The sequence below is a fragment of the Macaca nemestrina genome, chromosome 12, assembly GCF_043159975.1.
Source record: "Macaca nemestrina isolate mMacNem1 chromosome 12, mMacNem.hap1, whole genome shotgun sequence".
Lineage (NCBI taxonomy): Eukaryota > Metazoa > Chordata > Mammalia > Primates > Cercopithecidae > Macaca > Macaca nemestrina.
In genome coordinates, this window is record NC_092136.1 from 12,393,501 (window position 1) to 12,672,857 (window position 279,357).

General features: G+C 51.5%; 6 protein-coding genes, 5 long non-coding RNA genes and 2 pseudogenes across 29 annotated transcripts; 4 read left to right on the plus strand and 9 right to left on the minus strand.

Moving 5' to 3' along the window:
* Nucleotides 1-556: 556 nt before the first annotated feature.
* Nucleotides 557-694, minus strand: LOC112424585 (U2 spliceosomal RNA; annotated as a pseudogene).
* A 10,744-nt stretch (nucleotides 695-11,438) lies between these two features.
* Nucleotides 11,439-37,092, minus strand: LOC105469416 (large ribosomal subunit protein uL10 pseudogene; annotated as a pseudogene).
* Nucleotides 37,093-37,127: 35 nt separating this feature from the next.
* LOC112424560 (uncharacterized) lies at nucleotides 37,128-63,352 on the minus strand. Its single transcript, XR_003015340.2, has 3 exons — nucleotides 62,681-63,352; nucleotides 61,071-61,276; nucleotides 37,128-47,692 (listed from the first exon to the last, which is right to left on the minus strand). It is a non-coding gene; the product is annotated as an uncharacterized lncRNA (long non-coding RNA).
* Nucleotides 63,353-69,928: 6,576 nt separating this feature from the next.
* Nucleotides 69,929-134,042, plus strand: LOC105469415 (synaptotagmin 7). Of its 10 annotated transcripts, XM_011720382.3 has the most exons (13): nucleotides 69,929-70,216; nucleotides 94,940-95,043; nucleotides 99,637-99,716; nucleotides 103,799-103,930; nucleotides 104,850-105,074; nucleotides 108,523-108,891; nucleotides 112,767-112,889; nucleotides 117,896-118,031; nucleotides 122,831-123,101; nucleotides 126,484-126,653; nucleotides 127,076-127,190; nucleotides 127,744-127,943; nucleotides 130,609-134,042. In XM_011720382.3, exons 1-13 carry the CDS (start codon nucleotides 70,186-70,188, stop codon nucleotides 130,711-130,713), a joined length of 2,061 nt encoding a protein of 686 aa, XP_011718684.1. In that variant the 5' UTR covers nucleotides 69,929-70,185; the 3' UTR covers nucleotides 130,714-134,042. The 10 variants fall into 10 exon arrangements, with proteins under 10 accessions (XP_011718684.1, XP_070930600.1, XP_011718694.1 ...); XM_071074497.1 differs by lacking the exon at nucleotides 112,767-112,889 and having other exon boundaries at nucleotides 70,063-70,216; nucleotides 130,609-132,068; XM_011720385.3 differs by lacking the exon at nucleotides 104,850-105,074 and having other exon boundaries at nucleotides 70,063-70,216; nucleotides 130,609-132,068.
* On the minus strand, nucleotides 70,946-75,411 carry LOC112424559 (uncharacterized). Its single transcript, XR_003015338.2, has 4 exons — nucleotides 75,301-75,411; nucleotides 73,258-73,386; nucleotides 71,670-71,782; nucleotides 70,946-71,286 (listed from the first exon to the last, which is right to left on the minus strand). It is a non-coding gene; the product is annotated as an uncharacterized lncRNA (long non-coding RNA).
* Nucleotides 134,043-138,259: 4,217 nt separating the features above from the next.
* LOC105469414 (leucine rich repeat containing 10B) lies at nucleotides 138,260-140,577 on the minus strand. The gene has a single exon (XM_011720380.2). It carries the CDS (start codon nucleotides 140,293-140,295, stop codon nucleotides 139,417-139,419), a length of 879 nt encoding a protein of 292 aa, XP_011718682.1. The 5' UTR covers nucleotides 140,296-140,577; the 3' UTR covers nucleotides 138,260-139,416.
* A 2,635-nt stretch (nucleotides 140,578-143,212) lies between these two features.
* LOC105469413 (uncharacterized) lies at nucleotides 143,213-146,360 on the minus strand. 2 transcript variants are annotated; one of them, XR_979928.2, is made up of 3 exons: nucleotides 146,232-146,360; nucleotides 144,177-144,233; nucleotides 143,213-143,519 (listed from the first exon to the last, which is right to left on the minus strand). It is a non-coding gene; the product is annotated as an uncharacterized lncRNA (long non-coding RNA). The 2 variants fall into 2 exon arrangements; XR_011610526.1 differs by having other exon boundaries at nucleotides 146,207-146,334.
* A 19,927-nt stretch (nucleotides 146,361-166,287) lies between these two features.
* On the minus strand, nucleotides 166,288-176,092 carry SAXO4 (stabilizer of axonemal microtubules 4). The gene is made up of 14 exons (XM_011720378.2): nucleotides 175,964-176,092; nucleotides 175,272-175,408; nucleotides 174,758-174,875; nucleotides 174,378-174,531; nucleotides 172,425-172,553; nucleotides 171,839-171,902; nucleotides 171,358-171,470; nucleotides 170,867-170,926; nucleotides 170,660-170,746; nucleotides 170,210-170,323; nucleotides 170,032-170,126; nucleotides 167,273-167,437; nucleotides 166,636-166,719; nucleotides 166,288-166,405 (listed from the first exon to the last, which is right to left on the minus strand). Exons 2-13 carry the CDS (start codon nucleotides 175,378-175,380, stop codon nucleotides 166,650-166,652), a joined length of 1,278 nt encoding a protein of 425 aa, XP_011718680.2. The 5' UTR covers nucleotides 175,381-175,408; nucleotides 175,964-176,092; the 3' UTR covers nucleotides 166,288-166,405; nucleotides 166,636-166,649.
* A 3,129-nt stretch (nucleotides 176,093-179,221) lies between these two features.
* LOC105469411 (uncharacterized) lies at nucleotides 179,222-186,365 on the plus strand. Its single transcript, XR_979927.2, has 4 exons — nucleotides 179,222-179,287; nucleotides 182,119-182,171; nucleotides 182,872-183,057; nucleotides 185,886-186,365. It is a non-coding gene; the product is annotated as an uncharacterized lncRNA (long non-coding RNA).
* A 17,582-nt stretch (nucleotides 186,366-203,947) lies between these two features.
* On the plus strand, nucleotides 203,948-206,020 carry LOC105469409 (uncharacterized). The gene is made up of 3 exons (XR_011610528.1): nucleotides 203,948-204,094; nucleotides 204,771-204,849; nucleotides 205,890-206,020. It is a non-coding gene; the product is annotated as an uncharacterized lncRNA (long non-coding RNA).
* Nucleotides 206,021-208,249: 2,229 nt separating this feature from the next.
* On the minus strand, nucleotides 208,250-227,093 carry LOC105469410 (succinate dehydrogenase complex assembly factor 2). 4 transcript variants are annotated; one of them, XM_071074504.1, is made up of 5 exons: nucleotides 226,963-227,075; nucleotides 218,576-218,669; nucleotides 218,207-218,430; nucleotides 217,935-218,044; nucleotides 208,250-209,043 (listed from the first exon to the last, which is right to left on the minus strand). In XM_071074504.1, the coding sequence occupies exons 3-5, from the start codon at nucleotides 218,428-218,430 to the stop codon at nucleotides 208,913-208,915; spliced, it is 465 nt and encodes a 154-aa protein (XP_070930605.1). In that variant the 5' UTR covers nucleotides 218,576-218,669; nucleotides 226,963-227,075; the 3' UTR covers nucleotides 208,250-208,912. The 4 variants fall into 4 exon arrangements, with proteins under 4 accessions (XP_070930605.1, XP_070930606.1, XP_011718677.1 ...); XM_071074505.1 differs by having other exon boundaries at nucleotides 218,576-218,663; nucleotides 226,963-226,981; XM_011720375.3 differs by lacking the exon at nucleotides 218,576-218,669 and having other exon boundaries at nucleotides 226,963-227,093.
* A 59-nt stretch (nucleotides 227,094-227,152) lies between these two features.
* On the plus strand, nucleotides 227,153-255,579 carry LOC105469408 (cleavage and polyadenylation specific factor 7). 5 transcript variants are annotated; one of them, XM_024788968.2, is made up of 10 exons: nucleotides 227,153-227,230; nucleotides 227,855-227,963; nucleotides 235,944-236,162; nucleotides 236,992-237,095; nucleotides 237,470-237,642; nucleotides 241,011-241,425; nucleotides 241,808-241,926; nucleotides 245,699-245,867; nucleotides 246,533-246,700; nucleotides 253,507-255,579. In XM_024788968.2, exons 2-9 carry the CDS (start codon nucleotides 227,910-227,912, stop codon nucleotides 246,693-246,695), a joined length of 1,416 nt encoding a protein of 471 aa, XP_024644736.2. In that variant the 5' UTR covers nucleotides 227,153-227,230; nucleotides 227,855-227,909; the 3' UTR covers nucleotides 246,696-246,700; nucleotides 253,507-255,579. The 5 variants fall into 5 exon arrangements, with proteins under 5 accessions (XP_024644736.2, XP_011718676.1, XP_070930603.1 ...); XM_011720374.2 differs by having other exon boundaries at nucleotides 237,470-237,615; XM_071074502.1 differs by lacking the exon at nucleotides 227,153-227,230 and adding an exon at nucleotides 227,285-227,303.
* A 4,364-nt stretch (nucleotides 255,580-259,943) lies between these two features.
* Nucleotides 259,944-267,347, minus strand: LOC105469407 (transmembrane protein 216). 2 transcript variants are annotated; one of them, XM_011720371.3, is made up of 5 exons: nucleotides 267,192-267,347; nucleotides 266,536-266,637; nucleotides 265,887-265,979; nucleotides 260,819-261,020; nucleotides 259,944-260,531 (listed from the first exon to the last, which is right to left on the minus strand). In XM_011720371.3, the coding sequence occupies exons 1-5, from the start codon at nucleotides 267,202-267,204 to the stop codon at nucleotides 260,516-260,518; spliced, it is 426 nt and encodes a 141-aa protein (XP_011718673.2). In that variant the 5' UTR covers nucleotides 267,205-267,347; the 3' UTR covers nucleotides 259,944-260,515. The 2 variants fall into 2 exon arrangements, with proteins under 2 accessions (XP_011718673.2, XP_011718675.2); XM_011720373.3 differs by having other exon boundaries at nucleotides 267,178-267,316.
* Between the last annotated feature and the right edge of the window lie 12,010 nt (nucleotides 267,348-279,357).

Below are 279,357 nucleotides of genomic sequence, written 5' to 3' on the forward strand. Positions count from 1 at the left end.
AGAGCGTGATTCATGGGAATAGACTGAGTGGGGTCACCCAGCAAAGCCCGTCTATTGAGATACCTCTTGGCCTCTCTGTGCAGGGGAGAAGGGAGAGAGTGACCCTTTCTAGGTTCTATGACTTGCTTTAGGGAAGAGGGGTTCTAGTTTCTATGACTGGGGGAAAAGAATTCTGGTGTCTATGGCTTCCTCTGGGGGCGAAACAGGGGCAGGAGACAGGAGGGTGGGAGAATGTCAGAGAGAGACTTGGCTTTTGAGATCTTCCAATTTCCTTTAGTCCAAAGTACTCAGGCTGCCATAGCACCATACTTTGCAGTATCGTTCTCTGAGCCCCAACAGCTGTGCATGTACATTGTACAAAGTCGGAACTTGCCAATGAGCAAAACCAAGAAAACAAAACCACTCTATTCCTACCACCCAGGGAGTATCCTCATTTTCTGTCCTCCCATATCTCTTAAAGTTTCTTTTTTTTTTTAAAGACGGAATCTTCTCTGTCATCCAGCCTGGAGTACAATGGCGCGATTCTGGCTCACTGAAACCTCCACCTCCCAGGCTCAAGCAATTCTCCTGCCTCAGCCTCCCAAGTAGCTGGGATTACAAGCACATGCCACCACGCCCAGCTAACTTTTGTATTTTCTTAAACTGGTAAGAACAGATACTACACTTGATCTTAGCCAAAAGGCCGAGAAGCGATTTTTTTTTGGTATTTTTTCAGTAGAGACGGGTTTCACTATGTTGGCCAGGCTGGTCTCCAACTCTTGACCTCAACTGATCAGCCCGCCTCGGCCTCCCAAAGTACTGGGATTACAGGCATGAGCCACTGTGCCTGGCCCTGAATCTCTTTTTATGCCTATGTAATTTTTTTTTTCTTTCAGAAGCAGGGTCTCACTATGTTGCCCAGGCTAGACTCAAACTCCTGGGCTCAAGCGATCTGCCTGCCTCAGCTTTCCAAAATGTTGGGATGACAGGTATGAGCCTCGGCGCCCAGTCCTGCATATGTAATTTTTTGTGTTTTGTTTGATTGTTTGTTTTGAGACAGAGTTTCGCTCCATTGCCCAGGCTAGAGTGCAGTGGCGCGATCTTGACTCACTGAAACCTCTGCTTCCCAGGTTCCAGTGATTCTCCTGCCTCAGCCTCCCTAGTAGCTGGGACTACAGGCTCCCGCCATCATGCCCAGCTAATTTTTGTATTTTAGTAGAGATGGGATTTTACCGTGTTGACCAAGCTGGTCTTGAACTGCTGACCTCAAGTAATCCACCCGCCTCAGCCTCCCAGAGTACTGGGATTACAGGTGTGAGCCACTGCACCTAGCCATATGCAATTTTTTAAATCAAAATGAGATCATGCTGTCCTTGTCAGTTATCTCAGCCTCTCCCTGTCAATACATCTCCATCTTATCTAATGCTCAGCCCACATTCAAATTCTCTCATTGCTCCCAAAATGTCCTGTATGCTGGCTCCTGAAAACGGGAGTGCAGTCAAGGACTCTGCAAAGCCTCTGGTTGGATGCCCTTAAGTCTCTTTTAGTCTGGCAAGTCCTTTTTTATGACAATGACATGTCATAAAACTGGACTAATAGTTTGCAAAATGCCTCACCTTCAGGGTTTATTGTGTTGTTTTTCTCTTGTTTCATTTATTCCTTAGTCTCCTGTATTTCTGGTAAACTGGCAATTATTGGACCCATGTTATTAGGCATTTTGGGTAAAAAGACACTGTGGGTGATGGTGGTATGCGACGCTGCGTGACACCAGAAGCACCCTCACATCAGGAGTGATACTGAGCTAGGGAGATGGTTTCCTACAGGACTGGATTGGAGGCCTTCCTGGCTGGAAGGCCCCTGTGAGCTCCTTGCTCTTATTTTACAGACATGGAAACGGAGGACCCGAGAGCAGCCTTCTGGAGCACAAGCCTTTGCAGTTTATAGAGGGTTTTCTTGAACCTGCAGGGGCTTCTCCACAGGCCCAAGATGCAGGAGTTTTGATTTCTTTTTTCTTTTCTTTTCTTTTCTTTTCTTTTTTTTTTTTGAGATGGAGTTTCGCTCTTGTTGCCCAGGCCGTAGTATAATGGTGCGATCTTGGCTCACAGAAACCTCCGCCTCCGGGGTTCAAGTGATTCTCCTGCCTCAGCCTCCTGAGTAGCTGGGATTACAAGCATACATCACCACACCCAGCTAATTTTGTATTTTTAGTAGAGGTGTTTCTCCATGTTGGTCAGGCTGGTCTCGAACACCCAATCTCAGGTGATCCGCCCACCTCGGCCTCCCAAAGTGTTGGGATTACAGGCGTGAGCCACTGCGCCTGGCCAAGGAGTTTTGATTTCTCCATTTTTTTTTTTTTTTTTTTTTTTTTTTTTTTTTTTTTTTGAGACGGAGTCTCGCTCTGCCGCCCAGGCTGGAGTGCAATGGCTGGATCTCAGCTCACTGCAAGCTCCGCCTCCCGGGTTCACGCCATTCTCCTGCCTCAGCCTCCCGAGTAGCTGGGACTACAGGCACCCGCCACCTCGCCCGGCTAGTTTTTTGTATTTTTTAGTAGAGACGGGGTTTCACCGTGTCAGCCAGGATGGTCTCGATCTCCTGACCTCGTGATCTGCCCGTCTCGGCCTCCCAAAGTGCTGGGATTACAGGCTTGAGCCACCGTGCCCGGCCTTGATTTCTCGGTTAAGGAAACTGACACTCCTAGGGGTGAAGGGACCAGAGCTGGGACATGCTTTCCATTTCCCCTGTGCCAGGCCCCGGGCCTCTGCCTGACCTTCTGCATCAGGAGAAGCCTAGTGTATCTGGCTCTTGGGTGCTCAGGGCGTGCTGTGGCTCCAGGGAAGCCCAGCACCTGTCCTTGCCTTTCAGAGGGATGGGCCTTCACTCTGGGCCAGGGGCGGGGAGGGGACACAGCTGTCTGGGCCTCCGAATCTGCTGGCTCAGCAGGTCTCATGTTTCCCTCTGAGAGGGATGCAGCCTTTTTGCAGGCAGCAGAGGACACAGTGGGAGGCTCTGGGGCTCTGAAGGTGGCCCCGGCTTTGTCTGTCCTGCTGCTCCCTGGTTCTGCTTCTTGACTCGGGAGTACACTGAGTCTTACAGAGCCTGGAAGGCAACTAGCCCTGGACACACAGCCAGATACGGCAGAGCTGGTTGTGCCCAAGCGATATGGCTTGACTTCACTCGCAACCCAGGGCAGCTTCCATTATGTACCAGCCCCGCAAACCAACCTGGGGGAGGTCCCCTCTGGCCAACCAGTCCCCAGTCCAGTTAGAAGCCAGGTGAAGTAAAGAGGGTACCGGGTGAACTCCAGTCACAACCCAGCCTGCCTTCCACCTAGCCAGGCCTGTTCATGCAGGCATTCATTGTCATTCATTGCTGCCCAATGTGGGCCAAGCTCCCACTAAATGTGGGAGATATATAGATAAAAAATTATTTAGATGGCCGGGCACAGTGGCTCACGTCTGTAATCCCAGCACTTTGGGAGGCTAAGGCGGGCAGATCACAAGGTCAGGAATTCGAGACCAGCCTGATCAACATGGTGAAACCCGTCTCTACTAAAGATACAAAAACTTAGCTGGGCGTGGTGGCAGGTGCCTGTAGTCCCAGCTACTCAGGAGGCTGAGGCAGGAGAATTGCTTGAACCTGGCAGGCGGAGGTTGCGGTGAATTGAGATCTCGCCACTGCACTCCAGGCTGGGCAACAGAGTGAGACTCCATCTCAAAAAAATAAATAAATAAATACATAAATAAAAAATAAAAATAAAATAAAAATAAAGATTTAGAATCAGATGGAATTGTTTTCATACTTGGCTCAGTGACTTATGTGTTGTGTGATGTTGGCCAAGTCATTTGACCTCTCCTAATCTCAATTCCATTATCCAAAAATAGTGATAAAACTCACTGGTTGGTTTGTTGAGAGAGGTAAATACATGTAGAGTACTTAATAACAGAAACTCATGCTTATATGATGCTTACTATGTGCCAGGCACTGTTCTATGTGTTACACAAAGATTTATTTAATTTGTACAACAGAGGTAGGTACTATTATTATCATTCTCATTTTACAGATTAGGATCCTGAGGCCCAGAGAAGTTAAGCAACCTATCCAAGTTCACACAGCATGTAAGTGGTGGAGCTGGGCTTCAAATTCGGCAGGTAGTCTGGTTTCAAAAGAAAGTAATGTTTGTGGGGCCAGGCATGGTGGCTCATGTCTGTAATCCCAGTGCTTTGGGAGGCTGAGGCAGGAGGAACACTTGAGGGCTGAAATTTGAGACCAGCCTGGGCAACACAGCAAGACTCTGTCTCTACAAAAAATTAAAAAATTAGCTATGCTCGGTGGCACACACCTGTAATCCCAGCTAATTGGGGGACTGAGGTGGGAGGATCCCTTGAGCCCAGGAGCCCAAGGCTGCAATGAGCTACGATCATATCCCTGCCCTCCAGCCTGGGAGACAGAGTGATGAGACCCTGTCTCAATTTTTTTTTCTTTGAAAACGGTGCTTGTATGTCCAGGCACGGAGGCTCATGCTTGTAATCTCAGCATTTGGGAGGCTGAGGCAGGTGGATTACTTAATGTTAGGAGTTCAAGACCAGCCTGGCCAACATGGCAAAACTCCGTCTCTACTAAAAATACAAAAATCAGCCAGGGCTGTGTGCAGTGGCTCACGCCTGTAACTCTACCATTTTGGGAGGTCAAGGCAGGTGGATCACCTGAGGTCAGGAGTTCAAGACCAGCCTGGCCAACGTGGTGAAACTTTGTCTCCACTAAAAATACAAAAATGAGCCAGGTGGTGGTGGCAGGTGCCTGCAATCCCAGCTACTTGGGAGGCTGAGGCAGGAGAATCGCTTGAACCCGGGAGGCAGAGGGTGCAGTAAGCCGAGATTGCACCACTGCACTCCAGCCTGGGCAACAGAGTGAGACTGCCTCAAAAAAAAAAAAAAAAAAAAAGTAGCTTGTAATAGACTATGATCTGGCCATAACCCTTGGAAAGGCTAGATGCTATCACAGGTCCCAAAAGGGAAATGTTCTCTGTCCACTCACTCTCCTCTGTTGTGCTAGGCCCATTAAGTTCTCTGAGGTCAGAGGGCTGATATGTCTGTGCACAGCACAGTTTGAAAAGGCGTATTAGGTAACTAATGCTTTGATAATGCTGCACAGCACCCTCAAAGCTCAGTGGCTTAAATGAGCAATCATCTATTCTCAGGCCCACAGGCCTGTAACTTGGTCGGACTTAGCTGTGTGGCTCTGCTGCAGACAGTAGGTCCAGCTCAGCCCAGCTGCAGGTCTTACCCTGGGGCCCAAAAATAGTCAAGGATCTCCAGAGAAACAGAACCGATAGCGTGTATGTGTATACAGATGAGGAGATTTATTACGAAAATTGGTTCACGTGATGATAGAGGCCAAGAAGTCCCGTGATCTGCCGTCTGCAAGCTGAGGACCAGGAAAGCCAGTCATATATATCATTCAGTATGAATCTGAAGGTCCAAGAGCCAGGAGCACATGGACATCCCAGCTCAAGAAGAGAGACAGACTTCTCCCTTCCTCTGCATTTCTGTTGTATTCAGGCACTTAATGAACTGGGTGCTGCCCACCTCTTTTGGCGAGAACAACCTTCTTCTTCTTCTTCTTTTTTTTTTTTTTAAATGGAGTCTCACTCTGTCACCCAGGCTAGAGTGCAGTGGTGCGATCTTGGCTCACTGCAACCTTTGCCTCCCAGGTTCAAGCGATTATCCTGCATCAGCCTCCGGAGTAGCTGGGATTGCAGGTGTGCACCACCACACCCTGCTAATTTTTGTATTTTTAGTAGAGATGGGTTTTTGCCATGTTGGCCAGGCTAGTCTCCAACTCCTGACCTCAGGTGATCCACCTGCCTCAACCTCCCAAAGTGCTGTGGTTACAGGTATGAGCCACTGCGCCTGGCCTAAGAGCAACCTTCTTTACTCCGTCCATTGATTAAAATGCTATTCTTTTCCGGAAACACTCTCACGGACACGCCCAGAAATAATGCCAACTATCTGGATACCCTTAGCCCAGTTAAGCTGATCCATAAAATTAACCATCACAGGGTCAGACTGAAGGGGCTGCAGCAGCCATCTGGGAGGTATTTATTCTTCCAGTGGCTACAGCAAAAGCACGAGGAACCAGGAAAGCTAGTTGCAGCTTCTGTTCACCTCTGAACAGCAAGTCCTGGCAAGTCACATGATCAAGCTCAAAATTGAGAAGAAAGCAGGCCCTGGAAAGGTCAGTTTCTCTCCTGTTGGACAGGAATCGGAAGCATTCCGTCCGGCTGTTCCTGGTGGCCATCTCGCAGCCATGAGGGAAGCCTGCGTGAAAAAGAGTCAGAGAAACAGCCAGAGCTTTGATCCCACCATACTCAGCTGAGGCTTACTATCCTGCGGTTGTGTGAGCCAGTAGAATCTCCTCTTGCTTAAGCCAGTTTGGGTCTTGTTTCTGTTGCTTGCTCCTGCACACGTCTAATAACGAAAGCACTTGTGAGGATTGAGTGAGACATTGTGTGTGGAGTGCTCGGCACAGGGCCTGGCACTTGTGAGTGCCCCGTAAATGTTAGCTACAACTTGTCACCCCCACAGAGGGAGTGCACAGAGCATAGGGAGTGCCCTGGCAAAGGTAGTCTGAGGCGTGCTGTGTCGCAGAACCTAGACCCATGGCCTGGGTTCTTGATACATTTCTTTTCTAGCGGGTACTTGATAAATTTCTGCCCAATGGGATGGATGCTTTGTGCTTTCATTTCCCTTTGCTCAGTGCACTGATCTCTGCCAGATGCAAAGAGGAAGTAATCTGATGATCTGATTATGGTAATATGGTCCCTTGTACCAGCAACTCTGAGGCTTAAGCCACAGGGGCAGATTTGTGTGAGTAAGAGGCTTACCACCCAAAGGGTGAAACAGCCAGGCAGACGGGGGAGCGGTTAATTAAACAGAGGCTTACTAAGTGCCTACTATGTGCTGGGCATTGCACCTGAGGAAGCTCCAGGGTCTTTGCCCCCAACAGAAGGCTTGAGGAATCTTTGAGGAGGGGAGAAGCACCCTGTCCCTTACCCTGTGTCATCTTCCATATACCTTGGCTAATATAATGGAGGTCAACACCCCCAGAGGAAGTCCGAGGCTTCACCCCTGAGCTGAAGCACTGGACAGACAGACTGACAGACATAGCCGAGGTGTTGCAGGAACACACAGAGCTCACTGCCGTCCAGCAAGCCTTCTCCTCTCCCAAGGCCTCCCCATGCCTCTGTGATGTGGGGAACAGCGAAGGAAGGCTCCTCTTCCATGTACAGTGATTTTTAAAAGAACGATGATTTTTGCACCAGGCAATACAGTCCCATGGTCCAAACATCAAAACAGGATGAAAAAGCAGGGACTGGGCCAGGCTTGGTGTCTCATGCCTGTAATCCCAGCACTTTGGGAGGCCAAGGCGGGTGGGTCACGAGGTCAGGAGATCGAGACCATCCTGGCTAACATGTTGAAACCCCGTCTCTACTAAAATACCAAAAAAAAAAAAAAAAAAAAAAAAAAGCTAGGCGTCGTGGCACGTGCCCGTAGTCCCAGCTACTCTGGAGGCTGAGGCAGGGGAATTGCTTGAACCCAGGAGGCAGAGGTTGCAGTGAGCGGAGGCTGAGATCGCGCCAGTACACTCCAGCCTGGTGACATAGCGAGACTCCGTCTCAATAAAAAAAAAAAAAAAAAAAAGCAGGGCCTGTGAAGTCTTGTTTCCATCCCGTCTTGTTCGCTTGTCTCCCGTCTCTAAGATGACCCCCTTTTCCGTTCCTTGAAAGTCCCTGTCTTAGAGCTGCTGCTGTTTCGGTCTGCTCTGCACTGGTTGTTAAATATTTTGATTATCACCCTGACTTCCCGCATCTCTGAGACAAAGAACAAGGACATGCAAAAATAGATTTTTTCTTGCCTCCTGCCATGGGCTGGATGTTTGTGTCTCCTCTGTTCCTCACATGCCTACGTTCCTATCCCCCAAATTCCTGTGGTGTAATCTCCACGCTCCGTGTGATGGTATTGGGAGGAGGGGACTCTGGGAGGTAAGTGGGTCATGGGAGTGTAGCCCTCATGAATGGGATCTGTGTCCTTATAAAAGGGACCCCAGAGAGCTCTCTGGTCCTCTTCCTGCCATGTGAGGACACAGTGGCAAGTTGGCAGTCTGCAACCCAGAAGGGGCCCTCACCAGACCCAACCATGCTGGCACATGGTCTTGAACTTTCAGCTTCCAGAACTTTGAGAACTACATTTCTATAGTTTCCAAGCCACCCAGTTGATAGTATTCTGTTATAGCATCTCAAACTGATGATGATAACGCCCTTCTTTCTCACACAGAAGTAACATTATAAACACGCTGTTCTGTATCTGGCCTTTTTTATTAAACTATCCCAGGGGTCCTTCCCTATCAGTATAAGAAGCTCTTTTGTTTTTGTTTGTTTGTTTGTTTGTTTTTCAGTTGAATAGTGTTCCTTCCATACTTTGTTTAATCAGACCCTGGTAAAATGCACACTTAATACTGTTTCCAATCTTTTTTTTTTTTTTTTTTTTTTTTTTGAGACAAGTTCTCGCTGTGACACCCACCCAGGCTAAAGAAGTAGCACAATCATGGCTTGTTGCAACCTCGACCTCCCAGTCTCAAGCAATCCTCCCACCTCAGCCTCCCGAGTAGCTGGGACAACAGGCATGCGCCACCATGCCTGGCTAATTTCTTTTTTTCATAGAGACGGGGCCTATGTTTCCCAGGTTGGTCTCGAACTCCTGGGCTCAAGCAATCCTTCTGCCTCAGCCTCCCAAAGTGCCTGCACCCGGCTCCAATCTTTTCTTTTTTTTTTGAAATGGAGTTTCACTCTTGTTGCCCAGGCTGCAGTGCAGTGGCACGATCTGGGCTCACTGTAGCGTCCGCCTCCCAGGTTCAAGTGATTCTCCTGCCTCAGCCTCCCAGGTAGCTGGGATTACAGGCACACACCACCAGGCCAGGCTAATTTTTGTATATCTAGTAGAGATGGGGTTTCGCCATGTTGGCCAGGCTGGTCTCGAACTCCTCACTTCAAGTGATCCACCCGCCTCGGCCTCCCAAAATGCTGGGATTACAAGCATGAGCCAACATGCCCGGCCTCCAGTCTTTCGTTATTAGAAGCCATGCTACTGTGAATTACCTGGTACATCATCCTTGCTCAGCTCTACCTATAAGAATAAAATGTAGACTCAGGACTGCTGACTCAGAGGGCAAATGCATTTACAACTTTGATAAATATTGCGGAATTGCCCTCCGTAGGGAATATAACACATTGAATTCCCACCGGCAACATACGAAGGTTTATTTTTCTTAAGAGAACCAAATAAAATACTTTTCTTATTGAAAACAAAAACATAGTCCTCATGGAGGACTGGGAAATACAATCACAGAGCAGAAAGTAAAAATTACTCAGAATCAGAATGTGTGGAGACCTCCCAGATTTGCAATCTGGCATATTTCCCTCAAGTCTTGATTCATACCCTGCATACTGTTCCAGAACCCGATTTATTCACTCCACCAATATTTTGTGAACAGCGTTGTCTCATGTCTGTAAATATTTTTTCATTATACCTTCAGAGCGACAACGGAACAGAGATATTAATTAAGCAATGGACCCGGGTTGAAATCTCGGCTCCATTGCTGTCTATCTGTGCAATGTTGGGCAAATTATGTAAGTATTCCAGGCTTCAATTTCTTCTTTGTGAAATGAGGATCATAAAAGCACCTACCTGTAGAATTATTGTGAGAGTTGAGTGCATCAGAACACATGAAACGAGCAAACAAAGCTTGGCACAGTAAACACTATAAATGTGGCCGGGCGCGGTGGCCCACGCCTGTAATCCCAGCACTTTGGGAGGCCCAGGTAGGTAGATCACCTGAGATCAGGAGTTTGAGATCAGCCTGGCCAACATGGTGAAACCCCATCTCCACTAAAAATACAAAAATTCGCCAGGCGTAGTGGTGGGCGCCTGTAATCTCATATACTGTGGAGGCTGAGGCAGGAAAATCGCTTGAACCCGGGAGGCAGAGGTTGCAGTGAGCCAAGGTTGCACCATGCACTCCAGCCTGGGTAACAAGAGCAAGACTCCATCTAAACACACACACACACACACACACACCCATCCACCCCCACCCCACACACAATAAATGTTAGCCGATGCTGCATCATTTTTGACTACCTGGTGTTTCCTTGGATGGACACGCCATAGTTTGTTGGATAAATTCCTTGTCGCTAGACATTTAGGTTATTTCTGTGTTTTCGGCACTACTTCGATGATGCAGCCTGGTGGATATAGCTTTATCCCGATCCCTTGTTTACCTCTGCTGAGGGAGGTGAGGGGACAAGTGTGGCCCGTCCCTCATGGCTGCTCAGGGTCTACCTTGATGTGCTCCTTTGGAACTCTCTGGAGTTGGTTTTCACACCCCTTTTCCTCTGGATTTTCCTTCCTTCCTGCAGGCTCGAGAGGCAGGGTCTGGGCTTTCTGGTGCCTCTCTCAGCCCTACCACCTGTGTCAACTGGGTCGCTTCTCTTGTCTAAGAGAAGGCCAGAGCCTTAAAGCCATCAGTCTACCAATGAATGGATTTTACACATGTGGTCCAGCCATACAATGGAATATTATTCAGCAGTAAACAGGAATGAAGTCCTGATGCATGCTATGACATGGATGAAGTTTGACAATATTATGCCAAGTGGAAGAATACAAAAGAGCAAAAATGAAACACAAAAAGACCAGATCTTGTAGGATTCCATTCATATGAAATGCCCGCAATAGGCGAATACGTAGAGATAGAAAGTAGGGGCCGGGCGCGGTGGCTCAAGCCTGTAATCCCAGCACTTTGGGAGGCCGAGACGGGCGGATCACAAGGTCAGGAGATCGAGACCATCCTGGCTAACATGGTGAAACCCCGTCTCTACTAAAAATACAAAAAACTAGCCGGGCGAGGTGGCGGGCGCCTGTAGTCCCAGCTACTCGGGAGGCTGAGGCAGGAGAATGGTGTAAACCCGGGAGGCGGAGCTTGCAGTGAGCTGAGATCCGGCCACTGCACTCCAGCCTGGGCGACAGAGCGAAACTCCGTCTCAAAAAAAAAAAAAAAAAAAAAAAAAAGAAAGTAGGTTAGGGTTGCCAAAGGCTAGGTGGAGGGGAAATGGGCAGTGACTGCTCATCACTACAGGGTTGCTTTATTTTTCTTTTTTTTCTTCTTCTTTTTTTTTTTTTGTTTGAGATGGCGCCCCATTCTGTCACCCAGGCTGGAGTACAGTGGCGTCATCTCAGCTTACTGCAACCTCCACCTCCCGGGTTCAAGAGATTCTCCTGCCTCAGCCTCCTGAGTAGCTGGGATTACAGGTGCGCGCCACCACGCCTGGCTAATTTTTTGTGTTTTTAGTAGAAATGGGGTTTCTCCATGTTAGCCAGGATGGTCTCAATCTCCTGACCTCGTGATCCACCAGCCTCGGTCTCCCAACGTGCTGGGATTACAGGCGTGAGCCACCATGCCTGGCCACTACAGGGTTTCTTTATGGGGGGATGGAATGTTCTGGAATCTGATGGTAATGGTTGTACAACCTTGTGAATATACTAACCCCCCACTGAATTATTTACTTCCAAGGGGTCAATTTTATCTAATAAATAAATAGCAAAAGGCAACTGAGTAGACCTAGGGTTGGGGGGACATGAGGAGCCACCACTGGTTTGTCACCCAGCAGAATAAAGTTTAAAGTTTAATCTCTGTACTATGGCCTGCGAGGCCCTTTGCAAACCTTGCTGCTCATTAAAACCACCTGTGAAGCTTAAAAAAAATCTCAGTTTCCAGGATGCTCCCAGACCAAGTAAACTTAGTGAATCCAAAGGGCATCCAGGGCTGGGAGCTAGCCCCCGCATGGTCTTAAAACAACAACAAAACAAATAAAACTAAATATCTGGCCTGAATGGGGAGGACCCCAAGGCCCAGAGAGGTGAGTGCATTTGCTTAGTAAATCATGGGCGGCCCCATTGTTACTGGAAAGGGGTCCCGATCCAGACCCCAAGAAAGGCTTTTTGGGCCTCGTGCAAGAAAGAATTCGGGGTGAGTTCATACGGTAAAGTGAAGGCAAGTTTATTAAGAAAGTAAGCAAATAAAGTATGGTTACTCCATAGGCAGAGCAGTCCTGAGGGCTGCTGGTTAGCTATTTTTTTGGTTATTTCTTGCTTATATGCTAAACAAGGGTGGGTTATTCATGAGTTTTCCCGGAAAGGGGTGGGCAATTCCTGGAACTGAGGGTTCCTCCCACTTTTAGACCATATAGGGTAACTTCCTGATGTTGCCATGGCATTTGTAAACCGTGATGGCGCTGGTGGGAGTGTCTTTTAGTATGCTAATGCATTAAAATTAGCATATAGTGAGCAATGAGGATGACCAGAGGTCACTTTCGTCGCCATCTTGGTTTTGGTGGGAGTTGGCTGGCTTCTTTACTGCCTCTTGTTTTATCAGCAAGGTCTTTGTGACCTGTACCGTGTGCCGACCTAGCTCATCCTATGACTAAGAATGCCTCACCTCCTGGGAATGAAGCCCAGTGGGTCTCAGCCTCATTTTACACAGCCCCTATTCAAGATGGAGTTGCTCTGGTTCAAACACCTCTGACACTGCTAGGCAGACTCATTGCTTTGTGCACCAAAGCTTGGGCTCTGGAACCACGTGGGCCTGGGTTCAAATTCCAAATCTATCACTTTAACCTAATTGCCTAAACCTCTCTGGGCATCAGCTTCCTCATCCAGGTGAATAGTACCTGCTCTTCAGGGATCAGATGGGGCACCACATGCAAAGGGCTTCTCCTAGTGTCTGGCACATCATGAACCTTGTTTTAAGCATTTTATTAGCAATTTCTACTGCTTGGAGGGGAGTAAGGGGGCATGACTCTGACTCAATTTACCTGCCCCCACCATCTTTTTGAGAGAGGGCCTCACTCTGTCACCCAGGCTGGAGTTCAGTGACAGGATCCTAGCTCACTGTAGCCTCAGAACTCCTGGGCTCAGGCAATTCTACCACCTCAGCCTCCTACATGTGGGTGCCACTACACCCAGCTAATTTTTTAATTTTAATTTTTTGTAGAGATGGGGTCTCACTATGTTGCCCAGGCTGGTCTTGAACTCCTGGAATCAATCCATCCTCCTACCTTGGCCTCCCAAAGTGCTGGGATTGCAGGTATAAGCCACTGCACTTGGCTTCAATTTACTTGTCCTTTTATACCTTCAATAATCATAAGAATTTTTGAGCTCTTGACTATTCCAGGTACTCTACAGGGTACCACCCCCATAAGGCCAACACGGGGAGCAAGGTATGGGAAAATGGGTGTCTTGCTCTAGGTCCCCCGATTGAACCCTGAGTTCTCTTCTATATGGATGTATACAGGGGTGGGAGGTAGGAATAGGGCGGCCCAGCCTCTGTAACTCTCCCGGTGGTAGCTTCTCTGGGGTGGGAATCACTTCCTTTCTTTGTCCATAACACCAAGCATAAACCCTGGCACCTTAAAAGGAGCTCAAGCAGCCGAGTGCGGTGGCTCATGCCTGTAATCCCAGCACTTTGGGAGGCCGAGGCGGGTGGATCACTTGAGGCCAGGAGTTTGAGACCAGCCTGGCCCAACGTGGCAAAAACCCGTCTCTACTAAAAATACAATAATTAGCCGGGCGTCGTGGGGCACATCTGTAATCCCAGCTACTCAGGAGACTGAGGCAGGAGAATCGCTTGAACTCTGGAGGCAGAGGTTGTGTTGAGCTGAGACTGTGCCACTGCACTCCAGCCTGGGCGAGAGTGAGATCCTGTCTCAAAAAATAAAAATAAAATAAAAAGGAGCTCAAGCAATGTTTGCGGAGCTCTGCCAGGGCTGTAGAGCAGCTCCGCTGCTGGCGAGAGGTCACGCGGTGCAGCTGCAGTCCTCCGTGTGGCCACGAGGGGTCTCCACGCTCCACCGAATGGCTGGAGGGTCTCTCCTAAGGCTCCGCGGCAGGCCATGGCTAACCCGCAGCCCCTGGACACTGAGCACGAGAGTAACAGGGTGGGACGCCAGGCTCTGGCCTCCCGGGGTGCCATTCGTCCTCCCTGCTGTCCTCCTCTGGGGTCAGGTTACAGATCACCATGAGGTCCTGCCTCAGGCTGTCATAGCCTGTCAGGGGCTGGGGGCCTGCTTCATGAGGGCTGAACACCTACTGTGTGCTCCTTCTGCCTGCTCTGAGGCTGTCGTGGCCTTTAAGAGGCTGGGGGTGTGCTTCACTACTGTGTGCTCTTTCTGCCTGCTCCTTTTCTTTAAACCCCACTGCCACAACCGTGGAAGCAGGTGTTGTTTTATTTTCTTTTTTTTTCTTTCTTTCTTTTTTTTTTTTTTTAAATAAGCCTTTATTTCCTTGTTCTGCAAATAAAGCTGGCTAAGTTGGTTGCTTTTTGGTGATTAGTCGAAGAGACCAAATCCCGTATCCTCATCCAACTCCTCCAACTCTTCCTTGGCTTCAACCTTAGCTGAGGCTGCAGCAGCAGCAGCAGCAGGAGCAGCCGTGGTGGCAGCGGCCACAGGGAGAGCAGCCACAAAGGCAGATGGATCAGCCAAGAAGGCCTTGACCTTTTCAGCAAGCAGGAAGGTGTCATCAGTCTCCACAGACAAGGCCAGGACTCCTTTGTACCCGTCGATGATAGAATGGAGCACTGATGCAACAGTTGGGTACCCGATCTGCAGACAAACACTGGCAATATTGCGGACACACTCCAGGAAGCGAGAATGTGGTTTCCTCTGTGATGTCAAGCACTTCAGGATTGCAGATACCGCCATTGTCAAACACCTGCTGGATGACCAGCCCAAAGGAGAAGGGGGAGATGTTGAGCATGGTCAGCAGCTTAGCTTCACTGGCTCCCACTTTGTCTCCCGTCTTGATCAGCTGCACATCACTCAGGATTTCAATGGTGCCCCTGGAGATTTTAGTGGTGATACCTAAAGCCTGGAAAAAGGAGGTTTTCTCGGGCCCCAGACCAGTATTCTGGGCTGGCACAGTGACTTCACATGGGGTAATGGCACCAGCATGGGTGGCAGCTGGTACCTTACTGGCCAGTAGCATGTCCGTGATCTCAGTGAGGTCCTCCTCGGTGAACACAAAGCCCACATTCCCCTGGAAACGAGGCAGCAGTTTCTCCAGAGCTGGGCTGTTTTCCAGGTGCCCTCGGACGGCCTTGCACATCATGGCGTTCTTGCCCATCAGCACCACGGCCTTCCCACGGAGGGACATGCGGATCTGCTGCATCTGCTTGGAGCTCACATTGTCTGCTCCCACGACGAAACATTTCAGATAATCATCTAATAGTTGGATGATCTTAAGGAAGGGGTTGGGTTTCCAGGTTGCCCTGTCTTCCCTAGGCATCACGGCGGTGCGTCAGGGATTGCCACGCAGGGTTTAAAGACGATGTCACTTCCACGAGGACGCCTGGAGAGAGGCAGGCGCTGTTTTCTATGCTGCCTGGGGAGTGAAGAGAGGTGGGGTTGGTGGGGTTGGGACTCCAACTCAATTCTGCCTCGTTTCAAAGCCTGTGTTCCTTTGGTGTCTCTCTACTCCTGTTAGCACCCCCAGGGCATCTCAGGCCTGGCTTCTGGACAAGCCGACTGGGCCTGAATCTCACACACCCAGTTGCTCACAGAGTCACACCCACGCACTCTGACACATACGTGGGCCCCACACCCCATCCACACCTGGAACCTCAGAGCTCAGCAGGGATTTGATACTTAGTTCTTCAAACCAGCTTCTCATCGAGGGGGTGGGCGGCAAGGAGTTATAAGAGCAATTGCTGTAATCCAATCGTCTCTGTTCTTCTTGTTTTCTTCTCTCAGAATATACTTTGCATTAAGGCCTTGTCTTCTTGGTTCCCATGAGAACGCTGTGCTTTTTCTTAAATGAAGGTTCGTTGATCGTTTTTTCCTGTTATTACAAAAGCAATTTGTGCCACTGCAAAAAAACACAGAGAAGCCAAGAGAACAAAAACTCCTCCCTCCACTCCTGCAGGGACAGCCCAGGCTGACAGGTGTGGCACTGTCCTCCCCACACCCCTCCTCCCCAGCACAGCCTCCTTCTGCCATGGAGCCCTGGCGTCCTCATGAGGCCTGAGCTGCTTCTTCCAGATGGGGCTCCCAGGCTGGGACTCAGGGGCTGGGTCTTCATCCTGCCCCATCACTGGGGCCCACGTGTTCTTGGCAGGTCCTCCCCATTTTGGGGTGGGAAGGGGATGATCTCAAAGGGTCTTCTGCCCTCACACTCAAGGATCCTGTTCTCTTACTCCAGACAGATGTATCTGGGGCTGGGCTGAGCAGCAGCTATTAGGAGTTCCTAATATGTTTAGTTCGAGGCGAGTCTTGAACTCCTAACCTCGTGATCTGCCTGCCTCGGCCTCCCAAAGTGTGGGGATTATAGGCAAAAGTCCCCGCACCCGGCCTGCTCCTGGGCATCCTAAGCTGCAGGTGTGGCTCCAAGGACTCTGGTTCATCAGTGCTGGTTTCATTCATTTATTTATTGAGACAGGGTCTCACTCTGTCATGCAGGCTAGAGTGCAGTAGCACCATCGCAGCTCACTGCAGCCTCAACCATCCAGACTCAGGCTGTCCTCCCACCTCAGCCTCCCAAGTAGCTGGGACCACAAGTACACACCACTACGCCTGGCTAATTTTTATATCTTTTGTAGAGACGAGGTCTTGCTGCGTTGCCCAGACTGGTCTTGAACCCCTAGACTCAAAAGATCCTCCGGCCTCAGCCTCCCACAGGGCGGGGATTACTCAGCCCCCAGTGCTGGTTATTGCTGAGGTAGCCCAGACAGAGAAGGTTGATACCAGAGTGAGCCCAGGCAGCTGGAATTGGAGTGGACAGAACAGCAATAGGAGACCCTCACACACCCAGGCTGACTTGCTCAGCATCTCTGTCTCAGGTCCCACATCTGTAACATGGGGTAAAGCAGGGGTCCCCAAACTTTTTGGCATCAGGGACCTGTATAAGCAGTGCATAAGAACAGGAGCGGTGGCTTACACCTGTAATCCCAGCACTTTGGGAGGCCGAGGTGGGTGGATCAGCTGAGGTCAGGAGTTTGACACCAGCCTGATCAACACACAGAAACCCTGTCTCTACTAAAAAAAAAATACAAAATTAGCCAGACATGGTGGCAAGCACCTGTAATCCCAGCTTCTCAGGAGGCTGAGGCAGGAGAATTGCTTGAACCCAGGAAGCGGCAGTTGCCGTGAGCCGAGATCGCGTCATTGCACTCCAGCCTGGGCACCAAGAGCGAAACTCTGCCTCAAAAAAAAAAAAAAAAAAAAAGAGTGCATAATGTAGATCCCTCACATGTGCAGTTCACAGTAGGGTTCATGCACCTGAGAATCTACTGCTGCTGCTGATCTAACATGAGGCGGCACTCAGGCAGTAATGAGAGTGATGGGGAGTGGCTGTAAATACAGATGAAGCTTCTCTCACTTGCCCCCCGCTCACCCCATGATGTGTGGCCCAGTTCCTAACAGGCCACAGACCAGTACCAGTCCACAACCTGGGAGCTGGGGACCCCTGGGATAAAGAAACCAGCCCAGCAGTTAAGAATTTGAGGTTTGGGAATATACCATCCTGAGTTCAAGCCCCAGGCCCAGCACTTAACAGCCATATGACCCTAGGCAGATTGCAAAACTGAACTTCAGTGTCCTCCATAAAAACAGCAAAAATGGAGGCATTCTAGTTAAGGACTCAGGCCCAGCAGACCGACAAGAGTTCAAATCCCACCTTGAGCACTTATTAATTATGGGAACTTGTACAAGTTATTTTACTTTTCTGAGCCTTGGTTTCCCTGTCTGCCAAATGCAGATAATCTTTGCAGCATCCTCATGGGGTTTTGTGAGGACCAAATGACCTGGTGCCTGCGGAGTCCTTTGCTCAGTCCCTGGCATTTAGTAAGTGCCCAATAAGCTGTTGCAACTAGTGCAAACGGATGGGATTTGCTGGGACGTCACGAGAGCAGGTGCCCTGCCGGAAGGGTCTGTGGCAGGCCAAGCCGTGGAATCAGTAAGCCAAGCACAGGCCCATCTTCCCATAGCCAGGCGGCCCTGGGAATTGGTGGCTGAGGCCTGGGAGGGCCGCTTGTGACTGAGGTCCAGGGACTAAGCCACCAGGAGGCCGTTGACAGGTCCATGGGGGCAGCTTCGTTTAATGGGAACTGAGGCAGTGGGATGAGAGAGACAAAACCAGGCTCGCATCAGCATGTGCTGCCTCCCAGCCTCTCAGCTACCTCTCCTGCTACCTCTCCTCTCTGGGGTCAGGCCTCCCTCCCCCAACTCCCGCCAGATGCCACTCTGTAAACCCTGGAGCTGTGCTCCTACGCCACAATGCACCACGCACACGAATTCCCCGAGGAACTTCTTAATGCGCTGATTCGGATTCAGCCGTGGGGGTGGCCCGAGACCCTGCATTTCTAATCAGCTCCAAGGAATGCGAGGCCACGCTTTGAGTAGCAGCATCTAAAACATGATATAAATGTAGGTCATGAACATTAATAATAATGTGGGGTGTGGAGTTACTACCTGATCTGACTCTAGTAGACTTTGAGAGAAGCCTGTCTAGGAGAAAATTCTCCCCAGAGGTCAAAAGGAACCCCCCCCACCCAGGTTCCGGGGGTGCTAGATCTGATTTTGCTCCTAAGAGCAAAGACACAGGCAGAGGGCACCTTTCAGCTGGAGCCAGGTGGACAGTGGTTCCCAAACTGCAGAACACACACCAGCTGCATCAGAAGTACTTGGCGATTCGTTTTTTGTTTGCTTGTTTGTTTTTTGAGATGGAGTCTCGGTCTGTCACCCAGGCTGGAATGCAGTGGCACCATCTTGGCTAACTGGAATCTCTGCGCCCGGCTAATTTTTGTATTTTTAGTAGAGATGGGGTTTAAACATGTTGGCCAGGCTGGTCTTGAACTCCTAACCTCAAGTGATCCGCCTGCCTCAGCCTCCCAAAGTGCTGGGATTACAGGCGTGAGCCACTGTGACGACCGAATTTTTTTAAAATACAGATTCTGAGTCACGAAAAGACAGATCCTGTATGACTCCCTTATATGAAATATCTAAAGCAGTCAAATCCATAGAAACAGAAGTAGAATGCTGGTTGCCCAGGGGCTGGTTGGGAGGGAGAATGGAAAACTGTTGTTTAATGGGTATGGAGTTTCAGATTTGCAAGATGAAAAAGTTCTGGAGGTCTGCTTTACAATGATGTGAATATACTTAACACTACTGAACTGTCCACTTAAAGATGGTTAAGATGATAGATTTTATGTTATATGTTCTTTTTTTTCCCCACCATAATGATAGACAAAGGCTTGCTCTGTCGCCCAGGCTGGAGTGCAGTGACTCAGTGGCTCTCGACTCACTGCAGCCTCCGCCTCCCAGGTTCAAGCCTCAGCCTTCTGAGTAGCTGGGATTATAGGTGCGTGCCACCACATCCGGCTAATTTTTGTATTTTTAGTAGAGACAGGGTTTCACCATTTTGGCCAGGCTGGTCTCGAACTCCAGGCCTCAGGTGATCTGCCTGCCTCAGCCTCCCAAAGTGCTGGATTATAGGCGTGAGCCACCATGCCCAGCCTCATAATGATAATTTTTTTAAAAAAACAGATTCTGGGCTAGGCGCCGTGGCTCACACCTGTGATCCCAGCACTTTGGGAGTCCGAGGCAGGCGAATTACCAGGTCAGGAGTTCGAGACCAGCCTGGCCAACATGGTGAAATCCCATCTCTACTAAAAATACAAAAAATTAGCTGGGCATAGTGGCAGATACCTGGAATCCCAGCTACTCAGGAGGATGAGGCAGGAGAATCACTTGAACCCAGGATGCAGAGGTTGCAGTGAGCCACTGCACTCCAGCCTGGGGGACAGAGTGAGACTCCGTCTAAAAAAAAAAAAACAAACAAAAAACAAAACAAGAAAAAACAGATTCTGGCTCTAGCCCCTGAGATCCCATTTAAGTGCATCTTGAGTAGAGCCCAGAAACCTATTTTTTAAAATCTGCCTAGGGAATTTGGGTGCACAGCCAGGCTTGGGGACCACTGGCTAGGGGGAAGCTTTCCCCCAAACATCTCTGGAATCTTTCCACCTCTCCCACCTCCACCTCCACCTCCGTCTCCACGGCTGCGACTCCATTCTGGACAATGACAGAAGCCCTCTCGCCCTCTCCCTGCCTCTGTCCTCTCCCTGCCTCCGTCTGCCACGCGGCTGCCCCGGTGATCTTTCAAAGCACAAATTCGATCCTGTTGCGCAGCTCCTTTAAAAGTGTTCCAATGCCTCCCGTTACCCTCGGTACAAAATAGAAAAAAGCACAACCTTCTCAGCAGAGTCAAGTCAGGGATTCAGCTGTGCACATGGAGTATTACAGCAGGAAGCCTTTGGAGCAGCAGAGGTCCGTGCAAGGGCCCCGGGAGCGCCGGGGGCGGGGGCACAGATGAATTCTGCCAGGAAGAGAGAGGTGGTGGGAAGGCTGCCCAGAGAAAGAGGCATTGAGCTGGGCCTTGCGAGTGAGCTGGCGTTTGTCAGGAGAGTAGGGTGAAGGCAAAAGGCGGTGGCAGCAGGGGGATTCCAGGCAAGGGGGATAGCATCTGCAAAGCCAAGGAGGTGTTGGGGAGTATGTCCCCCTCAGTGCAGGCAGGGGCTGGGTGAGCTGGGAGAAGAGGGAAAGGTGAGGGTGGGAAGACGTAGTGAGCAGACAGACTGTGAAAGTCCAGTTCAGCTGGGAAGCAGGGAGGGGGTGAGCCTCTCCATCGCCTCCCAGAGCCGTCCTGCCAGGGGCAGGTTACCAGCTTCAGGCCCTTGTCCTCACTCCCCGCCCCCGCCCCACCTCCCCACTGGTTGGTGGGGGCCTTGGGCAAGGCGATCGGGTCAGGACGGGAACATGTTCCTTGTCTGCTCCCCCAGGGGCCCTATGGCTTCCACTATCACTCAGTTCATACCCTTGGCTCTCTGCCTTCCTCCCTCAGGGCCTGCCTGGACGCTTCTCCTTTCCCCTCACCCGTGTGTGTGTGTGTGTGTGTGTGTGTGTGTGTGTGTGTGTGTGTGTGTGGTGTTGTTGTTGTTGTTGTTGTTGTGTGAGTCCTGAAGGTCGTGTGGTCACCCAGTCTCCGTCTTTGACTGTCTAAAAGCTGGTATGGCACAGCGTGCCTGTGTTTATGAACACATCCCTCCTGCCCAAGGGTTCCCAGCCCCAGGGTCAAGCCTCCCCGGGCCTTTCAAGGCTGTCAGAGGTGATTCTAGGGGCTACAGCAATAGAGACGCAGCCAGAGGGAGCAGGAGAGCTCCAGCCCACAATTCCAGGGGCCCCACGGCCAGCCACTTCCAGAGGAACACATGGCCTAAGTGAAAACAGAGAGCCCGCAGCACAGCCACAGCACCTGACGTGGCTGAATTCCCCTGCTGCCCCGCTCAGCGCCCAGCACCAGCCCGACACCACCGTAGAGGAACTCGGGCGCTGCATGCATTTCAGAAAGGGCCCCTTCGCCACAGTTAGAGCACAAATAAATGGGTCTTCTGGGGCTGGGGCTGGGGCTGGGGCTGGGATTCCCTTTGCAGCCCCCTTCCCCACTGTGGAGGCCTCTTTCCTCCCCACACCTTCAACCCTGCAATTCCTCATCTGAAGCAGAAACAAGGTTCCACCCAGGCCATGGGGCCTGGCCATGCAGGTCAACCCTGGGTCCTGGTGGAGGACCCAAAGTCTCCCTGCTGAGGACCAACATCTGGTGGCCCCAGCTGCGGTGACATCACACAAGGGGCTCACACAAGGCTTCTGTCTTCCAGGAAGGAGATGGGAACAGAGATCTCCCTGCAAAGGCTGGAAAAGAAATCACGTCCCAGAATTGTTGGCAGAAGGTTAATTGGATGCATTTGTAAGCTTATTCCTGGGACAGGCGTGTTAAAGCACTAAAACATCTGAAAACTTCCAGAGCCACACGGAGGAGTTAATAGGCCTGGAGAGTCCAAGGTCACATTGAGGCACCTCCCAGGAGTGGAAAGAGCAGTGGACCAGGAGTCTGACAGCCTGAACCCTTGACTCCTCACCACAGCTCGCTGTGGTCCCCAGGCAAGCCCCAGCCTCTCTAGACCTGGAAAACATTAGTGTGGAAGGCAGGTCGCCTGGGTCACCCGATGGAAGTCTCACTGTGGTCTTATATGATGATGTTATCATTATTTTTGTTTTGTGGAAGAGGAAACTGAGATTCCTCAAATGAGGTGGAATTTGCCACTGCTGGTGCTGGGGTCAGTACTGGAGCCTGACTGCAGGCCAAGGGCTGAAATCACAGGGCTGTCCCAAAGGCCAGCCAGGGAGACGTTCCCTTGGTGTCCACTGGGAGGCGCCCTAGACTGCGTCTCCTAGTTAGCACCAGCACCTGCATCCCTCAGCCAGAGTGGTCTCCCCTGGGTGATCTCTGGGTAAGGTGGGACTGGGGGCTGCCAGCTCCTGGGGCAAGGTCAGGAGGCTTCCTGGTCCTCCCTCCTCATTCTAGCCACCCCCATGAAGGAGCCTCCTGCCCTTACTTTCCAAGGGCAAGGGAGGGAAGAGTGAGGTTTCAAACCCATGAGGACGTGGGGCCCACTGGTTCCCTTCCTCAGGCCCTTGGGGAGCCCATGTATCAGATTGGAGTTGCTACAAATGTCAGAGGTTCAGAGAGGGTTAGTCACTTGCCCAAGGTCACATAGTCAGGTCCATCTGATTCTGAACACCTAAACTTTGTCCTGATTTAGGCGAGGCTCAGGGCAGATGTGATGGAATTCCGCCGGTCACATGGCCCACAGCAGGCAAGAAGGTGCTGGTCAGCTGGGCCTGCAAGTCCCACTGGTGGCAAAAGGGCTGAGTCTTGTAGAGGGGGTTCCTACAGTTACTTGAGGGTCCAGGGCTGGGTGCAGGTAGTCAGGACCGGGTGTTGGGGCTCGTGAAAGGGCAGGAGGAGGTATTTAGCCAGCGGATGTCCTTGGCATCAGGATCGGTGTCTGTATGTGAAAGTGGGCATGTAAGTGGGGGATGGGGTGGAGACAGAGGGCTGTGGCTCAGGCCCAAGACCCCAGGTCATGCTCACTCAGAATTCAAGTTTGTCAGCTTGTTAGAAGAATGAGGACAGTGACAGCCGGGGATGTGGGGAGGAGAGAGGCCTTTGGAGATGGGAGTTGGGGAGGCTGTGATTGGGGGATGTCGAGCAATGGCTTGAGGAGGTCAAAGGATTCAGCTTCCCGAGTGTTCCGAGTTGGTCTGGAGCTGACTGGGACCGGCTGGGCTGAGGGAGGGGAGGTGACAATGACATTGAGTATGGGGACACAGGGCTCTTCTCGCCCTGCTGGGCTTTCTGGAGGGTGGAGGACAACAGGAGGGAAGCCAAGCGTCCCGGGACAGAGCTTTGCAAAGTTACAGCCGGCTCCTGCCCTCTCTACCCAACTCTTGCAACAGGGACCCTCCCCTAGAGCAAGCCTGACCCTACTCAGACCCCTACCAACATAGAGACCACCTAACCCAACCCGTTACTCAGGTCACCTCACCACAGCAGAGGCAGGAGCAGGCCCAGGGTTGGAGACAAGCCCATCCCCAGGCCCCAGGGCTCACAGCAAAGCCAAGGAGACAAGCAGCCACCAGGTGCACCAGATTAAGGCTGTCCAGGTAGGGGACTCCATTTCCCAGTAGACAGATGTAGCCAGGGAGACTATAGGGCTAGAGGAGCCGTCCTGGAAAATCCCAGCCCTTCCCTAGCAGGTCACAGAACCGGCTCTCCCAGCTGAGGCCCTTCCCTCCCAGCAACGTGTCCAGGGGCACCTGACTTGAACTATAAATAGAGGATGACGGAAGGCTCCGGAAGCCCAAGGGAGGGCAGGAGAAAGGGATTCTGATTCTCCCCCAGCAAGGCCCTGCAAGGTTGCACTGACAGAGCAATGCCTCAGCACTGGGTCTTCGAGGTTGGATAGGACTGCCCCTGGCATCGGAGGTCCGGGAGGGCCATTCAGGCAGAGGGAACAGTCTGGGGAGGCAAGGAATGGAGCAGGCAGGTGGCTCCAAGAGGCCGGACGCAGGCTGCACAGGGCTGTGGCAGTTCCTGAGACCCAGTGGTCAAGGGCTGTGAATGTCAGGCTAAGGGCTTTGTTCTGGAGGCCTGAATCTTGCTCTTAAAGTAAGAGGAGTTAAGAGAAACTCAACTTAAGTTGAGGAGTTAAGAGTAACACACAAGGCCGGGCACAGTGACTCATGGCTATAGTCCCACACTTTGGGAGGTTGAGGCAGGTGGTCACTTGAGGTCAGGAGTTCGAGACCAGCCTGGCCAACATGGTGAAACCCTGTCTCTACTAAAAATAGAAAAATTAGATGGGCATGGTGGCGTGCACCTGTAATCCCAGCTACTCAGGAGTCTGACGCAAGAGAATTGCTTGAATCTGGGGGGCAGAGGTTGCAGTGAGCTGAGATTATGCCACTGCACTCTAGCCTGGGCAACAGAACAAGACCCCATCTCAAAAAATAAAAAAACAAAGTAACACACAAGAACATGTAACATACAAGAACAAGGTCACCTGGAGCAGAGTACCAGAAAGTACATGGCCATCTTTCCCACGTGGAATGGAGAAATACCAAGGTGTGCCAGAGACTGCTAACTATTCCCCAACATCTGTTCTCTGTCTTCTTTGCCACGGAACCCCGGTTTTTTGCTGGGCAAACAACCCCCTGAAATATAAGCTATATTTCCCAGCCTCCCTTATAGCCAGGTATGGCCATGTGTGTAAGTTATAAGAAGTGCCATTCAGAGGCAGGAGGTTGCACCCTGTTACCTCTTCTCCTTTTCTGCTGGAAAGGAATATGCATGTGATTGCTCGAGGAGAAGCAGCTATCTTGGATCATGAGGTAGAAGCCCCATGTTAAGGATGACCAAGCCACAAGAAGGAATTGATCTGAGTTTCTGATGTTTGTGGACCTGCCACACCAGCCCTGGACCAGAACCTCCAAATATTGTTTACTCAAGAGAAAAATAAACTTCTATATTATAGTTTACCACATAATTTCTTAAGTTTTCCTTCAGATGAACATAACCTAAGCACATACAGGTAAGGAATTAACCTGGAGAGCTCTTATACCACTGAAATAAATTCACAAACTAGACAAAAAAAGAAAAACCCCAGGGGCATTTTATATATCTTTTTTTTTTTTTTTGAGATGGAGTCTCGCTCTGTTGCCCAGGCTGGAGTACAGTGGCATGATCTCGGCTCACTCCAACCTCCGCCTCCCGGGTTCAAGTGATTCTCCGGCCTCAGCCTCCCGAGTAGCTGGGACTACAGGCACCCACCACCATGCCTGGCTAATTTTTTGTATTTTTAGTAGAGATGGGATTTCACTGTGTAAGCCAGGCTGGTCTCAATTTCCTGACCTTGTGATCCGCCCTCCTCAGCCTCCCAAAGTGCTAGGATTACAGGCGTGAGCCACCGCACCCAGCCTTACCTCTTAAATAGTGAGAGGTATCCTCTGATTACATTCCAGATATTGTCTCTCATGAACTCTCTGCAGAACCTTCCTTCCAGGTGTAGGGATGGAAAAGGTGTGATACCTCTTCTCACCCATCATAAGGGTCACGGCCAACACTCCTATACTAAAAGACAGAGAGAAGTTAACAAGAGAAGAGCATAACAAATGTATTTAATCAAAATTTTACATGACACGGGGGCCTTCGGAAATGAAGACCTAGGCCGGGCGTGGTGGTTCACGCCTATAATCCCAGCACTGTGGGAGGCCGAGGTGGGTGGATCACTTGAGGTCAGAAGTTCAAGATCAGCCTGGCCAACATGGTGAAACTGTGTCTCTACTAAAAACACAAAAAATTACACAGGCATGGTGGTACGCACTTCTAGTTCCAGCTACCCGAGAGGCTTGAGACATTAGAATTGCTTGAACTCGGGAGGTGGAGGTTGCAGTGAGCTGAGATCATGCTATCGCACTTCAGCCTGGGCAAGAGAGCAAGACTGTGTCTCAAAACAAACAAACCAAAAGAAAAAAAAAAGGGCCGGGCGCGGTGGCTCAAGCCTGTAATCCCAGCACTTTGGGAGGCCGAGGCGGGCGGATCACAAGGTCAGGAGATCGAGACCACAGTGAAACCCCGTCTCTACTAAAAATACAAAAAATTAGCCGGGCGCGGTGGCGGGCGCCTGTAGTCCCAGCTACTCAGGAGGCTGAGGCAGGAGAATGGCGGGAACCCGGGAGGCGGAGCTTGCAGTGAGCCGAGATCGCGCCACTGCACTCCAGCCTGGGCAACAGCGTGAGACTCCGTCTCAAAAAAAAAAAAAAAAAAAAAAAAAGAAAAGAAATGAATACCCAGAGAAAACTGTACAGTACCTTTTTATGCAAAGGTTCAATGCAGAATGGACAGTCATATAGGAATGTGATTGGACCAACCAGGCACGGGCTCTATACCTGTAATCCCAGCACTTTGAGAGGCCAAGGTGGGTGGATTACTTGAGATCAGGAGTTCGAGATCAGCCTGGCCAACATGGTCAAACCCTGTCTCTACTAAAAATACAAAAATTATCTGTACTTGGTGGCGGGCACCTGTAATCCTAGCTATTTTAGAGGCTGAGGCACAAAAATCACTTGAACCCAGGAGTTGGAGGTTGTAGTCAGCTGAGATCTCACCCACTGCACTCCAGCCTGGGCAACAGAGTGAGATTCCATCTAAAAAAAACCCGTGATTGGAACAAAAGAGTGTGACTTAAGGGTAATAGGCCAAGGGAGGGAACTCAGCAATGACTGTGTGTTCACATTCTTCTTGGCCTGTCTGCCATATTCCTTATTTCTAGTATGGGGCAGGACCCTGCTAAGAGCAAGGGTCTTACGGCCTACTATCAGACCAAGTAGGCTCAGAGAATTTCCTTATGACCAGCTCCTACACAGAAAGGCAGGGGAAGGTTAGAGTAATAGTTGTACTTTCTTTTCCTCCTTTTTCTTCTCCTTCTCCTTTTTCTTCTCCTTCTCCTTCTCCTTCTCCTTCTTCTTCTTCTTCCTTCTTCTTTTCTTGAAACGGAATCTTGCTCTGTCACCTGGTCTGGAGTGAAATGGCACGATCTTGGCTCACTGCAAACTCCACCTCCTGGGTTCAAGCAATTCTCTTGCCTCAGCCTCCCGAGTAGCTGGGACTGCAGGTGTGCACCACCATGCCTGGCTATTTTTGTATTTTTAGTGGAGACTGAGCTTCGCTATGTTGGCCAGGCTGGTCTCAAACTCCTAACCTCACGTCATCCACCCTCCTTGGCTTCCCAAACTGCTGGGATTACAGGCATGAGCCATCACACCCGGCCCCCAATATTTCTACTTTCTATGACCTCCCTTAGGTAAGAAGAATTCTCATTTCTATGGCTGCTTTGAGAGAGAAAAGGGGGACAGGTCAGAGAGAGAGATACTGCTTCCGAGGCTGCTTCTGAGACCTTCCAGTCTCCTTTAGCTCAAAGTACTCAGCATGCCACAGCACCATACTTTGGGATATCATTATCTGAGCCCCAATACAGGGAAGGAAGTTTCAGTAGGATGCTTGAAAATGAGCTGTCTTTGTTGCAGATGACATGCGACATCCTATGACAGCGTGATTCCCATGCCAGGCCCCCCATCCGGACAGGCCTGGTTTTCTGGACCCTGTGACTCAGGGCCCCGAGAGCCATGGGCTCACAGAGGTCCCAGAAACTTTATTTGACCCCTTTGGCATCCCTGGATGGCTCCTTTGTCTCCTTTTCCAAAACACATGGTTGTGTGGTCTTATCCCGGCCACGATAACTACATAAGAACAAGAAGCTGCCATTCACTGAAGATGCTACTGTGTGCCCCTACGAGATCAGCACCCTAGGAGCGGCCTGGACATGTGCCCTCTCCCCCTGGCTGGGACGGAAACAGAGGGGATGTGGCTCTTGGCTAAGGATTTAATGGAGCCCTTTTAGGGAACAGCCTTCTCCATGTGGAACTGAGGGAGCAGCTGTTAGGGGCCCAGGCACCACTCTGCATGGTCATGCCACTTACTGGATCCGGGGCCAGCAGTGTCAAGAACAGGAGGTGGATGGGGCATGTTTCCCTCCACCTTATGGCTCAGGCTCTGCTGCTCTGTCTCTGAGTCTTCTGTTTGCCTTCAGGAGCGGCTTGTGGTGTTCCCAGGGTATGGGGGTCCCGCCTGTGGAGGGAGATCTGCAGGTGAGCTAGGAGGGGCCGCCCAGATCCCTGACACTGCAAAGGCCCAACCCACACCCTACTCCCCATGCTGGGGCTGGAATGTCTTGGTCATTCCTCCTTACCCTGGTTGCTAGTAAGGTCCCTCCTGGTCCTGCATCATACCCAGTGGGACACACTTTCCAACACCCTATGGGGAGGGGACATTCACACGGGCAAGGCAGGAAGAGCCGGCAAGTTTGAGGTTAAGAGAGCGTGGGATGAATGAATGATCGGACCCAGAACCGCCTAGGTTTGATCTTGACTCCACTACCAGCTCTGGGAGCTGCCCAATAACTTGACCTCTCTGAGCCTCAGTTTCCTCATTTGGATAACAAGAAAACTCATAATACCTTCCTCCTAGGGTTGTCATGAGTATTAAACGAATTAACACGTGTCAAAGTTTAGGATGGTGCTGGCACATAAAACCTGCTCAAAGAAGAATAGCTGTTAGTATTAGTATCAGCGTTAGGATTATTGTTAAAGTATTATTATTATTATTATTATTTTGAGACAGAGTCCTACTCTGTCGCCCAGGCTGGAATGCAGTGGCGCGTTCTCAGCTCACTGCAGCCTGTGCCTCCAGGGTAGCTGGGATTACAGGTGCCCACCATCACACCTGGCTAATTTTTTTGTATTTTCAGTAGAGATAGGGTTTCACCATGTTGGCCAGGCTGGTCTTGAACTCCTAACCTCAGGTGATCTGCCTGCCTCGGCCTCCCAAAGTGCAGGGATTACAGGCATGAGCCACTGCGCCTGGATTGTTACAGTATTTCAAGAGATAAACTCAAACTCAGTGAGCCCCTTAAGGGAAGAGAACTAGTTAGGAATTAACTTCTGAAATGCCACAGCAGACATGCTCTCTCTAGCACACACCTTGAAGTATGACTCCGCACCACTGTAAAGTTATGTAGTCACTCCAGCCCATCGGGAAGAGGGTCTCATCCTGTTTAGGGAAGTGGAGGAGTGTAGTGGTTTTAAGTGCAGACTTTGGGGCCAGACTGCCTGAGTCTGAATCTGAGCTCTGCACTGCTGGAAGTTTCCTTAACCCTCTGTTTCTTGGTTTCCTCACTTGAGGCATGGGAAGACGCAAGCACCTATCTGCGAGGTTTAAGTGAGATTGTGTGTGTCTGGTGAGCCCTGGTGATGGCCTGGCATTGGTGGCACTGTGGACTAGGGGCTGGGTACAGGAGGGTCGGGGCTGCCACAGGCCACCCCTGCTGGTGTCCCTAAGGGGTTGTGCCCAGGAGCTCCAGTGTGACCAAGGGGGGTGGGTGGCAAAGTCACACCATAACTCCCTCATAGGCTCCTCTCTCCGAAGAGCCCTCAATGCAGAGGGGCCCGAGTGGCTGCCTCAGGTGACCAGACAGGTTCAGGCTCTGTCCAGCTCCCTCCAAGCTGGAGGCTGCTGACTGTGTAGGGCACAGGGTGGGGCACACTGGTCCCCACTCGGTCATCTCATTCAAGCCTCCCTATACCTACCTCCAGGAGGCTGGCATTTACTGCCCCATTCTGCAGACAAGGGACTAAGGCCCAGAGACCCAGACATGGGGGTATCAATTCCAGGCCTGACTGACCCTGGAGTGGCCTCATTCCTCACCAGGACATCCTTGGCCTCCCCGCTCTGGGATAAAGCCACTGTCCTCCATCTCAGGTGCAGAGTCAGTCATACATACTTTCCCTCCCTCCAGGTCTAACTTTCCACCCCAGCTCACTTTTCTGTTCCCACTTGCTGGTTCCCCGCTTTCTCTATGTATCTGAAAGCTCACCCCTGTAATCCCAGCTCTTTGGGAGGCCGAGGCGGGCAGATCACTTGAGGTCAGGAGTTCGAGACCAGCCTGGCCAACATGGCAAAACCCTGTCTCTACTGAAAATACAAAAATTAACTGGACATGGTGGTGCACGCCTGTAATCCCAGCTTCTTGGGAGGCTGAGGTGGGAGGATCGCTTGAACCTGGGAGGTGGAGGTTGCAGTGAGCCGAGCTCATGCCACTGTACTCCAGCCTAGGCAACAGAGTGAGACTCAAAAAAAAAAAAAAAAAAAAAAAAAAAAAAGGTCAGTGATTTTTCATGCCTATGAACTCTGTCATGGAACCTCAGAGACTCACAGAGGTAAAAAGGAAGCCCTCCCTTCTAGAACTTGTCTGGGAGCTGGGGAGGAGGTTATGGTCTGGAGCAGACATTCTGTAGCCGGGGAGGTTGGAGAGATCTGCCCTGGAGACAGCCAGGAGGGCTTCCTGGAGATGGTGGACCTTGAGACAGGCTTGGAAGAGATGGGGCCTTTTGGCCAAAACAATTCATGAAAGGCAATGAGTGCCTGCAGACCTGGGATCAGATCTCAGCCTTGCTGCCACCTAGCTGGGTAACCTTGGTCCTGGTAATTAACCTGTCTTTGCCTCAATGTCCCCATCTGGAACAGAGGCATCAAGTCACTGATGAAGGAGTGTGACTTCATGGAATGAGCACTAAAGTGTGAGTCCAGAGGCCTGGGTCCCCACTGCACTGCTAACAGGTCAAGCAATGTGGATAATGGTCATGGCTGGGCTGATTGGTGCTTGCGTGGTGCTGTATGCTTTACATATATTATCTCATTTAAATGTCACAGTCACCTTACTTGGGAGGTCTCCATTTTTCAGATGAGGAAGCATGTCCAGAGAAGTCTGGTGACTTCCCCAAGGTAACACAGTTGGCATATGTCAGAGAGGGTGGCTGTCAGATTCTCGAGCTTGTGCCCCTAACATTCTGGACACTTTGACTGACGCTCCCTCTCAGGCTTCCCCATCATTAAAAAGGGCAGGGAGTGGGCAGGTGACATTCTGCTCCATCACAACTCGCAGCCCAGCTGCCTACTGTAGCAGGAAGGGTCCCTGCTGGAGCCAAGTGCCCTCACCGGGGCCTTTTAGCAACTTCCCTGACGCCCCCACCCTCAGGATGGTGAGAAGTCGTTCCTGGGAGCGCTTTTCCTGCTTTTGAGAGGGTGGGGCCTTGGGGAGGGAGGAGCTGGGTCCCTAGTGCCCAGGTCTGCCGGCTAAATTTAGGTGCTGGGGCATAGAAGGAACAAGGGTAATTAAGAGGTGTGGTGTCACTTTCCAGCCGCCTCTCACATCCCCTGAGAAGTCACACGCCATTTGGGAAGGAGCAAGGAGGCGTGGGAGGGGAGGAGAGGGGAGGAATGATGGACAGTTGGAGCTGGAGGTGGGAGAAACCCACAGCTCCTCCACAAACCTGACGGCTGCCTGAATCACAGGGAGGCAATTTTCAGCCAATTACCCCGAGGGATTCCTTCAATTAACACCATTCATAAATGGAAAATCCTGCCCTGAAGGTAGTGACCCCTGCCATTGGAAATGCTCTGCCCAAAAGGAAATCAAGCAAGCATTGATCAGGGGCAAGACGCAACAGGATTTACACGTATGTTCTCAGCAAGCCCTTGCAACAACACTATAAGGAAGGTGTTATCACTCCCATTTTACAGAAGAGGAAACTGAAGAGTTAGCCTCCCAGGTTGCACAGCTGAGGCTTGGGGGAGCCAGGATCTGAACCAGGCAGGCTGGCTCCAGAGCCGTGTGCTTAGCTGCAGGGTACAGCTAACTCTGGCCCACTGCAACACGGTCAGCTATCACTCTGCAATCAGAGGATTATGAAGAAGGTTTAAAGAAGGCTTTGCTGAAGAGATGAGAAGTCATTGTAGGTGGCAGACACTGCCTCTGTAAAGACTAAAAGGTAAGTCTGCCAACCCCAAAGTGCACAGGCTGATGTCAAAGCAAGCATGAACCTTCTGTGCTGGAGCCTTCACAACTGTTGCTTTATCCCTGTAAGTATCAAAATCAGACCTGAAGCCTGAGCACCGTGGCTTATGCCTGTAATCCCAGCACTTTGGGAGGCTGAGGCGGGCGGATCACTTGAAGTCAGGAGTTTGAGACCAGCCAACATGGTAAAACACCATATCTACTAAAAATACAAAAATTAAGGCCGGGCACAATGGCTCATGCCTGTAATCCCAACACTTTGGGAGGCCTAGGTGGGTGAATCACTGAGGTCACGAGCTCAAGACCAGCCTGGCCAATATGGTGAAACCCCATCTCTACTAAAATTACAAAAATTAGCTGGGCATGGTGCTGTGTACCTGTATTTCCAGCTACTTGGGAGGCTGAGGCAGGAGAATCATTTGAATTCGGGAGGCGGAGGTTGCAGTGAGTTGAGATGGCGCCACTGCACTCCAGCCTGGGTGACAGAACAAGACTCCATCTCCAAAAACAAACAAACAAAAAACAAAAATTATCAGGTCATGGTGGCAGGCATCTGTGATACTAGCTACTTAGGAGGCTGAGGTAGGAGAATCGCTTGAACCCTGGAGGTGGAGGTTGCAGTGAGCCGAGACTGTGCCACTGTACTCCAGCCTGGCTGACAGATACCCTGTCTCAAAAAAAAAACGAAAACAAAAACAAAAAAACCCAGACCTGAATCATCCCATTAAAAATGGGCAAAGGATTTAAATAGGCATTTCTCCAAAGCAGATATACAAATGGCCCCTAAGCACACGACAGATGCTCAGCATCATTAGTCATGGCGGAAATGCAAATCAACACCACAATGAGATACCCCTTCCCACCACTAGGATGGGCTACAGTAAAAAAGAAAGACAATAACAAGTGCTGGAAGGGATGTGAAGAAATTGGAACCCTTGTGCCTTGTGCTGGGAATGCACAGCAGTGCAGTAGAAAACAATTTGGCAGTTCCTCAAAAAGTTAAACATGAATTACCATATGATCCAGCAATTCCACTCTTAGGTGTATACCTAAGATACCTGAAAACATAAGCCCACAGAAAAAAAAAAAAATAGTGCTCCTATGAATCTGAATGTTCATAGGCTGGATCTCGGCTGACTGCAACCTCTGCCTCCTGGGTTCAAGCGATTCTCCTGCTTCAGCCTCATGAGTAGCTGTGATTACAGGTGTGTACCACCACACCTGGCTAATGTTTGTATTTTTAGTAGACTCGGGTTTCACCAGGTTGGTCAGGCTGGTCTCAAACTCCTGACCTCAGGTGATCTACCAGCCTTGGCCTCCCAAAGTGCTGGGATTACAGACATGAGCCACTGCCCCCCGGCAAAAGTGGAAACAGGTTAAATGTCCATCAACTGATGGATATACCCATACAGTGCAATATTATTTGGCAATAAAAAGGAATGAAGTACTGATACATGCTACAAGATGAGTGAACCTTAAAAGCCTTATTCTAAGTGAAAGAAGCCAGACACATTTGATATAATTCCATTGATATGAAATGTCCAGAATCAACAAATTCACAGGAACAGAAAGTAAATGAGTAATTTTCAGGGCTTGGGTGTGGGAGGGAATGGGGAGTGACTGCTATTGGGTGCAGGGTTTCTTTTGGGGGTGATGTAAATGTTCTGAAATAGATACTAGTGATGAATGCATGACTTTGTGAATATGTTAAAAACCACTGAAGCGTATACTTCGAAGGGGGAGCTAAGGTACCCATAAATTACATGTGAATTATATATACATATATATCAATAAAGCTGTTATTAAAAAAACCTCCCAGACTCGTCTCTAATATTTGCAAGAGCATAAATGAAGACCCACATACCATATGCTTAAATATTTCAAAATCAAGCGAACAAGCTGTTAAATAAAATATGTTCTCTTCTCTACCTTGACAAATATACCTTCATAGTGGCACAATTGCAAAGCATGCGTAAAGCTCTGGTTTTTATATGCTCGAAAGCTGGTGTGTTTGGGTATTCTGTTGAAGGGCCGGCTGTGTTTAGACAAGTGATCAAATAAAGACATACATAATTCATAAATTCTTATAGTTTTAGTCCATAAAAATGTTCAGGCCTTTATTTCACCAAAATTGCTAATTTGTGTTTTAGTGACAATACCCATCCAAAAAGACTAAAGAAATAAAATATAATTTTTATCCAAAAGGTAAATTATAGTAAAGGTAAAATTTTAAATATTTTTAAAAGGTATTTTTCTAAAATATCCAAAATTATTTATTGAAATTAAAAGGTAAAATACAAATTATAATGAGTGTAACTGTTTTTGGAGACAGAGTCATGCTCTGTCACCCAGGCTGGAGTGCAATGGTGTGATCTTGGCTCACTGCAACCTCCACCTCCCAGACTCAAGCAATTCTCACGCCTCAGCCTCCCAAGTAGCTGGGATTACAGGCGCATGTCACCATGCCCAGATAATTTTTGTATTTTTTGCAAAGACAGGGTTTCACCATGTTAGCCAGGCTGGTCTTGAACTCCTGGCCTCAAGTTATTTGCCCGCCTTGGCCTCCCAAAGTGCTGGGATTACAGGTGTGAGCCACTGCACCCAGCCTAGTGTAGCATTTTAAATAATCATTTTAAATTAAATCTGGGGCTGGGCATGGTGGCTCACACCTATAATCCCAGTGCTTTGGGAGGCCAAAGTAGGAGGTTCGCTTGAGGTCAGGAGTTGCTTAGGCCACATAGCAAGACCTTATCGCCACAAAAAATTTAAAAATTAGGTAGACATGGTGTCACACACCTGTGACCTCAGCTACTCAGGAGGCTGAGGTGGGAGAATCACTTAAGCCCAAGGATTCAAGACTGCAGCGAGCCATGATCACACCATTACACTCTAGCCTGGGCTAGAGAGTGAGACCTTGTCTCTAGAAAAATAATCATTTAAAAAATATATTAAATCTGAATTTTCATTAATCTTTTGAAATTGTAATAACATTTTATTAACCATTTTTAGAAAAATGACATATTAGCAATTCCAGTGTTTAACACTATATTAGTTTATTAGCTCGTTTTCACACTGCTAATAAAGACATACCCAAGACTGGGCAATTTACAAAAGAAAGAGGTTTATTGGACTTACAGTTCCACGTGGCTGGGGAGGCCTCACCATCATGGCAGAAGGTGAAAGACACGTCTCACATGGCAGTAGACAAGAGAAGAGAGAGAATGAGAGCCAAGTGAGATGGGTTTCCGCTTATGAAACCATCAGATCTCGTGAGACTTATTCATCACCATGAGAACAGTATGGGAGAAACCAACCCCATGATTCAATTATCTCCCACCGGGTCCCTCCCACAACACGTGGGAATTATGGGAGTACAGTTCAAGATGCAATTTGGGTAGGAACACAGCCAAACCACATCAAACACCCATCTAGTTGGTACTGTAAATAATCAGTATCACACTTCATGCATGCTATATCTAAATTTATATACACAAATATAAGAGTAAGTGAATGGTTTAAACATTGCAAAAGGTTCCTCAGCTGCTATAGGCATCATTGTGGATATTGCATTAATCCACAAGACTCTGGAACCAAGAATTGGTACATGAAGAAAAGTTAAGAAAATGGACAGTTGACTCTGCCGAGAAAAAGCTTTGGTTTGCAAGAATCTACTGCATTCGAGCTCTCCGAGAGCGAAGATTTAACACATTCATCTTAGGCTTTTCTCTCACATAAGCACTGCTGCCTCTCAAGTCTACCCTGTCCTCAGAAGCAGAATCTGTCTCTCAGCTCAGGAGTTGAACAACCCCCAAACCTTCACACATTCTAGACTTAGATCACCTTTTGTATCCAGGACCTAGAGCAAGAGAAGAGGAGAAGTGGTCCCCTGGGGCATGGATGGTTCTAGTCACAGGAGTGGCTGTTTAGGGCTGTCCTGAGCTGAGGCCAAGGATGCCTCTTCCCCTGGTCTGCCAGTGGGACGGAAGGAAAGCACAGCCCTTCCATGGGTCACACATCCCAGTGGATGAATTCTCGCGAGAGTTGCCTCTTTGGTCCCCTGACCCTACTGTCTTCTCTCGCTTGTCCATCTGCCTACCAGCTGGCCCCAACACCCCCTTCCTCACTGGCTGTCCTGCCACCCCTGTCTGCCAAGCGTCAGCCTCAGCAGGGGGTAGAGAGGGGCTACCCCCTCTCCCCAGCTGACAGGCAGATTATGTAGCCGTCTCTCCCGGAAGAGGGGGTGACAAGGGTAATTTCCCACCCACCAGCTAGCCACCCAGAGGAGCGGGCTCTGCCCTGGGAGGTTATGACAACAGGGGAAGGCTTCCTTCACCTCCCAATATGGCCAATGCCTCCCGCCTCCTGAAAGCTTCTGGGTGCTGGAGCTTTGAAGATGCCCAGCCCCCTAGTCCTCTAAAGGGGGCTTGTCAACCAAGCAGTCATATCACGTTGCGGGGCTGTAGAAAGAGTTCTGGCTGCAGCCTTAGGAGGCCTGGGTTCCAGTCCTGCTCCTGCTTTGCTGTGTGACCCTGGGCAAGTTATTTCCTCTCTCTATACTCCGGTGCCCTGATGTATAAATGGGCCTGGCTGGGGGATGACCAGCTCCAAGCCCCCTCCCTTGTGTAACAGTGCAGACCCTGTTGGTTGCCCACCAAATTCCTTTTCCCTCCCTCCCTACTTGCTGACCAGATTCCAATTTTGTACAGGGTTGCCACATTCCCCCACCTCACATCTGTATAAACAGAAGTTGACAGTGTGGGATTTCAGGAGAGTTTTCACTTTTAAAAATAAGGGGCAGACTGGGCTCGTAGGGTTTCTTTTGGTCCTAACTTCCATTTTTCTTGCCAGGAATCTGAATGTGAAGTCTGGAGGTATGGCAGCTGTTGTGGCACCATAAGGTTGAAAGTCAACATGTAAAGCTCTGGGAGCAGGAAGCTGGCATCTTGAGGCCAGCACACTGGCTCTGGGCAGCTTGCCTCCAGGGTCCTTGTTACGTGACAAGAGAAAGCCCTGAAGTGTCTAAGTCACAGTTTTTGGGTTTCCTTTGTCTTAGGACCAAATGTGCTCCTCATAGACACAGATTAGAATCTGTCTGTGGGGTGTGCTGGGCGCAGTGGCTCACGCCTGTAATCCCAGCACTTTGGGAGGCCGAGGCGGGTGGATCACTTGAGGTCAGGAGTTCAAGACTACCAGCCTGGCCAACATGGGGAAACCTAGTCTTTACTAAAGTACAAAAATTAGCCGGGCGTGGTGATGTGCCCCTGTAATGCCAGTTACTCTGAAGGCTGAGGGAGGAGAATCGCTTGAACCCAGGGGGCGGAGGTTACAGTGGTTGCAGTGAGCCAAGATCGCGCCATTGCACTCCAGACTGGACAACAGAGTGAGACTCAGTCTCAAAAATTAAAAAAAAAAAAGGGAATCTGTCTGTGGGGTGTCTCCATTGCTCTAGGTCACTTTAGGATGTTTGGACTTGTGCCTGGAAGGTATTACTATTATTATTATTATTATTATTTTGATATGGAGTCTTGCTCTGTCACCCAGGCTGGAGTGCAGTGGCGTGATCTTGGCTCACTGCAAGCTCAGCCTCCTGAGTAGCTGGGACTATAGGCACATGTCATCACGCCCGGCTAATTTTTGTGTTTTTAGTAGAGACAGGGTTTCACCGTGTTGGTCAGGCTGGTCTTGAACTCCTGACTTCAGGTGATCGGCCCCCCTCAGCCTCCCAAAGTGCTGGGATTACAGGTGTGAGCCACTGCGCCCGGCCATACACATTTGTTAACCTGTTTGCACGTCTCCATCTCCCCCTTGCTCTTTTGTAAGCCCCTGCAGGTCTAGAATGGTGTCACTCACTGTCTCAGTGTCCCAGGGCTGCCATCACAACATACCACAAACTGAGTGCCTTGAAACAACAAAGCTTGATTGTTTCCCAGTCCTGGAGGTCACGCATCTGAAATCAGACATCAGCAGGGCCGTGCTCCCGCTGAAACCTGCAGGGGAGAACCCTCCTTTGCCTCTCCCTACGTTCTGGTAGTTGGCTCAGTTTTCCTCGGCTTGTGGATGCATCACTCTCATCTCGGCCTCTGTCACCACCTGGCATTCTCCTAGTGTGTCTGTGCCTTCACAGGGCTGTCTTCCCTCTTCTCAGAAGGACACCAGTCATATTGGATTAAGGGCCACCCTACTTCAGCAGAACCTCGCCTTAATTTGATTACATCTGCAATGGCCCCATTTCCAAATAAGGTCATATTCCGTGGTGCTGGGAGTAAGGACTTCAACATTTCCTTTGGGGGGATATAATTGAACCCATGACTATCCGCAAGGCACCTGGCACAAGAGATATCTGCGGGATGAACAACAGATACAAATAAATAGATCCTTCTGATTGTGAGCCCCCAGGGGCAGGGCTCAGCACCCCATCTCTGTGTCCTGGGCCCTAGGTCAGAGCCTGCTCTCCTGAGGGCAGGTAGATGGATTTTCATTGAGATGTATCACAGGGAATCTGCCCAGCCAGCTGGCTGACCAAGCCACCCCTGATGAGAGTCCTCTGGCCGGGGCTGGGGGTGGCCCAGGGAGCGGTTTTCACCCCTCAAAGGTGCAGGCCTGACTGCTGAGTCCAGAAAAGCTGACAGTTTGCTCAGTACCGCTGCCACTCAGCACAGACGGGGCAATCCCCAGGGAGATGTCGCAGGCAGCCGGGGGCGACTGATGTCTTGGTGACACTGCTAATCCGGGGCCCAAGCTACCCTTGCGTGTGTGCGTCAGGCTGACTTGCAGTGGGAATACAAGGGGTCCTGGCTGGGAGGGGGCAGCGGATGCTGAATCAGGGAAGAGTGGGCTCCTCCTGCATGGGTTGGGGAGGGGAGGGCAAGCTGGGTTCTGCAGGGCCTACCTTCCCGTCCCCCATGGCAAACAGCCCCTGGCCACCACCACCTGCCCCCTCTTCCCCTTCAAGGCTCCAGCATCCGGTGGCCAGCCTGGCTGCACTCAGGGAGCTGGAAGGGGAGGAAGGACCAAGGCAGCAGCCATAAAGGTCAGCAGCCCTTGGGGCTGGGAACATCCATGATGCAAATGTGGAATTTACACTCCTGGAGTGCCTGTTGGCCAGCCTCCCGCCTGTTTCTATGCCAGCCAGCAGCCTGGGCAGCACGGGCACAGCAGATGTTGTGGGCCCTGGCTGGAACGGACAGCTCTGGGACTCCCCACTGCTCTGCGCACCTCCCCAGTAGAGCCCTGATGTGCATGGGGGAGTGCCTTGGTGGGACTGGGCAGGTCTGCTCCGGCTGGATGAGCGCAGTGCATCCTACTGGTTGCGGGCTGTCTGCCTGGGATCTGCAACCTCAACTCTCCTGGCTCCACGGCTGAAAGGGCCAGACGTGGGGAGAACAACTAGACACTAACCGTGCCCTTTCCCATTCATCCTGCTCCACCCAGCTTCTTTCCAAGACCAGTTCCATTCAATGACTTTCCTGATCTTCACAGGGACTTGGGATGAGGGGAGGGAGAGGCAGGACCATGGAGCACTCCTCTGTGCCAGGGGTTTTCCTTTAAACCTTCTAACAGCCCTGCTCTTATCATCCTGCTATTCCAGGAGAGGAAACTGAGGTTCAGAGAGAAAGCCTCCCAACAAGATCACACGCCCAAAGAATGGCAGAGCCGGGACTTAAATCCATGTCTCTATCATTTCCTACAGCTCAAGGAGCTGACTCTAATCTTTACTCAGTATCCCCCGTTCCTGGCCACTGTTCTGCAAACTGCTTAGCCTAGCAGACCTGAAACGATGGCCTCCAAACCTCACACCAGGCACTGAGAGTCACACGCCTTTGCTGTGTGTGTGTGTGTGTGTGTGTCTCTGTGTGCGTGTGTCCCATGCAGTTGTGCAGTGTCGTGGGACTGTGTGGTGACTGAAAGGCCAGGAGTCCCAAGCCCAACACCTCATCTGCCTCACCTAGCCTCTCTGGACTTCAGGCTCCTCTGTCCTCTGTAAGTCTGGAATCCCCAAGGCAGAGTCGACCTCCCTCTCTCTTTGCTCTTCCAGCTCCTGCCTGCCCCCGGCAACCACAGCAGAGCCTGACACCCCGTGGGTGTTTGATACATCTCGTCCTTTTCTGACTGACAAAGCTGCCATTCTGAGTCCCTGGGGATGCCGTCCATAGATTCCTCAAAAGGCTTCCCAGGGCGGAACCCTTCTCAGGGCTCAATCTTCATTTTTCTCTCATTTACAAACTTGCTTGTCCCCTCCCCCATCCCTCTGCACTGTCACACTCGCTGGCATGCGCGCACAGGCACTCTCTCACTCAATCTCTCTCTCTCTCGCTCTCTCTCATTCTCTATGTCTCTCTCTTTCCCTCAATCTCTCTGGTTTCTCTTGCTCTATCTCTCTGGTTGTAACTGGGATTCTGTCTCTCTCAGTCTTTCTTTTTTTCTAAACTTTCTCCTTTCTTGGTCTCTCATGCCTTCCTTTCTCTCCTTCTATCCTCTGTCTCTGGCTTTTCTCTCTCTCTCTGTCTCTGTCACTTGTCTCTGTCTCTCTCATCTTTGCTACTATGCCTCCCTTCCCCCTCTCTATCTCACACACACACACACACACACACACACACACACACACACACACACACACACACACGGGACCCTACCCCCGGGAGCCCTTCCATGCATCTGTCATAATGTGTCACGTCACACTTTTCTCCTGGACCATCAGAGCCTTTAATCCTATTGACATTCAGTTAATGAGTTTCTCTCACTGTTGGCAGAACCTCCTGCCCCACCCGTGCTGGGCTGACCGGGATCAGAGTTCAGAGTTGTTGCTGGGCCATTTAGGGCCTGTGGGGAAGGGAGTGGGGAAAATAGTCTTGGTTGTGAGGGGCTCATAGTCTCCCACAGCGGCCTGAGGGGTGCCATGGGGAGCAACCCCTTGAGTAGTGGGAGTCGCCTCCACTTTCCTTGGGATGAGGCTGGCACTGGAGGAGCTGGCACATCGGGGAGGTGCTTTGTGGCATGCAGGAGGCTGTGGACACAGTGAGGCCCCGGGAGGCAGAGGAACCTGTCAGGGCCATGCAGTGAGGTGCACTCATGGCTCAGGGCCCTTCTTCCCCCATCTCTGGGCTCGCCAGCCAGTTGTGGGTTGTGCCAAAGAGATCTGGGGGCATGGATCCAGAGAGGAGTGGGGCCAAGCCCAAGGGATCAGGGTTCCAGCGCTAAATGTGACCAGGCTGCTGGGGCTGTGGGTTGCCTGGAAAAGGCCAGGGAAGGGCTCAGGAAAGGGACAGAGGCCTGGGGGAACAGCCTTCGGAAGCTGCTGCTGAGAGACGAACCCTTGGGGGTGCCAAGGGAGGTGTTGTCAGCTTTGCCCTCTGGGGATGCTAACTTGTCAGAGCTTAGGACCAGTGGAGCCCACCTCCCATGGAACCGCACCCTGGGAGAGCAGAGTTGGGCTCTGGAGATCCTTCTCAGGGAGGGCCTCTACCCCCATGCAGGGCCGTGGGGGTCCAACTCTCTGTTCATCACTCAACTCCAGAGAAGCAATAGCCCTGGGAGGGTCCAGAGCCTTGGTGGGCCAGGTGGGGTGGCTCTTGGCCTAGGGTATCCTCAGCAGCCTGTCGCTGAAAGGCAGCCTGGAATAAGGAAGGAGTATTGGCCCGAGTCAGACAAACTGGGTTCGAATCCCCACACTGCTTTTCAGGGCTGTAAGGACTGTAGGAAAGTCCCTAACCTCTCTGGGCCTCAGTTTCCTCCTGTATAAAATGGAGCAACTGCTCTCTGCCTCCAGTGGCTCCCCATGAGAAATGAGCAGCATGTCATATGTAAACGTGCCTGGCATGGCATACTCCTGCTCGGTAAACAGCCACCAATATAATTGTTGCTTTAAAATGTCTAACCACGCTGATATACCATTATTCAAATATCAGATTGGCAAAGCTCACAGAGTTTGATAACACTGTTCTGGCAAAGCTATGGGGATCAGACAGATGCAGACAGGGCCAGCGGAAGTGTAGCCTGGTGTAACCTCTAAGGAGGGCCGTCCAACCTCTCCATTCCTTGATAACTGTGCATAACCACGTCTAACTCGGCGGTTCCACTCCTGGGAATTTCCCTACAGGTCTGCTAGCACACATGTGAAGTGGTGTGGGTACAAAGTTATTTATTACAACGTTTCATGTAATTACCAAACACTGGAAACAAGCTAAATGTGCATCAATAAGGGATCAGCCGGGCCTGGTGGCTCATGCCTGTAATCCCAGCACTTTGAGAGGCCAAGGTGGGTGGATCATGAGGTCAGGAGTTCAAGAAGAGCCTGGCCAGCATGGTGAAACCCCGTCTCTACGAAAAATACAAAAATTAGCCGGGCGTGGTGGTGTGTGCCTGTAATCCCAGCTACTCAGGAGGCTGAGGCCGGAGAATCACTTGAACCCGGGAAGCAGAGGTTGCAGTGAGCTGAGATTGTGCCATTGCACTCCAGCCTGGGTGACAGAGCGAGACTCCATTTCAAAAAACAGAAAACAAAAAATAAGGGATCAGTTAAATAATGTGCAGTCCTTCCATATAATGAAGTCATCTGCAGCTGCAAAATAAGAACGAGGAACCTGTTTTGCAAGTGACATAGAACAATAATCAAGATGTGTTTTTAAGGGAAGAAAGCCAGGTACAGAGCAGGATGTGTGTGCATTTTAAAAGGATAACAAATGAGAATCCCTATGAGGGTGACGGTTTATACATAGAAAATTTCTGGAAGAACACACAAGAACTGGCAACAAGGTTCCCTCTGCAGAGGGAAACTGGGTGGTGGGGACCAAAGGAGGAGCGACTTTGCACTGTCAGTCCTTTTGGAATTTTGAATTTTGAAGCATGTGAGTGCATTAGCCATTCAAAATATAAATCATGCCTTCAAAAATAAATTCTTATTTCTGTACACTTAAAAAATATCCATTTTATGATTAGCCTCTCCTGGTCCAGACTGAGCTTCAAATGGGCTTTTGGCTCCATGTGAAGTTTCTAGGGGTAGAAATGGCATCTAGGAATACTCAGAAGCTGGGTCCTCGTGTCTTCAGTGAGTTAAGACCCCCCGGGGGTCCCAAGCCCACCCCAAAAGTAAGGGAAGGGGGAGACTGAGGGGCTGCATTAGCACCTGCCCATCCATGGCTTTGGAACAGCTATGAAGTCCTTGTGGACAGGTAAGTCCTCATTACATTCTGCTCCACATCCAACTGAGGCTGGCAGAGAGGTGGGAGTGGGTGGGCGTGAATGGGCAGAGAAGGGTCCTGGCGTTGGGGTCACTACTTCCTCTCATGGAGAGGGGAAGGTTGAACATGCTATATCCTCCCGACAGCCGTTGTCAAATGCCTGCCTCCTCCCCTAGGAATTCTGACTCTGCTGGTACCCAAAGTGTTCAGAATTCCACCAAGGGAAGATTCTCCCCATCACTGAGCACCTACTGTATACCTGTGCCAGGTGCTTTCCCTCTCGATGGCACAGGAGCCTAGGGCAGCCAGGACCTCGATCTCACATGCCACACTCCTTGAGGGGGGCACCATGCTGGCACCTGCCCCTGGGAGAGCAGGCACTCAGACTGGCCCTGTCTCCAGTGTCCCTGGCTGGAGTCCCCTTCCCACTCCCAGGACCTAGTCAGTCCTGATGCTGGAGTGCCTGCAGCCCCCAGTGGGCCCGGCAGCGCCACAGACACCCATGGCGGGGAGCAGGAGCTCTGCTGCCAGGAGACTGTCTCCCTGGATTCTGACTCTCTGAGGTGGCAACAATGTGGAGGAAGAAGGGTGCCGCCCACCCCCTCCCGGAGCTGGGGATGGTTGGTGCTGGGGTACTGGAAGTGGGATAAAGGCCCTCTGCCAGGCCTGGTCACTAGGGACCAACTGGTGTACAGTGACCCCTTCCTGGCGCTGTTGCTCCGAGAGGCACTGAAGGTAGGGTTCTCCCTAGGGATAAGGGGCTCAGGGGACAGGTTTTCCTGCACTGCCAACACCGGGGGCCTTCATTTGACTTCACAAGTGGGAAACTTATCACAAAATGTAGTTATAGATTCATTGTGTGCCGAACCTCACAGATTACCATTATAAACTTCGGGAGAAGCTGGGATGGATATCTTCATTTTGCAGAAACTGGGGCTCAGGGAGATGGGGACTTGCCCTGAAGCCACATAACTGACCCCAAAGCCCCAAACCTCGTCACTGACCTACCCACACTGACACACATACCACTGCCTCCTTCCCCCAGGCTTCCATATGTGCTTGTATGCCATGGATCAGCTCAGGCAGGGGGCATTGGAGCTCAGGCATAGGGCATAGGAGCCCAGGCAGACATAGGGGAAAGAGCCCTCCGGGAAGTGTGCACAGCTTAAGCAAAAGCACAGAGGTGGGACCATTCGGCAGGGAAGTGTGAAACTGAAGCGTGAGAGTGAGAGGTGAGCTGAGGCTCCAAAGTGTGGAGGGCCACCTTGGGGAATGGAAGGTTAGTCAGGAAGGATGTAGTTTGAATGCCAGGAGGGATGCCTATTCAGGGAGCCCTAGGGCAGCACCCGAGGCTTCCGGCTGCAGGACTGGCAAGATGAGAGGCGTCTTCCCAGAAGACGATGAGCAGGGCAGCAGCGAGGCACCAGCTCAGGCGAAGAAGCCCCGGGGCAGGTGCAGAAGGTGGTAGTTCAAATACACTTTTGGAGTCAGGATGGTTGGATTGAAGCCCAGCTGCTTACCAGCGCTGTGACCTTGGGCCAGTTACTTAACCCATCTGAGACTAAGTCATCTCATCTATAAAATGGATATGACAATGATGACAACAATACAGGTTGAATATCTCTTATCAGAAATACTTAGAGCCGGGCATCATGGCTCACACTTGTCATCCCAACATTTTGAGAGGCTGAGGTGGGAGCCCACTTTTACAAAAATTTAAAAATTAGCTGGGGGTGGTGGTGCACACCTGTAGTCCCAGCTACTCAGGAGGCTGAGGCAGGAGGATCACTTCAACCCAGAAGGTTGAGGCTGCAGTGAGTTATGATTGCACCTCTGCACTCCAGCCTGGGTGACAGAGTGATACCCTGTCTCAAAAAAATAAAAAAAGAAAAGAAAAGAAAAGAAAACAGGCTCACGCCTGTAATCCCAGCATTTTGGGAGGCCAAGGTGGGTGGATCACCTGAGGTCAGGAATTCAAGACCAGCTTGGCCAACATGGTGAAACCCCATCTCTACTAAAAATACAAAAATTTGCCAGATGTGGTGACAGGCGCTTGTCATCCCAGCTCCTTGGGAGGCTGAGGCAGGAGAATCGCTTGAACCCGGGAGGCAGAAGTTGCAGTGAGCCAAGATTGCACCACTGCACTCCAGCCTGGGCAACAAAGCCAGACTCCGTCTCAAAAAACAAACAGGCTGGGCACGGTGGCTCATGGCTATAATCCCAGCACTTTGAGAGGCCGAGGCAGGCGGATCACGAGGTCAGGAGATCTAGACCATCCTGGCTAACACGGTGAAACCCCGTGTCTACTAAAAATATAAAAAATTAGCCAGGCGTGGTGGCAGGCGCCTGTAGTACCAGCTACTCAGGAGACTGAGGCAGAAGAATGGCGTGAATCCAGGAGGCGGAGCTTGCAGTGAGTCGAGATCACACCACTGCACTCCAGCCTGGGCGACAGAGTGAGACTCCGTCCCAAAACAAAACAAAACAAAACAAAACAAAACAAAACAAAAAAACGGCCCGGGTGCAGTGACTCATGCCTATAATCCCAGCACTTTGGGAGGCCAAGGCAGGTGGATCACCTGAGGTCAGGAGTTCAAAACCAGCCTGACCAACATGGAGAAACCCTGTCTTTACTAAAAATACAAAATTAGCCAGGCATGGTGGTGCATGCCTGTAATCCCAGCTACTGGGGAGACTGAGGCAGCAGAATTGCTTGAAGCTTGAATCTGGGAGGCGGAGGTCGCGGTGAGCTGAGATGGCACCATTGCACTCCAGCCTGGGCAATAACGCCAAAACTCCATCTCAGAAAAACAAACAAACAAAAAAACCGAAAACAAGTTTTGGGTTTCAGATTTTGGAATATTTATATTATTCTTATCTGTTGAGCGTCCCAAATCTGAAATCCAAAAGGCTCCAATGAGCATGTCCTTTTAGCATCAGTCATGTGGGTACTCGAAAAGTTTTGAATTTTGGAGCATTTTGGATTTCAGCTTTGGGGGTTCGGGACGCTCAATCTGTTCACACATGGGGCTGTTGGGAAGACAAAGTGGATAGACACATGTCCAGCACTCAGTGCCTGTTAGGACATAGTAAGTGTCCATCAGTCTCTGCGATTCGGTACTCGGAATCATTACTACCCCGACACCTAGCCCCACCTCCCAGCCCTGGGCTGCTGGGACAGATTGCTTCTGTTTCCTGCTCTGAGAGGGAGCAGAGGGGATGACATGGGCCAGTGGGGAAGGAGGAGCCTCCCCCCTTGGAGATTGACATGTCCCTGGCCCAGACCTACAGGAACCTCACTGGTTTTAGAGCTCTGGTAGGTGACCAGAGAGACAAGGACTGGCCCTGGAGGCTGAATCCCTGCCACACCTGTCCTTGCCCCAATTCTAGGTGGGTGGGGAACTATACACTTGTTTCCCTAGTCAGGGATCACTGTGTCCACTTATCGAGGCCCCACGTCAGACTCCTGTGTCCCCCTGACACACCTGGGAAGAGGAGCGGGTGGGGTGATGTCTGGGCCATGGGCTGGTAGGCATGCCCCGGCAGCTCTAATGAGGTGTGTGAAGGCCACAGAGGCTGCCTTGGCAGCGGTGCGGTCAATAAGAGGGCAGGGGAGAGGCGGGCCTGGCGTGATGGCCATGGCAGCCGTGGGCGATCAGCCCTTTGCCGACGGTTGCTCGGGTGAGCAAGTGCGCTCCGAGCCATTCGACTATAATAACCCTAATCTGCTCATTACCACTCCCGGAGCTGACGGGTGACTCAGGCATGAGCTGCCAAGGGTTTCTGCCTTCGTAACCCCCATTGCACCCTCCCCCCTCACATCTGTGCAACAGCTGGGCTCCAGGACAGCCAGTTCCCAGCAGACTCCGGCACCATCTGCTTCTCCTGTGGGAGTCAGGCTCTGAAGAGGGTGTGCTCAGGGAGCCTCCTAGAAGAGTGGAGCTAAGGGACACCTGGTCTAGTGTTAGGGAGCTCTGTGTCTTACTCTGCTCCCCAGAGGGGGTGCAGGGGTCCAGGCTGGGGGCTCAGGAGGCTTGGGTCCTGATGGATGTTAAATGACTTGTTTCCCTAATGCCTGAGACTCTAGGTCTCTCCATCTGCATGATGGAAGGGCTGTCTGGCTCCCTCTCCACTTCTCCAGCCAACCAGACCTAGTGCCAGACGGTGTTTTTCCCGTCTGAGGGCTGGGGCGCCTGTGTGTTGTGTGTTGGGGTGTGGGGTGCATTAGAGGACAGCTGAACTGCTGACTTCTATGGAGTGTGGACGGGGTACAGTAGAAGGGGAAAAGGCAGAGGCATCGCCTCCTAGTACCTTTTGCCCCACCCAGCCCCAGGCTGCCTATCAATTTGGGGATTCTCAATCCCCCTCTCCTGCTCCTGCTGGCTTTTGAGACTTGTTCTGCATGGCTGCCCCTTCCTAGAACTGGGAGGACCACCAGGATCCTTGGTAGTCACAATAGAAGCTAAGGCTTACTGAGCACCCACCTTGAACCCTTAGAAGGCATTGTGTTGGCGGTCACAGCAATCCAGCTAGGTTGGCGCTATCATCCCAGTTCCCAGATGAGAGACCTGAGGCACAAAGGGGTTACAGAAGGTCACACCACTAGCAAATGGCAGCTCTGGGGTATGAACCACAATGCATGTGACTCTGGGTCTCCTCACAGAACCACAGAGCCACACGTGGCCCCAGTGTACAGTTGGAGACGGAAGACTTCCCTTCTAAAGAAGGAACACACTGAGACTGGAAAACCTGGCTGCCCCACATGACTTTGTGCCCACCTGGCATGCAGTAGACACTCAGCAATTGCTCAGGGCCTAAAGGGCTCATCAGACAAACTGCTTAAATCGGAACTGCTCTGGTGGAAGCAAAGATGGGGTCCCGCCGGGCGCGGTGGCTCACGCCTGTAATCCCAGCACTTTGGGAGGCCGAGGCAGGCGGATCACGAGGTCAGGAGATCGAGACCATCCTAGCTAACACGGTGAAACCCCATCTCTACTAAAAATACAAAAAATTAGCCAGGCACTGTGGCGGGCGCCTGTAGTCCCAGCTACTCAAGAGGCTGAGGCAGGAGAATGGCGTGAACTCGGGAGGCGGAGCTTGCAGTGAGTGGAGATCGCGCCACTGCATTCCAGCCTGGGTGACAGAGTGAGACTCCGTCTCAAGAAAAAAAAAAAAAAAAGATGGGGTCCCATAAACCTCTCCCCAGCCTCTCATTTTCAGAGAATGAAACTGAAGTTGAGAGGGGGAAGGGACTCCCAGAGCCACTCATCAAGTTGGTGGCAGAGTCAAGACTAGAACTCATGTGGTGGGATGTCCCCAGGGGAGCAAGCCGGGAGAGGTCAGGAGCAGGTGGAGGGCTCTCTCCCCTCCCAGAGTGGGTTGGGTTACGCCCCTGCCCCTTTCCTCAAGCTGAGCCAGAGAGACAGGGGAAGAGGCCTGGAGACTCGGCCTGGGCTGAGCCATCTGAGCACCCAATGGGTAAGTGCACTGGGCTCCACAGGCTCCCACCAGCCAGTGCCCTACATGGTCCTCTTGATGGCCTAGTCCAGGGACAGCCCATGTGTGTGTAGTGCAGAGCCACCTCATTCCCCACTGTTGACACACCCAACTCCCTTATTCCATCAGTAAACACTGGGCCTGGAGAGACAGTCCAATTGGCTGGCAGTGTCCTCCTCCCAGCTCCACTCCTTGCCTAAACAGACAGCTCTGTTTGTCCTCCCTGCCCAGCCACCAGAACTTCATTGTCACCCAGATCCCTGCCCTGTAAGCAACTCACCTCCTCTCACTCCCACAGAATACCCGTGTCAGAGCTGGAGAGGCCGATGGGAAACTTTTAGGACAACTTCTAACCCCCTACCCAAGCAACACCACCTCCACTTCTTTTTTTTTTTTTTTTTTTTTTTTTTTTGAGACAGAGTCTCACTCTGTTGCCCAGGTTAGATAGATTGTCCAGTGGAGTCATCTTGGCTCACTGCAACCCCCCACCTCCTGGGTTCAAGCGATTCTCCTGCCTCAGCCTCCCAAGTAGCTGGGATTACAGATGCATGCCACCACTCCTGGCTAATTTTTATATTTTTAGTAGAGATGGGGTTTCGCCACGTTGGCCAGGCTGGTCTCGAACACCTGACCTCAGCTGATCTGCCCACCTCGGCCTCCCGATCTCAGGTGATCCACCCGCCTCAGCCTCCCAAAGTGCTGGCATTACAGGCATAAGCCACCACGCCTGGCTACCACCTCCACTTTTACAAATGACAAAACAGAGACCCCAGAGGGGAGGCGTGGCAAGAGCCATATAGAACAGGAAGGCAGGCCTCACCTCCAACCACTCACTGCTGGGCGTGGCCTCTGTGTCTTGGCATGTGCTGTTCCTTCTGCTAGGACAGCCCTTCCTCGACGAAGCCTCAGCCCACTGAGTGAATGACAACTTTGGCTGTACCCACACAGCTGTCTCTATTGTGGCTCATGATGCCCGGCCCCCTTTCCATCACCCTGCAAGCTTCCGAAGCCCGAGACCTGGGTTGGTTCATTGCAGATCCCCCAGCTCCCAACCCAAGGTGCCCAGAGTGAGCTACTGACAAAGGCTTGGACATGAATGAATCGGTGGGCTTGAACCAGAACAAATTCTCTCAATCCTGGCCCAGCTTGGACCCCCAAATCCCAATCCCTGTTCTCCTAGGCCAAAGCTATTCTGAGAGGTCTTTCAGGCCCCTGTTTCCAGATCCCAGTGGGCCTTGAAGACATGGTCTCCCTTGCTTCCCCTGGGCCTGGGCCCCGCCTGGGCAAAGCCTTCTCTCAGTTGTTGTGGGTGAATCATTGGCAGGCTGTAAACAGCTCTATGGAGCACTGGCTGTACCACCAAGGCCCTGGCACTGATCCTAGCCGCGCCAGGGGGATCTAAAAGAAGACATGGCTCCCACGCACCCACGATGGAAAGGAGAAGGTGGAATAGAAACAGGGGGGAGGTTTCCAGATTTGCATACCAACACGTGCACAGGAGTCTGTAATGCAGCCCAGCCTAGGAGGGGACAAAACAGAACCTGGAGGACGAGAAGGGGATGAATCAGAAAGCCTTCCAAGAGGAAGGGACCTGCAGCGAGGAGGTGGGGTGGCTTCTGGGAGTTTAGAAACCACCAGTATTTACTGAGCACCTACTATGCAACAGGCACTGCTCCAGGGCTACAGGTACTGCCATGAACAAAACAAAGACCCTATGCCGCACAGAACAGAAAAGCAGAGCAGGGCCAGGGTGTGGGCAGCTGCCTTATGTATCATTTGCAAGATTCTGTAGCAGGCCAAGAGCTTGGAGACTTTTCCAGCCACTTAACAGATGAGGAAACCGAGACCCAGAGAGGGCTGAGGAGTTGCCTGGAGTCGCACAGGAAGACAGGGCAGAGGCAGACCCCAGGCCCTGCGTGTGGGCTCAGAGGTGAGGATGCCTCTTTGGCCTTCAGAAAGGAGAGGCTTTGACCTTCAGGAAAGCCCTGAGCTCAGTCCCTCCCCACGTGGCCCAGGTGGGGCCTCATTTCCACGGTAGGTATTTGGGGGCTGGCTGAGGGAAGGACCCCTCCCCTCCTGCCCCCCAACTAGGGGTCCCAGGGCACTCAGAGAAACAGCAGAGGCTTGTGAGGAAAGCCAAACTCGAGTCACTCAGCGGTGGGTTCCCCAGGGCTACACCTCCTCGCCGCCCCGTCTGTAGATGGGCAGCTCTGACTCCGGGCTTTTGGCCTTTCCAAGACCAAAAATGTTGCTTCCTTTCCTCCCCCAGGAGCAGCCAGCTGGGGCCGACAGCATGGTCTGGCGTCTGGAAACTCAGACTTCTTCCAGCCCCACACCCCACCTACACCAGCCCCAGCACAGAGCTTGATGTCTGCTGAGTGACTCGCTTTCCATGGCTTCAACAGCCTCGGCCGCAGCAGGGTCAGAGCGCGGGCACTGACTTTTCAGACTCTCACTCTGCTAAGTGAACATTAGACCCACATTACGTAGCCGCTGAAATTTGTGGCTGCCTCCTACAAGCCATTTGATAAGTTCTTATTGTCACCTCCCCCTGGTATGCGTGCACCCTCAGGGACTGGGGCAGCTTGTTCACTCAGAGCCAGGGTGCTGCCAGGGGGTAGGAGCGGGGCATGGGTGGCACAGAGCCCTGGCTGGGAGCTGTGGCCCATCTGTGTTGCCTTGAGCATGACGCTTGCCCTTTCTGGTTTCACCTGGAAATGGCTCTCCAGAACGTGACTCAGCTTCCCTGTTCAGCCAGCCCCCTCACTGGTCCGTTCCTAGGCATAGTCCTGGGTTTTGGACAAAGGAGCCTCTTCTGAGGTCACTAAACCAGCCCCCAGCCCTAAACCTGCCCCAAACAATTTGTCATCCCAGGCCTCTTGGACCTCCTCCCAGAGCTTCCCAGTATCCCGACTCCAAAGCTATCCTTTCCTTCTCTGAGCTCTCACCTCGCCTTGTCCAGGTTCTGTCCAGACAGCGTCCTGGGCCATTGCACAGGTGGGTACTCCATGGGGCTCTGGCCTCCTTTACATTGGAACCCCCTGCACAGGCCTGGCACATAGTCGATTTCTATAGATGCCCATTCAGTCACTCACCAATTCAACAAACAGCTCTTTGGGCCAGCTTTGTACTCAGCTCCACACTGGGCCTGGGGATAGATATTAGAGGCTAATAAGGCACAGCCTTACCCTCAAAGAGCTCCCTGTCTGCGGAGAAGAAATACAATGACAAAGCAGGTGATTCGTGCCCTAATGGGGGAAGCCCTGGGAGCAGCGGGAGCACACAGCAGTGCTACCTAACCCTGGGGAAATGAGGGAAGGCTTCCTGGAATAGGCAACATCTAAACTGAGACCTAAAGAATGAGTAGGAGTTAACCAGATAGAGGAAGCAGTTCCAGAAAGAGGGAGCACCCAGGCAGAGTTCTGGAGTCTAGAGACAGCACATGGACTCTGGGAAACCTCAGGAGTCGGGCTGGCCTCTTTGCTTCTTCTGTTGACTGGTTTTTCCCCACCCCTCTAAGAAAGAAGGGGAGATAGTTCTTTCCCATTGGGTGGCCTTCCCAGACCCCTATCCCTGCCAGAAGAGGCCCGATAACTCCCAGGTGGCTGGTCACTTACCACATGCACCTAACCTGCCTATCACTTCTCTGCTCTGAGCCTCAGCCTCAGCCTCGTCTGTCAAATGGGGTGGGGCACTTACGCCCCACGTCATTCTTACGAGAGACCTGGAGGAGAGAGGAGAAGCCCTAGCCCTTCCCCTGCCTAACTAGGGGTGCAGCCCGGATTGGGTCTGGGTCTGCAGGGGGAAGTGCGGTGGGGGAGACCCTGAGTGCTAGTGCCCACCAATCTGAGCCCAGGCTGGCCACAGACCCCTGGCTTCTCTTCCATCTCAGGAGTCTTTCTCCCTCAGCCCCCTCACTCCCAGCCACATTGGAAGATGATAAAAAAAGAAAAGAAAGAAATGGTCCTCCCACTACCTGGCAGGCGTGCCCACGATGAGAAATGCCTTTCCAGGGGAGCGTGGTCTCTGCAGAGCCCTTGCCAACCCCCAGTCCTACCTGTCGTGATCCTCTGGCTGCTCCCTTGTGTTTTCTCCCCCTATTCCCACCTCCACCTCACTGGCTGGAGGGAAGCGGGGAGAGAAAACAGCCTTCACAGTGGGGCTAAGGACTCAGAGACTAGGCATGGGGGAACGGGGGACAGAGGGTGGGAGGGGAACCCCAGGACCAGCGTGAAGCAAGTCATTCTTCCCTTCCTGGTTTATAGGGAGGTAGAAGTGAGGGGTGGGAGTGGAGTACCTGACCCTCATAAACTCTAGGACAAATTCAAGGCCCAGAAAGGGCTGGGCCCCGATGAAGGGCTCAACAAGCTTATAGGATTAGATCAGAGAGCCAGGGGGACATCAGGAATGGTCTTACCCAGCAAATGTGCAAACTGAGGTCCTAGAGGGGCCAAGACTTCCCCAATCACACAGCAAGTTAGAGGAGGTAGAGGCAGGACTAGAACGTGGGCCTTCTGTATCCAGTCCCAGTGGTGGGAACGGAATGCAGGATAACTTAAAGAGGATAGTGACAAAGCCAGGTCAGGCTGCCACGGAGGTCAGAGTCCAAGCCTGACCATGGCTTTTATTCCTCCCCTACACACTGAGCTCCTGTGCCACCAACTTGGATGCAATAACAAGGAGAAGAGAAATTCTTGCCTGGATCTTCTGGGGAGCCAGATTTCCAGGTCTTTCAATGTTCCAGAATTGCAGAAATGCTGGAAGGAACCTCCTGGATCACCTATTCATGAGAGAACTCAGGCCAGGGAGAGGAAGGCCGTGCCAAAGGCCAAGCCCCAGTGAGTGACCCACGCATGTCTCAGGTTCCCAGACCAAGGCTCTTTCTGGTGTATCACAGTGGTTAGGAGGCCAGGCTATGGATGGGTCTGACACACCTGGGTTCGAATCCCTGCTCTGCCATTCACTGGCTATGGGACCTCACTTTACTTCTTAGTCATTTATCTGAGCCTCAGTTTCTCCACCTGTAAACTGGAGATGGCAGCGCTTACCACATAGGGTGTTATAAAAATTTAATGTAGGCCAGGCGCGGTGGCTCAAGCCTGTAATCCCAGCACTTTGGGAGGCCGAGACGGGCGGATCACGAGGTCAGAAGATCGAGACCATCCTGGCTAATACGGTGAAACCCCGTCTCTACTAAAAAATGCAAAAAACTAGCCGGGCGAGGTGGCGGGCGCCTGTAGTCCCAGCTACTCGGGAGGCTGAGGCAGGAGAATGGCATAAGCCCGGGAGGCGGAGCTTGCAGTGAGCTGAGATCCGGCCACTGCACTCCAGCCTGGGCGACAGAGCGAGACTCCGTCTCAAAAAAAAAAAAAAAAAAAAAGAATTTAATGCAATAACATTAGTTCCACGGGGACAGACTCTGTCTCACTTACTATCATCTTCTTAGCATCTAGAACACTGCTCAGCACATAGTAGGTCCTCAACAAAATGGAACACTCATAATCATTATCACGCTGTACTATGCTGCTTCTGGCTTGATATCAGTAGCAGGGGCAGAAACAGGATGACCTCTTTTATTCCACTGGCCCCTGAAGAGAAGCCAGAGTCTGGCTGTTGCAGAGGGAGGCCACCAGCCATGCTAGAAAGAATGGCTGTGCAGCCTTAGACAAGTTCCCTCTCCTTTCTGTTTGGTTTCCCCCCAGCACAAGGAGGGCATTGCTAAGTGATGACTTAAGTCCCCCAGCTTGAGGACTGCTCCTGGACCCTGTGCCATGGCTCTGCCTGAGATAGTTAAATTTTCTCCTCTGGGATGCCCAGAGGGAAGGGCTGAGGGGCAGGGCTGGGCATCCCAGATGAGAAAAAGGGTGGGGATGGGGCAGTGGCCAGGCTCTGCCAGGCTCCTGGGAGCCTTTGCTCTATTAGGCGGTCAGCTTATAGGACACAGGAGTGATCAGGGTAGCCAGGCGTCAGTGCAGGCACCAGCCTCCACTGGGGCCTGAGAATGAAGCTTCTGGTGGATGATGGCTGGTTCATTAAGGGGATGAAGGGCAAGGCTGGAGACTTGCTGAGCACTTCATCTGCCCCCACTCCCAGGCCAGCCTCACACTACCTGGCACTTAGCGGTTCCCTCCCCAGCAGGCACTGGGGAATGGTGAGGAACCTTGCTCTCATAACAGTCTCCAGTGCCCGCTCTGCCCATTAGCTCCTGCTCCTTGCGGCTCTTTATTGTGAGGGAGGCTTTATTGCTACCTCTGGGTTGTAGGGTGGAGGGTGAAGTTCTAGGAGCAAGAGGCCCTGGCTGGGCATGACAGAGCAGGTTCCCTGCAGGACTGGGAGCCCCCTCCCAGGGCTGCCAGCTCCCAACCTGGGGTCTTGCCATGGTTTGTTGCCAGCCAAGTCACATTTGTCCCCGTGAATCCTCTTGTCCCCTACACACACACACACACACACACACACACACACACACACACACGCTGACCACACCCTCAGCAGAGCTCCACCCTACTCCTGGCATCAGGGCCTCTGGGGAGGGGCTAGACAGCCAGGCTATTTTCCAGAGGGTTTCAAAGGCCCAGATCTGGAGGTTCATGAGCCCAGAAAGCTCTGGGCTCAGGAGAAAACAAAGCAACACCCTTCCCTGAGCCCTTGGAGGAAATGGCCTCCAGGGGCCAGGGAGGAAAAACAGGAAGGGCCAGGCTGGGGAGGACGTCCTGAGGGTGGGGACAGGGAAGAAGGCCAACCTATCCCTGTCTTCCTCCCTACACTAGTGGGCTCTGCAGAGGGAGCGGCCAGCGTGGTCCTGGCCTTGGGCTGCGCTAGGGACTGTCCTGGGCTGCACTGGGAGGTCTGTCCTCAGCTGGTGGCTGCCCACCTGAGAGCTTCCTCAGGGATCCCAGTTCACGTGATGGGAGCTGAGCGCTGGGGTTAGAGAGTCAGAGTCCTCTGTGGGTGGGGGCAGAGCTGTGACACCTGCCTTCCTCTCTCCACTCCTTGGCCTGTGGGGGCCCCAAGCAAACTCCCCTCCCCTCATTCACCCTTCACTCTTCATTTACTGAGCCCTCCTCAGTACAAAATAGCAACAACAGAGTAGAGGATAGCAATAACACAAACTGCTTCCTCCTACCTCTGCCTCCACTTTACAGATGAGAAGACTGAGGCATGCGGACAATGAACGAAAACAAACAAAAACTTTGCCCAGGTTACACAGCCAGTGAGCACTGGAGGAGAATTCAAATGCTGGCTGCCCGCCGGACTGCACGGGGCTTGCTGGTAACCCTTTCCTGGAGCAGTAAAGGCTTAAACCTCAGTGGGGTCAGGGAGCCCCAGGAGCCCGGAGGTGGGCAGCTGACCCCGGCCCTAGTGGGGCAGGAAGGCTCACGGCTGGCGATCCTTCACACTTACCATTGACTCCGTTCACCCTCCCCTGCTCGTGGGCGACTCACGCTTTCTCACGATCTCCTCTCCTCAAACCCCACCCCACCCTCCCCCGTCCTCACTCTCAGCTGTTGACCTTGTTTTTCTCACTCCCTGAAGACAATCCAGTCTCTCAGAAGTACTTCCAGATTTGCACGGGCACATCCGCCCCCACCAGCCTCTGCACCCACACATTGCCTCCCCGAGTCCTAGGAGAGATGACTGTCCACGCCTGCCCTCACCCACCACCCAGGCAGGCACCAGAGCCCAGTCCCTCTGATCAGCAAGTCATCCCGTCTCAGTTCACCAAACCATTCCCGTCAGTGGCTGTTTTTCCTCCCATCTTACACATACCTGCTCTTGATCCTGCTTCCCCTGTGGCTGCCACCCAATTCCTTGTTCCCCTCTGCAACAAAACTCCTCCCAGGGTTGTCTTTATCCACTATCAGCGGTTCTTCTCCTCCTGTTCTTTCTTAAACCCACTCCAATCTGGCTTTCATCCTCACCACTCTATCAAAATTACTCCTATGGGCCTTGCATGCTGGCTGATACCTGTAAGCCCAACGATTTGGGAGGCCGAGGCAGGAGGATTGGAAACCTGGAGTCTGAGACCAGCCTGGGCAACACAGCAAGACCCTGTCTCTACAAAAAAATTTTAAGGCTGGGTGTGGTGGCTCATGCCTGTAATCCCAGCACTTCATGAGGCCGAGGAGGGCAGATCATGAGGTCAGGAGATCAAGACCATCCTGGCTAACACGATGAAACCCCACCTCTACTAAAAATACAAAAAATTAGCTGGGCATGGTGGTGGGCGCCTGTAGTCCCAGCTACTTGGGAGGCTGAGGCAGGAGAATCGCTTGAACCTGGAAGGCGAAGGTTGCAGTGAGCCCAGATCACGTGATTGCACTCCAGCCTGGGCGACAGAGTAAGACTCTGTCTCAAAGAAAAAATAAAGAAATAAATAAAAATCAGCCAGGCATGGCGGCGCACATCTGTAATCCCAGCTACTCAGGAGGCTGAGGCGGGAGGTGGGATGATCGCTCAAACCCAGGACGTTAAGACTGCAGTGAGCTAGGACCATACCACTGCCCTCCAGCCTGGGTGACAGAGTGAGACCCCATCTCAAAAATAAATAAATAAATAAAATGCTCCTACCAAAAAGGAACTTCTCCATGGCTAAACTCAACTGTCAGTTCTCAGTCTTTCTGCCACTTGCCCCTGACCCCATGGCATTTGGCAGCGTAGCCCTCCCTCTTCCCTGAAACACTCTTTCCACTGGGCTCCTAGGTCACCTGCTGTACTCACTTGGTTTTCTGTTACTTCTCTCACCTTTCCCTCTCCGTCTCCTTTGCTGCTTTTTTCTCTTCTTCCAGACAGCCCAACATGGGGTGCCTCAAGCCCAGACTTTGGTTCTGATCTCATTCCTCATTCCTCTGGTGAGCTCACCCAGTCTCATGGCAACAGCATATATACACCAATGACTTTCACATCCATACCTCTAGCCTGGACCTCAAATGTTCCACTGTCCACTCAGCATCCCCTCCCTGCACTAGATAGCTCAGGTCCAACGCATGCCAAGCTGAGCACCTGTTCTCCGTTACACAACTCGCTCTGACACATGCCTTCTTCACAGGGATGCCACCTTCCCCAGTGGGCAAAAATTGGTTCTTGGGGGGACAGAAAAATATTGATATTACAATGGTTTGTAATTTTCCAAAGGGCCAAAGTACATGAACATGTATACGTCATAGCTGTGGTGTTAAAATTCCATTGTGGGCCGGGCGCGGCGGCTCACGCCTATAAACCCAGCAATTTGGGAGGCTGAGGTAGGTGGATCACCTGAAGTCAGGAGTTCAAAACCAGCCTGGGTAACATAATGAAACCCTATCTCTACTAAAAATACAAAAATTAGCCAGGCATGGTGGTGCGCACCTGTAATCCCAGCTACTCGGGAGGCCAAGGCAGGAGAATCGCTTGAAATCAGTAGACAGAGATTGCAGTGAGCCCATAGCCCATATCACGCCACTGCACTGCAGCCTGGGCTATAGAACAAGACTCCATCAGGAAAAAAGAAAAAATCTGTTGTGCGGGGAAGTGATTAGAGAAAAATGTCTTCAAAGGCTCCTGAGGGTGGGTGATAGTGAAAAATTGATTGAGAAAAGGCACTGCTCCAACACAAACCCCATTTCAGCCAATGGCAATCCAAGCCTTCCATGGCTCAGGCCAAAGCCTTGGAGGCGATGATCTCGGCTCCTCCCTTTTTGAAACAACCCACGTCCAATCCATGAAGAAATCCAGTTGGTTCTGCCTTCAAAATAGATCCAGAATCCAAGCCCTCCCAACCACCCCCACAGCACCCACCCTGATTCGAACCACCATCATGTCTTGCCTGGATTAGTGCAGCAGTCTCCTGACTGGTCTCCTTGCAGCTGCCCCCGCTCCCTACACACACACCCAGAGTGATCTTTTTACAATATACGCCAGCTCATGTCCTTCCTCTTACAAAAGACACTCCAGTTGCTTCCCATCTCCCTAAGTTCTCATAGTGACCTGTCCTCCCCTCTCCCCCAACACTCTCCCCCTACACTCTTCTGACCACTTCCTTCCTCCGCTCCAGCTCCACAAGCCCCGTTGGTTTCCTCCAACAAACCAGGTATTATCCCACCCTACAGCGTTTGCACTGGCTGTTCCCTCTCCCTGGTACACTGTTACCCAGATAACTGCAGGGCTAAATCCCTCTCCTCCTTCAAGTCTTTGCTCAGATGCCACCTTCTCAATGAAGCCTACCCTCATTACCCTGTCTCAACATTGCAATCCACCCCCAGATAACCCTCACTTCTCTCCACCTTTTCTTTTCCCAAACACTCACCACCTTCTAACACACTATAACATTTCCTTCTTTTGCTCATTGCTGATTGCTATCTCCCTCTGCTAAATGCCAGCTCCTGAGGGCAGGGATCTTTGTTTTGGTCACTGTTGCATCTTCAGCATGACGACAGAGCCTGGCACACAGTAGGTGTGCCTGATACACCCTGGACACTCACTGCAGCCTCCTGCCATATCTGCTTTCTGATGTTTCCCACCCCAGGTTCCATCATATCTCCCCACCTTTGAAACCACATTTCCCTGTCCCTGAAATGCCCCCCACGCCCCCATCCCTTAGTGAGCTCTTTCTCAGCCGCAGAACTCTCTCAAAGATGACTTCGCCTCTCTGGTTAGGTCAGGAAGGGCCCTGCCTGCCAGACAGGGAATCTGAGCTTTTTCCTAAGAGCAATTATGGATCCATGGAAGGGCTTTGAGCTGAAGAGCAACCTGGTCACACTTGCGCTTTGCTGCCCTTAGGATAGTGGACAGGAAGGGAGCCAGGCTGGAGGCAGAGGAGGAGACCTAGGGAGGAAGTCGATGCAAGATGGAAGGACTGGGGCTAGGGCCATGAATGAGGGGCAGGGGAGGCTGCGAAGGACTGGAGCCAGGAAGGAAAAAGACCAGGACTCACTACCAACAAAATGTTTCCAGGTAAGGAAAAGAGGGAAAGTAGGGACATGGCCAAGGTCTCTGCTTTGCAGGGTCAGGGTTGTGGTGGTGCCTTAGCTAAGGACAGGTCATGGGGGAGCTTCTCTCCTGTGCGAGAAGCTTCTCTTCTCTCTCACTACAGCTTCCATTCCCTTTCACTGAAGCATCTGGCACCCCAACACTTCTGGCCATAAAGAGAGAGGTCAATGGGGATTTGGAGAGGGATGGGCCTTCCCCAGGGGAACACAGACCTCAGACCTGGAGTGGAGGGAAGGGGCTCACACAGAGGTCTTTTTCAGAAAACAGGCCTTAAGGCTGTTCCCCAGAAATTAGAGAGGAACTTCCGGCCGAGAAGCCCATACTTGCCTCATGTTCTGCGTAGCCTTGTTTGACCAGAAAGACAAACAGCACAGGGAGTGGCCTTTGTGACATTTTATGAGGACTCCCCAACTCAGCCCAGGGTGTGGCAGTCAAGAGAAGACAAAAGGCATCCCCTAGTCAGACACAGCTATCCCTGGAGCATCTCCCTGGAGGAGCCAGAGACCCTCAGAATCATCTCATGGTATGTCCTCATGTTGCAGATGGGGAAACTGAGGCCCAGAGACAGAGAGAAGCAAATTGCCACAGGGCACAGTTGATATTACCAGGAGGGAACTGAGGCCACAAGGAGAGGACTTATCTGGTCTGATAGGGATAGACTAATAATAGCCCCGGTATTTGTATAGTTATTTTCTTCCCAGGCGTTCAGAGCACTGCACGTCCATGATCTCATTTGTCCACAAGACATCCCTCTGGGATGGGTGACAAGGCGACTTCATGCAGATGTGAAAATGCTCTGTCATCCCCCGCCGCCTGCCCCCAATAACCTTAATTTTCTTTTTCAGTCTCTATTATGTCCCCTTTCTTCCCATAACCAATTTAATTCAACAAAGATTTACGAGGCTACTGCTTGGTGCAAGGTGCTGGGCATTTGGGAAGCTTCAGGATTTCCCCAGGGCCAAGGTCATTGCTCTGCTTTCTGTAGTCCCAAAGCACTGTGTTCAGACCTGCATTTGTGTACATCCTATTGTCTCCATACAGCTACCATCCTGGAGGGCAGGGCTTGGTCTCGTTCAAGCTTGCACACCCCCATAGTGCTCAGGCCAGGGCCTGGCATTCGGGAGCCTGGAGAAATCCTTGACCAGGGCCATGTTTCCCTGAATCCACCTGTTCATGCACTTGTCGCACTGTATGACAATTACTCAGAGAAAGAGCAGGATTCTGTATATGCAGTGCCTAGCACATAGCAGCTACGTCATTAATATTTGCTGAATGGATCAATAAAAAATGTGAAAGGAGGAAGATGAGGGTGGATAGTAATGGGCGATCCTTGCCCTGAAAGAGTTCCCCGTCCGTTGCAGGGGTGGAGCAGGTGGGCAGAAAGCGGGATGGAAGAGCTGTATAAATGCTATCAACTTGGACAATTCCGTCACCGAAATGCTGAGAAGTGCCATGGGGCTACAGAAGAGGGGAGTTCAAACTCACCTGGGAGAATCAGGGACGGCTCCCTGGACAAAGTGACAGTGAAGACGGGCTTTGAAAGGTGGAAACCCATAGGGAGGAACTCAGTTTTTAGGTGAAGGCAGGGCACTGGGCAAGACGAGGAGGTCAAAAGTCACACTGGGGCAGACTCTGTCTCAGGCTAAGCTGCTCCTTTCCACAGGCGCGGGGAGCCATCGAAGGTCCAGGGGCTGAGAAGACAGTAGCGCAATTGGATCTTGTGTCTCAGAAAACCACAGAGAGGCTGGGCGCGGTGGTTTATGCTTGTAATCCCAACACTTTAGGAGGTGGGCGAATCATTTGAGGCCAGGAGTTCAACACCAGCCTGACCAAGATGGCAAAACCCTATCTCTACTAAAAACACAAAAATCAGCCAGGCATGATTGCAGGTGGCTGTAATCGCAGCTACTCAGGAGGCTGAGGCATGAGAATGTCTTGAGCCTGGGAGGCGGAGGTTGCAGTGAGCCAAGATCATGCCACTGCACTCCAGCCTGAGTTACAGAGCAAGACTCTGTCTGAAAGGAAGGAAGGAAGGAAGGAAGGAAGGAAGGAAGGAAGGAAGGAAGGAAGGAAGGAAGGAAGGAAGGAAGGAAGGAAGGAAGGAAGGAAGGAAGGCAGGCACTCCAGCCTGAGTTACAGAGCAAGACTCTGTCTGAAAGGAAGGAAGGAAGGAAGGAAGGAAGGAAGGAAGGAAGGAAGGAAGGAAGGAAGAAAGAAAGAAAGAAAGAAAGAAAGAAAGAAAGAAAGAAAGAAAGAAAGAAGGAAAGAAAAGGAAAGGAAAAAGAAAACCACGGGGAGGGAGGGCATGGATGGAAAAGACTGGGGGAGGCAAGTGACTGGGCAGGAGCCAGGTGAGGTGGAGGGTGAGCGGCTTGAGTGTCTGACTTAGGGAGGTGGCTCAGGAGTCTGAGAAGAGGGTGTGAGAGGCTGGGCAGAGAAAAGGGTCTGAAGGATATGGACACTAATTAGGTGTGGGGGAAGAGCAGCTGGAGGCTTTGGGGAACCGATGTGGGGCTTGAGAGAGTGATGGGGCCTTAGCAGCTGTGGGGTAACTCCAGGGAGGTAATGAGTTTCCTCCACCTGGTGGAGAGGCTTCACTAAGTACACAGCTGCGGAGCTTGGGAGGGAGGTCAGGGCCCCAGAGACAGTGCTGGGAATGGGGATGAAGCAAAAGCTGAGGCCGTGGGAGTGGATGAGGTCACGAAGAGAGTGGGTGAGAAAGAAAAGGGAAGAGAGGACGGAGCCTTGGGGGACGCCCACCGTTGGGAGGGGTGGGAGCAGGAAGAGAGCGGGAAATGAAGCAGCCAGGAAGATGGGGGTCCCCCATTCTTCCTCCTTTCCAGGGTGCCCGGCCTCTGCGCCCCCTCACCTCCCACGGGCCACACCCAGCTGAGGAGCAGGCTCTGTTGCCTGCTCAGCCTCCAGGAGAGCTCTGAGGAGTCAAAGGCAGGAAAGCCCAGGCATTGAAGGTTTGGGCTCTAGACCTGGTTGGAGCTGGTGTGACTCCCACCTGTCCCTCCACCCCGCCGGCTGCCCGACCTCAGGCAAGCCACGCCCCAGGCAAGCCACGCCCCTCGCCTCCTCAGCCCCCTCACCTTCCTAAGAGGATCACAACGGGACTTCCGTGACTATTAAATGGGATAATGCGTGTTATGCACTTGGCACCCGGGCCTGGCAGTCCCTCAGAGCTCAGTAAGTGCTGCCGGCTGCTCTGACGATTATTATTGAGCAGGATTGGATTCTGGCACTCAGGCCGGCAGGGCCAAGGAGCCCAGCAGCTCCCGGAGGCCTTGGTGAGGGAGGGGGCCTGGCCACCTGAACTCGCCCAGTCTTGGAGTGCTGGGGCCTCTCCTGTCATCCTCCTCAGCCCAGAGCCAGGGATGGCTGAACTGGGACAGTCCCAGCTCTCCCGGCGCAGATCACCCTTCCACCTGCGAGGGATAGGCCCCCACCCCCACTGCGGTCTTCAACTCCAGCTAGGGCAGAGGGTGGGGCCTCAATCCTGGGGCTGGGGATCCCTCAGAGAGAGTCATCTCCCCCGCCCCCCGTCTGTGTACCGGCCCCCTCCTCCTTCCGGGCTGGCGCGGACGCGTCCTCTCAGGTCCGCGGTAATTTGTCTGCTCACGCGGGCTCCGCGGCACCCCCTCCGCGCACGCGCATCCCCGCCCCGGGCCGGATACTCGGGGCGCTCTGGGTGGGTCAGTCCAAGTTGCGGAGAAAGATTTCTATGCTGGGGGCGCCAGTCGCTGGCGGCGCCGGCCTCGAGCCCAGGCCGGGCGTTTGCGGGCGCTCAGCTATTAAGAGCGGAGACGCCTCGTCCCCCGCCCCCCAAGAATTCTGCAGCTGGGACTCAGCCCAGGCGCGCCTTCTGCGCGGCCCTGGAGGACCAGGAGCGCAGGCGGCGAGTGGTGCTGGCTGGGATGGGGGCTGCTGGAGCAGGTCTTGGGTTGGCGGATTCTGGCTCCTGACCCCTCACACACCGAGGCCTGAACCCTGGACTTCTCAGAGCCTCAGTTTCCCCTTCTCAACCTCAGCCTCAGATCTGGAAACAGGTCAATTGCTATCATCGTGGGCCTGCATGCCTGTCTGTGCAACCTCAGCTGGGCGGCAAGAAGAGTCATGGCCTGCTGAAGCCTGGGGAACAGGTCCCCATCCCACACTACCAGACCTGGCCTGGGCTCCCTCAGAAGAGGGGGGCTTGACCCCTCTACCAGCTGGGCTCGGGTCTGGGGTTCAAACTCAGGCCAGAGTTGTTCAGCGCTAGGAGGCCCCCATTAACTAGGCCACCCCTGGGGATGGGCGGTGGAGGCTGGAGCTGACTGGCCTGGGTGCCCAGGGGAGGTGGCTGCAAGGCCCAGGGCTTTGAACAAACCACAGAAGGTTTCTGCAATATCAAAAGAGCTCTTAGAGACTAATCATATGGGGGGAGGGGGGACAGTTGGCCCAAGAGCTTCTGCTTGGTTCCCATCAGCGAAGGATCAAAAAGCATTTGGTCAAAGAACCTTTAAATACCTTGAAAGGCAGGTGAAGCCAGTTCAGTGGGTTCCAACAGGGACTGAAACGCTGGTCTGAGCTGCAGACAAGCTGGCACCAGCCACAGGACATGCTGGGGGAGGGGACCACTGAGACAGGAGGGAGAAAAGGTGTGGATAGACCAGCAGCCTACCTCCCTAACTGTCCCCTCTTCCCCCACACCCAGAAGTCACTGTGGAGAGGATGGGGAGGGCAGAGAACTGGGTTCAGACTGACAGAGCTGGAAGCAGTCTTGCAGGCTTCTGGGCCAGGGGTTTTCATCTGGAACCCAAAGGACTCCCACCCCAACACACACCCAATGATGGGCAAAATGTTGTGTCTCTGTTTGTATATGCACTTTTCTAGGGAGGAGAGGTCCACCGGCTTCATTAGCTTTTCACAGGGGTCTAAGACCCAGTCAAGATTAACAAACAACATCCTTATGGTACAGACTGGTAAAATGAGGCTCAGAAGGACTGAGGGGCTGACTCCGGGTCACTCACCTGGTAATCAGCAAACCGAGGTGCTTCCACAGTGCATCCCAGGAAGGGGGTCTTGCTAGCCCCCATGGCCCTCAGTCAGTCTCAGGGGTGCCTGAGCTGCCCAAGGGATAAGGAATGTCTCAGAGCAGAGTCCCAAGGCCAAACTTCTGACCAAGGCTGGGGCTGTCCCAAGCCAGAAGAAGGGATACCAACTTTAATCTTTTGAGGGTGGTGAGGGATTTGAGGGGCTGAGCCAAGCACTTGGGGAGCGTCAGGATGACCATGGAGAAGAGAGAGACTGAGAGCCAGAATCTGGATAAAGAGGAGGTTACAGGGTGAAGGGGTGTGGGAAGACAGATGGGGTGAGGGTGGGGTAGGAATAAGGTTTCTGGCCCTGTAACGTGGCCTGAAAGACCCTTGGGGGCCTATAGCTATGGTAGGTCAGCTTGGAGCAGGGTCTTTGGTGCCTGGGGTTACCCCTAGGAAACCAGGAAAGATCTAGACCTTGCCATCTCCCCAGGATATTCTCACATCTTTGTGTGGAGCAGTTCTTAGCCTTATTTTACAGATAAGAAAACTGAGGCCTAGAGATGTCAAGTAACAAGCCAAAGCCAAACAGAGAAACAGGCAGAGGCAGGATCTGAGTTCGAGTATCAGATTCTTCCCTTGATGCTGGGGTCCAAACCCTGCCTTTTAGTACCAGGCCCCCAAAGCAGAACCCGGCAGAAGTGTGACAAGCATAGACTCTGGGTGGGCCTCTGAGATCTGGTAGTTACTGGGTCTTTCGAGAGGAGGCAATTTTGTATTGATGGTGATGAGGTGGGTATAGAGATGGCTGCAGCTGCCTCCTAGGAGTTTGCTGTCATGTCCTTTCTGGGGTGGAGACATCTGTTAACTTTATACTTTTGTCTTCTCCAGACTCGTCGTCTGCAGAGGAGGAAGGGAAAGACTAGGGGGTAGGAGCAGGGACACGATGACAGAACAAATCCTCACTCTCCTGGCCTGTCACCATCAGTGGGCTGTGCTGTTGCCCTGCACAGCCACCTTCCAGCTAGTCTCAGCCTGTCTCTCCTGAATCAGGCGAATGTTCAGCCTGGGTCTCTTGCCATGTAGACGATGGCAAGGAGAGAGGTGTGTTTGTTCTGTCACGTGAGCTGCACAAACAGCTTCCTCAGCATTTTTATTAATAATTCAGCCCATAGCCAAGGGGGTGGGGATGGGGGAAAGGACTGTGGGGAGACAGCAACATGAAGACCGCACCAGGTAGAGGCCAGAGGGGAACTCAGGAGCCCTGCCTCCTAGCCGTGGCCTAGCAACAGAGCCAGGCAGCCTCAGGGGCCCTGTTTGGGAGAGTGCAGGCCCAGCATCTGCTCCTGAGGGACAGAATGTCCCTCCTTGAAGCCGACCCAGGACTCTTGGCCCTGAGGATGGTGCCAGATCAGAAACAGGCCTGAAGGGTCTGCAGCACACAGCACGGCAGTCCTTGGGGAACCAGGTGCTGCCCGCATTTCCTGCCATGTCATGGAACCCAGGACAGGGGACCAGCAACCAAACAGAATGAGAGGGGCTCTTTGGGCCCCCCTTCTCTGTGGACTGGAAGGGGAGAAGCTGAACGTTCAGAGGCTTGGGCCCTCCCCAATGAGAGACAAGACCCAAGGGCAGGGCAGGGGTGATTTACAGCCTCTGATCTTTTTCCTCAGAGGACCTGCTCACTCTTGCAGGCTCCATTTACTGCCTCTACCCAGTTCTCTGTGAGTACTTAGAAGACAGAATTGGGATTGGATTCTGGCACTCGGGCTGGCAGGGTCAAGGAGCCCAGCAGCTCCTAGAAACTCCCAGTTGGCTCGGCTCTCATCGATATTCCGGCAGGAGAGAGTAGCCTTCTAATGCAGCAGAATGGTTCACAGTTAGACATCTGGAAGAACTTTTCTGACAGGCAACACATGGGAATGGGGCGTATGTGGTGTCTCTGTTAAGGATAAACAAATAGCAACAACAACAATAATAATGGCATTCAAAAAGTATAAAGAATAAATTATATGTTCCAAGTATCTTTTTTTTTCTTTCTTTTTTTTTTTTCTTTTTTTTTGAGAAGGAATCTCATTCTGTCACCCAGGCTGGAGTGCAGTGGTGCGATCTCAGCTCACTGCAACCTCTGCCCGGCTAATTTTTTTTTTTTCTTTTTTTTTTTTAATAGAGACGGGATTTCACCATGTTGGTCAGGCTGGTCTCGAACTCCTGGCCTTGTGATCCGCCCGCCTCGGCCTCCCAAAGTGCTGGGATTACAAGCGTGAGCCACCGCGTCCGGTCTCCCAAGTATCATTTTAAGTGATTTGATTTTTTCACCATGCTTAAACGTAACAATAACCAAAGGTAATAGTTGTTATTATTACCCCATTGTAGAGATGAGGAAACTGAGGCTCAGAGGTGTCTGCCCAGGGTAAACACAGCAATGATGGCAGAGCCACGTAAATCTGTATTCTTTCCTCTTTCCCATGACTCTGCATCCCCTAAACAAAGTGACTGAGACCCAGAGAAGGGGTGTCTTCAAAGTATTTTCTGTGTCAATGCTGCAGGCAGGAATTTAAAAACCACCCAAGATTCCCAATGCCCCAGAGCCTCAGTTTGCACAACTATATTTCATGGCGTTCCTCTTGTGTGTCTGAGGAGCTGTCCAGCTCTGACATCCTGGAACAAGGACTGTCCAATGCCTGTGAGGAGAGGATGAGACTGGACTTCGTACTCTTGTAAGAAACAGGCTATAAGCCCTCAGATGGGAGCAAGCACTGGATCTCCTCATGAATTCCACAGTGGTTAGCAAAGGGCTGGGAGTCTCAACCAAGAGTGATTCTTACTCCAGGTTCTCTCGCCAGCTCCCCAGGGTGCTGGCTCCGGGGCCTTTAGCTCCCTGGGTCAGTTCCTTCTCCTCTAGAGGCCTTGCCTTCATCACCTGACACTTGCAAGGGGCAGCCTGGGGCATCTCTCAGATGTCCTGTCAACTCTGAAAAACTTTAGATGCTTAGTAAAGACCTGTTGAGTGGCGGTGATGAGGGATTCTGCTGTCCCTCTCTGGACTTTCAGATTGATGGGTGAAGGGATCTGAAGTGGGGAGATTCCTCATCAGGGAACCTGTCTGTGTGCCCATCTGGGGTGGGGGGTGGTGAGGGTGCCCTATTTGCTCTTTTCCTTTCGAGACCAGGCTCACTCTGTTGCCAAGGTTGGAGTGCAGTGGTGCAATCATGGCTCACTGCAGCCTCAAACTACTGGGTTTAAGCCATCCTCCTCCCGTCTCACCCTCCCAAGTAGCTGGGACCACATGGGCGCACCACCACACTGGGCTAATCTTTATTTATTTATTATTATTTTTTGGTGGATATGGGGTCTCACCATGTTGCTCAGGCTGGTTTCAACTCCTGGGCTCAAGTGATCTCCCGCCTCGGCATCCCAAAGTGCTGGGCTTACAGGTGTGAGCTACCATACCCAGCCCCTGTTTACTCTTTACTAGGGCAATGAGAGAGGCAGCTGGGGCGGGTGGGGGAATGAGCCAAGATTGCAGACCCTGCAGTCCCAGCCTGTTGGCTTAGCTTTCTGGGGTTTGCCAGGCCCCAAAGCAGAGTGTAGATAACTCGTGGGTTCTTGGCTGCACATGGGTGAGCTGGGGAGGACAGCTGCAAGGTGTATGAAATAGGATGGCCCTTCCCCAGAGGGTGAGGGCTGAGATTTCTGACCACTGAGGAATGGTGGCCTTAACCTACAGATGCCTTTTTTCCTTCCACTTTTATTTAGAACATTCATTCCCAGGAAATCTGCTCTCTACTGGAACAGTCTTCATGGAGGTTTGCTGGGGAACTTCCTTATCTTTTTCTCAACCAGAAGAGCTATAGGTGGAGGTGAATGTGTATGTGTGTATGTGTGTGTGGTGGTGGTGGTTGGGGATAGACTCCATGTGATTTCAAGGGGATGGGGTCTGTTTGTGTGTGTGTCGGGGAGAATTGAGATAGAGCGGTGTTCCTGGCTGCCTTCTGCACTGTGGGCAGGTGGAGGTGTGGCAGGGCGTGAGTAGTGCAGTATAAAGCCAGCAGAAGTGGATTTCTCAGGGTGGAAATAAGAATCCTTGACTCTGGGAAGCCTAGCTCACCTGCAAACTGCATTCTCAGCACAGGGGAGGGCAGGATGCTGCCACAGACCCAGGGATTTTACCCTCTTACCTAACCCATCTGTGAAGGGTAGGGGCAGCACCTGTATTGCGGGGAGCGTCAGTGTGTGTGTCTCTTTGTGTGGGCAGCATGTCTGTGTGGGGGGGAGGGGGCAGCATGTCTGTGTGTGTGTGTGTGTGTGTGTGTGTAGGTGATTAGGTGTGTAGGTGCGTGCAGGGAGGTCTCTGTGCCTGATACCCCTAATGGTTCAGTTCCGGGTTTTTCATATCCTTGGGAGACAGGTCTCTTCTCCTCCCTGCCCCAGAATCAAATCATCCCAATTCTGTAGAGAAATGAGAACTAGTGTTCACCTGATTTAGACTGTACTGAGCCGGCAGAGGGGCAGAGAGGACCAAGAGAGGTCCAGGGTTGGAAGGGGAAGGAGGGATTTCCTTCCTACCCTCCGAATTGCTAGGGTCAAGGAAAAGAGGGGAGGATCAGAGGAGGAGCTGCTGCTGGAGAGGGATAACCAGAGGCTGAAAAGTCTATTTTCTTCTTTCGTGGTGCTGGGTTAGGTGAGGAGGGTCACTAGGCGTAACCTCCCACCGAGGGCAGGGATCTTAGCCCTTTATGCTCCACCTGTGTGCGAGCTTGGAGAAACACGGGACTGGTGGACCCAGGCTCAGCGCTGCCAAAAATTCCACTCCTGGTTTTTGCACACACCAGCCCGTCTGCCCCGGACCGCCGCGGTGTTGAGTTCGGAGCTGACGCCCTCGAGCCGCCAGCAAGCGGAAAACCCGGAGTGGATCTCTACGCCTTTTGGATCGGAGCCAAAGGGCACTTCGGAGGAGGTGGCCGGCTCTGCGGCCCTGCCCGGTGCCAGGACGCGCCATCGGGGAAGCACGGGCCGGGGGTGGGTCGCGCTGCGGAGCCGGACCCGCTGACCAGACAAGCCGGGCCGTGGGGCTCGGCGGCCCTCCCCGCCGGGGCTGCGGGCGGGCGGAGCACGGGGCGGCGGCCGTGCCCTCGGGGCGGCTCCGGGCGGCGGCGGGCGCGGGTGCAGTGCGGCGCGCGGCCGGCAGCGGGCGCAGGCGGCGGCGGTGGTCGCGGCGTTTGGCGGCGGGCGGGCGGCGCCGGCAGTGCCCCGGGCGCGCTCACACACGCGCTCACACACACACATACACACGGCCTCGTACACACACACGCTCCGGCGCGCACACGCGGCGCGCAGGCCGGAGGGAGGAGGCTCGGCGCGGCTCGGCGGCGGCGGCAACGTGCTCCGCGGGCGGGCGGGAGGGCTGGCGGGCGGCCCCCGCTCCCCGGCTCCGCGGCTCGGTGCAGCCCGCGCGGCCCCCGCCCTCGGACCCGCCCCCGGGGGTCGCCCGGCCCCATGCCCAGCGGCGGCGGCGGAGCAGCGCGCGGCCGCGGGCGGCTCTGAGGAGCCCGGAGGGAACCGGCGACGAGGGGACCATGTACCGGGACCCGGAGGCGGCCAGCCCAGGTAAGCGCGGCCCCGGCGGGCTGGGGCGCCCCGCACCGGCGGGCAGGACGGCGGCAGCGCCGGACACCGTCTCGGAGCCCCAGCCTGGGGCTGCTGTCCACTCGGAGCCGCACGAGCTCCCCCAGGGGTCATCCCAGCCCCGGGGGCGCGGGCTTGAGCGGCAGCGGCTTGGACCCCGGTCCCCCGCAGTCCGGACACTGCCAGGCTGGATGTCCGGGACGGGCTTCGCAGTGTCCCCACAAGGACCTCCCCCCCCACCCCCCAGCAGCCCAAGGACAACGTGTGTGGCGGAGCGAGGAGCCGCTGCCCCTGTGGGAGCCGGGCAGTGCCCTCAGAGACACCCGCGGCTCCCAGCACCGGTGCCTCGGGGGTGCCAGCTCTGGCGGACCCCAGGATGAGGATCCCGGCAGCTCTTGGCCAAGATTGTGGGCACAGGGGAGCGGAGTGGCATCGCAGTGCCAACTGTGAATTGAGAGGGTGCCAGGGGGCAAGTGGGAATCTGGTGCGGCAGCCGGGCAGGGAGGCTCTGGGGGGTGGGGAACCGCAGGGGCGTTGATGGGGGAGACGGGGTGCCTGAAGGGAAAGAGAGCAGGGGCTCTTGAGAATGGGGGTGCCAAGAGAATGTTCTCCTAGGTTTGGGGAGGGGGAAGCAAACAACCCCAAACTCTCTCACATCCTGGGGGAGAGGGCCGAACTGCTTTGCCTTCTGCTTCGCCCGCCAGGGGAGTGGCCTGGGAGCCCACTGTCTGCTTCGTATCCTCTAAGCCAAAGCCAGAGAATCTTCCCGTCTTCCTCGGAAATTGCTCTGCCATTTCCTCCTTGGCTCCCGATGCCTCCTCACCCAGTGCCCACCTGTAGGCAGGTCCCCTGCAGCTCCTGCCCAGGCTCTATCCCTGTTCCCACCTGGGGTGCTCCACCCAGTCCCAGCACTCCCAGTCTGCCAGTTCTGGCATCAGGGTCTGTTTCTGGGCTTCTCTCTGATGCTAAAAGCGTAACTCCTCAGCCCAGGACGTGCTCCCAAATGCAGAGCCTCCAGGCTCCCTGCTGCCAGCCTCCTGGGGGTGGTGGTGCTGTGGGGAAGGAACAGCTCTAAGACCCTGCACAGAAGGAGCCTGCAGCCGTGAGGCTCCTGAAGGCAGTCCAGTGGGTGCTGGCTTTGCCCACTCTTGCCCCAGCCCCACATTTGCTCTTTCCCCTCTAGGGGCAGCCTCAGCCTGTCTCTGCCTCCTGAGGAATCTGCTCCCACCCGCCCTCAATTCTTTTCAGCCAGGTCGATATTGAGGACGACCCACTGGGCGCCAGACTTGCCCTCACTCAGCACTTGGATATGAGGGTGATTCAGTCTCCTTCTCTGGAACCTTGCGCCCTTCTCTGAATGTCCTCTAGGTGAGGGCTGAAGGGGCATTGCCTGTGGAGAGCCCTCCCCTCATCTGTCTGGACCCAGGTCACCTACCCTGGCATCTTCCTCCAAGATGCCGCCAGCTTCCAGCACATGGCCCATGGCAGGAGCGTTCTCTTGCTCAGCTCACCTTCTCAGAAGCCAGTAGCTTAGTTCAGAAGCCAGCTCTGGGGTATGAGGATAGAAGATAGGGAAGCAGTAAGGACACTCTCTGTCCCCTCGCCCACCAGGCTGGCAGCCTCCCCTCTGTCCTGTTAGGCCGCTAGCCTGGGGCCATGCCCTTGTCCCCTCTCCCTCCCTCCTCTTCCCTCCCATGCCTGGGCACCATGACATCACCACTCCTTCAAGCACCTCTGCCCTCGCCACGGAGGCCAGCTTGACGTGCTTGGCATCTTCTAGGCAAAGGGTCTGGAGTCCAGTGCCATCCCTGGTGTGCTGGCAGCCCCCAACTCTTCCCTCACCCCCTCCTTGAATGCGCCTCTCTGGCTGCAGTTGGGACCTGTCTTGCCCACCCTAGTTGCAGCTGCAGGACCCACCAGTGCCTGTGGTGGGGCAGCTGTGACTGGGAAAGGGGTTGGCCTGAGGCTGACTGCTCTCTGGTGTGGGCATTAGGCTGGGTGGGGTCAGACATAGGCTGGAGAGGGCAGAGTCTGCCTTTGAGCCTAGTCGTCTGGGGTCCTTAAGGAGTCAGAGATCTCATTCTGGCCTCTGCCCTCTGGCATCCCTGCCTACCTTCGTAGGCCCTATAGTTCCAAGTCAGATTCCCCTTCCCCCCAGCTCCCCCAAGGTTCCCCAGACTCAGCTCCCCAAGCCAGGGCTCTGTGTCCCCCATTTCTGCCCCCCCCCAATCTCCCCTTGGCTGGTACTGGTTGGGACTGAGATATGCAAATTGATTTCTGCGTAACTCAGGCCACCCCTCCCCTCCCCTCTGGTCCCCCAGGGGCCGGTGCCTTTATATACTGATCCTCTCATCCCACTCTCAGGAACACCTGCGGCCCAATCCTTAAAAAAACCTGTCCTCTCCTGCTCCCCTTTGCCTCATGCTGGTTCCAGAGGATCCCTGTGGTACTCCCTCCCTCATCCCCGCAGGGCTCAGCTACTGCTAGGACCTTACCTGACAGGTGTGGTTCTCTCCCTACTTGGGCCCCAGGCCCCCAGGCCCTTGGCTCCCTGATCTATTGTGAATGAAGAAAGGGACTGTGGGCAATAATCAGAGTCCAATGAAGAACCCAGACCAGCCCCCTCCCATGCACACCCAGGCTCCAGCTCCACGCTCTGCCCAGCTTCCCTAGGCCATCCCTGCAGCCTCCCTTCTGCCCCCTCCTAGACTTCAGGGCCTCTCTCTGCCCTCGGCCTTCACCCTCTCATTCATCCTGAAGTCCCTGTGTCTCTCGGACTGCTTGTCCCCAGACCAGGCGGGCCCCAGCAGGCCTGCAGGGGTCAGCGTTGCAGTGGGCAGGCAGGACAGCGGCAGGAAAAGAGAGAGGGAGGGAGAGGTGACCTTGCAGTGAGCTGGTGAGCAAGGCCAGAGAGGGAACCACTAGGACAGAGGTTAGGTCCTGAAGGCTGCCTGCCCTGCCCCCCAGCCCTCTGTGAGCTTGTCCCTGGGGGCAGTAATGCTTGAAGCCTTCTTTTGTCCCACCTGTTAGTGGGCTCTGTTCCCTGCAGGGCAGGGGGCCTTGGCACAGCAGGCCTCCTCTCTCAAGGCGAAGGATCCACGAGATTGTCCAGGCCAACCCTCCACTCACTGGGCACAAGTTAGGGGAAGAGGCTGATGGCGGGTGAAGGAGGTGCAGAAGTTAGGGGTGTGGCTGAAAGGGCAGATCAAGGGTGTGCCCTGAGGACCACCTGGGTTAGAGGCCAGGGCTGGAGCGTGGGAAGATCCAAGGAAGCCTGACTGTGTCCACCTATTTCACCAACAACCTCTCTCCTCCCACCTACCTCCCCAAAGCCTGCCCCATCGGCACACGCTCGGGCCTCCCTGGCCTGCATCCTGGGCTTGGGTCAGAGTCCGGGCTGAAGATCAAATGATCTCCCCACAGGCCAGGACACAGTGGAGGACCTGAGGCTGGGCAAGTCTAAAACCCAGAGGGGACGAGGATGGTTTCAATGGGGCATGGGCCAGGGCAGCCAGTGCCCCCAAGCTGTTGTGTTACCGTGGAGACAGGCCCCCTCCTTGGCGCTGGTTCACACTGTTCTGTGGCCTTGCAGGGAAGCTTGATCAACAAGCTGCCCGCTTGAGGGCTGGGGGATAGCGGGCAGGGAGACAGCCCCAGAGCCCCTCCTCACACTGGGGAGGGCGTTAGAGCAGGCTGGTTTGAGGTGGGAACATACAGGCCAGTAGGTGACAGGTAAGGGGATAGCTGGAAGGTAGGGCAATAGGTGGGTGCCGGGTGAGCAAAGACAGGTCCTGGGCAGCTGGGTTCTGCTCCTGGCTGACCTCAAGCTCAGGCTTAAGGGGCATTGAGGGCAACATGGAGTGCCCGTGGGGTCTGTCCCCTTGTTATACCCTCTAGCCTGGCCATTGCAGGATGTTGTATGGGACAGGCAGAGGAGCCGTATATGGTTCCCTCCCCCTCCTGAGTCCCCTCATCCCACTCCCCAGCCACCCCCTATTCTCTCAGGGACTTTGAATCCTTATTGAATCTGATGGACCGTTTTTGTTGTCAATAACTGGTTCCCCCAGGGGAGTGAGGCCAAGAACAGCAGGGAGAGGAGCTGGGAAGGGTCACGTGGGGGCGGGAGGCCCAGTCCTGAGCTGATGACCCCCAGCTGGAGAATGAATTGGCTTGATGGCTCCTCAGAGCGCTGTGGCATCCCAGGTGGGCATGGGCAGCCCTGTATAGAGCTGGTCCTATAGTGCTCCACGGACAGTGCCCGGCAGGTGGCATATGTGGCCGAGAGGTCAACTTTCTCTTGTCAGGGCAGTGACTGCTCTGGCCAGGTGCCGGCACCAGCCGGTGCCAGGCCCAGCCCGGGTGCCTGCCTGCCTTGCCAGGGAACCCCAGCTGGCGATGCCAGGCAAATTCTGTCAGTTCCATGGGCATGGAGGTCCCTGACCTTCCAGGCAGCAGGGGCAGCCCTGCTGGGCCCTATCCAACTAGTGTCTAGAGGGCAGAGCTTTGGTCTCACCCAGCAGAATTCCCCAAGGGCTGGAACAGAGTTGGCAGACAGCATGGGACCTGTGGAAGGGGCTGGACTGTACCCAGAGCTTGCGCCTGGAATTCCAGGTCCAGTTGGTTGGAAGGTGGGCGGGTGCATCCGGCCTGCTCTGGGCGGTCTCTGCAGCCTCCACCTGGAAGGCCCCCTTGGGATAGAATGGACCAGGAGCTGAGGTATTGTGAGCTGGAACCCCTGCAAAGCTGCATGTTTGGGGAATTGGTATCTTCATGTGATTGAGCCCACGCGTGGAAGGGGAGGGCGGAGCCGGGGGGAGAGGCGCTGTCTGTATGTGTACCTAGTGTGTGTGCCGGGGGCAGCTGGATGGCCATAATATCTGCATTCATCTGGGTGCCAGGACCGCTGTAAACAGCAATTAAAGAGTGTATTTGTAGCAAGGTGCGTTCAGGTGCGTGGGGAGCTGTGACGGAAAGCTTTAGGGTAGGGCCCCTCCCCAGGCCCTGTACCTGGCCAGGCAAGGCCTGTGTGCCAGGGACCCTGCCTACCCCCTGCCACACCCTCCCACCTGCTGGCATGGCCACGAAGTCCTCATCTGCTGGGAGCAGGGCCTTACCTGGCTGTATGGCATACATGGGTGTGGACGGGAGTGATCATGGGAGCTTTCATGTGTACAGATACAAGCGTTTCCATGACGGTGTGGGGCTGTTAGCATGTGTGTATGTGTCTGGGTCAAACTGAGATCACCTGTGTGTTTGTGACTGGGTCTGTTTCTGTGCATGTGTGTATGCACTGCTTCCCCAGGCCCTAAGAGGAAGGCTGCCATCGTCTCTGTAGTGACCCTGATAGTGACAAACCCTGATAGTGACAAAACAAAAGATGCTGGTAAAACAGGCATGTGCTGCTGGCCCTGCTCCTTCAGTGCCCTTCCTGGAGTGCAGAAGGCTGGGGGCTTCCATGGCTGACCGAAGGAGAAAGGGGGGTGACTGTTCTGCCCATTAGAGCAGACAGGAGGGAGAGGTTTGAGCTCCAGCCCCAGTGGGCTCCCATAGTTGCTGCTTGCATCACAGATTGGGGAGAACCTGAGGGCTAGAGAGCCCTCTGGTTCTAGAACCCCCAGGAGCCCCAGGAATGAGAGAGGAATGGTGCCTACCTGTTAGTCCTAGCTGGTTGGTGGAGCATGCACCCTGCCACCAGCCAGGGTAGGCTGGCATGAGGGGTTGGAGGCAGAAGGGGTGCCTGCGTGAGGCTCTGCATGAGGGGAGTGGAGGAGAGAGCGTGCAGCTAATGTGTCCAATTAAATTACTTCAAACCCTGCCGCGGCAGCTGTTCCCGGCGGGGCCCTGGGTACAAATTGGATCCGTCTCATTACCATGGGGTGGTGTCAGCGGGGCCAGAGAGTGGCGGCCAGCATGGCCGGCACATAGCAGGCCCTGTCCCGCTCTGCCGGGCCTGGGCCCGGGTTGGCCCCCTCAAGCATTTGCTTGCTCCAGCACCCCTCAGAGGAAGTGCCCCAGGTCCAGATACTGGGGCTCCCCGCACACCATCCAAGGATGAGGGTTAGGGATGGCAGCCAAGGGACCCTTGGAAACACTTTCTCCAGGAATGGGGGTTTTGTGCTTTGCAGAGGGACCAGCTTAAGGAATCCCACCTCTCAGGTCACCAAACACATTCTGTGTCCTCCCCTGATAATAACAATAGCATGATAATAGCAAGCCTTGTGGAGTGCTCAGTATGTGCTGAGCACTTTACATATATGCCTCCAGGGACAGCTTGCTTGAGCTAGGGCTCTGGGGTCAAACAGCTATTGATTTGAATCCTGGCAGAGACACTTGCTGCTGTCTCTGGAGCAGGTCAGTCCACCTCTCTGGGCTTGGGTTTCCTCTTCTGTTAAATGGGTATGATGATGGTTCTTACCTCCCAGGTGGTTGGAGGTTGAGGTAAGGCAGAAAAAGTATTTAGCAGAGAGCCAACCCATAGTAAACACTCAGCCAGAGGCAGCTGTTCTCAAAATTGTCCTGTACCAAGCAATTGATACGTGGGATGAGGGTTCTGGATCCTCCAAGGAGGACATGCCTGCTACCTCCATGGTGGAGGAGTTGGGGAGGGCTTCATGGAGGCAGTGTCAATTAAGTTACCATCAGAATAGCAGAGACATGTGTGTTCACTATGTGCCAGGTGCTGTTCTAAGCACATAACATGCGTTAGCCCCTCCGTCCTCAGAACCACCTTGGGAAGTGCGAACTTGCAGTTAGAAGTAGGTCTGGGATTCCAGCCACGAGCCAGACCTAAGGGTGCGAGCTTCAGATACAGGGCCTTGAGTCCTGAGGGAAGAATAAGAGCTTTGCCATGTGAGCGAGCAGAGGTGAGGCAATCGGTGAGGTGGGGACAGCACATGCAATGGCTCAGAGGTTTGAGGGATGTTGGCCAGTTGAGGCAGCAGTGAGTGCTTGAGCATGGCCAGAAGGGAGACCTTTGGGGCACAATAGCAGGAAGTGAGGCTTGGGAAGGTAGTTTGGTCCAGATTATGAAGGGGTTGGCATTTTGAAAGAGGAAAACTGAAATTCTTTTAAAAAGTAAGGCATTTGGAGAGCCATGGATGGCTTTTGAGCAGGTCTCTATAAAGAACTTTGAAAGCACGGTAGTGTGGAGGGTGGGAAGTCGGGAGGCAGGCGGATAGATGGAGCTAGAGTCTCAGCAATTAACACATCTGCTCCTACCTCTGCCGGGAGATCTGCAGTGTCCAGCCAGCCTGGGCTCTGCCCTCGGAAAGCTTGCGGCAGATTATAGGCAGTCAGGGGGTAACCAGGTGCAGGTGGGCATGAATGAACACCCTGAGGGGGCTTCCCAGGTGCTTGGGGTATCAGAGACAGCCTCCCAGCAAGGGATATAGAGCCAAAATGGGCAGGCCCAGGGCCCTATGGACACAGTTAGTCCTCTTGAGGATTTGTTCTGTACCCACATAACCCTCCCAGGCATTAGGGCCAGGCCTGGGAGGGGCCACACAGCTCCTGCTCCAGCTGCCAGGCCTGAGCTCCAGAGCCCCACCAAAGCCAACCTGTCTCCATGGCAACTAGGCGGGCCATCCCCCTCTCCATGCCCACGGCCCCTGGCACAGGGGCCCATTCACAGCAGGGCCTAGGTATGTCTTCCCAGTTCCCTCAGGGGCCATCCCAAGGCAAATGCCCTCACACAGAGGCGCTGGCAGCACACATGCATGTTGGCATTTGGGTACGTGTGCACACATGATGTGTGTGTGTGTGTGTGTGTGTGTCCTGCAGCAGGGAGGTGGGGACTGTCTGTGTTGACTACCCACCTTAGCTAGAGATTTGTTCCCCCTGAGTGGGGGTCAGATAGGTGCCAAGGACCCTGATGCCAGGATGAACTGTGGGCTCCTGTCTTGGAGATTGGGATGAAAAAGGCAGCCCAGAGAAAGGGCAACTAGGAGAAATGGAAGATTAGGGAAAGCCGCAAGGGAGAGGCTCCCGGTGGTGCCTGGGGGGTCCACAGACCACCTTGTTCTTTCCATTCATCATGTCATGTCATCTTCACAGCAGTCTTGCAAGGGAGATATCCAATTCACTGAGGTGCAGATGAGGAAACGGAGACTCAGAGAGGTTGAGTGTCTTGCCTGGGTCACTCAGTAGAGCAGGAATAAGATTGCAAGTTGGCCTCACTCCAAAGCCTGGGTCTTAACCACTGGGCTACGTTGCCTGGTGCCTCCTTATCCTACTAGGCTCCAAGCCAGCCCGTCTCTCAGCCTGTCTCTCAGAAGGGAGCACTACGAGTTGGTACTGGCTGCAGAGCTGGACTCAAAGGGTGTCCCAGTGCCTCTTCTAATGCTAGGGTATCCCCTAAAGCCTTTGTTCTTCCTGGAATGGCAGGGAGTCTCCTTCCCACCCTGTCTCCATTCTCTCTACTGGCAAGGTGGAGGGATCCTCTCACTCATGGGAGAGGCTCTCAGGAGAAGGGGAGGAACCCCTCTCTCCCTCCTTGGCACCTGCCAGCCCTGGAGGAGCCTGATGAATTGTCTGTGTGCCCCCCCCAACCTCATTCCTCCCTCTCCAGCCCCCGCCTGGTTGGGGAGGTGCGAAGGGAGTGATTTCACAGCCTGTCAGCTGAGGCCTAAAAATACCCAGAACTCTAAGATGCTTGGGCAGGGGGAGGAGAGAGCAGGGACCAGGGATAGGGTGGTGAAGGGTGCAATGGTAACTTGGCCAGAGGAGCCCAGGTGGCACCACAGTCCTGCTCAGGAATGATGGGAGACCCGCTGTCCCCAAGGTCCCCATCTGACCCCATATCTGGCAATGACAGCGGGGGCCAGTGTCTCGAGGGTCTTGAGAGCTCAGCTCTGGCACTCAGACCTAAGGGAGGGCTTAGTCTCAGATAGGAGCCATTGTGGACCCGAGGCCCCCTGGAGCCTCCAGTTGATGCCTCTCTCTCCCTCTCCACCCCCAGGTTGGCTGGCATCTTTGGGCCGTGGGAGCCAGGCTGTGCCTGAGTCTGCTTCCTTCCTGGAGAAGGTGCCTGCTTCTGCTAGGGGAGAGGCGTGAGGAAGGCAGTGTGGATGGGGGTGCCGGCAGGTGCGGGATGTGACGTGCCAGCCACCCAGGCACTAGAAGGAAGCAGAGGAGAAGGGGTGTGGTGGCCCACGTCACTGCCACATGGCTGTGCGCTGCAGCATGGCACATGGCCCCCACAAGTCAACCAGTGCTCAGAGACGGGAACACGTGTATATGTGTGTGTGTGCATGGACCTGCTAGAGTCTGCTTGTTCTGGTGCTCGATGCTTGTGGACATGTGTGACCCAGCCTGGCTACCTCAGGTAGAAACTGGGTGAAGGCACAGGAGTGGGCGTGGGAGCACGAGCTAATATACCTCACTTCGTGCAGATGCATGACTGTGTGTGTGCTTCCCACGTGGAAACACGATGGTAGGTGTGTCTGTGCAGAGGCACATGGGCACACGTCTGTGGGGTGCCAAGCAGGGGCTGAGAGGGTCCTTAGGGAAAGAATGCAGAGTGGCGGCCAGGGCATAGGGACTCTGGATCAAAAGTAATGAGGCTCAAATCCCAGATGTGCCATGTGCTGACTTACTTTGTGGCCCTGGGCAACTGACTTAACCTTTCAGTGCTTCATTTCCCACCTGTAAAACAGAGGGAATAATAGCACCCTCATGGGGTTGTTGGGAAAATACGGTGAGTTTGTATCTGTAAACCACCTAGAACTGTGCCTGTCACAGACTTAGCACCATGTACGTAGTAGTTCTTCTTCTTATCTTGTCCTACCCTTTGATGGTACAGGTGGGAATATGAAGGCCCACAGAGGGACAATGACCTGGCCAAAGTCACACGGTAAGTTAGTGGCAGAACCAAGACTAAAAACCAGACTCTAACGCCTTAAGACAGGGCTTGTTCAAGTCGTGGACCTCATGGATTGCAGTCCTACTGGAGTGTGGGGCTTAGATTGTGCCAGGGCTGTTCTGGGACCTTGGGAACTCAGGGACCTGCACATCTTCAGATAATGTTGAGGGGTCTTCAGGGCAGTGGCCTCAAAATGACCAGCTGCATGAGTCAGAACCATGCCACTGGCTAGCTGTGTGGACTTGGCCAGGTCACCCAACCCTGCTGCGTCTCAGTTTTTTTCCCTATAATGGAATAATAGTGATACATACTTTATAGCGTTGTTGGGATCAAATGAGATCCTGTATGTAATGTCTTAAGTGGCTGGCACACTGTACCTAGTAAGTGCTCAATAATGTTTGTTACAATTATAACCCTCTCACCCTGTGCTCCATAAATGTGATTTCCTTTGGTTCCCTTCCAGCCCCTGGCCACCCTCACTCCCTTCTGCCTGCCACCCCACACTCCAGAGAGCTTTGATCAGGACTGACTTGCTGGCAGCCATGACTTATCTTTGTCTGCTGTTGTTGCCCTTTGCCCAGAAGGGAACAGGACCCACCAGTAGGACTTAGTCCCTGAGCCCTCTGCGTCTGGCCTCATCACTCACTTGACCTTGGACAGGCACCGTTTCCTCTCTGTGCCTTGATCTTCCCTCTGAAAGTGGAGAGGCTGGACACAGCCCCAGAAGCTCCTGGTTGTGTTGCTGTGTGGCCCAGGGGGGCCCCTGGCTCGGCCTACTTGAGGGGGTGGCAGGTTGGCAGGGAGGGAGGTCAGCTGGCTGCCCCGGGTGAGTGGAGCATCTGGGGCCTGAGCCGGCTGGTGGCCTGCCATCATGCCCGCCCGCACCTGTGGCTGCGTAGGAGGGTGTGCAGGCCCGGCTGGCTGGGCACTGACATTGGGGGAAGCTCAAGGACAATGACGTAGAGAAAGCCCTTCTTGGGGCTCTGGGAGCTGCCACTCCAAGCCGTCCTTCCCCGCTCTCCTCCTTCTCCCTGGGGTTTTCCTTCAGCAATTCCTCCTTCCTCCCTGTCCTTCCTCTCCCCTTCCCCTTCCTGGAGTCTTCCAGTATCTCTCTCTCTGCCTCTGCCCCTTCTGTAATCTTGACCATTTTCTGGTGCACCTTCTCACTTCCTCTCCCTCCATAGAGGGGAGATTCCTACCCCTTCCTGTCTCTCTGGTTCCTGAGATTCCTCCTTTCTTCCTTTGATGTGTCCCCCATTTTTCTGGCTCCTCCTGGCTCCCTCTGCTGCCCCAGAGCTCAGGTCTCTCTCACTTACTCTGCATGGGCATGTCCAGGCTCCTTCCAGCTTTTTGTCCCCTTGCTCTCTCTCACTTCAGAGTCCCTCCCTCCCCAGAATCCCTGCCTCCGTTCTTCCAGTTCTGTGGAGTTCTTTGCTCCTCCACCAGCATCCCCTGCCCTGACAGGACCCTGACCCAGGCAGTTTCTGTGGCTGGAGCTGCTACCCAGTACCTCCACAACCCCCCTGCCTTCTGTGAGTTGAGAAAAGGGTCAGTCCAGGGCCCAGGGACTGGCAGCCCTGCCTCCTAATTAGCAGGAGGTAATTGCCTGGAAAAAAAAAAATTCATTTAGAATGAGACTCCGAGACTCCGAGTTAAAGCTGAGCCAACCAATGGACCCCAGGGAGGAGGAGAGGGGAAGCAGCCCAGGCCCCGGCCTCAGGAAGCCCCTCAGGAGATGAAAGCCCCTATGACTCCCTGCCTGGCTTGTCCGCAGCACCCCAGCCTTAGGGAAGTGGGAAGAGTGCACTGGACTGAGTGTCCCACCGTCTTTGCCTGAGTTCTGGTTCCACTGCTCACTGTGTGACTTGGGGCAAGCCATTTATTCCTTTGAGCCATACTTTTCTCTCCTATAAAATCAGAACAGGGCCATCCCTGCCCACTTCACCCTTCAGGATCATGAGGGTCAATTCAGACAGTGGCTCTGAAAGCATTTGGCAGGCTGTAAAGTGCTATAGAGTGCAAGGTGTTACTCTCTTCCTCCACGTGGCTCTCAGCCGAGAGGTGAGGATGGTGGGGGGCTGGAGTGGTCTTGGAGAAACCTGAGGGATAGTGTAGCCTCTAGGACTGAAAGGATGGTGAGGTAGATCCAGCTGAATGACAAGAGTAAGGGCAGACGATGCGCTCTCCCATGCCCGTCTCAGCACTCGCTGGCTGCAGCAGCCTGAGTGGTCACCTCCCTTTCTGATCCTTACTTTCCTCCTCTGTAGGAGGCTGAGCATGATGCTCCCTCCTGGGGAGGCAGGGTGGCTGGAAGGCTAAATGAGATCATGTTTGCAGAGCTCTTAGCACAGTGCTTGGCATACAGTAAGTGCTCAATAAATGATACATATATCTCATTTAGCTATGTCTACTGTAATTAAGGGCTATTATCTTGACTCCCTTGACTCCAGAGAAGCTGTGGTTTTGGGTGCTATCTTCAGGTGGTATTATTTGTTTTGCTTTTTGTTTTTGGAAGGGGGAGAATCTCTACAACCCAGTAAGGTTCATATCAAGCAGTCCCTAGAAACACCAAGCAGATCTGCCTCTCAAAGAGCCCCCCACCTGTAGGGTGGGGAATCAGGAGTGGACTGCAATTACTGCATTCTCCTGCAACCTCACTTTTTCCTGGGGGGGTGTGGGCAAAGTTCTTGTTTGGGTCGGGGAGAGGTGTGGAGCCTGTGCTGGTGGAGGCCTTTGTGTTCATCTTGGCGGAACTGGCCCTGCCACAGAGAAAAGGTTGGTGTTTGTTTAAACAAGCCTTCCCCACCCACCTTGGAGGAGGGAGCAGGAAGTTTTGCTTACCCCAGGTCTGCCCACCTGGGTTGAGCCTGCACTGTGACCCGGGCAGCCCCAAGGCAGCCAGGACGCAGTCAGACAGACTGGAGTGTGCGGGTGTCGGGCAACGCTGTAAGCTCTGAGCGCCAGATTGCCCCGGGAGCGGTGAGAGGGCGGCGGGGGCCGGAGAACCGTCTGCCGCTGCTTCCCCGCCGGCCCAGGCCGCCGCTGGGGACCGTCTGTGCGCCCGCCGGGGTGCAGTGCCCGCGCCAGCCACCAGGAGGCAGTGCGGCGGGCCCCGGGAGGGAATGGGGCGTGGTATTTACCACGTTCGTGGGGCGGCCCTTTTTGTCCTGAGTCAGGACTGGGGTCTTCAGCATCCGAGGACCTAACTCGAGGAAAGGGGGCTCTTGTCGCTGGTTGCTGCCATAGCTTCAGCTGAGGGTTGATCAGGGAGGCACTGGCAGAGGAAGGCGGAATCACTATGCACAGTCTCTCGGATCCTGCTCTCTGGGAGCTGCGCAAAGGGCGACCTGGAAGAGGGCGCAGCCCCAGGACTGACTTCTGTTTCAGCACCAAGGACAAGGAGCCGCGTGGCCGACAGCTGTTTCAGCACCGCGGACAGCTCTCGGGGGGCGGGACACTCAATGGCTCCATCTTAATATTTGCCGTGTAAATGATACCCCTGAATATGATAGAACGGCATGTCGTGGAGGGACTCTCAGACCCTGCATTCCAGCCAGGAGGCTTAGGACCAGAGAGTTGAGTGAGTAGCCTAAGGTCACACAACTGGCAAGTGACAGAACGGGATTCAGATCCGCAGTGGTCTCTCTGTCCGTCTCTCCTGCCCCTGGATTCCCACTAGTTATCTCTGTCCTGAAGCCTCTCTGGGAGCTTCACATTATGTTGCATCCCCCAAGAGCCCTCGAGCTGGCAAAGATTAAGTGTACTTCCCTCCCCAACCATAAGCCCTGGCCATGGATTTGAATCCCAGGATGGAAGATTTCTAGCCCCGGTGGCCTTCACAGCTCCAAGCCTCAGGTGGGAGGGCATTCGGGCAGGTGGCCCGTGAGGAAGCCTATGACTTGGGGAGATAAAGTTGAGTCATCAGCATGAGGAGCTTTTAAGTGCTCTGAGATTCTCAAATGAAACATAGCATACAGTTCCAACCCCAGCTTCTCTGCAGCGTGTATTATTAATAACAATAAGATGCTGATTTAGGCCAAGGCACAACAATGCATTATTCATAGGAGTAACTAGTGGTCAAGGCCCACACTTAATCATCACACGTCCCTGGTCCTGCCTCTGCTCCACATTCCCGGCGAAGAGGCCCCCCCGCCCCCAGTCTGAACCCCTCCTTTCTTGGACTCCGGATGCTCTGACTGACGTGATCATTTTCACAGCTGCTCAGGTGGCTCATCAGCTTTGGGATCAAGGTGGGTGGGGAGGGTGTCAGGTTCCCAGCTAACTCCTGGCTAGCCACTCTTCAGCCTGGGCTCCCAGTTCAGAGCTGGCACCTGGCCCTTTCCATCCTGAATGGCTTTGGCCCTGAGATTTCTGGGCTTAGCAGCTCTCTGGGGTCTACAGATGGCCAGTCTCCCTTCCCCCTCTTTTGAGGCTGAATACTCAAGCCAGATGCACCAGGCCTCCCTAGGCCAGGAATTGTGGGAGGTAGGAGTGGCTGTGGTGAGGTGAGGTGAGGTGAGGAGGTCACTGAGCAGAAGATACCATCACCTCCATTAAATTCAATAATGCGTGTGAAACCCTTGGTAAACTGTGGAACACTTTATAAACTGCTCTGCACTGTGCAGATATGAGCCATTATTACCAAGGCCATGTGTCGACTGGAAGGGAGACAAGAGGTAGGGAAGGTGTGGACAAGGTCCTCATAGCTTACCAGGCCTCGCTCTCTGATGAGGAGTAGGTGTGCTTGTGGATCCCTACATGTCCCCGTCCAATTTCTTGCTGGAACGGCTGCTGGCCCATCCAGATAATCCTTCATTCGCTGTTTACTCACTTGGCACCTCCTCTGAATTCTAAACCGTCTGCATCCAGCCGGCCTCTGCGGCCCCTGCCAGTGCACTCTCCCTAGCTCACTCACACATTATCTGTTTTTATTACAGTCAAGGTTGAGGAAGCTTGCTCGTGCTGAGCCCCTATTTTCAGCTACTTGTAACTTTCCAAAACAATCCCCCTTGGGCTTCCTCTTTTGCTAGCCTAGTTCCCACCCTAGGTGAAGCCCGAGGGGTTGTGGGCACCTCCACAACTTTCCAAAGGACACTCAGAGAATGTCCAGAGGGCATGGGGTGGGGGTAGGTCCAAGGCCCAGCTTTCCTGGGAAATAAGTGCTGGTCGTTCTCCCCTCCTTCTTTTTTCCTTCTTGCCTATCTCAATTTCTTTGTCCTCTTGCAAGAGAAGAGCTGGCCCTGTTCCCAAGGTGGGTGGCCTGGAAGGGGGAGCCTTACAGTGGAAAGAGGTCAGGAAATTCTGCAAGATGGCAAGACCTGGAGCTTTACCTGATTGTCTGGGGTGCAGGGTTTAGCTCACTGGCTTTCTATTCCTTTCTCCCCAACTCTGCCTTTCTGGCTTTCTTGTGTGTGTTGGGTTGAGGGGAGGGAGGGAAGCAGGATAGGCACCAAAAATGTCCCCCTTCCCATGCCCGGATCACCCTGGAACTGGTAAGCTCTGCCCACTTGTAAATGCCTGCCATCTTCCCCCATTTCCATCTGCTCAGCATGCGCATGGAGGGTGCTTCCTATGGAAACCTGTGACTCCAGCTTTCACTGTTTCCCACCTTGAACGTCATCGGGAGCCACCAAAAGATGGGGGTGGGGAAGTGCTGGGGCTTGACGTGTATTGCAGAATCAGGTGGGAGGAGGCAAGCTCAGGATGGGGACGTGCTGGCAGATGTAGCCCCAACCACCCCCAGCAGCATTCTGCTTTATCTCCAGAGTAGTGGTTGCACCCTGATGAGTACCAGAGACAGAGCCCTGGGCAAGTCCTTGGGACACCCCATTTTCCTCCTCTTCCCACTCCTAGACTGTCCAGTGCCAGACACCCAACCCCCAACCTGTCCTGGGACCCTGAGGCCAGCCGAGCCTTTATCTATTGAGGGTGCTTCTCTGAGGCCAATGCCTGGGCCAGTGGAGGGGGAGAAGGAGCCCCAGGACATGTGTATGTGTCAGAGGAGTCTCTGAAGTACCTGGGGTAATTTGGGCATGGCTCTAACTGGTAACATTCTTGGGAGAGTGGGAGCCCTTTCCCTGACTGCTGTTTGTGTCCACTCAGGTTCTTTCTTCTTTTCTGTCTATTCTCAGAGTGTCTTATTTCAAGGCGTGGCTCCCCTAGGGTGGAACAAGAGTAACAGCCACAGGGTTTGAGGTCTTATAGACCTCCAATCTAATCCTGGCTTTACCTTTCTTCTGCTGTGTGTTACTGGGCAAGCACTTAACCCTCCCGAGCCTCAGTTTCCTTCTTTGTAAAATGGGCATAAGAGTATTTACCCTCAGAGGGGTGCTGAGGTCTGCGGACATGATTCAATGCCAAGCATATGTTAGTTACTTTGATGAAAGACACTTGGGAAGGAGAGCAGTGGCCTGGGACCTGTGAATGCCTGTAAGAGCCTCCAGGAGCAGAAGCAGTCTAGGTCAGGAGGGCTTGGGGGTGATGGAACAACTCTGGAAGGGCTGGGTGTGGGGAGTGTGCATGTCACCATCTGAGAGTGTGAGCACACATGAATTCTGGGGGAAAGAGCCTGTAGGCACAGATTCCCAGTAGGTCCAGCAGCCTCTCTGTACCTTGACCTAGGCTACATGCTGTGGGAGACCCTGAGCAATTGGGAGACAGGATATTATCCTGTTGCCCTGCTTGTGGGGGTCAGGTCTATCCCCAAGAAAAGGGGGTTGACAAATGGATCCATTAATTCAAGTTTGGAGAAGGAAGAGATTGCTATGAGTGCCTGTCATTGGGGAGGGCTTCTTGGAGGAGGTGGACTTGTCTGAGACCTTGAATGATTTCATGAATTTGTTTAGCAATTACTTATCCAACCTCTCCTGTGTACCAGACTTTGGTCTTCAAAGATGAGTGAGCTGGGGGTCTCAATCCTCTAGGTGTGCCCAATTGGGGAAGGACATAGAAAGAGCTAATTATTAACCCAAAATAGTTAATTGTCATAGTTACTAGGGAGGCAGAAAGGACTGTAGGAGGGGAGACCATCTTTGTCTAGTCGCTTTGAAGATAGAGAAGGAAAGGCATTCCAGGAAGAAGGAATAGCCTAGGCAAAGCGTCATAAGTGTGACAAGGGTTGGCCTGCTTGTGGGAAAGAGGAAAGTGTGGCTAGGTTGTACAGTCTAGCACATTATAGAATGCCATCGCATTCGTCAGCTCAAAGGGAGGTCACTGTGGCTGGGTAGGAAAGGATGGGCTCAAGCACCTATTATTCCCCATGCCTTAGTTTCTTTCCCTGTGAAATGGAGATAATAATGGTCCAAGGTTGTGGAGATGGTTCATGGCGCAGTATCTGCCACACTGTGTGCACTCAACTAATGTTAGCTATTATTTGATAGTGACAGCACCCCAGCAGGGAAGGTCAGGGGTTATAATCATCATTTGAAGGTAAAGTGTTCAGGCCCAGCATGGGCCTTGCCCTGGGTAACGTAGTTGGCCAGGGCCAGAGCTGGGGCGTGAACCCAGGTCATCTGCCTCCAAGTCTACAATATATCCCACCTCTCTACCTGAGAAGGACAGACAGAATCTGAGTAGACAAGTGATGGCAAATTCATGGGCAGAGAATTCCAGGCTAGAGGAAGTACGTGAATGCCTAGAGCTCGTGAATGGCGGAGCTGGCTGGGCATCTGCTTGTGGCCACGGCCATGGGTGTGTGTGCATGTGTGCATGGGTGTCTGTGCCAGGGTGAGTCTCTGTGGCTCGTGTCTGTGGCCTGTGTGCATGTGCCCACTGCTCCTGCGGCCCCCCTCCCGTTCCCCTCTGGGCAGCTGGTGAGCTTGCCCTCAGAAAGCCATTCCTTCTCCTGCAGCTCCCCAGGGCATCCCAGCAGCCAGCAGCCCTGTTTGATTCTGTTCATCCATAAATCATGTCTTGCTGAGGAGATGAGAAGGAGTTGGGAGTCAGGGCTGAGCCCTGGTGAGGGACTGGGTTGGGTCGGCAGTTCACACCTGAGGCCCAGCCTGGCTTCCACCTGTCACCCCTGACCCCATGTCCCCATGCCTTAACCCTCCCTCTTCCATACCATAGGTGCTCACTGATGCTTGCTTTGGTCAAGCCCTGCAGGTCCTGGGAGGGGTCAGTGGTGCACAAAATTGAGTAAGATGTGACCTCTGACCTCTGCCGTCCTGTGGAGAAAACTAGAGTGTATCCAGTCCAGTATTTCATTCAACACCATTGAGTGCCAACTCCGTGCCCCAGATATCTCTAATCCAGGGCACGATGTGATAATGCTATGATAATAGCTAGCATTTAGTGCCTACTTATTCCGTGTCAGGCACTGTGCTGAGTGCCTTGTACATGCTAATTCCTTTAAACCTCACCATAGTCCTATGAGACTATGCTATTATTAACCCTCGTTTACAGATGGGGAAACCAAGGCACACAGCAATTAGGTTACATGGCTTGGAAGAATCAGAGCCAGAATTTGAGCCTGAGCAATCTGACTTCAGAGGCCTGGCACTAATCACTATACTCTAAAAGAAGAATGTAGGCCCAGTATGCTGAGAACTCAGAGGCAGGAGCAATTAATTCCCACTGGGCAGACTAAGGGAGGCTTCCTGGAGGAGGTCTTTTCATCTGGGCCTAAAAAATTCAGGAGTTTGTCAGGCAAAGTTGAACATGCGGAAAGAACAGAAGGGGTCCTGGTGTGTGTGTGTGTGTGTGTGTGTGTGTGCGCGCACGCACACACCTGCTTGTAAAAGAGAGCTCTCAGCTCATCACTGCAGCCTCTCCCATCTCTTCTCTTCCATCTTATTTGGGTGACAAATGAGATAACATACAAGCATTGAACATTCAACAAATGTTTGCTGAGCACCTCCTGTGTGTCAGACACCGAGCTTGTCGTAGAGGATACTGGAGTGAGCAAAGCAGATACAGCCCCTTTCTTTGTGGACCCTGTAGTGTGGTATATAGTAGGTGCTTAATAAATAGTAGCACCTATTATTATCTTTGTTCCTGGAGGCCTGGGATTCTTCCTCCTTCATTCTTTCAATAAGCATTTATTGAGCACCTATTATATGCTCCACCATTGGTGCTGGGAATACAGTGGTGAATAGGAGACCAAGCCCTGCTCTCATGGCACTGAGATGCTAGAAGGGAAGGCTGTGCGTGGGCATTTTGTCCACCCTCAGAGGCAGGCCACTTCCTGGGGTACACAGACCTTAACCTGCGATCTCCTTGGGGGGTGGCCTGGCCAGGGGCATAGGCTGTGCCCACAGGACACAGCAAAGCACACAGGACTCAGTCAGACCCTTCATCCTGAGCTGTAGTCAGCTGATATGCCCACCACAGGCCTGGGCAGAGGGGCAGCAGCCTGCCCCAGCTCATACCTCACTCCCAAGACACGCCCCGCCCCAGCATTGGACCCAGGAGGTCTGGCTCTGCCTATCTCCTGGTTCACCCTGCCTCCCAGGTTTCCTGATGTTGCCTGTCTGCCCTTGTCTATGCTGTGCCTTACCCCCCGGGACCCAGGATGTCTCCTCTGCCCAAGGTTAGGTTGTGGCACTCAGCCCTGTCAAAAGGCTGACTAGGGCTGCAATATTTTCTTTCCCCCAGTGTTAATATGCTGACAGTAAGGGGACTTGAAACCATGTATGTCATCTGAGGAGGGGTTAGAGGGCTGGGGTGGCTTTGCCTGGAGAAGACTTGAAGGGGACGTTAGAACTGTTGGCAATGATTTGGAGGCCTGTCATGTGGTAGAGGCAGCCGGCTCGTTCCTGGCAGCTCTGGAGGGCAGGCTCAGGACCAGCAGGGAAGTTTCTAGGGAGACAGATTCAGTTCTGCAAGAGGCACAGCAGCCCTCCCTAACAGTGCCCATCCAGGAAGGACCTGCTTCCTGCCTTCTGCTCCCTGCGGAAGCTCCCTGTCACCAACAGGGCTGCCCATGGGCTTTGTGCATCCCTGGGGCCTGACTTCATGACTTTCAAGGTTCCTTCCAGCTGGAGACACAGTGACTCCATACGCAGGAAATGGTTCACTCTGGCTGGTAGGCAAGAACACGCTTGTACCCCTTGATGGCGACATCTCCCTTAGGATCTCCTTAGGATCTCCTTAGGATATCAGCATGCTGGCCGAGGACATCAAGTCACTTTTATTCACAACATCAGTGCAATTTGCAGTGGCAAGTGTTTGTTTCACCCTGCCTTTGAGGGCTGTCCGAGGGAGGCTGAAGGGTCTGGGGAATCTGTGGGGGCTGCACCAGCTGCCTGGAAGATGACAGCAGCCACCCACACTATAGGGGACCCTGGGGTCACTCATCCAGAGGAGTTCAACTTTCCTTAGCAACACAACCCCTTCTCCAAATGGAATTTTCTGCAAAAACTCAAGAGCACAGAAGGAAACAGTGCTACTGTGACTGAAGAGGGCTTGAGGGATCACAGCCTTATCGGCTCAGCCTCCACTCCCCAGAGCCCCAGAGAGACTCCAGGCAACCCTAGGGGTTCCAAAGAGTGCACCTTGAAAACTAACCATGTACCTCTGTAGTTGGTATGATGTCAAAGCAACGAGTATAGAATCCGAGTCGGACTGCCTCAGTTCAAACCCTGGCTTTGAACTTGGACATGGTATTTGACCTCTCTGTTCCTCAGTTTCACCTCTGTAAAATGGGGATGACTCATAATGCTTATCTCTGTTGTCGTTGTGACTGCATGTGGAGCACCTGGAATACCTGGCTTGTCCTCTGAGGGGGAAGGGTCAGGGTCAGCTCTTCCCCAGATGAAAGCACTGATATCCAAGAGTCGAGTGTCTTGCCTGCCACACGGCCGGTTAGCAGCTGGACTAGGGTCTCAGCCTAGTTCTCCTAGACCCCAAGCCTAGGGCTCATTCTGCCATGCCCACAGGATGCTAATTGCTTAAGATGGGTGTTCTTTTGGGTTTCTGGGGGCCTTTCAGAGTGTGCCCACTGGACTCTGGGATTGATAGGCTTCTGTCCCTAGGGACTCTCTGACCTGCAGGTTGAGGATTGAGGATTGAGGATTAGTTTTTGAGAAGGATCCTGTTTGACAAAAAAAGGAGGGAGCTCCAGGAAGGTGACCCCTTAGAGAATTCCCTGTGGCAAAGAGGTATATGGGGGAGGGTGAAGTGTGGAGAGGGCACCAGAGCAGAGGAGCCTACCTGGAGTGTGGCCATGACCTCCAGCTGCTTCCTACTGTAGCTACCAGATCTTGAGCTTGTGAAACACCCCTCTGATCCCATCCTTCCCCTGCTCAAAAGCCTACCATGGCTCCCGTGGTCTACAGAACAAAACAAGCCCCTCAGCTGGATAGACGAGCCCCTTCCCCATCAGGCCCTCCTTTCCTTCCAGGCTGGTCTCCCTGAATTCACTCCCCATACCCTAAGTCCGGCTCCTCAACAATGTGCCTAACACTTTTCCCACCTCCACACCTTTTCCTCTGCGTGGACTATCCTACTTTCGCCTCACTTCCATCTTCAGACTACGCCAAACACCACCTCCGCAGGGTGTCCTTCCCAGATAGCTCACTTGTCCCGCAAGATTGATAAAGTCCTCATTTGTGCTCCCAGGGCCCTTTGTTTATGCCTGAGATAAAACAAACACCAACAACCATACTAATGGTACCCATACATTGAGTGCTAACAGCAACCCTGTGGGAGACACTGAGTGGTTAAGATACTTGTCCAAAGTCACACAGCTGTTAAGAGGTAGAGGTGTGGCTGGGCGCAGTGGCTCATGCCTGTAATCCCAGTACTTTCGGAGGCCGAGGCGGGTGGATCACCTGAGGTCAGGAGTTCAAGACCAGCCTGGCCAACGTGGTGAAATCCCTTATCTACTAAAAATACAAAAAATTAGCCGGACGTGGTGGCGGGTGCCTATTATCCCAGCTATTCGGGAGGCTGAGGCAGGAGAATCGCTTGAACCCTGGAGGTGGAGGTTGCAGTGGGCTGAGATCACGCCATTGCACTCCAGCCTGGGTGAAAAGAGCAGAACTCCGTCTCAACAAAAAGAGGCGAGGTGGTACTCACACTTGGGTCTTTTTCTCACGTCTTTTGGAGTCTGGGGCCCGCTGGCTGGGTGTCCTGCGTTTGATGGTTCTAGAGCACCTAGCATGCTAGGAGATAACTTTTTTTTTTTTTTGAGACAGACTCTCGCTCTATTGCCCAGGCTGGAGTGCAGTGGGGCAATCTCAGCTCACTGCAAACTCCGCCTCCTGGGTTCACGCCATTCTCCTGCCTCAGCCTCCTGAGTAGCTGGGACTACAGGCGCCTGCCACAGTGCCCGGCTAATTTTTTTTTTTAATTTTTATTTTTAGTAGATACGGGGTTTCACCGTGTTAGCCAGGATGGTCTTGATCTCCTGACCTCGTGATCCGCCCGCCTCGGCCTCCCAAAGTGCTGGGATCACAGGCGTGAGCTACCATGCCCAGCCGAGATAACTCAATTCTAACTTGTCTTCCCCATTGGAGTGGTAGTTCCTTGTGGGCAGGGCCTGTCCCCCCACAAACACATACCCTCATAATTTATGTGTGTGTGTGTGTGTGTATATATATATATATATATTTTTTTTTTTTTTTTTTTTTTTTTTTGAGACAGAGTCTTGTTCTGTTGCCCAGGCTGGAGTGCTGTGGTGCAATCTGGGCTCACTAAAACCTCCGCCCCCCTCCAATCCCCATGGCAGAGTTCAAGCTAAGCGATTCTCATGCCTCAGCCTCCTAAGCAGCTGGGACTACAGGCACACATCACCACGCCCAGCTAATTTTTTGTATTTTTAGTAGAGATGGGGTTTCACCATGTTGGCCTCAAATTCCTGACCTTGAGTGATCTGCCTGCCTCTGGTTCCCAAAGTGCTGGGATTACAGGCATGAGCCACCACGCCCACTCATAATATATTCTTAATAGATAGTTGCCGAGGAAAGCTCAGCGTAAGAATGGAGTTTACTTTATTTCAAAGTGAGTTAAACAAAGGAAAGTGTGGGCTCACTTGCTTTTAGCCCACATAGCTCCCCTAGCCCTTCCAGTGGGGCTGGGCGGGTTCCATGGGGAGAGCTGGGAAACAGATCTCATGTCCAGAAGGCACCTTTGCCCATCCCTTCCCTGGAGGCCTGGCCATGGGCCGTGGGGCTGTGATGGAGTGCCCTGCGCCTATTCTCCCTCAGAAGCTTGGAGATCAGAGTCCTAGTTCTCCTATTTGACCTGAGAACTTTGACAAATGTGGCCCCTCCAGGCTTGCAGAGCTGTGCTCCTCAGCCCAGGAGAGGGAGGGGCAGGACCTTGGTGTCTGCAGGTTGTCCAGGTCAGAGCTTATGGGTGCCCTGGGCCCTGAGGTTGAAAGTGAACTGGGTGCAGGGGCTTCCGGGGGGTTGAGGCTGTAGACTTGGTACAGGAGGAGACTGGATTTGCCTGGCAGGTGGACAGGTGGGAGCCTCACAAGGGTGGCCTTTCCCCACAGCTAGGAGGCTCAGGAAGTCAGGAAGGGAGAGGTGGGGCCCAGAGAGGGTTCTAGTAGAGCAGGTAGAGAAGGGACTGCCCAGGGTGCTGGAGTGGAGGAGGGAGGGAGCCCAGAGGCCCCTGAGAGTTGATGAGAGTCATCCCTGAGGGTGACTGCTGGGCCCTCCTCCACCAGGCTGCATGGCCAAGTAAGAGAGACTGGGAGAGGAAGAAAGGCAGAAGCTAAAACCGCAGGAACCAGGACCAGACAGATATCGTCAACTCTTAATTACTATGATCACTGGCACCAAAAAGCCCACGCAGGCTCCTCTGTAAATAAACAGCATCTCCTTGGCTTTAGGACGCATCCTAGCACACACAACAGATTTATAGCGCATGTGTGATCTATGCGGGTCTCCACTCACTGTCCCACATGAGAATTTTTCCTCCAGGCTTTTGCCTTCCTTTCATTTGGTTTGGGCTAATGTTTACAATCACCCGTGAGGAGGGTGGGGGAGGAGGTCTGATCTGCATTTACAGAGGAAGAAACTAAGTGCTTCTGTGACTGGTGGAAGCCACACAGCCTGGGAAGGGGTGGGATTCGGACAGAGGCCTGAGATTTTCCTCCCAGGACAGGTCTCATCTTTGGCAAGGGTGTCAAGGTTTCCACTCCTGAGGTTTATGGCCCCTTGGCCCTTGGGATGAGAGCATTTAGGAATTACAGATGGGCTGCAGCCATGGTGTTGCGGGGGGGTGGGAGCTCGGGGGATAGGGATGTGCAGAGGCCAGTGGGTGGGCTTCCAGACCAAAGAAAGCTGGGCTAAAGGGGGCAACAGCTGGTCAGAGGGTTCCAGAGATTCCTTTGACTACACATATGGCAGGTGAATCTTGGGAAACAAGACGATCGGCTAGTGCCCATGAGGCAGATGCCCTCATAGGGGCTGTCAGAGCTAATAAGGACCCTTTGGACAAATTTGACTGGAGTTTCGACTCAGAGTGTGTGTGTTGTCAGGGTAGCGACTGGAAGAGTGCTGTGTGAAAAGGCCATCCAGGAGCAGTGGCCTATGGAGGGATTTGATGGACAGATGAAGTCTGGCTGAGCTGAGGAGCACATTTGGCCCTCCTTTGAGGGTTTCAAGTTTGGAGGATGGCACAGATCCCATGGACTCACACAGGGTCCATGCAGGGAGAGACAGAGAAAGATGCCAACTGGCACAGTTTCCCCATTTTACAGATGAGAAAACTGAGGCACACAGAGAGAAACTACCCAAGTTCATCAAGCAAGGCAGAACTGGGAGTAGAACCTGGGTTCAGAGCTCCCAGTGAAGGGGCCAGATGGAAGGGTAGGGTGGTGGTTCTGGAGGGCTCTGGGCTGAGGGAGGGTGGCCCTGGCCAATAAGGGTCTGACCTGTACCTGTCCTCCCCAGGGGCGCCCTCGCGCGACGTCCTGCTGGTCTCTGCCATCATCACCGTCAGCCTTAGCGTCACTGTCGTCCTCTGCGGCCTCTGCCACTGGTGTCAGCGCAAACTGGTGAGGCTCCTGAGGGCCCCTTGGAGGGCAGTGCCTGGCCCTGCATACTGCCCCCCCCACAATTACAGGCTCGGGAATTTTCCTAAGGGTGCACACAGGTGACTCACCTGTCCACATAGTCAGGGGCACTTCCATAGAAATTCAGACCACATGCACACGCATGCATGCACACACACCCTGCGTTTACCGGAGTCTCGGCCCTATACTTCTGTGTATATGCCCAAAGCCATGTATTTAGGGACACATTCAGGGACAGACTTAGGACTCACAGGCATTCGCACGCGAGCAGCTACACACACACACACACACACACACACACACACACACACACACACGCCCTGCCTTCCGCATAAAGCACCGCAGGCACACACGCGCAGACTGAGAATCGAGCCCCCAGTCTAAGCGCCGCGCCCCCTCCCCTCCGCCCGCTCCCCCCATGGGCGTAGCGGAGCCGGAGGCCAATGCGGTGGCGCCGCCCGCCCCACCCCCTGCACATCCATCCTGGCTCTCGGGTTTGTACAAGCACAAACGGCTCCTTTTCATTTTTAACGAGGGCTGGGGAATTAACGAGCAGGATTAGTCCATCAATAAGTAAAGAGACCATCAGGAGGGACATTCATCCCCCGAGGGCGCCGGTAGGGGGAGCGGGGCTGAGCCGCCCGCCCTGCATCGCGCCACCCCGCCCCGCCCCGCCCCGCCCGCAGCTCCCCGGGCTTCTGCTTCGCAAGACCCCGACTCCCGTCCCCCTTCCTGCCGCCCGGCCCAGAAGTGTGGTGGGGCTTTGGGAGCAGCAGGGGGCAGAGGAGCAACGGTGGGTCCAGGGTGTCCGAGGTGCGACGCCTTTGGCGGGGTGAGGTGAAAGAGGGTCACTGGCAAGCGCCCCCAATGGTGGGAGTGGGGGCAGGGCGCCACCTCTGGGAACCCCATTCTCTTCCTGCGCAGGCACAGAGGGGCCTTAAGGACAAGGGGGGAGCGCTGTGGCTGTGGGCACTGGGTGGGTAGAGGCTTCATGCCCCACTCCTCTGGAGGAAGAAAAGGGGCAGATACCCCTGGGAAAGGGTTTTGGGGTCTTGTGAGAGACCCGTGGGAAAGACCGGAGAGGTCCCAGAACCCAGCATGCCTCCTTCAAGAAAGGCAAACTCAGGGCTTGGGAGCATGCGCCTCCATCCTGGGTGTTGAACTTCAGGCAGCTCCGACCCCTGGGGAGGAGCCGTAGTGGAGGCCAGCTCTGCTTCCTGTGTGAGTGTGTGTGCATGTGTGCGAGTGTGTGCGTGACCCAGTCCCCCTCTGCCTGCAGGTGTGTGGAACTGGGCTGGCTGCCCTGCTTTGTTCCTGGGTCCCCTGTGTCTGCGTCTGTCTCAGAATTTCAGGAAAGGTGGTAGAGGAGGCTGGGCCATGTGCCTCTGTGTGTGAGTGTGCTCGGAGGCTGGGGGAGTGGCTGAGCGTAGCTGCAGCGCTGAGCATCTTGTTGCAGAGCCCCTTAGGCTGTCTTGCTGTCTGTCTGGATTTGAAGGCCAGGGAAGAAGGCTGGCTGCATGAGCAGGCGCTGCTGGCGACCTTGTGTGTGTGTTCCGTGTGGGGTCTGTGCTGAGTATGCTGACTTTGAGGGTATTGGTGCAGTGTGTGTGTGTGTGTCTGTCTGTCTCTCTGTGTCTGTGTGTCTGTTCACCCCTCAGCGGTGGGATGTGCATCAACTCATCAGATCCCTGTGTGAGCCAATGCTGGGGTCTGCCCCACCCTCGTGACCTCCTCTGCATATATGCTGCAGTGTGTGTGTGTGTGTGTGTGCAGTGAGAGGTGCCTTCCAGGACCTGGGTACAATTGAAACTGGTCTCTACCCCACCCCCATGCACCTCCAGTCAGGTGCAGGGCCTGGGGACAGGAGTTCAAAGGCGACAGCTTTTGCAGCAGATGGGGGCTGTCAGCACCAGAAGGACCTTGGGAGCTGAGAGATACAGATGCAGCCTCTTCCCTGGTCCCAGCCCCTCCCCTCAATCCCCAGCCAGGAGCCGTCCCAGGGTCCAGACCACAGGCTGTCCCTCTTGACTTGCTCTGGATAGAATGCTACTCTCCCCAGTCATCCAAGCCCTGCCACCCGCTCCCCTCTGCCTCAGGGGTTCCAGAAGCCAGGGAGCTCCTTGATCAGGCTGTCTCCTTGCTCCATGGAAGGGACTTTAAAATGCTGTCCCCTCCCCCAACACACACAGTTGTTGGGCTCTCCTTGCCTGCTTGTCCCCTCAGCAGCAGTGACGTGATACCCTGACAGCCCAGATCCCATTTCCAAACATTAATAACTTCCTTAATCTCCAGCTGGCTTTTTCCGGATCAGCCTGGCCACCCCTCCCTGAGAAGCGGGCTGGTGGTGTTGGGCTCCTTTGAAGCTGCCTAATGTCACCCGGACCCTGCCTGATTTCCTGTTAACTTGGGTTATCCCCCTGCCCTCCAAATCAAGTGCTGGCCTGGTTCCTGTCCCCCATAGCGCCTTGGCTCCTGCTGCAGAGCAACAGTCGAAGCCAGAGGGGAAGGTTCTCGTAGTTGGGGAAGGAAAAGCGGCAGACAGAGGCTCCCAGAATGTCTGTGGGGGGGCGGCTCGGAAAGGGCTGACCCTGCCTTTCCTGGCCTTAGGAAAGGGGCAGTGGACCAGCCCTATGAGAGGGTGCTGGCCGGGGCAAGCTCTCTTGCCAAGCCAGAAAGAAGGAAGAGAAGAGTGAGGGGCAGCATGGGATGCCCTCAGCAGCCCCCCTCTTGCCCCACACTGCCTGTGTGCTGCAGAATAGTGGGGCGGGGCTCCTGCCTGAGGGTCCTGCCGAAGGGGGCCTGAGGTCACTGTGGCACAGCCTCGTCGGATCTTCCCAGTTGGAACTGGGAATTGAGATTTGGACCTCTGGGTAGTGATGGGAGGGATTGGAGAAGGAGCTGTGAGTGGCAGCTTTTGTGAACCCAGGGTGTCCGGCATCTCTGTATTTCAAGTCTTAAAGTTCTGACTTAGAGGCAGCTGCTGGGGGCCCAGACTCCAGGGTGGGCGGGGCCATAGAAGGGACACTGCCAGGTGATGATTTCTGAGAATTGCCTAGTACCAGGTTCCACACTAGGTACCAGAAACCCACAGCCTTGCTTCTGTGGGAGCACGTGCCAGGAGATAGGAGCTCAAGTAAGTAAACAGAAATGCCCATATCTGTGATGAGAGCCTGGAGGGATGAGGAGTCTTCCTCCTGAGGTTCACATGGCAACACCATTTCAGAAAGGAGGAAAGAGGCCAGAGAAGGGAAGGGACTTGGCTAGGACAATGGGGGAACATGCGGTATTGCTGGAGCCAAGCCTCAGGCAACCCTGAGGTGTAGGGCACTGCTAGTGGCATGAGGGAGCTTTGCTGCCAATCTCCCTAGATAGGCGGCTCCCGTGCCTGGGAAGGGGCTGCCCCTGGCGGGAGCGTCAGGGAGCATGGCCGTGACAGGGATCATGGCAGTGACAGCTCTTACTTTGCTTTAGAGATGATGGAATAATCGACTGTTGTGGCTGCGGTGCTGGTGCACATGACGGAGTGTTGGGAAGCATTTGCGTGCACACGTGTGTGTGTGTGTGTGTGTGCGCGTGTGTGTGTACAGCCAGGGAGAGGTAGGCCAGTGCCCAGTGGGAGAATGGGCTGGGAGAGGCAGCCCCAACCCCCGCATAGCCCCTGTTCCCCCACTGCCCACATCAGCCATGGACCTGGACCTGGCCCAGGTCCGTGGCCCATGGGTGCGTGTGAGGACGCTTGGTGGCAGCCAGGAATGTTAATGGGGCTGGGCTCTGCATGAGCTAAATTTAGAAACCCAAACTGAGAAGGTGAATGGTGCTCACCTTCCCGGCAGCAGGCCCAGTTGCCACTGTGGCCACGGCCCTTCCTTTAGCTGGAGGACCTGGGGTGCCCACCCTCTGCCCTGCCCCCTCCCTCCTCCTGCTAGTGTGAGGGACTCTGGGAAGCAGGGGCCTAGGCTGCCTCCCCACAACTGCCTCTGAGTCAGTGGGCAGTCTGTCTTCCTAAGACTGCCTTCCTAAAACAGCCTTGCTCCTGCCTCACAGCCCCAGGGCACAAGGACCCCCAGAGAGCCCGACAGTGGCGGACACAGCCCCGAGCAGGACTGGGGACATGGCCTTCTCCCCGCCCCCACTGCTCACATCACTGGCCACTGCCAACCTTGCCCTGCAGGATGCCACCCCCACCATCTGGGGGTGATGACGTGGACAGTGTGACGTGGCCAGGCGCCTGAGAGCCGTCTGTCCATGGCAGAGGGAACTGTGTTTCTGGGAGCTAGGCCAGAGCCCCAGGAGATAGGCAGACAGGAGGGGCTAATCCCTGGGAGTCAGGGATGAGGTTCAGGTCGAGGCAGATGAGGCAGGTCCTAGAGCCCAATGGGGCCCAGGAGCTGCCAACCGGGGAGCAGGCATCCAGGGGATTGGCCCCCACTGCTGTGACATCCTCGCACACTGGTCCTGGCCTTGTTGCCACAGCCCAACTCAGGTCTGTCTCCTTCCCCTCTGGGTCCCTGTTCTGGGGAGGTGGGGAGGGTACAGTCCTGTTCCCCAGGAGTGACCCCAGTGCTATCTCCACAGGGCAAACGCTACAAGAATTCCTTGGAGACGGTGGGCACGCCAGACTCAGGGCGTGGGCGCAGTGAGAAGAAGGCTATCAAGTAGGTGCCAGGCTGCCAGTTTGGGATGGGGCCACACAAGCAGCCCAGGTGGGAGGAGCCCCTTCTCTCCCTCAGCCCCACAGACCTGACCACACACTTTCGGTTCCCCCACACCCTGATGCCATGCTCTCTACACCCTCCACATGCCCCAACAACTCAGGGGCCCTGTCTTTTCTGCCTGTGCCCAAGCCCCTTGCAGTGTTCCGGAGTCCCTGGCCTCCGTTTCTGCTGCTGTCACCCCCAGCACTGTCTGCACCCACCTTAACCCTGGTTGCCGCTTTCCCATCCAACCTTCCTGTCACACACACTGTGCCCACCACCCACAGGCTTCCCTGGACCTCTAAGACCCTCTCATGGGGCCCCTGCTGCTAGGCCAGGGAGGCCCCTCCCTAGTAGACCCCAGGTTCTTTTCTCAGATTCTGCCAGTGTTTAAGGATGACCTGGAAGTGGGGAGGCAGACACGCCTTGTGGACCCCAGCTGGCCCCTGTGCTGGGCCACTCAGGGAGCAGAGCGCTGGGGAGCAGTCCCTCCCTCCCCGTCACCCCCACCAGCCGCTGCGTGTGTGGCTGTCTCTGCCTTACCCCGATCTCCTTGTTCTGCTGTAGAGCCCTCTTCAAGGGGTCTGCCCTCCCACTGCAGACCATCTTAGCCAGCCCTCTGCTGAGGTCACTGGGAGACACCAAGAGAAGCCCCCCACCCACCTGGCTGGGGACTCAGGCCACCTGGGCTCTGGAAATGGAGGCTTTCGCTGGGGGGGAAACCTCTGTGTCCACTGATCAGTGGCCCCAGCCCCTTCCTCTCTGCTGAACCCAGAGGTCAAGGTAGGGGTGGTAGCCCTACATGTCAGCCTGGCCTGGACCAAGCCTCCCAGCCAAAGGGCTCTGCCTAGAAGCCGAATGCCCACAGCCCTCCCTACCCCCACTCTTCATCCCTCTGAAGGCCCAGCCACCGTCCCCTGCCCTCTGGCCCTTGCCCACTGCTGGTCTCCCTTGCCTTCCCCTGTGCATCTTTCCCCTTCCCTTCCCTTTCCTCTTTCTCCACCTTCTCTTCTCAACTCCCCGACCCAGCACCCCGCTCCCGAGGGCTCCCTTCCAGGCCTTCCTCTGCCCCATTTTGTTCATCTCTTGCACTGATCCTGTTTGGGGCCTTGGTAGAATCTGTGTGCATGTGTCTGAGGTGGGGCAAGAGGAGGGGTGGGCCAGGCTGAGGCTGGGGGAGGGCAGGAGACTCAGGAGGAGGCTGCCGGAGCCTTTGAAGCTGGGTTGGTTGCGCAGGCTCCAGTCTTCAAAGCCAAGTGCTGGCAGGGCTCAGGGGCTCTTGCAGAGTGCAGGCCCGGGCTTTCTGAAGGCGAGAGAGCGCGTGGGGGAGCACGGCCAGCGCAGCACCTGTGCCTCCTCCAGGACAGGCCGTTTACAGCTGCGGGCCAGGGCTGGGGGCCTGTCTCTGCCAGGTGATCATAACCTTCCTGGATAGGGGTGCGTGTGGCAGGGCCTGGAGTCCTGGAAAGGGCCCACAAGAGGAGACAGGATTCCCAACCAGAGGGAGGGCAGGCAGCAGGCTGAGCCAGGCTGGGACCAGTGCCCATGAGGGCTCTCTAAGACAAGGTGAGGCAGCCACGGCCTTCCAGCCTGCCTCTGTGTGGTCCTGCAGCTCCCGCACTCAATCCTAGCCTGCCCCTGATGCTGCTGAGTGGTCAGGCCCTCTGCCCCGAGGGAAGGAAGCCACCACGTGTGTCTACATGCACCTCAGCCTTTGCTTCTTTCCAGAAGAGAACAGAAAGGGCCCAAGTCAGTGGAGTCACAGGAGGGAGAGCCTCCTTCCTGCACAGCCCTCCACGGGCTTAGGACCCCCCACAAAGGATCGTCTTATCAAGGATTCTAGGAAACTGTGTTCTTTAGCAGTGCTTTCCAAACTGTGTTCCTCAGGGCCCTTGTGCCCCATAGATGAGTCATAGCTGTTCCACGAATCAAGGGTCTCATGGTCGACTAAGTTTGGGGAACACTGTACACTCTGTTTCCCTCTTGGCGATACTGATATTCATGGGCACATTAAAGGCTCTGAGAAGTCCTGCGGTAAAGGAATCAGTGTTTCCCAAATTTCTTTAATCAAAGATCCTTTTTTCCAGTACCACAGTGGAAAAACCTGAGGGACCCTGGAGCTCTTCAGAACACAGGGTGGGAGACAAGTCCGGCAGTGGTGGCTTTGGGTGGATTTTTTTTCTGGGACCTAGGGTTGGGTGGCCCTAGATTCTGGAGATCTGGAGGGAGTGCGAAAGGGAGGCTCCTACCTGCTCCATCTCTGTTATACCTGACACGGGGTGCCCCAGCCATGCCCTTGTGTGAGCCTCTGCTGGGAAGGGACATCTGTGGTGGGAAGGGGGTTTTTTGTCAAGGGGTTAGGTTCCCCTGGGGCCTGTCCTACCTCCTCCATACCCACCACTTACTGCCGCTGTGAGCTGGCTCTACGCTTTGGCTTTGAACCCTGTACACAGAGTCCCCTGTGAGACATTTCCAGGGTGTACTCTGGACAGAGAAATCTGTCTACGCCAGGGATGCCCAACGCCACCATCTCATCTGGGCCTATGGTGGCAGCTCAGCCTCTCTCCATCTTTCTCACTTTTGTGCCTGAGTCTGAGGTTGAGAACCAAGGTCAAGGTCAAATTCTAAATGGAGGAAAAAGCAGGTCCCACAAGAACATGTTTGCTTGATCCTGGGGGGTGGTGTGTGCCCCCGATGGCACCCTTCCCCACACTGCCCCACCTTGGCTTTGGGGAGCGGCACAGCCTCAGTCCTCCCTAGGCCCACCCCAGTGCTCCTCCCGGGGCCTCTTCTCTAGAGGCATTCCCGTGCCTGAAACATGGCTGCCTTCCATAATAGTCACTGTCTCTATTCCCCTGTACTTCCAGCCCTGCTTCTTGGGGTCCCAGTGGCCTGATTAGCTGGTGGCACCCCTTGTTCTTGACTCCCAGGGGTTCCAGGCTGTGCCCTCCACCGGCCAAGGCTTCTGCCACCCACCCCACCTGCAAGTCCCCACGTTCTCAGGAGAAGGTGGAGAGTCTGGGGTGAAGGTCCCTTCCAGACCCAGCAGCTCCACCTTGGAAAGGGATAGGGACCCAGGGAGGGGCTGCCCCAGCAGGCAGGCCAGGGACACACCCAGAGGACAGGTTCCCGCTACACAGGCCCCAGAACAAAGGACTGAAGGGTGCCCTGGTTACCTTAGTGTCATCCTCAGCAAGGTCAGAGGCCTGGGAATGCTCCCCTTTCAGGGGGGTGGGGTGACCCAGCTGCCACATTTGCAAGGAGTAGAGATGGTCTCCAGTTCAGCTGAGATCCCCCAGTCTTAGGTTAAGGCTGCAGCCCTGCCTCACAGAGTAGAAGAGAGAGCAGAGGAAGCCAGGGAGCCCCTCAGGCCAGTAGGAGGAGGAGGTGAAAGATGGTTAAGGGGCTGGGCCTGCCCCAGGAGGGCCTCAGTGGAGAGAACATGGAAGAGGAGAGAACCTTGAGTTCTCCAGTACTAGAGCTTTTATTCTACAGTGAGAGAGTTGATAGTATAGCAGTTACAGCCAGTCTTCTCCTTTGACCGGCCAGGAAACTGAGGCCAGGAGAGGTAGGGCCTAGCAAGTTGGCACCTGGGCCTGATCTGCCTTTCAGCTCCATCTAGCCAGAAACCAGCACTCTCCTTCTCCCACTCCCCCTGCTCACCCCGGGCCTCGTCCCCAACCCTTCTCCCCCACGTCCCCGCCTCTCATCATTTTCTCTCTCCCACCAGCTTCCCAGGTGCGAGGCTCCGGTCTGCCGCCTGCCGCTTGCCTCCTTTCTGTGTGGCTTCCCGGCCCTCGGGTGCGTGCGTGTGTGCATGGGTATGCTTGCACATGTGTGCGTGTGTGTGCATGTGCGCGTGTGTGCGAGGCACAGACTGTGGTGCCCGCCTGCCTTTCTTCCTCCCGCAGGAGCTGACCACGAAGCCCCGCCCCCTGTGTGCCCGGCCCCGGGGTCCTGGTCCCTTCTGCCCCTGCAGGACTTGCAGTTCTTGTTTCTTCTTGTATCTCCCTGTTTTCTCCCCTCTCTCTCTGCCCCTCCAGTGATCTAGACAGAGACTTTTGGAATAACAATGAGAGCACAGTGCAGCAGAAATGGAGCTCCTACCCTCCCAAGGAGTTTATTCTAAACATTTCACCCTACGCCCCTTATGGCGACCCACGACTGTCCCTCAAGTGAGTGACTTTACCTGGTTTGATCATATGTACCGAGTATCCGCGCACGCCCTCCTTCCCTCCTCCCGCCCCCACCCACCCCTGGCCCCCCTCACTCCCTCCTCTCGCTCCTGTCCCCCAACGTCCCCACCCATCCACCCCATGGGCAGGCCGACCATGGAGACGAGCAACCCCTCCTGCCCCCGCCCACCTGCCTGCCCGCTCCTGTCCCCTCCCCCAGGGCCAGCCTTGTAGGAGAGCCCCCTCAGCAGCCATACTTGGCCCCCCCAGCTGGTCCCGGGGCCCACCCCACCTTCTGTGCAGTCAGGATGGGGTTGCCCGTTTGGGTCCCGCCCCCTCGGTTGTGGTTGCTTCTTCCTCCCCGCTGTGTGCTGCCGTGGCTGCTCGGTGGTCGGTGGTCGGTGGTCGGTGGTTCGTGGCGGTGGTGGCGGTAATGGTGGTGGTGGTGGTGATGAACTCTGACTAACACGGCTTTCTCTTTCTCCCTGCCTTGGGGCCTCCTGGCCTGGACAGCCCGCTCTTCCTCCGTCGTTAACCCTTCGTTGTCCTGTGGGATAGAGTTGGAGGTGGCTGCCCTCCCCCAACCCCCGCCGCCCCTGCCCCAGGCGGTGGGGAGGGGCCCCCCCTCCGTTGTCGTGGTGCGTTGTTCTCCGACCCCCAGCCCGCCCGGTCCCCCTCTCTCCTCTCTGCAGGCTCCGCTGTTAACCCATTTGCAGTGCTGATGTCTCTCTCTCTCTCTCTGTCTGTCTCTTGTCCGTCTGTCTCTCTCCTCCTCCTCTCTCACTGTCTCTTTCTTCCTTTTATCTGTTGTTGTTTTTCTTCCTCTTCCACCCCCCCACCCCCACGTATGGCCCGCCCTCTCTCCCCCACCGCCACCCCCGGTGCCCCTCTGGCCTGGCTGCCTTGTGCATGCCTCCAGTGGCACCCTCCTGTCGGGCGCCAAAGTGGCCGCCGCGGCGGGGCTGGCGGTGGAGCGGGAAGGCCGGCTGGGGGAGAAGCCGGCGCCGGTGCCACCACCCGGAGAGGACGCCTTGAGAAGCGGCGGGGCTGCCCCCAGCGAGCCGGGCAGCAGTGGCAAGGCCGGGAGAGGCCGCTGGCGGACGGTGCAGAGCCACCTGGCCGCAGGGAAGCTCAACTTGTCCAAGTGAGTGATGGCGCCCCATGGCTGCCGGAGCCGTGAGCTCAGGCCTGCCCTGTCAGGGTGGACAGCGGGACCCCTGGCATGCCCGCTGCTGCCCCCAGAGGTGCCGTCCTCGGCCCCTGGCTCATTCCATCCCTTCATGAGACTCTCCCATCATCCTTGCCATTTGGCACGACGAACTCAGCCATACAGTGATGCATTTCAGCCTCTGGCTGATGCCCCATCAGTCCCTTCCTTTGCCAGTGACCAGGTCATTCCATTTTCTGCCCCCAGGGCAGCTTCATTTCAGTTTCCGGGTCATCCCATCCTCTTTGATTGGCCGCCCCATCTCAGCCACCAGGTCATCCCTCCACGGGCAGCAGGCCTGTGGTTGTTCCATCTCATCCTGGGTATCTGGCCCACTCTCAACCTGACAGTCACCCATCAGCTCCCAGGCTTTCCCTCTTACTGCCAGCAGACGGCTGTAGACCCAGAAGTTGAGCCATTCCATTTTTGACCATGGGGTGACTCCACTGGCTGTCCCAGTCTTGCTCGAACCATACATCATCTGTTGTGGAAGCCACTCACGAGCAGCCACAGGCTGCCCCATCGGTTCATCCTCATCTCAGCCATCCCTGTTGGCTGTCCCAGTCTTGGTTACCGAGCTATCCCACCATTGGCTGTTGGGACCGTGTATTCCTGGAGGTTGGGTTGTCAAACCCCAGCTAGCTTCACTCGCCAGATGTCATGGGGTGTTCTAGACATCAGGCAGAAGGAGCCGTCCCCTCTGTAATAGCTGTCTGAGCTAGTCAAAGAGTCAGGCCCACTCTTGGCTGATGGACGTAGGATTGGCCCCTGTTTTCCACAGATAGTATATCCCCTCTCATGGGGCAGCTTTATTCTCATCTTGGCCTTTGGAAACTTCTGATTCCCCTCCGCAGAGCCCTTCTAGACCCTGAGTCCTTTGAGCTGTGACCAGTTTCCCTTGGGGTATAAATTCCATTTTCAGAAGTTGGAACTCCCAGCTAATGGAGCAGCCTCCCACTTAACAGGTCAACAGCCCTGCCCCTTTCTAGCTGTTGGGCCATCCTGTTGCCTCAACTGAGGGCCCTCCTGATTCTCTTCAGAAGATCTGTGGTTCCTGCTATTGGGAGCACTGAAGGCCACCGTACTGAGATCTCGTTCGCTAGTTGGCTTGAGTGCACACAAGCCAATTTCTCCCAACATCTGGCCTCAGGAGGGTCCCACAGGGAAGCCACACACCCCTTTAGAGAGCCTGGCCCAGTGCCCCACCCTCCCAGCCTGCCCCAGCCAGTCTCCAGGCCAGTTAGGCCTCCATGCCATCCTCTGGCTTCAGGCCTGGAGGAACCAATTTTAGTTTCCTGTGACTGAGAGGTTGTAAATTGGACTAATTTTGGATGTGATAGGAAATCAAAATGAGGTCACCAAGGAGGAGGAGGAGGCAGCTGCCAATGTGCCACCCTCCCTCTGCCTCCACCTGCCCCCAGAGAGCTGTGGGCCTACCTGGCCGGCCAGGCCTGGGCCTGCCCCTGGAGGTAGCCCTGATTTCAGGCCTGAGTCAGGCAAGGCTGCCACCCCTCCAAGACCCCAGCTAAAGCCATGTTTTGCTTTCTTCTCTCTCTCTTTCGCTCTCTCTTTACTATACTCTTTCTTTCTCTCTTTCACTCTCTTTCTTTCTCTTTCTAAGCCCACAGGGGTAGCCTAACTGTTGTCTTTTGGTTCCCAGGGTAGGCTCAGAGGGTGAGCAAAGCTGAGGTCTGGTTGCAGTGGTGAAAGTGGCTCCCAAGGGCTCTGGGGCCTCCTCCCTTGGGCAGCCCGGGAGATACTTGACTGCCCCATGGCCCTAGACCAGAGGTCAGCAAACTTACTCCCAGTAAAAGGCCACTTGGAAAATATTTAGGCTTTATAAGCCATATAGTCTCTTGCATAATGACTCAATCCTGCCATTGTGGAATGAAAGCAGCCAGAGACAGCATGTAAACTAATGCCAATGGCTTGGTTCCAGTAAAACTTTATTTACAGAGACAAGCAGCAGGCCAGATGTGGCCCACAGGCAATGACTTCCCAACCCCTCCCCAGGGCCATTGGATTGAGAGGTGGAGGGAAGGGACAGAGGAGGAGACGATTGGAACCCTGAAGTTCCAAGATGAGAAATGATTCACCCAAAGCTGCTCATTCAGCCCAGTCTCCAGCTCCACTCTGGTGCCTGGGGGCAGCCTGGCTCTGGCCCTGCCTGTGGGATATGGTGAAATCTCCAGCCAGCGCATGAAGCAGACAGGTTCTCCAGGGGAGGCCAGGGACTTCGGACTCCAACCACTGGCATGGGGACCTTTTACCAATACAGCATTTTCAATACAGCCCAACCTCATTAGATCCTCATGGCAACTCTGTGACAGAGGAAGCTCGGGGATTATTTTATTACTCCCATTTCGTAGATGAAGAAACTGAGGCTCAGAGAGATGGAGTCACTTTTCCAGAGTCCCATATTTAGTAAGTGGCAGAGGTGGGGTTCAAACCCAGGTCTCTATGAGGCTATACAGAATCTGACCAGCCATGTCCTAGTTCTCTGTCCTTGCCCCACTTCCCAGTGCACTTCAGAGATGCTGATGGGCCTGTGGGAGAGCACCCCCTTGCAAATGCATCAAAGACAGTCACCCTCTTCTCTGCTAGAACTGCGGTGAAGTGTCGGATGAGTGGATACTGGGCTCCCACCCTGTCTGCACTCTTTCCTTGGTCCAGTCCTCTGACTGGGAGATACTTCCAAGATCCCAGGAGAGGATGCTGGACCTTTGAAACAAAGAACCCTGGAAAGAGGGCAAAGACCCATGCCAGAGCCTGAATCCTAAGGAGGTGCTGGCCACAGGGCAGAGGTCTGCCGCTTCCTCACCTCTGCGGACAAAGTATAAGAACTGATGGCTTCCCCGGCCTCCCCAGGATTACTAGGCCAGCTCTGTGCTGGCCTGGATTTCTTCCTGTCTCCAAAGGATGGCAGTACTTAGAACACAGAGGCAGACTTTCCTCGTGTCCCCCAGCGAGACAGCGGGAGGAGCCACAGCAGCTCCCTCCACCCCTCCCACTCCAACATGACAGGCAGCCGCAGGGCCCAGGGGACCTGCCTTCACCACGCAGCCTTGGCAGCACTGGCAGCCCACTCAGACCAGCAGGGAGGTCGGCTTAGCCAGGAGGTATTCTGGCACTAGCTGAGCCAGGGCCAGAAGGTGGGCGGGCGGAGCCGACCTGGGGACTCAGGGTGGGTGCGAGGGCTTTGCAGCCTCCTGGGAGAGGCAGTGGCAGCGACGGCAGCGGCGACAGCTCCGATGGAGGCCTGGCGAGGTCCGACAGCGCGCACCCTGCACTGGGGCCTCCTAGTCCTGGCCCTCGGCTTCTTTCTCCTCCACTGTGATCCCTTCACCTGCTTCTCCTTTCTCTCCTCTCCTCCACCTGCCCCAAGTTTCGAGGACTCCACCCTGTCCACGGCCACTACCCTTGAGTCTATCCCCAGCTCCACGGGAGAGCCGAAATGCCAGCGACCCCGCACCCTGATGCGGCAGCAGAGCCTGCAGCAGCCGCTGAGCCAGCACCAGCGGGGCCGGCAGCCCAGCCAGCCCACCACCAGCCAGAGCCTGGGCCAGCTGCAGGCCCACATGGCCTCGGCGCCGGGCCCCAACCCCCGGGCCTATGGCCGGGGCCAGGCTCGGCAGGGCACCTCGGCCGGCTCCAAGTACCGGGCGGCGGGGGGCCGCAGCCGCTCCAACCCGGGCAGCTGGGACCACGTGGTGGGGCAGATTCGAAACCGAGGCTTGGACATGAAATCCTTCCTGTAAGTCCTCCCCTTGAGCGGGCCGGCCCCCACCTCCCCGACCCAGCCTCCTGCCCCCTAGATCTCCTTGGAAGCAGCTGGTTGTGTGTACCTCCCGGCCCTCCATCCCCGTGGCAGGGTGCCAAGCAGACTTGGCAGCCCCCTCCTTAGCCTCTTGTGGCTCATGCCTGAAGGCCACCATGGAAGGATTCTGAGCCACCTCCCTACGAGGACCCCTGCCTTTAGGGAAGTTCCCCCCTAAAAGTTAGGTGGAGACACTGGACAATGCCCTGAGATACATCTCTTCTCCCCAGCTAGTCCCAGGCTGCTCTTGGCCTCCCAGCCGGTCTTCCTTCACTCCTGCAACCTCTCTCCTCCCTGCTCTGCTCCCAAACCCATCCCTTTTACTCATCTCCAGCCCTGCCTCCTCCCCTTCAATTTACTTCTCCCCTGTAACCCGACTCTGCTAGCCTTCCTAGCCCACACCCCTCCCTCCCTCCCTCTCACTTCCTCTATCCCTGTCCCTGCCACCAGCCCTCCCCCATCTCTCTGACCTTCTGTAGCCACCTGTCCTCTAGCTCCCGCCCTGACTTCCCAAGTCTCCTTCCTCCAGTAATGACCCATCCCCTGAGGACAAATCTGAGATGTTGCCCCAAAGCTTTAGAAAAGGTTGTTTCTAAATGGAGCTTTCTTTCAAGCATACAGGTCTAAGAAGTAACAACACACCATCAGTGTCTAACCTTAACCATTCCCACCAGCCATTCGCCCACCCCCTGCTCTCCCTGGAGGGGCCCCACCCAGGAAGCCCCTTCCCCAGCATCCCTCTGGACATCTGCCCCCCACTCTCAGAGCCTAAGACAGGTCTGGGCTGCCATCCCCAACATCACCTCCCTCCTCTGCCCTAACATGAGCTTCCTTCCAGGCCCTGGGGATTTTTCCCATCGCCCAGGTCTTCCCTGGGAGCACTTTTCACGGAGCAGGAGACCAGCACACTAAGCCTGGGAGAGGAGAAAGGGAGGAGGAAAGGGAAGCATTGGCAAGATATAGGGATTCTGAAGGCCAGCAAGTTCCTCGGAGCGTCCTGTCTCTCCTCTGAGACCTCAGCCAGGGCTTCCTGGGCAGGTGGGAGTGCTGTCCTGGGCGAGGCACCCCATCCGAAGAGGCCCTGCCATGCCAGCTTCCCATACCTGTGCGAGTGGCCCATGGCCAGCAAGACATGCTGCCCGCGACTCTCCTTGGCAAATCAGGACACCCTATTCTCTGGGGCTCTACCCCACTCAAGGACCTTCAGGAATCTAACTGGACGCCTGCACAAGACGAGATGCCCAGAAAAGCCTCCTGTCTTCCAGGTGGCGGTTGGTTTTGGGACAGAGGCTTGAACAGAACTGAGAGGCTTCCAGGCTCCTGCACGCCCCTGCTGCTCCCCACCTCAGACTGTCTCGTCACAGCTGTCACCCCACTTCCTGTTCCAGCAGCCATCAGACTGGGCCAGGGGCCTGCCAGGAACCTGGGTACCATCTCTTCCCTGCCTGCTGCCTTCTCAGCGAACCGGGATTGGTCCAGCATCGCACATGCGGAAGCATCCTCTGTCCCTGCTCTGCGTCCCAGGCCACGTCTCACGTTCCCCTAGTCGCTGGCAACCTCCAGAGCTCACATCAAGGGTCGGCCAACTTTTCCTAGAAAGGTCCAGATAATAATTTAGGCTTTGCAAGACGCATGTGATCTCCATCACACATTCTTTTTTTCTTTAAAACAACCATGTGAAAATGTAAAAACCACTCTTAGCTCGTGGGCCGTACTTTGCCCCCTGCCTTACAATTTAGCTGCCCTGCTTCTGAGGCTCTTTTCTTGCCCAAACGCTGGTGGCTCCAGTAGAGAAGCAGGTGGCAAGGGTTGTCCTGGCCCCCCATGATCCCACCTACGCCTTGCAGGGAGGGCAGGAGCCCTCTGCTTGATGGTCGTGACTCCCCTAACACTGCCAGCTTCTCCCTCCACTCTCCAGCCCCTGCCCCTCATCCTAAGCCTCGCGGCCTGCAGAGCTGGAGAGAGTGACGAATCAGGAATTTATGCAGAGGAGCTGTTCTGTTTTTAAGAAGAGAAAAAGGAGTATCTGAAAAATGCATTAACCGGGGAAAAAACATGTTGTTTTCACTGAGTTTGCCTTCCCCCAGCACAACTAGCTCCCGAGCAGCCAAATGGAATTTTACCAACTCTGAAACAGTACCGGTGGGCAGAAAACAAAGAAAATGAGGATTTGTCCTGAGGGAGGGGGCAGAGTTTTTTTTCCCGAAAGTTAGATCCCAGCACAAGGGTCAGCCTGGAGTAACTGTGCCCAGGACCAAAGATGCAAAGACAGGGAGGGGCACAGCAGCCACTTAGCTCCCTCCGTTCGCTGAGACCCCAGAGGTAATGTCCCATTTTCCAAGACCCTCGTGCCCTCGCCCCTCACCTCAGAGGCTGTTTCTCACCTGTTTGTTCCCTTTTTGACAACCGCTCTGAGAAGTTAGAGCAAGCTCTTCCTCTGTAAACCTTGCCTCCCTTCACGTTGAAGTGGTAGACATCCTGACCCAGCATCCTCTCCCTTCCAGAATATTCCATCAGCCCTACTGTCTTCCCTTTGGCCCTTCTTGAGACGTGCTTTCCTGCCTGGCCTGTCCGAGAACCCCTCCCTCTCCTTTTGTTCTGATGAGAGGCCCCACGCTGGAGGAGCTCCACAAAGCACCCAGAAAACGCTCATGGACTCTGATGGCCTATGGGGACAGCAGGGTCACCACTGATGCTCCCTTTTCCCCCCCCGGCAAATGCGGGTAACCTCGCAAAGACCCTGGCAAGTTGCCCAATGGTTCTCTGAGAATGCCCCTACTAACGGTGTCACACCTGGCCTCATACAGCTGCCCACAGGTCCACTCCAAGAGAGTTTCGCCCTCTTGCCTACCCCCCGCCTGTTCAGCCTTGACTGTGCTCCCTCAAAGTGCGATCTCTCACTGCAGGCACAGGCTCCCTGCAGTCCTGCCAAAACTTCTCCAGACCTTGCCAAGTTCCTGCACTTTCTTGCCGCCTTGGCTTGTGGTGCCTTCTGGACCTCTTCTCCAATGAAAGGCCCTTGACCTGGACTCAGCGGTGGTGCACATTCCCTGGATCTCCAGCAAGGAGGACACAGGAGACAGCCACTGTGGCCGAGTTGCCATATACCACAAAGGACTTTCATTCTCCTCTGATGGGCTTGTTTATCCAGGAGCCTAGGGGAGGTAGCTCCTTAGACCCTGCCTGGCTTCAAGGACATCTGGTTGACCGTGACACAGCATTGTCTATGAAGGGCTTCCATAAGGACAGGGTGCAGTACCCATTGGATTTTGAAACTTTCTAAGCCTGCGTGGTGCCGGTGCAGAATACTGACGGAGCCCGATACTGACGGAGCCCCTCCCTCTTCTCCCAGTGGCCCAGATGGTCAGAGCGAGTCCAGCTGGGCATGCATTAGCCTTTGAAAATCTGTGGGGTCCCAGGGCCTATGCTCCATTCCCCCCACCCTACCCCCCGTGTTCCCTTGGGACTGTCCCAGCCATAGGCCACCTCTGCAGGCCTCTGCCCAGCCCCTTGCAGTTTAGCTCTGGAGAATCTTGCTCTTGGCTCGGGCCAGTGGAGTCTCAGGCCATAGTCACCTCCCCTGCCTCCCTGCCTCCACTGTCCCCACTCTATCCTGCAACTGTTGACAGTGCTGAAGTTTGCTTTCTTTCCTGCAGGGCCAGTTTCTTACACTTTTTTCTTCTCTCTCTTTGTCTCTGTCTCTGTCTCTCTCTCTTTCTCTCTCTCTCTCTCTCTCTCTCTCCTTCCCCCCTGCCCCTGCCCACGGGGCCTCCTCGTTTCACCCTGGCCGGTGGGCTGCCCACCCCGGGCAGGGAAGGCCGGATGGTGGTGCTATCCTTGGTCTTAGGGCTTTCGGAACAGGATGACTTTGCCAATATCCCTGACCTGCAAAACCCAGGAACCCAGCAGAACCAGAACGCTCAGGGGGACAAGAGGTACGAGCACAGGCGAGGGCCTGCGGCGGCGGCGGCAGAGAAGGAGGCGCGGAGAGGCCGCCTGCCTCGACCGGCCCCGGCTGCTGGATGAGGTGGTGGTGCCTTCAGCGGATGCTGGAGCGGGAGGACGAGCCCCCTCCCCAGCCGGTGCCCTCACACACAGCCACCTTGGTGGTGTCCCTGGGGTCTGAGGCCACTTGTGGCCATCCTGGGACCATTCTGGATCAGGCCTGCTCTCCGGCATGCTTGCCCCAGCCCGGAGCAAGCGCAGCCTTTTCTGCCCCATCTTCCTGCTTGGCTCCTCTCTGCTGCCCTCCATCTTTCATCTCTGTCCCCACCCCAACCGGAAATCCCTGTTTCTCTGGTGGTTGGTGGGCGGGGGGGATGTTAGGGAAGGGGCGCCAGCCTGTTCTCCCTCATCCCCACCCCCTCAACCTCCCTCTTGCCTGGAGGTCCTGTTGGGCTGCTTGGCTGATGGAAGAAGAGCCTATGGTGGGAGGGTCTGGGGCATGGGAGAGACCTGGTGACCAGAAATAACCAGAAGGTTCTCCCCTGAGCCGGGGCACCAGGAGAGAGCTGGGGAGGGCCCGGAGCAGTCAAGGCAGCCGTCCTGAGCAAGGGTGAGGCCTGGCTTTGTTGGGCTCCCTGTCACTGCGGCTGGCCTCGGGACCCTATGGAGACCGGGCATAGCCTGTGTGGCCACAGCACAGGCCAAGCAGGAGCCTGGGCATTTAAACTGCCACAGCCTCAGCTATCAGGAATTCAGGAAAGCATCTCCTACTGTCCCCGTCTCAGGAGGGGCGGGGCGCTGCTCACGGGCAAGGGGTAGGGTGGGAGGTCCCAGGGTTCAGGCAACATCCCACAGCTGGGCCAGTGGATGCCTGACCTTAGGTTGGGTTGACCACACCTGTGGTTTCCAGGATGAATTAGCCTTTGGGAATCATGGGAGGAGGGCTTCTCACCTTGATCGGGTCTGCTTCCCATCAGACCAAAGGCCTGCAAGACAGCGTGTGGCCTGGCAGCCAAGACATCTGCCTTCCAGCTCTGGTTCTGCCAGAGCCTCATTCTGCAGCCCTGGGCAAGTCACAGCCCCTCTCTGGGTTCTCTGCTCACTTATCTGTCCAGTGAAGGATTGGACAGGGTAACCTCTAAGGAATGGCCCCTTAGGCTCAGATATGCTAAGCTTTTCATGAGGGAAACGGGCCTTTAGGCTGGGGCATGTGTCCTGTGAGCTGGGCAGGGACTGTTTGGACAGGCCATCCTGAGGCTCTTGAGAGGCCCCAGGGGCCAGAAGGGACTGTCCCAGGCTGCTGCCCTGGGCTTGTGGGCTAGGGAGGGTGGATAGACTGAGAGGCAAGATGGCTGGCTTGCCTGTCCCTCTGGTGGTTCCTGGAGACCATCCCTCCCAGTTTCTTCCCATCCTGAGTCCACAGTTGCATGGTCTGTGGTGGGCAAGGCTGGAAGTCCCCAGAGAGTGGGGCCAGGTCTTTCACTGAGTGGCACAAATGGTGTCAGGCCCTGAGCCCATGTGCAGGGGTACCAGAGGAGTGGAGCCTGCCACCCCTGACCCACCTAGGCACTACTACAGGAGCTGTGACTTCCTGAGCCAGGGTCTCAAAGCTAGGCTGCAGGGCAGTCAGAGGGCCACTGGGAGTGCCAGGAGCCAGGGGCGAGAAGACATAGGGGGTGGCTGGAGTCCTCTGAACGCCCACTAAGAAGCTGAGACTGGTGCTGGGAAAGGTGTGAAGCGTGAGGGAGCAGAAGCAGGCTGGAAACAAGATTTCACATCACCCATGTGTTAATGAACCGGCTCCATTGTCACCCACAGTCTATTTTTACCTCCTTGCCACTTAGGTCTCACTCCATATTTAACACACCCATCCCTTCTGATCATCACATCAGCTTGTCCCCTGCCTTCCTGGGAAAGGTGGGTGTGGGGGTGGAGGCCGTGCGCCCTCGCCACCACCCAGCCTGACTTTCCAAGTGGACCGTGCCATTCCAGCCTCGTCATGCCCACCTATCCTGGAAATTCATTCCTCATGGACACTGGGGTGCTTCTCGGCTGGTGGGCTGCCACAGGGGTCCAGAATCCAATGCTTCCTTCCCAGCAGACTCTCCCCTTCCCAAAGCTTGGCATCAGCACCACCCACTGGGCACCGGGCAGCTTAGGGCCCCACCCCTCTGAGCTCCTGGACCCTCAGACTTGGGAGTGGTAGCCTTGGGGTGGCTGTCCCTCCCTCTTCAGCCTTTCCTTCTAGACCCAGGGTCTGCCCTTCTGACCCCAGCCCCACCTTTCCCTCCCCAGCTGACCCCTTGACCAGATGTCTCTGGAGGAAGGGGTAGTGGCCCTTGGCTGTCACTGGGGAGGACGCTCAGCCCCCTGTGAGGCTGTGAACAGCAGGCTCATGGGAGACAGCGCCCCGGGAGGAGGAGTGGCCATTCCAGGTTCCAAGCAGCGTGGGAGTGTGTCCAACAAGCAGCAGGAGATGGGAGGGCCAGTCACTGCCTCTGTCCCCACGATTCTTGGTGTCCCTGAAGTCCCCCCTCCGGGATCCTTCAGCTCCTGGGCCTCAGCACCACACCTCAGACTGCACTCCCGGGAGGGAGGGAGGCCCTGGCTCCACGCCCTGCTGTGCCCATTCCACCCTCAGCCACTCTGCTCGTGTCCACCCCCTCATGCTGTCTGCCATCGTTTCACCACTGCTCCTTGGGATCCAAATGGTTTCCACCGCGGCCCACCCCCACCCCGAGTGGTGGACAGGGCAAGGCGGGGACCAGGCCACCCCCATTGCTCTCCCTACTCTGAAGCCACCATGTTCTGTCACGGTGTGTGTCCCCCGCCTCCTCTCTGCCTCTCCTGTTGGCCGCACGCTCCTCCCTGTCCCCTCGTCCACCCGGCAGCCTTCACACGTCTCTGACTAACTTTCTTGGCCTCTCTCTCCCTCTGTCTCCTTTCTCCCATCTGCTCCTCACAGGGCTGCCCTGGGCCGGCGATGGGCCCCTCGGCCTCTCCCTCTGCCTCTCTCTGTGCCTCTCACCTCTGTCTCTCTGTCCTGTGACCTCCGACAGCTTCAGTGGCGCTGACCATCTCTCCCAGGCTGCTTGGCAGCTGTGCTGACGCTGCGGCGTGGCCAAATAACTCTAACGTTCTCATACCTTCAGCAGCCAATCTCGCACTCTCCCTGCTCTCCCACTCTGTTTCTAACCTGACTTTACCTCTCCAGCTGTTTTGGGCTCCTTTCCTTCCCCCTGCCTGCCCGTGTGAGCACGTGTCCTCTCCTGTGCGTGTGTGTGTGGTGCGTGCGTGTCCACATGTCCATGCGTGCCATGGCCCTCTGGGAGGGGCGCCCGCGTATCGCTGGGTGGAGTGGGCGTTTCCGTGTTGTAGAGGCAGGGCCAGGTTTTCACAGCAGGTGTATCATGCTTCTGATAATCAGGATGTTGGGCCCTGAAACCACTCCCTGCCCTTTCTGTTTCAGTTTGTCCCCCTTCACGTGCACTCGTGGCATGCCTGGGTCTCCCCAACGCGTCTCCTCTCGGGATCCCTGTGTGCCATCGCTGTATGTGTGTCATCACTGCTGCTGTGGTTGGCCTGCCTGTGGCCCCTGCCATCCTCTCCCTGCCCCTCTGGATGTCTGTGAGGCTCGTATGCATGTGTGTGCCTGTGTGTGCACATGTGTGTGTGCATGCATGTGTGTGTATGCGCATGTGTGTGTGCATGCTTTGTGTGTACGTGTGTGCATGCGTGTGTGTGTGTGTGCACACACGCACCCTGCTTTGGGACCCTGATATCTCCCCTCCAGGGCCTGGCATATTCTGTGCATGTCTGTCTGTGCCTGTCGTGGTCGCCTATGTACTGGAGGCTGGTCTCTACCCGAGGGCCATGGCTCATGTCCACCCTCAGCGTGTGGTTCCCAGTTTGTGGCTGTGTGTTCTCAAAGCTGTTCTATTTTAGCCTGTTCTGAGCCTCATGCTACTGGTCCCCCGTCTCTTCCTCCCTGCCTTCCTCCACCTCTCTTCCTCCTCATGGGACATGCCAGCCTGGTCCCTGGGCAGGCTTTTAGTGCCCCTTCCTGATCCCCAGCTGAACGGAGCCTGGGCTCACCACCCAGCCACTGGGTCAAAGAGCCCGGCATCCTGGGAACGTCATGGAGTCAGGTGCAGACAGGGCTTCTTGGTGGTGCCTGTCTTTCTGTGACCCTGGGTGAGAGCCTTACCAAATGCACAGTCTTCAGCAAGTGGGAGAAGGATGGGAACTGGGGAACAAGGGGGTGTAGACTCACCCTATCCAATATGGGGCCATTAAACCTAAATGAGCTTACATTCAACAAAATTAAAATTTCAGCTCTCAGCCACACTGGCCACATTGCAAATGCTCAAATGCACACATGCGGCATGCGGCTTTTCCACTGGACAGCACAAATACAGAATACTCTGTCACTGTGGAGAGTTGTCCTGACCTCACCTGGTCAGTCTCATGTCTAGAGGGTGGGAAGAGGATTCTTGATGAGCCCAAGCAAACACAGGTGGGGCGTCTGGGAGACAGACCTTCTGGGTGTGTTTGCAGAGGGTAATGACGCAGAGAGGCACCTGGACACACCACGCCATGGCGGAGCCTCCCCCTTCCAGGCTGGGGGCGGATGGGATAGAACAAGCCTCTGGGGAGTGGGGGCGGTGGCCAGCTCACAGACCAACTATGCAAGCCAATGACTGGAGGGTGGGGGGTTTCTGGGGAACAGGAAGAATGGGGACACTTCCCCCAAATATCCCCTATAGGAGTAGTTAAGCCACAGTCGCCTGGGGCAGGGGCTGCAAGGAGAATGGGCCCCAGGCATGGGTTTCCAGGGAAAACCAGGTGTCCATGTGGACAGGAGTACCGCTCCTGCTGGCCCGTCGGGGATGGCAGCTGCTGGGGTCTTCAGAGAAGGTCCTGCCGCCCCTCAGGCCAGGGTGCCCAACCCAGCTCGCTTCCCAGCCCAATCTCATTTGGACTCCCCTGCCCCCAGGTTGCCTGCAGGAGGGAAGGCGGTGAACACAGCCCCGGTGCCAGGCCAGACACCCCACGATGAGTCCGACCGCCGGACCGAGCCACGCTCCTCTGTCTCAGACCTCGTCAACTCCCTCACCAGCGAGATGCTCATGGTGAGAATGAGGGAGCCTGTGCTGCTCCGAGGAACTGGGCTGGGAGGCCAGGGGCAGGAAGAAGAGGGACGTGTGTGGGAACCAGCAACGGCATGGGAGTGGCCAGGCAGGGGAACTGGGTCAGAAGCAGCCTGGAGAGCCAGGCCCAGCATGGTGGCCACTCGGCGCTTGGTGACTGAGTGTGCAAGGCCGGGGTTTGCTTCCCAGCTCTTTCATCAAAATACCTTCTCCATGTCTCAGTTTCTTCCTTTGACAAGTGAAAATAAGAAATTCCCATCCTGCTTTGATCCCTTTGTGGATTGAGAAGGCACCAAAGAAAACCCACTCATGCAGGATACTTGCAGGATCCTAGAGGGAAAGGCTGGTGGGCAGAGGACTCAGGACAGAAGGTGTCCCCTCCCGAGAGTGATGTCCCCTTAAGTGGAGGTCTGGGGTGGAAGGCCTAGCCTGCGACCTCCCCCATTCCCATGGCTAGAGGCCCCTGAGAACAGGAGAGCAGGAATCCACTGGTCCCGGCTCCTCTGAGGGACAGCTGTGATGGGGTGCTGCTGTCCACACCCGTGCCCCACCAGAGGCCTCCAACCCTGTGGGATCCTAGTTCTAGGTTGCTTGGCCCAGACAGAGGTTGTGGTTCCCACGGTGCCCCCACGGGGGCAGCAGTGAGTCACAGCCACTTGCCCCACCTGTACTTTTCCAAAGAGGTCCTGGAGGGAGAAAACTGGGGAGATTGACAGACAGAGATCAGTTAAAGGTCGGAAGTCCCAGGAAGGCTTGAAGAGGGGACGAAGTTGGGAATCCAGCCCCTGCTCTGTTCCTACTGGACTTGACCTGGGACGCTTCATCTCCTTGGACTGAACCCCTCACTTCTCTAGAGAGAAGGAAGTAGGCTTGGGAGCTCCCAACCCCTCCCCCACTGCCCTGGCACCAGAGCCCCCACCCTTCTGCCATGTAGAGTTCCAGCCAGCTCTAACCATCCATCCCCACTGCCCCTTCTAGCCTGGCATTTCTCAAATTGCTACGTGTGCAGGAATCACCCAGGAACCTTGTTAAAATGCAGATTCCTGGTCAGTGGGCCTTTGGTGGGGCCTAAGAGTCTGCTTTTTTCCTTATTTTTTATTTTTTATTTTTTTGAGACAGAATCTCATCTGTCCCCTAGGCTGGAGTTCAGTGGCACAATCTCAACTCACTGCAACCTCTGCCTCCTGAGCTCAAGCGATTCTCCTTCCTCAGCCTCCCGAGTAGCTGGGATTATAGTAGTGCACCACCACGCCGGCTAATTTTTCTATTTTTAGTAGAGATGGGGTTTCACCATGTTGGCCAGGCCGATCTCAAACTCTTAGCCTCAAATGATCCACCTGCCTTGGCCTCCCAAAGTGCTGTGATTGCAGGCATGAGCCACCGCGCCCGGCCTATCCTGTGGTTTTCTTGAATCCACATTAGAGCATCAGATTTTCCACATCCTAGGTCTGGTCGCCTTGGGCCTCTCCACCTCTCCCCTTCTCCCCGCCCGCCAGGCCCCTGTGTGTCTGGCCCTCCACTGCCCTCCTTCCATCTTCCCCCACCCAGGCAGACTGACCCTGGCTGTCTTCTCCTCTGGATGGGCCATTACCACAGCCCACCCTGCCTCCCTGCATAGCCCCTTAATTGGTTACAGCTTCCCGGTAGCCAGGTTCCCAGAAGGGACAGCCCCTTCACAGCCAGCTTGCCTGCCCCTTGCTGCCCCCAGGGAGGGGCCAACAGCTGCAGCCTGCAGAAGGAAGCGCAGGCCCCATCTCCCTCTCCTGTGCTGGGAAGATGCTCAGAGGTGGGAGGGCAGAGTCTGATGGCACAGCTCTGTGCCAGTGCTAGGCCGTTGACGTTAACAGCCATGATAAGATAAGCAGGGCAGAATCAGCCCACTGTGACCTCAGCCTGTCCCAGTCTCTGGACCCTGGGCTGTGGAATCTGGGGGTCGAGAGACAAGAGTTAAGCACCCAGAGCTGGCCAGAGAAGGGGCTGAGGGGCAGGGGTGTCCGAGAAGAGGCGAGGCCACACGTGCTTCTGGGCACCTGCTGCCCTGGTACAGGGGTGGCTTGCTGCTTTTCGAGGCTGACTTCTGCTAGGGCTCGGGAAGCACCTTCCCTGACTGTGATGGGGTGGCCAACCTGGTTGCCAAAGAGATGGCTCTGCCCCAGCTGAGTAATTAGGGCTCAGGGCTGTGGCTTAAGAAGGCTGGGAGTGGGCACAGAGCTGCCACCCCTTTCCGAGGTGAAACCCACCTAGCCAGCCCAGGCCTTCCCAAGACCACACCGTTTGGGAGCCAAGAGCCAAGGGACCAGAGGGACCTCAGGTGGGGTGGGGGCCACCTGGGCTCCGGTCATCAGCAACTCCACCCCAACTTTAGAAGCAAGGGGGTGGGCGAGTGGTCTTTGCTGGCACTGTCTACACATGCTATGCCCCAGGTGCTCGGTCCCTCTGCCAGTGGGTCAGGTCACGGGGCAGAACTCTAGAAGGGACCCCTTCTAGCTCTCCCAGGACCCCTCAAAGTAGGTGTCATGGTCCCTACTCTGCAGATGTAAAAACAGGGTCAAAGCGTGCGTGTGGGGCTGGCATAAGCAGAGAAAAGAGCGTCGGGGAAAAGCAGACTGTGGACAAGGAAACCACATTCTCCATGGGCCTGCAGTGGGGCTTGAGGGGTTATCTGGATCGGCCAAGGGGTGGGGGCTGGAGGGAACATCTTCTGCTGTAAGGCAGCGCGGTGCCCCCAACTAGGCAGGACCGGGGTAAAGCCCCAGACTCTAGATCTGAGTGCAAGAGCAAGGCGCAGGTGGAAGGGACTCAGGATTCCTGGCCACTCAACTGGGTTGCGTTCCCACTGGCCATTCAATCGCAGGCGACTTGAGGCAAGTGACCCAACCTCTCTGTGCTGGCAGCCACAGTTGGAACACCGGGAAAGTGTTCCAGCGGGAGTGCCTGCCTCGTTGGGATGTTGTAAGAGGTCAGTGAGGACAAGGCACAGGTTACAGGTGGCCAGCCAGTTCGTGGTAGTTACTGTTGTGAGTGTGAGGCTGGATGCATGGCTCATGCCTGTAATCCCAGCACTTTGGGAAGCCAAGGCGGGCAGATCACTCGTAGCCAGGAGTTAGAGACTAGCCTGACCAACATGGTGAAACCCTGCCTCTACTAAAAGGACAAAAATTAGCCAGGCGTAGTGGTGTGCGCCTGTGGTCCCAGCTACTCGGGAGGCTGAGGCACGAAAATCGCTTGACCTTGGGAGGTGGAGGTGGCAGTGAGCCGGGATTGCACCACTGCACTCCAGCCTTGGCAACAGAGCGAGACCTTGTCTCAAAAAAACAAAAACAAAAAACTCTCACGAGTGTGATTCCGACGGTTTTCACCTGGCACGGTGAGTCCGCAGGTCTTTGCCAGCTTGAGGGGAAACCTCAGTGTTGTGCTGGGGTGTGGGCCTGCTTCAGTGGAAAGAGCAGGATTTTGAGTCAGAGAGGATTCATACTGCTGTGCAGTCTTGGCCATGTGACTTAACCTCCCTGAACCAGTCTCCTCAGTGAGGGTGGTGCCACCTGCCTCGCCTGGCTATGATCAGGATTCAGTAAGGAGACGGCGATGGGAGAGTCGCTGGTCATGGCAAGAGCGCACCGGATACATTATTATTATCTGTATTATTTAGTCTTTCAGAGCCTAGGACTGCCTCTCGAGGATGAAGGAGAGGGCACAGAGCAGGCTTCTACGGGGGAAGCGGGGGAGAGAACGGATGCCTGCAGTTTTTCTTACTGTGGTACCCAGGGTCCTGCTCCTGTCTCTCATCCAGTCATCGTGGGAGACTTTCGAGCCAGGGGTACCTGAGCCATGCAGCCCCCTAACTGGGTCTGCTGTGATCAGTGGTCTGGGGCTGCACTCAGGCGGCTGGAGGGTGGGCAGGGTTCCAAAACCTCCTAGGTACTACCAGTGTGCTCACAGGTTCAGACACGTGGCTGGGAGACCCTCCTCCCGGCTGCTTCCTGTGGTTGGATGTCAGGATGGGATGAGATGCCCACCCTGCCTCTGTATGACTGTCCGTTCCTGGGTCAGCCCAAGCGCCCTCCCTCCCAGCACTCCTCAGCCCCTATGGACAGTACAGTCATCTGAGGCGCCTTTTACCCAGCACTGATGCCCAGGCCCACCCCAGCCCCATCCAGTCAAAGTGCTTGGGGACAGGGCCTGGGGGGTCTGCAATTTTCTTGTCCCTGGTGATTTTGCCTAACACAAACAGACATCGCTCCTGAAAACGTACCTCTCTCATTTTGTAAATCACGTCATTCTCCGCACCCTAGAGAGTCACTTTGCAAAGAATTGTTGCGGTACACTCTTTTTGATGTGAGCAGCCTCCCTCATCTGCTGTGTAGCCCAGGTTTGTGTCAGTGCATCCCACAGTTGGCCCTACCGTGCCACGAGAGGGCAGGGAGGTCTGGGGGGCTCGGGAACCCCAGCACGCACCAGGGCAGCTACAACCAGGAAGGTGAGGCAGCGGAACTGGAGCTTGGGGCCGGCGGCAGACCCAGGGCCGCGAGGAGAGCCTGGGAGGTGGGTGTCGTGCATACGGCTTTGAGGTTCAGGAGACAGAGCTGTCTAGGCTCTGCCATCCCCCCTTCCCCTCCCCTCCTGGGAGACCCCGGTCAAGGCACCTGCCCTCTGAGCCTGAGCAGTGTCCATGGGATGTGGCTGGGCCACCACCTTTGGCCTCTCACCCGTGCTGGCCAGCAGTGGGGACATGGGGGGAGCAGAATCCTCCCCAACCCTGCCGGCCTCTCCCCCACCCCCAGCTCTCCCCAGGCTCCGAGGAGGACGAGGCCCACGAGGGCTGCAGCCGAGAGAACCTGGGCCGGATCCAGTTCAGCGTCGGCTACAACTTCCAGGAGTCCACGCTCACCGTGAAGATCATGAAGGCCCAAGAGCTGCCGGCCAAGGACTTCAGCGGCACCAGTGACCCCTTCGTCAAGATCTACCTGCTGCCTGACAAGAAGCACAAGCTGGAGACCAAGGTGAAGCGGAAGAACCTGAACCCCCACTGGAACGAGACCTTCCTCTTTGAAGGTGAGGCTAGTGCCCCCCTTCCCCCGCCATGATCACCTCTTGCCGTCCACCATCCCCCTACCCAACCACACATGTGGTCACATGGACAGATGCATATGGGCACACACCTGCAGGCCCACAAATGCACAAACACATGCAATCAGATACACTTATGTGCACACCTGCATGCGTGCACAGGCACAGATCCATACACGTGCGCTCACAGACGCCCACACAGGCAATGACTTGGCCCGGTTAACCTGATGCATTTTGTGTCTAGTTGGGATCAGGTCACAGGAGCCAAGTGGAGCCAGCATCACAGCCAGAGGCCGAGGAGGGAAGCTGGGCCACCGCCTGGTGTTTCAGTCCAGACACAGAGCTCATCCTGAGGAGGGCAGGGAGGGAGGGAGGCACCCACAGGACTCAGAGCTGGAGCACCCTGGAGCCACCAGAGCATAGTGGTTCAGTGCACAGGCTGTGGCCTAGGCTGTCTGGGTTTGAATCTCAGCTCTTGCCACTTACTCGCTGCGTGACCTTGGGCAAGTTCGTGAGCCTCCCTATGATTTGGTTTCCTCATCTACAAAATAGAGATAATAATAGTGAGGGTTCAACAAATAAGTGAATTGTAAAAGCACTTAGAACAGTGCCTGACACCCAGCAAATGCTTGATACCAGGTTGTTAAACACACGCCATCTGTTGCCGTTCTCTGCCCCCCTCCCTCGCATGGGACAGGAACAACAGCTCTGAACCATGCCTGGAGGCCGCGGAGACAAATGTCCTTTCTCTCTCCTGCAAGCCCCCTCTGAAGGCCGGTCTTTATCTCTTATCTCTGAGGATTCAAGGTAACCAGGAAGCTGGGCATGCGATTAAGCAGTGATTTCTATCCCAGGGCCTTTGGGTGCTAGGACCCCGCTTAGAGAAGCTGTAACCCTTTGCCAATGGCTCCCCATTCATCCAGGGGGAGTAGATCCCTACTCCAGCTGCCCCAAGCCCTAGCCTTCCAGAATCTTCACCGTGTATCCCAGGGACCTTTCCCCACCTGCCGTCCCACCCACTTAGCACCCCACCTCTTCTGCAAGGTGACAGCCAGGTCACCCACTAAATGGCACTGAGGGTGAGCAGTGAGTGTCCGTGTGCTTCTGGATGCCCTCCTTTGCAGGCACCACGAGGGCCAGGTTAGAGATGGCTCAGCCAGCGAGAGGTTCAGCTGTCTGGAGGTGTAGGTAGCCAGCTGGCAGGGCGAAGGTTCTGAGCAGGACTCCAGTCCTCCCATCTCTTCCATGAGCACGTGCCCAGCAACAACCACGAGCTGGGCACTCTTCTAGGTTCCGGGGGTGTAGAAAAGCGTGAGGCACCGTTATGGCCCTCAAGGCATTTCTGGCCTAATGGAGACACACATGTGTAGCTAAGCCAGCCACACGCAGCATGACAGGAGCTGCAGGAAGCCAGTATGAGCTCCCTTTGATGGTGCTGAAGAAAATTTCCCAGAAGAGGGACCATTCCAAATGGGTTCTGATGGATGAGTAGGAGTTTGCCAGCTAGGAGCCTGCCTCCTCTGGTGTTGATGAGAGCTGACTGGGGTGCAGCGACTTCTTGGAGCTTCCAATATTCCCAGAACACTTGTCCTCGTGCATTTTACCTGAATTGATGCCAGGGGTCCCCTGGGCAAGGTCCGTGGGGGACTCTGAAATAAGCAGGACACAGCTTCCCACCATATGAGGAAAAGGACCCTGAACAAATTCAGAGCGTCTCCTTTTCCCACTCACCTGCTCCTGTCGGAGCTCCTCGGTGCTTCCAGAGTCTCTGGGGGAAGGTGCTGGAATCCTCCGGGGCTCCTCCTTCCCTTCATCTTCTGCACCAGCCAGGCTTAGGTTCCAGGCATCCTCCGTCCTGCTCACACCCGGGTTCAGAATCTCCTCACCTCAGACCTCCGGGCTGGCCTGTGCCCCCTGCACCTCCTGGGCCAGCCCCACCTCTGACTAAGCCTCCCAAGAGCTCATGACTCCTGGCTTCAGACCTTCACCTGGCCCCCTCTTCCCTTCTCCATCCCATGCAAGCCCCGTCTGCTCCTCTCCCTCTGACCTTAGCTGCCACTTCACCTCAGCACAGTCCTGCTGCTCCATCAGGCCATTTCATTGGCATTGATTCATCTGTTCAATTATGCATTCACTTAACAAATATGTATCGAGTGCCTACTATGTGCCAGAAACGGTGTTAGACACCGAGATCCAGTGGTTGGTAACAGAGAGGCCTTTCTGGGAATCCTTGCCTTCCGGGAAAGCCAGACAAAAATCAGGGAAAGAGACAGAGAAATCTATTACCGTGTGTGATATGTTTCGCGGAAGAAAAGGTGCTAGAGCGTATAACGGGATCCAACACTGTCTGGGGTGCCAGGAAGGAATACTGAGACTTGAAGGATGAGAGTAGCCAGAAGGGGGGCGCATGGTGGGGCCAGTGTGCGCCCAGCCCCGAGGCGGGAGGAGTAGGGGTGTTGAAGGGCCAGGAAGGAGGCCGATGTGGCTGGAGCCCAGTCATTGAGTGAAGAGCGGTCACAAGCCAAGCAGGGAGAGGACAGCCGGGCCAAATTGTGGAAGGACTTGAAGCCAAGGTAGGGTGCCCGGCTTTTATTCTAAGTGCACTGGGAACCATTGAAAGGCTTTAAGCAGGAGCACATCATGATGGAATTTCTATTTTTAAAAGATCTCTCTGGCTGCCGCGTAGAGAATGGACGGTAGGAGAAAGCGTGGATGTGGGGAGGGCGGTTTGGAGATGCTTGCAGCTGCCTAGGCAAGAGGTGCCAGCGGCTTGGACGAGGGAGGTGACAGTAGAGAAGGGGACACTGTGGGAAGAAGGACAGAAGCACAGGCGAGAGGAGGGATGCCGAGTCACAGGACACTTGTCACCTCCTGCTTCTATGCCTTTGCCTTTTCCCTCCCACTGATGCTTCCCCACGTCCCTCTGCCCTGAGTCCTCCTGGGGCTTGCGTACTGGCAGCTGTGGCCACCTAGGCAGAGCCACTTGCCCAGACCTGCCTCGGGACGATTGGCAGCGGCTGCTCAGCCACTGAGATGGACACAAGGTGCACAGGTGAATGGATGATCGCAGTTCTACTCTTTACTAGCTGGGACTCTGGGCAAGTACTTTAAGCCGTCTGAGCCTCATCTGTAAGATGGATGAGATGCCATTCACCTTGGAGAATTGTTGAGGGAACCCCATGAGACGGTGACAGTTCTTGCTAGCACTTCAGTAAGGTCTAATTGCAATCCAGTGTGCCTGCTGGCCCGGTGGGGTGGCAGCGGGAGGGCACAGGGCCTGCCTCCTCTTCCCAGGGCCTTCCTTGCCTCCCGGGCCCCATGTGGCCCCTCTGTGCCCCTCTTCACTCGCACCCATCTATACCACCAGGTTTTCCCTATGAGAAGGTGGTGCAGAGGATCCTCTACCTCCAAGTGCTGGACTACGACCGCTTCAGCCGCAACGACCCCATCGGGGAGGTGTCCATCCCCCTTAACAAGGTGGACCTGACCCAGATGCAGACCTTCTGGAAGGATCTGAAGCCATGCAGCGATGGGAGTGTAAGGCCCCATGGGTGGGCCTTAACTGGACAGGCAGCAGGGCAGGGCTGGGAGATCTGGTCCCAGACCCTCGTCAACCTTAGAAAGGCCAGGAGGGCTGTGGGAGAGGGTGCAGATGGGCAGGCCCGATGGAGCTCAGTCCTCACTAGTAGTCAGAGCACTGGTGCTTGGCACTTGGGGGGGACTCACCAGATCTGTAAGAAGGAACCTAGGGCTGTGTTCAGGGAACAGAGAGGAGATGGTGGACCTGGGAAGGGCAGTACACACACCTGCCAGAGGAGGGGAGACAGAGTGAGACAGAGGTGACAGACAGGGGCATGGGTAAGCGCCAAGGTCAGGGTAGAGGGGGCCTGGGGGCAGCTGGACCAATCAGAGAGCTCTGCTAGCCTAGTTCCCCACACCCCTCCTGTTGTGCCTCCCAGGGGAGCCGAGGGGAGCTGCTCTTGTCTCTCTGCTACAACCCCTCTGCCAACTCCATCATCGTGAACATCATCAAAGCCCGGAACCTCAAAGCCATGGACATCGGGGGCACATCAGGTGCGGGGCTCCTCCAGCAGAGGACGGGCGGGCCGGGGATGTGCTGGTGACACAAGGGTTACACTGGATGTGGAGAGCAGGGTCTGCAGCGGTCCTCACCCCAACCCGCCACACCCCCACCTCCAGTCCTCACTCCTTACCCTAGAGGCCTTGGGGGCCCCCTTTGGAGCACCCTCATCTTGGACTCTGTTCAAGAGTCAAGATGTCAGCATCATCCTGGACTCTGTTCTTCCCAGAATCAGGAAGAAAGGGAACATTGTGGGAAGACCTGGGTTCTATCCCCAGCTCTGATGCTACTTGTCTGAGATTTTGGACAAGACCTGGCCTCTCTGGGGCTCAGTTTCCTCATTGGTAGTAACAGGAGGGCCCAGGTGATCGCTAAGGTCCATCTGCTGATTCTCCCAGGTCCCTCTTGTTCTTGCCTGGGTCTCTCCTTGCCTCTGGGGAAAGCACACGGCCCTCCTGCCTCAGCTTCCATTCCTGGAAGGGGAAAGGGATCCTAGGAAGTCCCTCCCCCATGGTCCCTCTAACCCTTCCCCACTCCCTCCCCCAGACCCCTACGTGAAGGTGTGGCTGATGTACAAGGACAAGCGGGTGGAGAAGAAGAAGACGGTGACGATGAAGAGGAACCTGAACCCCATCTTCAATGAGTCCTTCGCCTTCGATATTCCCACGGAGAAGCTGAGGGAGACGACCATCATTATCACCGTCATGGACAAGGACAGGCTCAGCCGCAATGACGTCATCGGCAAGGTAGGGGCGAGGCAGGTGGTGTGGTGCACGCAGCTGGTACCAGCGAGGCTCCGTTCCTTAAAAGAAGCAGTGGGGGTAGTGGGCACAGGCTGGACACCAGGAGAGACTGGGATCAGTCTCCTCCCCTCTCAGGCCTCTGTTTCTTCATCTGAAAATAAGGGTGTGAGATGACCCCCTCGCAAGGATTCCTCTGTAAGCGTCCTCCTATGGGTAGGTCAGCTTAGGACAGACCACCAGCGGGCAGGGAAAGAAGTAGTGCAAGAGAGGAATGGCCTGGATCCTGGATCTCAAAAGAAAGGTTTTCTGGACAGGATGATGACATTGGGGCAGTATTGCCTGGGGTCCTGTCTACACAGGGTGAGCTGCGTGGGGCAGCGTTGGGAGCTGCGATCAGACTCCGAAGACCTCGTTTCAGTTCCCATCCCATCTTCAGATAAACCGTATAACTTTGGGCCAGTGGCTTGGCCCCTCCAAGCTTTAGTGTTCTCATCTGTAAAATGGAGCAACTAGTACTGTCCCTGTAGAACTTTACAGGGTGGTGTAAGAATTGCTTGAGGCATGTGGATGTTCTTCTCGTAGAAAGTTGGCCGGGCACAGTGGCTCACGCCTGTAATCCCAGCACTTTGGGAGGCCGAGGTGGGTGGATCACCTGAGGTCGGGAGTTCGAGCCCAGCCTGACCAACATGGTGAAACCCCATCTCTACTAGAAATACAAAAATTAGCTGGGCATGGTGGCGGGTGCCTGTAATCCCAGCTACTCAGGAGGCTGTGATAGGAGAATCCCTTGAACTGCAGAGGTTACAGTGAGCCAAGATTGCAAGACTGTACTCTAGCCTGGGCAACAGAGCAAAACTCTGCCTGGAAAAAAAAAACAAAAGTGATCTCTTCATATCACATAACCAAAAAATTCATACCTGACCTTGAGTTTTCCCAGGATGGGATTCTGTGACATAAGCCCTTCCATGTTTCTACCTTCAAATGTCTCTTTCTGTGTTTATTTATGGTTTAGTGTTGAGAGAATGGGCTTGAGAGTCAGATAGCCTTGGTCCAAATCCTAGCCTTACTTTTTAAGGCTGTAACCTCTCTGAGCCTCATTTTCTCCTCTCAAAACGAGAGTAGGACGGTCCTACCCTCACAATGCGCTGGGAGGATTAAGTAAGATCGCACAGGTGAGCTAAACAGCTCACTAAACAGCACAGGACTTGGAACGCATGTTAGCTAGTATGATAATAAAGGGGCATGTATATCCATTCAGATATCCATTCAGGCAGGGCGGTTTGACCAGGACCATGTGAGGAACCAGTGCTCAGGGCAGTCATGGGAGAAGGGGAGATGCCAGGAGTGAGTGAGGGGCACACACCTGGGCATTACCCTGTGTAGGGGAAAGGGAAAGGGGGACTGGATACCCACAGGGAAGGGAGCTGAGTTGGAGGCAACCCTCAGACAGATGGGAATGGAGAACTCACCTGCTGGGGTGAAGGAGGCAATCTGGCCTGAAAGAGGAGAGCTAGCCCTGCCTGCCATCGGGTATGGCACGGGGAGTATGACTGGCCAATCTGTGGTCACAGGTGGGACAACTCCCCAGGACATTGCCACTCATACTCCAGAGAGAGTATGCGCCCCTGCCTGGCCAGGGTTCAGGTCCCGCCGATGCCCCTTTGACCAGCTCAGCCCAAAGGCCAAGTGACCATATCTACTTTGATGTTCTTTTGAAGCTTAGCCTTTTGGAGTTGGGTGTCCCTTAGATACCGATTAGGGCTCCTTTTGAAACAGTCCTACCTTCTGTTGGCTGAACCAAAGCAAACATGGATTTGTTCTCACTTTGGCCTGGGTAACTTATGGAGCCCAAGGATCTCTGAATCCTTCTGACTCCCGGCTCCTGCTCAGCCCCTGGAAGCCAAGAGTCTGCCCCTTGTCTGCCTGGCATCATCCAAGGCTGTAGGTATCATGCTGGGCTGAGGTTGCAATGGGGGCAATGCTCATACTCTTATTCGCCCCCAAGTCCCAAAGCTGAGGTCAGCGGGGCCCATCCGGGGGGTTCCGGGGGGATTCATGCATGTAGCCCCGTGAGGCTGTGAAGCAGGATTAGGCCGCTAGCGTAGAGCTCCAAAGACCTGGATTTCAGTCCCTCTGCGCCACTTATAAACACTGTGACTGTGGGTAAGTCTCTTACCTCTTCGTACCTTAGTTTCCCCATCTGAAAAATGGAGATGATCGTATAACCCTACCTCGCAGTTGTAGGATTGGATGATCTGTGTGTATAAGTCCCTAGCTCAGTACTCACATGCAGCGAGTGCCCAGGAGCTGGGAACAATTATAATTAACGGGGGCTGGACAGCACCCAACAGATAGGGCAGGGAAGGCCGTGGAGATGATCTGCCTCCACCCCCACCTTCCAGACCCCACCGCAAAGTAGGTTGGCAGTCTAATTCCAAGAGGCCAGGCGTGCCCAGACTTGGAGGTGTGGGGGTAGACAACCAGGAAAATAGATCAGGCTGGCCGGGGAGGGAGGAGGGCGCCTCTGTGGAGTAGGTTGTCACAGCATGTGGAGGTTGGGGGGCCACAGGCTAGGGCATCATGGTGGAGTTGGGGTGTCACCCCTGTGGGGGAAAGGGCCAGTGCCCTGGAGCCTGTGCCAATGCCATCCTCTCCCCTTTCTCCCCAGATCTACCTGTCCTGGAAGAGCGGGCCAGGGGAGGTGAAGCACTGGAAGGACATGATTGCCCGTCCCCGGCAGCCTGTGGCCCAGTGGCACCAGCTGAAGGCCTGAGTGGGGCCAAGGGAGGCCCAGGGGGCCGAGGGCCCGGGTCCCCATCATGCCCTCACCACTTTATGCACAACGCCCGGCCTGAGCCCCCTGCCATAGGGAGGGGAGGACCCTGAGGGCTCAGCCAGGGAGGGGTCCCAGGACTCAACTGGGCCCCGTGTCTAGGAAGTACCAGCCCCGTCCCCCACGGTCCAGCTTGGGGGAAGGGGCTCTGGGAGGCATTTTCCTGCTTTGCCCCTTTTCTTCCTGACTTACTAATACTAAAGAAGTTGGGGGACCTCGAGAGCCAGACGGCCAGACAGGCAGACCCCTCCAGAGGCCCGCCAGGTGGGCATGGTCCCCCGTTTTCTTTAAGGCAGCACCTGGAGTGGAGAGAGGCCACTCCCTGTCCAGCCCCCGAGGTGGACCCAGGGGAGGGGAGGCTGAGGCGTTTGGCCCCAGTCTGGCCAGGAGAGGCCCGTCCCCAGGGCAGTTTCAGGTGCCGGCTGGGCCCTGAATGCCGAAGACAGTATCTAGCCCGCTCCTGGGTCCTGGAGCCGCGGCCCTTTGTACTTGTGTTGTGTCCATTGTGTGTGTGCGTGGGGACAGAGGCCTGGAAGTGCGGAGGACTATGCGGAGGAGGCAGGTTTCGTGAAGGCCAGGCAGGGGTGGAGGCCAGGAGTGTGAGAGGAGAGGCCCATAGGGCTGAGTGGGGTAGGGTGAGGCAGAGGTCAGGAACAGAAGAGCGGCAGATGCTGGAGCTGGGCTGAGAGCTGGGCTGCCTCCTGCCATCCCCCCATCTCCTCCCCTTCTCCCCTTGGTGCCCCCTTCTGCTCAGAATCTGAAATAGCTCCTTTTTCAGCAATTTCATCTCTTGAACACTGACTCACACCTTTTAGGCACCTACTGTGTGCATAGCATTCCACCAGGACTCATCTCCCTTCCTTCTCAAGGGGTCCTGAGCCCTGACTAGCTTTGCCCTAACTCCTTCATCAAAAGACCCCCCGCCAGCTTCCCACACCTCATACGCAGCCACATCTGCCCTATTCTCCATGCTTTCCAGCTTCCCTGCCCTTCCTCATCTCTCCCTGCCTGTGCAGACCCCCACCCTTCTTTCCTCACCCCTCCATCCCCCGAAGCTTGTAGGCCTTCCATTCATTCCCTCTCATCGTGCGTAGTCTCTGATCTTCCATCACCTGATCTTCTCCAGGACTGTCTTCCCACCCTCCCCACTCCCTGGTCCCCAGGAGCAGCTCCTTCTGCCTGGCTCACTCACAGTGCAGGGAAAGGAGGCAGGGAGAAGACGAAGGTTCTGAGAGTTCTGAGGTTGCCACACACAAAGAAGCCGTGGTTTCTCTGCCTCAGCCACTGATGAGACTAGAACTGGCTTCCCCCTGGAGATGGCAGATTTCAGGCTGATCCCTGCTTAAGCCCTCTCATCCCCACGCTGGTCCTGGTATTGATAAAAGACCCAGCTGGTGACAAAGCCTCCAAACCTGGGGGTCCATGAGCCTGGGCCTGACATTCCAAGAACCACCACCAGGTGGCGCCAAGCCCCCACAGTCTGTGGCTTGGTCAGCCCACAGTTCCACCCTGGATGGGCCTGTGACACCCCAAAGAGAAGAAGGGGACTCTGGATAGGGTCCCCACATCCAGGGCGTGGGGAGAGCATAGGCATTTGGGAACCATTTTCCTTTGGTCGGCTTCCCCTTGAACTGAGCATTCTGCTTGCTGCAGTAGATGGGTCGCCTTTTGCCCATAGCGAAATTTTCTTAAATTGAATCTCACACCCCCACCATTTCCTCTCCCTGGGATCTGGAAGAACATCATACATAGTAGGTGAATCGTTTTGTAGAGTGAAGAATGCTAATGTAAAGCAAATAGTCACCCACGTTCCTTGTAAATCCAAATGTTCCTATATTGTAGCTTCGCTTAAAATGGGGTCGGCCCCAACTGCACCCTCCTCTTTGGCGGGCTGGGGAGCGGCCCCCAGCAGGGACGGGAGGGCAGCGACCCCGAGGCCACGTGGATGTGGGAGAGGGCGTGGTGGGACGTTTTGAGTGGAGGAGGGGATCTGCCCTTCTCCACCCCTCCCTTGGATCCGCCTCGGTTTCCTGTCCCCCCACCACCACCCGCCTGCCCCGCGGAAGACTGCCCAGTGAGCGAGCCCCCGCCTCCCAGGCCCCTTCGCCTGCTAGGGAGCCCCCTGGGAATCCAACCAACTTGTATCGAGTGGGCGGGGCAATGGCTTCACCTTTTCCCGAGCCCCGCCCATGGAGCTCTTAGCCAATCCTATGCAGAGAGCATCTCCTGGCAGGGGTCTTTTCCCAACCAGACCCCATCCAGGCACATTGGCGACCAGGCTTGGGCTTCCCCAGCCCCCCCACGTGCAGGTGGAGCTCTGGGATGCTATGTCGGGGCGGCAAGCGGTGGGCCAAGGGCTGAGTAGGCTAGCACGGGAGGCAAGGGTGGTATGGGATGGGGCAGGGGTGGTCTAGGGTGATAGGAGAGCAGGGAATGGGGGAACTTGAGGGTGGGGGGAGGGCACTTGGAGCCCTGTCACCATCCCAGGACTTTGGGCAAGTCACCCGCACTCCCTGGGCCTCAGTTTCCCCATCTGTAATATGATGGTAATAATACTTCACCTACCTCACAGGGGAGGTTGTGAGGCCACCATCACCTGACCTGAGGGTCAAGAGAGAAGGTGCTACCCGTGAGCAAAGTGTAATTAGCGAATCCTGACAGCAAGGCCCACCTGCCCCTCCCCCACAGAGCCTCCAGAGCTAGCCGAGGCCAACCCAGGCCCATCTGTCTCTTCACTGTGTCGCAGGCCCCTTCATGGGCCTCATCTGCCATCTTTGTGGGTGCCCTAGACTTAGTCCTTATCTTGTCCTGGTTTCCTTTCTTGTGGCCATCTCCCCACGAAACTGCTGTATAAATTCCACCTGCCCCAGGACCCCCACACCTGCCCTCCGGCACCAGATGCCAGGGAAGGGACAGAGGAAAACAGCCACAAACAAGCCAGGGGCCTCCCCTGAGTCCCCCAGGGGTGGGGATCGGTGGCCACTGTTTGTATGTCCTTGAGTGCAAATGTTTTATAAAAAATAAAACAAAAACCCACCATCACCAAAAAAAAAAAAAAAAAAAAAAAAAATTTTGCAGCGAAGAGAAATGAAGAAAAACTGAAGAAAAAAAAAAAAAAAACAGGAAAAAAGAACCATACAAAATTTTTCCACCACACATACCCTCTAAGCCAGCAAGATTTCCTCTTTGCAAAATCATATTTTTGTGGGAATGGGTCCTGCTTTTTGTGGCAAGGCCTGTTCTGATTAATAAAGGATCGTGAAAAAGTAGGGCCTTGGCTGTTTCCTCCTTGGGTCCCAGCCCTCCCTCACCTCCCCAGGGGCAGAGGCAGTGGGGTGAAGGGGATGGGGGCCCCGGGGCTGAGCCTCCCCCTCAGTGTGTCACCTTTGGGATTTGACTTCACTGGTGACCAGGCCCTTCCTGAGCGTCCAGCCCATCCTCAGATCTCTATAGAATATGATCCCACCGGCTTCCCAGAAAGCAGAGAGGCAGCTACATCTCCCAGATCAGGCCTGACGCAAAGCTTTTTGGGAGTAGAGTCCTCTAGGCCTCAGAGGTGCCCTCCAGGGTCACCCAGCCTGACGTCCCCTCCCTCAGTTCCCAGAGGACCCTCACCACCCTTCAAGGCAGCTCAGACAAACCAAAGGGGGACGCTCCAGTTTTCCCACCACCACCCACGGGGCCACTGTAGTTTCAGGCCAGCGCCTCCTTCCTGGTCCCTGAGGTGGGAAAAGGAAAGATAAGGAGCTCTGTGTCTGTTGGCTGGAACTGTGGCTTCTCTCAGCCCTCCTCTACTTTCGTTCTTTAGGATTAGAAAAGTCTTTTCTACTCAATAGAACAGGTTCCAGCCTGAGGTGTGGGAAGCTGGGTTGTAATCCCTTCTCCAGCCTCTGTGGCCCTGGGCAAGCTCTTTTCTTCCTTCCACCTGTTTCTTCTGACCACGACAAAGCAATAACCATCCCCATCCCCTGCCCTTTCTTCCCCACCCAGCCCAGGGGAAGCTGAGCCCCCGCAGCTCTCAGGGTACTTCAGAAGGAAGGTGCTACATCTGTTTCAGACACAGGCACAAAAGGAACGAGCACATCCCCGTTGTCATGTGTCCACCTGCTGGCCCCTGGCCCTGCCAGGAGTGAAGCGGGCCATCCCATCCGCCCCCTGCTCCCAGCACCTGGGGCCAGCAGCTGCCTCCTGGAACTGCACTAAGTACCCCACCCAAAGCTGTCTGTCTCTTGTTTCCCCACAACCTGGTTTAGATATCCCTTCTGATCTCTGTTCCAGAGATCGGAGGAAGCCCTGGGGTCAGGTAAGTAGCCTCAGGGGCGCCCTTGGCCAGAGCTTCTGTTCAGGCTTTCTCTGTGAGAGCAGCCCCGGAAAACGGAGCCTGAAGTCGGAGACAGCCCAGGCCCAGCACAGGTGGCAGTCTCTTGCTGCTGGCTCGGGCCCTTCCCTGGACTTTTTGCCTTCCTCTGTTCTTACTTCTCTGGGTCTGTCTTCATCCACGCCTGATCTGAGATGCTCCCCCACCTCTCCCTGTACCTGGGACCACCGCCCTCTGGTGTTTTCTTTCTCCTGTGAGTCCCCCCCCCCCGATACTGCTACTTTCTGGAAGGCCATCCTGGGTTACGTCCTGCGCTCCTCTCCCTCCCCCGCAAAGACAACCAGAAAGACAAGGCTTGAGCACACCGATGCCCCCGCTCGTGGCTTCCCTGACCATCTGTTTCCCGTGAAGACGCCCCGCTCCCCGTGTCTGTGTCCTGTGTGTGTGTGTCGTGTCTTGTTTAGATTGTGAGCCCCCTGGGCAGGGATCCCTGTCTGCATACGTGTTCCCTGTGGCACGCCCAGGTGTGCTAATAAATGTTCATCTTCAGAACAAGAGCGCCAGGTGTCTTGAGGAAGCTTTGGGACAGATGGCTGAGTAAGCCTGTGTGGTGGCACTGGAGGCAGGGAGGGACTTCTGGGTAGGGCCCCCAGCTCCAAGAACCTGTTCTCCCCCTTTCCTGAGTCCCATGAGGGTGGGTGGGAAGGGGGTGAGGAATGGCATTCACGAGGCTGGAAAAAGCTCAGCCCTGGGTCTCCGCTGCCACACCGGCCAGCAGGGGTGCTTGCCTGGAGGCTGGTGGGGGCGGGGGCCTCAAGAACAGGTGCAGTTCTCAGCCATTCCACTCACAGACCTGACTGCCAGCCAGGGACTACGCAGCTCTTCTGTGAGCACTGGGTTGGGAGTCCTCACACGGCTTATGGGTGAGTCACTCGCCCTCCCCACCCTGTTTCTTGCCCTGCCGCCTCCTCTGCCTTTCCCTCCACTTGGTTCCCACAGCAGGAAGGAAGCTTCTTGCTCTGACCGCCAGCTCCCTTGGCCTCTGCCCCTGAATCCCTGGTACAAACATGACTCTTGCGGAATTTCCCTACCCTATTCCCCCATGGCCTGCCCACTTCTGACTGCCCCGGAACGATGTGGGGAACCACAGAGGCAGCCCATCCATCCCATCCCATTGTTAAAGCGTCCCTTCCAGTCTCCCCTGCCCCCTGCTCCCTGGAGGCCAAGTGGGAATCACAGGAAGTTGTGGGTGGGGGAATGCTAGGACTCCTAATACAGTGCTCTCTCTGTCACCAAGGGGAGCTGTGACACCCAGCTGTCCCTGGCAGTAGCTCCCTCCCTACTCACATGGAGACAGAAACCCTCAGTCATGCTCTATGGCATCAGTACCCAATTTAACCACATTCAAACTTTCCAGAAGGGACTGGCTTCTGAGGGTGTAGAGCAAGTGAGTAGCAGAGCCCGGGACAGAGCCCATTCCCATTCCTCGGGGGAGCTCCTGCTCAGCTGGCGAGTAGTCATGGCTGCGGGTGCCACGTTTGACAGAGCAAAATGGTAGGGCCCTGAGTGCCTCAGGATGTCCCAGGGGGACTCGTTGCCAGGACTTTGCCCCAACCTAGAGTCCTCAGGTGAGAGCAGCAGGGGATGAAGTACAGGGAAACAGACCAGACAGAGGGAGGAGACCTGAGCTCACTAATGACAGCAGTTACTACAAGTGACCATGGCTGCCTCTGCACCCTGCTGCTCCTGTGTCTAAGGTTTGCATAAAGGAAGGTAGACAAACCCCTTGCATCAAGTATTGAGCTGCAGCATCAGATCTAAATAAACCCAATTCCTTGGGCCAGGTGCAGTGGTTCACGCCTGTAATTCCAGCACTTTGGGAGGCCGAGGCAGGCAGATCACCTGAGGTCAGGAGTTCGAGACTAGCCTGCCAACATGGTGAAACCCCGTCTCTATTAAAAATACAAAAATCAGCCGGGCGTGGTGGTGTGCACCTCTAATCCCAGCTACTCAGGAGACTGAGGCAGGAGAACCGCTTGAACGTGGGAGACAGAGGTTGCAGTGAGCCAAGATCGTGCTGCTGCACTCCAGCCTGGGCAACAGAGGGAGACTCCATCTTGGAAAAAAAAAAATAAAAGTAAATAAATAAGCCCAACTCCTCATGTACAGATGAAGAAGCTAAGGCCCAGGGGGGTCGTGACTTGCTCAAGATCACTTGGTCAACAGCAGAACTAGGCCTGGAACCCCTCTTCTGATTCCAGGCCCAGGGGTATTTTCCCTATGCTGCGATACAAGTGGCAGGTCAAGAGGACAGTCCCCAGTCAGCTGCAGCTCCTACCCCACCTGAGTGATCATCAAATTACTTTCTCCAAGTTTCCAGACCCTGGAAGGCCCACTGGCCCTGACGGAACCCCAACAGGGGGAGCTATGGGAGGGACAAGGTCTGCAGCAGCCAGGCCCCAGACCCGCTTCCTCCTCGGGAAGGAGGCAGCCTCCGATCTTCCCCACCCACTTCCTCTTTCTGTCCATTCAAGGCCTTCACTCTCATTTGCAAGCTGACTGCCCCAGATCCATGCCCAGCCTCCTCCTTAGCCAGGGCTCAACCCCGTGTGCCCACAGAGCTTCTGGGCAGGGCCTGACCTTTTGGCCCGGTATGCCCCTGTTGCCATGGTGATGAAGGCCTGGCAGGATCTTCTCCCATGAGATGGGCCTCCAGGCTTGGGGTTTTACAACTTTCTTCCTTTCTTTAAATCGTTATTCTTTTCCTGAACAACAAGGGGAGAAAGAAATGCCAAAACAGAGCAAAAAGAGACTAAGAAGGAGAGAGACAGAAAGAGGAAAACAGAGCGAGAGAGATGGAGTCATGGAGGGGGTGGAGGGGCAGCGCCAGTGAAAGAATAGAGAACGATCGGCCCAGCTTGAGGGTGATTCAAAAACATACAAAATCTTCTGCAGAATTAAGCAGTGAGATTCCGCAAGACAGGACAGCAGCCTCGAGGGGCAAACGCCACTGCTGACGACAGTACTTGTTCCCCAGACAGCACACAACAGCTGGCAGGGTCAGTCTGACATGGAACGGGAGGTACGTGGGGTGGGGGCAGTGCCAGAGGGAGTCCAGGGTCCCCACAGCAGTGGGTTCCGGTGCTCCCAGGGATTATAAATAAACAGGCACATGGGAAATGCACATTCTTTCTCCAAGAAATATAATTTATGTTTACAGCCAGTTGTTTTTTCTTCTCCCTAAAGAAAACATTACCATGTGGGGCTCCGGCCCCAACAGTGTCCCTGAGTGTCCTTGGCCCTGGCTCCCTCGTTCCGTTATTGCTTGGATGAGGAAGATCTGGCTCTGGGAATTGCAGAGCAAGGCCCCTTTCCTCACCCCCTCGGGGCTGTCCCTGGTGACGGAGTGGAGGTACAGAGTGCCAGTCCCGTGCCAGCCACCCTGGCTGTGCCCATTTAAGGGAAAGGAGAGTGCAGGCTGTGGGAGAGGCGCTGAGCAGCCTCCCAGAGCAGAGAGCCCCTCTCTGCGGTGCAGGAGGCCCTGGAGGCACGGTGGCTTCTTTTCAAACTTGACAGTTGGAAGGCTCAGGCTATGGGGTGGGGAGTGGAGGGGGAGCTCCCTCTTCCCAGCAAGATTCCAGGCACACGCTGGGAGGCTGGGAGAAGAGAACAGAATAGGGTGGGGGTGACCCCCTGCCTTCTGTGCCCCATACGAATCTCAGGGGGCCGGGGAGGGAGGTATGTACTCAGCTCTGGTGGAGGGGTGAGGGCAGCTTCGGTGCTGGGGCCCCCATCTGTTTCCCACTTCTATCCCGGGCACCAGCCCCACTCCAAGCCCCTGCTCCTGGGCCAGGCCCTCCTCCCAAGGGCAGTCCGACTCCACACAGGCACGCAGTCCACCCCAGAGGTAGCGGTTCCTGCCCTAGAAAGGGTGGGCCTAGGAGACCCAAACCCCAGAAGGAGGGAGGGTGGTGGGCGCCCTGCATCCAGACTCAGCGAGACGTGAAGATTCTGTAACCCTCAGTGACCCTGGTTCCAGGTGGAAGCTGGCGCCTTTGTTATCAGTGGCTCCATCGGGGACTGGACCCAGCCCAGACTTCTTGGTCTGACAATTGCCCACAGATCAGCCAGGGGATAGTCAGTCCTCTCACTACCTAGGAGTGTCTGAAGATGCGCCCCTGCCCTGCCTATGCTCGGCAACTCGCCAAAAGTGGCCGCTCCATTGCCCCAAGTAGGGGCCCGCCGGTCCCGCAGGCCTAAGCAGCCAAAGCTTCCCAGAGCCCCTCCTCTCAGAGGGGCTGAAGCCCGTCAGCCAGAACATAGGCTCAGGTGCCCAGTCCTGGAGCGGCTTCCAGGGCGCGGAGGCTGCCCCTGGGGGCGCCCAGAGCCCGGGAACCAGCGCCGCCTATGAGCAGGTCTTCCTCCTCCTCATCCTCAAAGGCCCGCGCTGGGCGACGGGGCGGAGGCCGGTGCGTGGGCTCGTCGCGCTCCGCCATGCGCTCCACGGCGCCTTCGCCCACGAGGAACACGGTGTCCGCGACGCGCGGAGGCCCGGTGACGGGGTTGTGGTCGTAGGAGAAGACGCGCAGCGCGCGCAGCGGGTGCAGGTCGGGGAAGCCGCCCAGGCGGTTGCGGTCGAGGTCGAGGATGTGCAGGCGGCCCATGCGCAGCAGCGCGGGCGGGAACTCCTCGAAGCGGTTGCCGTAGAGCCAGAGGCCGCGCAAGCCCGTCATGCGCGGCAGCTCCGCCGGCAGCGCGCGCAGCCGGTTGTCGCCCATCTGGAGCGACTGCAGCGCCACCAGGCGCAGCAGCGGCCGCGGGAAGCGCCGCAAGAAGTTGCCCTCGATCCAGAGGCAGCGCAGGCTCTGCAACTGCGCGAAGTCGGCGGGCAGCGCCAGCAGCCGGTTGCCGCCCAAGTAGAGGCGCGTGAGGCGCGGCAGGCGGCAGAGGCCGTCAGGCAGGCGCTCGAGCTTGTTGAAGTCCAGCGCCAGGATGCGCAGCTCGCGCAGCTCCTCGATCTCCTCGGGCAGCTCGCGCAGCCCCGTGCCGCTCACATACAGCTTCTGCAGGCGGCTCAGCGCGCACACGGCGCTGGGCAGCCGCCGCAACCGCCGCCCGCTCAGCTCCAGCTGCTGCTCGCCGCTGCGAAGCTGCTCCTCCGCGTCCGACGGCAGCTCATCCGGCGTGGACTCGGCGATGCCCATGGTCACGGGCCCCGGCCGGGGCCGCCACCACCGCCACCGCCCGGCATCGCCCCGCCCCGGCTGCCCCCCGGCCGCCCCGACGGTGTCGGAGCCGCGCCGGCCTCCGGGCCCCCCGCCCCGGCCTGCCCCCGCGCCGGGAGGGGGGCCGTGCGGAGCCGGGAGGAGGCACCCACTTGGGGCACCGCCGCCGCGCGCTGCGCTCCACCGCCCGCCCTCTGGCCTCCCCCGTTGCCTCCGCCGGAGGCCGACTGGCTAGGGTTCGCACTGACTTGCAGCTTAGCGACCCGTCTCCCTGGCAACCCCGACGCTCGTGCGGCTGCCAATGAGGCGGAGGGAGGGCGGGGCGGGGCGGGGCCAAGGCGCCACCCGAGCGGGGTCCCAGCGCCGGAGCCCGCCCCCTACCTGCCCATCCAGCCCACCGCAGAGCAAGCGCAAGCCGAGAGATTCCCCTCCGGCCAAGCCTGGCACTGAGACCCGACGCCCGACGCCGTTTGGTGTGCGATTGTGTGCGCCCCAGAGCCGTGGGTCCAAGAGGAAGGCCAAGAAAACGCCGGCGGTGGATCAAAGACGCCGTACTAGAGGCTCACAGGGAGGGGCTGAGGGGCGCGGTCACTGCCGGTCATTCACGTCCAGCGGCGTGCGGCCGGCCTACCTGCTGTGATCACTTCAGTGTAGTAACTCGAAACTGTGTTACTGTCTGGCCCTTTTCACATCTGCTGGCTTTACCGGGATCCAGGGCTTGGCTCCGCCCTGTCTAATTGCCCTACAGCTTCCTCATTGCTAAACTCACACCCCTCTCTCCTGCCAGGATCCCTCCACCGACGCTCAAAGTCTGTGTGTGGCTGCAATGGACAGAGGACTGGGACGTGTGAACGCCTTTGAGCCACCAATCATGGCCACTCGCATTCCATGACTCTTCCTTTGCCTGCTACCACCAGCAGCCGTTCCCCACTGCCTTCTCCCCCCACCTCCCATCCGGAGCCCACCTGCCGGAGCTCCTGGCAGAAAAGCACTGGCTGCCACTGGCTTCGAGCACACGTGTGCCCAGCACTATGCTGAAAGCATTGCTTTGGGTCCTTGACACAGTCTGAGGTAGACACCTTCATCACCTCGATTTAAAAGATGGATAAACTGAGGATCAAAGAGACATGACTTGAGCTGGGTCAGTCTGACCTGGGTGAAGTGCCCAAGGTCACCCAGTTGATGAGCAGCTGGATTGGAAGCCAGGTAGTATGACTCGAGAGCCTGTGTTCCTAACCATAAACCATACTGACAGATGGAAACAAGGGTCACTCCACCTCCAGCAATGAGTTCTCTCACAACAGAGCCTCTGATTCTCCGGGCAAAGCTACAAAGAGAGCATTATAATCCTATATGAAAGATGAGAGAAGTGGCCTCACGGCGATTAGGCACCCTGCTTACGGTCACACAATGCATAGAGATTGCAGCTCGGGAGCCGAATTTTCGGGCTCCAAGCCTCCTGCCTCCTGCCTTCTCTTGAACCCGGCTGGTGTGACCCATGTAACTGGCTGAATGGACTGACCTCAGGACAGCACGCTGCCCTTTGGCCCACCCCCATTGCCATCCCCACTGCAGGGGAAGGGGAATGGAAGACAGCCCAAGGGCAGAGAGCAGTTGCCAATGCAACGTGAGGATGGGAACCATCCCCACTGGAATGTAAACTGCCCAGCCAGGGAGGTTTGGAAATCTCCTTCCCCACTGGCACAGGCTCTAGAGCATACAGTAGACATTCAATGCAAATTTTTATTTATTTATTTATTTAATTTTGAGACGGAGTTTTGCTCTTGTTGCCTCGGTTGGAGTACAATGGCACGATCTCGGTTCATTGCAGCCTCCGCCTCACCTCCGGGGTTCAAGCGATTCTCTTGCCTCAGCCTCCCAAGTAGCTGAGATTACAGGTGCCCACCACCATGCCTGGCTAATTTTTGTATTTTAGCAGAGACAGGGTTTCATCATGTTGGTCAGGCTGGTCTCGAACTCCTGATCTCAGGTGATTCACCTGCCTCGGCCTCCCAAAGTGCTGATATTACAGGCATGAGCCACTGCACCTGGCTGAAAAAATTTTAATGTTAAAAAAAGTGGAGGCAAACATTGCATACAGTGAAATGCATAGTCGTAAGTGTACTCTTGGATGCATTTTGACAAACATACACACCCCTGTCCCATTTCCATCACCCCAAGAGTTCTCTCAAGCCTCTTGTGGTCAATCCCCACCTCGCAGAGGCAACTACAATCCTGACCTCTATCCTCATGGATCAGTTTTCCCTGTTCTTGAATTTCACACAAATGAAATTATTCAGCACATACTTTTTTTCAGATAATACGTATTTGTTGGATAAACGAATGAAAGGGCAGAGCAATAGCAATTCTAATATGTCAAGAGGTGTCGGGGGCGGACAGGTGTTGGGGGACACAGAGGCAGATGTTGCTCTGAACCAGGAACCAGCCATGCACCCGCATCCTGGGAGAGTGGCAACAGGAAAGCAGGGATCCAGGCCAAGGTAGAGGACCCAGGTGGAACCCAGACACAAGACTTGGGGTATAGAAGTCTCAGCCCCAACCGGAGGGGCTTCAGGCACCTCCCAGATGTCACTTAAGTTCCAATCCAGCTCTCTCCCTTCTACTCATTCGGGAGGACTTCTTGGAAGAGGTAAGGCTCTCAGAGACCAGAAAGGTGGGTAATACCCAATGAGGCTAATGGGATGAGGATGAGTCCCTACCCCCCCACCCCGCCCCCAAGCAGTTTCACCGAGGGAACATTGGCTGTGGAGGAGGAGGCTCAGCAGCCCAGCCTCGCCACATGCTCAGGCTGGCACCCAGCGCCAGGCTGCCCTCTTGGGCTCCATTCCGCACGAGCAGCACCACATGAGCCCACATGAGCCTCTCCACCCCGGCACCAGCTTGGCAGAGCTTCCTGGGGCTGAGAGCAGGGAGGACCAGCCGTCTTCTTTCTCAGAGTCTTTTTGTTGCTCTCGGCAGATCCTGTACCTTCACCTCCCACCAGGCCCTTCTCAGTGGGTAAAGGTAAAATGTGCTGGCGTTCCAGGCCCACGCAGGCTGGCAGTGGGGCAATCATCATGATGAATCACGCTGGCACTGCAGGCACCTGGTCCTTGTTGAGGCGTAACTAATGAATTAGCTTCGCCCCCAGCATGGGGCCTCTCAGCCTTTCCCCACTTCCCAGGAAGGCAGGAAACTGAGACCTGGGAGTGGGAAGCAGGGGAGGAGAGAGGGCTCTGTCAGCTCCAGGCATGGGTCCCGAACCCTGGCCAGCCCCTCTGCCCACACACACACTGCAAAAACACCCAAAGTGCAGGTCCCCCAGGCCCCCAGAAACTGCCTCTCTGTTACTAATCATGAGCTATAACTATTAGTGCCCACCCCCAACTCTGTATTTTTAAAGAATTTCTTAAAATACAGGAAAAGTGTGGCACTGTGAGAAACACCCCCGTGCCCAGTACCCAGCATTGACAATTGTTCACATTTCGTCAAACTTGCTTTAAACCTATTTTCTTTTAAACAAAAGGAAGAAAACAGCACGTGTAATACACAAGTCTCCTTTGTCTCCCCTCCAATGTCCCCATAGGCACTACCGCCCCCTCCACACTGACCCTGCCAAAGTCCCCTCTGGATTCCCCTCCCTGCCTTGGGGCCAGGACATCCCTGGCTGCTGAATAAGATGATGGGATCTTAGCATCCTAGGTTCTTAAAAAACAAGGATTCAAATCTATTAGAGCCAACTACGAGATGTCAGAGCTGGGAGGGTGCTTAGCACCTCTGGGAGGTCACAGGCTCTGCTCAATGTCTGCAAGAAGGTAGGGCCCCTTGTTCCAGAAAAATGCGTGGAGGCAGAGACTCACCCAATGATGTGCGCCATTCCCAGGGGTTCATGGTCTCTTGGGTGTCTAGGCCAACCTCTTCATTTGGCAAAAAAGGAAAGCGATGATGTGCTCACCTCATGGCCCACTCCCCTTACCTGCACCAGCCAGAACTTCAGTTCCTGCCGTCTTTCAGGTATTCATTCAACAAACCTTAAGCACCTACCTCTATGCCTAGGCAGGGGGAATTACTATGAATGTGAACATAATAGACAAACCCCCTGCCTTTGTGGAATTTATATTCATGCAAGTGGAGATCATCAACAAAACACGTGTCAGGTCATGATCAGGCTATGGAAGAAATAAAGCAGGGATAAGAAAGGAGGAGGACTGGCTGGGCGCAGTGGCTCATGCCTGTAATTTCAGTACTTTGGGAGGCCAAGGTAGGCAGATCACTTGAAGCAAGGAGTTCAAGACTAACCTGGCCAACATAGTGAAAGCCCATCTCTATTAATAAAAAATTTAAATTAAACTTTAAATTTTAAAAAAAGAGAGAGGAGGACTAAGAAATGTGTGGGGGGTGGGGAGGGGCTATCATTTAAAACTGAGTGGCTAAGGTCAGGTGCGATGGCTCACGCCTGTAATCCTAGCACTTTGGGAGGCCAAGGTGGGCAGATCACCTGAGGTCAGGAGTTTGAGGCCATCCTGACCAACATGGCGAAACCCTGTCTCTACTAAAAATACAAAAATTAGCCAGGGTGGTGGTGGATGCCTGTAATCCCAGCTACTTAGGAGACTGAGGCAGGAGAATTTCTTGAACCCGGGAGGTGGAGGTTGCAGTGAGCTGAGATTGCACCACTGCACTCCAACAGAGAAAATAAAAACAAAACACCTGAGTGGCCAGAGGAGGCCTCATTGAGATCATGGCATTGAGCAAAGATGGCAGGGTACACTCCTGGCAGTGGAGATGGCAGTGCCAAGCCCTTGGGGCAAGAATATGCCTGGGCCTTTGGGAGCAGCAAGGGGCCCAGCCCAGGAAGCAAGGGGAAGCATGGTGGTCGAGGAGATCAGAGAGAGAAAGTAAGAACGGGGCAGGCCGAGGAGGGCCCGTGTCGTTCACAAGGACTTTAGCTTCGACTCTGGGTGAGAGGTCATGGGGGAATTTTGCACAGAGGATACACATTTTAACATGATCCCTTTGGCTGCAGCTGCAGGATGGGGTGTGTGCATGTGTGCGTGTGTGTGCATGTGTGTGTATGTGTGTGTGTTGGGGGAAAGGAGTTTGTGCAACTTTAACCTCTCTCCTCTTGGTTCTCTCCCACAGGGTAATGATAGCTGTCATTTACTGAACACCTACAGGTTGTCAAATGTATTCTTCACAACAGCTCTGCCAGGCAGGTACTATATTCCCCACCACCCTCTGGCTCTACAGATGAAGAAACAGATTAGATTCCGAGACGTTAAATAGTTTGAGTTTCAATGTGGTTAAACAGCCACTGCCAAGCTACAAGGTCACACAGCTGGTAAGGGGCAGAGCCAGGATTCAAACCCAGTCCATCTTATTGCAAAGCCCGGGCTTTGCCTGCTATGTCTCATTGATTCTGTGGGCTGGGAGAAATTAGAGAAACCACGCTGCGTGCTCAAACGTTCACCCCCATCCTGCAAACAGCAAAAATATTTCTGGGGGTGCCCTACCTGGAGATTTTGATGTTGTCAGAGAGGACAAGAGTGGCTACGAGCCATACCACTTCCCCTTTCCCATCCCAGGCCCCAGGGCTCATACGTTTGCTTAACTAGGGGGTATCCTGAAATCCTCAGGGCAAACCTAGGAACCCCAAATCAGGCCCCAGAAGACAGAACAAAGAGGTCCCCAGGTCCTGGGTCATCCTAGGCCTGTGATCTGGGCTCAGGGCTTATCTGATAGCAAATTCCAGGCAGTCTCTGGCCCACCATTGGCCTAGAGTCCATCAGTGATAGCCAAACTCACCAGGCTGGCTCAGCCACCGCCAAGTTACTCCTCCCACCCTGCCTAAGAAACCAGAGCCTAGGCATGGCCTGGGGATCATATTTACCTGGAACCTTAGCTCTGTGAGTTACCTGCCTGATCTGTTGAAAGCTGAGAGTCCTCCCAGTCCCCCTCAGAGATGCCAGAGCTGGAGCAACAGAGGCCAAGGGAGTGTGAGGAGGGGGAGAAGCTGACTGGTTCCCAAGGCCACATTCCAGAATGTTGTGGCTGGAACTCTGACCACCCCAGTGGGTTCTGTTAGGCCATCACGCCACAAAGTGGACTTGACTGTAGCAGGACGAGCCGCAGACAAAACTCCTCAGACACCAAGTTGTAGAAGGAAGGGTTTTATTCAGCTGGGAGCGTTGGCAAGCTACCGTCTTAAAATCCGAGCTCCCCGAGTGCACAATGTCTGTCCCTTTTAAGGGCTCCCAACACTAAAGATTTCACATGAAAGGGTTGTGACTGAGCAATCTAGGGGTCACGTGACAGAGGCTTCATGCACCGGTGGTCAGAGTAAAACAGAACAGAGCAGGGAGTTTCACAATGTTCTTCCATACAGTGTCTGGAATCTATGGATAACACTGGTTGCTAAGTCACGAGTTGATTTGTAACTACTAGATTTAGGCCAGGCAGGCCCAGGCCTGGTTTCAGGTCTGGTTTTGGGTCTGGTGCCTGGCACCGGGCTGCCTGCCTTTGGTTTCACTTCCTTGTTTCTTCTTAAAACAGGTACTGAGTATAAAACAATATAAAACAATATGACAGGGTCTCTCTCTCTTCCCTCATTTCCCCCCTTTGAGACTTTCACTTATTTTACCAGTGGGAGTTCTCACTTTTATTTTCACTACTTATATCTTCCTGTGCAATAGACTGATAGTGATTCATATAATATGCTTGTGCTGAAGCATTCTGGTGAACTAAGGTAGCGATGAAGCTTTTTATCATTTGGAAAAGTATAGGTGGCAAACAAGGGAGCAGGAAGCAGGTTCCCATTACTATTATTACTCCTATTATGAGAGTTTTAAATCATCCTATTGCTGGGAACCAATTTCCAAACATGGCTCCTGGATTAAATCCGCGCCGCACTTGCATGGGTACATGTGCCAGTTTTGTTATATCTTTAACTACATCCTCAACTACTTGCCCTTGATCATCTACGTGTAGACAACAGTTAGTAAGGTTGAATTTTCCACAAACTCCTCCTTCAGCTGCTAGCAAGTAGTCAAGAGCTAGTCTATTTTGATAGATAGCATTTCTCATCAGAGTCTCTTGCCGGGCAAGAATGGTCAAGGCTTCACCGGTTTTATTAGTAATAATTTCTAAAACAGCTTAATGATCCGGTTGAGCATGTAGATGGAGGTCCAATATCCCCACGAGCCATCTTCTGCCCAAGTGGCGGGTCCATAGTATTGTATAATTTTTTCAGGTGGCCATTCATTATCTCTCCAATTACCTATGGCTATGCTTCGTTTTTCGCGGGAAGCATAGTCAGGGAAGCCCAGAAGTTCACCTGTTTTTATGGGCAGTAAGAAGAAAGATGGCTTAATGGTGCCAGTTACACAGCTACCTGTCCACTGATCAGGCAGCTTAGCGTAGGCTCTATGTCCACATATCCAGTATAACCTGGTGGGGCCATCCAGTCCCGGTGGAATTCTGGGTGGGCCCAAACAGTCTGCAACTTTGGAAATTTACTGAATGGATTTCTTTGTGTGTAATTGGAACTCCACCATGTAACTGTTTTTGAGGTACCATTATACAGCTTTTGCCCAAGACAACTAAGCCGCCCTAAAGGATGAGTGGATCCCTTTCCTTCTCTAGCTATGCAATACTGTCCAATAATTGAGGCTTTTAGAACCCAAAAAGTGTCAGGGTGGTTCTTTTGGGCCAGGAATTCATCAGGAACTGGGTCTGTAGGAACTAACTCTCGGGCTTCCCATGGCCATTGATCTCCTGTTACAGTTCCTCCACAAACATAACATGAAGTGACTTTTAGAGACTGGGCTACATGTTCAGCTAATTGCAAAAACAAATTTCTAGTTTTTCCAGGAATCTCAGGTACTGGCACATTTAGTTCATCATAGAAAATCTGAAATTCTGGTTCTGGAGAGCATCTTCGAACCTCCCCTTTTATTAGGAGGCTTACGCTAGGATCTAGTCCTTTTCTATCAATGCCTAATGATACGTATTCTCCTTTATTTTATTTTGGGTCTGAGGGGTTTGTGATGACCAATTCTAAAAGGTTGCAGTTCCCACTCATGCAGGAGGGGCTATCTTTTCCTTCCCGGAGCCAAACAGGATCTTTTTTATCTTCTTTCCAAGTAGTCCAAATAACACAAGACCAGTATTGACACATCTCACATAAATATGATTTTTGACAGATATACTTATTTTCTGCTGTGTAACTTTTTTCCCAATCTAGAGACTGCATCCTATTCCTTGCAGATTACTATTAATAGCAGCACAAGTGTCAAATTTTAAGGTTATATGTTTGGGGATCCCTCTTTCTTCTGTTCCAGCTATTACTTTACTTGTGTCCCTTAGGAAGAGACCAGTCCTTAGTCTTACTTCCAAGACTGTGATCACGGAAGGTTCAGAGGGGTCATAGCACACATCAGGCTGGTCATTTCCTGGATTACATACTTTGTACTGAGTGTTATTATACAAACAGTTTCCCTTTGGCGTTCCTAGGCATTCATAATAACTATAAAATAAAAAGATTGTCTTAACTTGTCCTACCTCAGTGACCTGAGGTGTGCACTGAAAATAGTCCTCTGTGTGGGAAGAAGCAGTGGAAGCTTTTACCACACAAGTCCATGTTATAAGGAAAATAAGTCCTACGACGATTTTCCTCATGCTTCAGCCGTGCGTAGACCAGTCAGCTTCTGGGTGTGACTGGAGCAGGGCTTGTCATCTTCCTCAGGGTCACTTTGCAGGGATTGTCCAGGCTTGGTTTGGCCTCCCAGGTCTCAGCGGCTGCGGGCTTCATGTGGCTGTGGTGAATCCAGGCTGGGATTCCTTCCACCTTTACAGCTATGGGAGTGGTCAGGATAACAGTCTGGGGTCCCCTCCACCGTGGCGGCAAAGGAGCCACGTTCCAGTCCTTGATCCACATATGGTCACCTGGAAAAAAAGGCTGAACTGGGGAGAATAAGCTGACTGGGCACCTCTCATTTACCCAAGTTGAGATTGTCTGGGTAATTTTCCCCAAGGCCTGTAGCTGTCGTTGTAATTCAATTTCACCTAACTCTTGGGGAGTACCCGGAAGTCCTCACAGTATAGGAGGAGGCCTCTGATACAGAATTTCACAGGGGGAGAATCCTGTTGTCTTAGAGGGGATACACCTAATTTTAAACAATACCATAGGGAGGGCTTGTATTCATTTTAATCCTGTCTCCTGACATACTTTCCCTAACCTATTTTTGATAGTTTGATTCATTCCCTCCACCTTTCCGGAACTCTGAGGTCGGTAGGCGGCATGTAACTTCCATGTGATTCCTAATACCTTTGCCATCTTTTGTACCAAGTCAGCCACAGATGCCAGCCCATTATCTGAGCTGATTTGTAGAGGCAGTCCAAACCTAGGGATGAGATCTCGAAGAAGCACACAGGTTACTGCACGAGCTTTTTCAGTTCGTGTTGGATAAGCCACCACCCACCCAGAGTAAGTACACACTAGAACCAGTAAATACTTGTTACCTCCGCATTTAGGCATCTCTGTGAAGTCCACCTGAAGATCTTCAAAAGGAGCCGCTCCATGGGCTTGTATACCAGGAGGCACAGAGGGGCCTTGCTTTGCATCGTTCTGTCGACAGGTAACGCATCGCTGTGCTACTGTTTTAGCAAACGCTGGCAAGTGTGAGATGTAGAAATACCAGCCTAACAGCTTTTCAAGTGATTCTTGGCTTAAATGGGTAGTTTCATGTGCAGCCAGCACGACTGCAGCTCCTAGCAGCTGTGGCACGGCTATTTTTCCATCTGGTAACTTTATCCATCCTTCCTTTATTGTTTGTCCTCCCCCTGCCTCAAGAAAGTCTTTTTCCTCTTTAGAATAAGTAGGCACCAGATCAAGTGTTTGAGGGAGTAGTGGGGCTGTGACTGATGCCCAGTAAGGAATAAATGCTGCTTTTTGTGCCTCTGTGTCTGCTCGGGAGTTTCCTTGGCTCACCGAGGTGGAAACTCGCTGGTGTCCCCTGCAGTGCGTGACTGCTACCTTTTGGGGTTTCCACACACTGCTTCGAATAATTGTAGAATTTCTTGTTGATATTTTATGTCCTTTCTCCCAGAATTTAGTAGGCCTTTTTCTTTATATAATGTTCCATGTACTTGAAGGGTTAGAAAGGCATATTGAGAATCAATATAGATGTTTACAGTCTTACCTTCACGGAGTTCCAGAGCCCGAGTTAAAGCAATGGGTTCTGCTTTTTGGGCCTAAGCGCCCTGAGGCAATGGTTTAGCTTCAACAACATCATCCAAGGTTACTACCTTATATCCGGCGCACCTTTCTCCTCACGAGTTGATGAAGCCGCTCCCGTCCACGTATAATTCCCAGTCTGTCGATGCCCTTGGCTGGTCTCAAAGATCGGGTCTGCTAGAATAGACTGAGTCCAACACCTCTACACAGTTATGTTCAACAGGGCTGTCGGATACTGGGAGGAAGGTGGCAGGATTTAAAGTGTTACAGACATCAATGGTTATGCGGGGGTTTTCACATAACAAGCCTTGGTACTTAGTTAATCTGGCATTTGTTAGCCAATGGTGTCCTTTGGTTCATCAGAGTCACCACCGCATGGGGGGGCTTTTATGTTTAGGTTTTGTCCAAGCGTTAGCTTATCTGCTTCTTGTGCTAATAGGGCCGTTGCCACCCAGGCTCTTAGACACGGAGGCCAGCCTTTAGAAACCCCATCTAGTTGTTTTGAGAGGTAGGCCACTGGTCTTGGCCGGGGCTCCACAGTTTCAGTTAAAACTCCTACTGCCATTTTTTCTCTTTCTGACACATAGAGCGTGAAGGGCTTTGTCAAATCTGGTAGTCCTAGAGCTGGGGCTGACATAAGTTTTTCTTTTAACTTACGAAAGGCTTGCTGTTGTACAGGCCCCCATTCAAAGGGCTCTTGGTCGCCGCCCTTTGTAACCCCGTACGACGGTTTGGCTAGCACCGCAAAGTTTGGAATCTATAATCTGCAAAACCCCACAGCTCCTAAAAATTCCCTTACTTGCCTTCTGGTTTTAGGTTCTGGTAGGCTCCAGATGACCTGCTTTCTTTTTGACCCTAGGCTGCACTCCCCGCTTCGAATAGTGAATCCCAGGTAGCGTACCTGCTGTCTGCAGATCTGAGCTTTCTTTTTGGACACCTTATACCCACAGTCCTCCAGGTGCCGAAGCAGGGCATCCGTCCCTTCTGCACTCCCGACTGCTGTGGAGTGTCCTAGCAGAAGGTCGTCCATGTACTGGAGCAGGATGCAGCCTAGGTCTTTAGCAGGGAACTTCTGGAGGTCTTGAGCCAACACCTCCCTGAAGATGGTGGGGGAATTTTTGAACCCTTGGGGAAGCCGAGACCAAGTGTACTGAGTGGTGATACCTGACCCCAGATCTTCCCACTGAAAGGCAAACAGTTTTTGATTCTCGGGAGCTGGCCTGATGCTAAAGAAGGCATCTTTCAGGCCGGACGCGGTGGCTCATGCCTGTAATCCCAGCACTTTGGGAGGCCGAGGCGGGCGGATCACGAGGTCAGGAGATCGAGACCATCCTGGCTAACACGGTGAAACCCCGTCTCCACTAAAAATATAAAAAATTAGCCGAGTGTGGTGGCGGGTGCCTGTAGTCCCAGCTACTCGGGAGGCTGAGGCAGGAGAATGGCATGAGCCCGGGAGGTGGAGCTTGCAGTGAGCTGAGATCGCGCCACTGCACTCCAGCCTGGGCAACAGTGAGACTCTGTCTCAAAAAACAAAAAACAAAAACAAAAACAAAAAAAAAAAAGAAGGCATCTTTCAAGTCCAGGCAAGTAAACCAGCCGTCCTCAGCCGGCAGCAATCCTAACAGTGTGTAAGGGTTAGGAACTGCTGGGTGCAGAGTCACTGTAGCTTGGTTTACCAAGCGTAAATCCTGTAGGGGTCAATAGTCTTTGGTACCTGGTTTGGGGACAGGTAGGAAGGGGCTGTTCCATGGAGACTGGCAAGGAACTATAATTCCAAAGGCTTTTAAGAGTCTAAGATAAGTCTGTATTCCTTTAAGGGCTTCCCTGGGAACTGGGTACTGCTTTTGTCTGATTGGCTGGGCCCCAGGCTTAACTTCTATGAGTACAGGGGTGTCATAGATTTCCAGCCCCGGAGGGTCGTCCTCCGCCCATACTCGGGGCCGTCGCTTAGCTAGAGATGGTTTTATTTCCTGACCTGGCTCTGTTAGAGAAAGTCTCCATTTTTCTTCCCAGGGGACTGTAAGGGCCATGATGACTCCTGTTTCTGGTAACTTCAGCTGTTTTGTAAAGGAAATGGTGGCTCTCAGCTTGCTAAGCAAGTCTCTTCCCAACAAAGGCAAGGGGCAGTCAGGCATATACAGAAATTGATGAGTCACTTTATGTCCTCCCACCAGGCAGGTCCGCGGTAGGCAGAAAGCCTGCTTGGCGGAGACTCCTGTTGCTCCAATTATATCAGTGGTCTTTTTAGATAAGGGGACCACTGGGGTGGTTACCACTGAGTGTTTGGCTCCGTTATTGACCAAAACTTAATGTCCTTGCCCCCTATTGTCATCCTGACCATGGGCTCCTTGGGGGCGTTTGAGCCTGGTCCCCTTCAGTCTGGTAGCCCTTTGGCCAGATTGAACAAAGTCCCTTCATCTTTGTCTGAGGTCTTTTGCTCTGCATCACCCTGCTTCTCCTTTAGTTGGGGACATTTATCCTTCCAATGCCCTATTTCTTTACAGTAGGCACATTGGTTACACTGCAGACGTGAGCAATTGGACAAGGCGTTCCTCCCAGAACCCCCTTTTCCCTGCCCTTTCGGGGGGGATTCCTCTAATTGCTGCAGCCAGCAAATCAGCATTTCGCCTGGCCTGGTGTTCGCCCTCCTTACGGCTTTCTTGGCGGCTTGTTGCATCTCTGTTTACAAATACTTGATTAGCTATCTCCAGCAAGTGCGAGGTATTCATTCCTGCAAATCAGCCTGTTTTTGTAATGTTCTCCGGGTATCTTCTGCGCTTTGACTAACTAAGGCCATGTTAATCATACGCTGATTTTCAGGTCTATCCAGATCAAAAGGAGTGTACATACGATAGGCCTCACGCAGTCTTTTATAGAACTGGACTGGGCTTTCCTCCTTTCCTTGGATGACTTCAGAAACTTTATTTACATTGGTGGCCTTTTGAGCCCCTTTTTTCAGACCTTTAATTAATGCCTCTCGGTACCGTCTTATCCTCTCCATATCTGGTCCTTCATTTGGATACCACTGAGTGTCTGTTCCTGGCAGCTGAATTCTTACGTATTCCTGCGGATTTTGGTAATCTACTGGGATGTGCTCCTCTAGCCATTTAGTTGCCGCCCGCAGCACCCTTCGCCTTTCATCTGTGTTAAAGAGGTACATGAGTAGGTGGCAATCAGCCCAAGTAGGATTATGAGTCTGGATAATTGTTTGGAGCAAGTCTATTAGAGCTTGAGGCTTTTCAGTGTAAGATGGAGCGTTATTTTTCCAATTGAGGAGGTCAGCCGAGGTGAAACGGTGATACACAAAGGCACGCCTTTCCACCATGTGTCCGTCCTCATTTATCCCAGTATATCGCTGCTCTCTCAGGGGCATTTGGATTCCAGTCTTGGGCCGTAAGCAGGTCGCCAGGGGAGGAGTTTCTCCTGCAGCTTCACTTCCCTTCTGGTCTACTCTGGGTAGTCTAGGGGCTGTGGGCTCAGGAGAAGGGGGGCTCTCCGCTTGATAAGGGTCGGGGGGGAGCACTGTTGGTGCCATCTCCTGCCATGAGTCCTCCAGCTCTGAGTCAGACAGAACTTTAGGTGCCGGCTTCCCTTGGCGGGTGGAGTGAGAACCTTCCTTAACTAACTGTCCCTTTGCTACTAGTACTGCTGCTCCCTGTCCTCTTAACCACCATCTTAAAATCCGAGCTCCCTGAGTGCACAATTTCTGTCCCTTTTAAGGGCTCACAACACTAAAGATTTCATATGAAAGGGTCGTGATTGATTGAGCAATCTAGGGGGTGTGTGACAGGGGCTTTGTGCACCGGTAGTCAGAGTGAAACAGAACAGAGCAGGGAGTTTCACAATGTTCTTCATACAATGTCTGGAATCTATGAATAACATTGGTTGCTAAGTCATGAGTTGATTTTTAACTGCTAGGTTTAGGCCTGGCAGGCCCAGGCCTGGTTTCGGGTCTGGTTTTGGGTCTGGTGCCTGGCACTGGGCTGCCTGCCTTTGGTTTCACTTCCTCGTTTCTTCTTAAAACAGGTACCCAGTATAAACCAATATGAGAGGGTCTCTCTCTTCCCTCATGACGACTCCTTCCTCCTGGGAGGAATGCTGGGGTCATGGGTGGCAGCCGCTCTTTATGTTAATACCTTCTTGGATCTGTGGCCAAATGCAAATCAGATAATCTGTTCCAAGAATACAGATCCAGGTCCCAACCAAGACTACCAAAGACTTGCCTGGCCCGGTCCCCCTGTGGCAGAGGCTACTGACAGTGACCAACTTCTGCTTTTCCTCCTCTTCTTCCTGAGCCCTCAGTATAACTACTTTTCCTGGCCAAGAGTGTAAGACCCTGGGATGACTGCTGGGCTAACAGATGTGGGCAGAAGTGAAACATACCACATCAATGCACAATCGTCCACGCTCCATGTATCTACTGGGATGTTAAAGATGGAAAGGATCCTGGATCCCAGAGTCACCACTTGGAGATGAGCTAACCTGATGAGCTTCTTTCCACCCCAGGACCTTCGGACATGCCAGGCCCTCTGTTTGGAATTCTCTTCTTCCCATTCTGCTTGGTTCACACTACTCATCCTTAAGGTCTCAGCTGAAACCTCCTGATATGATTTGGATGTTTGTCCCCCTCACATCTCATATTGAAATGTAATCCCTGGCTGGGTGCGGTGGTTCACACCTATAATCCCAGCACTATGGGAGGCCAAGGTGGGCGGATCACCTGAAGTCAGGAGTTCGAGACCAGCCCGGCCAACGTGGTGAAAACCCATCTTTACTAAAAATACAAACATTAGCCAGGCGTGGTGGTGCACGCTTGTAATCCCAGCTATTTGGGAGACTGAGGCAGGAGAATTGCTTGAACCCGGGAGGTTGAGGTTGCAGTGAGCCAAAATCACCCCATTGCACTCCATCCAGCCTGGGCAACAAGAGCAAAACTCCATCGAGAGAAAGAGAGAAAGAAAGAAAAAGAAAGAAAGAGAGAGAGAGAGGGAGGGAGGGAGGGAGGGAAAGAGGGAGGGAGGGAAAGCCTCAGGTATTTCTTTATAGCAACGCAAGAACAGACTAACACACTTCCCTTCCAGGATCTTTCAGAGCACGTCCAGCCCCTGCTATAGATTCTTGAGCTCCCACATTTCTCCTTCAAAGTAATTATTCCAATCATACTAAATAAATAATAACTGTGAATGATTTATTTGAAGTCTGCTTCCGATGTACTAGGATGTGAGCTCCATAAAGACCAGATAAGAGGGCCGGGCATGATGGCTCATGCCTGTAATCCCAGCACTTTGGGAGGCCGAGGTGGGCGGATCACAAGGTCAGGAGTTCAAGACCAGCCTGGCTAACATGGTGAAACCCCATCTCTACTAAAAATACAAAAATTAGTCGGGCATGGTAGTGTGCACCTGTAATCCCAGCTACTCAGGAGGCTGAGGCAGGAGAATCGCTTGAACCTGGGAGGTGGAGGTTGCAGTGAGCTGGGATCATGCCATTGCACTCCAGCCTGGGTGACAGAGTGAGACTCTGCCTAAAAAAAAAAAAAAAAAAAGACCAGATCAGTGCCAATGCTGTGTGGAGCCATTATGGGAAGCTTCGGGCAAAAGAAAAATCAGTAACATGAATCTCATCTTCGTTTAAAATTTTGATATTTTGTTCATCAGGATTTTTGGCAATAATTTTTACTTTACAATGATTGCATCATTGCAGGTGCTGGTTTCTGGCACTTCTTTAAATATGATGCCTAGAGCAAGTGCCTTGCTCCCCTCACCCTAGTCTCAGCTCTGGATTGGGCAAAATCACCCTTCCTCGAAGGATTATCACAAAGCATCGGTGAGAGCCTATGGGAGCTGAGTGCTGTCATTTGAGATACTTATTCCACTGTAGACAATTTCCTTGTATCCATTGACTTGCATTCATATGCTAAGTTGGTTTCCCATATTGCCTGCTCTCCAGGGAAACTCAGAACAAAGAATCAAATCCTTGGCTTTGAGTTGCAAAAGAAGCTTTGAAATCCAGAGCTGAGACTATACCCTTACAAGAGCTGGTTTTGAAAGAGAAATCTTTTGTGTAGGTCCAAAAAAGCTTGGCTTTGAACTTCGACAGCAAAGAGCTGATGCCATAAGCCCTGGAGAGGGGAAGGATGCGTCATCCCAGAAGATATCACCCCAAAGGAGATTAAGGTTCCACCGGCAGGTGGGAGAGAAGGGGCAAGCAGCGCCCAGAAACACGCATGCCGGCCCGAAAACCAGTCGTCAGCCCCATCTGGGCAGAGCCTGGGGGTGGCATGAGAAAAACTATATACCCCCAGGTATACTGGGGGCCACCAGGGCGAATGGGACCCACCTGCACTTCCCTTACCAGCTGTGGCCTGAGGATGTAACAGACCTCCCACAAGTCACTCTATCTGTATGGAGAGGCCTCAGTAGAGTAGACATAGAGGTGAACTCACAAGGGCGGGCATCCAGAAGTTTCCATACATGCAAGGCAGACATGGGTGTCCTGAGAGATTAGACTTGGGGAGTCCACGTCTTTGCCAAATCCAGTTACTGATAGACCAAGATACACTTTTTTTTGGTCACCCAGGCTACAGTGCAATGGCGCAGTCTCGGCTTACTGCAACCTCTGCCTCCCGGCTTCAAGGATTCTTCTGCCTCAGCCTCCCAAGTAGCTGGGATTACGGGTGTGCGTCACCATGTCCGGCTAATTTTTGTGTTTTTAGTAAATACCAGGTTTTGCCACGTTGGCCAGGTTTGTCTCAAACTTCTGACATCAGGTGATCCACCCGCCTCGGCCATCTGAAGTGCTGGGATTACAGGCGTGAGCCACCGTGCCCGGCCCCAAGATACACTTTTGAGGTCTTGAGTATGGCTTATGAAGTCCATACTCACAATACTTGCTCTGTCTGGCTATACAAGTCATGCCATGTACAATGGAGCCATATCTAACTGTTCCTTTTGACAGCAGGATCCTACGCTGGAGGTAAGTATCTCGAGGAACAGCACCTTTGATCCATGTCCCATAAAGGGTCTTCACAGGCCAACAGCAAACTCCCTAGGTGTGTAAAAGCACCCAGAGCACCCCGCTCACAGAAGACACCCCACAAATGCCCTTATTAGTGATGGTAACCCGCGTGGGAAGGACATTTGAATTCTTTGGGCCTCCCAGCATCTGAAGTCCCTGGCTATGTTGGAGAATCCACCTGCCTTGCAAAACAGAATCAACTCTCCTCCCAAGGCAGCTGAAAACGCTGGGAGCTCACTTTCCCAGCATCCCTTGCAAGCAGGGTGGAAGCCTGTGACCCGGAAGTTGCCCCCAGATACACCCACGTCAGATTCTGAATGAAAAATGAGAACTGCTGAGCAAAAAAAAACACTCAGATGCCTCCTGAGGGCGGTGTGAGGAGCGGCAGCAGGGGCTGTGTCTGAGGAGCAGCGGTGGGGAGGCCTGGGGTCTTTGTGGTCGCAGGATGATGGGGCGATTTTCTCTGTGCTTCCTGGCTGAGTGGGCTCTAAGTGTTTTTTTTTTTTCTTTTTTTGAGACAGAGTTTTGCTCTTGTTGCCCAGGCTGGAGTGCAATGGCGCCATCTCGGCTCACCTCAACCTCCACCTCCTGGGTTCAAGTGATTCTCCTGCCTCAGCCTCCCGAGTAGCTGGGATTACAGGCGCCCACTACCACGGACCTGGGTAGTTTTTGTATTTTTAGTAGAGACGGTTTCTCCATGTTGGTCAGGCTGGTCTCAAACTCCTGACCTCAAGTGATTCACCCACCTCAGCCTCCTAAAGTGCTGGGATTACAGGTGTGAGTCACCACGACCGGCTGGGTTCTAAGTTTTATTCTCAGGTCCACCTGAAGATTCTGTGAGTGCCCAAGACCTTTTAAGAAATTCCTTTTCTAGGCCGGGCGCGGTGGCTCACGCCTGTAATCCCAGCACTTTGGGAGGCCGAGACGGGCGGATCACGAGGTCAGGAGATCAGATCATTCTGGCTAACACAGTAAAACCCCATCTCTACTAAAAATACAAAAAACTAGCCGGGCGTGGTGGCGGGCGCCTGTAGTCCCAGCTACCCGGGAGGCTGAGGCAGGAGAATGGTGTGAACCCGGGATGCGGAGCTTGCAGTGAGCGGAGATCTCATCACCGCATTCCAGCCTGGGCCACAGAGCGGGACTCCGTCTCAAAAAAAAAACAAACAAAAAAAGAAATTCCTTTTCTGCTTAAATTAGCCAACTGTGGTTTTTGTTGCTTGTGATGAACTCTGACTGATAGCCTCCACCGTCAGACCTCATCAGCCTGTGACCACTCAGGGAGTCGCGTGATCATTCTCCCTCCCCCTACCCCCGCTTCCACTGTCCTCCCAGGCACCCCACACTGTAAAATGCTGTTCTGTGCTCAGGAGAAGCTTTGCCCGTGTTCTTCAACGCCAGCCACCCGCCCCCAGTGCGAGAGCCCACCAGGAGAGCATGGCTCTGCGCCAAGGCCATCTGGCCATAGGGACCACACCTTGTCATCAGGCCCCATATGAGGCTGCTTGGCCCAGGGGCTCATATAGCCTTTTCTGAGCACAGCGCCTTCAGCTTCTCACCCAAGCTTAGGCCCGGTGAGCGACACACATACCTTCCTGCCCTGGCCCTTTAACTGGGGACTCTAAAGACACACACACACACTTGGCCGGGCGTGGTGGCTCACGCCTGTAATCCCAGCACTTTGGGAGCCCGAGGCGGGCAGATCATGAGGTCAGGAGATCGAGACCATCCTGGCTAACACGGTGAAACCCTGTCCCTACTAAAAATGCAAAAAATTAGCCAGGTGTGGTGGTGGGCGCCTGTAGTCCCAGCTACTTGGGAGGCTGAGGCAGGAGAATGGCGTGAACCCGGGAGGCGGAGCTTGCAGTGAGCCAAGATCACACCACTGCACTCCAGCCGGGACGACAGAGCAAACAAAAAAAAAAAGACACACACACACTCACACGCTCGCCCACTCTCACACCCTCACACTCATGCACTCACATATACTCACACAAACGCATTCTCTCACACACATACACTCATACACTCACACACCCACATACATACACACATACACTCACACATATACACACACACTCTCACACATACACTTATATTCACACTCATACACACTCTCATACTCACTCTAACACACACATACCCATGCCCACAGACACACACATACACACATATACACTCTCACACACTCATACACTCTCATGCACTCATACACTCATACCCACATACTCTAACACACACCCACACATCTACACTTCCACTCACATACACACACATACATTCACACACACTCATATATACCCACACTAACACCCACACATGCAGACACACACATATGCAAATACACACAATCATCTTCACACACACACACACTCATACACTCCCACATACACACACTCACATATATACACACACATACATACACACATTCATACACACTCATATGCACACTGTAACACACTCATACCCACACTCATACATACACACACTCATATACGCACACTGTAACACATTCACACCCACACACACTCATATATACACACATACACTCACACTCCCACACACACTCACACTTATACACTCACATACACTCTCACACTCATACACACATATACTCACACTCTAACACCCGTATACTCACACTCACAGACGCACAAAATACACACACACTCATACACTCATATCCCACACACTAACATACCCACACATATACACTTACACACATAGACCCATGCATACACACACTCATATACCAACTCACTAACAGACCCCCACACACAGACACAAATACAGTCTTCACACTTTCACATATACTCCAACACACACTCACACATACACATACACATATACACTTACACACCACACTTACATATACACTCTTATACATACAACTCTCACACTCACATTCACACACACTCATATACTCACACTCAGGCGATACAGTCCCAAACTCACACTCATGCACTTACACTAATGCTCTCACACACATGCTCTCACACACTCATATTCACACACTCTAGCACGCACTCACACTCTCACACAAGTGCACTCACCTCTTTAGCAAAAGAAGTCAAAGCCCCTACCTATCACTGCCTGGCTCTCCCAGGAAGTTCCCAGGCCCCATTCCTGCCCATCCGAGACCCCGGGGAAGTGATGGGGTGGGGAGAGGCTTGGATTCCGAAGGGAGTGCAAGCGGGCTCACCGGGCCAGCGCTGCATGGCTTTGGGCAGGTTGCCTCACCTCTGGTCAGGTTGACCTGCCCATCACAATGGTCCTGGGCAGAGCCCGTCTGCAGCAGCGTGGGGAGGAAGCGAGGGGTGGTGGGATGTCCCATAGGCCCTGCCAGACCCCTCTGACTCTTCAACAGGGGCCCTCAGTGGGGCCGGCTGGGTCTGATTCATCCTCTGCCCTTGCATACTTGCTTGTTCAGTGAACAGTTCCTCGGGAATGGGTGGCCCTCCAGATGGTCAGAGAGGAGCCTAGGGAACCGATTCAGAGCCTCACGCACTCCATCTGTCTGGGTGTACCATACCCCCCGTCCTCAACCTCCCCACGCAGGGCCTCCCACCACCCCCAGGCCTCCAGTTCCCAAAGACAGATGCCTCTAACCGCCCCCACCCCCAGGAGCCCTGTGTTCCCAGCTGGACAGCTGTCAAGCCCACGAGCCGGTGTTGCTGCCTGCCAGCACGTGACCCAGGCCAGATGGCACCTGTCAACATCAGCCGCCACCAGGCCATGACGGACAAACAGCGGCCTCACACGCGTCACAAGCCGTGCCTGATCTCACAGCACCCAGCACCCGCCCCACCTGCTGTCCCATCAGCCCTCTGGGCAACACACCCCCACACCAAAGCCGTCAGCGCCGCACCCACCTGCGTCCCCAAACTTCCCCCTGCGGGAGGCCCCTCTGTGTTCTTGCTGGAAAGGTGAAGGCCCACGAATATTCTCAGCACCCGAAGGCTGTGGGGGCTTAATGAAGGTTAATCATCATCCCGTACACCTCAGCAGGTTTTTAAAAATAGCCACTGGGGAGTGTGCAGGAAGCTTCCGGCAGCAGCAGCGTTGTCACCCGCTGGAAGGACTGACTCTGTGAACACCCGAAGTCTGGTTACCAGGTGAAGGGAGAAGCAGGCAGCTGCCAGGAGGGCCTGGCAGAAGTGGGCCTTAGGGACGAGGCGGTTAAGTGGGGGCAACCCCCTGGAAGGTCAGCCAAGGTCTTCCAGGTCAGGCTGTGCAGGTGATCACCCACCCTTGATAGAGAGGAGGCCTGCTCTCAGGGAAAGGCTTGTTTGGTTTGGTTTTGTTGAGACAGGGTCTTACTAGGTCACCCAGGCTAGAGTGCAGTGGTATGAACACAGCTCACTACAGCTTCAACTTGCTGGTCTCAAGTTCTCTTTCCACTTCAGCCTCCCGAGTAGCTGGGACTACAAGCACGTGTCACCAAGCCCAGCTAATTCTTTAATTTTTTGTAAAGATGGTCTCACTTTGTTTCCCAGGCTAGTCTCAAACTCCTGAGCTCAAGTGATCCGCCAGCCTCAGCCTCCCAAAGTGCTGGGATTATAGGCATGAGCCACCTCTCTTGGCCTCAGGCAAGGGTCTTGAGGGGGCCCACCCAGGGCCACACAGGAGACAGAGGCCAGATTCTGTGACAATCTGCATTGTGGCTTTTTTTGGGGGATGGGGGGGTGGTGGGCGAAGTTTCACTCTGTCGCCCAGGCTGGAGTGCAGTGGCACGATCTCCGCTCACTGCAACCTCTGCCTTCTGGGTTCAAGCAATTCTCTGCCTCAGCCTCCTGAGTAGCTGGGACTACAGGCGCCCGCCACCACACCTGGCTAATTTTTGTATTTTTAGTAGAAACAGGGTTTCACCATGTTGAACAGGCTGGTCTTGAACTCCTGTCCTCGTGATCCACCTGCATCGGCCTCCCAAAGTGCTGAGATTACAGTCATGAGCCACCACGTCCGGCCTGCAGTGTGGCCTTGACCAAGTCTCCACCTCTGTCTTGGCCTCTGTTTCCTCTGCTCCAGCATCAGGGCAGCTTCTATTTGTGTGCACTCTGTGCATGTTGGATTTTATCCAGAAGGCAGCTGCTGCTATTAGCTGAAGCTCAGAATGGTTAAGTGACAACTGGAGGTCACAGAAGGCTTAGGTGACTGACCGATGGCAGGGAGCTGCCTTGGGTTGTGTAGAGCTGGAATTTGAACACAGGCAGTCGGATTCCAGGGCTCAGGCCTGTGACAGGTACAGTCTGCTGACTGCCTGGGCCTGGGAAGGAGCTCTGGGCTGATGCTCTCTGGAAGCAAGGGGATGAGGCCACTGAAAGTGAAGCCGCGTGGTCAGCGCCCCTGGCCTGCTCCTCTGGGCCATCCCCTAGAGACTAACTGCCTTACATGTCTTGTAAACGCTCATGCTGAGAGGCCGGAACTCTCCCGCTGTCCCCTGACATCACAGAGCAGGAGAGGGAAGCCACACAGCAAGACGTCCCTTCAACAGGGACTAGCATCCTGAGGAGCCACCAGATAGAAAGTGTTCCCTCCTCCTGTCCTTGGGACACAGAGAATTTCCCAGCACTGACTCTACCCTGGTCTTGGTGCCTACCAGGGGCCAAGGCTGGAATGTAGAGGCCCTTAGGCCACTGCAGGAGAGCTTGATGAGGTTGGTCAGAGGCTGGGCTGTGTGCGAGGGGAGACCAAAGGCCACACTCAGAGAGGAAAGGTGCATCCTGGGGGCAAAGCCATGGCAGCTGGGCAGGTAGGGGGTAGCAACATGGGAGCCAACTGCATGGACTCAGGGAGGCTGGGCGACTGACATCCTGGTGTTAAGGTGGGTGATACCCAGAAGCCCACATCTGCCATATCCATTCATTCATTCATTCATCTGGTATTTACTGAGCACCTCCATATGTGCCAGGCACTGTTCTGGGCTTTGGACTTTCAGTGTGAACAAGGCATATACGGTCCATGACCTTGTTGAGGCTCATAACTGAGAAGGGTTCCTTAGCATGGCCTTCGAGCCTCCCCCAAATCTGACCAACCTGCCTTCTCCGATGCAGTGCCTCATGAATTGTCCCCCTGCCCTGGCCAAACTGCTGCCTGGTGCAGGACAACGGAGGTGGAGACGATGGAGAGAGGATGTAAACAGGCGCCAATGTCCCTGGCACCATAACTCCTCCACCCCCCATTGAGCCAGATAGAGGAAGGACGGGCAGGAAACATGAGCTGTAAAAGGACACTCGGAGGAGAAGAAATGAAGACACGAAATAGAGATGAGGTGCCGTGTGTGTGTGTGTGTGTGTGTGTCTGTCTGTGTGTCTGTGTGTCTGTTCTGTAAGTCTCTGTATATCCATCTGTTTTTGTGTCTATGTGTCCAGCACGGTGGCTCACGTCTTTAATCTCAGCACCTTAGGAAGCCAAGGTGGGAGGATCGCTTGAGCCGAGGAGTCTGAGACCAGCCTTGGCAACATAGCAAGACCCCCATCTCTACAACAAATACAAAAAGTTAGTTGGGTGTGATGGTGTGAGCCTGTAGTATCAGATACTCAGGAGGCTGAGATGAGAGGGTCACTTGAGCCCGGGAGGCTGAGGCTGCAGAGAGCCGTGGTTGCACCACCGCACTCCAGCCTGAGTGACAGAGGGAGAGCCTGTCTCAAAAGCAAACAACAACCCTGACACTTGGTAATTTCTAAGAAAAAAGGTTTAATGGGCTCACGGCTCTGCAGGCTGTAGAGGAAGTACAGCACCAGTATCTGCTTCTGGGAAGGCCTCAGGAAGCTTCCACTCATGGTGGAAGGTAAAAGGGGAACAGGTATTTCTTTTGTTTTATTTTTAGATGGAGTCTTACTCTGTTGCTCAGGCTGGAGTGCAGGGGTGTGATCTCAGCTCACTGCAACCTCTGCCTCCCAGGTTCAAGCCATTCTTGTGCCTCAGCCTCCTGAGTAGCTGGGATTACAGGCATGCGCCACCACGCCCAGCTAATATTTTGTATTTTTCGTATTTGTATCTTTGGCCAGACTGATCTCAAATTCCTGACCTCGAGTGACCCACCTGCCTCAGCCTCCCAAAGTGCTGGAATTACAAGCGTGAGCCACTGCGCCCAGCCAGGATCAGGCACTTCACACACAGGAGCAGGAGCCAGAGGTGGGGGGTGCCACACACTTTTTAACAACCAAGTCTCATGAGAATTCACTATAGTGAGGACAGCACCAAGCCATGAGGGATCCATTCCCGTGACCCCGTCACCTCCCACCAGGCCCCACCTCCAGCACTGAGGATTCCAATGCAACATGCGATTTGGGTGGGGACAAATACTCAAACCACATCAGGCTGGCTGTGTGTGTGTCTGCGTGTCTAAGAGTCCTGGGTGTTTATGTGAAGATCTGGTGTTTGGGCACGTTCGTTTGTGTTTCCATGTGTGTGGTTGTGTTAGTTTATGTGTACTTCCGTTGGCATTTATGTGCCTAGATGTGTGTGTGCATGCCTTCAGGGGTCTGTGTGCACTTGCGTGTTTGTATTTGCGTGTGCTTTTGTGTTGAGTGCGTGTGTGTGTGTGTCTTTGGGCAGGGAGAGGCTGGCTGATCCCGCACTCGCTCACTCTCCACCTTACTATGGCCATGGCTGGGGCCCAGCCCAGTCCCTTTGGTGACTCACTCCTATTGCTGGGGCATGGACTGGCAGGTCGCCACCCACAGTCTGGGCTGTCACTGGGTCCTGAGTCTGGCTCTGAGACTCTGTGTCTTCTGCTTCCCTCCTCCCACGCTGGGACCAGCTGGAGCCACCCACAGCCCACATGGAGCCCCAGCCAGGCTGTGGACAGTCCCCAGGCCTGCCGTTCAAGACTATGCTGGGTACGGCCAGGCTCTGGGGCCAGCAGCACTGCTCCACAGACCTCCACTAAGGAGCACAAGTGGAGGCAAGGGGTCGGAAGACACCCCCTCTGCATGCCCAGACGGGGATGCAAGGCACAGGGGACACCCCCAACCCAGCGCTGCTGCTGCCTTTCTGCCCTGTGTGACCCTGAGCAGCTCACGCACCCTCTCTGGTCCACACTCCTCATTTATAAGGAGCTGGTGCTAGCAGGGCCACGGCATACAGTTGTAGTGTTGTGCACTGCACAAATGCACCTGGCTGAGGTGACAAAAGGTGCTGAGAGCTGGCCCAGATGCTGGCCCTCAGTCTTGCAGGCTGAGGGCCTATGTCAGGCTGCAACATCTGGAGGAAGAGACACCCTTCTCTTCTCGTGCAGGATGTTGGCTCATCAGGGCCTGCGCTCACCTGGGACATGTAAGGGGCAGCTTGTTCTCTTTCTCACAAACAGGCCGCCCTGCTCTGGTCACCTTGGCTGGGAGGGAGAGTGGCACCAGCCTTTGTGATCAGCTCCCCGCGTCGTGTCGGTGTCCAGGTGGCCATGCGTCCGAGACTCTCCTCTTTCTCCTTGCCCTGAGTCTGCTTCCCTCCCCTTCTCTGGCCCACCGGCCCCTCCCCTGGGGTTGTTCCACCCACACTTGACCAAGTACTTTCCCAAATAGCACGGGCCATAAAGGACCCTTTAAAGGACAAGAAACTGAGTCGGGAGAATGAAGTGCCCATCCATCGTGTCATGGTTCTTCAGAGGTTCCAGCCAAGCCCTTCCGACTCCAAATCTGGCCCAGCTCCTCCACCCCTGCACCCACTGCCCCAGCTGACCCCTCCTTTTTCCAGCCACCCTGATAGTGATGTCACACTTCTCTGCTTCAATGCTGTTTATTTCATTAGGAAAGTAGCCGGGCGGGGGCGCCCCCCTGGGGGATCGAGTGGGGGTACAGACAATAGCCTGGCTCCTGTGCCCCAGGGTTGACAAACCTGTGGAGGAGAAGCAGAGGCGAAGCCTGAGCAAGGGGCTCTGGGGTGTTTCTGTGTGCTTGCCTGGCACAGAAGAGGTTCTGAGAGGCCCCCTGATCTCACACCCCCCACTCAGAAGCGGGGGTCCCCAGGCAGCACTGGCTTAACCCAGGGCTGGGGAGGCAGGGCTGGCCCACAATGGCTGCCCACAGACCGGGAGCAGCTGAGTGTGGGAGTCCCCAGCCCCTTACCAAGGGCTCAGGGCTCAGCTGTGTGCCATGAAGCGGCTGCTGTGAGGTGCGTCCCGGTAGAAGGGGTCGGCTGAGGTCAGGGTTCTGCAGGGAGGCAAGAGGAGAGTGTTGGGGGTGTTGGCAGGCAAGGATGGACCTTGTCTTCTTCTCTTCTGCCTGACCCTCCCTGAGAGAGCACAGCCAGGGCTCAGCCAGGGCAGCCAAGCCACAGACATTCTTTGCCTGCCAACTCTGGGCATTTGTTGGTATAAATGTAATTTCTGAGGAATTGAATTGAGCAGAAAGGAGCTGAGTGAGGCGGAACCACAGTCCATTCATCTCTGGATCCGTCCCCCCATCCCCCTCTGGATCCAAACCACCCCAGAGCCCCTCGCTCAGATCCTCCCCCTCCAGCCCTCCTGGCCTGGGGTACTGGGGCAGGAGAAGGAGGAGGAGACATCTGAGGGAGGGGTCACTGGACGGAGAGGAGGAGAGGAGTCAGTGCTGGCAGGAGAAGGGACGCCAGAGCCAGCCAGAGGAGATGGGCCTCTCATAGGAATGAACCAGACTAACAGCAAGAGAGGAGAGGAAGAGAAAGACGTGGCTCAGGGCCTGGATGAGGGGTAGGGAGAAGGAACAGAGCTGGGGGGAGTGCCACCTTCCCACGTGGGGATGCAGGTGCCGCAGGCTCTCCGTGGGGTTGGGGGCGGCCTCCATGCAGCTGACTGGCTGGCTGAGGGCGTAGCCTCCCGGTATCTGGGGCTGGATGCCACCTCGAGTCCAGCCTTCCCGGTCTAGACCTTTGGGGATGTTCTCGAAGTACCTGGAGGAGAGGAGGGGTCCTTGGCTGGAATCTGGCCTTTGCCCACCTCTGCAGCCCCTCCTGCCCCTCTCCATCGGCCCTCAGATCACCCAACCTCCCCGCCTTTGCTCATGCTGTCCTCCTCGTCTGACTCTCCCTAAGCCCACGTCCACTGGGTGAAGCCTTACTCGAAAAGCCTGCCCTGCCCTCTGCCTGACGCTGAAACACTCTTTGGAGTGTAAAAGGACAGTTTCAGTGACGCCCTTGTCCCTGGCCTGCCAGCACCTTGGGGTGGGGACCCCGTCTCATCCACTTCTCTAGGCACTTAACTTTCCTTCCATTTCATTTCCATCTCCTTCCATTTAACTGAGCACAGCCAGGTCCGGAAGGTGCAAACACAAGTAAGATGGGGGTCCCACCCTTGAACTTATGAAGAGGGGATGCAGACAGATCAATGCAGAAATCGGTGATGACAATCCTGGGGCCCTGCGCGCACCAGAAAGCACCAGCAAGTGTGCCTGACAGCCAGAAGGAGCTCAGGACACGACAGGACACGACAGGCTGGAAGGACCCAGCAGAGAGGGCTGGAGCTGGTCTCTGCCAGAGCCACAGGAGGAGATGTTTGCCTAAGAAGGGGTCGGAACATCGTTGCCCTCACACCCAGACTGAGCCTCTGGCCCTCCCCCCACCTCCGTGGGAACTGGAGCAGCCACTGTGCAGCGAGTCAGCTGTGCGAGGCGCAAGCACTGCTCCTCCCCTCTGAGCCTCAGGGGTTAGGCCAGAGGACAACCAGCGGCCCTTCCAGCTCAGACTCTCTGTTGCTCCTCCAGGTCACCGCCCTCCCCTCTTTTCAGTCTCAATTCAAACGTCACCTGCTCAAGGCCACCGATTTCAAATCTGACCCGTGCCCACTGCAGCCCTCCCGATCCCTTTCTCCCTGCCCATCACCTAACAGCTCTCACTAACTGACCGCAGCCACATGCATGCCCCCTCCCGTGCTGAGGTCTGAGCTCCGTAGGGCAGGAGCTGCACACACATTCCCAGGGCCTGCAGCAGGCCCTGGCACCCAGTCAGGGCTCAGTTAAAGTCTGTTCCATGAATGGATTCTGGGAGGTATCCTGGAGCAGGGGGTGGGGCAGGGGGAGCCTGAGGAGACAGGGAGGTTGCAGGGACACCTTGGAGGACCAGGAGTTGGAGAGGAAGCAGGGTGGACACAGATGACTGATACTGTGAGGAAAGCTTGCGCTTCCTGGCTTAGAGGAGTTTGTCTGAAAAATTATACTTCCTGGAGCCGGGCAGATCACGAGGTCAGGAGATCGAGACCATCCCGGCTAACACAGTGAAACCCTGTCTCTACTAAAAATACAAAAAATTAACCAGGCTTGGTGGCAGGCGCCTGTAGTCCCAGCTACTCGGGAGGCTGAGGCAGGAGAATGGCGTGAACTCCAGAGGCGGAGCTTGCAGTGAGCGGAGATCGTGCCACGGCACTCCAGCCTGGGCAACAGAGCGAGACTCTGTCTCAAAAAAAAAAAAAAAAAAAAAAAAGAATTATACTTCCTGGCAGGGCACGGTGGCTCACGCCTGTTATCTCAGCACTTTGGGGAGGCCGAGGCAGGCAGATCACTTGAGGTCAGGAGTTCAAGACTAGCCTGGCCAACACAGCAAAATCCCATCTCTACTCAAAATACAAAAATTAGCTGGGCATGGTGGCACATGCCTGTAATCCCAGCTACTCAGGAGGGTGAGACAGGAGAATCACTCGAAGCCACAAGGCGAAAGTTGCGGTGAGCTGAGATCATGCCATTGCACTCCAGCCTGGGCGACAGAGTGAAACGCCATCAAAAAAAAAAAAAAAGAAGAAGAAGAATTACACTTCCTTTATACCATTCCTATAATGCTCTCCCCACCCAGTCCTGGCCCCAGAAGCCTTCCCCATGGCTCTGGGGCCACCTCCTCCTGGAAGCCCTCCCTGATGCCCAGGACAGTCACTCTTCATCCAGGGAATGCAAAGCACAGAATTTACCTTCTGAGGGAGCTTTGAGCCCACCAACCATTGGCTGGATGGAGTGTCTTAGCAGATGCTGCTGCTCCAGACTCCCTCAATCTCCCCTGTTCTTTCCATGTCCACCAGCCTGGCCACCAATGCCCTGTACTGCATATCTGTGGGAAAGCTACCCTTGGGATGCTAGAACCTGCTTTGCCTGAGCAAGGAGGCACCTGGGATTTAATGTTGCCTGAGGATAACCTTTAACCAATGACTGATGGATGTGGGGGTATAAATACCCCAGCTTTCTCACCTTTGACTGGGGTAGTTGAGTTGTGTGCTTTACACTGTTTTCTAGAGTTTTCCCGGTGGAATAGCTGGCTTAGTAACATGCTCGTTATTACTGCCTTCCCTCCCTCATCCCACTTCTCCACTCCCACACGCCTAATAACTGCCTAATAATGTGCTTGCACTCCAATCCTTGGCTTAGGGTCTGCTTCTGGGGAACCCACATTCACTCAGCGTTGATCTTCTCCACGAGGCTGTGAGCTCATTACTTATCCTCATTACTTAAAGAGTCTCAGTCTCTTTCTCAAATGGTTTCAGCTTTGGACCAGGAAGCGGACCTCACCCTTGGTTGTAGGTGGTCAGGTATCGCTGATCCCTGTCAGGATCACAGGGGCTCCGGACATACATAGGGTTGTTAAGGCTGAACCCTGTGGGCTCCTGCATAAGGGGGTAGACAGGAGAATTGTCAGGTCAGAAGGGGTGGGGATTTGGGGGTGGAGGTTGGGTGTAGCAGGTCTCACCTTTTTCCCCACAGTCTCCCGGCCAAGCAGGGCAACATTTGTCTGTTGCATCCGATGAAGTGGCTGGAACTGCTGGTGGCTCACGCTGCTGGGTTCTGGGCAGGGAGGGGGCACCTGCAGGGGACAGAGCCACCAGAAGGGAGGCTGAGGTGGCCAGGCTGAGGCAGCAGGGATGGAGAGGGGGCAGGCAGAGGCACACACAGCTGCGACCTGTCCCCAGCCCCAGCGACCCTCCCTTCCCCTTCCAGTCAAGTCTATTTCAGACCACACCCCTCGTCTTCCAGCCCCCAGGAAGGCCCAGTCTCTCTTCGCCCTCCACCTGGGGCCCTACCTCCACGTCCCCAAATATTCTAATTCTTCCCATTCCTCAATGCCTGACCCAAATGCCACCTCGTCCCAGAAACCTCCCTGTCTCCTCCCTCCTCTGAGCGAGGAGCCAAGGCCACTCACTCTGGGGTTCAGAATCCTTTCATTCCCTCGGCTGAAGGCTGTTTCCCACTTGGAGCCTCTGGCCAACACAGGTAGGAACTCATCTCCCTGGAGGGAGCAAAGCAGCCACTGGCACCAGGATGTGGCTGCTTCCCCCACCACCTTCCAGAGCCATGTTCTAACTGCTCCCTGCCAGGCGGTCCCCAGCCTCCCCCTAGCTCAGCTTACGTGCAGGTGAGTCTTGGGGAGGAAGTCAGACTTGGTGACACTCTGGCCTGGGAGGAGGGCCTGGAAAGAGGCCCACAGAGGATGTCAGCTCCCCAGTGGCAGGCTGGGCCCCGGCGGCTCCCACCCACTCTGTCTCCAGGCCCCTGCTGTGCTGAACACAGAGGAGAACTCAGCTCAAATGGGCATCACTGAGAAAAGGGAAGTGTTTGGGGAGAAGACAGGGGAAGGCATGACCTTGAATGGGACCAGCAGGCCAGGGCTCTTGTCTGAACTCTGAATGACCTTGGCTACACCTCTTCATCTCTTTGGACCTCAGTCTTCTCATCTATAAAACGGGGGAACTGGACCAAAGCAGTGGGTTTCACCTAAGCTCTTTCATCTTGTGCTTGAACAAAGGGCTCTGCAGCTCACATTCTTTAGGAAAGCTAGGAACCCTGAGACTGGAGGGCGTCAAGTCCCCTAAAGTTCTAGCAGGAGCCCAGCCGACTTACAGGGTCCCCAGGGAGGGCCTGTGAGGGTGGTTGGAAGACAATGGGGCTCTGGCGGGACTCTTTGGTGAAGCTGCTCCCCTCCTTGGCGCCGATCGAGTTCTTCTGCAAGAAATCTGCAAAGGAAATGTCTCATGTGCTGCCAGGCCACCTGGCCCCCCGCGTGTCCTCCAGAGGCTCAGTGTCCCAGCAGGTGCGGAGCGAGTGGATCCCAAGATCCTGGAGACCTGTGCCATGAGGATCGTGGGTGGCAGGGCGAGGATTCCAGAGTCCAGGCCAGAGGACAGGAGAGGGAGCAGCAGGAAGGGCATGCACCAGCCAAGCCGCCCTCCTGAGAGGCCCAAGGCACCGAGGTCAGCCTGGGAGAGGCGCTTCCCCGCAGCCACCTGTGCATCCTTCTTTCTTCCACTGGTGCCTTCTTAGTCCTAAGCCAGCTCCAGGGCCCCTGGGGCAGGAAGTAGGGAGGTGGATTGGAAGGGCCTACCTGGCTGGTCTAGAGGCTCCCTGAGATACTTGGAATTGTACTCCGAAGTCATGAAGCGTGGGCCCTGGAACACAGAGGTTGGAAGAATGGCGGCACCGGCCCACCAGGGCCCCAAAGGCATGCGGCGGCAGTGGAGTGGCGCCTCGGTTATCTGTGCTCTGAGGAGGCCTGTGTGGGCCACTACAGCACCCTGGACACAAGTCTCTCTGGGGTGGGGCATCGCAGGGCCAGGAATTTCAGCATAAGAGCACAGTGCCCCTGTGACTATGAATACCACGTCACACCCCACACCAGACTCCTGGTAATGAGCGGGGGGCCCAGAGGGACCGAGATCAGGAGGGGCTGTGAGCGAGAGGAGGAAGGCTGGGGGAAGAGGATGAGCGTTAAAAGGCGAGAAGTCACATTGATGCTATTTTGGAAATAGCCAATATCAAATCCTTTGTTTTCCCGTCTTTCTTGGCGCCCTGAGCTCACACTGAGCTGGCTTCTTGGATGAGTCGGTGCAACACTTTTCTTGAGGTGGGAGGAGGAGGCAGATGTGGCCCCTCTGCCCCACCCCGAAGACCTTAGCCAGGCTGCCACTCACATATCGGAAGTTCTCCCGCTCCAGCGGGCCCTGGCCCTGCTGCTGGTGGAGCAGGGGCACTTCCCTGGGCTCCAGCCCGGTGATGGCCTGGGGCCCATGCTCCTGGGTGTCAAAATGGACCTTCCGGACCTGGAAGGAAGAAGGGCCAATTACAGGTGAGGGGGCGGCAGTCACTGCCTGACTCTGCTTCTGCCCTTGACCTTTACAGAGTACAGTATCTGCAGAGCAGCCAGAGGGGGTCCCTTCACAATGAAACCTGTGCTTCCCTCCTCTGCTTAGAGCTCTGCAGCCTTCCTATCATGCTCACAGGGAATTCCACGTCCTCCTGGTGGCCCACAAGGACCTGAGTGCCTCACCTTGCTCTAGCTGCTCATCTCCTTTCTGTGCCCCCCTCGGGGCCTTTGCACTCGCTGCTGACACTGCCTGGGCCACTCCTCCCTCAGACAGCTGCATCTGGAGGAGCTGGCCTCCCTCAAGTCTTTGTCCAGTGTCTCCATAGCAAGCTCTTTCCCAACCCTCCTGATTTGCAGGTGCAACTCCTTCACTTCTTATTTATTACTTTTTTTTTTTTTTTTTTTGAGACAGAGTCTTGCTCTGTTGCCCAGGCTGGAGTGCAGTGGCGTGATCTCAGCTTCCTGCAACCTCCACCTCCCGGGTTCAGTCAATTTTTGTGCCTCAGCCTCCCAAGTAGCCGGGACTACAGACGCAAGCCACCACATCCAGCTGAGTTTGTTGTATTTTTTTTGGCAGAGTTGGGGTTTCACCATGTTGGCCAGGCTGGCCCACCAGCAGTTGGCCTCAAGTGATCCACCCGACTTGGCCTCTCAAAGTGCTGGGATTACAGGTGCGAGCCACTGTGCCTGCCCTTTTTTTTTTTTTTTGAGACCAAGTCTCATTCCATTGCCCAGGCAATCTCAGCCTCACTGCAACCTCTGCCTCCCGAGTTCAAGCGATTCTCCTGCCTCAGCCTCCCAAGTAGCTGGGATTACAGGTGCATGCCACCACTCCCAGCTAATTTTTGTATTTTTAGTAGAGATGGGGTTTCTCCATGTTGGCCAGACTGGTCTCGAACTCCTGACCTCAAGTGATCTGCCCACTTCAGAGCCATCATGCCTGGCCTGCAATTCCTTCACTTCTCTTCCTCCCTGCTTCTCCCCGTTATATTTCCTACCACCCATCCCACCCCGCACTCTACCAGCTCTTATCATCTTCAAATACGAAGGAGGATATTCAGAACATACTGGCGGGATGAATGAATGAGTGTCCATTCTGGTGGTGGTGCTGATGATAAGAAGGGTGGTAATAATGAGGACAGAAATGAAAAAGATGGGGCCATGCCTGTAATCCCAGCACTTTGGGAGGCTGAGGCGGGCGGATCACAAGATCAAGAGATCGAGACTATCCTGGCTAACACGGTGAAACCCTGTCTCTACTAAAAATACAAAAAATGAGCTGGGTGTGGTGGCACATGCCTGTAATCCCAGCTACTGGGGAGGCTGAGGCAGGAGAATCACTTGAACCCAGGAGGCAGAGGTTGCAGTGAGCCGAGATCGTGCCACTGTACTCCAGCCTGGGCAACAGAGTGAGACTCCATCTCACAAAAAAGAAAGGAAAAAGATGGGGTGAGGATGTCGATGGTAGGGGACAGTGGTGGTGGTAGGGACGGTGATGGGGCTTGCAGGTGTGGAAGGAAGTGTGAGGCTCATGGGAATGGGACAGCGATGGGGATGGAAATGGAGGCGGAGGTAATGGTGGGGCTGGGGCAGGGAATGGAGGTGGTGGGAATGGTGGGGACAAGGATGAGGACAAAGGGGAGAAAGATGAGTGGCCCCCATCCCTACAATGTGGCTGCTCCATGCCCTGTCACCCCCACCTTGACCAACTGTTGGCAGTGCAGCCCTAGCCCCACCCTACCCTAAGGCTTCCCTCTCCTAGCCCTGGCCCAGCACTGACCTCCTTGGTGGGGAGACCTGCACTGGCCTTCTCCCGCCCGTAGCCTGAGCTGGTCTGGTGCATGCTCCAGGGCAGGGGATGCTTGCCGTCAGGCACCTCCAGGGGGCGGTAGCTCTGGCTGGCCACAGACTGGAAATGGTCCTGGGCTTGTTCCCTGAGGGTGAGGAGGAGCTAGAACCCCAGGCCGCCTGCCTCTGTCCTCTGCTCAGGAGCTACCTTCCTCCCTGCACCCTCCCACAGATGACTCAGGGGTTGGCCGTGCCCTGTGTCACCCAGGACCCCCAGCCTAGGCCAGGCAAAGCTCAGGGTCCCCATTCACGGAGCCTGGAGTTGGTCTGATGAGCAGGGCAGGGGCTGGGAAGGAGCCGTACAGACCGTACCCCCTGGCCGGGTTGTCTAAGGCCTCCAGACTGGCTTGGCATGAGACCACGGGCCGGAAATTTGATTTGTAGCCGGTGCCTGTGTGACTGCCCACACGGGGCTTGAAATCCTCTCGACCTGCCAGAGGGGCAACGAGAAGACAGACCCCAAGGTCAAAAACAGGCAGGGCTTCCCAGGCAGGGCCAGCGTCCTCCGAGGGGCACAGGGGTCCCAGTGACAGGAGAGGGCTCAGAGCCACGGGCAGGAGCTTTGCAAGCCTGCCCTTTCAGGACTGATGGCAGGAAATGGAGTGGGTGGGCTGGGGACAAGGTCGGTGTGGCAGAATCACAGTGACAGGGTTGCAGGGACAGAACTGGAGAAGGGAGCAGCGGGGCCGGGCTCAGGGGACAGACGGATTCAGCGTGACAGGTTGCTCTGCAGTGTGACAGCCAGAGGGGCTGCTCCTCCCTCAGAGAGAGCCCCTCCCTTCCCGCCATTGTCCTGGGGGAAGCTGCTGCGCAAAGGTGCCCTCACCGTAGGCTGTGCAGTAGCTGGTGGCGTAGAATTTCAGGGGGTCCGTGTAGCCCCCCGAACTCATCTTCACATAAGGGGAGACGACCCCCAGGGGAAGTTTCCCCATCATGATGCTGTGGGGCAGGGCCCCGGGGGGCCTAAAAAGGAAGCACGGGGAGCCTCGTGGGTCCCAAGCCCAGCTTAGAAGCCCATGGGGCAAAGATCTGCGCCCCCACACAGCTGGCCCCTTCTCCCAGGCCTCTGTCTCTCTGCCCCAGCTCCCACGTCCCTAAACTGAGGGCGAAACTGATCATCCACACTTATCCCAAGAGTCCTCGTGTCTCCTCTCACTTTCCCACACCTTCTTATTAACTCTTCCTGTCTCCATTTACCGCGGGGACAGTGAGGTTTAAAGAGATAAAGGATTTGCTCATAATAGGTGGTACTGCCGGGATTCAGACCTAGATATTTGACTCCTCGGCCCCCGACCTGAACCTTACATATCCACCTCTTGGAATGAATGAGCCGACAACCCGCTATCTGGGGAATTCTTGGCTCCCACCCAAGAAGTCAGGCTGGGACGCTCACTCCCAGCTCCCGGCTCCTCTCTCTCCCTCAGCTCCCATGGCCTTGCCTGCCTCTGGCCTTGCCTGCCTCCCCTGGGAGTTGGCTCCGCTCTCCCCAAGGCCCAACCACAGCGGCCCCACCCTCACCTTTCCTCTGCAGAGGCTCTGAGGTCAGGGAGAGGCTGCAGGAGGCAGAGCTCTGCAGAGAAGCCAGCCCTCCTGGAGGTGGCCAAGCAGGAGAAACAATGTGTAGCCTAGCAACTGGTGCCTAGCAACAGCGTCCCCAGGCCTCTGAGCCCTTCTAGGGCCAGGGCCCACTGAGGGACTGACCTGGCCAGGAGGGGAGGGTCAGGAGCTGCCCCAGCAAGGCCCTGCCTCCAGGGCTCCAGCCCCCACCTCTGGCCTCCTCCACAGGGCTGGGAAGAGTTGCTGTCTGCATGACATAAAATAACAGATAATCCCGAACACTCATTCCCATAAAGTACCCACTACTCGGCAGATACTTTACATCCTCTATCTCTGTCCTCTGAGCAGCTCTTCAGTAGCTATGATTATCCCCATTTTCACTGGGGGAACATGAGGCTTAGAAAAGCAAAGTGACTTGACTCCAGAGATCTCGCAATCAGAAAATAGCCAAGTTGAGATTCAAACGTGGGTGGATCTGGATCCCGCTCTTCTGCCTCGCGGTAAATCAATGTTTACTACGTTCCGCTGGAGCCACATCTGTGCTAAGCCCTTTAACACACATTACGTTGTGTACTCCCCCAAACCACCCTCTGAACTGGGCACTATTATTGTAGGGCCAATAAACTGCAGCAGTTAAGAGTGCGGTTCAAATCCGATCTGTCACCTTTGATGAGGTACTTATCCTCTTCACGCCCCCATATCCCCGTCTTCACAAGAGATGTGACTGCACCCACCTCACAGGGCTGCTGGCAGATTTAGCAAGAGCATGGATTCAGTACCTGGCAGGTAGTAAATGCTCATTTTTTTTTTTTTTTTTTAAGAGAGACAGGATCTTGTGCTGTCACCTGGGTTGGAGTGCAGAGGCACCATCATAGCTCAGTCCAGCCTCCAACTCCTAAGCTCAAGCAATCCTCTTGCCTCAGACGCTCAAGTAGCCGGAACTACAGGTGTGTGTTCCCCCATGCCTGACTTGCTTATTTATTTATTATTTGTTGTAGAGACAGCATCTTGCTATGTTGCTCAGGATGGTCTTGAACTCCTGGCCTCAAGTGATCCTCCTGCCTCAGCCTCCTGAGTTGCCAGGATTACAGGAACAAGCCACCACACTCGGCAAATGCTCAATTTGTAAAAACTGCTGTACTTTCAGCCTTATTTTGCAGATAGGAAAGGTGAGGCTCAAGGGCAAGCAGCCCAGGCCCCACAGTGGGTGGAGATGGAGCCTGGACTCAAATCTGAGTGCGCAAACTCCACAGTGACAAGCTTCTTCCGTGACAGCCTGTTTGCCTCAAATTGGCTTTCGGGCTTGTAAATGGTGTAACAGTTGGATCTCTGGGTGGGGTGGGATAGCCCTACTTTGTAGCATTTGCCAATTTCTGTGATGTCAATAGTCCCATCAGGGCTGCTTTCAAACCACCACTACAATTGTCTTTGAACTGGGACGTGGGGAGGCCGTTCAGCACTGTACAGGAGTAGTTCCATCATGCAGACATAATGGGCATAAGTAACCTCGACAGCACAAATAATAGAAAAATGTACTCACATAATTAAGGGGTGATGAATTTTAGGTATGTAGTTTTGGTTTTTAATATAATTCATTAAATTGCAGGTTTAAGTTATTTATTTATTTGAGATAGAGTCTTGCTCTGTCTCCCAGGCTGGAGTGCAGTGGCACGATCTCAGCTCACTGCAACCTCCATCTCCCAGTTCAAGCAATTCTCCTGCCTCAGCCTCCTGAGTAGCTGGGATTACAGGCGCCCGCCACCACGCCCAGCTAATTTTTGTATTTTTAGTAGAGATGTGGTTTCACTATGTTGGCCAGGTTCGTCTCGACCTCCTGAGCTCAAGTGATCTGCCTGCCTCAGCCTCCCAAAGTACTGGGATTACAGGCATGAGCCACAGCGCTCAGCCAGTAATTTAATTTTTAACAATGGCAGAGTTAAAAACCAGCTCGCTGATTTCCTGGAATTTTCGCCTTCAGCTCTCCTGGAAGCCGGTGGAGCTGGCTCCAGAGCACCCCTGCTCTCAGGGGAGAGTGAGGGATGAATGAAGGCTGAATAAAGGGAAAGGAGGCATCTCCTTTCCTCACCCAGGAGATGCCCTTGCCGCATTCATCCTGTAGCGACCTGGTCTGCCAGGGTGGAGGTCCTCACCCACCCCCCATGGGAAGGCAAGCTGAAGCACGTTTGGCACCTACCCTCCAGACTAACAATTCTGTTCAGGGATCACAGGGGGCAAGGACACAGGAGTGAGTGCACACAGCCCTGCCCTTCGGCAAGCTGCTCCCAGTCTACTACAGAGGCTCATGTGAGCTCCACACATGAAGCACAAAGGGTGAGACCACCACAGGTGAGGTGCTCACAGGGTGAAGGGAGAGAGGGGCCCTCCTCTAAGTGTGCCTGGAGAAGTGGCTACGAGCAAGAGCTTGGACTCTGAAGCCAGATGGTGTGGGTCCTGCCTCTGCCACTAGATAACTGCAAGACAGTGCACGGTCCTTGTGCCTCCGTTTCCCCTTCTGGAGAATGAGTATAATAATGCTAACTACCTGCAGGGTTGTGGCACGCACGAAGCATTTAGCCCAGTACCTGGCACACGGTAGGTGCCATCTAAGAGTTAGGGAAAGGCCCTGGAGAGAGGTGCCTTTCTGAGTACTCACTGCCTTCTAGGCAAAGGGTTGGGCCCAAGGGTTATAAACAGGAAATCCACATGGCCCTGGCCTCAGAGAGCCCACAGTTTAGGAAGGATCTCAGATGTAGCAAAAGAAAGCTCACTGTGGGAGCCCGAGTTCAAAACCTGCTTTTGCTGTGGGTAACTCGGGGCTTCCTCTCTTCGAGCCTGTTTCTGTACCTGTAGGCAGGGGTAACCGTGTCTACCTAGCAGGGTCGCTGGTGGATTTGAAATACCCTATGCCCAAGAGGTAACAGGCCTGCACCAGGCAGAGATAAGGAAGGGCCCTCTATGTGGAGGGCCCGACAACACAAAGGCGGACAGGCGTCCAGCAGGCCGGGAGCCCTGACGGGTGCAGCATGGCTGGAGCACTGCGTGGGGAGGAGGAGCTCAGCTGGGAGAAGCAGCCCCCAGGTAGGCTGGAGCCAGGTTTTCCTTTTAACAGGTGGAGGGGGCCAGGAGGGGTGGTAGAAAGGTTTGAAATCGTCCCTTAGGGCTTCTCTTCTCTTCTCTAGGCTGTAGCCGACCAAGGACCTGGGCAGGAGTTCTGGGGTCGTGGATCAAGGTCTGGCGGCGCTGTCCCATCAGAGCCTCCGTTATGTCCTGTCCTCCCGGCGGCCGGTGGGTTTTTTGCTGTGTGGCGACACCCAGCGGCCGTAACTCGGAACTGCAGGAGATGACGCAGATGCATCCCTAAGACTGGGGTGTGGGGGCGGGGTCCTAGGGGTTGGACACAGAGCAGCTCCGTCGACCGGTCACAGCCCCACCCCAAGCCTCACTCACCCATCCCTCCAGAACAGAAGGGTTGGGTCTGGGCAAGGAGTGTCCCGGGAGGGCAAGCGCTGGAGCCCGCAGGGAGCAGGAGCCCAGGGGCCCCTCCCCTGGTTGCAGGTGCCAGGTGGCCCAAGAGCAGTGTTACTTTTGGACCTGTCACCTGTGGACCTCAGTCCTTCCATCTACAAAATGAAGGGACAGACTAAAAGTCCTTCCATATTGGAAAATCTAGGCCCACCTCATCCCGCTCCCTTCCATACCCGTCCCCATTTATTCAGCACTTCGTTGTGCCAGAGCTGAGCTATGAATCACCTCGTCGCTTTTCACCCCCAGCCCTATGTGGGAACTACTGTAATCGTGCCCATTTTACATGTGAGGAAGCTGCCTGAGGCCTTGCAGACAGGGAGCGGTGGAGCTGGCTTTGAACCTGGAATCTATGCCCTGTCCTCTGGAACACACCAGCAAATTCTCCAGAAAGCGCCGGGACCGTAGCACTGGGTTTTTCCAAAGGGATGATTTTCCAAAGGGATGGACTGCCCTGGCCAGATGGGCAACTGCCTCCTACTTTCTGGCTCTGCCAGTCCTAGGCAGTAAGATTCCCGTTTCCGGCCGGGCACGGTGGCTCACACCTGTAATTCCAGCACTTGGGGAGGCCAAAGCAGGCAGATCACCTGAGATCAGGAGTTCGAGACCATCCTGGCCAACATGGTGAAACCCTGTCTCTACTAAATATACAAAAATTAGCAAGGCATGGTGGCAGGTGCCTGTAATCCCAGCTACTCCGGAGGCTAAGGCAGGGAGAACTCCTTGAACGTGGGAGTTAGAGGTTGCAGTGAGCCGAGATCGCGCCACTGCACTCCAGCCTGGGCGACAGAGCAAGTCTCCATTTCAGAAAAAAAAAAAAAAAAAAAAAAGATTCCCCTGTTTCCCTACCATAGGAAGGCAGAGGCTACAGATACACTAGGTTAGCAGAGAGGACCCAGTGAGAGGGCATGCTGGGTCTCAGCCCATAGAGCTCCTTGGCTGGGATCAGTGGGGTAGGCCCTCACAGGCTTCCGAGGCCAGAGCACACCACCGCGGAATGCCGAGTCCTGAGCAGAGACAGCCATCTGCACTCTGTGCTGGGCCGTGTGGGCTGCAGTTCCCCAAAGGAGGATTAACTCAAGTGAATAAGCCACACACCACCAAGTACGTGTCATTTTGCTTCAGTTGACGTGGGTCTTTATGGCTGCCCTCAGAGGGAAGCCAGGGCTCTTGTAGGGAAGAGACAGGTTGGCATACTTCAGCTTAATGGATAGAAAAGCCTCCTAACACACTAAATAATCCAACAGGGGAACAGGCTGCCCTGGGGGGAGTGAGTTCCCCATCCCAGGAGGCATGCAAGCAGCTTGACAGGATGACAATAATAGCAAACTTTCACTGGTTTATTAGGTATCAGGGACTGTTTCTAAGCACTTCCCATGATTAGCACAATTAAACTTCACTGCATTCCCACCTGGTGGGTGGTATCAGCTCCTCCATTTTATAGATGAAGAAACCCAGACACAGAGAGGCTGCGTAACTTGTCACAAGTCACACGGCTAGTAAGGGGAAAAGCCATTATTTGAACCCAGACATCCTGGCTTCAAAGGTCATGCTGGTGACCACTTTGATATTGCCTCAAAGGTCAAGCTACGGGTTCTCTATTTTCAAAATCTGACTTCCAATGACTTTTTAAATCTCTTTTTAAACCTGATTACCTCTATAAAGAAAAAAAAATTAAAAAGCAAAGATTAAAAAAAAAAAGTTTTTATAGAGACAGGATCTTGCTTTATTGCCCAGGCTGGTCTCAAACTCCTGGCTTCAAGGGATCCTCCTGCCTCGGCCTCACAAAGTGCTGGGATTACAGGTGTGAGCCACCATGCTAAGTCTAAAAATCCTTTTAAAGAGTTCATCCCTCTCATGTTCCTTAGTTTGTGCTGGGCACTGCTGGGTGAAAAATTCAGAGAAGAAAGGTTTGAAATTGTTCGAATCAGCTAAGATGATTGAGGAATGAGAAACAGATCCCTGGGATACAGCTTAAAGGCACTAAGCCCTCCCAGCCCAGGAGGCTGGGGGTGGCAGGGAGAGGGTAATTATACTCCTACTTTCAAAATTCCCATGCTGGAGGCTGGGACAAGCCTAGAGTAATGTTTCTTGGCTTCAGGTGAGTTGAGGTTACATCCCTGCCCCTTTCTGAGCCTCTTCTAAGCTTGAGTTTGAGGTCTGGCTCTGGCACAAATAGTGCTATGTGACCCTTCTTAATTAACTGCCTCCATCTGATCCTGTTGCCTGTGAAGAGGGGGTGGAGCCAGAATAGGAGGTTTGGCTTGCTTTAGTTTGAGAAGTGTTGTTTGTTTGGCCTAGAGGACTTGGAGCTCTATCTTCATATGCTCAAGTGATGGCTGGCTCCACGTCCCCTCCCCCTGGTCCCCTCACCTGCCATCTGTGAAACAGCAGGACCCCAGCCTACCCCTTCCAAGGTCCTTCCCCTCTGCCTTATTACAGCGGGGCATGGAGGGGAGTCAGCCTCATGCCAACCCACACTCAGCCCGGCCTCTAGGCTGGCTGGACCTGCACAGGGAGTTTCTCCCAAGCCAGACTCCGAGGTGCCCACAAAGGACACAAGAGCTCACTGAATGCCTCATTCTGCCCACCAGAGTACCGTTTCCCAGCCCAGATTCTTCTGATCTCACCAGCAAAGCTCACACAGGTGAGATGCCTCAAGCTCAGCTGCTCCAACTGACCTTTTCAGGGGAGTAGTTTGAAGCTGGGATGCACCATAAAGGGGATAATGACAGAGAAGAGCTGACCGGGAGGACACCAAGCCTGTGAGGCCCTGTCTTCCCTGTGATGAGGTAGAGCAGGGAGCCCTGGATTCATGTGACCACCTTTCCATCTAGTGCTGGGGGTGGGGGCTGCCCTGCTTTGTGGGCTCAGCTGCGTGAGCACCAAGGAGTGACGGGTGACGTAATGACCATGGTTGCGCAGGTTGGGTTCAGGGAGTGGCCCGCTGGCAGGCCTCACTGTCATCAATTTTGCCCATCTCCAGTTTCTCTGCTCTGTGACTTGCAGTGCTTAAGGCAGGAGAGCTGCCCAGGACTGGGGCCCCCCTTCCGAAAGTGCTTTGGGGGTTCTATTCACTGAGCTGTGTCATTACCAGGAACTGAAATAGCCCAAGTCTAATGGCTAAGTCCCATCTCTCTCTCTTTCGTAAAAGGAAATGATTCCCCTGATGACTGGATTGCTTTCCCTCCCAGCCTCCCACAGTCCTGGCCTCACTTGTGGTTCATTTCTCCCCTTGGTGGGCATTTCCTGGAAGACTCTATCCTGTGTATCTGATGGCTGTTCTGTTCCTGCCTGTTCTGTTCTTTTACTGTCTCCTCTGGGTGAACTTGTTGATCTCACGCAAGGTTTAAAAATTCATGACTCCCGGGGAAGACGAAATGAGATGGAGCAGAAAATAAGAAGCCATTCCCAATCCTCAGATGGAATGAAGATGTTCTTGGCAGAGATGAGCAAGAAACCAGGACGGGGTCAAGGGATGGGTTTCCAATGCACAGAGATCTGGTTCAATTCTGCAGCCCCGCCTTTATGAGGTATGTGCCCTTGGACAACTTCCTTAACTTCTCTGAGCCTGTTTCCTTGGCTGTATGATGAAGTCACAGTAGAACTTTAAGAGACTTAGGGCTTGGAATACAGAAAAGACAATATTTACATGCTTAGCACACAGCCTGGCATAGAGAAAGCACTCAAGAAATGTTTGTGATTATCATTGCATTTTCCTGCCTTCCTTGCAGTTAGATAAGGGCCACATGGCTGGTTCCGTGGGTGGAATTGAGCAGTGCCACTCCCAGTCTGAGTAGTTAGGGGTGGGTGTTAGTTTTCCATTCTCTGTGGGTAGAAATCACACTTGGGATGGAAGAACCAAAAGATGGAAGCAGGCTGGATCTCTGAGTCACTGCATGGAGTCAGCTGCCCTGGAGCTGCTTTTTCTGCAGCACACCAGGATGTGATAGAGAGATAAACCTTGCTGCTTTAAGCCTCTGAGCTTCGGGGTTTTGTTTGTTACTGCAGCGTAAGCAAAGAAATGAAGATTTGAGAACTTCTTAGGAAATAAATTAGGATGTGATTCTGTATTAGTCAGCATTCTCCAGCAAAACAGAATGTGCACACACACACACATACCCGAGAGACACAGAGAGACATATTTATTATATGGAATTGGCTCTGGCTGGGCCAGTGATGCCCGTAATCCCAGCACTTTGGGAGGCTGAAGTGGAGGGTTGCTTGAGCTCTGGATTTCAAGACCAGCCTGAGCAACACAGTGAGACTCCGTCTCTACAAGAAAAAAAAATTTTTTTTTTAATTAGCTGGGCATGGTAGCGCGTGCCTGTAGTCCCAGCTACTTGGGAGGCTGAGGGGGGAGGATCACTCGGGCCCTGGAGGTTGAGGCTGCAGTGAGCCATAATTGTGCCATTGCACTCCAGCCTGGGCAACAGGGCAAGACCCCATCTCAAAAAAAAAAAAAGGAATTGGCCCACGTGATTATGAAGGCTGGTGAGTCCCAAGATCTTCAGGATGAGTTGGTTGGCAAGCTGACGACCCAAGAGAGCTAATGGCTTAGTTCCAGTGTAAGTCCAAAGGCCTGAGAACTGAGAGAGCTGATGTGGTTCTTGTCTCAAGGCCAGCAGGCTTGAGACTCAGGAAGAGCCAATGTTCCCAGGCCAGTCTGAAGGCAGGATAAAAGCCAGTGTCTCAGTTTGAAGGCAGCCAGGCAGAAAGAATTCCCTTTCGCTCGGGAAAGTGTCTTTCTGTTGTATTCAAACCTTGAGCTGATTACATGAAGCCCACCCCCGTTAGGGGGACAGACTGCTTTACTCAGTCTACCAATTTAAATGTCAATTTCATCCAAAAACATCCTCACAGAAACACCCAGAATACATATCCTCGATCACATACCCGGGTACCCAGTCACCCAGACAAATTGAGACATAAATTAACTGTTACATTCAGGCATATGAAACTCACTGGAAGCAGACAGATGAGAAGCCTACTGAAATTTTTAGAAAACAGTAATGCCCAAAAAACCATGAGCTTTTTTTTTTTTTTTTTTTTTTTTTTTTTTTTTTTTGAGAAAGGGTGGTCTTGCTCTGTCACCCAGGCTGGAGTGCAGTGGCGCAATCATAGCTCACTGTGGCCTCAGCCTCCTGGACTCAAGAGATGCTCCTGCCTCAGCCTCCCAAGTCGTTGGAACTACAGGCATGAGCCGCCGCCCCTGGCCATGAGCCTGGTCTTTAAAAAGACTGTGACTGTTTGAAACTTAAAACTTCCATGGGCAGGAAGTGGGTCGAGAAATCCACACGACCCTCAAGGAGGGCGGAACACACAATCCCTGCTTCAGATATGATTAAGGAAGGTAAGGTAGGGGAAAAAGAGCCTCAAATGAGGGAGCCAAGTGGCCCTGAGAGCAGCAATGAAGGTAGTTCCTTCCAGAAACTTCCCTACCCCTCCACAAGGTCTGCCCAGCAGACCCCAGCTCCCACTTCCCGGGGTATCCTTACTGTGGTTATCCTGCCCCTGCCCCTACTCTGCCTTTGCGTATGGCGTGGGGAGGGGGAAGCAGGTAACTTGCCTTTTTTTTTTTTTTTTTTTTTTAATCTAGAGTCTCATTCTGTCACCCAGACTGGAGTACAGTGGCACAATCTCGGCTCACTGCAACCTCCACCTCCCAGGCGCAAGCGATTCCTGTGCCTCAGCCTCGCGAGTAGCTGGGATTACAGGTGTGCACCACCACACCTGGCTAGATTTTATATTTCTTAGTAGAGATGGGGTTTCTCCATGTTGGCCAGGCTGGTCTCAAACTCGTGTCCTCAAGTGATCCACCTGCCTTGGACTCCCAAAGTGCTGGGATTACAAGTGTGAGCCACTGTGCCCAACAGGTAACTTTTTAAATTTATTTTTGTTTTTTGAGACGGAGTCTCACTCTGTCACCCAGGCTGGAGTGCAGTGGCACAATCTTGGCTCACTGCAACATCTGCTTCCTGGGTTCAAGTGATTCTCCTGCCTCAGCCTCCTGAGTAGCTGGGATTACAGGCATGCACCACTACACCTGGCCAATTTTGTTTGTATATTTACTAGAGACATGGCTTCATTGTGTTGGCCAGGCTGGCCTTGAACTCCTGACCTTAGGTGATCCACCGCCTTGGCCTCCCAAAGTGCTGGGATTACAGATGTGAGCCACTGTGCCCGGCCCCCAACAGGTAACTTTTTAAAATTCCTACATCTCTGGACCAAAAAGGGCCACCTCTAGACCTCATAAGGAGACCCCAGGGCAGCCCATGAGACCCTGGTTGGAGGCAGGAGCTGCACATCACTCTGGGTTTTCTCTCTTGGAAAGGCATTTCATTTTGTTTGTTGTGTGTAGGAAGAAGAGCGAATCCAATGTGGTACAAGGAAACCAGCAGAACAGACTGTGGTAGACACTAAAGGCTCAGCCAGATCTGCTTCTCTTTTCCTTCCTGGGTACCAAGGAGAACCACACCTGCCAGGCTCCTTGCAGTTCCACAGGAACATGTGACTGGCTGTGGCCCAAGGGCTCTGAGAAGTGTCACGTGTTGCTTCCGAGTTGCAAACAAATGTGAGTTACCCGCACTTTCTCATTCCCTTTAGTAGCAACCGTGGGGACCACATGTTGAGATGGCAGAGCCTGGATCCCTGGGCCGCCACAGAAAGGAGCTGTCCTGAGCAGCTGCCCGATTCGCATTGGACTTGGCACAAATGCGAAATAAGCCTTGCGTTGTTAAGTCGCTGAGATTTGGGGGTTTATTTATCATCAGAGTCTAGCCTAACGTGACTAGTACACCTTTCTATTAGAAAGATAGTGGCTAACTATATCATGCATAGGAGGGAGAGGAAACATCTAGAGAGGATGGTAAGTATGGGGTTTTAAGAGAATCTTGTGGCTGGGTGCAGTGGCTCAGGCCTATAATCCCAGCACTTTGGGAGGCTGAGGCAGGTGGATTGCCTGAACTCGGGAAATCAAGACCAGCCTGGGCAACATGATGAAAGCCCATCTCTAACAAACAAAACAACAACAACAACAAAAAAGCAGCCAGGTGTGGTGGTGTGCGCCTATGGTCCCAGCTACTTGGGAGGCTGAAGTGGGAGGATTGCTTGAGCATGGGAGGTGGAGGTTGCAGTGAGCTGAGACTGCAGCATTACACACCAATCTGGGTGACAGAGTGAGACCCCATCAAAAAAAATTTTTTTTAATGCCACCACGCCTGGCCTTAAATAAATACATAATCTCTCTGTGCTAACCCAAGGGGTGTGTAGGGTAACAGTACAAGCATGCTTACTGGAGGCCAATGTGCCTGAGTTCCAATTCCAGTTATTTCCATGTACTGTGCTTGCTTAGCACAGTCTCTCTCTCTCTCTCTCTCTCCCCCCCTCACACACACACACACACACACACACACACACACACACACACACACATATAAAGGCACAAAACAAAAATCAGATGAGTAAGATTCAAATGCAGGTCTGGCTGACTCCAAAGCCTGCAAGCTTAGCCGCAATGCAATGCTGCCTCTCCAATGGCCAGGTCACAGTGCTAGGTGCTTTATCCATACAGTGTGCCAAAAGCATTGTCCATATTTTATTTTTCTTGAGATGGAGTCTCACTCTGTTGCCCAGGCTGGAGTGCAGTGGCATGATCTCAGCTCACTGCAACCTCCACCTCCCGAGTTTCAAGCGATTTCTGGCTAATTTTTATATTTTCAGTAGAGACAGGGTTTCACCATGTTGGTCAGGCTGGTCTTGAACTCCTGACCTCAGGTGATCCGCCTGCCTCAGCCTCTCAAAGTGCTGGGATTACAGGCATGAGCCACTGTGCCCGGCCACATTGTCCATATTTTATAGATGTGTACACAAAGGCTCAGAGATGTGAAGATGCTTGTGTAAGGTCACAGAGCATGTCAGCCAAGGAGCCAGGGCTCAATGCTAGGATGGTCTCATTCTCACCTGGTGAGCTCCACTTCAGAATGTGCCATTTTCTCGTATAAAACCTTCTCCCACTGGTCCCTGGCACCTGATTCAAGAAAGCATATAGGACAGGCCCCGCACTTAGTAAAGATTCAAAAGTTTATTATGATGGTGGAAATCAATGCTGCTCGACCTTACTTCTGACTCCCCACCACTGGGGCATGGGATGGGACTGTACTTCTGGGCTCCCCGTGGGGCTATGTGACCAGTTCTGGCCAAACGGTTGTGAGCAATAGTGAAGAAAAAGTGTCACATCCAGGACAAGCATTTAACTGCCACCGTGCGACCCTCCAGAGCTCTCATTTCGTTAGGGACTGAACTGTGTCCCACTACAAATACATATGTTGAAGCCCTAGCCCTCCCCCGATGTGATCGTTGGAGACAGGGCCTTTAAGGAGGCAATTAAAGTTAAATGAGGTCATAGGGCAGAGCCCTGACCCAATAGAACTGATGTCCTCAGCGGAGGAGATGCTGGAGCTCTCTTCCTGCCATGTGAGGACACGGCCAGAAGGCTGCGAGCCAGGAGGAGGGCCTTCACTAGGAAGCAAGCCCTGCTGACATCCTGATCCTGGGCTTTCCAGCCTCCAGAATCACGAGAAAATTTCTGGGCTGGATGTGGTGTCTCACATCTGTAATTTTCAGCACTTTGGGAGGCCGAGGAGGGAGGATCACTTGAGCCCAGGAGTTCAAGACTAGCTTGGGCAATGTATTAGTCTGTTCTCATGCTGCTAATAAAGATGTACCCAAGGCTGGGTAATTTATAAAGGAAAGAGGTTTAACTGACTCAGAGTTCCACATGGCTGGGGAGGCCTCACAATCATGGCTGAAGGCGAATGAGGAGCAAAGTCACGTCTTACATGGTGGCAGGCAAGAGAGCTTGGGGAATTCCCCTTCATAAAACGATCAGATATCCTTAGACTTATTCGCTACTATGAGAAAAGCACAGGAAAGACCCGCCCCCATGATTTAATTACCTCCCACTGGGTCCCTCCCATGACATGTGGGAATTATGTTACGAGAGCTACAATTGAAGATGAGATTTGGGTGGGGACATAGCCAAACTATATCAGGCCACATAGTGAGACCCCATCTTTGCAAAATTAGCCAGGTGTGATGGTGCCGGCTACTTGGGAGGCTGAGGCAGGAGGATCACTTGGGCCCACGAGATGGAGACCAGCCTAGTCAACAAAGGGAGACCCCATCTCTACAAAAAATAAAATAATTAGCTGGACCTGGTGGTCCCAGCTGCTCAGGAGGCTGAGGTGAGAGGACTGTTTGAGCCCAGAAGGTTGAGGCTGCAGTGAGCCGTGATCACACCACATGACTCCAGCCTGGGTGACAGAGTTGGACTCTTTCTCTGAAAAAAAATTTTTTTTAAACTTTAAAAATTTAAAGTTATAGCTTTAAATTCAAGTAACCAGCATACCGAACCCCTTTTCTCAGGAAAAGGCCATACAGCAGAGGGGTTAAGCAGGTTGGCCATGCAACTAGGCTGCTTGGCTCCAAGCCCCACCTCCCCCACTAACCAGCTGAGCCACGTTGGGCAAGTCTCATGACTTTTCTGCACCTCAGTTTCTCAGTTCAAGTAGGGCTGACAAGAGTGCCTTTGTTCTTCCTTATGAGAAAGAAAGGAGATAAATTAGAAATGTGCTTCACACACAATAAGCGCATATTATTAGTCTCAGGATAAGACCAAGGAAGATACTGATTGGCTAAAGGAGGCTTTGTCTTGGGTATCTTCCTGACACTGACTGGGACACAGAGCATGTGACCCCAGTTCCCTGAACCTCCCAAGGCACTGTCAATGGACGATAGATGTGGCAGGGATGTCCGGTGTGGATTTTTGAGACCTGAACTTAAGCACACGTCGCTGCAACAAAGCATTACCTCTGCATATTGATGACCTCTTTTTTTTTTTTTGACGGAGTCTCACTCACTCTGTTGCCCAGGCTGGAGTGCAGTAGTGCGATCTTGGCTCACTGCAACCTCCGCCTCCCGGGTTCCAGTGATTCTCCTGTCTCAGCCTCCCGAGTAGCTGGGTTAACAAGTGCCCACCATCACGCACGGCTAATTTTTGTATTTTTAGTACAGATAAGGTTTCACCATGTTGGCCAGGCTGATCTCAAACTCCTGACCTCAAGTGATCTGCCCGCCTTGGCCTCCCAAAGTGCTGGGATTATAGGCATGAGCCACCACGCCCGGCCTTGACAACCATTTTTTTTTTTTTTTTTTTTTTTTGAGATAGTATCTGGCTCAGTCACTCAGGCTGGAGTGCAGTGGCGCGATCTCGGCTCACTGCAAGCTCCACCTCCTGGGTTCACGCCATTCTCCTGCCTCAGCCTCCGGAGTAGCTGGGACTACAAGCGCCCGCCACCACGCCCGGCTAGTTTTTTGTGTTTTTAGTAGAGACGGGGTTTCACCATGTTAGCCAGGATGGTCTCGATCTCCTGACCTCGTGATCCGCCCTCCTCGGCCTCCCAAAGTGCTGGGATTACAGGCGTGAGCCACCGCGCCTGGCCTTGACAACCATTTTTTATGTGACAAACTGGTAAGCACTCAGAGAAGGCAGTTAAAATCTTTTGCTCTCTCCACCCACATGCATATAGCTTTGGCATTCTCAATCCTGGTTAATATCAAAGTTCAAAAAGAACTTTGTCTTTTGATGAAGAATTTCATCTTCATTTTCGATATAAATGACATCAAACTGAGCATCCTTTATTATAGCCTAGTCACAATCAGTTCCATTTTTCTCAGTGAGGAGCTGATTTTTAAACATGAATTTTTGTAACTCAGACTACTTTTACTCGCGCTTTATTTTCACTTAATTTATTTTTTTTTTCCCCGAGACAGAGTCTTCCTGTGTCGCCCATGCTGGAGTGCAGTGGTGTGATCTCGGCTCACTGCAACTTCCGCCTCCTGGGTTCAAGCAGTTCTCCCTGCTTCAGCCTCGCGAGTAGCTTGGATTACAGGTGCATGCCACCACACCCAGCTAATTTTTGTATTTTTTAGTAGAGATGGGGTTTTGCCATGTTGGCCAGGCTGGTCTTTGAATGCTGGACCTCAAGTGATCCACCCGCCTTGGCCTCCCAAAGTGCTGGGATTACAGGGGTGAGCCATCGCACCCTGCCAAATATTTTATTTTAAAAAAATGTATGTGAGACAGGGTCTTGCTCTGGCACTCAGGCTGGAGTGCAGTGGCGCAATCACAGCTCTCTGCAGTCTGGATCTCCTGGGCTCAAGCGATCCTCCCACCTCAGCCTCCGGAGTAGCTGGGACTATAGGCACGTGCCACCACGCCCAGTTAATACATTTTTAAAATTTTTTGTAGAGACATGGTTTTGCCATGTTGCCCAGATTGATCATGAACTCCTGGGCTCAAATGATCCACCTGTCTTGGCCTCCCAAATTGCTGAGATTATAGGGGTGAGCCACTGTGCGCAGCCTAAACATTTCAAAAAAAATAAATAACTCGTTGTAGTTGTTTTACATTTGTTTTTATAGTCACAGATATGTTTTTGTTTGTTTGTTTGTTTTTTTGAGGTGGAGTCTTGCTCTGTCACCCAGGCTGAAGTTCAGTGGCGTGATCTCAGCTCACTGCAACTTCCGACTCCCTGGTTCAAGTGATTCTCCTGCCTCAGCCTCCCGAGTAGCTGGGATTTACAGGCATGCGCCACCACGCCCAGCTAATTTTTGTATTTTTTTTTTTTTTAGTAGAGATGGGGTTTCACCATGTTGGCCAGGACGGTCTCGACCTCCTGACCTCATGATCTGCCCACCTCGGCCTCCCAAAGTGCGGAGATTACAGGCGTGAGCTACCACGCCCGGCCACAGATATGTTTTTTGATGAGATGCCAAACAATCCAATAGGAAAATAAGTTTTTAAAAATAAATGATGGGGGAAAAATAAAATAAAAATGATGGGGGCTGGGCATGGTGGCTCATGCCTGTAATCCCAGCACTTTGGGAGGCCAAGGCAGGCAGATCACTAGAGGTCAGGAGTTGGAGACCAGCCTGGTCAACATGGGGAAACCCCATCTCTACTAATAATACAAAAAAAAAAAAAAAAAAAAAAAATTAACTGGGCATGGTGATGTGCACCTGTAGTCCCAGCTACTCGGAAGGCTGAGGCAGGAGAATCGCTTGAATGCAGGAGGCAGAGGTTGCAGTGAGCTGAGATTGGGCCACTGCACTCTAGCCTGGGTGACAGAGTGAAACCGTCTCAAAAAAATAAAAATAAAATAGATAAATAAATGATGGGGCTGAGGCAGAGGCTCAGGCCTATAATCCCAGCACTTTGGGAGCCCAGGGAGGAAGGATCCCTTGAGCCCAGGAGTTTAAGGTCAGCCTGGGCTACATAGTGAGATCTTGTCTCCACACAAAAAAAATGTTTTTTAATTAGCAAGGTGTGGTTGTGTGTGCCTGTGGTCCCAACTACATGGGAGGTGGAGGTGGGAGGATCACTTGAGCCCAGGAGTTGGAGGCTCAGTGAGCTATGACCATGCCACTGCACTCCAGGCTGGGTGACATAGTGAGACCCTATAAGAAAGGCAGGGCAGGGAAGAAGGGCAGGGCAGGGCAGGGCAGGGGGGAAGGGAAGAGGGAAGGGAAGGGAAAAGGGAAGGGAAAGGAAGAGGGAAGAGAAGGGAAAAGGGAAGGGAAGAGAAGGGGGAGGGAAGGCAATAGGAGAGGGAAGAGATGAGAGAAGGGAAGAGGGGAGGGAAGAGGAGAGGGAAGAGGGGAGGGAAGGGAAGAGGGGAGGGAAGGGAAGAGGGGAGGGAAGGGAAGAGGAGAGGGAAGGGAGGGGAGGGAAGAAGAGGGGAGGGGAGGGGAGGGAAGAGCAGAGAAGGGAAGGGGAGAAGGAGAGGAGAAAGACAAATTACGAACTAGGTAGAAATATTTCCAAACACATGTGGCAAAGGACTGGTATGTAAGATATATAAAGAATGACCACAGCTGGATGCAGTGGCTCACGCCTGTGATCCCAGCACTTTGGGAGACAGAGGCAGGCAGATTGCTTGAGCTCTAGGAGTTTGAGACCAGCCTGGGCAACATGGCAAAACCTGGTGATATGGTTTGAATGTGTCCCCACCCAAATCTCCTGTTGAATTGTAATCCCCAGTGTTGGAGGAAGTGATTGGATCATGGGGGTGGATTTCCCCCTTGCTGTTCTTGTGATAGTGCGTTCTCATGAGATCTGGTTGTTTAAAAGTATGTAGCACCTCTTCATTCACCGTCTTCCTCTTTCTCTGGCCATGTAAGACGTGCCTGCTTCCCCTTCACCTTCTGCCATGATGGTAATTTTCCTGAGGTCTTCCAAGCCATGCTTCCTGTACAGCTTGCAAAACTGTGAGTCAATTAAACCTCTTTTCTTTTCTTTTTTTTTTTTTTTTTGAGATGTAGTCTGACTCTGTTGCCAGGCTGGAGTGCAGTGGCATGATCTCGGCTCACTGCAACCTCTGCCTCCCAAGTTCAAACAATTCTCCTGCCTCAGCCTCCCAAGTAGCTGGGACTACAGGCGTGCACCACCACACCCAGCTAATAGGATAGACAAAACCAGAGATAAAGTTGTCTGGAGCTGGGACTTGTGGTGGGGCACGGGGATGGAGTAGGAGGGAACTTTCTGGGGTGATGGCAATTTTTCCATTTCAGTAAGAGTGTGGTGTAGGCCTTTGTCAAAATTCAGCAAACATACACTTAAGATGTGTGAATTTCATTGTATGTAAATTTTACAGCAAAAGAATAACTTTAAATATTGAATTCTAGTTAATAACATACATTGTGAAGCTTTTAGCGAGAGGGCTCTGATGTCTGTAATTTGCTTTGAAATGTACCAAAAAGGAGATGGATTAATGGGTGGAGAGAGGGATGGAAAGATAAACTGATATGTGAAGAGCCCAGCAGAGTAAAAAATTAAGGGTAGGCTGGTGCAGTAGCTCATGCCTGTAATCCCAGCACTTTGAGAGGCAGAAATAGGCGGATGGGTTGAGCCCAGGAGTTCGAGACCAGCCCGGGCAACATGGTAAAACCCCAGGTGTGGTGGTATATGTCTGTAGTCCCAGCTACTTGGGAGGCTGAGATGGGAGGATCACTTGAGCCCAGGAGGTTGAGGCTGCAATGAGCTGTGATCACCATCCTGGGCAACAGAGTGAGACTCTGTCTCAAAAATAAAAAAAAAAAGTTAAGGGTAGAATCTAGGTGGAGGCTATACCAGTGCTCACTGTAAAACTCTTTCAACTTCAGCTGTATGTTTGAAATTTTTTATAGTAAAATGTTAAAAAAAACTCTGACAACATTGAATGTATTTGTTTTTAGAGTTTTAATTGTGGCACGAGACGCTATTGATGAGATTTTTTCACTTATAGTTGTCATGTAAAGTTTCCTTTTAAAAGTAATTCATTTAAATAAAAAAGGGGCTCTATTTAAGAAAAGAGACTAAGTGAATATCGGTATAAATGGTCACAGATCCGCAGTGCTCATGAAGGCAATGAGTGAACGGAGTAAGTCTGGGAGGATGAGTAGGGAGTTGGGAACACCACCATCTCTAGGGCAACCTGGGTTTAAATTTCAGCCCTGCTGCCTCCCAGCAGTGTGACCTTGGACAAGCCTCATGTAGGAAATGGGATGATACAATCTCCGAAGGGAGGTCTGCGAGTATGAATGAGAGAACCCGGGGAGAGCGTAGTTTGGAGGCCTCAGTAAGCGGCACCTCCCTCGCACTGAGGGGAGAAAGGCAGAGGACATTCTCTTCTGGGAAAACAGTTTGAAGAATACAACTGGAGCAGGGAGTATATGTGTGTGCACTGGGGCTAGGCAGTGGGAGAGAGTCAAAGATGGCCCACCAGATTGAATGGGGAGTAAGGAAGCAGTAAGAGCTAGTACAGAGCACCCACACAGTCACTTAGATGGCCAACTATTTCTGCTTCTCCAGCACATCCTCCTCGTGAGAAATGTAATGCCCACCCTCGGCGGGGGTGGACGGATCTTGGAGCCCCAGGTTCCAGGACTATGTGATGCAGCTTCTATTTCCTGGAGCACACCTGGGTTTGGGAGTTTGCTTCTTTTAACATCCCAGGTCTTCCAGAGGCCTGGGCAGAGAACCAAGAACTCTCCACTTTGCACAAGAGAGACAGACCTAATTCATTAAAACTCTTCTCCCCAGCCACAGGGCATCCAGCCACCTGGAAAGTGGGACTAATGCTTCAGGCACACTGAACTTGGGAGGGGAAAAAAATCTGTCATCACAGCGGGAGGCCCAAGGCGCCTCTGACTCCTGCACCCGCATAGCTCTCACTGTTAGGAAGGTTTACTCTGAGTTCTGAAATCAGAGGGATCCATCAACTGATTTTTTTTTTTTTTTACTTTTTTTTTTTGAGATGGAGCCTTGTTCTGTTGCCCGCCCAGGCTGGAATGTAGTGGTGCAATCTTGGCTCACTGCAACCTCTGCCTCCCGGGTTCAAGCCATTCTCCTGCCTCAGCCTCCAGAGTAGCTGGGACTATAGGTGTGCACCACCATGCCCAGCTAACTTTTTGTAGTTTTAGTAGAGACGGGGTTTCATGGGGTTTGACCAGGCTGGTCCCCCTGGCCTCAAGCAATCTGCCTGCCTTGGCCTCCCAAGGTGCTGGGATTACAGGCATGAACCATACTCGTTTCTTAAACAATTAGGAACACCCTCTATATGCCAAGGGCTGTGCTAGGCGCCAGGATATAAAGTCAACAAAAAATAGATCTAGTCCTTCCTTGTCTTCATGGGGCTTAAAATTCTGGTGGAGAGACAGGCATTCCCGGGAGAATCACCATATGGATTTAAAATGGAGACCGGGTATGGTGGCTCACATCTGTAATCCCAGCACTTTGCGGGGCTGAGGCAGGTGGATCGCCTGAGCTTAGGAGTTTGAGACCACCCTGGGCAACATGGTGAAACCCTGTCTTTACAAAAATACAAAAAATTAGCTGGGCATGGTGGTGGGCGCCTGTAGTCCTAGCTACTTGGGAGGCTGAGGCACGAGAATCACTTGAGCCTGGGAGGCAGAGGTTGCAGTGAGCCGAGATCATACTACTGCACTCCAGCCTGGGTGACAGAGCCAGACTCCATCTCAAAAATAAATAAATAAATAAATAAATAAATAAATAAATAAATAAATAAAATGTAGACGTTAGGCCAGGTGCGGTAGCTCATGTCTATAAGCCTAGCATTTTGGGAGGCCAAGGCAGGAGGATCAGTTGAGCCCAGGAGTTCAAGACCAGCCTGGGCAACATATGAGACCCCCATCTCTACAAATAAAAAAATAAATAAATTAGCCTACTTGGGAGGCTGAGGTGGGAGGATTGCTTGAGTCTGGGAAGTCAAGGCTGCAGTGCGCCACTGTAGGTTGTGTTAAGAATTTTCATTTTTTTAAGAGCAATCAGCAATCACAGAAGGGTTTTAAGGAAGTGGAAGACATGTTCAGACCAAGGTATTGAAATTCAAGTAACCCTTCAACAGTAAGTTTGAACTGCATGGGTCCACTTATATACCGATTTTTCTTTTCTTTCATTTTTTTAGAGACAGGGTTTCATTCTGTTGCACAGGTTGGCATGCAGTGGTGTGATTATTGCTCACTGCAGGCTCAACCCATGGGACTCAAGCAATCTACCCACCTCAGCCTCCCACGTAGCTGGGACCACAGGTGCGAGCCACCATGCCTAGCTCTTTTTTTTTTTTTGAGACGGAGTCTTGCTCTGTCGCCCAGGCTGGAGTGCAGTGGTGTGATCTTGGCTCGCTGCAAGCTCCACCTCCTGGGTTCACGCTATTCTCCTGCCTCAGCCTCCCGAGTAGCTGGGACTACAGGCGCCCGCCACCACACCCAGCTAATTTTTTGTATTTTTTTTTTTTTTTTAGTAGAGATGGGGTTTCACCGTGTTAGCCAGGATGGCCTCGATCTCCTGACCTCGTGATTCGCCCACCTTGGCCTCCCAAACTGCTGGGATTACAGGCGTGAGCCACTGCACCTGGCCTTTTTTTTTTTTTTTTGAGACAGAGTCTGCTCTATTTATTGCCCAGGCTGGAGTGCAGTGGCGCGATCTCAGCTCACTGCAACCTCCGCCTCCCAGGTTCAAGCGATTCTCCTGCCTCAGCCTCCCGAGTAGCTGAGACTACAGGTGCACACCACCATGCCTGGCTAATTTTTTGTATTTTTAGTAGAAACAGGGCTTCACCATGTTAGCCAGGATGGCCTCGAACTCCTGACCTCAGGTGATCTGCGCACCTCGGCCTCCCAAAGTGCTGGGATTATAGCTGTGAGCCTTCACACCCGGCCATGCCTAGCTAATTTTTTTAAAAATATTTTTTGTAGAGACAGGGTCTCTCCAGGTTATCCAAGCTGATCTTGAACTCCTCGACTCAAGCAATCCTCCCAACTCAGCCTCCCAAAGTGCTCGGACTACAGGTGTGAGTCACTGCGTCTGGCCTTATACACCGATTCTCTTTCACCTCTGTCAGCCCTGAGCTCCCATCTTGGCCTCCCAAAGTGCTGGGATTACAGATGTGAACTACTGTGGCTGGCTTATACACAGATTTTCTTCCACCTCTGTCACCCCGAGACAAGAAAACCCACCCATCCTCTTCCTCCACCTCCTCAGCCCACTCACTGTGAAGACAACACAGATGAAGATTTTTATGATGATCCACTTCCACTTAATGAACAGTAAATATATTTCTTCTTCTTTATGATGTTTTTAAGAGACAGAGTCTGACTCTGTTGTCTAGGCTGGAGAGCACTGGTGTGATCACAGCTCACTGTAGCCTCGACCTCCTGCCCCAGACCCCCAGTAGCTGGGACTACAAGGTGTGCCACCACACTTGCCTAACTTCAAAAATTTTTTTTGTAGAGCTGGGGTCTCATGCTGTCCAGACTGGTCTCCAACTCCTACCTTAGCCTCCCAAAGCTAATTACAGGTGTGAGATGCTGTGCCTGGCCTGATTTTCTTAATAGCATTTCTTTTCTCTAGCTAACTCTCTTCTAAGAATACAGTATATAATACATGTAACATAAAATATATGTTAATCAACTGTTCTCAGTAAGGCTTTTGGTCAACAGCAGGCTATTAGTAAAGTTTTTGGAGAATCAAGGTATACGCAGATTTTCGACTATGCGGGGTTGGTGCCCCAACCCCTGTGTTGTTCAAGGGTTAACTGCACACTCATTTGGGAGCTGCAGGCAGAGAACAGATTCAAGGGAATGCCAGATGATGAAGGCAGATCAGATGGCCGTACCTGTTGTCCATCAGAGATGAGAGTACCTTTGACTACAGTGATGGTGCTAGAGATGGGAAGAAGTGATGGATTCAAGAACTATTTTGGAGCTAAGTCAACAGGCCTAAGTCACCATATTGATAGCCATGGAGGGAGGAGCAGCAGCATAGGACAATTCCTAGCTTGAGCAACTGGATGATTGATTAGGCCATTCACCGAGAATCTCACGACGAGGGAGTTTTTGGTGAATAGAACAGGGAGGGAGGGTGGCCTGGCTGAGTTTGAAGGGTTTTTCAGCCTCTTTCAAAGGAGGAGTCAAGTTGGCAGTTAGATATGCAAGCTGGAGCTCAGAGGAAGATGTGAGAACTGTCCACATATAGGCGGTGATGGTTACCCTGGTATGGGTGAGATCACTAGAGAGAGTATCCAGAGGAGAGAGGAGGCTCCTAGGAGAGCACTGTGAAGAACTCCAAATAGAATGACTGGGAAGACGACGGTGTGCCTCACAGAGGCAGAAGCATGGCTAGAGAGGCAGAAGGAAACAGAATAATGAAAATCAAGGGAAGTGGAGGTGTCCATAATTGGTCAGAGGCAAAGACAAAATTTTAATAAAGCCTATTGGATTAGCAACACGGAAGTCACAGGTGACTTTAGTTAGAGATGCTTTCATAGCATAATGAAGTGGAAACATGGATAGATTAAGATAAAGAATGAGTGAGATTTTAAGAAAGTGGAGACGAGTATAGTCAACCCCTTGGAGAAACTGGATTACGAAGGGGAGGAAAGGAAAAGAAGAGTCAGCCAAGCGCGGTGGCTCACGCCTGTAATTCCAGCACTTTGGGAGGCCAAGGCGGGCGGATTACTTGAGGTCAGGAGTTTGAGACCAGCCTGGCCAACATGGTGAAACCCTGTGTCTACTAAAAATAAAAAATTAGTTGGGTGTGGCGGCACACGCCTGTAGTCTCAGCTATTCAGGAGGCTAGGGCAGGAGAATCACTTGAACCCGGGAGGCAGAGGTTGCAGTGAGCCGAGATTGCACCACTGCACTCCAACCTGGGTGACAGAGTAAGACTCTGTCTCAAAAAAAAAAAAAAAAAAAAAGGAAAGAAAGAAAAGAAAAAGGAGAGTCACTGGATTTGACAAAGAAGCCGGGGCTTGGGAGTAGCACTGAGCCAAGTGGGACAGATGAGCATACAAGAGGCAGGCTGCTAGTGATGGTGCGGAACAAGGTAAGGGTAGAACCCAAAGTCCCTGTGTCACAGGAGAATGGGTGTGCAGATGTGGGAAGGTAAGGGAGTTCCTGAGGGCTTCAATGTCCTCTGATGGAAGTCAGTGAGGTCATGGGAGAACGGAGAGAAGGAAAAGTCACAGGTTTGAGGAATGGGTGGGAGGTTTGACCCAGTCATTGCGGAGCATGGAAGAGCAGACTGGCCAAAGACATACAGCATGTACAAAGGTCCTGTGTCAGGAAGAATTCTGAAACGGTGAGGTTGAAAGACTGACTATCTTAGAGGCTGGACCACAGAAACTGAGGGCCTGGCCAAGATGAGGTCTGATATACTAAGATGTGCCAGCGATATCCTATGAGCCTGCTACACTAAGAGGTGCTAGTCGGGATCGAATAGACGATGATGAGGAAATGAATAAAGCATGAAATCCCCCTTGACTTAACACAATGAAGGCTTACTTCTCATTCACAAGTAGTTTGCAAGAGTTTAGGTGGCCCTCCTCCTCCGTGTGCCACATTGTCTGGACGTGTGGTCTCCGGAGTGTCTGCAGCAGGGTAACAGCGGGCTGCAACTCAAGATGTTTCCCAGGACCAGGCCTGGAAGTGGCTTTCATTGCTTTCACTTACATTCTATTGGCCGGACCCAATCGCATAGCACCAGCCTTGTTATCAGGGCGGCTCCTTGTTTTTTTTGTTTTTTGTTTTTTTTTGAAACAGAGTCTCACTTTGTTGCCCAGGCTGGAGTGCAGTGGCACCATCTCAGCTCACTGCAACCTCTGCCTCCTGGGTTCAAGCAATTCTCTTGCCTCAGCCTCCCGAGTAGCTGGGATTACAGGCACCTGCCACCACACCTGGCTAATTTTTTATATTTTTGGTAGAGACAGGGTTTCACCATATTGGCCGGGCTGGTCTAGAACTCCTGACCTCAAGTGATCTGTCCGCCTCAGCCTCCCAAACTGCTGGGATTACAAGTATTAGCCACTGCACCTGGCCCGGAGAGTCTGCTTCTAATTTCCCACATGCTCAGGGCATTTCCAGGATGCTACAGGAAATGGTCTTTCTATATGCTCAGGAAGAACAAATGGTGTGGCGGGTGGACACCATCATCTCTGCCACAATCCACCCTTCTGTTTGCCAAACCATCAAGTTTTTCTTTTCACTCAGGGAACACACTCACCCTCTTCCCGAGGGACCCAAAGTCCTATCTAGTCCTTATATCTGGCTCAAAGCCCAGGGTCTCTGGTGATGTGCAGTAGTCACTTCTCATCCAGTGTGGCTCTTCTCAGTCCAGTGAGCCATGACCAAAAAGACAGGCAAGTTGCCCCCCTCACCCCGTGCCACACAGTGGTGGAGCAGGGACAGGACTCAGGGGAGACCCGTTCATTAAACGCCAGTGCTGCTCCCCGGGAGACACTCTCCTTATCCACTCTCCACACGGGCCCTGGCTCTTCTCTCTGGGACATTCCTCCTTTTCCATCACCGTCTCTGGCTACAGCTGAAATGGGAGTGGCAGAGCCTGTCCTCCCTGGGGGCTGAGCACCGTCCCTCCTGCTCATGGATGATTGGAGGCCCAAGAGTTGTTTTATAGCTGGAACTGTCCAAAGGGCTGGCTCCCGGTTCCTTGGCGATACAATTCTTTACATAGTGAGTGTCTAACCTACTTGCTCTGGTCAGTTTTGTGGGCCAGTGGCCAAGCTCACACGCGCCACGTCTTTTCCTAGATCCAGCTCTTAGGTCTGTATGTTTTGCCTGTTCATCCTTTCTGCCTGGCCTTTCTACTCAACGGCCAGCTTGGGGCTATGTGGAACAATAAATAGGAGGCCCACCTTTAACCTGCCCCTTGCCCTGAGTAACTGCATCCAAGAGAAAAGTTTCACCCGGCTTTCCTTGCCCAGATGAGTCTCATATCTCATCTCTTCCTATCTGAGGTGTAGCAGATTTTCCAACCCTGAAAGACCCTGGGTTTCTGGACTTCATTTCCTTTCATTACTGCTCAACCACCAGGCAATCCTCACCTGAGCTCATCCCTTCCTTATAAATCCTCAACAAATATCAACAAATATAGCCTACAGTAGCCAAGAGAGATGACAAGTTTTCTGCTTTCCAACCACGTTGCCTTTGGCTGTCAGCCTGGAAAGCACATGGGATACCCTCCCAAGTTACAGCAGGCAGTAGTTTTACCAAACATGTTGCTAATGCATAACACAGATATCCAACTTTCCAAGGGTCCTACATCAGTTTGTTTGCTTCTGCCCAAGTGCTAAGCCATTGTCACCATAGGTGTGTAACTCAGTCTCTCTGGGCCTGTTTCCTCATTGGCAAAATGAAGACAATATAAGCAACTTCATCAGACTGCTATGGAATTCAGCAGAACAAGCCACGTATGGTGTTAGCCTAATGTCTGCTCTGGAGTAAGTGCTCAGTAAATGTTATTGCTGCTGTTCAAATAGATCAATAGGAATCACGTGTGTTCATATGCGATTGCTATACTAAGTTCACTAGAGTCTGATCTATACTAGGCAGCTGCCTTTTTAAAAATTCAAGGGCCTGGCATGGTGGCTCATGCCTGTAATCCCAGCACTTTAGGAGGCCGAGGCGGGTGGATCATGAGGTCAGGAGTTTGAGACCAGCCTGGCCAACATGGTGACACCCCGTCTCTATTAAAAATACAAAAATTAGCTGCGCATGGTGGCACATGCCTGTAATCCCAGCTACTCAGGAGGCTGAGGCCAGAGAATCGCTTGAATCTATAAGGCGGAGGTTGCAGTGAGCCAAGATCGCACTATTGCACTCCAGCCTGGGCAATAAATAGAACAGACTCCATCTCAAAAATAAAAATGAAAATAAAAAATAAAGAAAAAATCAAATGAGAGATCGACCCATCCAAGGGACAGGATGTTCACTCATGCTGGCCAGTCAGTGATTTTTCTCCCTATAAAGCAAATCTACATGGAAAGCTCTGTTGCCATCTGTATCTGTTACCAATTGCTACAATAATGCTGCATAACAAATGACCCCAAAACTTGGTAACTTAAAATAATAAGCATTCCTTAGCTTAAAAGTCTGCGGGTTCACAATTTGGACTGGGTTTAGCTGGGTAATTCTTCTGGTCTTCACTGGGCTCACTTAACTGTCAGCTGACTTTGGCTGAGGCAACTGGAGTGACTGGGCCACACATCTCATCCTCCAGAAGTCTACCATGGGCAGGTTGTCAGGTGGTGGCAGGGGTACAAGAGCTAAAGGGGAAGTGCTTTCTGAGGCTGTGCTTGCTTCCCAATTATTGATATCTCATTGATCAAAGCAATGAGTTGACCCCAGCGTCAGGGCGGAAAGCCCTAAAAGCTACATGGCAAACAGCAAGGACACAGGGTAAGAATCTACCAGACAGACCTGGCTTAGTGACTCATGCCTATAATCCCAGTGCTTTGAGAGGCTGAGGTGAGAGGATCACTTGAAACCAGCAGTTCAAGACCAGCCTGGGCAACACAGCAAGACCCTGTCTCTACAAAATATATATATATTTTTGAGACGGAGTCTCCCGCCCAGGCTGGAGTGCAATGGCGTGATCTCGGCTCACTGCAACCTCCACCTCCTGGGTTCAAGCGATTCTCCTGTCTCAGCCTCCTGAGTAGCTGGGATTATAGGCACGTGCCACCACACCCGGCTAATTTTTTGTATCTTCAGTAAAGACGGGGTTTCACCATGTTGTCCAGGCTGGTCTCAAACTACTGACCTCAGGATCCGCCCGCCTCGGCCTCCCAAAGTGCTGGGATTACAGGTGTGAGCCACTGCACCAGGCCCAAAATAAACTTTTTAAAAAAATTAGCTGGGTGTGGTGGCATGCGCCTGCAGTCCTAGCTTCTAGGGAGGCTGAGACAGGATAATCCCTTGAGCCCAGGAGTTGATCACATCACTGCACTCCAGCCTGGGTGGCAGAGTGAGACCCTGTCTCTATGAAAAATAAATCTACCAGACAATCATAACTGATTGCTGAGGGTGAATTCAGAACAAAAGAAATTATTTCTGTATTAAAAGTAGGTGTCTCAGAGCTCAGTGGCCTGGTGTCCTCATCTGTGCTGTGAGGATAGACCTGGCATACAAGGCTAAATGTCCTGCTGTCTGCTCTCACAGGGTCAGTACCTAAGACCCATAGAGAGATCCTTGCGTGCCTTCCATTCACTTATCTCTTCTTCAGAGGACCTCTGGGGCACGAGCTCTATCTCACTGATCTCCGCGTCTTCGTGTCTGGCACTGGGTGGAGCACATTGTGCTAGTGCAGACAACTTCTGCTGGGCAATCAATGAAATAAAGCACAAAGAACAGTGAGTTCCTCAAGGACAGACAAGATGCATTCTTCTCCACCCTCAGCATTTAGTGAAGACCATGACAGTGTCTTTCCAATTAGCTTTTTTTCTTCTTTTTTTTCTTTTTGAGATGCAGTTTCACTTGTTGTCCAGGCTGCAGTGCAATGGCGCCATCTCAGCTCACTGCAATCTCCACCTCCCGGGTTCTAGTGATTCTCCTGCCTCCGCCTCCTGAGTAGCTGGGATTACAGGCACGTGCCACCAGGCCCGGCTAAATTTTTTTGTATTTTTAGTAGAGACGGGGTTTCACCATGTTGGCCAGGCTGGTCTTGAACTCCTGATCTCAGATGATCCACCCTCCTTGGCCTCCCAAAATGCTGGGATTACAGGCATGAGCCACTGTGCCCAGCCTCCAGTTAGATTTCTAAGCATCAATTTTCCAATTTGGACCAAGACAACTACCTGTTTCTGCTTCTGCTGGAAACACAGTATCTCACACACCATCTATAAAAACCTTCTCACCGCTGCATGACTCTGCTGAGATGGGAGCCCCGAGAGACAGGTGAGTGAGGGTCCTGCTCACAGAGGGCCTGGCCCCAGAACCTTGGGCCTTGGGAGGAACCAGCACCAGTTCGTCAGCAAAGGCACTGGAGCCAGTGGGTGCGATAGAGGTTGTGCAACTCATCTTGGGACGTGGAATGAGTTCTATGTGGGCTTCCTAACAGGCACATCCAACTCTCAGAGGCAGCCTCCCACTTGGATAGAAAGGACAGCCAGTGATGGGAAGGCCAGAAAGCATCAGAGCTCATTTCTACTGCTCAGGGTAAGGAGAAAACCCTTGAAACAGGGCAGAACTTGAGCCCTTCCCTCTGGCTCCCCTCCAAATCCACAGGAAGTCTCTGAACTCCAAACTCTCAGCTGGAGAGCTAGGCTGCATGTGTCCTCCTTATAAGGCTCAGGTGGTTAAGTCTGGAGCAGCTGAGGCTGTGACATTATGAGTCATGGTCCCCAGGTCCGATAGGGAGCCAAGAGAGGGTAGCCCAATCTGTGCAAAGTTGTCCACGCCAGCAGTCTTCCATGGACCAAGACAAGATTCAGGATGAAAAGTCGTTAGAAGAGAGATGATGATGGTTTTCATGTTTTGAGGCACGGTAGCACATGGTACCTAAGTGCAAGGGCCCTAGGGCCCACTGCCTGGCTTCAAACCCTAGCCCCACCGCTTCCTATCTGTGACTTTGAGCTAGCAATTTCATCTCACCGAGCCTCACTTTCCTTATCTCTAAGAGGGGAATCATCATTGCACCTATCTCATGGTATTATGGGATGAAATGATGTAAAGCACTCAGCAGTGTTGGGTACACAAGCCTAACCATTAGCAGTTACTACTACCAAGTGTTACTTGGGGCACAGGGGCTGTACGAAGCTCTCCAGGGGCAGGACTTTACTTGGTCCTTATACCCACACTGTGAGGTCGGGTTCCTTTTCTTTCCTTTTCACAGATGAGAAACAGAAGCTTGGAGAGGTTAAATGACGTGTCTGAGGCCACCCAGCTGATCAATGGGAGCTCCAGGATTCTAGGTTAGGCCTGATTCCTAAACAGCTCCTCTTAACTACTCTATTTCCCCTGAACACGTGTTCCAGGGCATCACCAGAGGAGAACATTTTGTTAAACATTAGCCAAATCACCTGAAATCCACTGGGAAACAGAATGTACATCTTAACATCCTCACTTGCTGAAAGTTCCATGCTGTGATGTGTTGTTACAGAAAGTGATATATCCACCCTCCCCCACTTTTTTCCTTTTATACTCTAATCTCATGACAGATTATACAATCCCCTTCTTAAAGAAACATTCTCCTCTTTGAAAGGAATATTTGGCACTTTGGGAGGCCGAGGCAGGCAGATCACGAGGCCTGTAGTTCGAGACCACTCTGGCCAACATGGCGAAACTCTGTCTCTACTAAAAACACAAAAATTGGCCAGGCATGGTGGCCTGCACCTGTAATCCCAGCTATTCGGGTGGCTGAGGCATGGAATCGCTTGAACCCAGGAGGTGGAGCTTGCAGTGAGGGGAGATCCTGCCAGTGCACTCCAGCCTGGGCGACAGTGAGACAATGAGACCCTGTCTCAAAAAAAAAAAAAAAAAAAAGAGTATCTGGGGTCTGAGATCCGGGATCCAACGAAAGGCTTTAACTCTTCTTTTGCAGCTATAGGTGATGATAAATCTACCCATTTCCTTTAAAGATTGATGTTGTCCTGGATAGCTTAAACTTTCTACCACCCCTCTAACAAACTGCTAACAACATTTGTTTCTTAAGTCACACAAAGTACTGCTGGCCTGAAGCCACCTATCCTACCAATGCCATCTTCCCTGACAGGAAAATTCGAACACCACTCCTCATTTCCAGAGGGCTCACTGGGAAACTGTGGTGTCAGGAAGTAGCTTAAGTGGGTACTCATCAGTGTCATCAACTTGATAGCTGTGGGATGGTGAGTCCACTGTCCTCAGATACTACAGAACATACTATTAAGTGGGGCTGTCAGGTCAAAAATCTCACAGACCTGCTTGCCATTTAAGGCTGTTTAGCTTATCATCAAACCTTCTTCTCTTTGTCTAGCCACAAATAGCTACAGATGGACTGAAGGATAAATGTGAGCCCTCAACTATCCCAGTGGAATCTTTTCCCGGTGATGTTTAAAAACATGAACCAGGTCTGTGCTGGTGCCACCCTGGCTGGAGCAGAAGAGACATACCAGATGACCTCCAGATAATGCTCAAAGCCAGTAAGAGGTACCGGTAAGAGGTGCTTCTACAATGACCCCCAAAAGACATACTCTATCTAAGGCACAGACAGCTCCAGCACAAGGTGTTTGGCTCATGGATTTTTAAGACTTAGGATGATTAAAAGGAAACGATGGGAAGAGAACAGCCTTTCCTGACCCAATTTAAGGTGTCACGCGGGGAGCCTGTGCAGGAGGACTCACAAGACCACTTGAGTCGGTCAGGACAGGGCCAGACGCTCATCTGCCCCACGCAGGCTCTGAATGAGGTCAGTAAGCAGGGATATGTCAAAGTAAAAGGAGTGAGTCTAGCTTCTGTTCATCAGGGGTCCTTCGAGGGCTGCTGGCCCTTGCTATATGTTTATTAATTTCTTAAAAAATGCACTGTGGCCAGCCTAGTTTCACTTAATGCCTAATGAAGGGAAAAACTGTTCACATAGCACCCCTGGGCCTGACAACTGAGCAGCTGAACTTAGCAAGATCCTTCACTTTCAAAGATGACACAATCCAGCAGCCTGGGAGGAAAACAATTCCTCTAGAAGCATGCCATTCCCAGGTGAAAGTGGCAGCAATTGAACATTGTGTTAAATAAGACAAAATCAGGCTAAGAAGGGATCAAACCTGAGGGGAAGAAAAGTTCCAACTACATCCTTGGCTACTGGGGTTTGTTGCATAACATGCAAAGGATAAATGGGTAAGTCACCGCCCGATTCATGTGCACTTCGTACAGTCCAGATCTATGTCTATATATAAACTCTGGGCCTGCTTAACATTCTCCCCAGGGTACCTCAAATGCAGCCCGAGAGAATAGCCAGAGTCTTCAGCAAGCTCCCAGGGAGACGTCTCCTCCCTCGCCTGCCCTGCTTCTGCGAGTCTCACTTCCATTCCTTGCTTAGGGGAGAGTGCTAGATTTTTCCATCAAAGGTCTCGTCACCGGGGTCTGTTTTCTCTCTAGTCTTCACTGGGAGGTAAGACACTCTGTGCTTCTATTAATAGGCTCAGCTTTCCAACCTGTAGATGAGACACCCTGGATGTAGCTATGGTGACCTCACTGATATGCCAGGCAATTTGTGTTAGGGACAGGTTTTAAGTCTCAGACTGAGGCTATGACTAAATGCTGACATTCACATCTACAGAGTACGTACTGTGCAAGTTACCCTGTAAGAGCTTTGTGTGTTTCATTTCATCTCATCAACTAGCTGAGACAGGAAGCATTATCATCCCCATTTTATAGAAGAGGCAACTGAGGCTCAGGTCAATTAATGTATCCAGCAGGTAAGCAGCAGAGCCAGGATTTGAATGTGTAACCAGTGCACTGCGCTGCTTCCTGAGTGGCCAAGTTCAGATCTACTCACTTGACGAAGCACCTGGCAGATTCCTACCCACCGTGTAACACAGAGGTCATGTCTCAGAATTGTCACGTTTAACTTGCCACAGCTTCTCCAAACAGAGACGTCTATTAAATTTCCAGCAGTAAAACAGGGTGTTCTAGTAGACAGTTCAGGAGCTTTGGAGGCAGACGGAGCTATACTAAATTCTGCTTTTTCGACTCAATAGCTACCTGACCTTGGACAAATTACTTCCTCTCTCTGAGCCCACTTTCTTATGTATAAAATACAGATACCACCACCAGTCTGGAGGAGTGCTGAGGCTTTACTGTGATTATGTAAAGGCTACATCTCTTCCCTTTCCTCCTGAGCCAGGGATACTGAAGGGCAGGCAGGAACCATGAGGTGGCTCTGTAGGAACCCTGGAGCTCAACAATGCTGTAAACATGTACGTGTGTCTTTCCCTTGTGCGGCTCCTATAATCACCCACCACCTGTTCATCAAATCTGGCCGACCTTCTTCTGGTCAACACCTTTAGATGCACCTGGTCCAGTTTGGGTGACTGATTCTACTGCCTAGATTACAGCTCTGAGGGCAAAACCCCTCCAGGGAGGGCACCACTAGCAACACAGAAGTCACACAGAGCTTTTAAAAACACTTCTAACTAATTCATTCTAATATATTATTTCTTATGTATTATTATTTAGTCAACTAAAATAACTGTGAAGACTGTAGGAATGAGGGGGAAAGTTTTCTATAGTGCTACATGAAAATAGAACCTGTAATTGTGAATTTGTAAAACTCCATAAACATATGACTATGGGTTATATGAAAATAGACAAAATTAAAATTAATTGTGAGGGCTGGGAAATTGTAAATTTCCTTTTCTCAGTATTCTTTAATAATTCTCTTTCAACTTACAAAGTGTATGTTTTAAAGAAAGCCCAATGATGACGATGTTGACTCTTAAGCAGCGTGCCTACGCCATTCTTGCCTGTGGCCCTCATTCTGCCTGCTGTGCCTTTGAAGGATTTGGCTCAGGAGGCTGGGATCAGCTTCCCTTCGCAGAAGGAGCCATACCAGGTTGGAAGTGGGGAGTTCCACTTCAACAAAGCCCTGGGCCACTGAGGGCAGGGAGCTGCAGGGAGGGCGGGCCGCTTTCCGTACCACACGCACAGCTGGCTGCCTCTTTTCTTTGAGTACACTTGGGCTGAGGCAATGAGCAAGCACAATTGCTTCGCCTGCAGCGCCCTCTCGTGGCAGACTTCCTCTAGAGATAGCAGCCAGGCAAGGCCTGCATGCCAGCATTGCTGACAAATCACTTTTGAGGCTCACAGTTGAACAAAAAAGTAAGAGAATGAGTCACATTGCATTTACATGTATGTCCTGGGAAAGGGTTGTGTCCACCACTTGAGGCGGGACCAATGGTCTGGGGTGGGGCAGCTGGGCATCTAAAGAGAAGCTGGGAGCCAAGGCTAACGTCCATCATAAGTAGTTACCATCCGCAGACTGAACCCCTATGCCAGCACAGCTCAACGTGGCTTTTCAAAGAGGTATTCGAGATCTGGGGCACGCAGTCTCTGCTCTTTGTTTTTGTTTTTAGCAAAGTCTCTCAGCAGGGCCATGACTTCATTTTCAAATATTTCTGGGGCTGGTTTAGCTTCTGCAAGAGAAGAGTGGGCAGAAAAAATTATGCCATAATCAGTCAATGCTCAGGTATGAGAATCTTAAAACTTGAAACATTGGCCAAGAACCACAGATGGATATATAGACTGTCTCCATCCTTCTTCTAAATATACACGATGTTAGCCTATACCAGGGGGTGGCAAACTGTGGGAGCCTATATTTGCAAGTCGTTTTATTGGAACAGCTGCTCCCAATGGTTTACATATTATCCATGCTGCTTTTGTGTTACGACAGCAGAATCGGGTACTTGCAACAGAGACCATATGACTACAAGTAAAATATTTACTATCTGATCCTTTATGAACAAGTTTGCTGACCCCTGGCCCGCACAATCTTAGCTGTACTACTTTGCTTTGCATTTGTCAATTCCATTGTTCCCCAGACATTGTGATTTCCCTTGCAATGTATACATTTCTTGAAACAAAACCTCTTTCTCCTTTGTCAATCAGTTAGAGGTCCTCAGTTTTAAGAGACAGAAACTAACAACTCTAGTAAACATAAGCAAAAAGGAATTTATTGGAAGGATATTAGAGGCACACAGAACTGTCATGGGCCTAAAGAACCAGATTTCAGTGAACGGGCAACAAAGATACTGAGTCAGAAGAATGAGAAGGTCAGCCTCGGTCTACGGCAGCAGGTCTGGCAGTGCACTGCTCCCTCTGACCTTTCTCTACACCCTCGGGACACTTATTTAAGATGCCAATTACAAGCAAAGCCTCCCACTGCCAAAGCCGAGGAAATGTGCTCCAGAATTACCCTTCCACCAACTCTAGGTATGATGCCAGGAGAGAGAATTCCTCAAAACCAAGTCAGATTCTCCCTTACTCGGCACAGGGCCTGGCATCTAGTGAGGGCTCTGTTTTCATGTGACAATCAAAATAAGATCAAAGAGGTTTTGGCTTCCTCCAAGAATGCAGAAAGTTGGAAAGAATATCACACTCACTGTAACAACAAAAAAAGCCACATAAACTACAAATATCATGACTCTTCTCAAAGATATCAGATTGCTGAGGTCACAGGGTAACCCAACAGATGAAACCTAAGAAAAAAGAGGCCCTTCAAAGGAGAAACAAGAGCCGTGTACTTGCTCACCTGTGGCAGGCACAGGAATAAGAGACACTGGACAACATACAAATGGGTAAAAGAAATTCAGCTAAAAAAATTTTTTTTTTTTGGCCGGGCGCAGTGGCTCAAGCCTGTAATCCCAGCACTTTGGGAGGCCGAGATGGGCGGATCACGAGGTCAGGAGATCGAGACCATCCTGGCTAACACGGTGAAACCCCGTCTCTACTAAAAAATACAAAAAAAAAAAAAACTAGCCGGGCGAGGTGCGGGCGCCTGTAGTCCCAGCTACTTGGGAGGCTGAGGCAGGAGAATGGCGTAAACCCGGGAGGCAGAGCTTGCAGTGAGCTGAGATCCGGCCACTGCACTCCAGCCTGGGCGACAGAGCAAGACTGTCTCAAAAAAAAAAAAAAAAAAAAATTTTTTTTTTAAAATTAATACAGACAGGGCCAGCCTTATGTTGTCCAGGGTAGACTGCAGTAGCTAGTCAGAGGTGCAGTTCCACTATTGATCAGCACAGGAATTCTGATCTGTTTCACTCCTAGCGTGGGCTGGTTCACCCCTCCTTAGGGAATCGGGTGGTCACCTGCTTCTGAGACGTCAACATATTGATGCCAAGCTTATTACAGCAGACACCTGACCTGTATAGTGCACTGCAGCCCAGAACTCCTGGACTCCAGCAATCCTGCTGCCTTCCAGGGCAGCCGGGACTGCAGGCCTGTGCCACTAAAATTTGCAATGAATTGTTAAAAGCCAAGTGTGGAGGCTGAGCGTGGTGGCTCACGCCTGTAATCCCAGCACTTTGGGAGGCCAAGGCGGGTGGATCACAAGGTCAGGAGATCGAGACCATCCTGGCTAACACGGTGAAACTCCGTCTCTACTAAAAATACAAAAAATTAGCTGGGCGTAGTGGCGGGCGCCTGTAGTCCCAGCTACTCGGGAGGCTGAGGCAGGAGAATGGCATGAACCTGGGAGGTGGAGCTTGCAGTGAGCTGAGATCGTGCCACTGCACTCCAGTCTGGGAGACACAGCGAGACTCCATCTCAAAAAAAAAGCCAAGTGTGGGCTAGCATGAGTGTATAAAACCACAGATACAGGTTGGGCACAGTGGCTCACACCTGTAATCCCAGCACTTTGGGAGGCTGAGGCGGGTGGATCACCTGATGTCAGGAGTTCGAGACCAGCCTGGCCAACATGGTGAAACCCGTCTCTACTGAAAATACAAAAATTATCCAGGTGTGGTGGCGGGCGCCTGTAATCCCAGCTACTCGGGAGGCTAAGGCAGGAGAATTGCTTGAACCCAGGAGGCAGAGGTTGCAGTGAGCCAAGATTGTGCCACTGCACTCTAGCCTGGGCTACAAGAGTGAAACTCCGTCTCAAAAAAATAAATAAATAAAAATAAAAATAAAACCCCAGACAAATGGAATATGCACCCACTCACAGGTTCTTCTCACAAAGGTGTGCTCTTGACAAAGACTGGGTAGAAAGCAGGAGGCTAGAAAGAACCTCCCTCATTGATAAAGACCAGGAGGAGGGGAAAAGCCAATGCGGCCAAAAAAATGCACATCCCAGTGCTTTGGGAACCCAAAGCAGAACTGCTTGAGGCCAGGAGTTTGAGACCAGCTTGAGCAACACAGTGAGACCCCATTTCTACAAAAACAAACAAACAAAAATAGCTGGGTGTGGTGGCATGCACCTCTAGTCCTACCTACTTGGGAAGCTGAAGCAGGAGGATTATGTGAGCCGAGCTCGAAGCTGCAGTGAGCTAAGATTGCACCACTGTACTTTAGCTTTGGTAACAGAATGAGACCCCGTCTCAGGAAAAAAAAAAAAAAAAAGCATAAAGCCCAGCCTGGACTCTTTTCCTCTACCCCTATGGGAGAGGCACTATCACTGAGAAATCCCAGCTCCAAGACCCAGGACCACATGGGCTACTTGGGACTAAGGCTAGACCAGGACAACAGAGAGTGCCATCCCAACCTCTCCTCTCCTGAACCAAGCATCAGGTGGAAAGCAACAGGAAGGCTGCTGCACTGGGGGATGACAAGAACACGGACAGAGATTCCCTCTGAGACACAGAAATGCAAGGAAGGCTGAGAGCTGAAGGTAGAATAGGGTTTCTCTTAAGAAACCCTTGGCCAGGCGCGGTGGCTCAAGCCTGTACTCCCAGCACTTTGGGAGGCCGAGGCGGGCGGATCACAAGGTCAGGAGATCGAGACCATCCTGGCCAACACGGTGAAACCCCATCTCTACTAAAAATACAAAAAATTAGCCAGGGGTGGTGGTAGGCACCTGTAGACCCAGCTAGTCGGGAGACTGAGGCAGGAGAATGGCGTGAACCTGGGAGGTGGAGTTTGCAGTGAGCCGAGATCGTGCCACTGCACTCCAGCCTGAGTGACGGAGCGAGACTCCGTCTCAAAAAAAAGAAAAAAAAAAAAAAAGAAGAAACCCTTTGGAGGCCGTGCGCGGTGGCTCATGCCTATAACCCCAGCACTTTGGGAGGCCCAGGAGGGCGGATCATGAGGTCAGGAGATCGAGACCATCCTGGCTAACACGGTGAAACCCCATCTCTACAAAAAATTAGCCAGGCGTGGCGGCACGCACCTGTAATCCCAGCTACTCAGGAGGCTGAGGCAGGAGAATCGCTTCAACCCGGGAGGTGGAGGTTGCAGGGAGCCGAGATGGCTGGGCGACAGAGCCAGCTTCCACCCTAAGCACATGTTAACTAACACTAGACACTGGTAATGCAATGAAGGTAACCAAAGCAAAAACAAAACCCAAGTTGAGCTTACCTCCCAACTCACTGACTTGATCCCCATACTAACAGTAAAGCAGAAGCATCCCGATTGTAAGCATAAATACATACCTCAGTCTTTACTGTCTTACCCCAATGTCTAATAATCAACACAAAATTACTAGAGACACATACACGAAAGAAGGAAAAACAACACACTGTCAAGGGACAAAGAAATCAACAGAAGCAGATTGAGGGATGACCCAGACGTTAGAACTATCAGACAGGGAATTAAAAATGACTATGACTAATATTAAAGGCGCCCGTGGAAAAAGCAGACAAAATATATGAACAGATGAGAAATTCTAGCAGAGTTAAAAACTCCAAAAGTCAAACGGAAATGCTAAAAATAAATACAGTAGCAGATATGCAGAATGACTTCAACAGGCTCATCATGAGATTTGGCATCATCAAGGAAAGAATTAGTGGAAGGTAAGTCAAGAGATATTATCTAATACAAATTACCCAAACTAATATACAAAGAGAAAAAAGAGTGAAAAAACACAAAACAGAGAACCCAAAAGCTGTTGGACAGACTGAGCACAGTGGCTCACGCCTGTAACCCCAACACTTTAAGGGGCTGAGGTGGATGGATCACTTGAGGCCAGGAGTACAAGACCAGCCTGGCCAACACGGTGAAACCTGTCTCTACTAAAAATACAAAAAAATTAGCTAGGCATGGTGGCACGTGCCTGTGGTCCCAGTTGCTCAGGAGGCTGAGGCATGAGAATCACTTGGACCCAGGAGGCAGAGGTTGCAGTGAGCCAAGATCACGCCACTGCACTCCAGCCTGGGTGACACAGCAAGACTGTCTCAAAAAACCAAAAAACCAAAACAAACAACCCCCACAAAAGCTGTTGGACAATATTAAACCATTTAACTAAGTATAACTAGAATCCTAGAAGGAAAAGAGGGAGAAAACAAAGCAGAAGAAATATCTGAAGGGATAATAGCTGAGAATTTTTCAACAATAATAAAAGATGAAAACGCAGATCCAAAATGCCCAGAGAACCCAAAAGCATGATAAATATCAAATAAATACCTACATATATAATATTGAAATAGCTAGAAACCAAAGACAAACTATTGAAAAGATTCAGAAAAAGAAGATACACACAAAGGAACAAAGATACAGCAGACCTCGTCACAAACTATGGAGATGAGAAAACAGCACATGGTAACACAAGAGGGAATGTGAAGCTGGCGACACACCGAAGGTAACCAGAGCAAAACCAAAGCCCAAACCCAGTGGAACTCTTGACTACCTGATCTTGTACACTAAGAGCTGGAGGTAGAAGTATATCTATTTAACAGAAGAAAAAACAATGTGACCCTCGAATTCTGTATCCAGTGAAAGTATCTTCCAAAATGGAAAATCTGGCCAGGCATGGTGGCTCACACCTGTAATCCCAGCACTTTGGGAGGCCAAGGCAGGTGGATCACTTGAGCTCAGGAGTTTGAGACCAGTCTGGGCAACATGGCAAACCCTCATCTCCACAAAAAATACAGTAACAACAACAAAAATTAGCTGGGCATGGTGGTGCAGGCCCATAGTTCCAGCTATTATGGAGGCTGAGGTAGGAGGATCGCTTGAGCCCAGGAGGTGGAGCCTGTACTGAGCCATGACTGCACCACTGCACTCCAGCCTGGGTGACAGAGTGAGATCCTGTCTTAGAAAGAAAAAAAAAAAAGGGAGGAGGCGGGGGTGGGGGGCAAATTTGAAGAGACACGTCACCAAATATACATAAAGGGCTGATAAGCCCATGAAAAGATCCTCAATATTATTAGTCATTCCAGACATGCCAATTAAAGCTATAGTGATATACCAATATATACTTCTTGGAACGGCTAAAAACAAAAACAAAATCCTGATAATACAAAGTGTGGGTAAAGATGTGGAACACCAATCCCTCCCTTCAGGTCCAACACCCTGGCAATCACTGATTTGTCCCTGTAAATTTTGCCTTTTTCAGATTATCATGTAAACAGAATCACATTCTTTGAGCCCGATTATGTACTGAGTATGTACTCTTTGAGTCTGACCTCTTTTTTTTTTTTTTTGAGATGGAGTCTCGCTCTGTCGCCCAGGCTGGAGTACAGTGGCATGATCTCAGCTCACTGCAACCTCCGACTCCCCAGTTTGAGAGATTCTCCTGTCCCAGCCTCCCAAGTAGCTGGGATTACAGGCACCCGCCACCACACCCAGTATTTTTAGTAGAGACAAGGTTTCACCATGTTGGCCAGGATGGTCTCGATCTCCTGACTTCATGATCCGCCCACCTCAGCCTACCAAAGTGCTGAGATTACAGGCGTGAGCCACCGCGCCCGGCTGAGTCTGACCTCTTTTGCTTAGCACAGAAGTTGGCAAACTATGCCCTGTGAGCTAAGAATGAGTTTTAGAGATTGGATCTCACTCTTGCCCAGGCTGAAATGCAGTGGCGTGATCATAGGTCACTGCAGTCTCTGAACTCCTGGGCTCAAGTGATCCTCCCAAGTAGCTAGGAATACAGCGTGCACCACCAAGCCCAGCTAATTTATTTTTATTTTTGGAGACAGGGGGTCTATGTTGCCCAGGCTGGTCCCAAACTCCTGGCCTCAAGAGATCCTTTGCCTCAGCCTCCCAAAGCGCTGGAATTACAGGTGTGAGCCACTACATCCAGCCAAGAATGATTTTTCAATGGTTGGGGGAAAAAAATCAAAAGTATATTTCATAACTGGTGAAAACAGTATGAAATTCAAATTTCAGTGTCCACAATAAGGCTTTATTGAAACACAATCATATTCTTTTGTTTATCCGTTGTCTGTGGCTGCTTTCATGCTACAAAGGTCGAGGTTTGAATAGTTATGAGAGGCTGTATGGCCTGCAAAGCCTAAAATATTCACTCTCTATATTTACTGTCTATATTTACCTATTACAGAAAAAGCTTACTATCTATATTTACCTATTACAGAAAAAACATATTAAAAGTTTTATTTATTTACTTATTTTTGAGACAGAGTCTCATTCTGTTGCCCAGGCTGGAGTGCAGTGGCCTGACCTTGGCTCACTGCAACCTCTGCCTCCCAGGTTCAAGCGATTCTCCTGCCTCAGCCTCCTGAGTAGCTGGGACTACAGGCACCCGCCACCACACCCAGCTAATATTTCGTAGTTTTAGTAGAGACGGGGCTTCACCGTGTTAGCCAGGATGGTCAGGATCTCCTGACCTCAGGTGATCCACTCGCCTTGACCTTCCAAAGTGCTGTGATTACAGGCGTGAGTCACTGCACCCAGCCTTATTTATTTTTTTGAGAGAGTCTCGCTCTGTCACCCAGGCAGGAGTGCAGTGGCATGATCTCGGCTCACTGCAACCTCTATCTCCTGGATTCAAGCGATTCTCTCGCTTCAGCGTCCAGAGGAGTTGGGTGCACCACCACACACAGCTAACTTCTGCATTTTTAGTAGAGACGGGGTATTGTCATGCTGGCCAGGCTGTTCTCAAACTCCTGGGAGGCAGGAGTTTTGTATCATTTCTGATACGAATATTGAGACACAAAAACAGCAGTCGCAGAGTGTGGCAGAAATGAATGACACATCCCCTAATATCCAATTTTCATCGATAACAGAATCTCCAACATAGCGGGGCAGATGGAATAGACTATATTATTTTTCCTTATGGTCAGATGTAGCCAAGTAACTAAGCTGTGGCCAATGGCAAATAAGTGGGAGTATGCTGGATAATTTCCTGAGCGGGATCTACCAAGGAGGGGTATGCACTTCCACACACTTTTTCCGGGCTGAAATGTGAACAGGACAGCTCCAGCAGCTGTCCTGCATCAAGAAGTAGACAATACATGCTAGGATGAAAGAGCAGCAAGTTGGGGTGACCCGGACCCTTGAGTTTTTGATGCCCCTCTGTTAGCTCTGGAGTGTGCCTTCCTCTGGACTTCCGTCATGAGAAAGACCGTTCTACCTGGTTTAAGCCATTATTGTTTTGGATTTTTTTTTACTCATAGCTAAAGTTAATCCTAACTATACACAGTTAGAATTCATTCCTCATAAAGGCAGTGTCTGAATGAAACTTTTTTTTTGAGACATAGTCTCACTCTGTTGCCCAGGATGGAGTGCAGTGGTGCAATCTCAGCTCACTGCAATCTCTGTCTCCCAGGCTCAAACGATTCTCTTGCCTCAGCCTCCCAAATAGCTGAGATTGCAGGTGCCCGCCACCTTCCTCGGCTAATTTTTGTATTTTTTGTAGAGATGAGGTTTCCCTGTGTTGGCCAGGCTGGTCTCAAGCTCCTAACCTCAAGTGATCCATCCGCCTCAGCCTCCCAAAGTGCTCAGATTAGAGGCATGAGCCACCGCGCCCAGCGAGAATGAAACTATTGAGGAGCTCTGGCTATGCAGACTTAGTTGTCTGATTCCATTCCATTCCCAGCATGGTTCTTCTTCAACCTTTGACACTGTGAGCGTCACATACCCTTCCACTAAACTCCTTTTTGCTTAAGTGAGACAGACAAGTTTCTACTCTGTCTTGCAAATAAAGAACCTTAACTGTTAAAACAAATTTTATACACTTAACAAAAATTTGAACAGTGTTTGGGTTGAGTGTCTACTTCATGAATAAAAGAAAAAAATTATAGGCCAGGCACGGTGGCTCATGCCTGTAATCCCAGCACTTTGGGAGGCCGAGGCAGGTGGATCACCTGAGGTCAGGAGTTCGAGACCAGCCTGACCAATACAGAGAAATCCCGTCTCTACTAAAAATACAAAATTACCCAGGCGTGGTGGCACATGCCTGTAATCGCAGGTACTCAGGAGGCCGAGGCAGGAGAATCGCTTGAACCTGGAAGGCAGAGGTTGCGGTGAGCCGAGATTATGCCATTGCACTCCAGCCTGGGCAACAAGAGAGAAACTCAGTCTCAAAAAAAAAAAAAAGAAAAAAAAAAAGAAAGAAAGAAAAAAATTATCTAGGATACAATTCTAGACTCAAATCAGCCTATTTTCACATTATGCTGCTTATCGTGCCCAGTACCTGTGGCCCAGTAGTAAATATCCCAGTCATTACTAGGCTCATTAATCAGGCGGTCATAGAGATTCAGCTGCTTCTCTGTCATGTGCTGCAGGTGTTCTTTAGCAAAAAGGCTAAAAACAAGAAAGAGAAAAAGAAAAAGAGGTTGAGAAGGCTATGTCTAATAAAAGAGAAGTGACACCAAGAATCCTACTCCCGGGAGTCTCTCTGAACCTACTCTGGCTCAGGAGGCTGCCTGATTTAAAAAAAAAAAAAAAAGGCTCCCAGTCCCATACCTAAGAAGAATGCAGTTTTCCAACATTCCCCTCTTTCTGCTCTCATAGAGCAGGCGGGCTCTTTTGGTTTCTATGGATTCATCAGTTCTCTCCTGCCATGGAGGCAAAGGGATTTCAATCATGTCCTTTTGGGAATCTGTTGGGCTGTCACCTCTGTAGAAGCGTCTGAATGATGTCACGCTGAGCAAAGGAGACAACAGGCTGTGCCTTGACAGAGCAAGCATCTGAAAAGAACAAACCACAAACATCTTTACAGTAATGACAACTATCATCACTATCATCTACTCAATGCTTACTAGGTGCTGAATGCATTCAATCACATTTAGTCATGAGGAAATTATGCTGCTGGCCAGGCATAGCGGCGCATACCTATAATCCCAGCACTTTGGGATGTTGACGCGAGCATGATTACTTGAGTTCAGGAGTTCGAGACCAGCCTGGGCAACATAGTGAGACCCTGTCTCTACAAAAAATACAAAAATTAGTCAAAGTGGGGTAGTCCCACCATGATGCCTGTAGTCCCAGCTACTCAGGAGGCTGAAGTGGGAAGACCATCTGAGCCTGGGAAGGTCAAAGCTGCAGTGAGCTGTGATCGTACCACCGCATGCCAGCCTGGGCAACAGACCCTAGCCCCCCGAAAAAAGAAAAGAAATTATGCTGATATTGTCCCCACTTTACAGCCAAGGAAAGAGAGGCTCAGGAAGGTTCAAAAACTCACCCCAAATCATCCAAATAGTAACTGCAATTAGAATTAAAACGCAGTCCTAACTGCAAATGTGTCCTTAGCCAGTTCCTTTCCAGAAAGTATGCCGGCAGAAACAATTTTTCCTTCCTTTGCACTCCCTTAAAATTCTTACCGTATGGTTTATACTCTACTCACTCACCTGTGTCAATCCTGAGCACGCAGAGACAGCATGATCCCTAATCCCCCAAAGGCTCCCAATCCAGAGAAGTGGATAAACTATCAAGATATGATGTCAAGGTGGTGACCTCAGCAAGAGGTGAAGATGGTGGAGTAGGAAACCCCAGATCTTCCTCCCCTGATGGAGACACTGAGCCAACAGCAACAAACAAACCAATTCCCTATGAGAAATCCAGAAACCAGTGAGAGGCTCCTGCTCCCCAGGTGAGCACAAAACCAGTTGCATCAAAGCCAGCAGAACAATTTGTAGCACTCATATGCCAGTCTCTCCCCTCCCTGCCCAAGCATGATCATGAGATAACCCCCAGCTCCTAGCTTCTACCTAAGATGGAAAGAGAAGACTGAAAAGTATGTATAATGTTCGGACCTTTGGGGGGATCAGGTTTCTGTTTTGTTTGAATCTAAGTACTGACAGAAAAGGGCAGCAGGTTGAGGGAGAACAAAGAACCATGGAGAACAAAGGTGACAGTTTAGACTGGCAAGCACTCACTCCCTCATCACTCATCCTTGGCTCAGTGCAGAACAAGCAGGAGAAAACTCCCACCTCCCAGCTTCTCCCTAGGGAGGGAAAGAGGTGCAGTGTGCATCCAACATTCTAGCTTTTCAGGGGCTCCCTGGGGAACTGGTTTCTGTCTCTAAGCACTTGAAAGGATCTAGCACACTCTAAATGCCTCGTGGCTTGCTGCTGATCCAGAGCTTCCCTGAAACCGCAGAGAAAGGCCAATACAGCCCATTGGCCTCTCCCAGGGTTAGGGGGAGTGGAGTGTGCATCTAACATTCTGACTTTTTTTTTTTTTTTTTTTGAGATTGAGTTTCGCTCTTGTTGCCCAGGCTGGAGTACAACGGCGTGATCTCAGCTCACCGCAACCTCCGCCTCCCAGGATCAAGCGGTTCTCCTGCCTCAGCCTCCCGAGTAGCTGGGATTTCAGGCATGCCCCACCACGCCCGGCTAATTTTGTATTTTTAGTAGAGACAGGGTTTCTCCATGTTGGTCAGGATGGTCTCGAACTCCTGACCTCAGGTGATCCACCCACCTTGGCCTCCCAAAGTGCTGGGATTACAGGCGCGAGCCACCACACCCTTGTAACATTCTGTCTTTTGGAGAAGCTACCAGAGGGACTGGTTTCTGTCTTGCCCAGCTTGGGGCACTGATGGGACATGGCATACTCTAAAAGTCTGGAGGCCACCGAAGAAGACAGCTGGGAGACTTGCAGCAGCTCCAGAGAAACTGCAGTATCACAGGCAGACACTAGAGGGAGCAAGAAATTACGAGCTCCTGCAAAAGGAAACCGGCAAGTCCCTCTCATTGGGAATTTACATCCACAAGTCCAGAAAAGACACATCCTCAGGAAAGGGTTGAGAGGTCCTCAGAATCTCTATCCATGCTGACTGGTGAAGGCCAATCACCAGTACAAAGACCAGGAGAGACAGATGATTTTTCAAATGTAGAAATCACCAGTACAAGTTACCAAGTACATGAATAAAGAGGGAAACATGGTCCAATTAAAGGAATGAAATAAATCTCCAGAAACGAACCTTAAAGAAACAGAAGTATATGAATCACCTGATAAAGAATTCAAATTAGTCATAATAAAGATGTTCAATGAGCTTTGGAAAGTGATGCTTGAACAAAATGAGAATACCAACAAAAAGACAGAAAACATTAAAAAATAACCAAATGAAAATTTTGGAGCTGAAGAATACAGTAACTGAATTGAAAAATTCACTAGAGGAGGCCAGGCATGGTGGCTCACGTCTCTAATTGTAGCACTTTGGGAGGCTGAGGCTGGAGGATCACTTGAGCTCAGGGGTTCGAGAACCAGCCTGGGCAACACAGTGAGACCCCGTCTCTAAAAAATAAAACTATATAAAAATTTGAAAATTAGGCCGGGCGCGGTGGCTGACGCCTGTAATCTCAGCACTTTGAAAGGCCGAGGTGGATGGATCACAAGGTCAGGAGGTGGAGACCATCCCGGCTAATGTGGTGAAACCCCATCTCTAATAAAAAATACAAAAAATTAGCTGGGCATGGTGGCAGGCACCTGTAGTCCCAGCTGATAGGGAGGCTGAGGCAGGAGGATGGCGTGAACCTGGGAGGCAGAGCTTGCAGTGAGCCGAGATCGCGCCACTGCACTCCAGCCTGGGTGACACAGCGAGACTGTATCTCAAAAAAATAAAATAAAATAAAATAAAATAAAATAAACACAAAAATTTACTAGAGAAGATCAATAGTAGACCTGATCAAGCAGCGGAATCAGCAAACTCAAGGACCAGTCATTTGAAATTAGGGTTTTTCCTAAAAAAAAAAAAAAAAAGAATGAGAAAGAGTGAAGAAAGCCTTAGGGACTCCATCAAGGAGATCAATATACACATTATGAGAGTCTTATAGGAGAAAGACAGGGGCGGAAAGCTTATTAGAAGACATAATTGGCTGGGCTCAGTGGCTAATGCTTGTAATCCCAGCACTTTGGGAGGCTGAGGTGAACGCATCGCCTGAGATCAGGAGTTCTAGACCAGCCTGGCCAACATGGCGAAACCCCGTCTCTACTAAAAATACAAAAAGTAGCCAAGCATGGTGGCGCATGCCTGTAACCCCAGTTACTGGGGAGTCTGAGGCAGGAAGATTGCTTGAACCCAGGAGACAGAGGTTGCAGTGAGCTGAGACTGTGCCTTCGCACTCCAGCCTCGGTGACAGAGTGAGACTCCATCTCAAAAAAAAGACATAATGGCTGAAAACCCCCAAAGTTGGGGAAAGAAGTGGACATCCAGATTCAAGTCCAACAGATCTCAATTAGCACGAACCCAAAGAAGTCCACACTGAGACATATTTTAATCAAACTGTCAAAGGTCAGAAAAAGCTGGGTGCAGTGGCCTGTGCCTGTAGTCCCAGCTACCTGGGAGGCCGAGGTGGGAGGACTGCTTGAACCTGAGTTAAATTACAACCTGAGCAACAAAGCAAGACCCTATCTCTTTAAAGTCAGAAAAGAGACACCAGGGATGTGCACGCACACAGAAATGTGAGGACACAGTGAAAAGGTGGCCATCTGCAAGCCAAAGAGTGAGGCCTCAAAAGAAACCAAACCTGCCAACACCTTGCTCTTGACTTCTAGCCTCCAGGCTAGAAATTTCTATGAGAAAATTAATTTCTGTTTTTCAAACCACACAGGTTATAGCAGCCCCAGTAAACTAACACAGCAAGCAATGAAAATTCAGATTCCCAAGCCCCACCATAAACATTCTGGATCAGAATCTCTAGGACTGGGCCTTGGTGAATGAATTTTTAACAGCCCTCTAAGAGATTCTGATGCAGACTGAAGGCAGGGATTCCTACTTTCTGTACTAAAATAACATGGTTGAGTAAATTCTACAGAAATAAATGCGGATGGGGAGGACTATCATCATCAGTACAAGGTAATTATTCTAATAATTGGGATGTCTTATTATTTTAGCCAAATTTCACCCTTTTTTTCCTGTTACTATCAAGGCAGCATTCCATACAAGAAACAATAATGGTTGTCACATAGTTCCAGGGAATTGTGTGACACTGTTACGAGTTGCGTTAAATAATCACCGGAAATTTCTATTGGAATATATTTGTCTTTGCAGGCAGGAATAGCTCTCTATAAAAAATAGCTGGGCGCAGTGGCTCATGCCTGTAATCCCAGGACTTTGTGAGACTGAGGCGGGCAGATCACTTGAGGTCAGGAGTTCAAGACCAGCCTGGCCAACACAGTGAAACCCAATCTCTACTAAAACACAAACATTAGCCAGGCATGGTGTCCTGTAGTCCCAGCTACTCAGGAGGCTGAGGCAGAAGAATCACTTGAACCCGGGAGGCATAGGTTGCAATGAGCTGAGATCGGGCCACTGTACTCCAGTTTGGGCAACAGAACGAGACTCCATTTCAAACAACAACAACAACAACAACAACAACAACAAAATGCAGCCTAGATAGAGCAACAATAACAACAACAAAATCCCCAAAACTCTAAGAATAAAGGTTTCTAAGACATTACAAAAAATTTATGAAAAATAATTGTATGCTTCTCTGGCTCATGTTTTATATCCTGTCAGTTAAAGACAGTTATCTTTCCAAAAAAAAACTGTCAAAAGTCAAAGACAAATTTTGGAAGCAGCAAGAGAAAAAGCAACTTACCACATATGAGAAGGCCTCCAAAAGACTATCAGATTTCTCAACAGAAACCTTGCTGGCTAGGAGTGGGATAATATAATTCAAGATGCTGAAAGAAAAGAATTGCCAACCCAATATACTTATATCTGGCAAAGCTGTCCTTTAAAAACGTTGGAGAAATAAAGACTTCACCAGATAAAAGCTAGGGAGTTCATCACCACTAGACCTGCCTTACAAGAAATGCTAAAAGAAGTCCTCCAAGTAGAAAAGGAAAGACACTAGACAACAAAAGAAAATCACGGTCTATAATCCCAGCACTTTGGCAGGTCAAGGCAGGCGGATCATGAGGTCAGGCGTTAGAGACCAGCTTGGCCAACATGGCGAAACTCTGTCTCTACTAAAAATATGAAAATTAGCCGTGTGTGGTGGCACACGACTGTAATCCCAGCTACTCAGGAGGCTGAGGCAGGAGAACTGCTTGAACCCGGGAGACAGAGGTTGCAGTGGGCTGAGATCACGCCACTGCACTCCAGCCTGGGTGACAAGGCGAGACTTTGTCTCAAAAAAAAAAAAGAAAGAAAGAAAACATAAAGCTCACTGGTAATGGTAAATATATAGACAAATACAGGGCTGGATGTGGTGGCTCACACCTACACTCCCAGCACTTTGGGAGGCCGAGGCAGGAGGATCACGAATTCAAGAGATAGAGACCATCCTGGCCAACATGGTGAAATCCCATCTCTACTAAAAATACAAAAATTAGCTGGGCCTGGCGGCACGCACCTACACTCCCAGCTACCCAGGAGGCTGAGGCAGGAGAATCGCTTGAACCCAGGAGGTGGAGGTTGCAGTGAGCCAACATCGTGCCACTGCACTCCAGCCTGGCAACAGAGCAAGACTCCATCTCAAAAAAAAATATATATATATATATATCTGCGTGTATATATATATATAGAGAAGTACAGAATACTATAATACTGTAACTATGGTATGTAAATCACTTTTAATTTTGGTATAGAAATTAAAGACAAAAGTATAAAAATAACTATAAAAATTTGTTAATGGAGACAATATAAAAAGATGTAATTTGTGACACCAATAACATAAAAGGGGTCATAAAAGAGCAGAGTTTTTGTGTGCAATGGAAATTAAGTTATCAATCAAAACAGATTGTTATGTTTTACATAAGCCACGTGGTAACCACAAAGAAATACCTGCGTAAGACATACAAGGAAATGAGAAATTCATTTCTCAAACTATGTGACTACAAAAAGAAAAAAAAGTCAATGAAATATAAAGGATGACAAGAGTGAAAAGAGGAGCAAAAAAGTTGTAAGACAGAGAACAGTTCACAAAATGGCAACAGCAAGCATGGTTGGCCCTCCATATCTGTGGGTTCCACACCTGCAAATTCAACCAACTGCACACTCAACCAACTGCACACTCAACCGTGGATCAAAAATATTCAAAAGAAATAACAAATAATACAACAATTAAAAAACAACTGAGATATAGTATAACAAGTATTTACATAGTCTTGACATTGTTTTCGGTATTATAAGTAATCCAGAAATAATTTAAAGCATATGAAAGGATGTGTGGGGTGGGGGAGACATACCTAATGTAAATGACGAGTTAATAGGTGCAGCACACCAACATGGCACATGTATACACATGTAACAAACCTGCACGTTGTGCACATGTACCCTAAAACATAAAGTATAATTAAAAAAAAAAGGAAAGAAAAAAAAAGAAAGGATATGTGTAGATTATATGCAACTACTATGCCATTTTATATGAGACTGAGCATCTGCAGATTTTGATATCCACAGAGGGTCCTACAACATTCATCCCATGGATACAAAGGGATAATTGTACTTCCCTATTTTATTTTATTTATTTTTTGAGACAAGGTCTCACTCCTAATGCCCGGGCTGGAGTGCAGTTGCAAAATCACAGCTCAATGCAGCCTTGACTTCTCAGACTCACTCCCACCTCAGCCTCTCAAGTAGCTGGGACTACAGGTGTGCACTACCACACCTGTAAATTTTTTTAGTAGAGAAGGGGTTTTGCCATGTTGCCCAGGCTGGTCTCGAACTTCAGGACTCACATGATCCACTCACCTCGGCCACTATTTACTTTAAGTATAAATGGATTAAACTCCAGGCTGGGCACGGAGGCTCACGCCTATAATCCCAGCACTTTGTGAGGCCAAGGTGGGCGGATCACGAGGTCCGGAGATCGAAACCATCCCGGCTAACACGGTGAAACCCAGTCTCTACTAAAAATACAAAAAATTAGCTGGGCATGGTGGCGGGCGCCTGTAGTCCCAGCTACTCGGGAGGCTGAGGCAGGAGAATGGCATGAACCCAGGAGGCAGAGCTTGCAGTGAGCTGAGATCACGCCACTGCACTCCAACCTCTGCAACAGAGCGAGACTCCATCTCAAAAATTTAATAATAATAAAATAAAATAAACTCCCCAATCAAAAGACATGAAATGGCTGAATAAATTTCTAAAAAAAGATTCAACTATATGCTGTACAAGAGACATTTTATTAAAACCTGGAAATCAATGGCAAAAGAAAAGCTGAAAAATTCACAAATATGTGGAAATTAAACAACACACTCTTGAATAATCAATGAGTCAAAGAAGACATCAAAAGGAAAATTAGAAAATACCTTGAGACACGCCGGGAATGGTGGCTCACGCCAGTAATCCCAGAACTTTTTGGAAAGCTGAGGCGGGAGGATCACTTGAGGCTAGGAGTTTGAGACCAGCCTGAGCAACATAGTGAGACCCTGTCTCTCCAAAAAAAAAAAAAAAGAAAAAAGAAAAAAGAAGGAAAACAACAAAAAACAAACAAAAAGGAAACATCCTGAGACAAACTACAACCCAACATATACAAAATTGTGAGATGCCACAAAAGCAGTACTAAGAAGGAAGTTTATAGTGTAAACGCCTACATCAAAACAGAATAAAGATCAAGTCCCTGGGTCTATAGGAAAAAAAAAAAAAAAAAAAAAAGAACAAAGACAAGGATGGGGGTAGGAGGGGAAGATAGAGACAAAGTTCGTTACTTTGTAAGAGCAGGATAGGAAAAAAGAATAAGTTCCAGTGCTCTATTACATATTAGAGTGACTACAGCTAGTAACACTGTACTGTGTATGTCAAGATGGCTAGAAAAAGATCTTGAAAAGTTATCACCACAAAGAAATGATAGAGATTTGCGGTGATGGACATGCTAACTACGCTGATTTGATTATACAATGTACAGACGTATTAAAACATTACACTGTACTCCCATAAACACGTACAATTATTATATGTCCGTTATAAACAAAACAAAGAGCTCAAGATACTATGTGAAACCACGAAAGGCATTAACGACTAAAGAACGGGGAGAAGGGGCGTCCAGAGGAAGTTGGGCTAACCCCGCCTGCGACGTAGGTGAGAGGTGAATTGAGTCTTGGACGATGACTTATCGTTTAAGCAGTTATTTCCAGACCGGCACACAGTAGGCTCACCAAAGAATGGAAGCGACCTTTATTTCCTGAGCTGCAGAATCGGCCTCTCCCTGGGCCTGCCCTTGCCCTAGGCTATCGGGCAGACGAACGCTCCCCAAGATAGAGACCACAGAAGAAGACAAAGTGTAATCCGCGCGGCCGCCCGCCCCGGACGCTAGAACGTTCTCTCTCCTCACCCGCGATGAAATCGAGAACACTGTGGACACCGCCATTTTCCCCACCTGCACCGGAAACCGGCTGCCCGGGCACTTCCGGGAACTCCTAGCCTCACGGCCAGCCGACTACGGCAGCCACGGAGGACCTGAAGCGGAAGGTGCGTCCTTGCGTATGCCGGAAGTGGCGGTGCGTGTGACGCCGGCGGCGGGGGGGCGGGACCTGGGGCGGAGAGCGGTTCGCGCGCTTCGGGCCTAGTCCGGACTCGCCGCTGCCGCCGCCATATTCCCGGTAACGGGGGCGCGCGGCCGGGGGCAGGTTGGGCCGGAAGAGGGGTCCGGGCCGGCGCTGAGGCGGGGAGGGGGTCGGTTGAGATGGGACGGCCGGAGTCTGCGGGCGGAGGGAGGCGCGGGCCTTTGAGGGAGGGGGCAGAGAGAGCGCCGGGCCGGGTGTGTGGGGAGGGAGCGGGGCGGGCCTAGCTGGGGGCGAAGAGTAGGCCTGGGTGGGGAGCAGAGGCGGCTGGAGTAGCTTGACACCCGGGGGCCCTGGCCGGAGCTGCTTTGGGGCCTAGGCAGGTGCGACGGACAGGGGATGCGGGCTTCGCCGCGGTCTTTCTTCGCAACGCGGTCCTAGGGCCCCTAGGAGCCGAAGGTGGGACTTTTCCGACGCGCCATAGGCAGCTGCGGCGCCGACGCGGCGCTATCCGGGTCGGGCCCGAGGGTGATGGGCAGCGACCCCCGGCGGCCTGGGAGAGCGGGGGGCGGCGCGAGGCCGGGGGCGGGGCGGAGCGGGTGGGGCCGAGCTCGGGCCGCTAGGATGCTGCGTCTCTGGAGATGGGAGGTTAGCAACCATTGCCCTCCTCCCAGGCCAGGACCCTCATGCCTTCTAACTCTTGCATTTTTCCGAATCCCGCAGTGGCATCTTCCTTACTTTGTCCATCCTCCGGGCTCGCGATCTTCCTTCCGGAGCCATGTCAGAAGGAGTGGACTTGATTGATATATATGCTGACGAGGAGTTCAACCAGGTGAGGGGTCATCAGGAGCTTTGGGATTTTCCTTGATCATCTGAGGAATCATTTTCAGCAAACTGGCAGTGGTTTCAAGCTGTACCAGTTCTAGGCTTGAACACGCGTCTATCCGGTCTAAAATTTTTCCCCTGCAGAAACTTTAAAGACTACACTCCGTTCCTCTTTATGTTAATTTGAAGCTCCAGGCTTAATTTTAAAGGCTTTGATTTAAGAGCAAATAAAAAGCAAGTGTAATAGAATGGTGAATCAACCTGTAGAATTTACTCCCCAGGAAGCCAAAGTTGGATATCAGACTAACCACACTTAAAAATCAAAAGTACATTTGCTACAGTATTCATGAGGACAGTGTTGATACCTGTTCCTTTACATTCTCAGCCTGCAGCTGGAGAAGTATAGTCCCCTCCACCGAAACAGTGCAAAGACAAAGTAGAAAAGATAACTTTAACATTTAGTTTCAACTCCATTCCAATTAAGTTTTACTTGCTTTTATAAGTAGTTTGGGCCGGGCGCGGTGGCTCAAGCCTGTAATCCCAGCACTTTGGGAGGCCGAGATGGGCGGATCATGAGGTCAGGAGATCGAGACCATCCTGGCTAATACGGTGAAACCCCGTCTCTACTAAAAAATACAAAAAACTAGCCGGGCGAAGTGGCGGGTGCCTGTAGTCCCAGCTACTCGGGAGGCTGAGGCAGGAGAATGGCGTGAACCCGAGAGGAGGAGCTTGCAGTGAGCTGAGATCCGGCCACTGCACTCCAGACTGGGTGACAGAGCGAGACTCCGTCTCAAAAAAAAAAAAAAAAAAAAAAAAAAAATAAGTAGTTTGACTCCAGTCATGAGAAGTCCACAGGCATTTTGGTATAATAAATTGTATTGATTAACTTTAGTCTTTCTAGAGGGAATAAAAGGGTAAAGACGTTAGACACACCATTTAGATGACAGATACAGACTCATGCACAGACCCTCAGTTGGATTTGTTTTTATTGTACCAGGGAACATTATACAGAAATTTATCTAGAGCTGGGCACGGTGACTGTTGACTGTAATCTCAGCTGCTCCAGAGGTTGAGATGGGAAGATTGCTTAAGGCCAGGAGTTCAATACCAGCCAAGGCAACATAACAAGATGCAGTCTCTACAAAAATGTAAAAAAAAAAAAAACACAACCAGATGTGGTGGCTTGTGCCTGTAGTCCCATCTGCTCTGGAGAGTGAGGCAAGAGGTACTCCCTGAGCCCAGGAGTGCAAGGCTGCAGTGAGCCATGATTGGGCTGCTGCACGCTATCCTGGGCAACAGAGCAAGATCCTCCTGACTCTTAAAAACACAAGAAAAATTCTCTCAAAGGAATAATCTTCCATGCAGTTCAGTTTTTCCGTCTTGAGGTCAGTTCTCAAGAATGTTCCAAAGTTTCTATTGAAAACTTACTAATACGTTGCCTGGGTTATTTTCAGCACCATTCTACATAAGTTAAGCTGGCTCTTCCCATTTGCATCTTCCAGTGAGTACACATAAGGACCTGGTAAGAGCGAGTAATGAATGGGCTAGAAAAGGAATGTTCCCTGGTTGGACCCTGACTTTGATAGAAGGCAACAGAAGAGGCGGATACATGCCATTTATTTTTCACTTGGCATAAGTTTACATTAAAGTCTATTTTTTGATGCATTATGGATTTGTAACGTGGAAATTATAAACCATACACAAAAGTAGAATAATACATTGTACCCATTATACAGCTTCACCAATTATACATTTTAATGGCAGGTTTCTTGTCTCTGCTCTGGCTAACTATGGTCCTTTAAATATAGCTGCTGGTTGTCTTAAATACATGAATTTTCCTCTTTTTTTTTTTTCTTTTTTCTTGAGACGGAGTCTCTCTGTCACTCAGGCTGGAGTGCAATGGCGCGATCTCGGCTCACTGCAATCTCTGCCTCCCAGGTTCAAGCGATTCTCCTGCCTCAGCCTCCTGAGTAGCTGGGACTACAGGCGTGGGCCACCACGCCTGGCTAATTTTTGTATTTTTGATCGAGATGGGGTTTCACCATGTTGGCCAGGTTGGTCTTGAATGCCTGACCTGGTGATCTGCCCGCCTTGGCCTCCCAAAGTGCTGGGATTACAGGCGTGAGCCACTGTGCACAGCAAAAAAAAATTTTAATTTTAAATAAATCGAATAGTTATGGATAAAAAGTTCCAGATGTTAATTTAGTTACAAAATCATTGTTTTCCATATTCACTTTAATCAGACTTTTACTACCTTAAAAAAAAAAGAAACAGTCTTGCTGTGTTGCCTAGGCTCGTCTCTCAACTCCTGAGCTTAAGTGATTCTCCCACTTCAGCCTCCCAAACTGTTGGGATTACAGGTGTGAGCCACTCTGCCCAGTTCAGACTTTTTGCAGATTATGTTTTTCCCCCACTAAGATAACAAGAGCGCTCCTTAGTTCTTCTCTTTTTTTTTCTTTTTGAGACAGAATCTTTCTTTGTCGCCAGGCTGGAGTGCAGTGGCACCATCTTGGCTCACTGCAACCTCCGTTTCCCGGGTTCAAGTGATTCTCCTGTCTCAGCCTCCTGAGTAGCTGGAACTACAGGTGCACGCTGCCTCGCCCAGCTAATTTTTGTATTTTTAGTAGAGAGCTTCACCATGTTGGCCAGGATGGTCTCAATCTCTTGACCTTACGATCCGCCCACCTCGGCCTCCCAAAGTGCTGGGATTACAGGTGTGAGCCATCACACCCAGCCGCCTTCTCTGTTATTAATGAAAAGTTTTTCCCCTTCTAATTTCTTATCTGTGGATTGATAATGGTGCCATTCATTTCATTTTGAGAAATAGGCAGAATCCATTGTCCAGTGGAACTGCTTTGTTAGAGTAGAAGTTATTGACCTCGACAGTTTGTTCTCTGGTCTCCTCTGTTAAAAAGGACTTTTTTACAGGTCTAAGACAGGCTAAAGATAGTATGTGGACTTTAATAGATGTATATATCCAACAGGCAATATTTGACACGGGGCAAGCTGAAGAAAGTGTGAATTTTGAATATCTTATGTTTTGTGGAAGGTGATGGGATGAGTGTTTCCCCCCCACACACATGCAAATTAGTTATTTTTGACAAAGTTAGCGTTAGTGTCATCTGGAACCTACAGAAATTATTTAAAAAAAAAACAAAAAAACTTTGGCTACAATTGTTAGAAGCTGGCTTAGTCTGAAGGCACCCAGTACAAATTGTGTTTTAGAATGTTTTAAGAATGTTACCGATTTCGCCCCAGGCTGGCCTATGCACAGGAAGCCTTTCATGTGCACTTTGCTCCCCAAGGAAAATTAATATTTTTCCTAGATGGAACCCTATGGTGCTTATTCCCAGATCTCTTAGAGCATTTGCTGCAAAAGCCTTTTTTGCCAGAGCTACTTTATTCCTGTAACATAGGGAGTCCTGGGATTCACACTGGCTCTCTTGGACCAGGGAGAACTCTGGAAAGGTGACTGAGATCAGTTGCTCTGCTGGGAGTTTTGGCTTCTCATACTGAGACAGGCTTTGCACAGTGTGCCCAGTTCTCTTCCTTACGTCCATCAATAAGTATTTATTTATTGAGCTACTTGTGTTTGCTAAGCGCTGTGCCAGGACTAGTGAAGTAAAAGGAAAAAAAAGGGTCCCTGTACTCAAAACAGATTCCACTCCTGGTGGGTAGGGGTGGTGGACAATGGCAATGTACAATGAAGGAAAAGGAGGGTGTAAAGTGAGAACTGTGGAAATGGTCATTATAAAGCCAAAATTTTTGATTAAGCCTTGGTTATAATTAAAAGAAACAATGGTATCAAGTTGGTTGCTCTGAGAAAAATAAATCCTAGGCTAGTTACTTCCCTCAGTGGGATATCAGGAAGAAGAGGATGGAGGGTAGGAACGTTGAGCAGACAAGTGGAGAAGATCTTACTTAAATTGAAAATCACACACCTCTTTTGTTTATAGAGAAGCAAGAAGTTTCATGAGACAGTCACGGTTCTTTCTGTGCTATTGAACACAAAATTATTTGAGATAGTCGTTCAATATTAAATATATGTTTCATGTTTAATCTCCCTGGAATGAAACTTTGAACATCAGTGCATGTAAAATGTACTTTTCACTTAATTTATAGAATTTGATTTTAGTTTAATCTATCACTGCATAAATCGCCTGAGAAAAATCTCTTGCCCTTAACTGTGTTTCTGTTTTACTAGCTGAACAAGTAAAATGAATTATGATGCTGGGGGATTAAAATCCAAACAATTTGATACCTTGTTTCTTCAGTAGAACCCTCAACAGTCTTGCCCTGTGCAGTTCCCACCAACTTCTTTGAACTGAGACTCTATGGCCCACAGAGACCATTTAAATCTTGTGATAATTTTGTATTCATTCAATCCTTTTGTTTCTAAAAGTGGTAACCATACCAAGATCCTCCAGGATCTAGTCTATCCTATTTTTTAAGGGATCTTAAAACAGTATATTGGTTGCCTAAGCTTACAGTATGAAGGGTTTCCTGGTGATGCATTTGGTCTCTGAGCTGTCCAAATCTGCATGTTAGTCCACTACTCAATTTTCAGTGATGATTTTTACATTAGAAATTTTAGACACATATATCTGAATTACAGATACTGCATGGAAGGGAATCTCAATTTGGTTCCATTTGATTATCTGAGATAATGTGTCTCCTTATTCCCTTTAAGTTTCATTTGAAAATCCTTGATTTAAAAAAAAGAAGGCTGGGTGCGGTGGCTTACTCCTGTAATCCCAGCACTTTGAGAGACTGAGGTGGGAGGATCACCTGAGGTCCGGTGTTTGAGACCAGCCTGAAACCCCGTCTCTACTAAAAATACAAAAATTAGCTGGATGTGGTGGTGCACACCTGTAATTCCAGCTGCTCAGGAGGCTGAGGCAGGAGAATTGCTTGAAGCCAGGAGGCGGAGGTTGCAGTGAGCTGAGATCTCGCCACTGCACTTCAACCTGGGTGACAAACTGACACTCTATCTCAGAAAAAAAGAAGAATCTTGGTGTGAAGTAGTGCTTTCTAAGGATTTGAGCGTTGGATAGGATCAAGTGATGTGTATAAATCCTTTCTCTACCTTGAACCACAGAAGCAACTCACCATACCTGGTACATGAAGAGTGATTTCGTCTAGAGTTAGGATGGTTTGAGACATAAGAGCTATGAAATATTTTATGGTGATTACTTACACACAAAATGTTTTCCCGCTTATTAGCCCTAGCTGACCTCATCTTACTTTATTATCCACCCTGTCCTCTGCAGTGTTAGCTTCTCTCCTCATTCTTTATATGCTGATCCTTGTTGTGTACAATCCTTTCTTATGGGTTTGACTACATGGAACAAGCTTCCTGTGCTTATTTGCCTCGCTGATTCCTTTTCTTGTTAAGTTGCCCCCTAAAAGTTTACTCTCTCTTGCTATTCTTTTTCTAACGTTTTTAGAAGGGTTAAGCTCTCCTGGTGGGTTTCCTTTTTTTTTTTTTTGAGACAGAGTCTTGCTCTGTCGCCCAGGCTGGAGCGCAGTGGCCGGATCTCAGCTCACTGCAACCTCCGCCTCCCGGGTTTATGCCATTCTCCTGCCTCAGCCTCCCGAGTAGCTGCTCCTGGTGGGTTTCTTAGAGTGTTTATAATATTTGAAATTATTTATATGCTTCAGGAAGTAGAATCCTTCCCCCTTCTCTATCAGAACAACCCAAGATTATTCTCTTAGTGTGCGTTTTCTTCCACTGTACTTCACATAAACTAAAAAACTAAAAGATTGTTTCCAAAGGTTCTTATAATATAAGGATTGGTCTAAGAGTAAATTTTTTAGTGAGTCTTCGGATCACTTCAGAATTAGCAGTTCTTGCCGTGATATTGGAGGGAGAAAGTTATGGGAGTTACCTGTCTTTAGTTGCCTTGAAGAAAGTATTTCTTCAGGGTACTGGACAAGTGGCCCAACTTAGGTGCCTCCTTTATTCCCTCTTTAAAAGAATAGCAATGTGAAACTGCTGTAGCACCCTTAAAACACTGAACTACTTGCTGTCTCTGTCATTTTGGCAGCATTGTCTTTAGCATTGTTTGAATGTTTTGTCTAATTCTTGCAATAAAAATAAAATATTTGTCTAATCCTTAAAAAGATTTCTCTGAGGTAGGCACGTTGGCTCACGCCTGTAATCCTAGCACTTTGGGAGGCCAAGGTGGGCAGATCACGAGGTCAGGAGTTCGAGACCAGCCTGACCAACGTCGTGAAACCCCATCTCTACTAAAAATACAAAAATTAGCTGGGCATGGTGGCACGCACCTCTAATCCCAGCTACTCAGGAGGCTTAGGCAGGAGAATCGCTTGAACCCAAGAGTTGGAGGTTGCAGCAAGACTCTGTCTCCAAAAAAAAAAAAAAAAAAAGAAAGATACAATTTCTCTGAGATAATTACGTTGTAAAATCCTGAACACTTTTTTTTTTTTTTTTTTTTTTTTTAAATAACAGGGTCTAACTCTGTTGCCCAGGCTGGACTGCAGTGGTCCACTCATGGCTCACTGCAACGTCAACCTCCCAGGCTCAAGTGATCCTCCTGCCTCTCAAGTAGCTAGGATTATAGGTTTGTGCCACCATGCCCAGCTAATTTTTGTATTTATTGTAGAGATAAGGTTTCACCACGTTGCCCAGGCTGGTCTGAAACTTTTGGGCTCGAGCAGTTTGCCTGTCTGTGTGTCCTAAAGTGCTGGGATACAGGTGTCAGCCACTGCACCCGGCCTGTAAAATCCTAAACATTAAGGTCCCATATTGTAGTAGTAGTAGTAGTAGTTGTAGTTTAGGGGTTTTGGTATATAGTAACATATCACATAGGCAGAATGTATAATTTGCACATCTTCTGTAATACATATTCATATTATAAATGCTCGCTGTGATACAGTTTATGGTATAGGTTCTTGTCGTATTTTCTGGCCCTTATATTTTAGAGAACTGTAACTGTTTTTTGTATATCATTGAATATCGGCTGGGCATGGTAGTCACCTCTGTAATCCCAGCACTTTGGGAGGCCGAGGCCAGTGGATCACTTGAGTCCAGCAGTTCCAGACTAGCCTGGGCAACATGGTGAAACCCTGTCTCTACAAAAAATTTGAAAATTAGCTGGGCATGGTTGTGCATGTCTGTAGTCCCCAGTTACTTGGAGGCTGAGGTGGGAGGATCACTTGAGCCCAGGAGGTTGAAGTTGCAGTGAGTTTTAATTGCACCACTGCCCTCCAGCCTGGGTGACAAAGTGAGACCCTGTCTCAGAAAAAAAAAGTACATCTCCTAGATACATGTCATGGTAATGCATTGGGTCTGTATGTCATTTAAGAAATAGAACTTAGTAGGGGAAAACCACTGTTGTTATTCCCTTCCCTTTTATTTATTTTTTATTTTCTTTAATGGAAAGATGGGATTGTATACAATGAGTTTAGAGCTTTCCTAAATCATTTGTACCAATCAAGGGATTTAAATCAGTAACTCCCAATCTTTTTTGCATTTTTGTACCCACTTTCATGCTTTTCCTCTGCATTCAGTTTCTAAATAAATTTATTATTAAATAGACAAGTGAATTTTATGTAACATTTGATTTTGGAAATAGCATAAGATGTTGAAAATAAGTTTTCATTAGCTTATCTTAGATGTGGTCTTTAGAAGTTGACCTTATTGATCATAGCAGCCCATGCATCTCATTATGCATTCTTTCTTTGCTTGCTTAATCACCCAGTGCCTTTTGATTCTTGCCAGTGGCTAAAGCCATAAACTTTACAGACTGTTACCAGAATCTTGAGAGAAAAAAAAATGTACATAATCTGAATTAAGTGATACAGTTTCAACAGGAAGTTTTTCTTACCTTGTTTCCTAGGGTAGGACAAGGAAGTTTTGTACATGTTTTATCAAGTATTTAACTGGATTGTAATAAACTAGAGTGAAACAGAATGAACAAAATGAAGTTTGCAAACCTACCTTTGCCAACCCCTCATCTCTTAGGACCCAGAGTTCAACAATACAGATCAGATTGACCTGTATGATGATGTGCTGACAGCCACCTCACAGCCCTCAGATGACAGAAGCAGCAGCACTGAGCCACCTCCTCCTGTTCGCCAGGAGCCATCTCCCAAGCCCAACAACAAGACCCCTGCAATTCTGTATACCTACAGTGGCCTGCGTAATAGACGAGCTGCCGTCTATGTGGGCAGCTTCTCCTGGGTGAGTGTGGGTAACCAAAAATGCTTATGGGTGGGCTGGAGGGAGAGCACTGGGAGGTGATGGCATTTTCAGAAACCACTGTTGCACTGTTTTGTGCTCTGATGGGGTTGGATTTCTTTTTCCTGGGATCAGGTTGGATTGATCTCTGAAAGAGAACTATCCTGAGGACGTACTGGTGCCGAAGAAAGCAATGATTAAGTGGGTAGTTGCTTTTTCTGCCATCTTGTTACTGCCCCTGACCCTGGGGCTTTATGTCTAGCAGGGTCATCTGTGGGACGAGATTTCAGAGTGAACACCTTGAACTCTTGGTGGTCATTAGATGGTCCTGTGATAATGGTGGGTGATGGGGATTAAAGACCTTGATAACTCTAGTATACTTGGGGTAGGTGGTGACTGTTGTTCTGCAAGTTATTTTGTCATGTTTTGGGGCTGGTGGTGGGGGTGGTTTTTCCAAGTTAGAAAATATATTTACTGTGGGGAAGTTCTGGCAATGGTCAACTCTAGCCTGTCAGATCTATAATTAAAAAATTGCTAGCTGTCAGTGTTTGAACTGATGACCAGCCAGTCCAAATGGCAGTCAAAGTTACAATAAGTTTTAATCTTCTCAATCTCTAAAGATGGGGATTGGGGGTGAGTGGGTTTGGAATTCTGTATGGGTGAGGACAGTAAGAAAAGTCTGCACTAACTGAAATATTGCCAGGCTTTTGAGTTTCCTCTGGGGGGATTTAGTTTTGACTAGAATCCTGGGTTTGGGGGGCAGGGTCTGGGACATTGGCAGGCGGGGGTATAGCTCTTGACATCTCTTCCTTTTCCATCTTGCCGGCCCCAGTGGACCACAGACCAGCAGCTGATCCAGGTTATTCGCTCTATAGGAGTCTATGATGTGGTGGAGTTGAAATTTGCAGAGAATCGAGCAAATGGCCAGTCCAAAGGGTGAGGTCTGGATTTGAGAAGCCCCTTTTAATTTGTAACCATTGGGATAACAGATCAGCACTATATTTTGGCCCTGAATTTTAATCCCTCCCACCCCTGGCCCAGCTTAATGCCTTGGTTTTGGCAAACTGCCTTAGAAGGGGACCTAGCTGCAGTGTGGTAGAACATTTATCTCTTAAGGGGCGAAGAATACTGATTTTTAATTCCAAAAAAACAAAGATTTAGGCTCTTTGTTGTTAGTAGTGCTGTGTGTGTGTTTAGTTTAGCAAGATGTCCTCTGCTTTATCAATTTTTACTAAAAATAGAAGAGAATTTCTTTTTTCTTCTCTTGGTTGTCTACAGATTTCATTCATTTTTAATTTTTCCTTCCTAAGGTATGCTGAGGTGGTGGTAGCCTCTGAAAACTCTGTCCACAAATTGTTGGAACTCCTACCAGGAAAAGTTCTTAATGGAGAAAAAGTGGACGTGAGGCCGGCCACCCGGCAGAACCTGTCACAGTTTGAGGCACAGGCTCGGAAACGTGAGTGTGTCCGAGTCCCAAGAGGGGGTACGTGGAGACCATCTGTATGAAGGGGGGGATGTTTGTGGGTTTGTTTTCTGTGGTGTAGGCTCAGCCTACAGTGTGGATGAGTTTGGGGGAGGGTGATGGTGGTTGTAAGTGGTGTCATGGTCGACAAGTAGTCCCCAAAATAGGTGTGTATAGAAGAAAGAGCATTGTGCTGGGAGTCAAGCAGGTTCAGGTTGTAGTTTGGTTCTGCCAATAATTCATTGTGTGACCTTGGCCAAGTCACTTTACTGCTTAGGGCCTGTTTCCCCATCTGGACTAGTGACATGATATTTAAAGTTCCATCAGCTCTAAATTCTGTGTTTCTGTCTAAAAATTGGCATATGGTGAATGGGCTTAATTTTTAAGACATGCCTCTCTATAAATTATCAAGAAGCAGCCACCCTAAAATGTAACTAAAAGGTGCCTATAATCTTTTCATAAACGTTAATTGGAAAGATATTGTAAGGAATCAGCCAAGAGGAGTGGTGGAGAATAAGAATTGAAGAATATTTCTCCAGCATTGTCCAGGGGAGAGGGTGCTCTTTTGATTACCAAATGTTTTAGTCTGTTTGGCAGGTATATCCCATTAGTAAAGTTAGAGGCCGGGCGCAGTGGCTCACGCCTATAATCCCAGCACTTTGAGAGGCCAAGGTGGGTGGATCATGAGGTCAAGAATTTGAGACCAGCCTCACCAACACGGTGAAACCCCCATCTCTACTAGGAATACAAAAATTAGCTGGGTGTGGTGACACATGCCTGTAATCCCAGCTACACGGGAGACTGAGGCAAGAGAATTGCTTAAACACGGGAGACGGAGGTTGCAGTGAGCTGAAATCAGGCCACTGCACTCCAGCCTGGGCGACAGAGCAAGACTCCGTCTCGGGGGTGGGTGGGAGAGTTAGGGGCTGGGCGTGGTGGCTCACACCGTAATCCCAGCACTTCAGAAGGCCAAGGCGGGCAGATCACCTGAGGTCAGGAGTTGGAGACCAGCCTTGGCAACATGGCAAAACCCCGTCTCTACTAAAAATACAAAACTTAGCCGGTTATGGTGGCACATGCCTGTAATCTCAGCTACTTGAGAGGCTGAGGCAGGTGAATCTCTTGAACCCCAGAGGTGGAGGTTGCAATGACCTGAGATTGCACCATCACCCTCCAGCCTGGGTGACAGAGTGAGTCTCAAAAAAAAAAAAGCAAGCTACACCAGACTACCCTAGTTTGAGGACAGTTTCCCTTACATTCATCTTACTCTCTTTATTCTGACTGTACTCACTAAGCCACTTTCTTATGCTAATTTGGTTTCCCAATTAGGGTCTCCTACTGGGAAGAGTACTAAGTACTCCGGTTTGCTTGGCAGTTACATTTTTCATTGTAAATTAATAAATTGGTGTTCTGGTTTATGAGTCAGTCTCTTGTGAGTTTGGTTAGCATGAATCAGTCTCCTACGGCCTAGTCACCCCGGTTGAAGCAAGTTTCTGAATCTGAGAAACCTGAGGACTAGACCTTGGATTTTCCTGACCTGATAAAGTGCAGCCACCCTGCAAGGCCCTCCCTGAGACAGTCAGCCACCCTTATTTTCTTTTGCTACAGTGGGAGGAACAGCAGAGTTTCATCACCAATGTTCTGTCACTGCTTAGGTCCAGCTCTCAAAATAGTGCCTTGTATTGATTGGGTTTATCCTCCAAGTAGAAATAGGACCACTTTGTTCTTGCATAGGAACAGCTCTTCTTTTAACTAGATTGACAGCCTAGATAGATTTGGTGTGAACTCTTACTGCTGCATGTTAGAAAGGACACTTTTCTTCCTTGACAAGTATTTTCAAGTTCCCTCTGTTTTGGAGTCTTTCTGTAATTCGCCGCTGACCTTCCTTAGGTATGTAATTTTACAGTTGTATTGGGAATAACATTCCTACTTCTACTCAGCTGCTTTTCATGTTACCTTTCTTTGCTGAAAAGATTGTAGTAACTGAGTGCAGTTTTTCTCTGTCGTGCTGATAAACCTGGGCTCTGTTAATCACTAAGTAAAGCTGGTGGACTTCCTCTGCATAAAAATGGTTGCCTCTTTTGGGACTTGTAGCCATAGATAAAAAACAGAATCCTTGCAGATGTGACAACAGTAGTAGCTGGGGAAGTGGTTAGCTGTCAGATGACACTTGCCTAATACCTTTTTGTTCTTCAGTTTGAGAGAACTCTAGGAAAGAGCCAGTTGCCATGTGTTTGAGACATGAAGAACAAGACAGCACTGACACTGTTTGTGCAGTAGAGAAGTCTAGGTGGTTGTCAGCATAATTGATTCCACCTTAGGCTTTACTCAGGAGCTGGGATTAACTATCGTGTTCTAGTTTCAGGAGCACTCTTTCCCTCCACACTTGCTGCCAATGGCATCTTTCTATTTCTAAGACTTCCCTGGTGTAATGTGATCTTGTTCTATTGGATTCCACATTAAACAGGCTTAAACTGTTAAACTGGAGAGAAGGAACAAGTTTAATCAAGTGACTTGACAGTGTCAGAATCCATGCTTCCAGCTGTTTAAAACATGTTCTGAGCTCCTGTTGTGCACAGCACCATACTGGCATGTGGTGATGGTGTTCCTGTTAGGCTGCCCTGAGGAGTAGAGGATTTTGGCCATTGAAATGTAGCAGGAGTTCCCCAGATTTGAGACATGGTTTGTAGCAAGCTTTTGCTAAGCATCCTTACTGTCAGCTGTGTGTCATGTGCTCGTGCTGTGGGCAGATCTTTTATTGGCCTATCTCCCAATTTTTCTTTCACTTAACCTCTAATTGTCTAGTCTTTATGCGTGTCTCTTTCTCACCCTGATTACTGGTTTTAGTATGTAAATAGAAGTGTCATCCAGTTCCTGCCACTCCCTCTCTTCCCATAAATTCCCTAGCCAACACCCTGTGGCAAAGAGAACATTTTAAATGTGCAACAGGAAGAGGTTAACTAGTATTAGTTTAAGGAGAGAGATCCTGAACTCTTCAGGAGATGTGGGGTTTCAAGTCAACTGCAATTCACCTGAACATCAGTGAATACTGTCATTTTCTCGTGGGCTATCAGGATCCTTCTACATTTAAAAATAGAACATATATGTAAGGATAAATTAAATCTGTTCTGAAGCACTTCTGGAGTTCTGGATGAAAAACATTCTTTGACAGGATTTAGGACGATACTGTTTTTTGGATTTAATGTCTTTGTCTTTACTGAGTTGCTTCTGACCTTCTCTGAAGCCAAAGAAAAGGCAGATGATTTTACCTTCTTAGCCACTTTAGTCACCTTCCTCTGTAGGGTGTCTGGTAACTCCTGAAGGATGAACTGGTCCTGTGGGTTTGTGTAAAGCCTGGGCAGTAACGTTAGTTCTGTTTTGCTTCATAGGAATACCTCCACGGGCCCATTCCCGAGATTCTAGTGACTCTGCTGATGGACGGGCCACACCCTCTGAGAACCTTGTACCCTCATCTGCTCGTGTGGATAAGCCCCCCAGTGTGCTGCCCTACTTCAATCGTCCTCCTTCGGCCCTTCCCCTGATGGGTCTGCCCCCACCACCAATTCCACCCCCACCACCTCTCTCCTCAAGCTTTGGGGTCCCTCCTCCTCCTCCTGGTATCCACTACCAGCATCTCATGCCCCCACCTCCTCGATTACCTCCTCATCTTGCTGTACCTCCCCCTGGGGCCATCCCACCTGCCCTTCACCTCAATCCAGCCTTCTTCCCCCCACCAAACGCTACAGTGGGGCCTCCACCAGATACTTACATGAAGGCCTCTGCCCCCTATAACCACCATGGCAGGTAAGGACTATCTTGTTCCTTCCAGATTTGAGCCAGGGTTAACAAGTGTGTTAAGCATTGTATTCTCCCTGAGAAAGTGAGCACTGAATCCTTGTTCTTTCCCTTATGGATATTCTGTTGTCACAGCATTGACTCCTGGGAAGTAGTTTACAATTTGTTAGTGTTTTCATTTGATGTTTTGATTGCATCTTAACCACTTGACCCAAACCATGTCCTTTATACCCCTTTTAAAGGTACTTAAATTAAATGCTGGAGCAGGTGTTGTGAATACTACAGATGTCTAGCATTGTTGTGTGTTATGCCAAAATTACAAAAGTATTGTAGAGTACAGTAAAAATAATAAGGGATGTGAGCAATCAAGGATGGTATTTTCTTTGTACAGCCGAGATTCGGGCCCTCCACCCTCTACAGTAAGTGAAGCCGAATTTGAAGATATCATGAAGCGAAACAGAGCAATTTCCAGCAGTGCCATTTCCAAAGCGGTATCTGGAGCCAGTGCAGGTAACTCATGCTTACCTTCGCTGCCTTCTCCTTAACCTTTACTTTTTTTCTTGATTTTGTCATTTCTTGGCTCACTACAACCTCCTGGGTTCAAGCGATTCTCCTGCCTCAGCCTCCTGAGTAGCTGGGCAAAAGTTCAACAAGATAAAGTTGGAGTACTGTAGATATCAAGAGCGGCACACTTTGAAGAGCAATACGTAACCTGATTTCTTGGCCTTGGGGAAGTCAGACTGTATTACTTAGCCTGTATCTAGGCCTGCCCTCATGAAAACCAACTTAATGCCTGGAATATAAAGAATTAATACAATCTCAATATGGTATTTGCTGTAGAATGAAATTCCTGCCTCGTGGAAATCTCCATCTCAGTGGTTGATCTTTAGGTTTAGTGTCTACCGAATACCAGATATAGACCCTAGGTTTTTTTTAGGAATGATGTCTTGACTGGATAATGTGTTTTTTTGTTTGTTTGTTTTGAGAGGGAGTCGCCCAGGCTGGAATTCAATGGCGCAATCTTGGCTGACTACAACCTCCTGGGTTCAAGCGATTCTCCTGCCTCAGCCTCCTGAGTAGCTGGGATTACAGGCACTTACCACCACGCCCAGCTAATTTTTTTTTTTTTTTTTTGTAGAGACAGGGTTTCACCATATTGGCCAGGATGGTCTTGAACTCCTGACCTCAAGTGATCCGCCTGCCTCAGCCTCCCAAAGTGCTGGGATTACAGGTGTGAGCCACCACATCTAGCCTAGATAATGGTTTGCTATGAAATCTCATTACATTTGAGAGTCTAAGCAGAGCTGGTAGGTAGCCTGTCCTAAAAAGAGGCAAGTCTATAGATAGTCATCTTAAAGCATGTTATGCCCTTACAGCAAACTTTTGCCCTGCTCTCAGTAGTAAGTGGGTAGAACCAGCAGCCACGATTCTGAAAGCCCTGAGCATAAGATCTTTGGTTTCTAAAAGAAGAGGCTACAGGAAGTTTCAGAGTTCTGGTCCAGTTTTCACATCATGACATTAGCCGTATTCACTTCCTTCCTGCGCGTTCCCTACATGAATGTAAATGTCTGTGATTATCAGATCTCCTGAGAAATAAGTTAGCCCTAAATATTACCATCTGCTTTCCCTCAGTTTTCATCTTTGCATCATCCTGCCAAACTTTTTTTTTTTTTTTTTTTTTTTTTTTTTTTTTTTTGAGATGGAGTCTCGCTCTGTGGCCCAGGCTGGAGTGCAGTGGCACGATCTCAGCTCACTGCAAGCTCCGCCTCCCAGGTTCACGCCGTTCTTCTGCCTCAGCCTCCCGAGTAGCTGGGACTACAGGCGCCTGCCACCTCGCCTGGCTAGTTTTTTGTATTTTTTAGTAGAGACGGGGTTTCACCGTGTTATCCAGGATGGTCTCGATCTCCTGACCTCGTGATCCACCCGTTTCGGCCTCCCAAAGTGCTGGGATTACAGGCTTGAGCCACCGCGCCTGGCCCCCATCTTGCCAAACTTGAATCCACAGAGTAGGTTAAAGACAGAAAGTATGTATGTTCCCTTCATTTTTTCCCACCAGAAAAATCTACATTGACATCTAAATTAATCTTTTTAGGCCAGGTGCAGTGGCTCATGCCTGTAATCCCAGCACTTTGGGAGACCAAGGCGGGTGAATCACTTGAGGTCAGGAGTTTGAGACCAACATGGCCAACATGGCAAAACCCCTTCTCTACTAATAATACAAAAATGAGCCAGTCATGGTGGCACACGCTGTAGTCCCAGCTACTTGGGAGGCTGAGGCATGAGAATTGAGAAGTGCTTAAGTGCTTGAGCCCAGGACGTGGAGGTTGTGGTGAGCCAAGATTGTGCCACTGCACTTCAGCCTGGGCAACAGAGTGAAACTGTGTCTCAGGAAAAAAAAAAAAAAAATTCCTCTTTTTAAATTCGAAAGTAATATATACCCATGGATTGTATGGGTTAAATACACAGAGCAGTATAAAGAAAGTACTCATTGTTCCTTCTTCCTCATCAACCCTTTCACACTAAGAGGATCAATAACTGAATCTTGACCTCCTTCCCTTTTTGTTGTTCTCATTCCAGTCATTCAAACCACAAATACTTATTGAAGGTGCCTACAAAAACAGGCAAAAATTCCCTGCCAGGATGGAGCTGATGTCTTCATATTCTTGCGCCTCCACTGGACAGTTTCTCCATAGTTTCTATTCTTGTTGCCTTGCACAGAGGAAGCTGCCAGGCTTCATTTTCACTGGACCCCTGCCTAGATTCATATTTTCTTTGTATTAACTTCTGTCCTTAATGCTCTTGACTTAGCTTGGAAAAGCAAAGTGCAGGTACCCGCCCCATGACCACTATCCCTGAGCCAGGCATTGCTCAGAGTTGGGAAATGAAAGGTCTAGTTTTTTATGACAGCATTATTATTTTTTTTTTTTGAGACGAAGTCTGGCCCTATTGCCTAGGCCGGAGTAGTGTAGTGGTATGATCCCGACTCGCTGCAACCTCTCCCTCCCAGATTTAAGCAGTTCTCCTGCCTCAGCCCCCCAAATAACTGGCATTACAGGTGCATGCCACACCACCTGGCTAGTTTTTGTATTTTTAGTAGAGACCGGGTTTCACCATGTTGACCAGGCTGGTCTTGACCTCTGGCCTCAAGTGATCTGCCCACCTCGGCCTCCCAAAGTGCTGGGATTACAAGTGTGAGTCACTGCATCCAGCCATAATTTTTTTAATGTATACATATACTACACATATGTATTTTATGTAAATAACATATATATACACATACACATCTGATTGTAGGTTAAAAATAATTTGTAGAAATACACATTGTTTAGAAAGTCTCATGAGGTACAGTGGCTCATACCTGTAATCCCAGCATTTTAGGAGGCCCAGGCAGGAGGATCACTTGAGGCCAGGAATTTGAGACCAGCGTGGTCACCATAGTGAGACTCCATCTCTACCAAAAAAATTTGAAAAATAAGCCAGGTGAAGTGGCAGGAGGATGGCTTGAGCCCAGGAGTTCAAGGATGCAGTGAGCTATGATCATACCACTGCACTTCAGCCTGGATGATAAAACAAGACCCGTCTCAAAAACAAAATAGTCCTCTATACAAGGACCACCAATAAGACCACCTTTTATAGTTTAGTATATATTCCTCCAGAATTTTTTTTGTGCATATGACAATTTATATATAATTTTTATTGTTTTACAAAAATGGGATATGGTTTTGAAATTTGCTTGTTTCAATTAGCATATTCTGGACACCTGTTATATCAACATATAAAATTTACTGATCCTTACTATGTGCCTGGCACTGTGCTAATGGCTTTACATGGATTACTTTGTTTACATACAGGTTTACCTCCTGCTTTTTAACAACTGTGTAATACTCTATAGAACCAATGTTCCTTTATATAGCCAGATCGTATTGAAGATAATAAACAACACTAAAACACTGTTAAACATACACACTTGTGAACAGAAGTAGAAAATTTTTAGTAGAATTGCTGCTCAAAAAATATGCACATTGTTTATTTTAATAGATGTCAAATAGCCCCTGGACAGCAACGTGTCAGTTTGTTCATCTGAAAACATCTGTCAGATTCTAAACCGCTGGAATATAGGTGTCATCCAGTTTTACATTTGCAACATCTGCCTCGTCTCTTTTACCGTGGTTGTTTAGGACAGCTAGCTACTCTTGGTTTGTGTCCTCCTGAGTTCTCCTTTTGGTCCAGTTAGTTTACCATCTCTCCTCACCCTTGGCCTTTCTCATTCATCCTTTTTCAGGGGATTATAGTGACGCTATTGAGACGCTGCTCACAGCCATTGCGGTTATCAAACAGTCCCGGGTTGCCAATGATGAGCGTTGCCGTGTCCTTATCTCCTCTCTTAAGGACTGTCTTCATGGCATCGAAGCCAAGTCCTACAGTGTGGGTGCCAGTGGGAGCTCTTCCAGGTGAGTTGGTGATTGTGTCCTCACCTACCAGCCCCAAGCAGCACTCTTCCAGGGATAGGGAGTATGGACAAATGGAGCCCAGGGAATCTGGGAAAGACCTGGCTGAAAGTCTGGACCTAAGCCTTCATGTCTTTATGGGGAAGAAACTAATCAGATACTTTCATTAATAAGTATTGTAACATCTGGAATCTTGTAGGTGAGGCGTGGGCTCATGTAGGAAAAAAATACAGAAAGGTATTGTTAAGAACATGGGCTTTGGAATGCTACAAGCTTGGATTGGAATCCCAGTTCTGCTGCTAACTATCTGTATGACCTTCTTGCATATGGAAGTTAGTTAACTTTCCAAGCCTCATTTTTCTCATTTTTTAAAATGGACAATGATGGTATTTATCTTATAGACCTGCTGTAAAGATTAGGTCAGATAATCCATACAAAACTATTAGCACTGCACCTGATAAATTATGTTCTCAACAGATAAATTTACCTGTTAATCATCTTCCCAAAAAAGACTAGTCCTCAAAGAGCTAAAATTCTCAGACAGTGGGCCTATGATAGAGTAATAGAGGAGTAGTTTAGGCAAATATCGGAAGACACCAAAACACCACATTCTTTCAGAAAGAATGTGGTAGGCCCTCTGAGTGAGGCTGAAGGATCTTTCTAATTAGGAAAAGACATCGGTCCCGGGAAAGGTCACCTAGCCGGTCCCGGGAGAGCAGCAGGAGGCACCGGGATCTGCTTCATAATGAAGATCGGCATGATGATTATTTCCAAGAAAGGAACCGGGAGCACGAGAGACACCGGGATAGAGAACGGGACCGGCACCACTGAGAAAGGTGGGAGAAGCCCCGTTCCTGGCTGCTGGGGGATCTTTTGTTAAAAAAAGATTTATAGTGAAGAGTTCTCTCTCTTTAAAGCAAAAGTAAATGCAGCAAGGGTAGGGGGAACTTCTGATTTACATAACTGGAATTGCAGGGCAGATTTTCTGCACATTTGTGGGGAATCTGACTCTGAGATTCAGCTCTTTCTGAGATTTCTGCTTGTTTCTTAACTGAAAAGCTTGGTATCTGAGTGAGAGCATGGTGTCTGCATTCAGGCACCAATTTGAATCCCAGTTCCTCCACTAATAATTGGCCATATTACTTTCTGTTCCACAGTTTCTTCATTTGTAAATGAAGATAATAAAAGCAACTGTCCCAATGACTTGCTAAGTTTTAGTGTGAGAGTCCATGTAGACCATTTAGCACTCATGGTACCTGTCACATAGTTCTCAATAATTAATAGCCATCGTTATTATTATTATGAACTTTCAATTTAAAAAATTAGGAAAATTGACTAAGAATAGTAACGCCATTGCCTACTTAGTTTTCAAGGTGCAACATTAATGATTTTAAGAATTAGGCTCGGTACAGTGGCTCACACCTATGATCGCAGCACTTTGGGAGGCCAAGACAGGAGGATTGTTTGAGCCCAGGAGTTCGAGACCAGCCTGGGCAACATAGGGAGACCCTGTCTCTACAAAAAATACAAAAATTAGCCAAGTGTGGTGGTACACATCTCGTCATCCCAGCTACTTAGGAGGTGGAGGTGGAAGGGTTGCTCAAGCCCAGGAGGTCGAGGCTGCAGTGATCTGTGATTGCACCACTGCACTCCAGACTGAGCAAACAGTGAGACCTTGTTTCAAAAAAGGTGGGGAGGAGGGGTAGGCGGGTGCCTCATGCCTGTAATCCCAGCACTTCAGTAATTTGGGAGGCAGAGGCTAGAGGATCACTTAAGCAGGAGTTTGAGACCAGCCTGAGCAACATAGTGAGACCCTATTTTTTTTTTTGAGACGGAGCCTCACTTTACTGCCCAGGTTGGAGTGCAGTGGAATGATCTTGGCTCACTGCAAGCTCCGCTCCCCGGGTTCAAGCCATTCTGCCTCAGCCTCCTCAGCAGCTGGGGCTACAGGTACGCCTCACCACGCCCACTGATTTTTCTATTTTTAGTAGAGGCAGGACTTCACCATATTGGCCAGGTTGGCCTTGAACTCCTGACTTCGTGATCAGCCCACCTTGACCTCCCAAAGTGCTGGGATTATAGGTGTGAGCCACCACACCCGGCTGATACCTCATCTCTTATTAAAAACAACAAAAAAAAAGAGGCCGGGCGCGGTGGCTCAAGCCTGTAATCCCAGCACTTTGGGAGGCTGAGACGGGCGGATCACGAGGTCAGGAGATCGAGACCATCCTGGCTAACACGGTGAAACCCCGTCTCTACTAAAAAAAAAAAAAATACAAAAAACTAGCTGGGCGAGGTGGCAGGCGCCTGTAGTCCCAGCTGCTCGGGAGGCTGAGGCAGGAGAATGGCGTGAACCCGGGAGGCGGAGCTTACAGTGAGCTGAGATCCGGCCACTGCACTCCAGCCTGGGCGACAGAGCCAGACTCCATCTCAAAAAAAGAAAAAGAAAAAGAAAGAAAAATTAGTTTATTTAAAAGATTTTGAAAATTAATATGCTTTAGTCCGAGAGGAGAAAGCTGATCTGAAAAATTATCTTTTAATAGGTTTAGGGGCTTTGTGGTGGATAATTAACCTCAACAGAAGGGTTTTTTGCTTTTGGAAAAGACTTAGTGACAAGGTTGTTTATTTTGTTGTGTTTTTTGTTTTGTTTTGTTTTTGAGACAGAGTCTCACTCTTGCCCATGTTGGAGTGCAGTGGCGTGATCTCGGATCACTGCAACCTCTGCCTCCTGGTTTCAAGCAGTTCTCTGCCTTGGCCTCCCGAGTAGCTGGGATTACAAGCGCCCACCACCATGCCTCGCTAATTTTTGTATTTTTAGTAGAGACGGGGTTTCACCATCTTGGCTAGGCTGGTCTTGAACTCCTGACTTCGTGATCCACCCGACTTGGCCTCCCAAAGTGCTGGGATTAAAGGCGTGAGCCACCGCGCCTGGCTGTTTTGTTTTTTTAAATAGACACAGGGTCTTGCTCTGTCACCCAGGCTGGAGTGCACTTCCGTGAGGCACTATCATGGCTCTGTAACATCAACCTCCTGGGCTCAGGTGATCTTCCTGCCTCAGCCTCCTGAGGGCTAATTTTTAAGTTTTTTGTAGAGTCTCGCTTTGTTGCCCAGGCTGGTCTTGAACTCCTGGCTTCAAGTGATCCTCCTGTCTCAGCCTCCCAATGTGCTGTGGAATTATGGGCATGAAGCCACTGTGACTGGTTATAATTTTCTTTTGAAGCAAAATGAAAGCAGGAAGCTTGGAGAGAAAAACTGTTAAGTAATGGAGAAGTTCAGTTAAGATTAGTTGGATCCAGGAGCTCTGGCTGTGTCATCCAGACTTTATCTGCATCTCTCAGCTCTGCTTTTCTCTGTTGCTTTCATTCTTAGACAGGCTCCATATTGGTAGGGAGTCAGAGGGGATGCTGCATCTTTAGGTTGCATTCTACCAGCTTAGCAATCCCAATTGAAGGAAAGCTTCTGGAAAGATCGTTTCTAATATATAAGCATATAGGAGCAGGTGTTGACTCTGCTTCTATGGAAATCTTTAAAATAGGCCAGACTGGCTAGGGGTCTCTCTGTAGTTCCTGGAGGCTACTGCGTGACCCAGGTAACTTCAGGGTCCTTTCTCAATTTTGTGGTTGCAGATTGTCTCTAGGACTTCTCATTTTTCTGTCTCATATCAAGTACATTAAGAAGATGTCCTTGGCTGGGCGCAGTGTCTCACGCCTGTAATCCCAGCACTTTGGGAGGCCAAGGTGGGCGGATCACAAGGTCAGGAGATCGAGACCATCCTGGCTAACACGGTGAAACCCCGTCTCTACTAAAAATACGAAAAATTAGCCGGGCATTGTGGCGGGCGCGTGTAGTCCCAGCTACTCGGGAGGCTGAGGCAGGAGAATGGCGTGAACCCGGGAGGTGGAGGTTGCAGTGAGCTGAGATCGCACCACTCTACTCCAGCCTGGGCGAAAGAGTGAGACTTTGTCTCAAAAAAAAAAAAAAGAAAAAGATGTCCTTGATCTTTTGCCTGCTTGATCTAAAGTAATGGTAATTGAAAAGGAAGGTGAGGGTAAAGAATAGTAGTTCTGTTTGGTGTTTTTGGGATGGTGATGTCTGGATAAAGAAGGAGAAAGAAACTCTCACCACCTGTGAGCCCCTGTAGTTCATGAGCAATAGCTGGAATGTAAATAGTTGGAAAATACTAAAAACCAAAATACTCCTTTTAGGTTTGGCTACTGCCCTCTATCTTGTTCTTTGGCCATTAGCTTAAAAACATTTATAGCCAGGAATTGTTTTTATCTTCTCCCAAAAGAGGCAAATAAGTGGGAAGATGAAAAATTACTAATATTTTTGTCTCTGTTCTCTGTTGTTAGCCACTCATTTATTCCACAAAATCCTAGAGTGCTTAACATCATTGAAATCTAGGATAACCCATGTAGAATCAACAGTTAGGCTGTGGGTTCTAGGTACTTCTTTCTAGATTTTGCAACAGGTTGAGTTTGGGGAGATGCCCACGTATCCTCTGGAAAAGCAGACACTAATGTAGATGGAGACCACAAACAACTTTGGCCTAACTCAGTCTCAGGTGGGCATGAGGGCAGGCATTAGAGTAGGTCTTGGTCCAGTCCTCACTCCGTTTTCTTGTTTTGAGTCTGCACAGTTGCTGGTGTTACTTGTGGATTGAAAAGCACATGTAGGCTACAGTGTATGTCTTTTGGAGCTGACTGGGATGAGAGTGACCAGGGAGGTGATGGCTGACCTGTGCAGAGCATGAACTGTCGTCTTTGGGGCTGCATTCAGTTTAGTAGTTAGAACATGACTGCATGTCACCATTCCTGATGGCTTTGCTCCTGACAGCCCTAGGACAGAGAAATTACCAGCGAGATCCACTGATCCAGCAGTAGTTTGAGAATTAAACATCTCAACCTGAGTCTTTAGCTGTCACTTTGCATTATTTCTTCCACTTATAAAATGGGGCCAGGCACAGTGGCTTACTCCTGTAACTTCAACTATTTGGGAGGCCGAGAGGGGCAGATCACTTGAGCTCAGGGACTGGCCTGGGGAATATGGCAAAACACTCGTATCTACCAGAAATACAAAACTAGCTGGGCATGGTGGTGTGCTCCTGTAGTCCCAGCTACTTGGGGGGGCTGAGGCGGGAGGAGTCCCAGCTACTTGGGGGCACTGAGGCGGGAGGATCGCTTGAGCCCGGGAGATGGAGGCTGCAGTGAGCCATGTTTGTGCCACTGCACTCCAGCCTGGGCAATAGAGCAAGACCTCGTCTCAAAAAATAATAGTAATAAAAATAAAATAAGACGAGACTATTTCTCCCATTATGAGGATAACTCTCTTTTGGTAACTTTGAAAATGCCGTAACAATATTGCCTAGAAAACAGTCATTTGACTTGTGTAGGCCCATGACAAGATGGGAAAAATTAACTCTGAGGCACGTTTTCTACTTCCCCACTTTTCCTGGTCACCCCTTTGATATGGTGGTTATTTCATCTGAATAATACAGTCTAAAAGCACTGAATCAGGCACCCCAAGAATGTCAATTTCTTACATTCTCACCCTAAGGACTCTTATTTCCATCTGTAGTGACCAAGTAATGGCTCAGGAAGTTTCATGTTGGGAAGATGGTACATGGTCCTCATTTATAGCAACCTTTTAGTTAGAAATGAATCGTATTTATATTCTATGATGACAGGTGTTCCGTGAGAGTGAAAGGTACATTTTGTTCGGAGGCAGCAATAGAACAGTAGCCTTCTTTGTCCATCTTTTCTCAGCATAGGACCCAGTTCTGGGGCCTGAAGGCTAATTGGCCCAGTGAGGGAATCTCTGATTTCTGCCTGCATTCCAACATTGGCACCAAAATGTAGCCATGGAGATTTAAGAATTGAGTGCTGTGGCTTGTTTCTCTTGGTGTACAAGTTATTCTCTGCAACCTGTGTCTTCGACTTTTTGTAGTTCTCAACTATGTCAGTTATCTCATTATTTTAGGATATTATGCTACTTGAAATACAGTCATTCTCACCTCTTTCCTATACTCATTATCCACTGAAAACTGAGCTTTCTCTTCAATTTGGATCTAATTCAAAGATTAAGAAGCCCTAATGGTATGAAATTGAGTGCACTGAGGGCTTCAGTTTTCCCTTAGAGAAAATGGGACAAATACCAGCCTGCATAGGTGTTTAGACAGGCCAGGAAGGCTTAGGTCATATAGATTCTGAGGACCCAAGCTGAAAATAGTGTCATTTCGGTGTGTAGAAGGATCAGGGAGGACGTAGATGTCTCCTCTAGGTTTTATAAGGCCACTTTACAGAAGTAGTTATCTAAAAGGTAAACATTTGTGTGTAGGCTGTGTTGCTGGTTTGGGCATTAGGAGAAATTCTAATTCCTCATTTTCCCTTTGACTATTAATAATGTTTTATATGCTCAGACTGACCATACCACCACCCACAGATGGATATTGCAGCATTGGAACAGGGGCTGAGTGTACTAGGAACTTTGTTTGGTGGCCATGTGACAGGTGGCTTAATAGACCCTTACTTTTGGGTAAAAGTTTTTTTTTTTTTTTTTTATGAGACGGAGTCTCACTCTGTCACCCAGGCTGGAGTGCAGTGGCGTGATCTGGCTCACTGCAAGTTCTGCCTCTTGGGTGGTACATGCCATTCTCCTGCCTCAGCCTCCCCAGTAGCTGGGACTACAGGCACCCACCACCACGCCCGGCTAATTTTTTGTATTTTTAGTAGAGACGGGTTTCACCATGTTAGTCAGGATGGCCTCAATCTCCTGACCCTGTGATCTGCCCGTCTCGGCCTCCCAAAGTGCTGGGATTACAGGCATGAGCCACCGCGCCCAGCCGGGTAAAAGTTCTTAACTGCATTTAGGTTTCTTCCATGCTCTGCTTTCTGTTCTGGCCTGGCCACGTGACTCCTGCTTAGTGTTAGTATGTTTCCTGGTTCCTCACCCATGGCTGTCATGCGAGGAAAGACTTAAAAATCTCTTGAGTTTTAGTACATCTTGGAAAATCTCTGGGGCTGTTTGTGCATACACGTACTCATAAAAGCACTTTTAGCCAGGACTCCTTTAAAAAGAAAAAAAAAAAGGATTTAAGAGTTTCCTGTGTATGTGCATCCTGCCTGCTAGAACCTCTTGGGTGTTTGGGGATTAATGGATTTGGTTGTGTACATACTTGTTTCCTTACCACTAAACCTCCCATTTCCAGATTTTTCCCCCTTCCCCTTAAGGTAAGCTATGACTTGCACAGAATAGATTTCTGAACCCATATTTAAACTCACCTTATTCCCTTTTAGTAACTTTTCTTGAAATGTGTCAGAGTTTCCATACTTTGGCAGCCAAAGTCTCCTTTTCAGTCAAACTTTCAGAGACCTCATTTCATTCTGTTTTTTCACCTAATCTTTATAGTGGATGTCACTGCTTTTTTTCTCTCTACACACTGTAGCTTCTCCTCCAACCATTCCTCACCACTTCTAGTGTCAGACAATGCTGCTTTGTTTTCCCAGGCTTGCATTCTCTGTCTGCATTCCCTACTTCTTATGTTGTAGCGTTAGAAAATGTGTGTTTTATATAAGCCCCTGTCATTCAGAAAGTAACCTCTAACTTGTGTTTTCTTTCTTCTCTTCTGATGTTCTCATTGCAGGAGTCTGGTTGGAAGCAAATGTTTTTTTAATGGACTTGCATCTCCTCACCTTGATCAGGACTAAAGGACGGAGGCCGCCCCACCCCCTTCCCTTTCCTCCAAACCCCTAACTCCCTCCAGACACCCAGGGAATACCCTCTGCCCCACAGGATTGAAGACTGCTTGGCAGCCCTCCCAATCCCACAGCTCCTGTTTGCCAGGGGAAAGAACCTAAAGACTTCGTGTGATTGGGAGGGGTGGCAGACAGGAAGAAAAGAACATGTCCAGGCCCCTGGTCTCCATAGAGAATGGTGCTTTGTCCAAGAAAACGTATGAGTTTCTGATTCTCCGGGAGCAGTTCAATGGTGAGGCTGATGGGAAGACTTCCTTCCCAAAGAAAATAGATCCTCCATGCAGGATCTAGGAGAGTGACTGGGTGTGCCAAAATATGCCCAGGGTCCTGCCCTCAGCACTAGATTTAATGGGGCCAAGAGGGTCCAAACCCCCTTGCTAACATACCACTTCTTTGTTTAACTCCTTTACCTTCCCAGCCCTTTGAGGAGGGACCATGAGAACAGAAATTACCTTATGCAAAGCTACTTCTGTTCCTGCTTTCCCTCTCACATATTGACGGTTTATTTCCTTGACCTCCCAGAGGGCTGAACTCTTTCAACTCTGCGCTGCCCAGCCTTCTCAGTGGACTTGCCCCTCCTAAGCAGAGAAGGCCTATGAGGTTGCTTTCTGCTGGGAAGCCTGGCAGAGCCAATTACCACCCTCTGCTGCTTAGTGCTTGGGTACCTCTTGCAATAACCAGCTCTTAGTTGTTCCCTTTCCCTGGGGCTTTTCCATTTAACACATGGAGCCCTTCCCCCAGAAGGCTACTTCCTTGTTTTAGAGGAAGGTACTGCCCATTGGGAGATGGGGACATTGGGACCTCAGCAATGAAGAACCCTTGTGAAGTAACCAGGAGGAATGGGGAAAGAAGCAAGTTGGGCAGGATATGGCCTACTTTCATAGGCTTTTCTTCTTTCAGGTTTGATGTAAGCATGGGCTTGCATCCCCCAGGTACATACTTTTACTTATTGTGGGATAACCTGGCACTAGTAGGCAGGTAAAGTCACAAATTTGGTGTCTTTTCACCTTTTGACTGTTGACTTAATAGCTCCTCTCACTCTGCCTGGAGATACTTCCTGCCTCAGATGAGGAGCCAGAAGAAACAAAGCCCGACTTGAATGAACTCAGCTCAAGAGTTCTAAGGACCAGCATTCTGGGGGCCATTTTCTCTACAGGCAAATGGAATTGCTTTTCCATAACATCCAAATTGTAATGTGGTTGCTGCTGAAGGAGGAGGCAGCAGCGAGGTCCTGCGGTACCCATGGGGTGATGCTACTTCTGCATGCATCTACAGGGCATCTGACATCTAACATGAGATGTGGCATGTGAGATGAGACTTGGCATGTGAGACATAGGGTCACTAGAGACCCTTCTGGGTCAGAGGAGAGAGACTGAATTGGACTAAACCCTTCCTCTGTTCCCAGCACGTTTCTCATATAGCCCTCAGTCACTGAGGGAGTCCCCCGCAGGGTTGGAGAGGCACATTCCCTTGGGACAGAGGCTACAGGTTGGAGCTTTTTTTCCCCTGTTCCCCAATCCCATCCCCACCTCCACTTCAGAACATGGCACCCCACCCACAACTGGCCAAGTGTTAAGTGATGTGCTTATTGAGAGCAACTCCGGGTGTCTTTTAAAATGTAGAGAAAAACAAGGTGACAGTTTAAGGAAAAATATATATAGAATACCAGAAATGCCGTTTGCCCGGAGAATTTTTTTCTCCCCATTTTTGTTTTGTTTTTACTCTCAATGACACAATTTTTAGTTTTATTTCCTGATAGCAAAAGGAAAAAAAAACACCCATCCCTCAAAAAGGCCAAGGTCCCGTCCCCCTGTTGTCGGTGATTTGTTTGTCTTTCTGATAGGTTGAAAATTGTGTAATAAACTTGATGACGCTGTCAATCTTTTATACTGCATTGTATTTTTTTCCTTTTGTAACAAAATATTTTTAAATAATAAATGGGGTGTGAGCTGTTTTATGGATTCTGCATTGAATAGATTTGTTGAGGTGTCTGGGGTATGGGCATGGGCTGATGTAGACACACGAATACCGTGAAATGCCAAGTTCTTAGCCAGGATTGCATGTCAGGCAGTGATACATGGCTTTAGTTGACTGTGGAAAGCCTCCTAAGAGACCTCTAATGCAAACCTTTGGAGGCATCCCTTAAGGTTTAGCTTTTTTCCTTGGCCATCTAAACGTTTAAGCTGGTTAAACTTCCAAGTTATTATCCTTTACCCTTCAAGATTCCTAAGACTTATTTTCAGAGCAAATGTTCTACCTTGTAGAGTCAAATTCCAATGTCAAGTTCAAGAAGGGAAGAATCTTTTGATAGGAGTTAGAAGACCTGACTGGTAGTGCCTAGTTCGCCACCTGTAAATATGGACAAGCAGTGTAACCCTGGTCTTTTTCACCTACAAAATGAAAATAATAGCTGTTCTGCCTTCTGCACGTGAATGTTTTAAGAAACATAACAAATGTGAATGTTTTATAAACTATCTAAATATGAGGAAGTATATAGTGTGGGTGATCTTGGGCTCCAGAAAAGCTTTTGGCTTTAAAAAGCCAGGTGAAGGAGGGTTCAATGATAAAAAAGTGAGCCACAGACCAGATGATAATGTGTATTGGTACCAGGAATGGCAAGATGAGTGTAAAAACAAGCTTTAGGAGAAGAGACATTCCATAGAGGGGCTATCAAGATGTGAAACTTAAAGGAGGAAAAAAAAGTAGTTGGAATACCTCAGAATGTAAACTATTACTTTCAAATTGGGTTCCATGGTAACCCACATCTTAGTTGTACGTCATGCTTGCTAAGACACCTGTTCCTGTGCTGTAGCAATCTCTAGTTAAGGTCTAGGTGTCTGGTTTTTATGCCCCAGATGACTTACAAACTAAATTGTGAGGACTGGTAGCTTAGAGGCAAAATTGAGCTGCATCTAGGAGGTACCATGGTGGTGTAGAAAAGGAAGGACTTTATGGTTACTCTAGGTTCAAATCCCAATTCCATTTCTAAGCTGAATGCCCTTGGACACATGACTTAACATCTGATTAATTTCCTTCTGCCTCATAGGATCATTATATGAATGAAATAACACTTTGCCAGGCACTGGATGATTAGTAGTCTCCACAAGCTGCTGCCATGGTATGGAGCCAGAATCTGAATCTGTGTCCTAAATGCTTCCTAAACTGGGCCAGACCACTGCAGTCACTTGCTGGTTCTAGCCATGAGTGTGAGTAGCTGAGCAGGCCTCTGCCAGTTTATGCCCAGGGCCTGTTGCTTTGCTCAGTTCTCGCCACTGTCCCAGAATGTTGGCACCTCCAGTTCTGTGTGGATTGTAAAGCGCTTCCCTTGACTCTAGTGAGCACAGCCTCTGGCCACGATAAATCTCAAAGACTAGCTACACTGATTCCTGTCCTCCACTGCCTCGGTTTCTGTTGTATGTCTTAATCACGTGACTAACTGCATCTACACAGGTGGTTCCATCAAGCATCAGAAAAATGAACATTTATCAAGCAACCCACAGGAAGCACAATGTCCTAAACCTCCACATAACCATCCAGTAAACAAGAGGACTTCCTATTCCTAATCACAGCCTCATTTTCAACTATCATCCTCATCCTCATATATGAGGATATGGAATTTCCTTGATCCGGACAGACTCCTAAGGCAAGAGTTCTAGTTCTACCTGTTAATAACCAGATGTGTGGTGCTGGTTACGTCACTTCTCACCTCTAAGCCTGCAAAGTCTGGGGTTAGACTTGGTTCATCTCTAAGATAGGTCTTTAAATTCTAATGGATTTTATAAGGTGCCCTTAAACTTCCAATTGAGCCTTTCAATCATTTATCTATATTGCTGTGGGGGTGAGCTTAACCAGTGAACCTCTAAATTAAATAGGCCATACAGAATGGGCTCTCTTCCAGTTTGATACCAGTGATTTCTTCAAAACAGGGATAAAGTAGCAGAAAATTGGTATTAGTGGGATTTGTGATTATCAGGGCAGTTCCTATTGAAGGTTTTGTTACTGTTTCATGGTTGATTAGATCTATCTACTCTGGTTTTTGGATAGTCCCCAAGGGCAGCTGGGAGGCAAGGGCACATAAGGAGTAGGAAACAAAAAAAAGCATCAGTGCTTTGGACAGCAGAGCCCCTCAGGATGAGAATGAGCCTGATCATAGTAAGAGTTAAAAACCAGCATAGAATGCTTAAAGTTACATTTTACTTTGAGTAAGAGCAGATAATCTAGGATTCATCTGAAAGCAGACAGAAGAGCCTCAAGGTTTTCTGAAGTGGATTCTGTCACGGCTCCTCGTGGCTTCTTGGAATTAAAAAACATGGCCACTGCTGGGTGCAGTGGCTCACGCCCGTAATCCCAGGACTTTGGGAGGCCGAGGCGGGTGGATCACCTGAGGTCAGGAGTTCGAGACCAGCCTAGTCAACATGGTGAAATTAGCCGGGCGTGGTAGCGGGCACCTGTAATCCCAGCTACTTGGAAGGCTCAGGCAGAAGAATCGCTTGAACCTGGGAGGTGGAGGTTGCAGTGAGCCGAGATCGCACCATTGCACTCCAGCCTGGGCGACAAGAACGAAACTCTGTCTCAAAAAAAAAAAAAAAAGAAGAAAAAACACACAGCCACTACCAAGAAAAACAGGAATAATATTAAAGATGCTTACTTGGAGAAAGGAAGTATGCATTGATCTAGAGTGACAGTTCTCCAGCTTAAAAAAAAAAAAGTGTTCCTTTTATGTTAATTCCAAATTTTGTTTTTGAGACAGGGTCTCACTCCTGCACAAGTTGGAGTACAAACATAGCTCCCTGCAGTCTTGACCTCCTGGGCTCAAGCTATCCTCCTGCCACAGGCTCCTGAGTAGCTGGGACTACAGGTGTGCCTCACTACACCTGGCTCATTTTTAAATTTTTTTTTTTTTTTTTTTTTTTTTTTTTGAGACAGAGTCTTGCCCTCTGTCATCCAGGCTGGAGTAGAGTGGCGCAATCTCGGCTCACTGCAACCTCCGCCTCCTGGGTTCACGCCATGCTCCTGCCTCAGCCTCCCAAGTAGCTGGGACTACAGGCGCCCACCACCACGCCTGGCTAATTTTTTTTTTTTTGTATTTTTAGTAGAGATGGGGTTTCACCATGTTAGCCAGGATGGTCTCAATCTCCTGACCTCGTGATCTGCCTGCCTCACCCTCCCAAAGTGCTGGGATTACAGGCTTGAGCCACCGCGTCTGGCCGAATTTTTAAATTTTTTTGTAGAGACAAGGTTCTCACCATATTACCTAGGCTGGTCACAAATTCCTGGACTCATGTGATCCTCCTGCTTCAGCCTCCCAACGTGTTGGGATCACAAGTGTAAGCCACTGTGCCAGGCCTCAAAATACTAAAATAAGTGACCAAAAAAAAATCAGCTGGTTGCAGTGGCTCACACCAGTACTCCTAGCACATTAGGAGGTAGAGGCAGGAGGACTGCTTGAGCTCAGGAGTTAGAGACCAATCTGAGCAACAGAGTGAGACCCTATCCCTACAACGAATACAAAAATTAGTTGGCTGGGCACGGTGGCTCACGCCTGTAACCCCAGCACTTTGGGAGGCCAGCAGGCAGATCACGAGGTCAGGAGTTTGAGACCAGGCTGGCCAGCATGGTGAAACCCCGTCTCTACCAAAAATACAAAAAAAAATTAGCCCGGCACACCTGTATTCCCAGCTACTTGGGAGGCTGAGGCAGGAGAATTGCTTGAACCCAGGAGGCAGAGGTTGCGGTACGCTGAGATCGTGCCACTGCACTGCAGTCTATCCAGTCTAGGTGACAGAGTGAGACCCCGTCTCAAAAAAAAAAAAGCCAGGCATGATGGTGTGTGCCTGTAGTCCCACCTACTTGAGAGGCTGATGTGGGAGGATCGCGTGAGCTAGGGAGGCAGAGGTTGCAGTGAGCCAAGATCATGCCACTGCACTGCAGCCTGGATGACAGACTGAGACACTGTCTCCAAACTTTAAAAAAAAAAAAAGTTAGTTTAGAATACGCTTCTTCCAGTTACACATGGCCCACTGGAAAAGAGCTAACAATTCCCTGTAAGAAGAGTGAGACCAGATGCTGACTTTGGGGCAGAGTGAAGCAAATAAGCAGTCTTTTGCATGATGAGAGACTTGAAGAAGATACAGAGGATGGCAGTGCATTCAGGGTTTAATTTAGGCTGCAGCTTGGGGAAGAAAATCAGTGGTCATCACTGCCTTTGTGTGCACACTGTATCACTAAGCAAAGCTCCTGAGAACAAACCGCTGGGATAGTCACGACCCTCTCTTGGAGTAGATGAATTCTAGGGACAGGTGCCATAAGGAAAGGCTGCAACCCCCACAACAGAAAATACATATTTATTAAAAATAAAGTTAGTTACATGATGACAGTAGAAAAATAACACTATGAGCTACTAAAAACGTTCTGGAAACTCAGTCTCCGAGGACTGGGGTGAGAGGCTTTCACATCACTCTGGAAACCCACCAACATGAGGCTCTCTGTGCTCATGTGGGACAGGTATGGCACAACTCGTACAGGGAGCATGTGGCTCAGGTCCTGCTTGAAGCCCAAGGAGCCTAGATGGTCCACACGAGATGCTCTGGCCACGGTGATCAAAGAGGAGAACTTGAGGTCAGCAGGGGACTGGTTCTGAGAAGGGGCAGGATGGGAATAACCTTGCCCGTCCCTATGCTGGAGTGTAGAACAGTCTCTCGGGTTGATGGTCCTGGTTTAGAAGATGGCACCCACTGGCCTTATGCTGAGTTGCTTGCCCAAATGTATGTGCTGAAGAAAAGCCACACAGCCTTTCTCAGGATAACTTGCCCCACCAATTCTCACTGGTGTGGCTAAAGTACCAGAAGCAATATGTGTGGTGTCAGCCTGATGGGCTGCTGGCTGAAATTCTGTACTTCAAATTCTGTCCATACTGATGGCAGAAAGAAAGAAAATGTTAAAAGACCAGTGAATGAGAGTAGCTGGCCTCAACTGTTCTATATTCCAAGTCTCCTGGCCCCAAAGAATAGGGAGAGTATCCTCCCTGAGTGGGAATCGATCTACCTACCCTAAACAGGAAAGGCAATCCACTAGCCACCCCTTTCCCCCACTAGAGAAAAGTCTTCTAGACCCTTAGGCTTCAGAAGAATACTGAATCCCTCCCTGGGATGGGAACCCAACCCTCTGGTGATGAGAAATGGTCCCTCAGCGAAGCAGTACCTGGAGAAAGCAGCCAAGGTGAGCACCTCAAGTAAAAGCTCTGAGCCACAGAAGAAGAGCAAGATGCCGTTCATGATGGCTTCCAGGCAGAGTACATAGGTCTGCAGCAGCAGGTAATAGGAGGCCATCATGGCAGATGGGAAGGTCAAGGCCACGCTAATACTGAGTGGCATCTTTCGTTGGCAAAGGTTTCCCTTTGTACCTGTGTCAGACAGAACCCATGGAGTCATCTCCAAATGGTCTGCTTTTCCTGGCCCAGGGGAAAGATGTGGGAGATGTGATGGAATGGCAAGGCACAAAAAATGATCCTGAGTGGGGTGCACAGATTTATAAATGGGGTCCCACTGTACTGAAAGTTTGAGGCTTGGCAGAGTTACAAGATTAAAGTCACTTAATCCAGAGGTCCTGCTTCCAGTCTGGTCCCCACTCAAGAGACAATGGGATCTTTATTTGGGAAAAAAATTTTTTTTGATTATAAAAATAATATATAATCATTTAAAAATTTTTAATGGCCGGGCACGGTGGCTCACGCCTATAATCCCAGCACTCTGGGAGTCCGAGGCGGGCGGATCACAAGGTCAGGAGATCGAGACCATCCTGGCTAACACAGTGAAACCCCGTCTCTACTAAAAATATAAAAAAATATAGCTCAAGCCTGTAATCCCAGCACTTTGGGAGGCCGAGACGGGCGGATCACGAGGTCAGGAGATCGAGACCATCCTGGCTAACATGGTGAAACCCCATCTCTATTAAAAAATACAAAAAACTAGCCGGGCGAGGTGGCAGGCGCCTGTAGTCCCAGCTACTCGGGAGGCTGAGGCAGGAGAATGGCGTAAACCCGGGAGGTAGAGCTGGCAGTGAGCTGAGATCCGGCCACTGCACTCCAGCCTGGGTGACACAGCGAGACTCTGTCTCAAAAAAAAATAAAAATAAAAATAAAAAAATAAAAAAATTAGCCAGGCGTGGTGGTGGGCACCTGTTCCCAGGTACTCCAGAGGCTGAGGCAGGAGAATGGCGTGAACCCAGGAGGCGGGGCTTGCAGTGAGCAGCTATCATGCCACTGCACTCCAGCCCGGGGAACAAAGTGAGACTCTGTCTCAAAAAAAAAAAAAAAAAAAAAAAAAAATTTCAACACAGAAAATAATTTTTGAGTATATAGAAAGTGAAAGGCCTCCATGTCCCTGCACCCTGAAGATTATTAGAGAATGATGTGTATTGTTTCAGATTTTTTATATGTATATATTCACATATTACTATTTATTATTATAAAAATAGAAGCATACTCTACATCCTGTTTCGCAACTTATTTTTCCCCACAGACATTTTTCCACACACATAGCTACCCTAATTTTTTTTTTTTTTTTTTAGATAGTGTTTCATTCTGTCACCCAGGCTGGAGTGCAGTTGCATCATCATAGCTCACTGCAGCCTCAAACACCTGGGCTCAAGGGATCTTCCCACTATAGGTACACGTCACTATGCCCAGCTAATGTTTTTTTTTTTTGAGACAGAGTTTCTTGTCACCCAGGCTGGAGTGCAATGGAGCGATCTTGGCTCACTTCAACCTCCACCTCCCGGGTTCAAGCGATTATCCTGCCTCAGCCTCCCAAGTAGCTGGGATTACAGGTGCCCGCCACCATGCCTAGCTAATTTTCATATTTTTTAGTAGAGACACGATTTCACCATGTTGGCCAGGCTGGTCACAAATTCCTGACCTCAGGCAATCCACCTGCCTCGGCCTCCCACAGTGCTGAGATTACAGGCGTGAGCCTGGCCAATCTTTATTTTATTTTTTGTCTCACTATGTTGACTAGGCTGGTCTCAAACTCCTGGCCTTAAGCAACCTTCCTGTCTCAGCCTCCCAAAGTTCTGATTACAGGCGTGAGCCACTGCATCTGGCCTTAACTGTTCTTTTTTATTTTTAAATTTTTAAAATTTTTTTATTTTTTGAGACGGAGTCTAGCTCTCTTGCCAGGCTGAAGTGTAGTGACGCGATCTCGGCTCACTACAACTTCCGCCTCTTGGGCTCAAGTGATTCTCCTGCCTCAACCTCCCTAGTAGCTGGGATTACAGGCACACGCCACCACACTCAGCTAATTTTTGTATTTTTAGTAGAGACGGGGTTTCACCATGTTGGCCAGGATGGTCTTGATCTGACCTCGTAATCTGCCTGCCTCGGCCTCCCAAAGTGCCGGGATTACAGGCGTGAGCCACTGTGCCTAGCAACTGTTCTTTTTTAATGGTTATATCTAAGTCCGTTGAATCAGTGCCATAACTTATTTAACAAGCCCATATGGACAGGTTTCGTCTGTTTATAGCGTTTTGATGTTACCAAATTTTTGGCAATAAACATTCTCATATAGTTATCTTTGCATATCTGTGGAATTTTTTTTTTTTTTTTTTTTTTGAGACGGAGTCTCGCTCTGTCGCCCAGGCTGGAGTGCAGTGGCCGGATCTCAGCTCACTGCAAGCTCCGCCTCCCGGGTTCACGCCATTCTCCTGCCTCAGCCTCCCAAACAGCTGGGACTACAGGCGCCCGCCACCTCGCCCAGCTAGTTTTTTGTAGTTTTAGTAGAGACGGGGTTTCACTGTGTTCACCAGGATGGTCTCGATCTCCTGACCTCGTGATCCACCCGTCTCGGCCTCCCAAAGTGCTGGGATTACAGGCTTGAGCCACCACGCTCGGCCAGAATTTTTTTTTTAATCTAGTTTTAGAAGTGAAATTGTTGGGGTGAAGAGTAAAATATTACATGGTAATAACTATTACTGAAAAGAGTTGTACTAAATTAAATTACCACAAAAGTATATAACAATCTGTTCCCTACACCCTAATACTGGGTGTTATAAATCTTTATCTCTGCCAGTCTGATGGGTAAAAAACATTACTTTGTTTCAATTTGATTTTTATTAGTGAGTTTGAGCATCTTGTCAAGTTTTACTGGTTCTCTGTAATTATTTTTACATGAAATGCCTATTAATGTCTCTTACCAAATTTTTTTTTTTTGATTCTCACTTTGTTGCCCAGGCTGGAGTGCAGTGGGTCATCTTGGCTCACTGCAACCTCCGCCTCCTGGGAGTTCAAGTGATTCTCCTGCCTCAGCCTCCCGAGTAGCTGGGATTATAGGCGTGCACCACCACAACCGGCTAATTTTTGTATTTTTAGTAGAGATGGGGTTTCACCATGTTGGCCAAGCTGGTCTCAAACTCCTCACCCGCCTTGGCCTCCCAAACTGCTGGGATTACAGGCGTGAGCCACTGCGCCCAGCCAATATTTAAATTTATTTTGTCTTTTCCTTAGTGATTTATGTGAGCCTTCTTTTATCCTTTCTTATGTGTTGCAAGTAATTTTGTTCCTAAGTTTGTGCTTTAACATTTATTTCTGGCCAGGTGCGGTGGCTCAAGCCTGTAATCCCAGCACTTTGGGAGGCCGAGACGGGCGGATCACGAGGTCAGGAGATCGAGACCATCCTGGCGAACACGGTGAAACCCCGTCTCTACTAAAAAATACAAAAAAACTAGCTGGGCGAGGTGGCGGGCGCCTGTAGTCCCAGCTACTCGGGAGGCTGAGGCAGGAGAATGGCGTAAACCCGGGAGGCAGAGCTTGCAGTGAGCTGAGATCCGGCCACTGCACTCCAGCCTGGGCGACAGAGCAAGACTCCGTCTCAAAAACAAAAAAAAAACAAAAAAAAAAACACATTTATTTCAGGGATGACATATTCTAACAAATAAGGGTTTTGCTCTGTATTTCTGGGATTATAAAACTTGTCCTACAGGGCAAGCATGTTGGCTCACGCCTGTAATCCCAGCACCTTGGGGAGGCCAAGGCGGGAGGATTGCTTGAGGCCAGGAGTTTCAGACCAGCCTGGGCAATGAGGCAAGACACTGTCTCTACAAAAAACACAAAATGAGCCAGGCATGATGTCGCATGCCTGTGGTCCCAGCTACTCAGGAGGCTGAAGTTGGAGGACTGCTTGAGCCCAGGGCTTCAAGGCTGCTGTGTGTTATGATCGTACCACTGTACTCCAGCCTAGGTGACAGAATGAGATCCTGTCTCAAATAAGTAAATGTTTAAAAAACAAAATCCGGTCAGGTGTGATGGCTCACACCTATAATCCCAGCACTTTGGGAGGCCAAGACAGGTAGATCATGAGGTCAGGAGATCGAGACTATCCTAGCCAACATGGTGAAACTCCATCTCTACTAAAAATACAAAAACTTGCCAGGCATGGTGGTGGGCGCCTGCAGTCCCAGCTACTCAAGAGTCTGAGACAGGAGAATCGCTTGAACCCGGGAGGCGGAGGTTGCAGTGAGCCGAGATCGTGCCACTGCACTCCAGCCTGGCAGACACAGTGAGACTCTGTCTCCAAAAAAAAAACAAAAATCCGGCCAGGTGCAGTGGTAATCCCACCACTTTGGGAGGCTAAGGCAGGCGGATGACAAGGTCAAGGGATGGAGACCATCCTGGCCAATATGGTGAAACCCCGTCTCTACTAAAAATACAAAAATTAGCTGGGAGCAGTGGTGAACGCCTGTAGTCCCAGCTACTCGGCAGGCTGAGGCAGAAGAATCGCTTGATCCCGGGAGGCAGAGGTTGCAGTGATCCGAGATCGTGCCACTGCACTCCAGCCTGGCGATAGAGAGAGACTCCATCTCAAAAAAAAAAAAAAAATCCTACAGAGATCCTTATTCAGAGTATTGTTAGGGATCTTAGTACTGATCTGTGCAGGATACGCTGCCTGCCCTGACATGGAGTTACAACTGAACCTGCTCCCCCAAGAATACTAGTGAGAAGAACCAGGCACTCCTTTTGCTGTTAGGCAGCTGGGAAGGAATCATCTAATATCCCATTCTATTGCCCATCTCTAGCCTTACAGAGCAACAAACAGGTAAATCCTGACCCAATGTATGAAGCAGCAACTTGAAACTTCAGAGAGGGAGTAATGGGATATACAGATCCAGTCTCTGATAGTCAACCTAGGTGATGCACTTTTCTTGTTAATCAAGTAATCAAGTTAGAGATACCAGCTTGTCTCATAAAGAGTGGAAATATTCTCTGGACAACACTCACCAAAAAACAGGCGAATTACTTCAATTCCAAGATAAAGGAGGAGCATCACCACATCCAGTACTAGGTTAGCTGTTGGATATGGTAGCAGAACACCTGCGAATACAAAAGCCAGAGTTTGCAAATAGCATAAAACAGCATCCACAAGAACTGCCACACACTTGAGACATCAGTCTCAAGGACATCAGTCTCAGCTTTCCATGAGCTAGTTAGTGAAATGTGGGCATTATTACAGCTGCAGGATACATAAACTCACAGTGCAACCCAGGCTCATTATTATGCCATTTTACTCCTAACTCCAAAAGACTCTGGGGACTCCTCTCTCCAGAATGAGTGGATGCACATGGGTACACGGGCCACTGAATAGTTTCTAAGGGTCATCAATGGGCTTACAGTGGAGCTCAGCAAAGACCAGTGATGTGGGCAGAGTCAGAATGGAGAAGCCCACATTTCCCAAACTCAAGAAATTCTTGCTGAGGGGATGCCTATGGAATCATACTCAAAGAAGCCATCTGATGAGGAGGCCTGCCTTGCAGCGACAAAGAACCGCAGGGGGCAGAAAAGAGCGGAAAATAAGAAGGTTCTTGGTCGGAGTTGGCTCTGAGCTGAAGTGGGGAAGGGGTGCTGTCGTCAAGCCCCATGCCTTCCTTACCTTTATACAGAAATATGAAAAGTTCCAGCAAGAAATAGGTAGCATTATACCACGCGTTCAGAAAGAACAGGATTTCCAGCGGGGTGGAGGACAACCGTTTACCTGAAACAGCAGCACAGAAAAGTGGGATGGGCAGGAAGGCAGCTCCCTGTCTGCTCCTATGGGTTGGTGTCTAACTGGGGAAACCAGACGCCGCAACTAATGGGACCGGCCACCCAGGGGCACTTCTGGTTGCTGATAATGAGGGTATGGGGTGGATGTGGAGGGGGCTTCCCTCGTTTCCCAGAAATCACCGCGAAACTCGACTCTTCGGCTTCAGGAGTAAAAGTTAAGAGGTAACTCGCAGCTGACAGACATCTCAAAGATCTCACCCTCTCACTATTTGGGAGGGGAAGTTGGGGCGTGGAGACCAACAGATTCGTACCTGAGCCATCCTAGAAGTGGCCCAGCCAAGGATCTGCGGCTATTTGAGCCACGCACCTTGAAACCTTCAGGGACCCAGGGTGGGCGGGTCCGCGGAAGCCCGCTTTGGACCAGGGAGGCGCGATGTCCCTAACGCTACAGAATGGAGGGTTTAGGTCAAGCTCTGGGACAGAGGTGCGAGGGAGGGATCAAAGGGAAAGGGACCAGCGACTCACACACCTCCGGAATCTCACCTCGCGGCGCCATCTTCAGTCCCCGTGGAAACTGCGTACGCTGCCACAGCTGCTCCCGGAGCAGCGCGGCGCTGCCGGAAACAGGGACTGAGCGGCCGGGGTTTCCGGCCCCTCTGCCCGCCCGCGGCACTCTGTGGTCACCCGGAGCGGGACGAGCTCGGGTCAGGCCGCAAGTAGCCCTCGCTCGGATGTCCCCTCTCCAGACCTAAGGGAAAACAGTGACCGCCCACGACGCCGTCGTCTGCAGGAGCTCGGGGTTGTGGGGTAGGACCCTGGAGGCCCTTGGGCTACCGGGCGTTGGGCGGAAGTGGCCAGTTGTGACAATGTTACCAGGAGACTGGCAAATAGGTCCTACTCCCACGATTCCCATTTTTCGACGGAAGACGAGAAACGGTGTGAGCGACGGATCTCTGCAAATGCGGGATGGGAGTTAGCATTGGTCTTTTCTGCGGCCTATTTACCTACCAGGTAGAGACACTAGGGAAATAGAGCGTCCTTTCCAGGAGCACACGTAAATAAACTGAAACGAGTCACCACGCGATCCCTAAAGTGGTGCAGTGGGAGCTGAGAGGACAAAGTGCTCCCAGGTGGAAATCTAAGTTAGTTTCCAAGAGACGGCCTGTGAGCTGGGCTTCAAAGCCTGCCTGATTCGGGTTTGCAGCGGTAAGAGCGTGTTGCTGGCCGGGCTTAGTGGCTCACGCCTGTAATCCCAGCACTTTGGGAGGCCGATGCGATGGATCACCTGAGGTCAGGAGTTCGAAACCAGCCTGGCCAACATGGCGAAACCCCGTCTCTACTAAAAATACAAAAATTAGCCAGAAGTAGCGGCGCGCGCCAGTAGTTCCAGCTACTTGGGAGGCTGAGGTAGGAGAATCGCTCGAACCCAGGAGGCGGAGGTTGCAGTGAGCCGAGATTGCGCCACCACACTCCAGCCTGGGCGACAGTGAGACTCTGTCTCAAAACAAACAAAAAAACAAACAAAAACGTGTTGCTGCAGGCAGGGAAGTGCAAAAAGAAGGGTTTTGAGAGGACTCAGGTTGACTTGACTTGGCTGTTAGCCCGTTGTCAATCAGGGTAAAGCCGGAAACAGATGGCACGCTCCAACCAGGTAACCTGAGGAAGGTGACTAGGCTTTATTTTATTTATTTAATTTTATTTTTGAGACGGAGTTTTGCTCTTGTCACCGAGGCTGGAGTGCAATGGCGCTGTCTCTGGTCACTGCAAGCCCCACCTCCTGGGTTCAAGTGATTCTCCAGTCTCAGCCTCCCAAATAGCTGAGATTACAGGTGCCCCCCACCACACCCAGCTAATATTTTTTTGTATTTTTAGTAGGGACGGGGTTTCACCATCTTGGCCAGGCTGGTCTCAAACTCCTAACCTCAGGTGACCCGCCCCCCTCCTCGGCCTCCCAAAGTGCGGGATTACAGGCGGGAGCGACTGCTTCCGGCCAAGAGTGACTAAGCTTTAAGCCAAGTGCTGTACCCCTCGCTAATTGGGATGGGATGGGGCAGTAATTGTTACTTCTAGGCTTAAAAGGGAAGGGCCTGAAACAATTCCCTGAAGCTGGAGAGAGTAATATGTGCATAGAAGGCCTCCCACTAGGAAACCCCACACTCTAGGAGGCTAGTGGAGAAATAGCAGGAACCTCCATTTCCCTTCTCCCGTCTCTGATCTCTGCTTGTGTCTCCCACTGGTACAACTTAACTGCAAGCTGGAGGGCAAGGAAGCCCTTAAATACATTTTTTAGGGTCAGTAGGAAAGCACAGAGCACAGAGGTTAAGGTGGAAAGGGATCCAAATCCTGCTTCCCCATCTTCGCTGCCTACAAGACAAGAGACATTAGACAAGTTCCTGCTCTGAGCCTCATGGAAAGAAAGTGGGCCAGCTGCACCGCCTGCGGTGGCTCACACCTGTAATCCCAGCACTTTGGGAGGCCGAGGCAGGTGGATCACCTGAGGTCAGGAATTCAAGATCAGCCTGACCAACATGGTGAAACCCCATCTACTAAAAATACAAAATTAGCCGGGCATGGTGGCGCATTCCTCTAATCCCAGCTACATGGGGGGCTGAGGCATAAGAATCGTTTGAACTTGGGAGGCGGAAGTTGTAGTGAGCTGAGACCGAGCCATTGCACTCCAGCCTGGGCAGCAAGAGTGAAACTCCATCTCAAAAGAAAAAGAAAGAAAGTGGGCCAGCTGCTTGTTTTTGTAAATGAAAGTTCTTTGGAGAACATCATCATGGTCACTTACTTGTTATTATATATTGCAGCTTTCATGCTGTTATGGCAATGTTAAGTAGTTGCAACAGAGACTACATGGCCCACAGCCTTAAATACCATCTGACCCTTTAAGAAAAATTTTGCTCACCTATGTCAGAGTATGCCACAACGTCACAGATGCCAAAAGCTGACAGTGAGGCCAAATTACTGATGGCAAACAGCAGGAACATCAGCATGGCAACCTGGGCCCCCTGCTCCCAAGTCCTATGAGTGACACAATGACCCCAGATGGTGCTGCACTCAAGGAGTTATGCCACAGCTTGGCAGAGTCCAGAGCCAAAGGCTCAGTACCTGTTTTAGTAAGCAGCAAATAAAGCCAGGCCCCTTCCACTGGGGTGGGAGAAATTACACTGTCATCACACTATGGTCACTTTGGTCTACTTAATTGCGATTGCTTGTGGGCTCAGTATCAGGAGACAGACTTTTCAGTTTGACATAGTAAGAACATGCAGGGATGCTTAGGACCCATATAAGACTGTCCCAACAGCCAGTGCCCTTGCTAAATTGATTATTTCTAGGAGGCTTGTTATGTACATGATCACATCATCAGTAAATAAACACATTTTTACTTCTTCCTTCTCAATCTCTGTACTTTCAATTTCTTTTTCTTGCCTTATTGCACTGGCCAGGACTGCCAGTGTAATGTTGACTAGAAATGGTGATGATGGATAGTCTTGTCTTGTTCCTAACCTCAGGGGAAACATTCAGTATCACACCGTTAATATGGTGGCTATAGGTATTTTTTGTAGACACTCTATCGGATTAAGAAAGTCCCTTATTATCCTAGTTTGCTAAAAGGCTTATGATACATTTTATTAAGTGTGTTCTCTTAATCTATTGAGAGGACTATATGATTTTTCTCCTTTATTCTGCTGATATGAATTACATTGATTTTCAGAGGTATGACCAACCATGTCTTCTTGGAAAAAATTTAAAAAACCCATTTGCTTATGATACTGTACAGAAAAAAACTTAACATAGCAGACCTGAGGCTGCTGTCTTTGGAGAGGCCTAACTGCAAGGTTGAGCCTTGCCTGGTGTAAGGGAATTTGGCTTTTGGGAGTGTTCCCACCAATTTAAAGTGGCTCACAGTGCCTAAACTGCACAAACAATGTGGCTTATGCTAAATACCTGTTCTCCTTCTCAGAATCTGGAGTTTTGAGACGTGTTAGGCAGAGGGTGCCTTCATGATCAGCTCCCAATAAAAACCTTGGGGGCTGGGTCCAGTGGCTCATGCCTGTAATCCCAGCACTTTGGGAAGCTGAGGCAGGAGGATCAGCTGAGCTCAGGAGTTCAAGACCAGCCTAGACAATATAGTGAGACCCTGTCTCTACCCAAACAAAAAAAAAAATTTAGCCAGGCATGGTGGTGCACACCTGTAGTCCCAGTTACTTCGGAGGCTGAGGCAGGAAGATTGCTTGAGCCCAAGAGGTAGAGGAAAGAGGCTGCAGTGAACCATAACTGTCTCAAAAACAAAACAAAACAAAACAAAACAGCTTGGACACTGAGTCTCAAGTGAGCTTTCCTGGCAGACAACATTGCACGTATGTTATCAGAATTTGTTGCTGCAGGAATGATGAATGTCTTGTGTGATTCCCCCGGGAGAGGCCTCTTGGAAGCGTGCTGCTGGTTTCTCCTCGATTGCGCCCCATGTACCTTTTCCCTTTGTTGACCTTGCTTTGTATTTCACTGTAATAGATCAGAGGCCTGAGTACACCTGTATGCTGGGTCCCGTAAGTCCTCATAGCAAATCATCCAACCTGGGCATGATCTTGGAGACCCCCGACAAAGATGTGTTATCCTTTTTATATGTCACTGGATTTCACTCGCTAATTTTGTTCAGGTTTTACATATGTTCATGAGAGAGATTGGTCTGTAATTTAACTTTCTTTGTCAAGGACCTGCTCAAGGGTGGGTATCCAGGTTAAGGTGCCTTCATCAAACAAAGCAAGAGGTGTTTCTTCTTTTTCTATTCTCTGGAAGAGATAGTAGAAGCTAGGTAATATTTCTTCTTCAAATATTTGAAAGAATACACTGATGAAGCCATCTAAACCTAACATTTTTGGTGGGGGGAAAGTTTAAAATAATGAAATCCCTGTACTATATATAAGAGCAGTCAGATTTTCTACTTCTCCAGCAAGGTTTGCGTGAATTTGTGTTTGGGTAAACCTTGAGTAAAGTTTGAGTAAATCATTTTGTATACATTTCCAGATGTATTGGCGTGAAGGTTTTCATAACATTCCTCAATTCTTTTTTTTCTTTTTTCTGTATTATAAGTCACTAGTCGGGCCGGGCACAGTGGCTCACACCTGTAATCCCAGCACTTTGGGAGGCCAAGGCGGGCGGATCACTTGAGGTCAGGAGTTCGACCAACATGGTGAAACCCTGTTTCTGCTAAAAATACAAAAAAATTAGCTGGGTGTGGTGGCGCCTGCCTGTAGTCCCAGATACTCAGGAGGCTGAGGCAGGAGAATCGCTTGAACCCGGGAGGCAGATGTTGCAGTGAGCCAAGATCATGCCACTGCACTACTCCAGCCTGGGCAACAGAGCGAGACTCTGTCTAAAAAATAATAATAACTAATTAATTTTTAAAAATTAGAAAAGTCACCAGGCAGTCCTTAAATATTACTTAATGGATGTAAGAACTGCAGTGATGTCCCTTTTCTTTCATATTTTTTCTTCAGTAGTTTTGATAGGTGTTTATCAATTTTATTAATGTTTTATTTATTTTTTTTATTATTTTTTCATGAGACAGGATCTCACTGTATCGCCCAGGCTGCAGTGCAGTGGCATGATCTTGGCTCATTGCAACCTCTGCCTCCTGGGCTCAAGTAATTCTCGTGCCTCAGCCTCCCAAGTAGCTGGGACTACAGGCATGCACCACCACATCTGGCTTTTTTCAGTAGAGACGGGGTTTTGTCATGTTGCCCAGGCTGGTCTCGAACTCGTGAGCTCAGGCAGTCCACCTGCCTCGACCTCCCAAAGTGCTAGGATTACAGACATGAGCCACCATGCCTGGTTTATTATTATTATTATTATGAGATGGAGTCTCACTCTGTCGCCCAGGCTGGAGTGCAGTGGTGCAATCTTGGCTCACTGCAGGCTCTGCCTCCTGAGTTCATGCCATTCTCCTGCCTCAGCCTCCCAAGTAGCTAGGATTACAGGCGCCCGCCACTGCACCTGGCTAATTTTTGTATTTTTAGTAGAGATGGGGTTTCACCATGTTGGCCAGGCTGGTCTCGAACTCCTGACCTCATGATCCACTCTCCTCAGCCTCCCAAAGTGCTGGGATTACAGGTGTGAGCCACCATGCTGGCCTTATTAATTTTTTAGAAAACAGCTTTTGACTTTCTTTTTCTTCATTGTGTATTTGTTTTCAATTTTACAGATTTTAATCTTTATAATTTCTTTCTTCTTACTTTATGTTTTTTGTTTTGTTTTTGTTTTTTGAGACAGAGTCTCACTCTTGCCCAGGCTGGAGTGCAGTGGTGCGATCTCAGCTCACAGCAGCCTCCACCTCCCAGGTTCAAAGCAATTCTCCTGTCTCAGCCTCCCGAGTAGCTGAGATTGCAGGTGTGTGCCACCACACCCGGATAATTTTCTCAGCGGGAAGGCTGAGAACTTCACTTTTATAGAGGAGATATCTTGTTAGTAGGAATGTAGCTACTAAGGGAGTTCAAAGTTTGTGTAAAGAGTGCATAGGGTAATGGGTAGCCGGAAGAATGGTCTCTGCCAGTTACCTGTTTTTTGCCTCTCAGATTCATTATTTACCTTTCAGTATCTGTTAAGCGATAATAACTGGACTCGAAGCATTTCTCCCTACAGTGAGTACAATTTTAGGCCTTGTCAGCAGAGGACGCTAGAAGGACATTGCAGGAAGGAAAGGGCTTGTCTTCTGGTTCCAGTGCACTCCAACTAGGGGCTTTGCTCCGTTGTCCATCAGCAGGGCACGCCTTGGGAGATCTGCTGGTGCTCTGCTCCAGCTGCACGCCCAAAGCTGGCACTCCCTTGGCAACTTTGCCGATCTGGTCTAGGCCCTGTGACCCACTTGCTGTGGACTCCTTGTGATGGTTGCCGCTTACTCCAGGCCCTCCGCCCGGGGCAGCTCCCTAACTCTGTGCACCTGCCCCCTAGTCTTGGCTTACCTATGCCACGGATGGTTTTCCCCAAAGCCCTGCAGGCATGGACAACGTACGCCCAAGGCTGTGCCCCCAACTTCCTCTGTGCGTCTGCTCATCAATCTGAGTTCTTGTGCATCCCAGAGGGTTGATTCCCATCCTCCATACCCTGTGTGGACACCGTGCACTCCAAGCACATGGAGCACTCCAGCTCTTTTGATGCATCTGTCTGACAGCCGGGGCTCACCTGTGGCCTGGAAGATTGTTTCCTAGGGGCCTCCCAATGCGGGTGCTGTATGCTCTGGGCAGGTGGTGTCCGCATGTGCTCTGAGCACCTGCCCACCAGCCTTAGCTTGCTTTTGGCCTGGAGGGTTGTTTCTTGCCTGGCAACTGTGAACCAGCTCTGGCCTGGGCTAATCAGTGAACTTCACCACCCACCCAGTGGGCGGCATACAGTGAAGTCTGAACCCCAGCCTTGGGGGTGGGGACTCTACTGAGTTTGTCCTTCTTTGGGTACTTTCCTCTTTACTTCCTTATAATTCGTCTCATTATAGTTTAATACTTTTTTACTTTTTCTATTTTTTAAAAAATTTTTTGAGACAGGGTCTTGCTCTGTTGCCCAGGCTGGAGTGAAGTGCTGCAGTCATAGCTCACTGCAGCCTCGACCTCCTGGGCTCAAGCAATCCTCTTGCCTCAGCCTCCCAAGTAGCTAGGACTATAGGCACATGTCACCATGCCTAGCTAATTTTTTCTTTTTAATAGAGACAAGATCTTGCTATATTGTCCAGCCTGGTCTCAAACTCCTGGTCTCAAGTGATCCTCCTGCTTCAGCCTCCCTAAGTGCTGGGTTCGGCTGGGCATAGTGACTCACTCCTGTAATCCCAGCATTTTGGGAGGCCGAGGCAGCCAGATCAGTTGAGGTCAGGAGTTTGAGATCATTCTGGCCAACATGGTGAAACCCTGTCTCTACTAGAAATACAAAAATTAGACAGGTGTGGTGGCACATGCCTGTAATCCCAGCTACTTCGGGAGGCTGAGGCAGGAAAATCGCTTGAACCCAGGAGGCAGAGGCTGCAGTGAGCTGAGACTGTGCCACTGCACTCCAGCCTGGGCAACAGAGCAAGACTCCATCTCAAAAAAAAAAAAAAAAAAAAAAGGTGTTGGGGTGACAGGTGTGAGTCAATACACCCAGCCCTAGTAATTTTTTTTTTTTTTTTTTTTTGAGATAGAGTCTCACTCTGTCACCCAGGCTGGAATGCAATGGCGCCATCTTGGCTCACTGCAAACTCTGCTTCCCAAGTTCAAGTGATTCTCCTGCCTCAGCCTCCCGAGTGGCTGGGATTACAGGCATGCCCCTCCATGCCTGGCTAATTTTTGTATTTTTAGTAGAGATAGGGTTTCTCCGTGTTGGCCAGGCTGGTCTCCAACTCCTGACCTCAGTTGACCCACTTCGGCCTCCTAAAGTGCTAGGATTACAGGCATTAGCCACCGTGCCCAGCCTATCTTTTGTTTGTTTTTGTTTGTTTGTTTGTTTTTGAGACAGAGTTCAGGCTGGAAGTGCAGTGGTGCCATCTCGGCTTACCACAACCTCTGCCTCTTGGCTTCAAGCGATTCTCCCTGCTCAGGCTCCCAAGTAGCTGGGACTACAGGCACACGTCACCAGGCTTGGCTAATTTTTGTATTTTTAATAGAGATGGGGTTTCACCATATTGGTCAGGCTGGTCTTTAAGTCCTGACCTCAGGTGATCCGCCTGCCTCGGCCTCCCAAAGTGCTGGGATTATAAGCGTGAGCCACTGTGCCCAGCCTTGAGATACTATTTTCACTGATGTTTTCATATTCTTGTTTGTTAATTCCGATATCTGGACCATCTCATTGTTGGTGGCAGTTGTAAATGTTGGAGACTTGTTTCTGTTACTTTTCTCCAAAGAGTGATGATTCTTTAATTTTATCAGGTGGTTAGCTCAGTTACATATATACTGCAGTCACCCTTATTGAGTTGGCAGCTCCAATCCTCAGTTTAGATCTTTTTTATTTTATTATTTTATTTTTAGAGATGGGGGATGATTCCTTGCTATGTGGCCTACACTGGTCTTGAACTCCTGGGTTCAGCCTCCTGAGTAGCTGGGATTATAGGTGCAAGACACCACACCTGGCCAGTTTAGATCTTCTGTCTTTAACTGAGCTGCGTGGAGTCTGAGTTGCCTGTGTGGGGTTCAGAGCGTGGGTGGAGGTGTGGGCAGATGGAATGTGGGGATTTCCCTCTGTGGCTCTTTCCTTTCTAAGATTCCCATCTTCCTCTCTAGTGGTTTCAGTTGCTCACATGCAGGACCCTGTTTAAATATTGAGAAAGAGGCCGGGCGCAGTGGCTCATGCCTGTAATCCCGGCACTTTGGGAGGCCGAGGTGGGCGGATCACGAGGTCAGGAGTTCGAGAACAGCCTGGCCAACATGGTGAAACTCCGTCTCTACTAAAAATACAAAAAAAAATTGCCGGGCGTGGTTGTGGGCGCCTGTAATCCCAGCTACTCGGGAGGCTGAGGCAGGAGAATCTCTTGAACCCAGGAGGTGGAGGTTGCAGTGAGCTGAGATCGCGCCACTGCACTCCAGCCCGCGTGACAGAATGAGACGCCATCTCAAAAAAAAAAAAAAAAAAAAATTGAGAAGGAGAAAAATCTTTTGTCTGAGGAACATGGGTCTCTTTAAATTGTCAGGCTCAGAAATGCATTTAAAAACATAGCCACAGTCACGTCTCATTTCCCCCTTGAGTTAAATAATGACCTCTTGAAGCCACTTGCTATGTGGACTCTAGACTGATGCCAAGGAGCCATAAAATACCATAAACCCGACAGTTCAACAAGGTATAGCCAATCACGAACCAATGTTCCTTCTGTAAATCAATGATAATTCCTGACGAACAATTTTATAACTACTCCCTCTCTTAATTAGCTTGGTTTAATTTTTTTTTTTCTTTCGAGACAAGGTCTTGCTCTGCTGCCTAGGCTGGGGTACAGTAGTGCAATCACAGCTCGCTGCAGCCTCAACCTCCTGGATACAAGCAATCCTCCCACCTCAGCCTCCCGAGTAGTTGGGACTACAAATGCATACCACCACACCCAGCTAATTTTTAAAATTTGTATGTAGAGATGGGAGTTTTCCTATGTTGCCCAGGCTGGTCTTGAACTCCCATTTTCAAGTAATCCACCCTCCTCAGTCTCCCAGAGTACTGGGATTACAGGCATGAGCCACTGCATCTGGCCAGAATCTTTGCTCTTGAATACACTCTTTAAAATACATTCTGACCCTTTTGATTATTTTAAGTTAATGATATTTTGTTTATTTCTTCCATATTTTCCTTTTTTTTTTTTTTTTTGAGATGGAGTTTCACTCTTCGCTCTTGTTGCCCAGACGGGAGTACAGCGGCACCATCTCAGCTCACTGCAACCTCCACCTCCTGGGTTCAACAGATTCTCCTGCCTCAGCCTCTCAAGTAGCTGGGATTACAGGCATGCGCCACCATGCCTGGCTAATTTTTGTTTTCCTCTATTGTTGACTCCTTGTCTGCCTTTTTTAACACTGAGATCACCTATTTCTATGTCCTAGTTTTTCTCTTGTTTTATTGATATGGCCCTACCTCTTAGCAAGCTAGTAATTTTTATTAGACCCAGAAATTGTCTATAAAAACTTACAGATTTTTTTTCTTCCACCCTTTCCTTGCTAGGCAGATAGAATGGGTGCTGATCACTTTAACCCCCTCAGGGACTTTATGGTTTGAGGCTGCACTACAATTTTTTTTTTTTTTTGAGATGGAGTCTCACTCGGTCACCCAGGCTGGAGTGCAGTGGCGTGATCTCGGCTAACTGCAACCTCTGCCTCCCAGGTTCAAGCGATTCTCCTGCCTCAGCCTCCTGAGTAGCTGGGACTACAGGCACTTGCCACCGTGCCTAGCTAATTTTTTGTACTTTTAGTAGAGACAGGGTTTCACCATGTTAGCCAGGCTAGTCTCGATCTCCTGACCTTGTGATCCGCCCACCTTGGCCTTCCAAAGTGCCGGGATTACAGGCGTGAGCCACCACACCTGGCCTGCACTACAATTCTGACAAATTTCAGTCCACCTGTTTCATCCTGTTCCAGTAAGAAGCCCTCCTGAGCATTCATATGAAAGCCCTGTGTGTTTGCCAATCCCTTTGCCCAGGTGGGTCCTAAATTCTAATCTTCATCAGTATCAGTCAGAAATTCTACTCTGCTTCTCAGAGGTTTGGGGCTTATTTTATTATTATTATTATTATTTATTTTGAGACAGAGTCATGCTCTGTCACCCAGGCTGGAGTGCAGTGGCATGGTCACTGCACCTCCGCCTCCTGGGTTCAAGTGATTCTCCTGCCTTGGCCTCCCAAGTAGCTGGGATTACAGACACACGCCACCAGGCCCGGCTAATTTTTGCAATTTTAGTAGAGACAGGGGGGGCTCACCGTTTTGGCCAGGCTGGTCTCGAACTCCTGGCCTCAGATGATCCACCCACCTCAGCCTCACCAAAGTGCTGGGAATACAGGCATGAAGCACCGCGCCTGGCCGGAGGCTTTGATTTTTATAACCTCTAGTTCTACACAGCTTCAGAATTTGGCAAATATCTTAAGGAAAAATTCTGTTATGTTTTAAAGGCTCTTTGACGTCCTGATTTTCTTCCTTCAGGGTTAGGAGATGACTCAGCTCAGCTGGCTTTTCTGCAACCTTGTCTGGGCAATGCTTGGATTCTTAGCCTCTTGCTCAATCATAGAATTAGTAAATGCCCCGGGGAGGAATCTGTGGCAATTGTCAGCTGGCTTCTCTATGATTCTCCCTACTCTAGAATTTTAGGCCTGCTGGTCCTTCTTTCTTCACCAGCTCTCTGAGAATATTAAAAATATGATTTTTAAACATTATTATTTAGGCTGGGCGCAGTGGCTCATGCCTGTAATCCCAACACCTTGAGAAACCGAGGCAGGCAGATCACCTGAGGTCAGGAGTTCAAGACCAGCCTTGCCAACATGGCGAAACCCCGTCTCTACTAACAATACTATATATATATATATAAAATATTATATATACATATATATACATATATATCTCTCACGCCACTGTACTCCAACCTGGGCAATAAGAGTGAAACTCCATCTCAAAAAAAAGAGCCTCAAACTGAAAATCATATATATATATATATATATATATATATATATATATATATATATATGATTTTTTTTTTCAATCTGGCTTTTCTAGTTCGTCACTGGAGTGTTGGTCAGTTAGAAGAATGGAAGTCTCTAAGGCCTTTCAAAGTGCTTTTTTCCACCAGGTGCAGTGGCTCACGCTTGTAATCCCAGTACTTTGGGAAGCCCAGGCAGGAGGATTGCTTTAGGTCAGGAGTTTGATACCAGCCTGGGCAACAGTAGGAAGGCCCCATCGCTACAAAAAAAAAAAAATTAAAATTAGCCAGGTATGATGGTATGTGTGGGTGTTTTCCCACACTGACAAATTATTCAACATTAGCTGGGTGTCCTAGAATTCGATTCCATTCTGACACTACATGGAGTTAGCATCAGAGCCCACAGGTTAAGTAAGGCTCAGTCCCACAAGAATGCCCCCACTTCGGCCGGGCGCGGTGGCTCAAGCCTGTAATCCCAGCACTTTGGGAGGCCGAGACGGGCGGATCATGAGGTCAGGAGATCGAGACCATCCTGGCTAACACGGTGAAACCCCGTCTCTACTAAAAAATACAAAAAAACTAGCCAGGCGAG

Coding starts and splice junctions, on each gene's coding strand:
- LOC105469415 (XM_011720382.3), top strand. CDS start 70,186: ATGTACCGGGACCCGGAGGCGGCCAGCCCAG. Junction 70,217..94,939: donor CCCGGAGGCGGCCAGCCCAG/GTAAGCGCGGCC, acceptor TGTCCTCCCCAG/GGGCGCCCTCGCGCGACGTC. Junction 99,717..103,798: donor AGTGAGAAGAAGGCTATCAA/GTAGGTGCCAGG, acceptor CTGCCCCTCCAG/TGATCTAGACAGAGACTTTT.
- LOC105469414 (XM_011720380.2), bottom strand. CDS start 140,295: ATGGGCATCGCCGAGTCCACGCCGGATGAGCTGCCGTCGGACGCGGAG.
- SAXO4 (XM_011720378.2), bottom strand. CDS start 175,380: ATGATGGGGAAACTTCCCCTGGGGGTCGTCTCCCCTTATGTGAAGATG. Junction 174,876..175,271: donor CAGCTACTGCACAGCCTACG/GTGAGGGCACCT, acceptor CCCCTCTGGCAG/GTCGAGAGGATTTCAAGCCC. Junction 172,554..174,377: donor CAGGTCTCCCCACCAAGGAG/GTCAGTGCTGGG, acceptor TCTTCCTTCCAG/GTCCGGAAGGTCCATTTTGA.
- LOC105469410 (XM_011720375.3), bottom strand. CDS start 226,998: ATGGCGGTGTCCACAGTGTTCTCGATTTCATCGCGG. Junction 218,431..226,962: donor TGTTCTCGATTTCATCGCGG/GTGAGGAGAGAG, acceptor TGTTCTTTTCAG/ATGCTTGCTCTGTCAAGGCA. Junction 218,045..218,206: donor GAAAACTGCATTCTTCTTAG/GTATGGGACTGG, acceptor TCTTGTTTTTAG/CCTTTTTGCTAAAGAACACC.
- LOC105469408 (XM_024788968.2), top strand. CDS start 227,910: ATGTCAGAAGGAGTGGACTTGATTGATATATATGCTGACGAGGAGTTC. Junction 236,163..236,991: donor ATGTGGGCAGCTTCTCCTGG/GTGAGTGTGGGT, acceptor TGCCGGCCCCAG/TGGACCACAGACCAGCAGCT. Junction 245,868..246,532: donor GCCAGTGGGAGCTCTTCCAG/GTGAGTTGGTGA, acceptor CTTTCTAATTAG/GAAAAGACATCGGTCCCGGG.
- LOC105469407 (XM_011720371.3), bottom strand. Junction 265,980..266,535: donor TTTCATATTTCTGTATAAAG/GTAAGGAAGGCA, acceptor TTGTATTCGCAG/GTGTTCTGCTACCATATCCA. Junction 261,021..265,886: donor AGTAATTCGCCTGTTTTTTG/GTGAGTGTTGTC, acceptor TGTCTGACACAG/GTACAAAGGGAAACCTTTGC.